Source organism: Lepidochelys olivacea (assembly GCF_965140295.1).
Source record: "Lepidochelys olivacea isolate rLepOli2 genome assembly, chromosome: 8".
Classification (NCBI taxonomy): Eukaryota; Metazoa; Chordata; order Testudines; family Cheloniidae; genus Lepidochelys; species Lepidochelys olivacea.
In genome coordinates, this window is record NC_140418.1 from 90,248,710 (window position 1) to 90,451,203 (window position 202,494).

The 202,494-nt window shown below is 40.7% G+C and overlaps 2 protein-coding genes across 2 annotated transcripts; one reads left to right on the forward strand and one right to left on the reverse strand.

The window, feature by feature from the left end:
* Positions 1 to 16,947: 16,947 nt before the first annotated feature.
* Positions 16,948 to 199,075, reverse strand: CACHD1 (cache domain containing 1). The gene is made up of 27 exons (XM_084636325.1): positions 198,486 to 199,075; positions 120,854 to 120,916; positions 105,887 to 106,035; positions 88,293 to 88,399; positions 73,312 to 73,438; positions 69,227 to 69,371; positions 67,622 to 67,838; positions 63,514 to 63,663; positions 62,074 to 62,307; positions 58,826 to 58,975; positions 58,156 to 58,279; positions 52,646 to 52,763; positions 50,286 to 50,454; positions 47,763 to 47,905; positions 46,822 to 47,003; positions 44,948 to 45,058; positions 36,816 to 36,938; positions 34,701 to 34,800; positions 34,457 to 34,573; positions 32,445 to 32,605; positions 31,255 to 31,341; positions 30,916 to 31,032; positions 28,874 to 29,025; positions 28,511 to 28,672; positions 27,396 to 27,473; positions 25,737 to 25,838; positions 16,948 to 18,520 (listed from the first exon to the last, which is right to left on the reverse strand). Exons 1-27 carry the CDS (start codon positions 198,735 to 198,737, stop codon positions 18,282 to 18,284), a joined length of 3,879 nt encoding a protein of 1,292 aa, XP_084492451.1. The 5' UTR covers positions 198,738 to 199,075; the 3' UTR covers positions 16,948 to 18,281.
* On the forward strand, positions 162,826 to 164,310 carry LOC311524599 (uncharacterized protein). Its single transcript, XM_084635837.1, has 2 exons — positions 162,826 to 163,243; positions 163,831 to 164,310. Exons 1-2 carry the CDS (start codon positions 162,838 to 162,840, stop codon positions 164,238 to 164,240), a joined length of 816 nt encoding a protein of 271 aa, XP_084491963.1. The 5' UTR covers positions 162,826 to 162,837; the 3' UTR covers positions 164,241 to 164,310.
* Positions 199,076 to 202,494: the final 3,419 nt, after the last annotated feature.

Genomic DNA, 202,494 nt, shown 5'->3' on the forward strand with positions numbered 1-202,494 from the left:
GAGCCTGGGATCCCACTGTGGCACCCCAGCCAACTGACCCCAGTAGACCCTGCTCCTCCCAAACGCCAAGCCTAGTATGCCCCTGCACCCTCTCTGCTCGCAGTAGACCCCCCCACACACCCACCCACCCACAGAGCCTAGGACCCCAATTTCCACCTTCCTCCCACTGAGCCTGGGACTCCACTGTACTCTACCCTGCCCCTCAGTGCACCCTCTCTCCCCACACAGTGATTGAGGTTGTGACTTCACTGTACCCTGCCCCCCGTACACTCCTTCATTCACCTACTGAGCCTGGGATTGTATTGTACCCCCCTGCACAGTGCACCTCCTCCCCCTACACCCACTGACCCTGGGGCTCCACTGTTGTCCACCAGCCCATGGTCCCAGGATCTCTACATTGCTACCCCGGTCTCACTGAATGCCACTGCTACCAGGACTCCCACTTGCACCCTTCTCCCTGAGAGCCTACTACATCCCAACCTCTTCTCCCTGTGAGTGTACTACATCCCAGTACCTACTGCACCCCTAAGACTCCCACTATGCACACAGCCTGCCACCCTAATTTTATCCCCAACTATTCAATGCAGCTGGCACATCACTGCACCTTTTCTGTATTCCAAACCTCCATATACAATACACTCCCTCACAGCAGGAATCCATTGACCTTTCCTCTCATAAATTGTTCTCTCTCCCTAGGTCTTCCACAGGAAAGGGTAAAAAGCCAGCTGCAGCTGAATTTTTTACATAAACATAGCCAGTGCTATTACATCCATAAAATCTACACCTTGTGCTTGGCTCCACCAAGATCCAGCAGCAGATAAACTTGTTCCGCCCCATGCACGCTCCCTTTGATCCCCACACTCCTCTGGGACACCACTTCATTCTGCTTCACCCTATATCCTTTCAAATTCTGCATCCTGTAGCTCAAGATCCCACCTTGCCATGTCTTCCACTTTCCCCCATAATACACATTTCCCTATGTACATGCCCTCAGGACCAGCTGAAATAGAATCACTTGTGGGGCGACAGCTGCTTCACAGCACATGAATAATACAACAATTTAGGACAGAAAGTTAGCAAGGATAGTGTATCTTATTAAAAATGCAGGGAAGATTTTAGGTAGGCAAAATATAATTACCCAAGATGGGCATTTGGCTAAGACACTGTTCTTAACATTCCCATTCTTGTGTGAAGTCTTATGGAAATATGGTAAATACAGATGGTCAGAACTTTTGGTGCTATGTCTCATTTAATAGATTCCAACCCCAACAGGAAGTGTCACCTCATTCTAGTTTTTATGGTACATCAGTCTGTATATTTTCTAAGTTACTTATCACCTCACTCTTAGTGAAGCTTGAGCTAGTTGAAAAATAGGACACATTTTTTATAAAAATTTTGTTAAGAATTTTTGTAATTTTTTTAAAAAAAGAAAAGGAGTACTTGTGGCACCTTAGAGACTAACCAATTTATTTGAGCATAAGCTTTTGTGAGCTACAGCTCACTTCATCGGATGCATTCAGTGGAAAGTGTAGATCTTTTTATACTCATAAAGCATGAAAAAATACCTCCTCCCACCCCACTCTCCTGCTGGTAATTATCACTTTAGATAAGCTATTACCAGCAGGAGAGTGGGGTGGGAGGAGGTATTTTTTCATGCTTTATGGGTATAAAAAGATCTTCTACACTTTCCACAGTATGCATCCGATGAAGTGAGCTGTAACTCACGAAAGCTTATGCTCAAATAAATTGGTTAGTCTCTAAGGTGCCACAAGTCCTCCTTTTCTTTTTGCGAATACAGACTAACACGGCTGTTACTCTGAAACCTGTAATTTTTTAACCAACTCTAATAGAAACATTTTAATTGCTTTCTCTGCTATCCTTGCCCATTTTGCTGAACTGACAAATCCTCCGCAACACTACACTCTAAACTTCTAATGACTTCTAGTCTCTAACAATGACTTTTATTATGGAATTTATATTATGAAGCAAAGAAAAGTCTCTTTGAAAGACAGAAGGAGCCAAATTCCAGTACAACTCTGGTAAGAATAAGGATCAGATATGAACAAGTTATCAGTGTGTCAACTGACTGATTAGCCCCAATAATTTATGCCCCCAAAATGCTTTGTTTATCAGGCCTAAGAAGTCTCATAATTGCATGGTTTGGTCCATCTGCCTGGCGAAGTTGAAATCCCATATCCCATTTACTGGTCTCTCTTTCAAGGAGCAACCTCCTTGCTCTGCTTGTGTGAAGAAAGGAATAGAAACTAGAGGGATCTTGGGGCTTTTATTTCCCTATTAAATCCCCTATGATGTCAGTTAAAACACTTAACCTCTCTCTCTCTCAAGCCATGTCCACATGTACAGCGCTGCAGCAGCGCAGTTGTACCAATGTTGCTGTGCTGCTGCAGCGTGTCTGGTGAAGGCGCTCTATGCCGACGGGAGAGCTCTCCCGTTGGCGTAAAAAACCCACCTCTGCAAATGGCAGAACACGAGCACTTAAATGGTGTAACTTATGGCACTCGGGGGGGGGGGGGGGATGGTTTATTCACACTCCTCAGCGACACAAGTTATACCAACATAGGCTGTAGTGTAGACATAGCCTTACTTATCTCAGATGAAAAACTACATAAAAAAAGCAGGACTTTACTGAAAGCCACATGCTGAACTGTGTAAATAAAGTAAAGTAGGCCAAAACGTTTATCAAAGGATCAGTGGTGTCCCTATACCAGGCATTTATTAGACTCTCCCTCCATATGGAACATTGTTTGTTGCATTGGTCATGGCACAACAGGAAGGATACTAGTGGAGAGAGGCTATAGCATAAAGGCAACAAAACGGTAACAGGTCTCATGGATATAAAATAAGAGAGGTCGGAGGTGATTTCCATTGGGCTGTATTTTAAGGTGAGAACAGATTTTCAAGAAGAGGTAGAATAAACTTGGGAGAAAAACGTATCACGCTAGTGATGGTTTCAAGCATTTGACAGTTTGCTAAAGTACGAATAAAGGGGAAGCAGTTTCATACAAAAGGTAATAAATAATCAGTTATTGGAGAAGGACAGAGATTTAAGCACAGAATATAAATAAATTCAAGAAATACTTAAGCCTCAGTTACATTAGAGAATTCCCACTCCTGCCACCCATTCAGATGAACAGAAATCTAGTGGGGCCTCTACTGTAGCCATGTTACAGCAGCTCTGGCATATTTACCATTTTGTTAGTTAAACCCTGCTAACTAACTAGGTTTCTTAGGTCTAACACCCCTTCATCAGTTTTTCTAGAATTTCCTTGTGAAAACATATTCTTAGGTTTCTAGAGGAGAGTGAAGTGAATGGGGGTGAAAAATGGTAAACTAGACCTTAGATAAAACAAAATAAAAGATGTGAAATAGCAGGCCTAGGCCAAGATGGTCTTCTTTTTCTGATCTTATTTCTCATCAGCAACAGACAAAACCAATTATAGAAAAATCAAATCAGATGAATAAACCAGATCCACAGTGCTGTAATAATAGAAGTCATCCTTTTGTGACGAAATACAAATGAGCCACTGGAAAAGTCGTCTAGTAACACATGCATGAAGTTTTGCAGAAATTTTGCTTTGGTACAGTGCAACTTCACAAACTTTGGACACCAATTTGGCTAAATTTGAAAGAATGGATTTAGCAAACCTTAGCAAGTTCATGCATCCGATGAAGTGAGCTGTAGCTCCCGAAAGCTTATGCTCAAATAAATTTGTTAGTCTCTAAGGTGCCACAAGTCCTCCTTTTCTTTTTGTGGATACAGACCAACACGGCTGCTACTCTGAAACTTAGCAAGTTAAGATTCCTAAGAATCCTGGGGCCTTTGTTACTTCTAAAATTAGTTTCAAATGGATTAAAATTATTTTTAAAAATCCAGTAAAGAAAAAAAAAGCCTGTTGTCTTTTGGCATATTGATCTGAAAGTTTTCAGTGAGGCAAACAAGTTTCAGTTCATTGGGTTACCACCCCTTAATCTCATAGTCCAGAATTTTCATCAGCTAATAAAATTGCTCCTGCAGTCCTTTACATATATTTAAAAAGTTTAGAAATCACAAGTCCAAAGGAGGAGTATACATCTTTTTTCTTAAGAGTCTAGGAGCTGATACTTCCCAAATCTCAAATGGAGACTTTTTTATATCTCAGACATTTTTGAAGCGATGAAATTTGTCTTTCAGCACACGCTACGTGGTACAGGCTTATATTGTTACTATTAGAGGATTTACAAATTATTATTTTTATTACAGTAGAACCTAGAGGCCTCAACCACTGATAGTAAAGCTAATAAAGAAAGGAAACTAGAAAAATACTTTTAGCATGACTATTCTGCCAGCAGTTCAGTCCTTAGTGGTGATAGATGCTCCAAGAAAGTTATAGTTACAACACGGATAATATCCAATGTTATACAAAATCCTTGGGAAAGATAAAATCTGCCAATGAAAAGTCTTAATTTCTTCAAATGAGGCAATTTTGCCAGAGAAGGATTTTCATATCAACCAATTATTGAAATATTGATGCTAAGTACTATATCCTCAAATCAAGTACACAAACAAATCATGTTGTCGACTATTTAGAAAATGTATTTCTTGGACCATGAAAAAGTTGATAGGTCTATTAAAAGTACTGAAACACTTTTATAATCTGTTAGAAAGATTCATTTCTAGATTAAGTTATCATCATTCAGTTGTAGCTTTGCTTTTTTATTTTTCAAGATACAAGCACCATATAACAATGAAATAATCAGATTTTGAGAGCAGTTAAATTATTGAGCCCACTAAAAATATTCCTACTTTTAGAAAATGGATTGTTTTAGTTAATTATGTTATTGACAATTAATCCTCCCTATAATGATTACCTTCTCAAAAATTGCTTACTTTATTGGCTTTTAAATGGGCTGCAGGGTATCTGGTAATGGAAGGTTAATGTGACATGCTAAAAGAAATGGTTCAGAAACTATATAGTTTTGTTTCATTAGTGGAATAAAACTCATGTCAGAGCCTATTGCACTGTGAGTGCTTAATAGGTCAGATAAGTCTATCCATTTTTTTTCTTGTTTAGAGACATTTAAAGAGCTAAATCTTACAGATAAAGATTAAGCAAGTATTTATTACTTCGATCATGTGAAGCCAGTTGCATTGACAGAAAGGACTATTAAATTATTATATGAACATTGCATTTTTCAAGTCTCATTCTATAAAGTGTTAAATTCTCAGTAGAGATCCAGATTAAGTACTTGGATTCACATGCAGGGTCCAGTCCAGCAAAGGCTTCTGCATGTAACTTTAACCATTGTACTACTCATCTGAGTAAAATGACTCACGTGCATAAATCTTTGCTGGTTTGGGTATTGCTGTGGGATGCCTGAAATTTAGTATTTTTATGAATATTTTTATTTTGCTATGTGCCTGAAGCAAAACCCCCCAAAACCGAATCAAAACATGTTTCTGATTCTCTCACCTACATCAGTGTAACCCCACTGGCAATGGAATTACTTCCCTTTTACACTAGTGCAAATAAGAGGAAATTATGTTCCCTATAACTCTGTGGCAGGGGTCTCAAACTCCATTTACCTTAGGGCTAGTGCCCATCCTCAAATCCTCCCAGCAGGCCAATGATGTCACTGAAGATGGTGTTTATATTGTATTTTTTATTTCAAATTTCTTAGAAATAATAAAACCGTCATACAACTTTATACAATTCTTCGCCTGCCAGATGGTTTTTAGTGTTTGCCAGACACCTAGCAATGCTTCAGTTCTGTCAGTTTGTTGATGTTTGGCCTCAGTGACTGAGCAGTTGAAACCTTTGGGATTGCAGCAAGGTGTGCATCAGATAGCTGTGTTCAGTATTTTGACTTGTATGTATTATCGTGGAAAAAAGTGAGGCTGCCTCCATGGCTGACTCTGCCCGGCAACTAGTGATGATATCGCTGTCCCTCTCCCCCAGCCAATGGGAGTTGCAAGGGGCAGAGCCTGCAGCAGACATTGCTGGCAGCATGTCTGCCTGCGTCTCTCCTCTGTGGGCTGCAGTGGGGGGGTTCTCGGGCTGCAGATGGCCCATGGGCCTGGACTTTGAGACCCCTGCTCTACGGGCTTGTCTACATAGTGAAATTTTCCAGCATAGTGATACCAGTATAATTATACTGCTGTAGTTATACCGGTATAAATCCCCAGGTGGATTCACTTATTCCAGAATAAGAGTGCTTTTTTCCAATTTAGTTTATGTCACTTTGAAAGCAGAATAAAAGAGTTACAGCCCTAAAGCAGTTACATTCTTACTTGCCCTTGTGTAAACTGGGAATAATTCCACTGAAGTCAACTGAATTACACTGATGTAGGCAAGAAGGGAATCAGACCCATCTTGTCTGGATTTGGTTCAGGCCCATACCTGTAATCAAAGCCCTATAAGTGAATACTCCTAAATTTGAGGATTCAAATCTGCATCTGAACTGTCTTAAATTTTGGGGTGTTCAGATTCAGCCCAATACAGAAATAGGCTTGAGCAGTGAATTTGCATAAGCCCATAATGTAGGAAGTAATTTGGTTCTTTAACGTGTTTTTACACTATAAAAAAAAATAGTGTATTGATCACTGACACCCTCATTCATGAATACAACTATACATTGACATGACATGGTCCTTGGATTGACCCTACACTGCGTTTTGCTAAATTTTAATCTTGAACTTAACTTTTCCTCTTATTTTTTTGTTATTAGTATTTTAAATCAAATATAAATTTTAAAATCTTTGCTATCTTAAAATCTCCATTTTGTACAAATAATGAGATTTGTTGCCTACATACCAATTAGAGATGGATCTGAGCCACAAAATTAGTATCTGGGTTCAAATTTGTCCAAAATTCAGTGACATCTGGACACATTTCTAATGATATTAAGATTCAGACAAACTAGTGTTTGTGTAGATGTAGTAACAGCCAAGGTTTAGAGCCATGCACTAAAATTGGGAAAATCTAGACCACCCTCCCTCCACTAGGAGATGAAGGAAATATATAACTGCAACCCTCCAGAAAATGGCTACTTTGCTTATGTCTCCCTTTTGCATATTTTCTGAACTCTGGAACATATTTATTCATTATTGAAATCCACCATTCCTATGACCAGGGTCCAGAATTCATCCACCGCAGCAAAATGCAAACTTTCATTTTAAAAAAGTTTCTAGCCCTACTTAATGCAAATAAGAGTGTAAACCAATTAAAAAGTATTTTCCAGAGTTCATATACAGCTTGAAAGAATAAACCCTGAGGTAAGAGCTGCCCCTTCCATTGCAATGTGGTATAATTTTGAAATATAAAGATTTACATGTTATTGTCAAACGTTAATGAATTCAATGCTGATCATTTAAGCATCCACCAAACATATTTATCCCATAAATGTAAATTGGCTCCAACAGCTACCACAGGTGCTAACTATAGTTTGCATTTTCCATACCAAATTCTGAAGCACAATGAAAATAAGTTTTTGGGGCAATGATTTAATATCAAATGAAACACGACAGGGGTAATCGTTACTGAGTTATTCATTTTTATGGTAAAATAAAAACCTGAAATAAAAAATCTGAATCTGTTGCATAATCTCCAGTCTTCTGCAGAATGCAGGGTCAGCTGACTGTGATGTACATGATTATAAACTAGGTGATTAGCAATCAGAATAATTCTAGACACTCAGACTGAAGTTTTGAGAGTCAGGAGTTGTGAGTTGAGGAGTGTATTTGCTTAACTGTTAGGCTTATTTTAATACAGGAGATATTTCAATTAATGGTTAGTTCTCCAAGTACTTAGGAACATAGGAATTGCAATATTGGGTCAGATCTCAGGTCCATCTAGTTAGGTGTCCTGTCTGACAGTGGCCAGCTGGCTAGCACCGGATTGTTTCAGAGACTACCAGGTCGCATGATTCAAGCAGAGATGCAGAGTCAACAAAAGGCTGCTTTCTCTTTGCTTGCACATAACATATGTCTACATAACATATGTAATGACATTAAATATCTCTGTGTATTTCAATATATGACCAAAATCAGACATTTCTGAACTGTTGCAACTTGACCTCCATAAAGATGCTAAAGCATGTTGAAAACTGACACACAAAATGCTCATGGGAGTCATCTTGGCCTGGTCGACACTTAAAATGTAGCTATGGCACTCAGCAGTGTTTGCTGTAGCTATGCCAACTTAACCCCCGGCGTAGATGTGGCTATGTTGATGGAAGAATGCTTTCCTCAATCCAGCTACTATTGCGTTGGGGAGGTGGTGTTCCTACAGCAATGGGAAAACCCCTTCCATTGCTGTAGGCTGTGTCTACGCTAGGGGTCTCAAACACGCGGCCAGCGGGGTTCTTCCTTGCGGCCCGCCACGCTCCCCACGGCCCCTCCCCAGCGCACCGCGTCCCCAGCCTACCTCCAGGCCAGGGGTGGGCAACCTATGGCCCTGGGCCAGATCCGGCCCCTCAGAGCTTTGGATCCAGCCCGTGGATTTGCCAACCTCATGGTGCTGAGGGCCCTGAGCCGCTCCGGGAAGCGGCGGGCACCGTTTCCCTGCAGCCCAGGGGAGAGGGGGAGCAGAGAACCCCATCACCGTGAGCTGTTCTTGCCTGTGGGTACCTCCCCTGAAGCTCCCATTGGCCAGGAACAGGGAAGCGCGGCCAATGGGAACTTCAGGGGAGGTACCCACAGGCAAGAACAGCTCACGGAGTTCTCTGCTCCTCTCCCACTGGGGCCACAGGGACAGGGTGCCCACCGCTTCCCGGAGCGGAGTGGCGCGGCACGGGGCCGGGGCCAGGGCTGGCAGGAAGCCTACCCTAGTCCCGGTGCACGCCCCTGCCACACCGGAGCCGCTCAAGGTAAGTGGTGCCGGGCCAGAACCCAAACCCCTCCTGCACACCAACTCCCTGCCCTGAGCCCCCTGCCTGCACCCCAATCCCGCCACACCCCGCACGCCTTCCTGCACCCCAACCCCAACCCCTTGCCCTGAGCCCCCTGCTGCACCCCACACTCCCTCCTGCACCCCACGGGCAGGGGTGGAGTGGGGGGTGATGTGGCCCTTGGGCCAACGTACGAGTCCTCATGTGGCCCTCCTGGTGATTCGAGTTTGAGACCCCTCGTCTACACTATGGGGTCATGCTAGTGTAGATATGGCCTTTGCCTACAACTGAAAATCCACTTCTTGACTGGAACTTGGTAGCTGTTAAAGATGGTACAGTGCAGTTATTCAGTGCTTAGAAATAATGCATCAACAAGCAGGTCTACACTATAGACTTTTGCCCGCATTGCTATGTCAGCAAGTGGTTTGAAATGTGATCCTTCGCAGACACAGCTGTTCCAACCAACGTCCCTAATGTAGACACAGCTATACTGGCAAAGCTGCTCTTTTATCAGTTTAGCTTGTTTTGCTTGTGGGGGGTGGGGGGGTTTACTGTACCTGTACAAAGCATGCCTTTATCAGTATACCTGTGCCCACACTAGGAGTGCTTTGACAGTATAGTATACCAGTATTCCTATAAAAATATATCACTCCTACTGTAGACATTGCCTCAATAAAAAGACGTGGTTGGTTGACTGCAAGTACTCAGTTACCAATTTTGTAGCATAGAGACAAGAAAAATATCTGTAAATAAATAGCAATTTTGGCTTCAGCAACAATATCCATTTATATTAAGTACAGAGCACTAAAAGTTAAATATTGATATGTCTCACCTATCTATTGTTAGATCGTTGTAGGGTTTCTATGTATATTGTACTTGGTTTAGAGCATGCATTCATATAACTTGTAAAGTAAGTAAATAGCAGTTCAAAGAAAATCAATGCAATGAAACGTAACTTTCATCTATTTTCAGAACTGCAGTATTTACAATAGGATTTATAACCTTTGTTGATCAGGGCATATCTTCACCAGATCACTTTGAAGGATGTATTTAAACTCAGCAGGAATCTCCAAACAAACCACCACAAAACAAGCTCATCTCTATGAGTCATAACTCAGGACCAGAGAGAATGAGACTGAGCAGAAATATTACCCCTTAGGGCCCTAAGGATAAGTATACCTCTCTTCAGTAAATTGCACAGTAGGTTACTATACTCAAGATGAGACTCCAGGCCCCAGCATCACACAATCACACCCCATTCTAGCACAGTTCCCTCCCTGCTTCAGAATAAATCCTTCCTCCACCTGCATGGGCCTCATTCTCCCTCATCAATTTTAATGGGACTTTACTGGCCTGACAAGCTATGCTTCGGCAACGTTTGTATAAGAAAAAGACTCCTTGGGTATCTGTCAGAAGCAGATGGGGTAACACAGTGTGTTTGGAGTTCAGTCCTGTGTACCTTTGTCATTTGTGTCCATGGCTGATCTAGTGGCAGGTTGCTAGATGGTTGCCATCTTGCTCTTCAGCATGCTGCAAATCTGAGTTCCAGACCCAGAAGTCCTTTCTTCCCCAGCCTCTCCTGTATGTACATGCTACCTTTGCGCTGTGCCAAGGGAGGGGCTGGAGCCAGTAGTATTAGGGTGACCAGACAGCAAATGTGAAAAATCGGGACAGGCAGTGGGAGGTAATAGGAGCCTATATAAGAAAAAGACCCAAAAATCGGGACTGTCCCTATAAAATTAATTTTTATCAATGACACGGGAGAAAACATGAAATAATTTTTGATAACATTTTCAGGCAACACAAAGATTAGAGGAGTGGTAGATAATGAAGAGGACAAGTCACTGATGCAGAGCAATCTGCATCACTTGTTAAGCTAGGCATAAGCAAACAACATGCATTTCAATATGGTCAAGTGCAAGGGCATACAAAACAAAGAAAGAATGTAGGCCATACTTGCAGGATGGGGGACTCTATCATGCAAAGCAGTGACTGAAAAAACTTGGGAGTTATGGTGGATAATCAGCTGAACATTCGCTCCCAATGCAATGCTGTGAGCAAAAGAGCTAATGCAATCACTGGATACATAAACAAGGAAATATTAAGTAGGAGTAGGGAGGTCATAATACTTCTGTATTGGGCTCGGCTGAGACTGCTACTGGAATACTGTGTCCAGTTCTGGTGTCCACACTTCAAGAGGCATGTTGATGAATAGAAAAGAGGTCAGAGAAGAGCCACAAGAATGATTGTAGATTGGAAAAAATCTATTCTAAATAAGTTTTTATACCATGCTCATCAACATAGTATCTGAGCTCCTTCCAAGAGTGCATTAAGCAACATGACTACACATCTGTCGTGTGTTGTTTGTTCTCTCATCTTCTTTGCATAAGGAGAAGTATGTGCAGTGGAGTGTCTTGTTTTGATAGGGTTGTTTTTGTTTTGGTTAAGTAAATATACCTGTGGCTGTGTGTTTATATAAGGCAAGGTCAAAGAAATGCACCCTGCACTTAGAGCAGAAAGTGGTGCGGTTTGCGATGTTCCTTCGTTCATGGGGAGTTCATTCCGCACAGTCATTATACATGTTCTACAGAGAGACTCAAGTAACAATCTATTTATCTTATCAAAAAGGTTAAGTTACTGGATCACAGTCTCTAACGATCTACATGGACAACAGACATTTGATAACGGAGGTCTCTCCAATAGACAAAGGTATAATAAGATCCAATACCTGGAAGTTGAAGCTAGACAAATTCACACTAAAAATAAAACACTTTTTTTTTTTAAATAGTGAGGGTTAATCAACCATTATACAACCTCCTAAGAGTTATAATGGATTCTCTATCACTAGCAATTATTAAATCAAGATTTGATGTTTTTCTAAAATATATGCTCTTGTTCAACCACAGCTACCGGATATGAAACAGGGGAGTGCTGTTATTATTAGTTAATTATATTAATTCAGGGGAAATCTGTGGCCTGTGTTACGTGAGGTCAGACGAAATGATCACAAAAGTCAAATGTACCTACTCAGGTATTTCACCACTCACACAGCTACGCCACTGTTGAGAATGCAATGTACACAGGGATCAGACTCTCTTTATCACAGGGTCATCTAACCCAGAACTTGTCAACACTACAGCTTTCACCATTGCTCCACCAGAGCTAAGGTACACACTCTAATTTTCCTAGTATGGACAACCAAGCTATAGGGGCAACATGCTGAAAAGAATATTGTGGTATCCGACAGGGGACTTCTGGGAAACTGTTTCTGTATTCATTGGGAAAAGGATGTCAAAATTATTTTCTAGGGACAGAAAACAAAATAAGTGAGACTGAAGGGTCACCAAAGAGAAAGGAAAACTAAACCAAAAAACCCAAACGAAACCGAACCATGAAAAGTACCATGAAAATTGTGAAATCAAACCACTGGGCCAGACGCTCTGTTGTGTAAATCAGCATAGCCCCATTACTACTCTCATGTACACCAACTGAGAACATGGCTCTTTGTGGAAAGAAGAACTTGACAAAAATCCAGAGAAGTATTGAGAATTGTATGTGTTTTGTTCTGACTATCTCTGTAATGCCTTGTCACTCAAGTCACATAGTAAGTGACTGAATAACTGGCACATATTGAGAGAGGGTCACATACATCTCACTGTCATTGGTGTTCAGTCTGACAGCTAGCTTGTAATTTACCATTGCAAGACATTAGAGTTTAGAGTGGACATTACACAATAATTCATAACTCTGTCCCTAAAAAATGCAATAACTTATTAAAATGTGGAAAATTGGCAACACGGAAACCTTCCCACGGACATTTTAAATTTATGTGAGTTTAAACTATTTTGCTCTTCAATAATAAAAAGGAATGGTTTCCACAGAAACTGTAATGTGATTTTTTCGCTGTTTGTGAGATACAAAAACACTTACTGATGTCTCAGACTGACTTCTATATTTTTTTCTATTTTTATGAGGAGGAAAAAAAAAATCCACTCTCCTGTTATCCAGGTTTTCTGGATGAGGTTACAAAAATAACTTACTTTGGTTTATGTTTTCAGAAACATTTTTTTCAGTCTGGCTGCAATTAAAATAAACAGATTTTGAACTGTTAATATTATTGTGCAAGAATTACATCTTGTAGATTCATTACTAGAACTTGCAACTCTCGAAACTGTGTGACACTCAAACAGAAATTCAACATTATGCCATTGGAATTCACAGTAGAATTCAACTAAATAAAATTTCTCTGAGAGAGAAAACTGGAGACAGAATATACATTTGGACCATAACTATTTCACAGACTTTCTTTTTTGCCAAATTATTTCAGCACACGTCTGATTTTATTACCTATAGTTATGGTTTTAAGTTATCAGTTTAATCCATCTATTAAAATAAAGCTGGAAATGTTTAACATTCTAATGCAAGACCAGTCCATTACTCAACTGCCATCACACCATGAGATGCAAAATAAAGAACGAAGACAGGCATGTTTTTAAGGACTTCTGTATGGCATGGTGCAACAGGCTCCCTTCTCCAGCCTTTAGACCACCACCAACAGGCCAGATGCTTTTGAATTATTGGGTCTCCTTCCCCAGATCACCAGTATAGCCTTGTGCAGCAAGTATCTTTCTTCCTTTTATCAGATTTTTCTTACGTGTCACCAGCTTTGCAACAATTTGAACAAATTTCTTTTGTGACCATAATTTTTGTTTCACCTCTTTGAACAGAACCTTACAACCCTAGTACTCACTATCATCAGCACCCATATACTGCTGCTTTTGTGAGTCCTTCATGAATTATCTTCTGTTCCCTCTCTCACTTTGAATGGGCAAGGTTCAGATAACTTTTCATGATTTAAGTGCCTGATAAAATGCCTCTAGACAACTCATAACCACCTTTCCTTTCAAAATCACATTGCCAAAGCAATAATTCCAACAAGTAAAAATAACCTCCTTTGATCCATTGTGAAGCTATAAATCCTGAACATGTAAACAGCTTCACTGACCTGAGTGAACTAGCTGGGTTACTTGTCAAAGCCATACTTACACAATAGCCATAAAATCATCAACACACCATAATCTGTTAAAATTACTGAAGGCATTAAGATCATTTAGGATCAATGAACACATATATAATGAAGCGCATCATATCTTTAATACTGAACAGGCTTTAAAAAATTCATTTTTCTGGAAGAATGAAAAGAAAACGTGTGTAATGAGGCTGACTTAATTGACAGAGTTTCAGAAATCAAAGCAAGTAAAAATTAATGAAAGGCCACATGGTCTATTGGTTAGAGCGAAGATCCAGCAGGCTCCTGGGAACTCATCTGAGCACACAGTTCACTGTAGGTCCTTGAACCTCAGTCAACACAGCTGACTAACTGGGGAGGGAATGGCAGCAAGACCCTCATTAAAAAGAAAAATGCTGCAGCTCATCTTTTCTGGGTACATTTATTTCATTCTCTCACTCCACTAAGCATCCTCCTGTAGACAAACACTCGCACCTCTGTATATACTGGACTTTTTGTTTTGTCAGTCCAATAAATGTCTCACAGTGAAGCAGATTTGCCAAGAGCATATGTCCCTGAATGGGCATGGCCAGCTTTCAGCTACCAAAGTGCTTGGATTTGGGATTTGATTCACCTGTACATTCTGCAGACTATGAAACTGTGTCCTTGTTTGGCACTCTACAATAAAACAAGGGTATCGCAGAAATTACAGTCGTCCTGTGTTCAACTGCATCTAAAAATAGCTAAAATTGAGAGGTCAAAACAGAGAACGGTTACTCCCTTTTCAGGGTGGCTGATTTAAGGGTTGGGGCAAAGAACTGGGCACTGTGTTGACAGTATGTTTGTCCTTATGTAAATCTAGGAAGGAATACATGTGAGAAAGGGCTAAGAACTTTGCCATTCACCTGGGAGAGATGACAATCACAGTACAACTACTTTGATTGCCAGGGTAGGGGCTTATATGGAGCTATTCACAGGCTCACTAATGATACCTTGTTGTTTCAGACTTGTACCACCTATCAGCTCAGGGCTTTAAGATGGCTACAGATCTAGAAACTCTCATAATGAAGTTAATAGTCTGCCAACACACCTCTTCTTATTTCTCAAGTTATGTAATAGCAGAAGCTTCAGCTGGTCTCATTATTGCAAGCACATATCAGGTGTCCCTCTCCATAGGAACTGGGCATACTGTAAACAGTTAAGAATAAAAACAACAAAACAGGTACTAAATACACACACCATGACCCCTTGCAGCTCAGCAACCTTCAAGGCCAATTGCTGGGGTTTTAGATTAAGCAACTAGCAGAAAGCCTGGACAAAGGAGATATGTCATACGATGCTTCCTGAATGCAGCTTAGATGTATTTCTGACAGAAGCAACTTCCAGAAACTAAGCCTTGCTACTGAGAACACACTGCTGTCTGTTCCTATCCACATTAGTGAGCAATGTTTTAACTTAAAAACAAGTAGGTAAAATATATCAGTTAAAAAAATTAGTAATTTACTTTCTGCTAAGTGGTTGAAGTATTATTAATCTGTTTTCCTTTATGTTGTCTGCATTCATACACATCAATAAAATAATTAGATATTATACATAGGATTTCCAGTTGAAGCTATTAAAAAGTTACAGTGAATACACTGGAGTAATGGGACATTGATTTCTAGCTCATAAATATGAGATTAACAAATTTACATTCTGTAAATAGTAGTGTTAGTTTAATTAGGGCTTTACTTACACGGCCTCTTTCTGATAGCGAAAAGGGGCCACATCCTCAGCTGGTGTAAATCAGACTGTACTTCAGTGGAGCTATACTAATTACATCAGGTGTGGATCTGGCCAATTGTATTTTTTTCCTTCATTTCCATTTATACTACTGTACACATAAAGAAAATTATTCTGGTATAGCTCAAACTAAAGGACTGGGGGAAAAAGGTAGTATACTCCATTAGTTCAAGAGCCTCTACTAAGGGCTTGTCTATATGGGAAAGTTAGTGTGACATAAGCTAGCATTTGAAGTGCCATAGCTATTCTGTACTAACCCCCTGCATGGACACTTTCGTTTCGCACTGAGTGCCTTTTTGTGACTTAGATCAATCCACTTTAAAGTGGACTTAAATGAGAGACCTTTTGGGGTACTACAGGACTGGATAATTATCTAAGAGTAACTACAGGATTGTGCTTAATATATAGTACAAACTATTAACAAAATCTTTTGCAATTTTTATTTATTTCAGCAATTTCCATCTTTGAAGGCTGACGCATACGTTCACTTTTATGCTTAACGTTTCTTGCCTCTTAACTACATATGCTTTTTGTTTTGCCTCATGCTAATGCTAAGATGGCATATTTTCCATTTCCCTTGGCAAACATGAAAAGAGTAGTTACCTATAGCTTATTGCCCAAGAGCCAGGTATTACCTTTGATTCTCACTCAGAACTCCCAGTAAGTTGGGCACAAAGATCAAAGATATTCTGTGCTCCAAAAAGAGAAACAAGATTCTAGCATGAATATTTCAAAACATGAACAGGATTTAAGATCTTTCAGGAACTGCCTGCTCAGCAAAAGACCCATAAAACCAGCAACAAACAACAAAGCAGACACAACCACGTTTTCAATACCTTATTTTTTCTATATGCTGTTATTATTGGCTATGGTAAGCTTGCACTGTGCTTGAACTTTCCCAGAAGATTTAATGTTCAAAGTAGTTACAAACAGGGCTTCTTAAAATAGATTTTTTAAAACAAATACTGTAAACTGCATGTAAAAATCAAGCCCATCAGAACTAGAGATAGAACCACTGAAATAAGAGATGAGTCCTGACTATCAAGGGGTTCATAGAACTTTCCTTGGAGATGCCAATTCAGCCACACAATGAGAGGGAAATGAAAGAGAATAATCGGAGTTCAACGAGAGGTAATTCACAGAACTATACTTTATACAGTTTATTTCACTAGAGATTGAAATTTTATACATAGTATAAAGGGGTATCCTGATATCACACGTATACTTACTTTACTGTACTGTTTATGAACCAATTTTTTTTACATAATACAGTATTAAGTACCCTATTTGTTAAAACAGTATTCAGAAATCTTTAAAAAAAAACCTACATAAATGGATGTTTATCATATGCACAGTGCAAGAATGTTTTTATAACATTTTAATCACACAATGTGAATCTAAAATACAACACTGTGATTTAAAACTAATTTAAAATTACGATGCCCCATGTTGTATTAGAGAGACTTGATTAATCCCTGCATGAATCACAAAGCAGTATTAAATTCCAGATAAACAGCAGCAGCTTATAATTACGATTTCAACAGAAACCTTCTGTAACAACCTGAATTTTACAATGTGTTTTACCACCTTCTGGTTTTGCCAATGGTCTAAGGAAACAGAGAAATGGGATGTATTTCATTTTGGAATTCTCTGATTGTTAATGCAGTTCAAATACTGTATTATTACAGTGAAAGGAATCCTGTGCCAGATCCTGAGGGTCTTTAAGGGTGGTCAGAGGTGTAAAGACAGGGAGAATACTTAGTGCTTTGGTAGGGAAGCAGAGGATTCTCCCCTTTTGCAAATTTAAAAACACCCAGCCTATTACAAATCAGGTGGTAAAGTTTACACAAAACGACTGTGGCTAGAAAACATGTAAACAAATCAGAGAGTGATTCTTCATTTTCTCTTTTTGCAAAGTGGGGCTGTGGATGAATATCAGCTAATAAGAAACAGACACCTTCCTTGGAAGAATGACTTCACCATCGCACAGAATGTATGCTGTCCTTGTCAATAGTCACTAATGTGTTTTCCCCTCCCCCCAAAGTTCATGAATGTTTCAAGTTCAATAAATAGTAGAAAAATAATCCTTTACTTAAAAATCTTGAGATGCACTGTCCCAGGTCCCACACAGCAATTGTAAGAGCAATGTACTTTCTAAAAAACAAACGGAAACCTCAAAAAACCCATTTCTGTATCCAGCACCTTTTTTGTCTCTGGCTGCACAGATTTATACTCTTCCAGTTAAGAAAAGTAAAACATCTTCATCTTCTTTGAGCTCTCCCTTCTCTTGGCTCAGCTTAACAGGGTTCCTAAAGTTTCAGTTACTGTATAAACTTTTATCCCTGTGTTTGGAGGATTAACAGGCCTCCTGCTGCATTTTATTAAAATGTTATGGCAGGTCCATTCATCATGCTCATTTTCCCTCCATTCCAGAGCCAACGTTACATTTTGTAAATGTAAAGGTTGTGTGCGTGTAACAGCTTCTTTAGGAAGGTAGTTAAACCACTCCTGGTAAAAGCACAACCACAAAGCTCCCCATTGCTGTATGGATCGTTGCTAACGAACTGCATTTCTTTTGTCATCTTTTCCCAAAGAATAAAGTCTATTAGCATTCCGCATCCACAGTGTGCACTGTGACTGCCGCCTGTAAGTGGTGGCTGTGATGAAGAGTTGGATGGTGCAACCTGTAGTGGTGAAACTTGTGACTCAAGAGTGCAGCTGTTTGAGGTGGGGTATCAAGATCTAAATCTTCATCGTGGTTTCCAACATCAACACCAGCTGATAGTGGATCATTATTGCATGGAGGATTTTCACTGTCTTCCTGAGGACTCATAGTGCTATAGCCTAGAACACAAAACAACACAAAAGAACAGATAGTCTAGGGCAAAAGGCCCAACATTTCAAGGTGCTGAATACCCCAAAACCCATTGAAATCAATGGAGGAACTCAGTAATTTACAGAATAGGGCCCAACAAACAGTTTTCAAATAAAGACACACAGTAGACAATCTTGTACAGTTTTAAAATAGTTCCTTCCTCCCTCTTCTCCCCTGCTTTTAAATAGCCTCTTGGCAGCTTCACTTTGAAATATCTGGTTCCCTACCAAACAAACAAACCTACCTACCTACTGGCATTTATTTAAAGATACACAATAAAGAAGAAGTATGGTTTTGGAGGCAAAAGCCTTGAAAATTATTTGGACTTTGCAAATAGATAAGGAACAAAAACTAGGTCAAATTTTGAGCTATACTCTTTAAATTGTACATTATTCCCATTCCTAATAAACTAAAACTTCCTTAGAAAAGCCATCAACTATTCTAACTGTAAATACTTCACATTATTGCTGTATGATTTTTTAAAATGATATATATATACATTTAAAATGAAAAAGGTCCTTGCAGATGAAAGTGTTCTATTTTCAAAGTTCTGAAATTTTTGTAAAAAATATTACAGAACTTTTCTTAAAGTTTCAGAAGTGACAGAATATTAATATTCTGCTGAATATACTGCAAGCATCCATCAGTACCTACCTATGAGCTGCTCTGCTCAGATTTGTGACAGCCAAACCAATCTGCTTGTAGACAGCTGAGTAGACATGTTTTGTAACAAAATATATATATATATATATAACACACTGTGTTGAGGAGTTAGATCTAGTGAATCTATAAGAAAGTACTTCAAATGGATTAATCGAGCCAAATCCTGCAAACCCTTTTCTGGCTAAAATCTCATGAAATTAAATGACTACAGCAGGGAGACAGGGAAATACTCTGAGTATCACAATGTACCCAGCCTACCAGCTACTTGAAATCTTGCCTGATCTCAGACAAGTGCCACAGCAGATCTACTGCAAAACCCTCAAAGCAGCCTGGTACGCCTGTGTTCAAGAAACCGCATCCTTTGCAACTGATCAGGCTGGATATCTGACAAGAATATTAATTTGGTCTACCAAGAAAGGAAGATAATCAAAATACATCTTATATCACCTAACTCCTAAAAAGGCTTTCATATCACGTAGCTAGTTTAATCTAGAATACCAAAAGTGAATTTCAGTTTGGTCATGGCATTTCCTGAACTTACTTTATGTGCTGTAACTATGAGAACAGTATTACAGCTCTGAAAACAAAACCCACAAAAAATAGAACATTTTGTTCTCTGCTAAATAAGGGCTTATGTTTTGTTACCTTTCAACTGTTTTAGGGTCTTGAGACTAACGTAAATTAGTTGCAAGACTGGTTACAGGACTGTTAAAATATACAGTTTAATTCTATTGATTTCACCAGGTATTTGCTGTGTGGTCTAGCAACCTCTGTCCAGCTGTTTTCTGGTCTTGCATTTCTTCTACATAAAAAAACTCTCTCATTTCTTTGAGAGAAGGGATACTGAATTGTATGAGGCACCTGAGGTGACTCAAGTGTTAAATTGCAAATCTTTCACATATATGAAGGTGCACAACATATATGAAGGTGCATAACCCTGCTGGAGAGTGCCTCGTTCCCTGGCCCAATAAGCAACTGTATTCTACTCCCAGGCAACCCCTCCCATTCCAAAGAGCACACTATTTTTGTTATCTGTACGATCGGTAGTTTTTATGATTGTTGAATTCCCTCTCTGAGAAGATACTGGCCAAGAGTAGTGAAAAGTGGCTAGTGATTTTGGCTGCCTCAATTTTTGCCTTCTCAAATTCACCTTTGAAAATCAGGGTTCTCTAAAGATGTCTCACCTTGGGCACCTGAAATCACTAGTTACTTTTCACAATCTGAGTCATAGTGTCCCTATGACTGAGAGAAACCAGGAAAGGATATGATGATGGGGAAGTCTCATCTCTCCTATCTGTGATGAAGCTATGGATATCTAAAAGAGGAGGTTACTTACCTGTAACTGGAGATTCTTGAGATGTGTGGTCCCTACCTGTATTCCACTGTGAGGTTACATATCCGCACCACACGCCCAGGGTCGGAGAGTTTTGACAGCAGTGCTGTTGGTCCGTGCAAATGTCCTGGCTCGCTTTGTGCTTCCAACTGAGGCGATTTCGCTCCCCCTTGCTTGTTGATATGGAATACAGTTGCAGTGTTGTCCGACATTATCAGGATGTAGTAAGAGTGGATAAATGGGAGAAAGAACTCACATGTTTTCCTTACTGCCCAAAGTTTCAGGACATCAGTGTGCACACCCTGGACTCTTGAGGTGTTCATGTCCCTTGTGTGGTGGTGTGGTTGTTCACATAAGCTTTCCGGCCTAGTCGGGATGCAATGGTAATGGCAGCTTTGGTCTGGAGAAGAGGGGGGACACCCACACATACATGATAAGGGTTTGTCCACCACTGGAGGGAAGGACAGTACCTTGGTGGGAACTGTGAAGGGAAGGTTCATAGATGACTTGGTGAGCACACTGACTGTAGCCTTGCTTGAAGATAACTTGCTTGAAGGTTGAGTCTCATGAATGGAGTGATCTATGGGCATGAGGCCATGTGGCCAAGTATGGACAGGCATGCCTTGGTCGTCACTTGAGGATTGCTCATAACGTGAGCTAATGATCTCGTTCATAATCTGGAACCTGTCTGTGGGCAGGTAAGCCTCAGAGTGATAGAGTTCAAAGTTGCCTCAATGAAGTCCACAGACTGTGTGGGGGTGAACACAGACTTTTCGATGTTTACACTGACTTCCAGAGAGGTGAGGAGGATCACAGAAATAGATGCGTAGGCCTCTTGGCGGGATATGGCGGTGAGCAGCCAGTTGTCGAGGTACAGGAAAAAACGTAGGCCATTATGTCTGATATGAGCAGCCACCACTGAAAATACCTGTGAATACTGAATGGTAGCACTCTGTATTGCAAATGGTCGGATCCCACCATAAATCTGAGAAAGTGTCTGTGGGAGGGACGAATGTCTATGTCAAAGTACGAGTCTTTCACATCGAGAGTCATGAACCATGTGCCTTTATCTAATGATGAAATTATCGCTGCCAACATGACCATGCGAAATCTGAGTTTGTGGATGAAGCAACTGAGATGACAGAGATTGAGGATTGGTCTCCATCCGCCCTTGTGGTTGGGTATGAAGAAGCAGGTAGAGTAAAATCCCATTCCATGATATTGTGGTGGAGGAACACATTCTGTTGCCCCTCACTACAGTAAAGAGCTCATCTCTTGGGTGAGAATACTGTCATGAGAGTGGTCCCCAAAGGGATGGGTATGGGGGTTTTGGAGGAGGTTGCATCACAAACTTGATTGTATTGCCATAGTGGATGATGTTCAGCACCCACTTGTCTATCATACTCCAGGTGTCAAAAAAGAGTGCTAGACGACCCCCAAATGGAGTAGGGCAGTTATGAGGTGTTAAGCTTATTGGTTCACGGATGTCGAGCTCGCATCAAAAATATCTCCTGGCTGGGGGCTGAGATTGAAATGTCGAGGCAGTAGCAGGAGGCATGGGAAAGAGGGACCTTTGAACCTTTTGTTTTTTACCTGATTGTTTGGATGGCCTTCAGTGGTGAAAGTGTTGGTACCTATACTGCGGTGTGGTTGACTGGTGATGAAACTTCCTTTTGGGGGCCGGTGTATAAATGCCCAGTGATTGAAGGGTGGCCCTAGAATCCTTGAGGGTGTGTAGGGAATTGTCCATCTTCAAGAGGTGGGATTCAACATAGGGGAGGTTCTCAGTGGTGTTCTGGACCTCCCTGGGGAATCCTGAAGAATGGAGTCAGGGCTCTCTTTGCATAATGATGACCGTAGCCAAGACCCTAGAGGAAGTATCAGCCACAGCAAATGCAGTTCTGGCTATTAATTTATCTTCCTCAGTGAGAGCTTGGAAAGGGGTAGAGTCCTACTGTGGGAGACTGCTGGTGAATTCCTCAAACAGCATAAATGAGGAAATCATATTTAGCCAATAGCGCTTGATAATTGGCTATCTTGAATTGTAAACTGGACGATGAGAAAACCCCTCCCCAGTAAGTCTAAGCACAGGCACTGACTTGTATTTTTCCTGGTGGGAGCTCCACCCCTCCCCTGAGGCCTCACCATCTCTCCAGCTCTTCCCCCAAGGCCCTGCCCTCATTCCACCTCTTCTTGTTCCCACTCTGTCCCCTTCCCTGAGGCCCCGCTCTCGCTCCACCTCTTCCCAACCTCGCTCTGCCCCCTCCCCCGAGGCCCTGCTCTCCTTGCTTGTTACTCCCTCCTCTCTGTCCCCCCTTCCCCAGCGCATCCCACCTGCTGAACAGCTGATTGGCAGTCAGCCCTGGGGGCCAGAACCAGTATGGCTGGTGGGTGCTGAGCACCCCCTATTTTTTTCCATGGGTACTTGAGCCCCTGAGCCCCCATGTAGTTGGCGCCTATGGGTCTAAGTATTTTCCTTTTTAACTAGTGGCATAGATCTAGGATTTTGCTGCTTGGATCTTTTGGAAGCAGCCTGAACCACCACAGAATTGGGAGGTGGGTGGGAAAATAGAAATTCTGAGCCTTTAGCTGGTACACAATAGTGTCTCTCCACACCCTTGAGTGTAGGAGCACAAGTGGTGGGTGTGTGCCACATCATTCTAGCCAGTCTTGTGGGTGCTGAAGTATGAAGGATGTTCAAAAGCTTGTGTTGAGAGTCTTGGATCTCCATGATATTGTGGTGGAGTAACTTGTGCTATTGCCCCTCATTGCAGTAAAGAGCTCACATCTTGGGTGAGAATACTCTCATGAGAGTGGTCCCTGAAGGGATGGGTACAGGGTGTTCTGGATCTCTTTGGGGAATCCTGAAGAATGGACTAGTATCCTCCTCCTGAGCCTCCTGCTTCCCCTCCAAGAATGCAGTTGTGGCTATTAATTTACCTTCCTCAATGAGAGCTTGGAAATGGGTACTGACTGCTGGTGAACTCCTCAAACAGCTTAACTGAGGAAATCGTATTTAGCCAATAAAAAGAACAGGAGTACTTGTGGCACCTTAGAGACTAACAAATTTATTAGAGCATAAACTTTCGTGGGCTACAGACCACTTCACTGGATGCATAGAATGGAACATATAGTAAGAAGATATATACACACATACAGAGAAGGCGGAAGTTGCCATACAAACTGTAAGAGGCTAATTAATTAAGATGAGCTATTATCAGCTGGAGAAAAAAACTTTTGTAGTGATAATCAAGATGGCCCATTTAGACAGTTGACAAGAATACTTGTCAGGATACTTGTGAGGATACTTAACATGGGGAAATAGATTCAATATGTGTAATGACCCAGCCACTTCCTGTCTCTATTAAACCCAAGTTAATGGTATCTAGTTTGCATATTAATTCAAGCTCAGCAGTTTCTCGCTGGAGTCTGTTTTTGAAGCTTTTCTGTTGCAAAATTGCCACCTTAAGTCTTTTACTGAGTGGCCAAAGAGGTTGAAGTGTTCTCCGACTGGCTTTTGAATGTTATGATACCTGATGTCAGATTTGTGTCCATTTATTCTTTTCCGTAGAGACTGTCTGGTTTGGCCAATGTACATGGCAGAGGGGCATTGCTGGCACATGATGGCATATACCACTTTGGTAGATGTGCAGGTGAATGAATCCCTGATGGCGTGGCTAATGTGATTAGGTCCTATGATGGTGTCACCTGAATAAATATGTGGACAGAGTTGGCATTGGGCTTTGTTGCAAGGATAGGTTCCTGGGTTAGTGTTTTTGTTGCGTGGCGTGTGGTTGCTGGAGAGTATTTGCTTCAGGTTGGGGGGCTGTCTGTAACCGAGGACTGGTCTGTCTCCCAGGATCTGTGAGAGTGAGGGATCATTTTTCAGGATAGGCTGTAGATCTTTGATGATGCGCTGGAGAGGTTTTAGTTGGGGGCTGAAGGTGACAGCTATTGGCGTTCTGTTATTTTCTTTGTTGGGCCTGTCCTGTAGTAGGTTACTTCTGGGTACTCTTCTGGCTCTGTCAATCTGTTTTTTCACTTCAGCAGGTGGGTATTGTAGTTTTCAGAATGCTTGATAGAGATCCTGTTGGTGCTTGTCTCTGTCTGAGGGATTGGAGCAAATGTGGTTGTATCTTAGAGCTTGGGCTGTAGACAATGGATCATGTGGTGTGTCTCGATGGAAGCTGGAGGCATGTAGGTAAGTATAGCGGTCAGTAGGTTTCCGGTATAGGGTGGTGTTTATGTGACCATCGATTATTAGCACTGTAGTGTCCAGGAAGTGGATCTCTTGTGTGGACTGGACCAGGCTGAGGTTGATGGTAGGATGGAAATTGTTGAAATCATGGTGGAATTCCTCAAGGGCTCTTTTCCATGGGTCCAGATGATTATTATTATATTATAATAAATTATAATAAATTTAGCCAATAGTGCTTGATAATATGGCCAGTTGGAGGGATCGATGTGTGCTCGTGGAGGTCCCATGCCAATGACTCAGAGGCAGATGTGGCGGTGGCTGTTCCCAGGGTCGTGCAAGTCTTTTGGGAAATGAGTAAGAGCAGTATGGGAGAGGCAGTTCTTCCGGTGGGTCTGAATCCCCCAAGGAAGAAAAGGTTGCCTGGGTTCCAATGATGGCAACATTGGTGCTGCCAGAGACACGTATGTAATACGTGGTGGGGATGATAGGCTCAGCACTGCAGGCAGATCTTTCAGGGGAGATGAGTTCTCTGGGGACGGAAGGTCCCGATGGAGTGGGGGATTCTGGATCCGGGAAAAGTAAAAATGTCTTGTAGCGCAGCCATGGATCCGGATCTCCCATGAGTAAGACAGATTCTATCTGTTTGGGCTGCCGGAGCCGAAGATGGTATCCGGCAGTGGTTGGACTTCACCGGTGTTGGGAGGGTCCTGGGTCTTGTGAGGAGCTCGGGACGGCGGTACCAGTGGGGGCCATTCTAGAGGTGGTGCAATCCAGGCAGAGGATGGGGCATTAAGCTAAAGAGCTCGTGTTATAACACTGCTCTCACAAAAATAGCTTCATTGCTGGACGGTGTCATGCATTCAGAGGTGTCAAAATTGTTTAACTATGAAGCAATAAGGAGCAAAGATTTTTTTTTTTTGGGTCTGGCATTATCTCCTATGTTGCCAAACAAGCTGAGAATGCAGAGTCATTAGGAGTTTAAAGGTCTTACCGTGATCGCTCTCTGTTCCTGATCGCCCCCAGTACCGACGTCTACGTTCTGGACTATGTGCGTGCCGCTCAATTACAGCTGCTATAAACCGTGTGTTGCTGACTAGAAAAGAAAAGAGAGCAGGGTTTGTTTTAAAACAGAGTGTTTTTACTAAGTTATATTAATGGAGCAATTCAATAACAAGGAATCAGACATGTTTTATAAACTACTTCTTTCAGAGGCTGCTATGAAATTCTTATAGGGATTACGAGCTTCCACATCACAGAAATGATGGGACAAAGGTTTGCTGAGAAGTGCATGTCCTCGTCCAGTGCTGAGAGCAGGATGAATATAACTCTGATTTACCCCACTGTCTGCTTTGATTAATGAAAGTTATGAAGGTTCCCTGTAGCAATGCCAGAACACAGAGACCTCGGAGGCATCTAAAGCCTGCTCAACATTTAAACTGAAAAGCAAGACTTACTGACATGAGCTATATTAGTATCAATGGATACAAGCTGCAGAACTCAGATCCAGCTCTGGTTTTTGAACCTTTGACGTTGTTCAGATCTGGGATTTTGATTCAGCCCATTTTAAAGAGAGGGCCACATGGGAAATTCTGACCTCTCCCAAAATCCAGAGGCCTTGGGCCCATCACTATACAATAGAATTATTATACACAATATTACAGTCATAACTGAATGGCAAAGAATTAAGTGCAAGCAGGATTTACTGATTTTTCATTTAACTCTCTTGTTGAACTGACGCTAGGAATTAAAAGGCCAGATTGTGCCTGCCCCTTCCAAGGCTGCTCACGGGCAGGAGCTTACACCCCCATGCAGTCAGAACTGCAGTCCCTCCGCTCTCTAAGAGCCATTCCCAGAGCTGGTTGGGCCACACAGGGGGCGCCCCACTACAGAAAGGATGTGGACAAAATGAAGAGAGTCCAGCGGAGGGCAACGAAAATGATTCGGGGGCTGGAGCACATGACCTGTGAGGAGTGGCTGAGGGAACTGGGATTGTTTAGTCTGCAGAAGAGAACAGTGAGGGGGGATTTGACAGCAGCCTTCAACTGCCTGAAGGGGGGTTCCAAGGAGGACGGAGCTCGGCTGTTCTCAGTGGTGGCAGAGGACAGAACAAGGAGTAATGGTCTCAAGTTGCAGTGGGGGAGGTTTAGATTGGATATTAGGAAACACTATTTCACTAGGAGGGTGGTGAAGCACTGGAATGGGTTACCTAGGGAGGTGGTGGAATCTCCATTCTTAGGGGTTTTTAAGGCCCAGCTTGACAAAGCCCTGTCTGGGATGATCTCATTGGGGTTAGTCCTGCTTTGAGCAATCTTCCAGCCCTAATCTTCTCTGATTCTCTGAGAGCTTGCCACGCTGTAATATGTGGCAGAATAGGCAAGCTCCCACTGCACGTTAGTGGGCACTATATGGCCCAAAACTAAGAATAATTTTTTGGGGTGAGACTGAAGGACACGAAGGGTTACAAACTAAGACAGTTAATCCTTTGGCCCTGTTATTTTGTAGAGCAAAGGTCACACTGTTATATCAAGGTGTTAAGAGAAAAGAAAAACCCTCCACATATTTTTAATATTAAAGCAAGCCAAAGCAAGAAGCTCACCAAATCTTAAGCCTAATACTGGCATATTTTACAGTGACACAGCTCAGCACTTACTGATTCCTCTGTCTTCATGGCTGTCATCATCTCTCTCATCCCTATCATTCTCCAGGTTGGACATACGCACTGACATTTCTACACACCATTACAAACAGAAAAATGTAACTGTTAAGAGAAAAATTTTGGATCAACTCATTAACGACTCTCAGCCTGGTGGAGTGGTGGAAGCACTCTGCGTTATTGTGCTGGAGTACTATGCTTTGGGGCCAGTTGGGGACTAGACGTACCAGGAAGAGGATATGCCGGTATCCTTGAAAGGAACTGTATGTGTAAGACTTGAGCGATGCAGAAAGTTTAGAGAACAGGCTCAGACTGAGTCAGTATGGTCCAGTGGATAAGGTACTGGACAGGGAGTCAGGAGACCTGGGTTTTATTCTCAGCTCTGAGACTTGGGCAAATCACTTCCCCTCCTCATGCCTCTATCTCCCCTACCACACTTTGTGTGGTTGACTACTTAGATTGCAAACCTGAATGCCTTGATACAGTGTCTAGTACAACAGAGCCCCAGTTTCAGCTGGAGCTTTTTTTAGTATTCGTGTATTACAAATAATAATAATATTCATAATTTTGCTCTTCTTCCCTTCCTTTTGTAAGTAAAAGATGCCACAATGATGAATTTCTCTCAGAGTGCAAGTGAGGAGCCAGGGAGAAAAAGATACAACCAAAAAGCAGCCCCGACGGAGGCATTTTGAACATTATAATTGTAATAAACCGCTGGCAACAGCGCCTATTACTTGCTAGAAAACAACCTACTATTCAGAAGTGACAGGACCGGTATTAAGCTGGGTTTACTGCTTTAGCTCGAGGAAAGTCATATTCACAGCATCCTGAGACTTGCCCTAGCATTTTCTGTCCAGGTCTTCCCAAGGAGGCAGCAAGTCTAGCTGTGTACCCAACAGCGGACAGTAGCACACAAGTAGGTTGGACAGTAAATACATCATTTACATAAGGAGGGGAGTGGGAGATAAAATGGGGATCAGAAGAGAAGCAAGAATAAAGGATTCCCAAGGGATAAACCAAAAAATGATCTTTGAAACTAGGCAGAAGAATGTACAAAACAGCTAAATTTTTATCCTCACTGCTAATATCTCCCTCATGAGTTATCAGCTCACCCTGTGCAGCAAGAGGTGACATGTGCTGGTGACTCCTCCGGTGGATCTGGTGACGATACGCGTATACTGCCAGAACGAGCACCATGATGCATCCCATAATACCTCCAGCTACAGGACCAACGGGAGCACTTTTTATCATGTTCAAAGTGACCACCTCATCTCCTTAAAAAACCCGAAAACCAATAAAAAAACCAGAGCATAAATATCTTGCAAAAAGGTTTAAATCAGCATTTCTATAACATTAAAATAAACTCAAGGCTTCAGTACATGACTTTTGTGCACCTACATTGATGGTGTATATAACAAAATACTGGCAGTTTAACAGTTAAATATGTATCCTCAATAAAAGGATTTCAGAATTACCTATCGCACCCATGTCATCCACGTAAGGGCTTTTAGCTCCCACAATGCCACCAAAGCATTCCTTCTGAGGCGCGCAGTAGGATTTATCCAGATGGGTCTTTCCATCGCTGTCCACCATACACCACTCACAGTCCAACACGCCAAAGCAATCCCTGGAAATGAAGAAAAAAGGCTGGCTTTACCTTAGAGAAAATCATTTTTGGTTGGGTGTATCTCAGTATATTTATAGTCACTAGACAACTTGGAACCAAAATTGTCCATAAAGCCTCACAGCTCTGATGCTTGGCTACAGAAATGTCATAAGGGTTTAATGACAGGTTTCAGAGTAGCAGCCATGTTAGTCTGTATCCGCAAAAAGAAAAGGAGGACTTGTGACACCTTAGAGACTAACAAATTTATTTGAGCATAAGCTTTCGTGAGCTTCAGCTCACTTCATCAGATGCATTCAGTGGAAAATACAGTGCAGAGATTTTATATACCCAGAGAACATGAAACAATGGGTGTTACCATACACACTGTAAGGAGAAAGAAAAGGAGGACTTGTGGCACCTTAGAGACTAACCAATTTATCTGAGCATAAGCTTTCGTGAGCCAAAGCTCACTTCATCGGATGCATCCTGTAAGGAGAGTGATCAGGTAAGGTGAGCTATTACCAGCAGGAGAGCGGGGGGTGGGGTGGGTGGTGGTGGTGAAACCTTTTGTAGTGATAATCAAGGTGGGCCATTTCCAGCAGTTGACAAGAACATCTGAGGAACAGCGGGAGTGGGGTCTTGTTGGAGTCTGTTTTCGAAGTTTTTTTGTTGAAGAACTGCCACTTTTAGGTCTGTAATCGAGCGACCAAAGAGATTGAAGTGTTCTCTGACTGGTTTTTGAATGTTATAATTCTTGACGTCTGATTTGTGTCCATTTATTCTTTTACGTAGAGACTATTCGGTTTGACCAATGTACATGGCAGAGGGGCATTGCTGGCACATGATGGCATATATCATATTGGTAGATGTGCAGGTGAACGAGCCTCTGATAGTGTGGCTGATGTGAACACTTCAATGGTAACACCCATTGTTTCATGTTCTCTGTGTATATAAATCTCCCCACTGTATTTTCCACTGAATGCATCCGATGAAGTGAGCTGTAGCTCACGAAAGCTCATGCTCAAATAAATTTGCTAGTCTCTAAGGTGCCACAAGTCCTCCTTTTCTTTTTATAAGGGTTTAAGTTACACAAGGTGAATCAGATGAGGAAAGAGCAGCTTTGTCATAAAGGGCCAAATGCACTGGCCTGCTCTCCTCTTTCTGCACCACTCAGGCAATACTAAGGGAGAGCAGACCGCCCATAACTCCTTGGCTGGAGACTCTCTCAGCATGAAGGAATCCCCGTCTGGATCATGTCTCTCCCTCTTCAAATGCTCTAACCAGTGTCGGGGCAAAGAATCAGTGAGCTATAACTGGCTCCCTACCATTCCACCAGCTCTGCCACACTCCACAAAACTGACTGCCTCAGAGAATCTGGCCCTGATCTTTGCTAGTCATGACCTGAGCCACAAAGCCTACTATACTCATATCACAGTTTAGGTGACATACAGTTCATTTTTTGCTGACAGAAATCCTTGGTTACGCAGTGCCTACTCCCAATCTTTCTATGACCACTCTTTACCTTAAAGGTCATCTGCTTTTCAAAAAGTGTAGGCAAATATTGTGGCACTTTCCTCTCTAGATGAGAGGTGGAATTCACTGTCCTTTCTACGGCTCATTTCTCCTCTCACTTACACTGGTGCATTCCATTGACTTCAATGTAGTCAAGAAAGGGTGTGACTGAGGGAAAATATGGTTCTCTGTCTGCTATTAATGGCATTAGGTGACTCAAATGGGAATCCTGAGGTCTCAAGTTTACTGCATGGCAGCATCATGGTATGAGGCTACAATTTTATAGCACTTCATTTATTTAATGTCAAGGGAAGATATGTCTGTATTAGAATAAATAACAGCTCCTAATAATTTCAAGCCCTGCACGTATTTTCAGAGAGGGAAAACACTGTACTTTACCCACTCTCCAGCCTCTGATTACACCGCGTGTTAATACATTGCGGAAGAGCATCCTGTAGGCTAGGATCAATTGCTGTGAATGTCATCGGTTCCTGGTGGACTTCACAACTAGGATTCCTACATTGGGGAAAACAATTGAGATCATGTCACAAAAAAGAATTCCAGGATAGCCAATCAAGAAAATTAAACTTTGCTAAGTATAATCCAACTGTTTAATCACTCCATTCTACCGGGCATTGTATATATGGTAGCATGAGAAAGTAGACCATATTCAAGGGTTATAACATGTAATACTCACAATAACAATGTTACTCGAGTTTTAGAGATACTTGTTCTCACCTGCTTTCTGCATTGGTGAGGTTGCCAGTACATTCATTGACCTCTAGAGGGCATTCACAAGGGCATTCACATTCATTTTGTTCCATTCTTTAGAAAAAAGAAAAAATGGCCAGTTGCATCAATATAAACTGAAGTCCAAATCCTAATCCCAGCATAGAGCCAGTGTTTCACATACCATGTACTGAAAAGACACCCGATTTGTAAGACTAAACTGGCTCTTTATTAAGAGAACTGTTTATTTACCAAGACATTGAAACTTCAGCTAACATACTGGCCTTGTGTGCACTAGTGCCTTCTCCACAACCTACCCTCCAGCAACCTGGGCTCTTCCCTCCAAGTTCCATGCAGGTTGCTACAGCTGAGTCATTAGGAACTCAGTCAGGCTGAGCATTAGGAACTCAGCTGGGAGAAAGGAACCCTCCCACCCCCAGGTGGAACAATTCCTCTGGCTCCTATTCTGAGTTGCAGATAAGAGGCATACCTCCAATGGGCCTGTGGAGCTACTAGCCCTCTCCTTGCCACATTTCCCAAGCCCCTGAATGTGAAGCAGCAGAGAAATCTCTTCTTCCTCCTTCACCCCATACCTCTTCAGGGTGGTCCCACCCAAAGCTCCTTCCCTCCTGTGCAGCTGTATCACGTTTTTATTGTATTTGCAGGGACAGGGTGTGAAGGCAATAAGCTTGGCACCTATGTGACAACCCATCATATTCCACATATTCCATCATATTCCAAAGGCAAGTGTTAATGGGCTGTAAAGAAGGTCTGGTCTCTGCAGACACTCAGACCTGGGAATAACTTTGCCCCAGATGAGCACTCCCATTCGCAAGCTAAGTGATTCACATGCCTGAACGTTAAACAAAAGGGAGCACTGGCAAAAGCCAAGGAACAGAGGGGAAAATGCCTTAAACTCCCACAAAGCTTATATGACCATTTTTTTTTTTAAAACTACTGTGCACCATGAAAGAGAACCTGATAAATCTGCAAACCCTTATAAAAAAGGATAATAACCCTACTCATTACAAATAAAGTGCATTTTATTTATGCAGGTACAATATTTGTTTTGTTCTGACACAGGAGTTGCACCGCACACGTTAGCTTAGCCTATAAAACGACCAGTGCTCTCAGTCTTCATTTGAAGTAACAAAAACCAATACCTGCACTTGCCAATTCACTTCAAACCACTCTCTTACCTGTGACAGTTCAGACAGAGCCTGTCTACCATACTGCAGGCACAGAAAGCAAGAGAGTCACAGGTTTCATTGACTATTCCAACAAAGGCATTGGTTCCAGGTATTCTTGTCAGTCTGTATTTAGAACAGTGGCTGCCATGCACAAGGTTTGTCAGATCACCCTAGGGAAAAGCAAGGCACGTCGGAGATGTAGCAGGAAACATACTACCTAGTGAGTTAAAACCTTTCTCCCGCCCCCAAGCCTTATTTATAAGAACCATAAGCTGAAGCAAAATCTATGAGGAAACATGAACGTAGCATGCCTTTTCTTCAGATAACAGGCATACAAATTAACTCATCAGCCTGTTCGGGAGATGAGCAAAACTGAGCCAGTACTGGATGACTTAAGCACTTTCTGAAAGATTAACAACATTTGTTTATCTTATAACATTATGATGTGCCATAATGGTTTCTAGTTTAGTATCCTGCCTGACAGCAGACAATACCTCATTCAAATAAATCTCTCCTCCCTTTCCTTCCCCATCATACCAATCAAGGATGTGCACGGGGTGGGGTGGGAGGGGGGCCCCAAGCAGGGACATGGCTCCCCCTCCCCAATAGTGGTGGGAGCAGCCAGCTCCTCTGGCCCCCCGGGCCGCGGTGGAGGCACAGAATGTGCCCCCCACAAAAGCAGTGAAATTTAAATTCCTGCAATGCCCCTGATGCCAATTACCTGTTACCCTCACACAGAGATTCAGTTCTAGCTGGCAGGCACCATCACAAGTTGCTGATAACTTGCTGGCACACGTACTATAAAAATATACTTCAGCTGTGAACTATCTGAAAAGCCAAAGCATTCCTGTTTCTGACTCACACAATGCAATCTAAATCTGTCCTTGGCATTTTCCTTTACAACAAAACTCCTGCCTGCCCTCCCTCCCTCCATCTCCAACCCATTTTGCATTTTGACTGTAGGAAACATGTTAAAATCTATCCTGTTCTAACATAGATCCATTTAACTTGCCGGAGCTTTCAGAAATTTTCTTGACACTTTTACTAATAATCCTAGAAAACTGCATTTAAACAACAGCTTTCTCTCACAGAGCCTTGAGTTTTTGACATTATTCCACAGTGATCTTGTAAGGATGGATTTGTGACACAGTACTCAGTACACTCTGCACAACAACATATGGCTGTCGTGAATGTTATATAGACAAGGTGGGTGAGGTAATCTCTTTTATTGCACCAACTTCTGTGGGTGAAAGAGAAACACTTTCGAGCCCCACAGAACCCAGTGTGTCTCTTTCACCCACAGAAGTCTGTCCAATAAAAGAGATTACCTCACCCACCACCTTGTCTCTCTAATATCCTGGAACCAACACAGCAACAACAATACTGCAAACAAGAATATTAGATTACAGTCTGTTTGCAAGATAAAGAACAGGGAGAAGCTCTATATGAGACAGCGTCACCAGTCTTTACTTGAGATTTTTAGAAGACTTCAATTTGACAAATTATACTAAGTGCATGTTGATATATTTTCTACTTTGTTACCTAATAGCTTCTATCTAGCTAATAGTGTAAAAGGCTCCAAATGAGAAGGGTAGGAGTAAAGAGGAAGACCCCATCTGTGCACACTAGGGTGTGACAACAGAGAGGTTGGTGACTGGACATAAGGAGCTTGGATCCACTGCAGAAGAATCCAAACCAACATTTTAAAAAAACCCTTAATAAAAAAGATAGGGAAGAGAACGTCTCAGCTCTCACTTCTGGGCTAGATTATGTAACGTTTGGCAAATACTCACATTCATAATCCCTGGCACCACTCATGTGACCACAGTTTGTATAATCTAGCCCACTGATTTTATGTTTCTACAGTGCCACCATGTGCTGCCCTTCACAAAGAGTTAGTTTTGGGTCTCTTTTTGCTGTTCCTGGTGATCAACATTGATTGACCTGTGCATCAGTCAAAGTAAATCCAACCCAACCAAAATACATTCAGAAAGTAAAACAAGAAAACAAACAACACTTACCACTAGGCTAGTGTTAAATTTATAAAACCTCTGAACTGTTCTGTCACTGAAACTGTTGCAGAGGTTTTTCTTCACAAAGTTTGGGTGGTTTAGAATGTCATTCGCTACCAAGGGTTCCTGAGAAGACAAGAAGAGAATTTTACCTTAAAAAAAAAAAAAGGCATAAAAAGTGACTTCAGTACATTCCGTAATCTTTCAAAAAAAGGGGAAAAAAAGAAGGAAGAAAAAGAGGATTTAGCCATACCTTGTGTGTAATATGCTGCTGTTCTACCGGAGCATGACCTTTAGGATCAATGAGAGTTGGGTGTGCCACAAGATATCCTCTATCTTCCATAATAAAGCACCTGCCCAAGATAAAGGAAATGCATTATTCATGAAGTGTCTTTATGTTTTAAAGAAATGGGTAGGTTAAATATGGCTGTAAAAAGAAACGTTAACAAAAAACCCTGGGCAATAAAAAAAAAAGTCAGTTAAAAATTCAATGGAAATAGTTTTTAAAAGAACATATCAATATTTCCCTGAAGTTTACAAACCAACCAGTATTGCAACAATATACTAATACTTGAGAATCTCAAGGTGGAATTGACTGGACACAGAAATAAGACCACTTGTTTTATTTCCATTGTCTAATTTGAGAGGAATGCACAAAGTAAACCAATAGCATAAATAGTGAAAAAACAGATTTTAGAAGTTTTAACAGCTTAACCTGAAATGCTACCAGTAACAAATGTAAGGACTCTCCTACAATTTTCCACCAGACATTGCCCTTTAAAGTACTGTCAAGCTTTTAGTTTCATTTTAATGGGGAGAGTCACCTCCACTTAATATTCTTATGAAAACGTGAATGTCCATTAAACTCCAAATTCACACACCACTTCCCTTCCTATTCCCATCTCTTCCAGAGTGACTTTGGGGAAAGCATGCAATCTGTGCCTTTGCCCCTCCATCTGTAAAATGGGGTGTTGGGAAGCGTCATTCTAAAACATTCATAAAGTGCTTTGAGATCCTCTTATAAAAGCGCTTACAGAAAGACAAATATCTTATTTTCCTTCTCTCCTATGTCCCTTTCCTGTCACCCTCTTTTTCCCCAGTCACTGTTGCGTTGTCTAACCCTTTTCTCACAGTTTCCTTCCCTCTTTGGCTCTGCAGCAGCTAAGCCTCCTTCTCCTTGCAAGGCCTTTCCATCTCTGGCAGTCCCTCTGCACAGCACGCCTGCCTCCCTTCCTCCTTCTGTTACCATAGACACAGAAAGCAGTGCTACAGGGGAAGGCAAAGGAGCAGGCATCCTAGGGAGAGGGCTTAGTCTGTGCAAAGATCATGAGAACGTGTGGTCACAGAAAGGAAACTGGAAGAGGTTAATGTAGGCCGCTTAATGCTCCTGAAGAACTCAGCAGGAGTAAAGCTAAAGTCCCCCAGCTTAACGGTAGCTTTGGTTGGGTCCTGCAGCTGTGCATGCATTCCCGCCTCCTGCCTGGGACTATGAGAAACTGCAGGAGCTGCTTTACAAGTGTACAATTCCCACAACTGCGTGTACAGTGTAAAGTCCTGACTGTATCACCTAAACGTAAAAAAACCCCACACACATAATTTTAAAGGTAACCTGCACAAAAAAAAATAGATAGGCTTGTACTCTTCACAATATAAGAAGGAGGCGTGAAAAGTTAACATGAATTTTTTTCCGATCCAACTTTTGTTTTTATGTGAGAAATTCAGCTCTTGTCTGCTGTTTTTCCTGGAAGATGTTATAGACAACTGGCGAACTAGTAGACTTATGATCAAATATACCATGGGATGAATCCTGATTGATTGGAGATGGGAAATTATTTTTATTCAGACTGTTCAGTCTGACTGTTTTGGGTTGGGGTTTTTTTTTTTGGTCTGGCTTTGAGGACACCAATTTAAAATCAAATGCCTGACAAACACTTGGAAGATATGCTCTTAAAAAAACCAAAACAGTTTCAACACCACAGCACTTTCCAGGGCTGAGAGCACCCAATTCTGTGTCCTGTGATGGAGAGTTACAGCAAAGTACTTAAGTGTCACCAGTTAAGTATCTAAAAATACTCCAGGATAAGAACGAGTAACGGAATGAATGGAAGCTGTGTTCATCTTATGATGGATTTATGAGCATTTGTATTAAGCCTGAATAATACAAAGAAGAATGAATTATTTCCCCTTTTTATACTTTATTGATTGTTCATATATGTTCAATCTCTGATATCAAGAGTCCAGATTGTCCTGATGAAGATAATGACTGCAGATTGCAATACAGAAGGTGAGCCAGAGCAAGGAACAGAATGTTTGAAGATATACCACATGAAAGGGAAGACTAATTTAACTCAGTAACCCAAAGGTGTACCTTATTTTGTTGCCTCCATCTTGGTTGCAAACTGGTAGCAAGTCCATTAGAACCTTATAGAAGTACCTTAGAGTAAAGTCAATGCCCATCACAGCCACAGAATGTCCTGAAGACATTTGTGCACTAAAAAGAAAAAGAGAAGCAGGTTTGAGAACTATATGAATAACTGAGCATTCAAAATACTTTAGATTGCTGAGTTTAATATGAAGTAAATACAGACAGGCATACAACCCCCGCACCATGTAAATGACATCCACCCAGGCTCAGACCTGCACTCAGTTAAGAAGTGTAGCTCATGCCCCATCAGGCTTATCTAGCTTAGGATAAAAGGTATTTTAAAAACACATTTGCTGAAATGTTTTAACGAACATATTTTGAAACCCACTGTGAACAGGACAGTTGTATCTTAACATGCAATTGGTGGTCGAGGTGAACAAAATGCCCCCACCTAGGTTGTACTTTTACCAGCTAACGCGTTAAACCTGGAGTATTTCCCACAATGGAACACGATCATGGCTGAGTGCTGAAGAAACCCAAAGTTATGTCCCTGCATTTTAGCTCATTCATATGCAGCCCACCCAGTATTTGCATAGTGATTCAGCTTGTATCCCTTGCATAGCAGAAAGCACAGTAAGGACCGGAGTACTACTTCCAGATGTTTCGCTTGAACACATCACTTGCACTCTTGCTATAGCAAGTCTGTAGAGAAGAAGAAAGTCTCAGATATCAGAAAGACTCATTTTCCACTGCATTCCTTTATGCCATATGATCTGGTCTTCATTACGCCAGAGTGATTCTTTACTGGAAAGCGAGATGAAAGGCTCAAACGTGGTGAAGTGATCTAAGCAGGTAATTTAAGGGGCCAACAGATATTCACTTTCATTACACATATAATAATGTAATTTAGGGTTAAAAATACCCTAAACAAAAAAGAAAACGTCTCCTTCCCCCACTCCCCAGCATCACCACAGTTCACGGCCCCCTTACTCTCAGCACCAATTACAGAGCAATACACCTGCTTCCTGGGGGAGGATGCTGCTGCTTAAAGAATCTTTTCAGCTTCTCGGGAACTGAGTGGCCTTCTGCTTATTATAATTTTTATGGCTTTTTACTCACTCTCCTACTATGCCAAAGGGAGCATGAAGCCCCTCTTCAGACAATGTGAAACCTCCCCGGGGGGAGGGGAGGAAGGGGACTTGTTTTTATTCTTAATCCAAAGCTTTGTCTTTATTATTTATCTAGTTTAAACTCTTTAAAGTGTAACCTTCTCTAGCATAAAGAGAGGTTGCCCCCTTCTGGTCACAATGTTTATTACTTCAAATAGATTGGAAGTTACAAAGCAGAGAGCAAAACACAAGACGACACCATATTCCACATTTTTTTTTAAAACCGTTTTCTGCAGTTCTTCAGAACCTCCTTTCTGCCTAGGACAGTTCAAACCACTGGCTTTTATGCCACTGAGGTGTGTGACTACAAACCTCAAAGTCAGCTGGCAAAAAAAGGGTTCATGTAAAAGCACATTAGGTGCTAAAAATATAGTTAATACTATACTAAACGCTCCTTGCAGACAAAGAATGCCATGTTTAACATCCTATCAAGCTCATCATGGTTAACCCTGGAGTGAGTCCTAGCTGACATGTAGATAGACATATACTGAGGGCTAGATTTCATTGAAAATCATGTTAGTTAACGTGTTCTGCCACAATGTAATTTTCCAGCATAGAGAAACTGCACTTGGACACAGATTCATGAAAATTCACATTCAGGAATAAAGCAGGATCTTCAGTTTTTGTGGATGATTAAGACCTGCAGCAGCAGCTGCTGCGAATTATAGTATCCTGTCCATATGTGGAGGTCTGCTGGTGTCCCCATTTTGCTCAGCAGCTCAAGAATACATATGGTTACCTTAGCAACTGACACATCAAAGACCTACAAAACACAATCTTAGAGCGCATATGCCAAAGTATGCTTCACAACAGTGCTGGAAAGCTCTCCTATTCCTCAATCATTTGCTTTTATTTCCCCACCCGTGCTGTTTTCTCCATTAACTATGCAGTACTCCAAAGAGTGCTCGTGGCCAGAGACTGGTGGCCGGTTAGAAAGTTCACAGCAAAACAACATGCTTTCTTAGGGTTCTGGTTTGTTTAGAGAGTTCTTGTTCCACTAAAAGAGCCAAAACCAACAAAGTCTCCAGTGACATTCCCTTTAATGGTTAAGAACCTGTGAAACTCCAAAACAAAACAACAAACAGGACATCACTTGTGTTTCCAAAGCTCCCTACCTTGGCAAATCCTGTCTTTCTTCTCAGGAGAGTAGCCTAGATGTTCCCTGTAAACTCCCTGAGCCCAGCCTCTTCTAGATAGGACACCAACTTCTTCTTCCCACCTCCACCCTCTGCCAGGATTTAACCCCCAAACCCCCATGCTGCTGTCTGTCTTGGCAGAGCCTCCTCCTAGGAGCACCACAAGGGCGTGACAGGAAGGAGGGACCCCCTTCTTTGGGGTATTGTATACCCCAGAGGTTCCCAAACTGTGGGGTATGCCCCCCTATGGGGGGTGCAGAGGAAAATGTTGGGGGGGGGAGCACAGCAGGGCACAGGCCAGCCCCCATGGGTGGCAGGAAGGGAGTGCCACCCTGCCCTGTTCCGCTCTTAACTCTGCTCCAGCCCCACCCTGAGCCATGGCCCTGGCTCCTGGCCTCACACCCAGACCTGGCGCCACACCCAGCCCTTGTGCTGCTCCTGGCCACAGATCCACCCTCGGCCCGCTTACCCCTGTCCTCATCTCCCCGGCCCTGGGAGCCCCGCTTCCGGCCCTGGCTCACGGACAGGGTGTTAAGGGGTGTGTGACCCTGAAAAGTTTGGCAACTACTGCTGTATACCCACTCACCAGAGATTATATTAATGCCTGTTTCCCTTCTAAGCACCCTATATATTGATGGGAGAATAGACCTATTTAATGTAATGCTAGTTTGAAACTTTTTAAAAGAATTTCAACTGTGAAGATAGAATAAAAAACGTCAATGCCTAGATACAGCAGCCAGTGGAACGGGACAGCTGGCCTCATGATGCAGCGGGGGCTTCTTTGCCAATATTCCAGATGCTGACCATCTGATGATTTTTCACACAAATAAAAAGCAGATCAATCAGTTCTAGTGGATTAAAGAAACCTGTCTGTGCTATGACTCCACCCATCTAAAAGAAAGCTGGCCTGATGAAGTGATCGTGCTCATGTTGTTCCACAATATATGCACTGAGGTCCCTAATTTCAGTCAGTCCTAAAACTGTTCCCTGCACAAAACTGAGCCCGTACAAAAATTGTGCCTTTAGTTTTGTGAGGGCAAAAATCCTCAGAAACATGAGAACATATCTATTTACACGTGCAAGTCAGGTAGACATCACAGAACACAGTTAGAGGATGTAAAGACCGGTTTGCATTCTCAAAAATGTTACTAGTGGCACTTTAGAGGATGGTTTTGCTAATTTAGCTCTTGAAGCTTTTTGTCCATAGCTATATTTTACCTAAAAATCCCTTTGGACATATCAAGCATATAGTCTTTTAATAGATACATTAAATTAAATCTGTTCTTATCTTAAAAAATTTCAGGGAGACAGGATTCCAGTGTAATACAATCATATTTGGTTCTATATAACAAGAAGGAGAACCATAATGTCCTGAAGATGGTCCCCCTCTCCCCCCCGTAAAAGACATACAAAAGGCTATTCTAATATATTCTGTATTAGAAAAAAACATTATTTTGTGCATGGATTGTCTTTTTCACAATCTTTGGAAGCAAATACTACGCCATATATAACAGGAACAAGAAAGAAGCAGTCAGTTCATGGATGTATTCTGATGATATCAAACATCAACAGAAGAAATTCAAGTATTGTGCACTGGCAAGGGATGAACAAGATGATCACACTGGCTGAGAGCATGGAAGAAGTTAAGAGGCACAATCAAGTGAAAAATTATATTTGAAAGAGGAAATTAACTTCTATTATTAATGACAATTTAGATTATTACAATGAAAACATCTTACCTCTCACTGCTGCTGCTTAGGGGTATTTCATTCAGCTTGGACAATAAAAATTTACTGATCAGTTTCACTTTTGTTTATAGGTCTCTTTGCAATTTCGGTTCCTGGTAACAGAATGCTGTAATATTTGGTCCCAAACACAGCAGGAACCGTTTTAATCTGAATAGCTGTTTCTAAAGAAAACATTAAGCCTTTGAAATGTTTTTTTAAACACAAAACCTAATTTGGGGGCTTAACCCACGGGACAGTATCCTTTTGATCAAGCAATACTTGGAGCCTCAATGACAGCTATATAAGTCTCCCTAAAATGATCTGAACTGTCTCTTATTAAACAAAACAGAAGAAAAAAATAAAAAATTTACATATCACCACAAAGAGCCAGTACATTTTCGTCCTCAGAGAAGAAGCTCTTATTCTCTTAAATGATTCCCTATGTGAAAAGCTCCACATAGTTACGTAGCCCTGACTGATGCTCCTGCCAAGGAAGATGGACAGATGTTTTTTGGCTGTGGGAAAGATCAAACAAAGTCTACATATTTCTGAAGAAAAACTAAAAGCAGCCCTCAATATTTTAGTGTTTAGAAACAGCACTGCCACTAATGTCCCCAACTCAGAGCTGGCCATGCGAACTATTTAGCAGAGCAATGCTAGAAACCAAGTTCTTCCTGCTGGGATGTTAGTTGGAGTGTGCATAGCAGACAGCTCGCCAATAAAAACGCTGGAAAATATTCTTCATACAAACCAAACTGAGTGGCTAATATTTATCTCTGAAATATTACAGTGTCTCTAGCAGGAATATTAAGAATGTACTCAATATGAAGAGAGCTATAGAAGTGAAAACTGAACTCTTCAAAGATTGTATGCCCTAATTTGATGGAATCTTATCGTTTGGTTGAATGTCTGGCCTGAAGACAAATTATTTTAAATCATCTGATCTTTGAATCACAAAGGATCCTTTCAAATATTGAAGTGGTTTTATATATAAAGACCTCACCCCTCTCCTCCGAGTAATGACAGAAGACATGCAGCAATGAATATCAACTCCAGAAACAAAGTGAAACACACTGAATGTTTTCTTAAAATGAGAGGGCCTACATTAACTTTTTTTTTTTTTTTAAGTCATAGAAGAATCAGCAATACACAAAATGTTTCTTCCTACATCAGGACCGTGTTTATAGCTATGGGTGGTGTGTTGTTCCAGAAGTGGGGATGGATCTTTTGTTTTGATTTGGTTCCTGTCTGTGCATGTAGAGGCTGGCATGTACAGTTTCTTCCCATATAAACAAGTACATTTTTGGACATTCTTACACTAAATGGCTAAGCTCTAGGTTTTGAATGGCACAGGCCAGGGGCTTTCAAAATTTCATATAGAGAAATTCAGGGTATGTCTACACTGCAATGTAAGCCCAGATTTAGTAGAGCTTGAGTTAGCAGACTCTGCTTTTGTTAACCTAGAGCTTGAGTGTCTACACTCATTTGAAACCCCAGGTTAGGAATTGCTGAACCTTGGGTCCCAACCTTGGGCTCCAGCATCCACACTGCATGAGGTAGGCCGGAGTCCAGCCACTCATATCCCAGACTTCCTAGCACCCTCCCAAAATGTGGCAGGTCTAGCCCTTTGTTTGTGGTGCAGTGTAGGAAAACTTGACGGTCTAGAAGACAAAGAAAGTCAGCCTATGGGACTGGGGGTATTTTTGGCAGACTCCCAGAGTATGAGCCTAGTGGGGCCGAGTCTGTACTGCAAAGCAACAGGGCTTGACTGCTGAGTCCCAGCTTGACTCAGACCTTCCATCCCCATGGGGTCCTGGGTCAGCAGAATTTGTGTGTAGATGGAAGGGGAATTAAGTGTTAGCCTGAAGGGGGATTAGCCTGAGTTTGATATACCCTCAGAGCGTCTTATGGCCCTACCTTCCCCATTTGCAAGTGTGCAAATTACCTCCCCTCCCATTCAACACCATGCAATGTCCCTATGGCCAATACAGCAATTACTTACATGGAACAGTAATTTCAGGAAACTAAAGAAAAAGTTGATCAGTCTATTTGGCTATCTGTTCTGTCCCCATCTCCCCCGTGGTTCCGCTGCCTCCTGCTGCCCTTCTCTTCTCCCATTGCACAGGCTTTCCTGCTCCTCCTCCAGACCCCCCGTAACCACTTCACAGGCCAAAGTTTGGGTACCGCCAGCACAGACACAAAGCAGCCAACTGATGTGCACAACATTGCTCACACTGGTACCCATAAGATAGACCTGAGTAAGGCCATATTGTAAGCAAATAACTCAAGCTACAAGGATCTGAAAATATACCAGCATTGAAGGAGCGAACGGAATAGGAGAACATTCTCGTTTTAGAAAAACAACTGGCCGTGTTAGATGAAAAGCAAATTAGAAGAGCAGGAGCTTCCAAAGGGGCTGCACAAATTATGCTCCCAGATAGTGTATATGAAGGGGCTGACAGCTGATAGTGCAATATGTTAAAAAGTTCAGAGGGACACAGATATAACCTCCCAACAGACATATCGCAGTTTAAAATTTGTATGAAATCTGGCTGCTCTATTTCCTTTGACCCACGATATAGTCCATGACCGATATGCCATGACATTCACTATGAAAACGAACAAAGCTGCTCTCATGCATAGAGCATAATATTGTGGCTAGCCACGCACTGGCTCACAGGCAGCCGAGGAGGTTAGTGCAAGCTACCTTCCCCTAACTTCCTTGCTTTCCTGATTAAGGGTGAAAACCTGCACCCAGCCCAGTGAGTGCAAGGGCTATAGAGGTCTCTCACCACCAGTGGCACTAGACTCCTCAAAATGGGAACAATGGTGTAGGGAACTGGCTGTGTGCAGAGTGGAGTGTATACTGCACCATTTCCTACGGGCGTTGCACGCTTCCCCTGTGTTCTAGGAGGCGTTGTGCCAGGGCTGCACCACACACAGTGAAACTGCTGGCTGATAACCACAGTCTGGCTCAATGTTAATTTTTCTTTATTAGACCTTAGTAAGAGAAGAATGTTGTCTCAAGGAAATTAAAAATTGTATGCTGGGACATACATGGCATATACTTGGTTCTGTTGTGCAGAGGAGGGGATGGGAAAAGAAGAGGGCAATAAGGGGAGGTTATTAATATAGAAAAGAGAGAGCGTGTGTGTAAGTGACCAACTGAGAAAGTATGCATTTCTTAAGACTACACTGGAAAAAAACAGATCTAACAAGAGTACCACTTAGAGCAGGGGTCGGCAACCTTTGGCACACAGCCCATCAGGGTAATCCGCTGGCGGGCCGCGAGACGTTTTGTTTATGTTGACCATCCGCAGGCACGGCCCCCCCGGAAGGTCCCAGTGGCTGCGGTTCACCATTCCCGGCCAATGGGAGCTGCGGGGAGCGGCACAGGATGCATTGCCTGCTGCTTCCCGTAGCTCCCATTGGCTGGGAACAGCGAACCATGGCCACTGGGAGCAGTGGGGGGCTGTGCCTGCGGATGGTCAACATAAACAAAACGTCTCGTGGCCCGCCAGCGGATTACCCTGAAGGCTGCTGACCCCGACTGAGAGAAAGAACACACATGAAACAAGATAAAGCTTCTCCTTTAAGTAGAGGGGGAAGGGCGTAATCAAACACACACAGAAGACGTTTAACTAGAAGATGGGCTTATTTTCTAAAAATCCTCATCAAAAAGCTAGTGGCATAACACAAGGGGTGGGGGGAATAGGGTACACACCAAAGTCCTTGACTCAAGGGGCATTTTTTTCATGTCTACATTTTATGTATATCAAAACTTTACTCCTATTCACCCATAATCACATTCAGGCACAACAAACCTTATAACTCAAGTTTTGATAAACCTCCAAAATCTGTGCAATTCTACCCCAGAATGGATTTTCCAAAAACAGAGCTTCAATTGGATGTTTCCCCTGCATCTGTATATGTTCTTTCCATTTTACTGAAGGCTCTTTTGGGACAAGCATTGTGCCTGCTCCCATTGGGAAGCACCTGGTCTATTGCAGCTCTAGCAAAAATAATTAATCACAGATAACAACGTCTTTACAAGTCAATTTCCAGATTTTTGGATTGATCAAATATTCAAAATGAAATTTTACCTTGAAGAATGAACAGTATGGCTGATTGTAACAACATAGCCAGCTCCTCCAACATCTAAATAGGGACCGGTGAAAGTTATTAGCCCCGGATTAGCCACTGCATGCAAGTACCTAGTAAAGACCAAAACAAGCGTTATTTATGAACGAAAACCAGTCATTTTGAATGTAAAAAATGAGGCTTACATAAGTATTTAACTGAATACCCCCTGTAAGCAGCACTACTGAAGTCAAAGAGACTGCTCACCGTGTTGGAAGTTAAGTAGCAGTTTTTATGTAAGCAGGATCAGGGCCTGAAACAGGCTAACTCCGTAGGATAATGTTACTCAAAATGAAAAATCATCCTACATTTTTCTATACAAACCCATTTCACTGTATCATATTAAAGTAAAATATTTAGATTATTTAAATCAAATCTTATTCTGAACAATGTTTGATTTAAAAACCAACTGGGTCATACATCCTTGAACAAAGTGTGGTTAAATTCACTTTGTAGAAAATGCAGGCGGAAAGGAGAAAGTATTCTTTTATACAAACAAAACTCACATGCGCAAACTTAAAAAGCTGTTAGAAAATGAATATTACATATTATTAATTTGAAGGGTTACTGCCACCTAAAATAACTCACACTTGCATCAGAATTTTTTATCATCATTGTGACAAGTAACGCCTCAAGGTTCTCTAACTGTAAGAGGTGAAAGTAAAACTCTCTCTTTCTTTTTCCAATTTATTTACTTTGCACAGTTGACATCACTTTGAGCAGAGACAATTTCACTGTTGTCTGCTTTATACATTTTTCACATGTCCCTGCGGCCCACTGCTTCCCCCAGCTCTCATTGGCTGGGAACGGCGAACCGTGGCCACTGGGAACTGCGGGAGGCCATGCCTGTGGACAGTCACGGTCAGCAAGATGTCTCGTGGTCCACCATCAAATTACCCTGATGGGCCGTAGGTTACCAACCACTGCTGTATACAGTTCATTTATAGTGTGAGCTCCACAAAGCCATCTAATTGCGTGAAGAGAAAAATTACAGCAAAAATTTTAAATTTATGTTCAGTATTTTGACTACAAAAATGTAAATGATTGAACACTGGAGCAGAAAAAGACCAAAAGAAAGGTGAGTACTCCCAGTCCAGAACTATGGTCATTATTTTTCAGGGGAAATGTGGGGCAGTGGAACTGTGGAACAAGCAATGCCACCAGTGATTTAGAGCCGTGCTGACAGAGCCACAGGGTAGGAACCCTAAGTTTACTTATGTACTCCAGTCTCTAACTTGATTGTTCAGAGCCATACTGCAGCACCAGCAGGCGGGCTTCTTTTAACAAAGCATATGTTAAAACACACTCAAGAGTTCTCTCGTGTCAAATCTCATTTGTTATATATATTATATATAAATATTTTCCTACATCATACGTTAACTGCAGCTATTAATTATGCTCTTAGCCAGAAAATTCCTATTTGGAAATACAGTAAGAAAATCCATCGCAAACAAAAAGTGCTGCATGAAGTATCAATAACCAAAATTGGCATGAGGAGCTGAAATTAACACTGATAGATTCTGAAGGATGAATATAGTAACAGCATGGACTTCAGTTTCATGTGTAAATATTTTTACTCTTATCCTGTACGAAGGGATAAGAAATAGAAACTATCACAATAAAGAGTTATGATTTACAGCAAATAAAAATTGGAGTAAAATTACTATTAAACACAATGTGTTTTACTGAGCATATAAATTATTTAATTATAAATGTATTTAACTATTCTTTACAAACATAGCCTTTCTACTAATCCTACATGAAATATTTTGCCCAGTTCAATATTATCACCCTGTAAGATTTCTGAAACCTTTGATAATGGGACCCTAAAACTCACCATTGTCTCCTAGTGGGATCAAATGCTTTGTCCATGAGAGAACCAGGATAAATTCTGAGCACCCCATTGGGTGTTGCTATGTAACGGCGGACAATGTAACTGTTCAAGCTACTCATTTCCATTTGTGTCATCCATTCATCTGTGACGTGACTGGTAGCCATTACTTCATTTCTGACAGAGAACTGCAAAACAAAGACAGACCTAGCAGGGTTCCTTTAAGACTTGCATGAAAAGATAATAAGCTGCTTGCAGGGTTTCCTAAAGACCTATCAGAAATAATCTAAACCCAATTACTTCTTTAAAATCTTCTCACACCAGATGGAGTCAGCAAATTCCAAGTAAAGAAAAAAACTTGTTATAATGAAATATTGTTATTATCTGCACAGCTTTTAACATTTGCTTTTCACTTCAGGTAAATATAAATACTACCCCATTTGTACATAAAACAAAGTTTTCTCATTTAAATGTATAAACACACAAAGGCATCCCCTGACCCAATGTTTATTACAGCACCGTTCTGCATATTGTTAATTCTAATTGCAGCTTGTAAACTTTCTTCCTGGGGAAAAGGGCCCCTCCTCCCACCCTTGTGGTCTCTGAGCCCCTTCCCCCGTCCAATTTCTCCACCACCCTTGAAGCCCTCATGTCAGAGGATCCATCCACCCAGCTGAGGAGTGGACAGGATTCCCTTTCAACCTAGTTCACACTGCTTCTTCAGGTGAGAGGGGTTGCTGTTGTTCAACAGGGGTCACAATCATCCATCCCAAGGGCTGAGCACAGTGTCTCTGCAGCAAGAGAAGAAAATCCTAGTATCCTACATGCTCAACACTCCCATAGGCCAAGAGCCAACCCAAAGGACACATGTGAAATGGGGACCAGCATGGTGACCAATAAGGGCAGGACGGGGGAAGGGAGGGAGAAGAGGGATTTAAATAGCATACTTTAAGCCCAGGGTTAGCAATAAGACGAGTGTTGTCGCTGAGGTATGCCGTGTAGTGTTCCACCATCCGTTTGGTCTCAGGTTGGCTCAGATGTTCATACGGAGAAGAAAAACTACCTGCAGCCAGCATTACTGTGGGGCTTTCTGAAATAATAAAGTATTAGAGAATTTAAAACAAAGCATTATAATCAGTATATAATACAGGCCATCACAGAACACCATCTGATGTAGTATCCTGTCTGAGACTATAGCCATATAATGAAGGTACAGTACTATAGTATGGATGGCAGGGAATCTCTTCCTGACACAAGCTGATCACCAGTTTTTGCCTTGAAACGTGAGGATTATCATCCCAAATAACAACAGTAAGACTTATAAGCGCAGATCATGTCCTCTTTTGTTTTGAAACCTACTTTTTGTTTGAAACTTTGGAATGTTACAATAAAATGTCTATTTCACAGTCATATGAGCATGGCTTTGAACAGGCTGGCTATGTGCACCTTTTTGTAAGGTAGAGAAGGTTTGCGTGTCTTGCTGTAGGTGGTGGTGGTTTCAGTTTCTTAAGGGAAACAAGCAGCTCAGTAGCAGCAGCCTCACTTCACTGCCTGTCTAGCCATTATCAGCTGACAGCGTTCTGCAGACACTGCAGAAGAAGCAAGTCTTAAGGTGGGTTCTTGAGGAAGACAGGGTAGTGGCTTAATGGGGATTTTAGCCCTGGGACAAAAAGTTCAAACCTGCTGGTAAGAGAAACTGACGAAGGTGTGATGAAGGCTGACATGTGGAGTGAAGGGGTGGCTAATGACATGATAAAATAATACAAATAAGTTGTGAAGGTAAGCACAATATATGGAGAATGGGGAAGCTAATGATGAGACACAAAGAACTTTGTGGAAGAAAACTGGGTTTAGGTGGGACTATGCAGAGGCCACCTTGAAGAACAACTGTGACTTTCAGGTCATTAACACAGGGAGAGGCACAAAAAACACAAGTCTGCCAAAATGGTGGAGGGAGTTTGCTAATATGAACAAGGGGGCAAAAAGAGTGACTACAAGAGATGTACAGAATAGTCTGGGTGTATTGCTTCCACTGAGCAAGAAATGTGATATTTAAAAGGCAAAGCCAAAACAGAACATAAACAAAAAAATCACACAATGATAATGCAGGGGCTGGGATGCTGAGAAATTGGTTTTTTCCCTTGAATATTTAAAAAAGGGGAACCAGATAATATTCATCTTATTGTTTTTCTCAGTGTGCAACTGTTTCCAGGGGAAGAAATTCCCAGCACCTAAGAGAGACAATACTTACACAATGGAAAGGGTCTCCATTTTCCCACACCGCTCCCAAAGCATGCCACTGCACATCCAGCAGCCTTATCTATCCGAGTCATCACTTAATAAACCTCTATTATATTTCCTCATCAGCTTTCCAGACTTAACTGCCTGAATCAATTATATTTTCTCTCACACTGAGTCTCTCAACATTATTGGCGTGCATTGCTTGACTTTTTCCATTAATGTCAGGTCTTTTCTAAGGTGAGACCATTATGTGGTTCCCTTTTATCAAAACCGGGCATTATATTCAAGACAAGAATGTAGTGTTTTATATAATGACACAAGTTTCCATATCATCATCTAGTTCCTCTGTAATACAGTCCAACATCTTATTAGCTATTTTGAGCACCACCATACAATGAGCAGATGTCATTGCTGAGTTGTCTAACGATGATGCCTATCTGCTTTTTCATGAATGGTTACTCTGTTCATGAATAGTTTAGTTTAAACTCCACGGAGAAATCAGAATTTTAATCTTCAAATGTGTAAGATTGCAAGCCTTTCAAACTTGTATACAAGCTCTAGATTCATCTTTCTTAAAAGGATTATAAAAAGTTCTCTCCTTTCTATATATTAAAACGTGTATTATCATATAATTCTGAGGCCAAATCCCTCTGTCCATGACATCAATGCAAATACGGAAATGAATGGAGTTGATTACAAAGTTTGATATATAGAAAGACGTACTATTGAACTTGAAATTTTTATGTAGGTTTAAGAGGTCTGGAAAATCTCACATTAAAAGATTTCAAATAATATTAAAATTCTGACTTCCTCATGAGCTATATCTTCTGATTTCTTCACACAGATGGATATTAAATATTTATGTCTGTGAATAACTTGCATAAATCCAAAGTCAACAGCCCCTATATACCCCATTTTCTAAGAATTAGACTGTGCAACTCTCATTTCTTTTAGTGAGCACTTACTCACATAAGCAGTCCACGAATTGCAGTAAGAATACTCAGGTGACTAAGTGCCACAAATGTAAGGGCTGCACAGTTTAGCTATAATAAAAAAAAATGAAGCAGTGAAAAAAGTGAAGCAGGATAGAAAATTTCCCTTGAAAGGTTTTTTTTTTTTTTTAAATAAGAAACATTTTTACAAGGATTGTAACTAAAGATGTTTTCTATTTTCCAACCAGCTCTACAAAAACGTGCATGAGATAAAGATGAGTTGAGGGATTGTTATACCTAAGGTCGCCAGCTGCTTGAAGTGCAGACAGGCACTGGGCTGACCCAATAGATCCAGTCGATGATACAGTAGCTTGCTGCTAGGGACAGTGTTCAGATTCTTGAGCTGTTTAACAGGTATTTCTGGCTGTATTACCACAACACAAAGAATGAAGGATGTGTCTTGGGCCTGAAAAACAAGGACTAAAAATTAAACTGAAAAAAAAGTTGGAGGTTTTATATAATTGATTTTCTATTTATCCCCCTCTCCCTCCTTTTTTAATTCCTCAGTTTCTTTTACACTAGAAGGTGGCATCACCTTCCCCCATACTCCAGAGCAGCATATTCCCTACTCTCTCTGTGAAATTAATCACCTCTAGAAACTGCTGAATTTCCCCATACGCCAGGAGAAAGGCCCTGATCCTGCACAGATAACTTTGTGGGGAGGGGCTGTATGGGTGGTGGGGCATAGCCAAACCATTCTAAATGCAGGATTGAGGCCTTAGACTTTAGGGTTTCCAATGGCAGCAATACAGTACACATAACTAAGGTATGTGCTTTGATCAACTATCTCAAGCAATTAAAGCCATTGAGTTATATACTTTAAAAAAAAAGAAGAAAGATTTCTTCAAAGTTGATGCTTCGCGCACACATTTTTGTTTTCACATTTTTTTTTTAAACATAATATCCAAATTCTGATGCTTTTGTGTGGATACTTCATGAAACTTCATTATGGGCAAGAGAGTTTCAGTTCACAAATGGAAACAGAATACAATGTACCTCTTTGTAACCTGTTTCCCATTTTGAAAAATGCAAATTAACAATAATACAAGGACATCATCATTATTCCTCCAATCCTGTGTTGGATGGATTACTCGCTTTGCTGGTTTGAACACATTCTAAGTGCATCAGGTTAGAAAAACTTGGCAGTAGTATTGCCAGACTCTAAGGCTGTCTGATATTTAATACAACCTTTCAACAAGGCAACACTAGCTCCAGGAACACACCTACATGAACTTCTGGTATGTGACGACAGATTTAATCTCTTAAAGCCGCTCAGCATAATCTCTTAGATTATATTTAAATTAATTTAGGGAAACGATACACCAGTACCTGCTAGGTTTGTTGACACAAAGCAATTAGCCAATTATTCTTGGTATTAGCAAAATTTGCCTGGATCATATCTAGTTGTAGATTTCATTTTATTCCCTTGGTCAAGATAAGTATCCAGATTTGTTCACAAAATAAACTGAAAAGTGAATGGGCTGCTAGAATCTTTTTTCCCCCTTGGAATTGGGTAAGATAAGAACAGCTCTTTTCTCTTCAAGTTAATGATGCTGGGCTGCCAAATCCTCCCATTAAATATGATCTGTCTAATGATTATAGCAGAATTAAAAGCTTCCCTATAGCTTCCATTCCATTTTAATTGATTTTATTCTGTAAGAATCTAGCAATTATGAATTCATCTAGATTATGCATAGGAGTTTTTTGCTCCACTGAGGGTAGTATTTGGGAATATTTTGTTGTTTTAACTGGTGTTGAGAGATTTCTGCAAGGTATTGCATCTGACTTGAATGCAAAATATGTACTGGGGAAAACTAGACACAGCACTGAAAATAAAATACCTATGAATATGAGAGTACTTGACTCAGCCTTGCATATTACAGGATAGGCTCGTGCCCTATACAGATCTAAGGGTTTGCAGTATTGCATAACTACAACTAATGTTTAAAAGGAAATTTTAATGTCTTGATTGTGAACAATGTTGTTAAAGTTTATTCATATTGGCTTTTCTCTCCAAACTGCATTAAGCACTATACAGCAGGAAGGGATAATGCATCATTTAAAATGACACCCATCTACATCCACCCCAAAAAAATTCAGCCACTGATTAGTTTAAAAATGTTCAATAAAATTAAAAGTTTTTTTTTCTCATTTTTGTTAGTATCAGCATTTTAACAATAATAAACTACATGCAAACACTATACTGTAAGTCTGTACGTTCATCTTGAGTCTCTGTGTGAAATACGTTCAACTACTTGAGCTTTGCTCTAAGACTTTATAGTGTGACATAGTTCAGTATAGACTTTTTTCCTTTAGGAAAATGTACTATAATTGTGTGTGTACATCTATATTATATAACATATAATGGATGCGTACATTAATAGCACACACACTTTACACTTGCCTGTATGCGTGTCTCTGAGAATTAAATTATAATAAATTTGAAGCTACAATTTCAATGGAATGTGAGGTTATTTACCATAATAAGAGATGCATGCATACTGTTTCTGTATAATTTAAAATTCAAACTACTCAAGCTTCAGTATATTAACATACATTGAAACTATATGCTACCATTCAAAAGTAAGATCTCTTACCATTTTCCAGGCATAGCTAACGTTGTAGGCTTCTTTTCCAATTTCTCTCAGTTTGTTTACATGCCAAGACAGTGAGGAGTTCACTGGGACTGTAATAATCTGACTGCCCAGAGGGAGGCTACGGTGACAACAAATAATATCCAACATTTTATTCAACACTGAAAAAGTTGTGAATCAAGCAAAACCATCTATTGCATTTTTATACGAAAAACATGATTAGTCATGAAAGGAGCTGGATAAAATCTGCTTTTAATTAAGAAAGAAGAGAATGTTTTGGTTTGCTGTTCATGCATTTATCTATTTTAAGGCTAATTTACACTCTTATGTGTAACGTAGTACGGTTGAGTAAGCATTGCCTTTTTCAGTACAAATGATGAAGCAGCGGTAACTTGGTTTCTAAATTTCTACTCAAGAATTCATATAGACAGTGTTTAATTTGTGTGGGGCTTGCCAGGGCTGAGCCCTGGAACCTCTAGGCTTGGCAGTTCATAGCCCCAGCACTCTGAGGTTGCCACGTCAATTAGGAGAGTAAAAAAAATTGCCTGAGCCCCAGCACCTAATTGCTTGAGCTCCAGCACCTCTTTCATTACAATTTAAGCACTGTTCATAGAGAACACAATTACAGTTCGTCCTGGCTTGAGATAACGTTGCTAGTGGAATGGCATTAATTAGCTCTCTAGTTCAAAGGAACAAAGGGACGACAGATAAAACTAGATCTAAATTAAAACTAGATCTAAATTACAATTTCCAGAACTGTTCATGCACATTATGCTGTACCTCTGCCTATTTCGTTTTTGTGAGCAGGATAGGATATTGTCAGTTACTCTTGATGACCAAGAGTTTTCTGTATTCTAATGCCATGCTTGTGTTTAAGAATGGAGCTAAGAAGTAGAGCTGGAGTGCAGGGAATATAAATACAATATGTACAAGCACTTTCCTGAGACTGTTGTGGGAGCGTCACCCAGCTAATAAGCAGATTTTTGTTCTTCTTTTCCTCCACCATGTCACATTAGTTGGGGTTGGCAGCTCTTGTTAATCTCCAAACGTTCCTGTTAAGTGCGTCTTCCAAGCCGACACCAATCTTCTTCATGTCCTGCTTCTGTGCCTTGAACCGCCTTTTTCTGGGTCTTATAGTTTTTGTCCTGTAACTACTAGATTGTATACTCTCTGACCAACATATCTCATGTCTCATCATCTCATAAGTCCCAGCCATCTCAGTCGATGCACCCTTAGCTTTTCCATGATGGGGGATTACCAGCATCTTGGCTCACACCATTTCATTGTGTAATCTGTCAGTTCTTGTCTTACCCAGTGTCCATGGGAGCACTCTCATTTCAGCAGCATGAAGTAGTTGTACTTCTCTTTTCCACACTGGCCAGCATTCCAACCCATACGTCATGGCTGAGCTAATCATGATCTTATACATTTTGCTCTTTAGTTTAATTGGCACATTCTTATCACACAGAATTGCCATCAATTCCCTCCATTTGCACCTAGTGCTGTTCATGCAACTGCTAGCATTCACATTCTTACTGTAACTCAGTACTATTTTTATTGGTTTCTTGTTGTCCCTTTTAATGCAGCCTCACATGTATTCAGTCTTCTCTTGGTGATTTATAAACAATTTTCTTCTAATGCAGCCCTCTGTCTTTCTAGATATCTTCCCAACACAGAAATGTCATCTACAAAAAGCATGTTCCATGGAGCTTCTCCCCTAATCTCCTGCATCAAGGTGTTCATTACAATCACACTTAGGAATGGGTTTAAGATTGATCCTTGATGTAGACCTATTCTCATAGTGAATGGCTCACTGCAGCTGCTTCTTGTTGTTGTACTACTCTCATACATGTCCATAATATCTGAACGTACGCCTCTGGAAGATTGTGCGACAACAGGCACCACCATATCAGTTCTCTAGGAACTATACTATAAGCCTTCTATAAGTCCACAAACACTAAATGCAGTTTCTTGCATTTCTCCCTGTACTTCTCCTGCATTATTCCCAAACCCAAATTGGTTGTTGCTTACTTGGTAATCTAGCTCTTCATGAAGTCTTTTCTTGATAATTCTTTCCGACCATTTCATCATTTGACTCATTTTGATGGGTTTTTGTTATATGTATTATATTGATTTATTTATTTAGATTTAAAATAAAAGAGTCACTTATTCAAGGCTCTACGCACGCTAAGGCATCATTAACAATACAATAAATATAATAAAATACTAGCAACATTAATCATTTCACCAAGAACTCAGCCAGCCAAGCACTTACAGAAACTCCTTTCCTCCCCTTCATCATTTGCATACCCCCCTCAGTCCTGTCCAACAAACGTATCAAACTCACCTATGCCTAGTTTCCAAATGATTTATTTAAACAATAAAACAAACTATCAATTCCGAGATGACACATCCCATGCAACATCAAGCAACCTCACCACCTTATCTTGTGTATTCCTTCTTCTGCAGCTAGCTCCCTTCCTCAAAGCCTTTAAGGCCAAAAGGGCCCATCATGATAATTTAGTCTGACCTCATTCACATTGCAGGCCACGGAACCTCACCCATCGACTCCTGTAATAGGCCCATAACCACTGACTGAGTTGTTGAAGTCTCAAAAACTAACAGCAACATTTTTCTTAAGTACATCAGAAGCAGGAAGCCTTCCAAACAATAAGTGGGGCCACTGGATGATCAAGGTGCTATCGGAGAATTCAAGGAAGACCAGGCCATTGTGGAGAAGCTAAATTAATTCTTTGCATCAGTCTTCACTGCAGAGGATTTGAGGGAGATTCCCATACCTGAGATTCTTTTTAGGTGACAAATCTGAGGAAGTGTTCCAGGTTGAGGTGCCAATAGAGGAGGTTTTGGAACAAACTGATCAATTGAAACAGCAATAAGTCCCAGGACCAGATGGTATTCATCCAAGAGTTCTGAAGGAACTCAAATGTGAAATTGCAGAACTACTAACTTTGGTATGTAACCCATCACTTAAATCTGCTTCTGTACCAGATGACTGGAGGATAGCTAATGTGACACCAACGTTTAAAAAAGGCTCCAAAGGCTATCCTGCCAATTACAGGTTGCTAAGCCTCATTTCAGTACCAGGCAAATTGCTTGAAACTATAGTTAAGAACAGAATTATCAGACACACAGATGAACATGATTTGTTGGGGAAGACGCAACACAGCTTTTATAAAGGGAAATCATGCCTCACCAATCTATTAGAATTCTCAGAGGAGGTTAACAAAAATGTAGACAAGGGTGATCCAGTGGATACAGTGTACTTGGACTTTCAGAAAGCCTTTGACAAGGTCCCTCACCAAAAGCTCTCAAGCAAACTAAGCTGTCAAGGGATAAGAGGGAAGGTCCTCTCATGGATCAGTAACTGGTTAAAAAACAAGAAATAAAGGGTAGGAATAAATGATCACTTTTCAGAATGGAGAGAGGTAAATAGCGGTGTCTTCCAGCGAGATCAGTGCTGTTCACCATATTCATAAATAATTTGGAAGAAGGGGTAAACTGTAAGGGGCAAAGCTTGCAAATGATACAAATTACTCAGGATAGTTGTGTCTAAAACAGACTGCGAAGAGTTACAAAGAGCTCTCACAAAACTGGGCAACACAATGGCAGATGAAATTCAATGTTGATAAATGCAAAGTAAGAAACATTGGAAAGCATAATCTCAACTATATAGACTAAACGAGGAGGGTCTAAATTAGCTGTTATCACTCAAGAAGGCATCGTGGATAGGCCTCTGAAATCACCGGCTCAATGTGCGGCAGTCAAAAAACCATTAGGAAATGGATCGATAATAAGATGGTAAATATCATAATGCCATTATATAAATCAATTGTACGCCCACACCTTGAATACTGCGTGTAGTTCTGGTTGCCCCATCTCAAAAAAGATATATTAGAAACGGAAAAAGTACAGAGAAAGGCAACAAAAATGATTAAGGATATCGAACAGCTTCCTTATGAGAAGAGATTAAAAAGTCTGAGTCTTCTCAGTTTGGAAAAGAGATGACTGAGGGGGGATATGATAGAGGTCCATAAAATCATGAATAGTGTAGAGAAAGTGAAAAAGGAAGTATTATTTACCCCTTCACACAGCACAAGAACCAGGGGTTACCCAACAAAATTAATAGGCAGCAGGTTTAAAACAAACAAAAGGAAGTAGTTTTTCACACAATGCACAGTCAACCTGTGAAACTTGTTGCCGGGGAAGTTGTGAAGGCCAAAACTATAACTGGATTAAAAAAAGAATTAGATAAATTCATGAAGGATAGATCCATCAATGGCTATTAGCCAGAACCTCATTCTTCTGATGGTTAGAAACCTTCACCTAATTTCAAGCCTAAACTTGTTGATGGCCAGTTCATATCTATTTGTTCTTGTCCCAACAATTGTCCCTTAGTTTAAATAACACCTCTCCCTCCCTGATGTATCAGGTCAGGGTCTTTCTGGATATGGTGCAACCATTCCTAGGGCGCCACTGTCGCATACCCAGAATACCAGACATTCCAGCACTTCCAGTAATGGTATGGGCCCACCCCTGCCAGTGTGACCTTGCACTGTGAGTGTGAAGTCATGCTGCATGGAGGACACCATTTTGAAGAATGCACCACCATGCCCCCCACTGGTGAGACTGCATGGAACACCATTTTGAAGAGCGCGCTGCTCCAAGCACCACCAGTGTGACATCAGGTTGGTGGGGGCGGAGTAGAGCACTCTTCAAAATAGTGTCCCCCATCTGTGACCCAAGACAAAAATCATGTCTGATTTTGTCTCAATACCAGACAGGGAACCACAGAAAAAAAGAGAACTGTCCGGCTTAAAACCGGACAAATGGCCTGCCTAACCACACCTGAAACAGTGAAAAAGATCTAAAAGCTGGAGAATGCTCAGAAAAGTACTGCAAAAATGACAGAGGAGGACAGGGAAGGATTGACGGAAAATTTCAAGCAGCAGATATGCATACAGTAGTTTGATTACTTATTTGAACCCCATGGAGTGAGAGAAGTTATTTAAGGTGTTAACTAGGAATTACTGTCTGAAATATACGAAGGAAAAATCCAGACTGAATATTAAGGAAAATTTCCCAACAATCAGCTCTACTATTAGATTAGAAGAGTCTCCCAAAGGAAGCTGTGGAAACTATTGCTTGGCACATTTAAGGATAGAATGGATAATGCGGTAGAAAACACAGTCCCGCATTGGCAAGAGATTGGGACTTCAATCCCAGCAGGGATCTCTGGGTACTATTACAACAGAAATATTAAACACAGTAATAATAATTCTATAAAGTAGCTCCCATTAAAGGGTTTTGTACAAACACTTCTGAGTCCGGTGAATAATTGATCTTAGCAAGCTATGAATCATAGAATATCAGGGTTGGAAGGGACCTCAGGAGGTCATCTAGTCCAACCCCCTGCTCAAAGCAGGACTAATCCCCAACTAAATCATCCCAGCCAGGGCTTTGTCACTTTGACTTGAGTCTCAGTTCTTCCTTACCTAAGGATGTTCTGCCGAACTAATTCAAATTTTGGAATGTTCTCGTAATGTATGATGTCAGTGTGAAGTGGTGGTTCAGACAGCAAATAAGGCCTTGTAAGGGATGGATGCATAAGAGTATATCCTAAAAAGAACAAAATACGTGTTTAGTACAAGTTTTGGTTCAGTATGTAATAAGCAGAGAACATAAAAACAAGTATACTGATGACATGTATGAAAGTCCTCCAATTTACTTAAGAAACTACCCTAACAGTAACCATACCATTACATCATAAAGCAGTTTACTGCCAACAGAATTTTAAGAACTTGTAAATTAACTCAAACAAAAAATGACTAAAATGACCATGCCATAAAAAGTGAAAAAGCTTATAATATAAACAAAAGCTACAGTTTTGGCTTTCTGGCCTACAAATGTGAAAACAATCGATTTCATAGCAACATTTTTATATCAAGACCCTGTACAATAAATGCAAACCATAAATCTGCTTATATACAATTACTGTTAGACAGAACTACTCAAACAACTGACACACAATCTGTTGAGAAATGGCACTGTTCACTTTATCGTTCTACTTACAATTAAGGAGCAGAATAAGGAGTTAGTTTTCTACAGTCTAATTTCACCAAACAGGAAGATAGTGTATTTATGTATCTGAACCACAAAAATCACCTTTATTGTCTATGAGAAATGTGTAGGAAGCCAAAGAATCTTGATAATAGGTGACATCCTCCAAGATATATGCCAGGTTAACATCCACTCCCACAATCCCAAGCAGCATGTTTCCAAAGTAACAAGGTTTACTTACAGTCATTATCAGACCTTGAGATAAAAGGAAGAGCACAGAAGGCATTAGCAATAATGAACTTGCCAGTTAATTAATATGAAGTGTGTTCTTCACCAGTTGTGCTAAATAGAAAAGAGGGGACGTTAACTTGTGTAACCAGGTGACAAAAACATCCTCTGTCCAGCAAGTTCAATTTTCAAGAAGTTGCTACCGTACCACGTAGGAGTATTTTCAAAAGCTAAAATTAAAGACTTAGCAAGCAGGCCCCGATTAAACTCCCAATCAAGTCAAAAGACTCCCACAGGTTTCAATGGGTGTTAGATCAGATCCATATGTAGGGTTCCCTTCCTAAGTCACAGTGCTGTGGATTTCACTGAATATGCATAATTCAACCCTCTGTACAAGTTAAGGCAGTTTTAACCCATTTGTTGCAATTGTTTCCCTAGGACCATGTGACATGGTGACCCAGTGAAGCACAAGTAGTGGTACTATGATCATCTGACTCAAGAAATGCTTTCAGTGATAGATGTCAAACAATGGTAATGCTTGAAGCTCATGGTTAAACAACAGCATTAAAGATAACAGAAGCTCTACCAGTTCTGACATCTCTTACTGACAGCACTTCTGGAGTCAGAATATAGAACTGCTGCTAGCATTTAACAGTAAAAATATGGGAGTCGGGGCTTGGCGACAGGACGGAAGGCTGAGAAGGGGAGGTTGAGGAAGCATGTGAATTATGCTACAACATATTAACATAATATCCTCATATTAGCCACTTTTTACTTATCTGGTGGTGAGTTAAGAAGGTATATTGAATATACCATAAGTTATTAAAATTTACATTTTCTGTCTTCATCAGCACACAGTTAGATGCCTTAGGGACAAGAATGTGAATAAATATAAAAGGACATAGATTCACATTGTTTTTTCTTTTTGTATTTTTCTTAAAGTCTGCATTTTTACTTTTTTCCCCCCATGCAGCTATAAAAATTTTAACAAAAATAAAAAAATCTTACTTGTAAAATATCAATTGGGATGAATTTTGCTCATCTGATTATATATGCAGTATGTTAGCCTCTTCTTACTTAAATCCCAACAGGCCACTGTACTGGGTATTATAACCAAAAGCATTACAATGGTTTTTAGAAACCTCTCAATGCCTGAGGTAAAAATATAGCAGTCCATTTCTGTCTTACTTTCTGTGTCATGACCACATGGAAACTCACTCACCCTTTTAATATAAAACAAATATCAAATTCATCTCCATAAATGAGGTTTTTTAAAAATAAAAAAACCATGCACATTCCTAATTATGTAAGCCAAATCTATTCAATTGTACCATTTATAATCCTTATGTTGTACAACTTCTCCACTATGCTTGGATGTGGATGTGTGAGAGATGAGTGGCAATGCATCATGCAGAGTGATGAGAAAAGGACAAACTAGGCTATCATTCTGCATGAGAGAAGCACGTCCAGGAGCAATCTCAGCACACACAGAGGACTTCAGACTCTCAAGAGTCACTCTGATCAGGTGGCAAATAAGGACAACCTGCCTGAGAGGTCTGAAAACCCTGCTGAGCCATACTCCTCAACCCCTCCTCCATAACATCACACAAAAGAAAATGGAAAACAATGTCCGGAGAAATGCAGGAGCTGTTAAGCTTATTAACTCTAATAGTAATTACATAGCACCTGAAATCTTCAAAGCACTGGGAAAACACTAATGTCATTCCCAACTCCCCTATAAAGCAGGGCTTTTTTCTTCTCACTTTACAGAAGCATAAGCAGAGGCAGAGAAGCACTGCTTTATAGGCTAGGTCGTACTCTGTCTCACAATGACAATCATGCCAGTGCAAGAGCCTATATTAAAGGCCCTCCAAGTCCCAACTCCTCCCATAAACATATGAAAGGGGCCACATGTGGAACGCCATGGCCTTTGCATCCCTTTGCACTTTTTATGAGGGCTCTGTGCAGGACTGGCTGCATGTATTTTGCGGTCCTAGGCAAACATCTACACATGCCCTCATCCCCTGCATTATTCCATCTGATCTCACTATTGCATCCAAGTAAAAAAAAACATGTGAACATTAGGGTTTATAGAGGATTTAAGTAACAGGTCAGATTTACGTCCACAACCTCGATATGTCAGCATAAAGCGATCTATAACTGGTGGATCTGGGCAATGTATTGGGAGAAATACTCCACTGACGTAGAGCCATCATAGAGACTCCGATTCCATCCTAAACCTGGCCCCCCCCGGCAAACAGGGTGTAGTAACCAGGATGTTGCTGCTGATCCCTGGCTTCCAGAATGGCCATTCATGCCAGGGTTCAGGCTGCTCTGTCTTGTGCTGAGGATAACCACATTCCTCAGTCTTTTCTGAGCACAGCTTAATCAGAACAGAGAATCTGGTCAAATAGTTAGCAGTTCCACCAGATATGCTGGGTCCTTCCCCAACCCTGTATGACTGCTAGAACCTTCTGGAGTCCTACTCTTCCAAACCCGGGAAGGTGTGGGGTAGAGAGTCCAGAGCAGTTGCTAAACTGTTCGGTGAGATGCTGCTCCATACCTCAGCTACTGTGGGGAAGGAAGGAAAAGGAAGAGGAAATGGCCAGCAGGAACAACCCCTCATGAAGCTGTGTTCATAGCTCCAATATCCGAGGAAGGAAGGGAGTTTTTGGCATCTGACAGGAATGCCACTTCCTCCATTATGCTGCCGTATGCACCCCTGTGGTCTGCTTAGAGGGCAACACCAGCTCTGAATGGGCCCGCTGGAGTGCGAGGGGCCCCATGGCTGCCATTACAGCCTGGAACCATGCTCCCACAAACCCAGAGGAGTTTCCTACACAAATCCAAATTACTGAGGCTGTATCAGTATGCCCATGAGAGACAATTTCACCCTTCAACTTAAATCCATTAGCTGTCACATTACCCACACTTTCCATAAACAGGCCCCTGTGAGTGTAAAACTTTACATGTAATCCCTGCACGAAGGACTTAATTTTACTTCCTTAGGGGCAGACCTAAAAGCACCTCCTTATCTGTTGGTTAGAAACCTGGGGGATGACAGACAGAAGCCTAACCTCTGTTTTTTTTTTACCTGCTCAACTTCAGATTTTCTAAGCACTTACCATCTCCCATTTCATCGGAGAAGGGCAGACTGAAGACCGCCTCATCAATCATTCGATTGGGGAGGTTTGTATAAAATCGACCCACTGTGGTTTCCAAGTTACTGAGCTGGTTCAAGACCATCATACTCCCCTTGATCACAGGTAAGGCAGTTCGATCAGGCACTCCATACTTCACTGAGTTCTGTTCTGCCAGATCTCGGAGAAATGCCAGTTCTTTTAATCCTGTCACTCCCTCTGAAAAAAGAGATATTGCCAGGATAAGGGAGGAGAAAGTAGGAAATGTATTTTTAGTTGAGTCTCTTACATCTTACTCCAAATTAAAACTACAGTACAGTACGTACTTTGTGTTGCCAACTCAGGCAGGTAGACTGAACATAGAGAATGCCTATTTAAGTGGAAGTGTGGAGTACTGTTTAGTGACTAATACTGGTGGGGTGAATTATAATGTAGGTATAATCAGTCACTAAAGGATTTAAAGGTGTCCACTCAGATAACTGTTCCACTGTACAGAAACTCAAGATGCTTGCTCCCATGTCACTATTTAGATATTTTTACCATTATTATTTTTTTTTAAAACAGAGAGCTTTGTGTAACCCATTGTCTCCCACCAGTGACTAGTCCAGGTAGAAGTTTATGAATCTGCTATGCAGCCTTGGAGTTAATAGACCTTGTCCTTTAGCTCAAGCAACAGTCTCATGCTTTTAGAAACAGATGTGCCAGGATTCAGTCCCTGCAGATAACCTAACAAAGGGAATTCTTGAAAGTGGGGACCCAAATGGGGATTTGAACTGCTATACAGCCATACAGTGTGTTAGTGTGGCTTGCATGCAAATTCTCCATGGCCAGGCATAAGCTTCCCTGGATGGGGTGTCTGTGCAACCCATGCTAATAAGACAGTCTACTGCTTTCTGTGCTACAGATATTTTTGAAAAAAGGACTATGATTCCACTGGGTCAGTGTGCGTACATTTATATTTAACTTTACTCTTGGCTTAAGTCCCAGTTCAGCAAAGCACTGAAGCACATGCTTGACTTCCAGCTCAGACTTAAATCCCATTGATAGCAATAGGAGCTAAACACATGCTTACATGTTTGCTGAATTGGGGCCTTAATGGGGAAACTCTTCCAAATTCAGGCTTGGTGTCAGAGGGTGAGGCTCCAGCAAACGCTATAGTTACACCATGTATTGAATTTGCCCCATGGTGCTAGGCATTCAGCAATTCAGGCAACATATTTTAATCAGCTCATTTGAATTCTGGTTTGCAAACATATGACTAAGTAGTTTTATGTCCCAGATAGGAAACTGTTATAATCTGGGGAATGGCCTCTGGAGTCTAAGGGCCAAAACTCACTTTTGACCCTTTCAAACAGACACAGAACAACACTGCATTGTGTTACTAGAGAATTTTAATCTACCAGAAATTTGGCACACATTTCTTACCGTTCATGAGTGCATAAGTGAGAATCATAACTGAGTTATTGAGGAAACTATTTTCTTCATTGATGACACGGAGAGTAGCCTTTTTATCATCATCTGAAGCATCTTTTGATGTAATCCCAGCTGACAGGTAAATTACGACCATATCTGTAACTAAGCAGAAATATATATGGCAGACAGTATATTAGATTCCAATTTACTCGAGACATTCAGTAATGCAGTAAAAATCCTTATGTCAGTAAAAGAAGATAAATGTGAAGTTATCAACAACCTTATTTATAAGAGTTTCAGGTATCTGCAATGGATGAAAATACTCAGTGTGTGGTTGTGAAGGCCTTTATAATTCCCAATGCACTTTCAGTTCCCCCAGTTTCAGCTACCAAAGATTCACGGGTTTCAGCTCACACATTCTAACACACTATATAGTTTTCTAGTCCTAGGCTGTGACCTCACCAGATTTCTTGGGCTAGACAAGTTCTGTCCTGGTCAGAACATGGAAGGGAAACATTCAAGGAACAGTGTCCTGCAGAAAGTTCTTTTAGTGATTCAATGTGGTGACACCCCTCTCTTGAGAGGGACAAATTCATCCCACATGGACAGTCCTGAGCCTTCTCTTAGCTGAGACCTAAGGTGCATGTAGTTACTCAAGGTCCTGTGGCAGGAGTTGGGGTGTTAGCCTCCAAAAACAAAATTTCCCTATAGGTAATTACATTTTGCCTACCTTAGCTCTCCATGCCATTTTTGCTGGTTGGAGTATTCTTCATTTTTTGTCCTACACTGATAAATAGGGAAATGTCCCATCCCAGGGATGGATGCACTTGAGTGATTCCTGTTTTTAAAGAGCTCTTGGTGGCTTTCCAGATAATGTGGGAGTTGTGTGGAGGCAGTTGTCAGCAGCTGCCTGTAAAAGTAACTCTTACACCTCCATTTGTACTTTGGCCACCACCTGTCTGTGATCACCCACTATGTCTCCCACCTATTCCCAACATGACTTGACATGAGATGACTTCTATGTCGGCATTCTGGCTGCCTAAGTGAATGGGTATACAATAGTAAAGTGGGGGAAAGAGATTCTTACATCCTCACCCCCTCCTGTGCTGGGGCAGTCAGAATTTAATCCATAGCTTATGTGTTTGTACAGCTCCTAGCACAATGGGGTCCATGACTAGGGCTCCTATGTAGTATGGTAATACAAATAATAAACACCACCACCACCACTTGATCTTTGGGATCCTAAAGGGTGGAAGACTATGGATACACAACATTGTATGTTAGAGGTAGTATAACATTTGAAGAATAAGACACGACATGTACTTACCATTCATCACTAAGTCATTTTGCCCTACTTAGACTGAACACATATCAACATATTTTTCAAGCTGTAAAGAATGTCTTATGTTAACGGCCTATCTCAAAGACTCAAGGAAATTCAAATCAATACTTACGCTCCATCCTATACTTCAGCATTTAAAGCATCTTGTGCATCAGTTAGGGATCATACATTGGTCCTACAATACCAAAGCACACTGGAGCATATTACTGAAAGACTGCCAGCTTACCTCTGAATTTCCTTGCTTTGGTGGAAATGTCAGGTCTTGCCCGACTGATTTAAAAAAAAAAAATTTTGAACATCAGTTCGCTGTTGCGTGTGTTCTGAACTAATAGCCTGAAAATGCTTTAAATCAAAAGTGTTTTTTGATGCAAAGAAGCACCTGAAACTTCTATTTTCCTTTCCTTTTTTATTTATTTTCCCCCTCCCCTCACGCCTACTCTTTAACTAGAGACAGCTTTTAAATTTAATCTGGTTAAAAAAAATACTCCTCCAAGAGTATCCTCTTATTTCTGGGAAAGATTTTATGAAAATTATTAACCTTTATTTTCAATCTACACCACAGGAGCTGTGTGCTGCTGTTAGGGGCACTGAGATACAACTTTACTTTTTTTATTGCTAGCAAGGGTGATAAAATATAGTTCTCTGTGCTAGGAACCCATGCTTTAGCCTAGGCTATAGCCAGTTCTCCTATACAGTTAATGAATCATGTTTTCCTTCCTACAATAGCACTGGAAAAAAAACAAACAAAAATTTTACAATACAAAGCCCTTAACTCTCCCAAGAGCTCGGTCTTTAAATTTTCTCCACTTGTGCAGCAGGCTGTGCATTACTCGTCCACCTGGAGCGTCCTGTAAATCCAGGAGCTACAGGAGTTCTGTGGCTGTGGTGTATATATACCATTTGCAAAGCACTTTACAATACTTTGGGATTAAAGGCACCACAGGAATGTAAAATAATTACTGAGCTGCTGGTGACACCAATATAATAGATATTGACAGCAGGCTGGGGAACGCAGAAACATCCATCTTTTCAATATAATTCTTATCTTACACACCAGAAATGCCTCAGTTTTTTCCATTATTAATTTACTTTTCTGCATGTGAATGGTTTCTCTGACACGCCTGCAGATCCTGTTAGGGAACAGGGCGTTAAAAATTCACAGTAAAAAGGAATAATATTATCTTATTTCTTTTTGTACCAGAAACAAAGAATAGACAAGAAGATTGTTTACAACAAAATGGAAGTGCATCACACATCCTCTTCTCAGCCTGTCGCCCAGGCTCTCAGGTTTGTTGTACACATTATAAATCTTTAAAATTCTTTTGTTCTTACACATAGCCAGAGAAGGAGAGCATGTGCACTGAACTTTGAGCTTCAAATAATGTGTCCTTATGTACCAGTGCCTAAAATAGAACGAGTATTATGCGTGAAACTGAAATAAATCCATGTGTTTTCACACTGCAGAATATGCCAATGTCTTCTATTCCCAATACACACAAGCAAGAATCTATTGCCAACGTTCTTTGAAATAACTAATGATAACTAAGCAAGACTTACTCCAGCCAACTTCAGCTGCATTAGATTTGTTATCACCAGGCCGCTACCCTTCCCTCACTTTGTCAGAAGTTAAAAGCCTTGCCTGTTTGAGCTGATCTAGACATAAATACAAGATAGCATCAGATAGGTTGGACTTCTAGCTCAACAGATCCCAATGCTTATCAATCTAGAGGAGTACAAAGTGAAATGGGAGCACAGTTCACTTCATTCCTCTGGATCGAGCACTAAGCTCCTTAGATGTGTGTTATTACTTTCTTTTCTTAATAGTAAGTTTCAGTTAAGGGTCTCTTCAATGCCCATTTGAAATAATGGAAAGACTCCCATTCACTTGAAGAGGCATTGGACAGAGTCCTTAATGTACATCCAAAATCAAGCTGACCAAACCCCCAAATTAGCCCAGTTTCTCCACCCCACACTGGCACTGGGAATGTGGAAATGGCTGAGGAAATGTGACAGTGCTTGGTTGCATTCAAATTTAGAATTTGTTCGATCAGTTACTAAAGAACACAAGTCTTAACTCCCGCCCTACCTAAAAAAAAAAAAAAAAGCCTTCTGGGCAGTAGAATCTGCCACCCACTTTCCCCTCTCCGAGACATCTTTGTTAGTTTGGCTATTGTGTATTTATTTTTGAAGTCAAATAGAAAGCATAGGACTAGATATGAGTAACTCTACATGTCTTTACACACAAAAATTCAAGCAGATTTTCTTTGATGAGTGAGAATACAGTTAAGCCACTCCGAGACATACATATAAATATCATATCATATTTCAGACACAGTAGTTGTTCTCTGTGAATGGTTTTTTTATAAGAAATATTGATATGTTCCCAAGGATTTTACATAGCCAGAGCACATCTGTGCAAATGGGAATTTTACCTGACAGTCAAAGAAGTTTGCTGTGCTAATGATTACCATTAAAAAGGATCCACATCTGGGAAATAATTCAAAGATCTAGCAACTCATCCCTATAATTACATATTACAGATAATAAGGGAGGTAAAGGACAGTGGGTGGAAGAAGCAAATGAAATGTAATGGACAATTTTAACAGCCACTAAGTACGTGGATTTAAAATCCAGTATATCCTATTTGATCAACATGGTAAATACTTTTAATAAGACACTGCCCTGCCCAGGCTTCTGCCTATGTGAGCAATTCAGACAAAAAAGAAATACGCAAACTTAAAAAAAATAATAGAAAGGTTTGTATAAAAACAGACTTACTTCCTTGGAGTTTTGTGCCATTGTTTGTATTTCGTATTAATTGAAAAGCCTTTTGAAATCCCACTGCATGCTGGGTAGGGTTGTCAGATGACTTTATGCTGCTAACGAAGGCGGACATCTTCCTTTTTGTCTCACTAGTGGCAGGAGACAAAAATGTCTTATAGCACTGATCCAGTGAGCAGGTTCTTACTGAGTCTGCCACAGTTAGCACTGAGATCTTAAAAAAGAGAAGAAAATATATTGGATTATTTTACCATTTATAATTCCTTATGTACTGATATAGCATACACAATGATAAGCCAACAGAAAAGTTTCTGTGGATTTAAAACCAATTGTTAAAAAATAAAATGCTTGAGGCATAAATCCATCACATTTGAAAAGGATTAGACTTATGCTGATTAAGGTAAAAAGAGACTTTGGCTTTTTTTCTCAGATGAAATCTGCTTCATTCTGCTCACACATAATAGTTACCATACTCTCATAGGCAAAAAAAAAAAAAAAAAAAAAAAAATCTAAGCAAGCTATAGATATCTCAACCCAAAATCTGCAGAGAGCATTTTCAATAAATCTCCAGTGGCCACAGAAAAATGAAGTGCTTGTAGAAAAAACTAGGAAATTTCCACAGGCAAACATGATGAGCTCTATACTAACTTACTGTACTTTTAATATTTTATTGAAAGTGAGCCAAATTCACAACCACTTTTTATCCTGTAGATAAGTTAAAGAAAGCAATGATAATCCTTGCACTATTAAATGTATCAGTAAGATACAGTTTATGAAGTGGCATACTTTATTATGAGCTATGACTGATGCAAAATTAGTGACCAAATAAAAACACTGCTGCATACCACAAGAGCCATAAATGTGTGCCTGTAAAACAGATTTCAAAATTACCAAGTTATTGCATAATTAAAGTGTTGTTTTAACTTATAATAAAAATTTCCCCTTCATATAGTCCCTGATTCAGCAAAACACTTAAGCACATGCTTAACTTTAAGCACACGCTTAAGTGTTCTATTACATTGAATCCATAGTACCTTCTACCATAGGATTTGAAAACTCTTTCCATGCACTAAGTCTTATTCCTATATTATGGATGAAAAAAATTAGGGCTGAGAAAGGGAAAGTGACCCCAATGCTATGCAGAATGTCTGCAACATAGCTGCAAAATGAAACCCAGCCCCTGTGCTTTAGCCTTCCTCTTCTCTTATCTAAACTCTCTGGGAGCTTTGCAGACATTAATTATGTTTCACACCATCCCCGTAAGGTAGTGAAGTAAATTATCTTCATTTCGCAGCCTGGAAAATGGTCTCAGAGGTTAAATGATTTGCCCTAGGCCACTTAGTGTGCCAAATGGTAGAGTAGGGATTAGTACACAGCTCTCCTAACATCTGGTCCTGTACCTAATGCACTGTATCACAATGCTTTCCATTACAAAAATGGTTACAAAATGTTTCCTAAAAAGCTGAAAGCATTACAGATAAATAACTCAGAAATAGGATTTTGTTTTAGATAAATGAAAAAATGAAAATGTAAACAACCCCCCGCCCCCCGACGATGGTTAAAACTAAGGAAAGATACACTAGTGGCTTAGTGCAAACTCACCTTATCATGTTCATCTATAGAGCTCAGAATGACCTGAGCTGCATCTTTGGCAATTTGAAGTTGTGTCTCTGTGACTGAAGCCCCATGGTCCACAATGATAACTATGTGTTTAGATTGGGGTCTAACCGTAGAGACGTAGACAGGTCTGAAATGACACAAACATATTGACATCATGATGACCTCTCAGCGTACAGTTTCCATAGTAGTTTACAACTGAAAAGAAAAAGAAAAAAAAAAGGAACAATTGCTTGGCATCATGAAATTTTACATTAGCGAAGAATACCTTGAAAACTTAACCTGATGTGTTTACGAGTAGGGTTGCAGGGCTAGGAAGCATTAGTCAGGTAGCAGGGTTCAGAGAGAGTGAGATAAGGTCCTTGCCCCAATGAGTTTACAATCTAAGGTCCAAATCCTGCAACCACTTAGTTTTTACTTCCTGCTTTTGAGTAGTTCCATTGAAGTCAAAGGGACGATTCACGCGAGTCAAGTTAAGCTTGCACATAAGTGTTTGCACGATTGGAGCCTAATTTCAATGACAACTGACAAATGACAGGGAAGAAAGGGGCTGAGGAAGGACAATAACAAGGCCACACAATGACTGTTTTGGCAGATGGACGTCCAGAGGTTCTGCAACCTGTAATTTTTTTAAAAGTGTATTAACTCAGTGACAGTCTGAACAAGTCCCCTGCACAATAATCAACTAAAAGAAGATTCCAGCTGCTACAGAATGATCCACACAACTGACACCGTGGCTCGAATATTTAGACCAAATGGTCAATTGTGAGTACCTGCAGATTAGGCACCTAAATCCTGATTTAGGCACTTAAATAAAAAGGGCTTGATCTTTAGAGATGCTGAACCCTCAACTCCCACTGATTCTAATGAGAGTTGTGGGCGCTCAGCACCTCTAATAATCAGGTCTCTTATTTTGGTGTCTACTTATGTAGGTGTCCAATTTTACGTCCTAATTTTGGAACATTCGGCCTTCGTTGTCAACGAGCAACTCTCTTCAGGCAGCGAATGACCTGTTTTGTTAAAGCATCAGTAGTGACAGTGTTCAGGGATACTGTCTGTAACTATCTCAGCAAACACAGCACAAAGATTTTGGAAACAGAATCGGTAAGAGTGACAAGAAGTAACTGCTCATGATGACAGGTTTCAGAGTAGCAGCCGTGTTAGTCTGTATTCGCAAAAAGAAAAGGAGTACTTGTGGCACCTTAGAGACTAACCAATTTATTTGAGCATAAGCTTTCGTGAGCTACAGCTCACTTCGTCGGATGCATTCAGTGGAATGGTATTTTCCACTGAATGCATCCGACGAAGTGAGCTGTAGCTCACGAAAGCTTATGCTCAAATAAATTGGTTAGTCTCTAAGGTGCCACAAGTACTCCTTTTCTTTTTGCTCATGATGAATGCTTGATGCAGTCTATCTTGGCCATATGGAGAGATAAATACAATACTGGATGTTTGCTGGTTACATGACAAGTAAAAATCTGTGCAAGCTGTGTATAATTGAGTTAGCACAGTAGGTTTGGTTTATCACAATGAGAATAAGGCTCCTGCCAGGAAGGGCTTTTCTATGAATGCATTGGAATGTAATGCACATAGGTCATGCTCCACAAGCCCTTCTTATCTGTGCATTTTTAAAGTGGATTATCAAAATTTGTCAAAGTCTGCTAAAAGGACTCAGCGTTTTCATGTATATGTTTGCCAACATCAAAATATACTACTTGGTGAAACGTTCAGATATAGTTTGATACCGTGAGGTATGTGAGAAAGATTTACCGAAGATCTCTTTTCAGGGTCTCAAAGCTGGAAGAAATTAGAAGGATCTTGAATAAGGAAGTCAAAAACAACAGAACCCTTTTTCCCTGTTAGCATAGACCTAAAACTACTTGACTTTAACATTGAGTTTGGGATCTAATTTTTAGTACATCAAAATCACCCACAGAAGTCCTTTAGAGGAAATGCAGAAGATTTTAGAAAAGGCACAAACTAAGTTTAGCTGGCACAAACCATTTCTTAATTATAGAACAGGCTACAGCTCTACCATTTACACACTACTTTTGATCTTCAAAGCACTTAAAGGTTAACTAGTTCATCCAACAAACCCTCTCAGGTAAGTACTGGTAAAAAATATTCCTAATTTACTTATGGAGAAATTGAAGCAGAGATTGAATAATTTGCACAAGGTCACAGAGGACATCTGTGTCAGATCTGAGATTAGAACTCAAGTATTCTTGGCTCTAAATCTTTAGACCACACCCTTCTCAAACCACAGTATGTTCAAACAAGCCCAGCTACTCAGATCATATGATGATGACTATGGGGTAAACACCTACATATTAGATTAGATTGCTCAATATTGACAGATAAGTAAAACACATTTTTCAGTCTCTATGATCGTCTCTTTCTTATATGGAAATATTCCTGTATGAACTAATATCTCCTCAGTAAGATTCATTATCCAGCATGATTAGCTAATATACAAGGAGAGAGTCAGGCGACTGGATTTTCTCAAAATACCACCACAAGGTGCCTTTTTATGCTGGCAAGCAAATTACAAAGCTGTAAGGTCTTCGTAAGTAGTCCATTACCTCCAATGTTAACCTAGTTAAAAAAAATTTTTTTTTTTTAACTAGGAAAATTCAGAGGCCTTTCTACAAAAGGGAAGTAGGCCTCAATCCTGCAGTCTCCAGACAGGCAGAACTTCTCATTACAATCAGTGGGGAGGTCCTTCGGAGAAAGGACTGCAAGATCAGGACCAATAACTGCATTACAGCACTTGGAAAGGAGTATACATTTCAAAATGGCTGATGTGAAATTCAACTGTAGGAATGACTTAACATTACAACCTTTCACCAGGTTGATCTATGCATTGGTGCTAAAATTCATATAGTGAAGGGCACTAGAGCCCAGGGAGGAAAAAAATTGTACTCAAGCTACTTTTCAACAGGATTACATCATAAACAGATTATTAGCATGGCTATCTGAATCATCCAACCACTTATTCCCTAGTTTATTGTTCAATTTCAAGTAAGTTTCCTAGCAGAAAATGAAGAACTGATTTTCTACCATCTTCTGCGCTTCTCTACCATCTACAAAATGTTAGCAGGCTGAGGCATTACTTACAAATGTTTACTGGCTGTTAAGGTTATTAAGCTGAAGCTAGGGAAAGGTGAGTGTGTTGGAGGGTAATCTTATTTTATCCTTCCAAGCAAAATCGCTACTGAAAGTTTGATTTGCTGATTTTTAGAACAACCTAAAGATTCAATTTTCAGAGTGATAGCCGTGTTAGTATGTATCAGCAAAAATAACGAGGAGTCTTTGTAAAAAGAAAAGGAGGACTTGTGGCACCTTAGAGACTAACCAATTTATTAGAGCATAAGCTTTCGTGAGCTACAGCTCACTTCCTCAGATGCATATCGTGGAAACTGCAGCAGGCTTTATATATACACAGAGAATATGAAACAATACCTATTCCCACCCCACTTTCCTGCTGGTAATAGCTTATCTAAAGTGATTTAAATCACTTTAGATAAGCTATTACCAGCAGGAAAGTGGGGTGGGAATAGGTATTGTTTCATATTCTCTGTGTATATATAAAGCCTGCTGCAGTTTCCACGATATGCATCTGAGGAAGTGAGCTGTAGCTCACGAAAGCTTATGCTCTAATAAATTGGTTAGTCTCTAAGGTGCCACAAGTCCTCCTTTTCTTTTTGCGAATACAGACTAACACGGCTGCTACTCTGAGAGGAGTCTTTGTGGCACCTTAGAGACTAACAAATTTATTTGGGCATAAGCTTTCGTGGGTTAGAACCCACTTCATCAGATACATGGAGTGAAAATGCAGGAGCAAGTATAAATACATGAAAGGATGGGGCTTGCTTTACAAACTGTGAGGTCAGTCTAATGAGATAAATCAATTAACAGCAGGATACCAAGGGAGGAAAAAAATAACTTTTGAAGTGGATTCAATGTTCATGAGAATCCTCTAGAAAAGCAGGATGCTGGATTGAAAACAATATTTTGAGAATATAATTTAGCACTTGTTTCCATCTGAGCACAAAAGAATAAAATCATACCTGCTACGATGCTCGTAACTTCCCTTACACCGGAACTTGTGCGCTGGAAACACAGTAAAAATGCCTTCTTCTGAGCTGAAGTATTGCCATTTAATTCCTGGGTTAGACTTCAGATTGTCAGCAAGAACTATGGAGTGAAAAGGAAAAAAATGAATGGGACTGCAAAGGAAAGTCAAAGGAGACGTGTGCATTTATACATGGCATCTTCAAAATATCTCATGTTTACATGAATAGTTAGAATATCCAGAGTTATAATACCTAATGCCAACAACAACAGGTAGTAGTACTGGAAGGGAGATAAAACTTCATGTCTCAATCATGTGTGTTCCTGATTTAATTTCTAACATCCAGATTGTTCAGTTTGGTCATGTCCTTAGTGATACTTTAATATTTTTTGTGGAGAACACCACATTTTCCCTAGCCATTGTTTCACTGACAGAAACTCCACTTCTTAGTATACAATGAATTGATGTAATAGATTGTAACAGCTTCTTTAGCACACCTGGACATTTCCTTAGTACCTGCATTCTCCATACAATTCATAAAGCTGCTCTTTGAGCCATTGTGTCCATGCAGCTTCTCCTGGAAGACGTCACGTGCATACAAAATATCCACTTTTCCCAAAGATGAATCCCCAACCACTCAAATCCTGGTTGAACATTGTCCCCTCCAAATACTCAGAGCACTAGTGCATTATTTTCCTACCTGAGGGATGATGGGAAGAGGGGCCCATAAGGCAGTAGAGGAGGAAGGAGGGTAAAGAAAGCTGCACAACCACCAATCCTCCCCACTGCAAACATACTACTTTCAAGCAACTACTTGAAAAACCTCCTGCTTTCCTCTCCAGCTCAGAAGAATGTGAGAGCAGCTCATCTGTACATGGCTACAAGAAAGCAGCCTGCAAAAAAAGCTTCACTTTGTTGCTTCGATACACAGCTTGGCCCACTCCCAGGAGCACAGGCAGCCTAACACCAGGAAGCCAGCAGGGGAGGAAGGGAGAGAGAACAAAAACACAAACAAAGCAACATTAGTGGGAAGAGGCACCCAGCAATGGGGGAGTTTCCACAAAAATAAAGTGGGAACCACTGCACTGATCTGTAGTTATGGAGTGGTGGGGCTCTGAATTAGGAGGCTGTTTTTTAAAGTGATTGCCCAAAAATACACCTGAAACCATTAGCTCTTTTGTAGTCCTTTCACTTGAAAATGGCTGAATACACACACACACACACACACACACTTTACAAATAAATCAGCACCACAAAAGTAAAATCCATCCCCTTGCCTAGCAGTACTGACTGCAAAATATTTATGACTGAGGTTACATACTTCTTGAAATTCAAGTTTGTGATGGAAACAACGATAAGCAAGTTACATGCAAATGTTATTATTACAAATAATATTTGGGCGGAAAATGTTCAGAGAACCTTAACTCAGGATGATACTGAATCCTACTTGTAATGGATACTATGTGTCTACAAAAAACGGAAGTTAAAAATTAAAGGGAAGATTATTTTTGTAGTTTATACATAAATCCCCCCATGCATTCTGGTCCATTAGAAAAAGTTCCTTTACTTTTCTCAGTGACAGATCATGAGTGTGCTGCACATTCTTTGTATCAAAATAGCCTCAAAAAGTAACTAATAGATGGCCAGTAATGAGGCTATGGCCTGATTTGCTAAAATCATCTGGCTTATATATTTTCATGATCTGGTACAAATATATTGTGGAACTTTCAGTAAATATGGTTCCCATCAGTCAGGGTTCAATAATATCTGGACCTGATAATGCGCCAAAGGGATTAAAAGGATACAAGAAGCTTTCTCCCAATTATACCACACCCTCATTTGTGCAAGGGATGGACACCAGTGGTGATCCCTGAACCCAAGGACTGCTCCAAGCTTCCAGAAAATGCTTCACTATAGATAGGGCCCTACCAAATCCACGGCCATGAAAAACATATCATGAACCATGAAATCTGGTCTTCCCCCGTGAAATCTGGTCTTGTGTGTGCTTTTACCCTATACTATACAGATTTCACAGGGGAGACTAGCGTTTCTCAAATTGGGGGTCCTGACCCAAAAGGGAGTTGCAGGGGGGTTACCAGGGGTTATTTTAGAGGGTGTCACAACATTGCCACCCTTACTTCTGTGCTGCTGCCTTCAGACCTGGGCGGCCGGAGATTTGCGGCTGCTGATTAAGGGCCCAGCTCCACAGACAGCAGCACAGAAGTAAGGGTGGCAATCATCATACCAGGCCAGCCTTACTTTTGCGCTGCTGCTGGCGGCGGCTCTGCCTTCTGAGCTGGGCTCCTGGCCAGCAGCCGCCGCTCTCTAGCTGCCCAGCTCTGAAGGCAATGCCACTCCCAGCAGCAATGCAGAAGTAAGGGTAGCAGTACCGCCATCCCCCACCCACCCCCACCACACAATTCTTTTGGGGTCAGGACCCCTACAATTACAATACTGTGAAATTTCAGATTTAAATAGCTGAAATCATGAAAACTGACAGTTTTTAAAATCCTATGACTGTGAATTTGACCAAAATGGACTGTGAATTTGGTAGGGCTCTAATTCTAGAGAACAGAACCATGGCCCTGTCACCCTGTATCAGTTAGCAAAGCTGGCTGCCTGCCAGTGGAACACAAGCTCTCTGTCAAATGGGGATGCAATGACCACACTGCTGAGCCGCAGTGGCATCAGAACCTCCTACCTTGGGCTATGGCTTTACGTTGTAATTGTGCCCTTTGGCCTTAATGGGCACACAATTTTATTTTAGAAAGTATGTGTCCTTTTTGCACAAAATGATACTGCTTGATTTGGTCATTGTACCAGGCACTTTTATAGCACTTTTCATCCAAAGCTCTTGCAAACCCCTCTTATGGTAGGTTAACATTATTACACTCATTTTACAGATGGAAAATGAGGACCAAATAAGCAAAGTAACTTGTCCAGGGTCATACAGTGAGTCAGCAATAGAGCATGAAATATAGCTCTTGGGGACAGGATCCCGAAGCCCTACTCCAGTACCTAGAGCATGTTCATTCATTCCCTTAGACTGCACTTGCTTCATTATTAAAATAGGAAGTGCTTCAACAAAGTTTTAATTAATGAAGAGAGACTCAAAAACTTTATGTAGACATTTAATTCTAGAGAAGAAACAGCTGCCGGACACTACAAAAAAGTCAGCACAACAGCTGTATGCCAGTAATTTATACCCAATGACATTAACAAAACAGACATGGCTCAGTGAGAAACACAGATAATCTAGTCTGTCCATGATAAGGTTGATATATATAGATATAGATATAATCAGGAATGGTTAATATTTGATGCTAAACTAACATTATTTTACAGACATTACAGAAATCCGTATTAAGTACACTAAATTCAAGTCACCAGATTTAGACACTCATATTTGTATCACCTCTGACAGAACACATTAAAACCACGAGTCCTGGTCTCCCAAAGAACCCCACCCCCCTGAGACACAGAAACAGCACTTGGATTTTTTTCCCTCTTACAGTCATATGGAGATTTCCTAGCTGTCAGTTAAGGTGCGTACCTCTCCTGTTACCAAAAAAAGACTGACACAAGATGAAGGAAGCAACAGACATACAACACAACTGCTAGGTTTCTCCTACAGATGACATTAGACAGCTGCATTCCCACTGATCCTGTTAAAGCAAGAGGAAAAAAACACTAACAACTCACAGAAGGGGGAGAACACCAATCCATTAGCATAAGACTCCAATCTGCATTCCATCAGGACAATGACAGGATTCAATTGCATACAAGCCAAACTGTCTTTTCCACTTGTGACAAACTAAAACCAAACTTTTAATAGCTGAATTACTTTGGCATTTTGCTGAACAGGGTTAACGGGACTGCATTAGCTTTAGATGGATGCATTTTGTAAAAAAAAAAAAAAAAAGTAGATTTCCTTACTTGTGCTACAAACACCTCCTTTGATTAGAAACTTGAAAGAACTTTGGGAAAAGATCTGATTAACATTTCACCTTTAATAAAGAATTTACTTCTTGCATTTCCCTCAGGATGGATGCTGAAAATAGGCAAGTCAGTTTCATGTTCTGGTTCTCATACATTATCAGGATACTGCAGTATTCGGAATGGAATCAATGAGGGGAATATTTCAAGCCACAACCAGATGATGTACTTCCAATACCTCAGAGGAAGATTGTTATTTGAAGTACATCCTCAACAGCTTAGCACCTTCTTGGGTTTCCCAGACTGGTTTGTGACTATATGACTTCTCTCTGTCCAGCTCAGTGCATTTATCTTGTACAATTATTGCTATTTTTGTCCTTTATCATTATGTGTATTTCAGTAGTGCCTAGAAATCCCGAACAATCTCAGGACTCCATTGTGCTTGACACTGTACAAACACACAGTAAAGAGACAATCCTTGATCGGAAGATCTTACAACCTAAATAGAAAAGACAGAAAAAGGACTAAAGGGGAAGCAGAGCAGAAGTGACTTGCTCAGAGTATCACAGTAGGATCAGTGGCAGAACTGGAAAGACAACACAGATCTCCTGACTTCTAGTCCAGCGTCCTCTTCACTGCCTCTGACTTCCTCTTTCCTCTTCAAATAATGATTTAACTTTCACACAAGAGAATGAAGCTGAGAATTTTGGCCTCTCTCTCACTCTCTGTGCCTAGCCAGCAACTGAGGTCAGTTGCGATGATCAAAGTGTCTGCCCCAGATGTACAAGTAATCAGCAGCTATGGACTTAGCATTCTCAAGTGGAGGGCTCACCATTCTAGAATTCATTTGCCCTAAAAGGTAAAAAAAAATGTGCGAATATTGTTAAATTTCCTAAATGTTTTCTGAGGCTGTGGGGCTGGGAATAATTTTTTAGTGTTACTCTTGACATGTCAGCGCAACAACACCATGAAAGCTGCACTATACATATTAAAAAAAAAAAAAACCCCAAACACTAGTAGTTAGCTCACAGGATGCAAACTGTAGGCAGAAACTTTGTTTAGCCATTGTTAAGATACTTTCTTTGGGATGAGAGCGGTTTATGTGGAGTAGAAATCCTGAGTGATCTGAAAAGTTTTCGTGTTGCCAACTTTTGCAATACTATTGAGCATATCATGATATTTCATGTTTTTCTTTATGCCCCAACTCCTGGAGTCATGTTATTAGGTGTCATTTAAAAAAAAATCCAGAATTTGTAGTCCTCATAGTTGTGGAGAAAAGCTTGAAAAAAATGAACCATAAAGGCTCAAAAAACACAAGGCAAATGGAAAAAAACCCCAACATTTAATATTTTAAAATTTTCATGATTTTTAAACAAATTGTGATTTGTGGAGACTGACTCACAATTTTTGAACACTTAGAGTTGGTAATGCTGAGTCTGTCTCTTAAACGCCTCGTCATAACAAGATTTCGGATACAGCATTCACACAAACCAGTTTTGTACCCTCTTTCCCCTCCCCAATATTAGAATGTAGAAAAATTTACTTTTTTTTTTTACATTTTGAAACAAGAGACTCAACGTCTCTGAAAATCAGGCCATCAAAGTATGTGCAGGAATATTTTGTAGCAGAGTACTGAACTCCCGTTTGCTATTTTATACTTGCATTTTGTTATTAGTTTCCCTGCCTGGCAGCAGGTTTTGCAAGTCACAAGTACAGGCTGTTGGAGAGAATTGCTCAGCTGTGTTGTTTAGTGGGTGGTAGATGAGAATACTAAAAGACTGCCAGCAAACATTTTAGCTGTTTGCTCTTGGTCCAGGTGTGGAATAACTGACGGAAGATGTCAGAGTGTGTTCAGTACTTTTTGGGCTCTGCACTTAAGCAAAAAGATCACAGTTTATTTGAAGATACTATTGGTTCATGTATGTGCTGTGCCATACATTTGAGCTCTCAAGAAGTTGTGAACACTGGATATTTAAATTCAAATAGCAGCAGTGTAGATTTTGGGATTTAAGCACTTTTCGGTATTGAGCAACCCCCAACTGCAGTATTGTGTCCAGTTCTGGGCACCACACTTTGATAAAGATATGGACAAATTGGAGAAAGTCCAGAGGACAGCAACAAAAATGACTGAAGATATAGAAATTATGACCTATGAGGAAAGTTGAAAAAACTGGGTTTGTTTAGTCTGGAGAAGAGAAGACTGAAGTGGGACATGATAACAGTCTTCAAGTATGTAAAAAGTTGTTATAAAGAAGAGGGTTCTCCTTAATCACCAAGGACAGGATAAGAAGTAATGGGCTTAAACTGCAGCATTGGAGATTTAGGTTAGACATTAGGAAAAACTTCCTAATTGGAACAGAGAACCTAGGGAGGCTGTGGAATGTCCCTCATTGAAGATTTTTAAGAGCAGGTTAGACAAACACCTGTCAGGGATGGTTGAGATCAGTGGTCTCCAACCTTTTTACACCCAAGATCACTTTTTGAATCTAAGGGCAACTCAGGATCTACCCTGCCCCTTCCCTGAGGCCCCGCTCCTCTCACTCCATTCTCCCCCCTCTGTCGCTCGCTCTCCCCCACTTTCACCAGGCTGGGGAAGGGGGTTGGGGTTCGGGAGCGGGTGCGGGCTCTGGGCTGGGGCCAAGTGGTTCACAGTGTGAAAAGGGGCTCTGGGCTGAGCCAGGGGCAGGGGGTTGGGGTGCAGGAGGGGGTCAGGGGTGCAAGCTCTAGGAGGGAGTTTGGGTGCAGGAGGGGGCTCCGGGCTGGGGCAGAGTGTTGGGGTGCAGAAGGGGGTATAGGGTGCTGGGGTGCAGGAGGGGGTACAGGGTGCTGGCTCAGGGAGAGGGGTTAGGGCTGGGGTAAGGGGTCGGGGCACAGGAGGGGGTATGGGGTGCTGGCTCTGGGGGGGGGGGGTCAGGGCACAGAAGGAGGTATGGGGTGCTGGCTCCAACCAGGGTCTCAGGATAGGGGTTGGGGTGTGGCCTCCCGCCAGGCAGCACTTACCTCAGGTGGTTCCCAGTCGGCGGTGGGCACAGAGGCCAACGCGTCCCTGGGGTGTGGAGGGCAGGAGGCACGTGGCTCCACATGCAGCCCCTCTCAGCAAGCACCGCCCCCGCAGCTCTCCCGGCCAATGGGAGCTGCGGAGGAGGTGCTTGCAGGCAGGAACAGCACACAGAAGGAGACCCCTGCCCCTAGGGCTGCAGTGGCCGCTTCCGGGAGCGGTGTGGGGCCGGGGTAGCTAGGGAATCTGCCTTGGTGGCAGCCACACTGCACTGCCACCAGAGATCACAATCGACCAGTTGGTGACCACTGGTCTAGATGATACTTAGTCCTGCCTCAGTGTAGGGGACTGGACTACATGACATATCGAGGTCCCTTCCAGTCCTACACTTTTATTATTTAACTAAGTGGTCACATCAACAACCCTGACAACTAGATTACTAATCTCTCACTCATATAAAAAGGCTGAATTTCTGAAATTTCACCAAAATAATTTTTTTAAAATGGGTTTTAAAAGTATATCTTTGAATGTTACCAGTGAAGAATCTGGGATTTAACCACTCAGTTAAAAGTAACTCAAAGAGTATTATTCCATCTATAATATATAAAAAGTTTGCAAAGTTTAAAAAAAATCTTAATTGCTGCATTAAAGCTAGACTCTATTATTTTGCTAATGAGACATGCTTTAAATTCAGCTCCTCTCTTGATGAAATAAAAATGTTCACTTTCCTAATTAACCGATTGTTCTCAAACCTCCAACTAATTACCAGAATCACTACCATCCTTAATGGCCTCTCTTCTTGCTCTTCCTTTTCAAAAAAGTTCTGCTGGTTCATTTCCTTCAGCTAGTGAGTTAGTTTAAGGCAGCCTTCGCCAGAGACTGCCAATTTTATCATAACCCCCTGTTTATTTTTCTATGACCACAGCATACTATCTGCTGTCAGATAAGCAAGGACTACTACAGCTGAAAAAATAAGCTTTATTTCCTTCGGGTGCACTCTTATTTTCAATCTACTAAAGCAGCAAGAAATCCCTGCAGAGTCTTCCTACTTTCTTGTTCCCTGCTACAAAACCAAGCAGATATTCTTTTTAGGTTCTATTCTTCCTCACCCAAACCTTTTAATCTCTAAAATGATTGACTGTACTTTAATATCTCATATTTCCAGCAAAGCCAATCTTGGGACAGGTTCTATAAGCCCAAGAGCCCGACAAAATGTATCACAAGGTAGACTGTCTGACTTCTAACTTAAGGCTGCATTTGTCAAACTTCTTTCAGTTCCAGAATTACAAGCTAGCTGGTGCACTCATGAAATAGTGCAGGGCTTTTCGCTATTAATTTTATTTCGTGTGTCTCCAAAGACCTGGCCAAGACAGTGGTCTTTATAGATCTCCCTGCTTTCAGCTCAAGATGCACTTTCTCCTCCCTTTTCCATTTGCAGAGTCTCCAGGACAGTTCTGAAAAGTACATTATCATAATCTCTCTAACATGTAGGATGATATACATACATCCTATTTAAAATGTACATGCTAGGATAAAGAGACTGAAACCAACCATGCCACCCAATAAAGGCCCATTGTTGGACAGAGGTTGTGGAAGCTGAATGTTCAAGATTTCAACACTAAGAGTGCAAAAGCTTTTAATTTCCTTAATTCTGCTGTAAATATGAGGGAAAACAAGTTTAAGAGTACTAAAAAAACAGAGCACTTAAGGATATTCTCTCTCTCTCCCCCTCCAATTACAAATTGCTACCAAGGCATGAAGGACTTTGAGAAGGAGACCTCCATGGGATGGAATTTTGTAAAACTTCAAAGATAATGCGATAATGATAATACTTAGCACTTACAGACTGCATTTTACATCTTCAAAGCATGATAGAATCATTAACTAATTAATCTTCAAAGTGCAGCACAAACATTTAGTAAAAAAATAATTCCAAAAAAAGATTTAACATGATTATTCATTATAGAACAGTTACTTATAATTCTCTTGTTGAGTATTAAATTTGAAAGAGTGCCATAGGCTACATGGGGCACACCCTTCAAAAAAGGATGGTATACTGCATACATACACAGGTAGCAGTTCTTTAAAGAGTGCCTCTAAATAACAGCATCAAGGAGAACCTTGTTTATTGTTTTTCAATGATTCCAGAGTGAACTTGTTAAGTTTACAATTAAAGAAATGTTCTTTCCACCTGCTAGCCCTGCAAATTTAACCTTGGATTTGAAAGTCAAGTTGTGTCCTGACTCATACATTATCATCATCAGGGATAAAGTATTCTGTGACTGCAACCTAACTAACATTCTACTTATGTTGTGAGCCAGAATTAAATCCAGCTCACTCTTGGGTGGCTCTGTTGGCTTTCCAAGGCTAACTAGTAACAAAACCTTATTCAGTAAGGTTGGCAGACACAATTCCCTAAACATAAATGAACAGGCTTGATGACTAAAAAGATGCCAATTTATAGCGTCACTTCTAAAACTATGTCAGGTCTTTGCGTGAAACTCACCCTGTTGCAGTGGGCACACAAAATCTCCCCCTCCCGCAACACACTTAAGCAGAGGCACAAAGTGGCTTTGCAGGGCCCTGAACCTTCTCTACAATCTGCAAAAGGAGGTTACAGTAGCTCTAAATAGGCTGAAAAAAATCTTTGGGGGTAGGGGAGCTGTGCTGGGAAACGTTCACAGGAATCATGCTTACTGAGGGGTATAAGGGTATGAAGGGATCAAGTAACATGCTGCTTTGGGAGTGACATTCACCTCTAGCGGTAAAGGACCTGTTACTGTCAGTTAAAGAGTTCTACTTTTGTTCAAGTGATAGAGATCTATGATTTGCAGATGAAGGCCCCAGGATCCAGATTTGATTCTTTACATGTGTCCTATCCATCTACTAGAGCTGGTCAAAAACTGCAGCAACCGCCCTCCCCGTCAATGGAAAACTTCTTTATAACCAATATAAAAAATGTGAAAAAATTTCATTTAGAACACAATTTTTCATTTTTCAACTAAATATTTTTAATTTCATTGGGGGGGGGGGCACCACATCACACTCACTCTCTCACACTTTTTTCTACCAACCTTCCATTTTCCATGTGCAAAAGTATTTTAATTTCTAACCAAAATGAAGGTGTTTTTTTAAAAAAATGTTTCATAGAAATAATGAAATATGTCATGGAAAACGTCAAATGAAATAAATACATTCAATTCTTTTGAAAATTTTCATGAAATATACTTACCTTTTCTCAACTACTTCTACTGCCTACTAATTGAGTCTATTGTCAGGTTATGGATTTTCTAGAGCAGCAGTTGTGTTACAGTCCTGTGGTTTGCCAGGAACCTGTGGTGTGAATTCCAGTTCCCTCCAACCCCTACAAATACCCACCTCTAATCCTAGTTACTGAGGCTGTGTGGCATGGGCCAAAATTAACATTTAATATTTGAGGTCAAGGGAGAACACAGTAATGTTTAAATTTATATTTTCCACATGGTTTCTACAAACCAGATTATTTAAATTGTGAGATAGCTGTTTAAAAACAAAACACTAAAGGGGCAGTATAACCCGGCTCACAAATAAATTGGTCTGGCTTGGATTTAAAAAACAGTAGACCCAAACCAGAAAGCATTTTGAACTCCTGCCTGTTGAAGATGTGATAGGCTCATGAACCCGTTGTGTAACCAAGTGGCAAGTTTGGGGCCCAATCACAAATATGCTGCTGCATCCAGATACAAACTCTGCTTGCAGGGAGTTCCCCAGAATTCAGAAGGAGCAGGGAAAGAAGGCAGAAAAAAAATATCAGAGATCCAGAAGCAACAACACTTGTTTACACTTAAAAGTTAATACACAGGATGTGAATTTAAAGAGAAAAAGCTATTCCTGAATTACTCTTTACTCTATGTGTGCATTCTCTTGCTGCCAAATAAGAGTGTCTTGGTTTGGCTTACCCCAGTGGCGTCCAACCTTCCTACACAGGAGGGACACACAAACCTAAGCACAATCTTGTGTGGGCCAAACAGATTCTACACATTTTAATAAGATTTAAAGTCACCTGTATTGATTTATATTTTAAGTTAATCTTGTTTAGCATGTAGGTAGGTAGGTTTTTTTCTACGTACAGTATTGTCTATTTATACACTTGTGTAAACTAAAATGATGTAAACGTGACAAAATGCTAATGAATTGGTCCTTAGTATATTGTGTTGAAACAGGCCAAAGGCCTTATGAAATGCTCTGATAGGCCATGTATGGCCTACGGGCTGTAGGCTGGGCACTCCTGGTTTAGTTTAATCCACTTTGAAAGGTATTCTTATTCCAGAATAAGTGTCCCCATACATGGGCTATTTCTGAGTAATTCTATTTGTAGATAAGCCCTTAGTCCTAAATTTATCATTTAAGTAACAGATGCCACAGAACTAGGTCACAGCAGTGGGTGTGGGAAGATCCAAGAGGAGGCAATTCCACAAACTATCAGGAGATAGCAGCTCCTAAACAAGCACCCTAAAATTTCATCCAGGGTTTGAGCTCTCCATCCATACCCTAAACTCCTACCTAAACTTTCCTACTTTCCTTCAGCAGTACTGTGTGGAAGAGGGATTTGGGGGAAGAGCTGTATCAGCTGTCCAGCTAGGGCACCAGCATCACTCTTGGTGAAATGTGTTGGATAAATTCCCATGTGGAGTGAAGTTCTTTATTCATCCTCAGAATGGCAGGCTGAAGTCCTCTATCCATAAAACAGATGAAGCAAACCTAGTGGCAGGGCAAGTTTTCTCACACTGTCCTACCAGATAGTCAACAAGCCTCATTCCAGAAGGAATCTACTCCAGGGATTAAAGTCCATTCAAATCCTTGGCCTCTCTACTGATTCTACCAATGTGGTAGCCAGTGAGCAAGGGACAACTACAGAGGTGGTGATGGTTTTTATGATGCGGATTTTTGTTCCCTGGGAATTACACACAGGTTGATTCATTTCACATAGTCCACCACACAAGCATTTGATAAGGATAAAGTAGAACCAGCAACCTACTGATGACTCCAGGTCTCATTTTCAATTGCTTGAATTTTGTTGTTGTTGCAGTTTCTTTTGTTTTTAAAAATTTCTTTGAGGCAGCAGAAAGTTGGCTGCTGCCATTAGTGACAGTACAAAAGGCCTTATACAGTATATGTCAAACATTTTAACACCACCCAGGGAAGATCTGTGTTCCCATCCAGAAGCAATCCCAATTGTTCTGTTTTCAGAAATAGAAATAGCTGGGGCAGCAAATAAAAATTTCTATGCTAAATCTTCTAATTTCAAAACATGGGAAACAAAAAGCTGACTACTTTGAAATGCTCCAAGCAAATTTGAAAATCTTGAGACAAGCTCTGGAAGACATGTTCTACCAAACTGACAAGAGGCTGGCAGTTCTGCCCAACATGTACATGTTCTCTCTGGTCAAGTCTTTTTCCCACTAATCCTTAAAAATCTAACTTTCAGGTTCCATTAGGCCTGAACCTAGCAACAACCTTTATTTCTATACTGGTTCCAAACACAACCCATCACAGCCCTTTCCCATGCACCTGCCCAAAGTTTCCCCATGGTGTTCTAGTCTCTCCTACTGGCACCCTGTTCCCTGATCAGAACATATGGGCAGAATGAAGAGCTCCCGTTAAAGGAAATGCTTTGGGAGCAGCCTAAGTGGGAATCCAGAATATCATATACACTCCAGGTAAAAATGCTGAAGCACCTCTCCAGTGATACAGTACTCTTGATCCTCTCTCCTCTTGCTTTTAACTGTCCATTACTCCTGCACTGCTTGATTTTAGGATGTACACTCATTAAAGAGTCAGCATTTGTTGGCAAGTAGGGATAAGGTGCTATTTAATTGTTTGATCTTGTAACCTGTGTCAGGGGGGCTATAAGCCTTGGATAGGTGTCAGTTTTTTGTTTGGTCAGAAATCCAAATTAATTAATTAAGACATTTTAAGGCAATTATGGCTCCAAGTTATTTTTTTCATAAGAGCTTCTACAAAATGTAATACCAATAGGCATTCTTCCAGAAGTAAAATAAATGCTTTCACAGGAATTTGACTTAAACAAACATTCCCTCCATTTCAGAGTTTGCAAGTCAAATATCACAGCACTCTGCTATTGTAGGGGAAAGTGAAATGGACTGGAAACTGACTGAAAAAATATATTAAAAAAATGTAATTCTCCATAGTAAAAGCAACCAGAAGAATAGGTGAACAGATGTCAATGAAAAGTGCATTAGATTTTTAAAATTCTTTCAGTTTTAATAATTTACAGTAAGGACATTTGTTGTAAATATGATTTTAAGCTGATACTGCCCCAGATATTTTAACGAACATCAAATTAAAACTTTAATTTAAAATACTAACTAAAACTTTAAAAAAAAATAAAAACATGCCTAGCCGTCAGGGTGGTTAAGCACTGGAATAAATTGCGTAGGCAGGTTGTGGAATCTCCGTCACTGGTGATTTTTAAAAGCAGGTTAGACAAACACCTGTCAGGAATGGTCTAATTAGGGATTCTCAAACTGGGGGTCGGGACCCCTCAGGGGATCATGAGGTTATTACATGGGGGGGGGGGGGTCAAGAGCTGTCAGCCTCCACCCCAAACCCCGCTTGCCTCCAGCATTTATAATGGTGTTAAATATATAAACAAGTGTTTTTAATTTATGAGGGGGGGTCACACGCAGCATCTTGCTATGTGAAAGGGGTCACCAGTACAAAAGTTTGAGAACCACGGGTCTAAATAATACTTAGTCCTGCCATGAGTGCAAGGGACTGGACTAGATGGCCTCTCAAAGTCTCTTCCAGTCCTATGATTCTGTGCTGGCACATCTAGCCTCTCCAGGCCAACATCTGTGTTGAAGGTGAGGATGCTTGAAATAGTGCTGTTTAAACAATTAAGTATGGCCTTCAGACTCCTAGCAAGTTGAAAATCTTGAGTGGGAAAGTTTTAGCTTCCCTACCCCAGTCAATCAAAAGGGGAAGTGGTGAGTGCCCAGAGAAGAGGGAAGGAAAAACAAGCTGAATGTTGCCGCCAATCCTAAATTTCACAGCATTTATGACCACAGAAATGAATCACCTAGAGACCACTTGGAGCTTTAAAGAGGTACACAGCCAGAAGTTCTAGAGTCAAATTTGTACTTCCCTTATCAAATTTGTTACAAGATCTCCAAATTCTAAGTCACTACAGAGGACTGGGATAGGGAGAAAACCCCACTGGTGAGAGGTTGAAAACACCTTCTTCTTCTTATAGAACCCACAAGAATCAAGGTTGTGTGCATTTCCTGCTGGTCTTGCATCAGAAGTTAAATAAAAACCACGCTAAATGGAAGTCTATAGTTAAAATACAGTAGTTTTAAAAGTTACAACCCGAAGCCATCAATGGAGGAAAAAAATAGCGACTTTTAAAAAAAATTAAAACCCATTTATTTCAAATTCTACAGGATATTAAAAAGAAAACCTGTGGCATAGGACCAAAGGCTGAATTCTCTCAGGGTAAGTCAGACACCTTAGATTGTAAGCACATTTCCAGTTTTAAAGTGTATCAAGCAAATGGGTCACCTCTCAAGATAGAAACTCTATGACAAGTCAAGGAAAGGAAATATTTTAAGATGTCCTTGTACTTTTGCATATCATTGCAAAAGCAGCTGCACATTATCTGAACTCAGCTAAGAAGATCAGAGAGGCACCATCAACACCTGACACTACTGATGCCATAGCAGACAGGGTTAGGAAGGAAAGCAACTTTGGGAACAGGCGAGACGAATAGGCACAAAAATCACAACGCATTATACGTGGTGTGCTGGAATAAGTCTTCATGACATTTTTATATTTAAAAAGTACCTAGACTAAGGGCATTACTTTAGGTATCATCTTTCAATCAGGAAATCTCAAATTAGGAGCTGCATGCCAGTTTTAGAGAGAAATAAAAGCATGTTGCTATAGCGCACTATGTTAATCCTCTGTGCCAACAGAATGTTAAACTCTAATGGGAAAAAAAAAAAAGAACAAAGCCAAATAAATATATTTGTATTACTTACCAGAGTTTAAATCACGTCCAGGATTGAAGGCTTTGCTATTAACTGTGGTAGACAATCTATCACAGCTAATAGTTCTAGAAACATTGGTGTTAAAATTCCCATCAAACCTGAAATGACAAACAACAAGATTAGCAAAGCAAAAGCTGACTTTGTAAAAATGTCTAGCCAAGGATTTATAGAAAAATTATCAGTTTGTAAACAGCAACTGGAGTTCAACTTGCATTTTTCATGGCACAGGCAAAGGAATTTTCCTCAGCACAAAGTGGGTGAGTTAAAACTCGCCACTTACAGGGCATATCCGACTCACTAATGCAATGTGCTGCATATTTTCATTTTATCCCCTGTGACACGCAAGCAAACATGACATTAGAGTTGTAAAAGGCTATGTTAATCTGCAGGCCAGTGCTGGTTTGGTCCCTGGCAGAATATTTGAGTTTTGTCCAGTCCAGTTGTAAGAGATCCTAAGTCGGGGTGGCCAACGTGTGGCTCCGGAGCCACCTGCGGCTCTTCAGAAGTGACTATGCGGCTCCTTGTCTAGGCACCGACTCCGGGGCTGGAGCTAGAGGGGCCAACTTTCCAATGTGCTGCGGGGTGCTCACTGCTCAACCCCTGGCTCTGCCATGGGCCCTGCCCCCACTGCACCCCTTCCTGCCCCCTCCCCTGAGCCTGCCGTGCCCTCGCTTCTTCCTCTCCCCCCCCCCCCGAGCCTCCTGCACGCCACGAAACAGCTGATTGGGAGGTGCGGGGAGGGCGGGGGAGGCACTGACTGACGGGGCTGCTGGTGGGTGGGAGATGCTGGGAGCAGGTGGTGGGAGCTGCTGACGTATGACTGTGGCTCTTTGGCAATGTACATTGGTAAATTCTGGCTCCTTCTCGGGCTCAGGCTGGCCACCCGTGCCCTAAGTGGTGAAGATCCAGCTTGGGAGATCACATCATTAGGAATCAGAGTAACAGCCGTGTTAGTCTGTATTCGCAAGTGAGCTGTAGCTCACGAAAGCTTATGCTCAAATAAATTGGTTAGTCTCTAAGGTGCCACAAGTCCTCCTCATCATTAGGAATGTTTTCCAGATATTCAGCCTATGTTTTTCTTCTCTTGGTTTCATTCCATTGCTCTTAATTATACACCCTTTTACTAGCCTGAACATTTCCTCTTCCCTGACTTGCATTCACGGTTTTCAAACACTGTACTTGTACATAGCTACATCTCTCACCATTACATTTTGGTCTTTGGAAGTCTCTATATAAGGCAGTTACAAGCCTACTTTCTGTAGTAAAGAATGGGGACTCCCAGTGTAATTAGAAAGGCTGCCTGCAGTATATTTTATTACATTTTTATTTTATGTTTTCCATATTTACCAGGTGAAATAATTTAGAAATGGTCATTGAACTTCATTTTAGATACAAAAATATAAATCAAACCCATATAAAACTCCGCAATGACTTTAATGAAGTCAAGACATTCTCCATTTTGGTCTCTTTTTTAAAATGTCACATGTCAAGGCTGAATCCCCACTCTGCCACTCTGAGTGCAGAAGTGGGGGCCCGCAAGGATTTTAAAAATGAATGCTTGCAACTCCAGGCTTGTATTACACTCCCAAGGTTACAGCTTTTCTCTGACCTTGGCTTGGTAAACGCTGCCACCACCCAAATGCATTTTTTTGAATTGCTCTTTTAAAATCTGATTTTAAAAGAGCAATTCAAAAATCAAGCACCCAAAATAGCTTTTTGTGGGGTTCAGCTTAAAGGTTACAAGCAAACAAAACCATCTGGGGTTAGCACAGAGGAGTCCACAAGCGAATAAGAAATAAAAGAAATAACCCTAAACGCGTCTTTTTAGACATTCCCTAATTTTACTTACATATCTGAGGCTCCAGAGTAGGTTAAGCAGGTTAGAGGTAAGAATTGATAATCTATAATCATACCTGGTTTAAAGCTGGTTACAGCATTACTGCTCCGTGTCCCTGCAGCCCAGAGAACAACAGACAAAAGGGAAAGTTTCTTTCCCAATTTTAAAAAGTTCTACCTTCCCATTGACTCTTTTGGCCAGGTGCCCACTCCTTTTCTTTTACCTGTGGGCTTGTTAACCCTTTACTGATTAAAAAAAAAAAAAAAGCAGAGAACAGACCAAGAGGGATTTTACAGCTAATTGGCTGGCTGGGTGTCCATCAAAGGGAGCTACTCCCCCCGCCCCCCCAACCCCTTCATGTATCACACCACATAACAATAAATGTGCTTCCTATTTAAAGTACTTAGATAGTAGCAGCATTTATAAGCCTTTATTTTATTAGAATTACAAATCAAAATCTGATCAAAGGGAACCTTGTCATCAGCTTTGATAAAAATAACAGATGTGATGCATCAGTGTACCTTATTTGCTACAGCTTAGGCCCAGATTTTTAAAGATATTTAGGCTTTGCTGCACTCATAACACCTAACTAATTTAGGAGCCTAAATCTCATTTTCAAAAGGCCCTTAGACACTTAGGAGTCTAAACTCCATCAAACGTCGATGGGATTTAGGGCACGTCTACACTACAGGTGTAGTGTAGACACTTCTGACATCAACAGAAGGGATTCTTATGTCAATGTAGGTTATCCATCGCCCCAAGAGGCAGGAGTTAGGTCAGCTGAAGAAATCTTCCATAGATGTAGCCACATCTACACCAGGGATTAGGTCGGTATAACTGTGACACTCAGGAGTGTGAATTTTTCACATCTCCCGAGTGATATAGCTAGGTCAATCTAAATTGTAAGCACAGATCAGGGCTCAGACTCCCAAGTGCCTAAATCCCTTTTGACAAGGAGATTTAGTCCCCTCAGTTAGGTGTTGTGATGCTAAATACCTTAAAAACAACGCTGAACACTTTGGTAGGATTTGACACCCAGTCGTATTACTAAGGAACCTCATCAATTACCCAGTTCCTGTCAAAAATACTCTGCCACTAATCTATCCCTAGGAAATCATAATGCATTCCCCTCCACACCGAGTCTGCATGAGGTGAGGTTCTGAAAGAACCTTGACTTTTTTTTTTTTTTTTTTTTTTAAAAAGAAGTTGGTGGAAAGCAAGTTTAGGAAAGAAATTGGTGAAGGAAAGTTCTTCAAGACTATCAAATTTCCAGTCTTATAGTTTTAGTTAAAAATGCTAATTGTAGAAAATACTTTGGTAACATTAAATCAGTAAAAATACTGGCCAGGCATGTATTTATACAATATCCACCTCACCACACTCTCATTCATTTATTTGGACCCACATTCAGTAAAGGATTTAAACCTCATTGTCTTCAGTAGTGACGGGATTACTCAGATGCTTAAAGTCAAGCACACACACAAGTGCTTTGCTCTATCAGGGACTAAAATAGTTAGAGGTAAAGCTGCTGGTCATCCTTCCACCACCACCACCAAAAAAAAAAAAAAAAAATCATCAACACAGATTTTCTTTTAAAAATAATATTTTTTAACTGACAAGCAAGTGGTCAAAAATTCAAAATTCAGAAAAAATTCTGATCAGCTCTACAAAGAAGCACACACACGAACCTGGGGCTTGATAAGATGAGCAGTTCCGCTTTAGCCACGTTAGAAACTAAAACAGTAAATAAGCTCTTAGGGATAAAGACTGTCTGCACTGTGCTTGTACAACTCTTACCACGGCTGTGGCTCCTAGGCACTATCACAATGCAAATAATAAACAAACTTCCCAGTGAGCTCAGTTAGAGAAACAAGTAAAGAGAAAATAAGAATGAGATATAGAGGAAGCATAATTAGAGGTTGCACACTTTGTTGCTCATGTAGGCGGAGCTGTGTGTTATCCAACATTTGAAGTACATAATGCAAGCCTGGGTGTGGGAGCTGGTCAGAACGGGACAGTGCTGGATGTAGTGGGGGCAGAAAAGGGCCAGCTGTGGGAAGGGGCATGACTGATATATAATTTACAAAGTGTGTTACCTACTGGTAAACTTCTGCCCGTGATATGTGTAGGCAGCAACAGAGGGTGCCAGAGAGCTTTCTCTGCCTGACGTGCCAAATGGACAGGCGGTAGGCCTAATTCTAGTAGAAATCAGAATTTTCCAGTTTTCACCAAAAAACAGTAGGATCTGCCCACTGATACCTAGACCGTTCCCTGGAATTTTGAAATTGATTGGATGTGGTTTTCAAAAATTACTGTGTTACAGACAGACAAGTTGAGAGCAGGGCCTCGTGTGGCTCCAACACCACAGCATTATCTCACATTTTGGGAGTGCTATTCATGGCTCCATCCTCCATATTTGAGGATGAGTTGAGGTTTGCACTTAAAATAGGGATTCAACCACTTTTTAATGTAGCGTGTTTCTGAGTTACAACTCATTTTTTAAAAATCTTGTAAGAAAATGTAGCACTTGCATTAAACATTTATTGATCTTAATGATTAATAATATGGATCTTAATAAAGGAATAGCACAAAGTCTAATTTTACATGTACTTAGAATTCATTGGAATCTCAGGCAATGGGTGCAGTGGAAGAAATAAGATGGCATTTAAACTTAAGTATTCATGATTGTTATTTCTACCATGCCCTGTGGTGACACCATGATGTAAAATGGTTTTAAAAAATATCAAACGAGTCTCTAAAAATCAGTTTAATCTAAACCTTCACCACAAACGCTACAATGCCTTAATCATAATATATGGTTATTGAAGGTATCACTAAAGGGCAGAGGTATGGCTCTTTGGGTGCCTTAACTATGTAATTTCATACCATAACATGTTTGGACTTCTTATAAATTTAACATTAATTTTTATTATAATGCTTGTTTTTGGACAATTAACACCCCCTGGTTTTTCTCCTAAAATAATTTATATGAAATATTAACCTAGTTCCATCTTAATGCAGTATTTTTGTCTGGGAAGATATATAGGGCCTAATTTTTTGCACCCTAAAGATCCCAAAGCACTTTATATACTTATATATAAATTTTATAATGCATACTACACGTTCTCACATGCATCTATACACGGTTATTACATATATGCCAATCAACATTACTTACTCTTTCCCACCCCACATACCCTCACCCATCACGGAAGTACAACCATGTGGTGGGAGATGGAAGCTGTTTAATTTCATACAGCAACACTGCACAACAGTTTAAACAAGAAGCAGAAAATATGGGGGAAGGAGGAGGTATGGACAGAGAGAATGTAATTATCCACACTGAAATGTCACCAGGGTCCTTGCTCTTACGAAAAATACGGTGCGTTCTTCACTTAGCACATATGCTCAATGCTGCTTGTTGCATCTCATCCAAAAAAGCATCATCAGTGGCACTGGGTCAGTGTTGGTGCTTTGATTCAGTACTGGCTTAGTTGGCATTGGCATTACCTATTGCATCACCAATACCACCCTCCTGCAGTGCCTGGGATTTCTTTAGAGATCTGCCTCCGAGTACCTCTGAGACCCAACCTTGCTGAGCTTGTGAGATCACAGCCAAAAGCAGATCTGCTGCAGCAAAAAGGGTGATGATACGATAACTGAACTAAACCAAGAAGTACCACCATCACGTAATGGGGAAAATAAAGAAAAGTGGGCAGAGCTTCAACTAATTAGCACAAGTATTCATAGTCCTAAAAACCCCCAAAAGTCTGCACAGAAATTAAAACTGATCTTAAATTACCATTAAGTTACAGAGACTGAAGACAGGATTTTTAAATATTTTTTTTTAAAACATGGATAGATGGAGCAGATCTATAATTCTAAAATGGAAAGAATACGTTCTGGCACACTGAGCCAGAACACCCCCTCCCCCCGCCCCCAAAAAAAGCATATAGGCAGGGCTGGTAGCATAACATATTAATAAGGTTGTCTGACACCTCCCATTATAAGAGGTTGCAAATAATTTTGCCCAACTTGAACCATTTGGGCTGATACTTTCCAGGCTGGGTGCTTGCTTCAGGCTTAATTTTATTGAAAAAAAATTCTACTAAAACAGTTCAGAGGTTTCCAAGAACAAGGCTAGGGGAAGTTAAAAGATCCCTGGCAACCTTTTCTTTGAAGAGCTCTAGTGCTCCATGCTTTGGAGCTGGGACTGAAATTCAGCAGGGAGGGGGGTCTGTGTGTCAAGAATGTCCCTTTTGCTGTCCCCATGAAAATCTGCCCCAAATTGGTGAAGTCACAAGCCTTTGAAAAACTGTACTTCACACATGCTCAGTAGAGACTATTTAAGATTTTAGCAGCTGTAATCTCCTAACATTCCATTGAGCACACTTGAGCCTCTGACAGTGCCTAGTGCTAACCAGACTATGCATGGTGTCATCTGCAAATTTTATAAGCATATTCTCCGCTCCAATATTCAAGTAATTAATTAAAATATTGAACATTCTATACATATATTGTAAACATTCAAAACATATTCTAATATCAAATAAATATTACTGAGAAGGACTAAGGAAATGTGAACTCTTATGGGAAGGATCCTGGCATTTTAAGATGATAGGAAATAGCCAAGCTGGCCTATTGGTGCTGACAGCAGGATAATTATTTAATAACTAATGTAACATACCTCATGATATTTATTTATTTATTTATTTAAGAGCATCTGGAACCTTCTCAAGCCCCGGTTTTCCTTCCTCCATTGTGATTACCTCTCTCACACATGTGCACACACACTTTCCTAGACTCACTGTACTACTGAAATTGCCAGCTTTAAATTACCTGGTAGAGAAGTAATAAATACCTTGATTTAAAATGTCAAGGCACAGCAGTACTCTTCTTCTTAGTGCACTTAAAAGCTGCCAGACTGAATCCTGGATCTGTCAGTCAGGACAGGACAGGTAGGATATGAAAAAGATTTAAAGAACAGGAACAACTTGTCCAATTTTGACACACCGTCTGGGGAAGGGACTAGTAACAGAAGGTATTACTCTCACTGATCCCTCTCCTCTACCTTCCTTATTCAAATGATTTTCATCTCATCCACAGACCAACACTTGCTCCCTTTCTTACTGCCCTTTGATAGAGAAGCTTCATCCAAAAAGTGTCCTATGCCATGAGAGGTGGGTGTTTCAACAGTAACACTTTATATTTACGTAGCACCTTCACCCTAGCGTGTCAAAATGCTTTCATGCAAAAACTGGCCAACCAAACCAAACAGCATACCAAAGAAGTAGGAGTATTATTAGATTCATTTTCCCAGTGAGTAACAATTAGGCCCAGAAAGATTGTAATATCCCCAAAGATCTCAGCAGCAGAGCTAGAAAGGAACCCAGGAGTCAACCCTGTCCTGTTCCCTCCTCACATTCTGACAACTACACCTCTATTCCTTCTGCACATGCTATTCCTTGTTAGTACATTCAAGCAGTTAAAACAGCAGAGAACATACACAAAACAGATAAATTTATAATATGGAAACTAGCTAATAAAATATGCAGAATAAAAGATTAACAGCAGCCCTGAGACAGAATTATTATCACATTTACTAGTAGTGAATGCTCCAGTAAGGCTTAGACTGGGAACAGTATTTACATTTTTTTTTTTTCAGTTTCTGTTCACTCAAACTGTTTCTGCACATTTTCCAAAAGGGATTTGTTTTGAAAAGTTTAAGCTAAATCAGGTTCAGCCACCTTTGTGGCAGGAGGCAATCCATGTTCCAAATGAAATATCGGCAGTCACACAGCCATAAACTTGTTGGGGTTTTGGGGGTTTTTTTTTTAGTCCTGTGTCAGAAAACAAATGTGAAAAAAAAACAAACAAGCAAACATTTCTGCATTTGTAAGATCGCGTTTATAATCTGTATTTATGCATGGACACAAGAATTTACCATTTGTTTCTTTCTGACTTAACTTAAAGCCACATCAGTTAGGATGTATTGCTAAATTATTTAGCAATGTATCGCTGCATTAAATCAATTTTTAAAGAATTTCCTGGCTTTTGATGGCTTGAAACTTGACGTTAATTCTAGCTTCTGTACTTATTTACTTACAGATCTTGTAACTTCCCTGTATGAAAATGTACATACAACCTGCAAAATCACTTATTTTGGAAGGATATATAAACTCTACAAAAGTGAAACTTGCAGGCAACTGTTGATTGCTGCCACTGCTGGATATAAATAAGGCCTAATTTTTAGCAATATCCTACATTTTTGCTAAAATACTAGCTTGTAGACTAATTGGGCAACACAGATGACGGACAAGACCCCTTCTGAAATCAGGCCCAAAATGGTACAGGTGACAATATTAAAATCATTGTTTATAAAAATCTCCCCCAGAAAAACTATATAGTTGGTGGTAATTAGTGTCTGTATGTACTTAAATAAGATCAAACTGTTGGCTGAAATTCAGTTTTAAGAGAAGTAACATTCACTGCAATTCCCCACTCCCCTTTTCATATATATAAAACCCCTTCCTTCTGGATTCACTTTAATGAACAACTGATCGAAACTGCATCCCGAGGGAGAAAACAGAACTGTGACTCCCACTTTGATCTCTTCCCCATGGAGAAATTCACTCCTGCCTAGCTTGCAAGATGTTCATTTGATTGGCATTTGCTCTGATGTGCAAACTGCTTTGAACTTCAGACATTTAATTCCCATCAGGCTGCAGTCATTTTTATTCTCCTTCAACAGGATTTACAAGCAGGAGATCAGCAAATGCAGAAGATAAAATAAAATTTGCAGGAGCTTTGAATCTTACATCAAAACAGTGTTGAAGTGAGCTCCAATTGGATTTCATTCGGCCTCAGTTCAATGTAAATCAACTTCTGTGCAATTTCAGTTTAGAAAAAATAAGGGAACATTTATAAAAGTGACACATCTGTTGGGGTTTGCCTATTATATTAAGGTCGATTTCTTTTCTCTCACCCTTTGTTTAGATTCCTGTAAAGGTGGTTTTGGTGGGTAAATGCAGCTATATAATACATTCGCTCAAAATTCAGCATTTTCTTTAAAATTCTCAAACTAGCATGTTTTATTGATAGCAAGACATACCTTTCTACTCATATATTTTATTTATATATATATTTACATACTGTAGAAGTCAAATATTTAAATAGTTTCAGAAAGAAACAGTTTTTTGTTTGATTTTTGTTTTTTTAAAGTTAAGTGAAAATGGCCTCACAGGTAAATCTACTGATGGAGGCCCCAATTCAGCAAGGTACGTAAGCCTCTGCCTAACTTTAAGCATATAAGTAGTATCATTGACTTCCAGCAGTGCCTGAAGAGGAGGAGCATGCTTCATATCAAGAAGGTAAATTATCTGAGTCATGTGTTTGGGAGAAATACTGCAAAACAAAGTGCATCTAGTGACACAAGCTGCTGTAGCAAAACCCCCTCTAGCCTGAAGCACAGACACACTTTCTCTCACAAAGGAAAAGTTACATTCCAAGACAGCCAGTTCCTCAATGCCCGTTACTTTGAAAGTCTGTTTTTATACATATAACGCCAAATCTCACACAACAGAAGCCTTCCAGATTCCCTGAACACCCACAGCCATTGTAATAATTGGCATAATTGTGGTCTGGGCAGCTCTAGCAAACAGAGTTTAAATTTCCTTTAGTAAGGTCCAACCCAGTTCTCTTTTGGAAGTGCAGCACTTTAAATACTAACCAGAGCAATACATTTTAAAGGAACTGATGGGATTCCCCTTATCTTCCACTTAACTGCTCATGAGAGGAAGGATAAACAAAGCAAGAGCTGTGATAAAATTGAACAGCATTAGCAAATATTTAACCACCTGTTTAAAAAGGAGAAAAGCCCAGACCACTTCTGAAGGATACTATCACATTCATAAAGTAAATGATCTTCAAAAATAGGTTTGTAGGTTTACTTATTTAAACAGCTACACTAATGGATGTACTGCAAAGTTGTCAAGTAATATGTAATGGAGTAATACTTATCAGTGTATCTTTTCACAAATTGAGACAGATAAAAGCATTCCATAAACTCTTATCAGCAGTGGGGACTAAAGCACAGAAAACAGACTTCAAGCAGCCCCAAAGATGAGTAAACAATACCAGCTAAACGTAGGGAAAAGTTGCGTACTCTTAACATGAAAAAAATACCATTACAGAGTACTTTAAATAAATATTTTTGGAGACTCCTAAAATAATTTCATATAAAAAATAGTATTGAAATGTATTTCTCCCGGGCAGAGGGAGGGGTCTGCACATGTGTTCGCATGCATGCATATGCCACACACACACACACGTAAATAAGTTCCTCGTTGCTCTCAGACATGACCTGCTGTGGCCACTTGCAGAATGCCATCGATACAGCATTGCATGGAGAGGGGTTTTTAAAGCATAGGGGAGGGAGAAGGGAAACCCAGACTGGGTTAGAGAACATTTTGTCTCTATCTCGAAGGAAGTCAGTTCTCTGCCTCTTCTTTTCTTGAGTGAAGGGTAGTTCTTATGAAGATTAAGAAACCGACAGGCCCCTGAAAATGGAGTCCTGTCTTCAGGACAAGCCTGGAACAGGCAGCAGCAGAACTAGCTCCGTCATGTTACCCCCACACATACACTTGGGTAAGAGGTTGTGATCTCTTCTTTCTGAGATAACTCTTGCTGCAGTTATCCATGGCTTTGTGATCCCCAGACTGCACTACCGCAATGTGCTCTATGGCCCCAAGGTACTTAGTTCTACACTGCAAAAAAAGACCTGCAGCTGCGAGTCTCCGAGCCCAGGTCAACTGGCTCGGGCTCGCACAACAGGGCTGAAAATAGCAGTACAGACATTTGGGCTCAGGTTCCGAGACCCATAGCCCAACTCTGGGTTTCAGAGGCTGGGCTCGTACGTCTACAGTGATCTTTATAGCACCACAGCGCAGTGGTTCTCAAACTTTTGTATTGGTGACCCCTTTCACACAAGCCTCCGAGTGTGACCCCCTCCCCCCATATAAATTAAAAATACTTTATTATAAATGCTGGAGGCAAAGCACAGTTTGGGGTGCAGGCTGACAGCTTGTGATCTCTATGTAATAACCTCGCAACCCCCCGAGGGGTCACGACCCCCAGTTTGAGAACCTCTGCCATAGCGTGGGCCTGAATCAGCTGATCAAAGCTCTGAGACTGATTGCCACGTTTCTGGTTTTTTTGCAGTGTAGACATATCCTAAGTGTCAGTGGGACTACTCACAGGCGTAAATACTTTGTTGAAATGGGGCCTATAAAGAAGCTACCTTTGAAGACCACTCAGAAGAAGCTAGTGCAAAACATGGCTATTGTCTTTGGACCCAATCATGCAAGAAGCCGTACATCTCCCAGGGGACCTGAAATATAGCTAGGTAATACATCTTTAGTCCTTTAAATCAATGGAAGCTAAAGCCCAGGGAGGAGGCATCAGGTCCTGAACTCCAGCCTGATTCGCAACTTCAAAGTGCTGTCTACACAGCTATTTTAGACCTGAGCTGGGTGGCTTGTTCCCAATCACTCCAAAATGCTGTATAGACCATCACCCTAAATGGTTTGTGCTAATCAAAACTCTCCTCCCTAAGCAAAGACAGAGTACAGGGCACCTGTGCAAGCTCAGGCTGAAGTAGCATCCATGGCCTTCTGGGCAGCCCCTGCAGTGCTGGGCTACTGGATCCATGTAACTGTCGGTTAACTAGCCACAAACCCTCATTCTCAGGCTATTGTGAAACTGCGCTTCATGGCGTAAAGCGGATGCAGAGACAACCCTGTATTACCTCTCCCATGTGCCATAACGTGGGCTGCTTCTGCTGCATCTTGGCCCTTTGCTTAAGCCAGAAGATTTGGTCCAAAGGAATTGACCTTGCATGAGCTGACCATGCAGACCCTGCTACTGCACACCATAAGTTCTATAGCATGCTTTGATCTATCCCACTTTGAAACAGGAGTAGATACAACGGCACTCTGGTACTTTAAGTGCATGGGAACAGGATTCGCATGGACAAGAAGCCCACAGACAAATGTAATGGAAGTGCATGGCAGGTTAGTATGAGGTCAACTTACCCGCCAGCTTGGAGTACTAACTGTGCGTATAGACAAGTCCATCCTGAGACTTCATGTACAATATGCACTCAGTTCTAATTGCCTCTTTCAATACAGAAATACAGCGGAAGGCAACCAAAATTATTTCAGGGTTCAGGAATTCAAATTTAACGTATGCTGAAATGACTATGAAACACACAGCTCTAAAACCTAGGACAGCAGGTCACACCTGGATCAAAGTTAATCAAATTTTAACCAATATTTAAAGGGTGTCAATTGAAAAAAATTCTGCTTGAGAATTTTGTACTCTGTGTAATAAACAGCACCCGGGCCCCAATGCCCAAGGTCATTGCATGTGAGTGCATCTCTGTGCCGGTATGGAGCCCTACCGACTTCGGCGGGGCTCTGTGTGGCTGTCGTGGTGAATCTGTATGCAAAGAACTGCAGTCAGAGCTTAAGTCAGGGTAAAAAAAAAAAATCCTCTCTATTTTTACAGCACATTTACTTTGTGCATTTGACAGCACTTTATGTTTAACTTATTTCCACTGTTTTGTTGATGGTCTGTTAGAGCCCCTTTTGTATACAGTACTAACAGGGTGACCTCACTCTGATGCACTGCTCTGGGAGAAACTCACATGTAAGTTTTTTTCCTAGGTCCTACAAGAAGGGATTTACTAGTAGCTGCAGTGATATTAAAGCATGATTGCCAAATCAGCACACAGATAAATGGGCAACTTGCATCCGTAACAGTTTCCAAACTAGTTAATTTGTGTTTCCTTGGGAGAGGAGTGTTTATAAAATGGGCTGCACAGTCTTATGCAATGGGGTTTTATTAAGTCAAGGAGCAATGTAATTCAATTAAACTGTGTTTTTGTTAAAAAAAAACAACAACAAAAAACCCACCCCCAATTCAATCATAAAGTATGTCTGGAGCCTGCATGACATCTGTTTTTCATGGCTTCTTCAGGCTCCTTTAATGTGGAAACCCAAGCTTAATTTTTCCCAGGAGGTGTTATGAGATTAAAAGAGCCGTACTATTTTCCCCTCTCCGCCTTCTCTTCTCCTTCTCAACCGCACAGCAGGCTCGCTTTCCTTCTAGCTGAGAAGGGCTGGGCACAGCTTTATCTGCCTCTCATCAACATTCTTCTGGTTGGTTGGAGTAGTGATATGTACTCTCTCTTCCAAGGGCTCAGTGTGCTGGCACGGCAGTGTTCCCAGTCTTTTACAAGCTCAAATCTGTAATTCTGATTTCCTGACCGCTGATATCCTTCGTTACCATTGGACTGCCTTGGCCAATACCATGTTTTTGCACCATCTGCTTCTGTACTAAGCTGAGACAGCTTGCAAACCACCTGTCTGACATTAGCCCCTTTCTGCTCTGCAAGAAGCCCAGCCATATGTAATGGAAGGTGGGGAAGGCTGGCCAAGCACATGCTTTCTCAGTGGAATGCTCCTTCAAAAAGGACCTCAATCTTGACTCCTAATCAGCAGTAGAAAACAGACCTTGTGAGTTCATTTGTGCAGGGAGTGATAATTTGACTACCAGTTCCCCCCCCCGCCCCCAAATACAGAGTTATAACTACTGATCCATACAGAAGGAATATTTTAGGATGTTGGAAAATCCCTAAGACAGAAGTGGACCCCCTCACCCCAACCCAAGGGATTTTTGGTTCTTTAGAGGTTATCCAAAGGGGCTTGCTAACTTGCTTAATGAGGTAAATCATGTCCTCATTATTATACAGACTAACACGGCTGCTACTCTGAAACCTGTCATTATTATAGTGTACTACATGGAATTCTTCTTGGGGTTGACTTTTAAGTTCCTTTGAGAGAGCAGTCCTCTCATAGGCATAGCTGGCTCTTTCTTCCACACTGCCCTTCTTTGGGAGAAGATAAAGTAGATTTGTACCTGTCTGTAGTCTAGGCAGGATATTACTTTGTCTTTAAGAAACAGACAATCTCTCCAAGAGTTCAGGTGCAAGAGGTACACTAGGCTTTGGAGTTAACAAAGGGCCCAGACTCAGGACATGCAAAACCTCGTGTCCGGAGCTACCAGACTGTGGAGGCAGAGACCTCACTCAGAGAATGCAGTCCTTATCTATCTGAGCCTTGGGAAGACACCCATGGAAGTCCCACTGCAAACATCTGTGGGGCTTGAAGTACTTTATGAATCACTCCACTGTAGAAAAATTGGTCTGCATGTGATGCACTTGCATAATGCTTTCATCCCCTCTCCCCCAGTTACATATTGCTATTTTCTTCTGTATTTAAACCTTGCTCAGCTGCACCTGAAGCAGAGAAACACAAAGACTGGCAAAGAAAGGTACAATGTTCTGTGATTCTGATTCAGGAGTCCATCTCTATTTAGGAAAGCACTTAACTGTGTATTTAACTTTATGTGATTAAATCCCACTAATATCAGCACCTGCTTAAATAGTTTGCTAAATAGGGATGGAATTAAGCATATGCTAAAATGCTTTGCTGAATTAGAGAATATGGAGAAGTTGGTGCCAAAACTGCTCAACAGCCACTTATTGCTCTGCCTTGGTGAGAGGACTTGAAGTGGAATATAACACATGTAAGTGTGTGTGTGTGAGTGAGAGAGAAAGAGAATTCCGAAACAAAAAACATTCCTCTGCACACACTCCCCTCTGGGGAGCAGATGAGTGAACACACACACGACAGGATGTCAGTCACATTGCTTAGTGCACTACTGGAAAGCACTCAGATACTACAGTGATGAGTGCGATATAATAACCTATACAGAATAGAATAGTACAGATTGGGGGCTCCAAGTCCAAGAAATAGTGTTATGTGTTCCCATTCTGACAGCAGCAGTTACCCAACAAAGTATCATTTGAATTCTGTCATCCACTCATTCCACAATTCCGGTACATTAACACAAGCTGTGTATTAGCATGGTTGCTGCTGCTGCTAAATGTAAATAGCCCTCAGCTGCACTCGGAACACAGTGGGTGGCAGGGTCAGATGACAAATATATTTTCAAACTTCCATTGCAAGTACAATAAAATACAAATTAAAAATACAAAAATACTACTAGTCAGGGTCTTGGTAAGCAATTTGTAGTAGTTTTCCAATAAATCCTGCATCAGTGCAATTCTAGAAATCTTAAACATTATAGAGGTATGGTTTAACAAGCCTGTATAAAACCAACTCTTCATATCAAACTTCCTCATACACTGTTATAAATATTGTTCATTTGGACTCTGCACGATACGAGCTTTATTTCCAGTGCTACATAATGGCAATAAACTACACATTCTTTTCACTGTCATCTCTCACTACTTTAATTAAAGTAGAGACTAAAATGTCAAGCTTATTTTATGTTGAATTTCCAATTTTATTGGTTCTATTTCTTTTTTATTGGTTTATTTTTACTATCTGATTGCTATACTCGTGTTTTCATTCATCTTAAGCAATATAGCAATGTATACATTTTACTTCTAAACCAATGCTCAGATTGCCAAGCTATATACCAACAATAAACTGTCACACTTTCAGAGTAACAGCCATGTTAGTCTGTATTCGCAAAAAGAAAAGGAGTACTTGTGGCACCTTAGAGACTAACCAATTTATTTGAGCATAAGCTTTCGTGAACTACAGCTCACCTCATCGGATGCTGTTCATGCATCCGATGAAGTGCGCTGTAGCTCACGAAAGCTTATGCTCAAATAAATTGGTTAGTCTCTAAGGTGCCACAAGTACTCCTTTTCTTGTCACACTTTAATCATCTTTGTCAAAATAAAACCCTCCTCTTTCATGCACAAACACAAAAAAACCATTCCATTAATTAGTTTTTTCATACTAGCCTGCTACCAATACTTCATTCCAATTTTCCATAAGACGCTGGCAAAATTCCACAGTACTGAAATTGGAGGAGAAATATATGGAAAATCGACTATGAAAATAAATGTTAACAATTTGGCTTCTGATTACATACAGAACTGAAATGGCTATGCTTTCTGTGGGTGTCTGGTATAATTTGATCCAATAATTTGATTTATTTTAGAGTTCTCTTACACTAATCAAGATGCTTGGATTATGCTCCCACCTTTACCACCAGGAAGAGACAAAGAGTGAAATATTAAATGGTGTCATATCCTTTGTGTCATATCCTTATGGCTTCATGTCCTAAAAATAAATTATAACTAAATTATAACTTCAGTGCTTGAGCATTCATAGTGTGGGATGATGTGCTTAGACCAGTGGTGGACAACCTGCGGTAATCTGATTGCGGGCCGCGAGACATTTTGCTGACGTTGACCGTCCGCAGGCATGGTCCCCCACAGCTCCCAGCGGCCATGGTTTGCTGTTCCAGTGGCCAGTGGAAGATGCAGGAAGTGATGGCCAGCACGTCCCTGCGGCCTGCGAGACTCCTCTCCTCTTATGGGCTTATAGGTCGATAGCACAGTACATAATGGAGGTAGGGTCTTCCTGACTCTTCAAATTAACAGTCTGAAACAAATGTCTCTGACAGCTGTGAACTTTCTCACCTCCCTGTTCATCACACTGGGGTGTTAACTCTAAGACCCAATAATGCCACCTTAAATGTCACCTTTAACTATTCCTTTGCTGATCACTTTAGCAGATTAGGTGAGAAAGCGGACTAATGCCCACAAAATGGAACTGGGAGTTGCTGCAGGGAGAGAAATGAAGAAAGAAAGGAAGAGGACAGGCAGAAAAAGGAAGAGAAATAAAGGGCAGAAATCAATGTTCACAAAAGTAAAGATATTACTTTTGAATGATGTTGAATGTGACAATAAGGCAGTTAATAAATAGCAACACTAGTGAAAACAAAGTTTTGTTCCATAAAAGGCCATGTTTTACTCCTTTTCTTTGTATAATCTTTCATGGACACCTGTGGGATATCTGCTGTGGATTTAGGGTAGTTACATAGTTGTGCATAATAATCCTGGCCCCCAGATCATAATTACATATTCAGTTTGGCCTTCTCCATAGAATTAGTTGGATGGCCCTGTCAAACAAGAGCAGACAACCAACTGGGAACCACGTAACTTATTCAGTATTATTCTGCTCACTAATCAGAATCAGAGAGAATATCTTTAATAGAACACTCTCTCTCACCTTCTTCTTCTATGTTTTATTAGCAGTGTCTCCCATTTATTTTATTTAAAATCACCCATCTTTCTCTTCTGGAAAGGCTGTTTAATCCAGTCTGGGTTTCAAAATCAAAGATCTCTGGGTTGAGCTTTCTCTAGTGCACTTTATAACAAGCCAAAAATGACTTTCTTCATCATTTACACCACTAAAATAAGAGAAGCTGGGACTCCAAAATAAATCAGCCAATGATTTCATCACAGAGAAAATGATTTCACAGAAAACCAGAGCTGCAATATTATCACCACTTACTTCAGTGTAGCTACACTGAAGAGTATTGTACTCCACAATGAAACCCTTTGAAATAGATGGGTCTACTCACAGAGTAAGAGACTACTCAATGTAATTAAGAGTGACACAATCTGGCCTAACGAAACTGGTAAGAGCAGGATCAGGACTACAGTTTTGTCATTTTCCAGTGGCCACAAGAGTGGCAGACAACACAGTCTTTATTGCAAGCACTTTAATCCTGTACTATCAGTCTTTCCTCTTCACAATTTAATTGAAAGTATAAAGTAATCTTAGCACTAAATACTTACTCCATCATCGACGGTGGAATAGTACAGCAGTCTTGGATTGCAGTCAGGGGTGATGTCAGGTGAGCAGTATATGAAGCTTCCACTACTTGCTTATTGCGATTCACTACATCCAAGTAACGGTTAAACTTCTCCCGAATTTTTTTTGCAAGCTGAAAACAAAAATATTTAAAATTAAACGAAAGACTCTTTGTACTATCTTCTGCCATGCTAACGAATCTGTGTTAAAAGAAAAACAAACTGCATACATTAAAGCTAAAAATTCCATGCTTTATGAAACATATCACTTAATTTTCACTGCGCAGGTTGAAATAGTCATCATGTGAGTCATAAAATGGCCAAACTAAGCAATCCATACAAAATGCTAAAATATATTTACTGTCTTGCAACATATACCCATTTTCAGCCATGCTAATTTTGCTTTAGTTGAACCAGACATTATGAAAAATCACTAATTTTTCACTGTGAAAATATAATTTAAAATGCATTGAAAATAATGATCTGTTGTAGCTGTGGTGGTCGCAGGATATTAGAGAGACAAGGTGGATCGGGTAATATCTTTTATTGGACCAACTTCTTTATTGGACCCAGACCAGAAGGAGAGCTCTGTGTAAGCTCAAAAGCGTGTCTTTCTCACCAATAGAAGTTGGTCCAGTAAAAGATATTCCCTCATCCATCTTGTCTCTCTTAAAAGTAATGAGTCAGAGAGTACCTTCATTTAATCGTTTTAAGTGAAAACTGGTACATAGCTCTCAGCCTTTGAAAGTTACCCAAACTTCATTCTCATATTTTACTCCTCACATCTTCTAGCACAGGACCTGATCTAACTCTCTTTCAAGTCAGTGAAAGCTTTTCCACTGCTGTCAGTCGGAGTTGGATCAGATCCTTTGTGCAGTGCTTAAGGATACTGCTGTTGCATTTACCATCTAACACAAGTATTTCAAACAATTTTTTCTGAGAAGGCCAACAGAAAATATGGAGATTCAACAAAACAGACCAATATTCTTCAAAGTAAGTACTTAAGGCTGGGCCTCTAAATCCATATTTAGGGTCCTAAATAAACAGCCTGAGCAGCCCAAGCTGTACTGATTTCAATGGCAGATGTGGGTGCTTAGTGCCTTAAAAAAATAGAGACTCTTGCTGAATTTAGGAGCTTGACTTTAGGCACTCTCTATTTGGTAATTTTGGCTATTCTCTTTACATCTCTCTAATTTAAGAATTTTTATATCCCTAAATGCAGTAAACATCACACAGGAACTTCCCTGGGCTATTTGCTTTTAGCCTGTCAGCCCAGGGGGGCCTGGATCAGCATTCATGTTGCACTCCCTGTCAGTACCTGGCCCGGGCCAAGGACACTCATGATCTAACCAGCAGACCAAATTTGGTGATGAATCCTGGTCACATGCCACCTGAGGTACATTGCACATATGCTAAGAAGAAGATCCCAAACCCACTGAAGTCAGTGGAAATGGATCGGGCCCCAAGAGCATGATTTTGTTTGGCACACTTGGTAATATCCATGACAGTATATCCTCTTCAGCTTGCATTCTGAATGCAAGGGAACAATCTTTTAACAGTTTACTGCCAGTAGTGAATATTCAAAAATATTTCACTTCACATTTTAATTAACTGTATCTTCAGAGCTGGAGAAAGTTCTTTAATTACTATAGATATATCATTTTGCTCCCTTCCAACTCCAACACCTCAGGTAAAGACATGACCAGACAACCACTAGTAAATTGTACACTGAGAAATGCAATTGGTCAGTTCAGGTCTCCAGGACTGACAAATGTCTTTCCTAACTATTACTAACAGAACATTTCATCATGATTTACTTTCTTATATGACTGATAAGGGCCACACTGATAACAGCAATGGATTTGCTTCCATTGTTCCATCAAATACTACAGCTCAATTACCGTATAGATCTCCAAGGAACATAGTTTTTAACAGACTACTGTTCAAATGAAATGACTTGTAGAATTATATCTATTTGGTTTTGTAGAATGATTTATTACTACCACACCAGAGGACTACTAATTGCCTCCCTCTTACATCTCTTTCAATGGTCAGATAATAAGTAGCTGAGTAGGTTCTCTCTTTTTCCATTTTCAGGCCAACTTTCTTTTTGATTATCTGTATTTATCAGTATATTAAATATAACACTGGAATACCCAGCCCTCCCAAAAAATATACAAGCCAAAATTTCTAAAATGTTTCAATACCATCTTCAGACATTTTTCTCTCAGTATGGGCAACTGAATGGCCGTGGTCAAGCTTTCATTCAATATTAAAAATTATGGGATGCAGAGAGAGGTTTGAGTCTGCTGATAAAATGGACGATGCAACTAACTGTAACAAAAAAATTTACACAAACCACGTGTAGAAAAAAAGTACATGAAACACTTAATTAAAATTTATTAGTTTTTTTTGTTAACTGAATACTGTACGTAGTGAGTTTTTGTCATATAATTTGCATTTTTACGTTAGCAGTTCAGCTGGTAATAAAACCCATGTCCCTATGAGCAACTATCCCTCTGTACATTCACCAAAGTCTACAGGTCTGACAAATCTTTTTGCAGAATTGTCTGTACCACCAAACATAGGGATTCCACTGAGAAGCTGATGTAACTTTATAACACCTTCCCATCAGATGATCTCAAAATGATTCACACTCATTTTTCTAAGCTACCCAACACCTCCTGTAGTTGACAAGTATTGTCACCCACACTTTGTGGATGAGGCACAGAAAGCTGCAATTTGCAAACGATCTTCTGACACAGTGAGGCGTGGTTGTGTGGTGTGAAACAGAAAATTCACAGGGGCCTAGAGCCCAAGTGGTTGAAGGAAGAAGATCACAGTACATCAGCCCAGACCCGTCACTACTGTTCAGGCTTACAATCTTCCATCTTCAAAAAACAGAACAAATTGAAAGAACTGTGTCAAGACCAAACCTGCTGTAAAGAACTAAAGAATGAACAGCATTTGTCATCACCTGTGCCCATTTGATTTCCACACAAAAAAAGTGTATCAATTGCAAACCAATTGTCAAAAAAGGTAGGGATTATGAGGTTATTGGCCTAGTGGATGGAGGGGAACAAGTAGATACGATATATCTGGATTTTAGTAAGGCTTTTGACACAGTCCCACATGACACTCATAAGCAAACTAAGGAAATGAATTCTAGATGAAATTACCATAAGGTGAGTGCATAAGTAGTTGAAAAACTGTACTCAGAGTAGTTATTAGTGGTTCTCTGTCAAACTGGGAGAACGTATCTAGCAGGATTCTGCAGGGGTCAGTCCTGGTTCTGGTACTATTCACTACTTTCATTAATGACTTGGATAATGGAGTAGAGAGTATGCTTATAAAATTTGTGGACGACACTAAAATGGGATGGGTTGCAAGCACTTTGGAGGTTAGGATCAGATTACTGTTTTGTGTTATGATGCTACCTATGTGTAATGCATTTCAAATGTCATCATTTGACAAATCAAGAGAATTGGTCAAAATTCAATAAAGAAAAGTAAAAAGTACTTCATTTAGGAAGAAAAAAATCAAATGCACAACTGCATAATGGGGAACAACAGGCTAGATGGTAGTACTGCTGAAATGATCTGAGGGTTATAGTGGATCACAACTGAACGAGTCAACAATTTGATGCAGCTGCGTAAAAGGCTAACTCTTCTTCGGGGGTGTATTAACAGGAGTGTAAGACACAGGATATAATTGTCCTGCTCTACACGCCACTGGTGAGGCTTCAGCTGGAGTACTTTGTCCAGTTCTGGGCATCACACTTTAGGAAAGATGTGGATAAATTTGAGAGAATCCAGAGAATGGCAACAAACACAATAAAAGGTTTAGAAAACCTGACGTATGAAGAAAGGTTACAAAAAACTGGGAATGTTTAGTCTTCCGAAAAGATGACTGAGCGGGGACCTGAGAACAGTCTTCAAGGTAAGGGCTGTGATAGAGGATGGTGTTCTCCATTTCCACTGAAGGCTGGACAAGTAGTAATGGGGCTTAATCTGTTGCAAGGGAGATTTAGGTTACATATTAAGAAAAAGTTCTAATTACAAGGGTAGTTAAGCTCTGGAATAGGCTTCCAAAGGAGCTTGTGGAATTGCCATCACTGGAGGTTTTTACAAACGGTTTTGACAAACACCTGTCAGGGCTGGTCTAGGTTTACTGGGTCCTGCCTCAGTGCTGGAGACTAGACTTGATGACCTCTCAAGGTCCCTTCGAGCTTTATATTTTGAAGATACTATGAAAACAAATTTTGAAACCTTGAACTTTGCTGTGAAATGGAAGAGTCTTCCTCCTGTCAGCTTGTCACAGTCCTCTTCAACTCAACTTAAAAAAAAATTGTTTTTCTTCTTGCTGTTCAACTTTTATCTAGTACTTATGTTTCTACATTTTCCCTTTTTCTTTAAGGAAGTGATACTGAATAACGATGACCCAGTGCTTACTCCAATCAGTGTAGTCATTTTACATCCATTTCTTTGGGCAGCCAACATGCAGACCATATTTTTTTTTAGTTACCAGTCATGTTAAACAATAACACCATTTTGTGTTACGATGCTACTTATGTGTATGTGGAAAATATAGATGATATTCTTATACATACAAACCATGAAAAAATGGGTGTTTACCACTACAAAAGGTTTTCTCTCCCTGCACCCCACTCTCCTGCTGGTAACAGCTTATCTAAAGTGATCACTCTCCTTACAATGTGCATGATAATCAAGTTGGGCCATTTCCAGCACAAATCCAGGTTTTCTCACCCCCTCTCCCCCCGCCCCACACACACACACACACACAAACCCACTCTCCTGCTGGTAATAGCTTATCTAAAGTGACCACTCTCCTTATAATGTGTATGATAATCAAGGTGGGCCATTTCCAGCACAAATCCAGGGTTTAACAAGAACGTCTGGGGAGGGGGAGACAAGGGGAAATAGGTTATCTTGCATAATGACTTAGAGTATAGTTGGATAGGTTAAAAATATTGCTGAGTGGGTCGAGGGAACCATTGCTGTGGCCCCTTGTGGCATGTAGTAGTTTAGAAAGTTTAGTGTCCTTTTTCTTTTGTAGAGAAGCAAAGGGAGACAGGCCAGTCCTTGCCTACAGACAGCCCCCCAACCTGAAGCAAATACTCACCAGCAACCACATACCACACAACAGAACCACTAACCCAGGAACCTATCCTTGCAACAAAGCCCGTTGCCAACTGTGCCCACATATCTATTCAGGGGACACCTTCATAGCGCCTAATAACATCAGCCACACCATCAGAGGCTCGTTCACCTGCACATCCACCAGTGTGATATATGCCATCATGTGCCAGCAACGCCCCTCTGCCATGTACATTGGTCAAACTGGACAGTCTCTACGTAAAAGAATAAATGGACACAAATCAGATGTCAAGAATTATAACATTCATAAACCAGTCGGAGAACACTTCAATCTCTCTGGTCACGCGATTACAGACATGAAAGTTGCGATATTACAACAAAAAAACTTCAAATCCAGACTCCAGCGAGAAACTGTTGAATTGGAATTCATTTGCAAACTGGATACAATTAACTTAGGCTTGAATAGAGACTGGGAGTGGCTAAGTCATTATGCAAGATAACCTATTTCCCCTTGTCTCCCCCCCCCAGACGTTCTTGTTAAACCCTGGATTTGTGCTGGAAATGGCCCACCTTGATTATCATACACATTATAAGGAGAGTGGTCACTTTAGATAAGCTATTACCAGCAGGAGAGTGGGGTGGGGGAAGGTATTTTTTCATGCTTTGTGTGTATAAAAAGATCTTCTACACTTTCCACAGTGTGCATCCGATGAAGTGAGCTGTAGCTCACGAAAGCTCATGCTCAAATAAATTGGTTAGTCTCTAAGGTGCCACAAGTACTCCTTTTCTTTTTGTGAATACAGACTAACACAGCTGTTACTCTGAAACCTATCTTTTAGACAGATATCCAGTCTTGACTGAAATACTTCAAGTGATGAAGAACACTTTATTTGTTGGATCATTAGTGTGAGGGCAAAGCAGCTCTTTGATATTTATTAAAGGCTATTAACATATTTTGTAACATGTTTGCATCAGGTATTTCCCCGGAAGAAGGGGACTGCTGTATAGGATTGCTGTCTATAAAAAGGTTCTTGTCCTAGCACTGGGTGGAGGAAGGGAAAAACATGGGTATAGACACCATGGTGTCCTTTCCCATAGCTTAGATAGCTACAATATAAAATGTACCTGTCAAAGGAAAAGGTAATGAAGTTACGGAGCATCCAAGAATTTTGAAAGGGGAGCCCTATGTGAATTAACTGGCAGCTGACCAAAGGAAGGAGCCCAGAGAGGCTTTAGAGAAGGAGTTACAGTATATATTTCAGAAGGCTAGCAGCAAACCTCCTGGGTATCTAAAGGGTTATAAAACCCAAATAGCTGCAGGGAAAATGAGTAAATGGAAGACTAGTAGGGATGAAGAACTCCCAGATGTAGGGGCCAGAACTGCCAGACTTCAGTCTGAATGTGGAACAAGAACCCCAGCTACAAAGGAATCCATAAGCTGAAACTCCAAGAAGGCTTCAGCGACTGATTCTCTGGGATTTTTATGCTGTGTGCATGTGTTATTTTGTTCCCTTCGTTCCCCAACAAGCCAACTTGGCCTGTAAACTGGACATCTCATCCCTAAAACTAATTCTCCCAAGGTCCCTGAGCTTCACCCAGTGTATAATTTACTTTGGCTGGGTCATGCATGATTTATGTCCTTTACTGAGATTTTTAGAACAAAGTTTTATGTTCTGCATTCTTACACAGTGAATGAGTTATGAATGCAATATGGAAAACCAAGCATGAACATAACTGGTTTTTAAAAGAGGTACAAAGTCAAAATGGCTCAAAGAGCCAATCTCATTAAAGACATTATTATTTAGTGTCATTTCTTCATTGGGGGCAGAAAGAAGGAACAAATTTTGCATGTTAGCAGGAAAATACATCAACTTCAATTATCAGCTGTTGTGAAAAAAAAAGTTCCCATGTGGATTCAAACTAGAGAAATGAGGGTATTTGCTTCAACCACAACAATTTTATTACATCCTCCTCAGAAGCTGTTTTGTATGTTCCCTTGCCAAATTGCATCTGATATCTTTCCTTAACTCTCTGTTGGATTTAGGAAAGCTACTCATGCCCTTTCTGATGACAGGTTGGATTGCAAACAGAAGATCTAGGGAATGTCTGCTATCTCTCAATTGTTATGTATCCTATGGAACCATGCTAACACCTTCTGTAGAGCTTAGTGCTAAAATAAGTCTGACATGGTGGCTTGTTTATACAACAGTGACACTTCCTGACCCTTTTCACAAGCCGATTGATACAAGTTGTTGCATGTAAAATTGTTAAATGCTACTTCTGTAATATGCATCAAGGAACGCCCTTGTCAGTTATCTCTGAAGCCCTGTCCTAGAAAATCCTGCACAAACAGAACTTGTGTATCTTTTCATATGTTCCTGCTTATTTAACAGCATCTCATACAGAATAACTTTATACAATGGAGGAAAAAGCACAAAGAACTCCTTCAATTTTTGCAGGCTCAGAATTTCATTAAAAATCTTAAGTGAACTGCAAGCTCCATAAAACTCCTTGATCTTACCAAGTTGTGACAGCAGAATCAACAGCAGAGCGTAAGCTAGCCCATATCACTCTCCTACTCCTGCTGGGCAATCACTATCCACAGGAGCAGCAGAGACAAGGTATTTGGGGCACAGGAGTATAAAAGAGTGACAAACAAGAGTTTGTTTACAAATCACTGCTTGACCCCTCCTCTAGCTAATTTTCCCCTGGCTGTGCAAGAGTAATAGGAAATGAAGGGAGTGGAGAGGGCTTGAGAGGGAAAGCAAGGAGTTCTTTGTTAGCTAGATTAAGTTTAATTTGATGGCAAGGGATCTGAAGGAGAGTCCAAAGAAACAGAGACTGAATGGATGGAGACAGATCAGGAGTGAAGAGGCACATTTGCGAATGGTCAGGGAGGGTAGAAATGGCAGCTGAAGTTTTGTGATCAAAAGAAATCACTCAAAGTTAAGATGTAAAGGGAGCAGAAGAGAGGGCCTAGGAATTTGTGGGAAACTCACAGACACTGCGAGAAAGGAGGCTATAGAACTCACTAACAGAAAAGTAACACCACGCATTGCATTCAATACAAAATACCCAAACCCCCTCCTCTTTGACTGAGCTTTTCCTCAATAAAAAATTCACAAACAAAGCCCCAACCATCACCACCGTCGAACTCCACACAAGAAGCTGCAAAGGAAGGAAGGAAGATGGAGAGAGATTATTTCTAGGTGAAAATAGGAGGGGATCAGATACTACTATAAGGAGGGTTCGTACAAATACATAGACTAGATGGATCCAGTAAAGGAGGTACTATGGGAACTAAAGTGAGGGAGGAGGTGAACTAGGAGAGGACAGTGTCACAAAAGACAAAGGAGACTAAGTTGTCATGGGAAACGGTGTGGTCAACAGTGTCAAAAGCAGTAGGGGAGTCATAGAGAAGAATGAGTACACCTAGCCAGATTTGAGGACCTTGAAACCATTAAACCCTTGGTGAGTAGTATCGATGAAGTGGAGAGAGAAGCCAGACTGGAAGGGATCCAGGACAAAGCTGGGGTATATGAATTTGAGGCAGCTATTGTAAACTTTTCACTCAAGGAATTTTGAGGAGAAGACGACGACGACGACGACGGACAAAGGGAGACTGAGCAATAGTTACAGAGGAAGGTAGGTTTGAAGGTTGGTTTGTTGAGGATGGGGAAAGGTGGGGAATGGAGGGTGAGTCCAAAGTTCAAATACTAGATCTCCTTTACTCTTTCTTCAATTCACTTGTGTTAAACTATTAAAAAAACTCTTGGGCCAGTCATAACTTCCTCCAATTCAACACATCTTAAATTGATAAAAAATTTGTTCAATCAAAACTGTATCATTATGTAACTTTGACTTTGGATTCTAAACTTACATTCTCTGAACTATCAGGAACCTTGATGTCTGACAATCTTGAACAGATGCTCTCCACTCTCATCTGCAAATTCTCCTACTCTCCCCAGAATATTGCCTGTGTCATGTGCGACTTAAACCACGTATCTGAAGAAATGCTTAATCTTACCTTCCTGTCCTCTCAATCTGATGGCTATCATATTAAAACTATTCTTAATTCATGTAACTCAGTTAAGATTCAAACTCTCTTTATAGGGAAGCCACTGACACCATACCCCAGATCTATGGTGCAAATACTTACTTCAGCGTAGAAAAGGTTACATGGCACTAGTAGTAAAAATGGGTCAGAACTTAATAACTAGATAGTAACAGACCGTAAATCCCAGTGATGATTGAACCGTATGATATTCTGAACAAAAAGTGCTCTCAACTATGCTTGTAGCTTTATCCATTGCTTCACATGGACTCAGACATTCTGTTTCAGAGTGACACACAAAATGACATGGAATCCTACTGTACAGGTTACTCTTAAGAAATAGACAGCTCTAGATTTTGAGAGCAATCAAGTGTCTTAGAGTTTTAAACTTAAAACCTCTCCTTGTGTGGCATAAAGACAGTTGATTGTATTAAATCGCTGGTGCCTAAGGCCAACAGCTGTAGTTTTTCCCTCTCTGTTTCCTAGACATCATTGTTTATATGGCGTTTTTTGTTTTGTTTTTCAAATAAAAATTGAGTGGCCTTCCAGAAAAGTTCTCAGTTGACAGAAAACTATAAATAATTGCCTTTGGCCATCAGTTGGTAAGAAAGTGTTAATGACTGACCAAAAAAAAGGAGCCAGTGATAGGGGACTTAATTTGCTTACCTTTTATTTGCATTTGTTCAAAATGCTCAGTTGGATGTATCGCTCCTACTCATAAAATTCCAGTTATACTACTCGTGATTCATTAGGACTGAAAGACTAAGTTATTAATAAAACAGAAGTGCTCAATTATTCTTCTATCCACTTCAATACTGAGCTTTTAAACACAGTAATTACACTCTATTGGGGTCCCATTTTTCTTCTGTGACAGTTAAGTACTCATCACACTACTTACAATGTTTAGACATTTATTTATATCTACTTAGAGTTAATGCGTGCATCTGTGACTGGGGTTTAAGCTAGAGTCGTTTTTTTTCTCAAGTTAAAAAATAAAAAAAAAAAAAAAGCGTAGTGAAGGCTTCAATAAAGACGACCTAATTCAGTTTCTGAATTTCCCAAGCACACTTTTTACTTTCAAAAGCCATCTGACATGTATAATTTAGCCCATGTGACTTTTATGTGGTGTGCAGACCACCCAGAAATGGTAGTGAAAGATATTATTCTTCAACTTTAAATTAAAGCCAGTGAGCCCTTCTTTACCAAAGTCAGGATGATTTAAGGCCTAAAACTTCAACTTACCATGACAATTACCCCATTTTGGACACGTTGCACACAAGCACACACATTTGTGCATGCTCAAACAGAAACAAATTTCTTTACAATGGACTGCACAATAAGCCACATTTTTTCTAATACCATATACAGTATGGCATAGATTTTCAAGGTAACTAATGATTTTTGGTTGCTTCCATTTTTGGATGCTCAACCTGAGACATCTTATGGCCCATCCGTAGAGTTTGCCTCAGCACTTTCTGAAAAAGCAGTCCCTTTTAAGCTGTCTCAATTTGGGCATCCAAAAACTAAGGCCACCAAATCACTACTCACTTTTCAAAATCCCATACTATCGGGTAAAAGCACACAAAAGACCAGATTTCACGGGGGAAGACCTGATTTCACGGTCTGTGACACGTTTTTCATGGCCATGAATTTGGTAGGGCCCTACTTATAATCCATCTTTTGCAGTTAATAAACTTGTTTTATGTTTTAATCTAAACCAGTGTGCCTTTAAGTGAAGTGTCTGGAGAAAAATCTCAGCTTGGTTTAACACAGGCTTTTTTCATAGTCCTCTCCACACTGAGGGAGGGGCAAACTGGGTAATAAATTCATACTGGTTGGGGTTTTGGCCAGGGCAGGACAGTAAAACTCTGGGGTCCTAGGCGGAGAAGCTGGTGATATCTTAGCTGTAGTCTCTCTATTGTTGGTTCATGCAGTGTTCGGCCAGCCTGTATGTAACTGCAGCTGAGTGTGTCCCTGCCAGTGTGAATGTATAGGACCAGGAGCAGTCTACAGCTTGTCACAGCAGCTCAGTGTGAGTGGGAACCCAGGCTGGTGAGTCAGAGGGCTCTGTGGTACCTCAGTTCCAGGTGGGAAACCATCACAATAAGTTCCACTGTATCTAAACCGGAAGAATATACAAGGTTCTTTCTCTCTTCCCCCACTCCCTCCCGCTCTCCTGAGTCAAGCACAAGCTCCTTTCTGCCTGTCCCCATCTTATTTACTTCACAGCCTTCATAGCGGGACTAGTTTGTTGTCTGCAGTGAAAACCAATGAGCCTTGAGTTTAAAATGAAGGCAATAATTGTTTTTAAACCTAGTGGTAACAGAGTAGCTTTTTAAATCCAAGTGGCCCCAGATTTTAACATTAATCTTCACCACCAGTGATTCTGGGCATGTTTATACAAATAGAATATGGCGTGGCTCCAGGTTCAATCCAAATATTATATTGTGATAATTAACCTGGCCCTTTAAATTGGTTTAAATATGAGTGTACAGTATGTTAATTTAAGACTAGTAGTAATAGGAAAACTTTAGAATCCATCATTAATCCAGTATTTTTAAAATACTATACTACCAATATGCATTCAACTTCCTTCAAGAAAAAATTAGGAATTTACCAAAAAACATGACTGGCAACATTTCTGAAAATTCCAGACAATGAACATTACTATAAACTCAATTACTACTCCTCGCTAGTATATAGGTTTGATACTATGACACGAGAGATCTCTTTTGGGTACAGTATAATCACTGAACCCTTTTAATGTCCCTAATGACAAAAAGTCATTTTTTGTACAATTATGAGAAAGTAGTGCCAATTTTTTTATGTTCTGGATAGTTGAATGATATTTAAATATGTAATACAGATGGATGCAGCTATACTAAGTACACTAAATTCCTAACAAAACAAAAGTAAACCTTAGTGCATAAAACACCAGTGAATTAACTAAATTACAAATGTCCGCAGATCTTTTTTGGTATTATTATATTGTTTCCTCAACACTGTTGCCGTGGTTTCTTTGGGAACAATGCTGCATATCGCAATGAGTAATTAAATTTTAGAAAGGGAAACTGTCAGGTAGTTTAGAATAAAAAAATATATTTACTTAGAACAAACACGTTTGTTAAGACCTAATGTTAATTGAATTTTTATTTTATTTTATTATTTATACACAAATACTTTGCTGAAATATTAACTGAAAAGTGAATCCAACCTAGGCAATTAGGCAACACAATGAAACAGTTTAGAAATATAGTGGTAATGCACTTGGGAAGAAATAATTTGAACTTCTCAAATGCGTAGCTAGATTCACAATTACCTGTAAGCACTCAAGAAAAAAATATTTTTGTACACACACACCACTGATATAATGATACAGTGGTGTCATTGGGGACAGCGTCAGCTCCCTAAAAACCTCTGATCGAGTTGAGTCACAAGAATAGTCTAAAAAAATAGCAATGTGAGAATGCTCTGTTAGGAATGAGATAGAGAATAATACTGAAACTAATACAAGGCCTTTATACCAAATTGATAGCACACCCTGAACCTCATTACGGTGTCCAGTTCTGATCACCTCAGCTTAAAAAAACAAACAAACCAGCAATAGAAAAAGTCCAGAGAAAGATAAGGAAAATTCTTAGAAACATGGAAAGTCTTTCACATAATTTAGTTAAAAGAGGCTACAAATACAAGGTGACTTAGATGATGGAACAGGGGAAATAGAAAATGGAACAGAGAAGGCCCTCCTATCATACTTCCCCATCCTCTCCCATATTACAAGCACAAAGGAACTGACTCCCCAACTGAATTGAAAGGCAGCCAGTTTACAAACACATTTAATGCATGGAACTGACTGCAACAAAATACTGAGGCAAACTGCTTAGCAGGATACATTAAAAAGATTAGATATTCATATAAACAACATATCTACAATTCAGGACACAACCCAACTGGTACTAGGAAAAAAAACTTTTCCCACAGAGCACATGCTACTGCATAATATCCACTGCCGGAGTTTATCCGCCATCCTCTGTAGTGTCTATCTAGTATTGGTAACTGTCAGAGACAGGATAATTGACTAGAATCTCCCCAGCAGTTCCTATGAACAATGTTATCACACCAATCAATCTAGTTTCACCAACCTGCATGAATTCAAATAGTACACAAGAAGCACCAAAGATGAAGAGTAAAATTTCCTTTTTACCAATCTTTCAGTTTCCATAAACTAAGGTGGGCTTACTTACAGTGGGGGTGATTTTTAAAATGTATGATTTCTTTTATCCGATAGTCTGCTTTTCATCCTGGGTCACTAATCATACGATCATACACAAGCATGAAAGCTGAGCTCTGATATATTATGCATCTTAATTTCAACTCCAGAAAAGAAGAACATTCTTAAAACTGAAGATTTTTTTTAAAATAGTACCAAAAATTGCTAGAATTTTTCTTATATTATTCCATTTTCCACATATTAACTCCAAGAATGACCGTAACCATATTCAAATTACTGTATTTCCTTTGAACTAGAGAAGGGCTGAGCTCCAATTTCAAATCCCAATTTGCCCAAAGTTTGAGTGTACTATATTTGAATCCAGAGTTTAATTCAAGCCCATCTCTATTTTGACTTTTTGCCCTGGAAAGCAATTCATGTCTGATAGTTACTTGGAGAGTTTGTTTACTTATCTGCACATCCAATTTAAATGCATATGCTGATGCAAAGCTGTAAAATGCTCTTGAAAGAGTACAACTGTCCAGCCACCAAATTAAAAATTACTTGCATGTTTTGAGGGCAATTCATTTTTCCCCTGAGAAAACTCTGCTCTGAGGCAGTATTGTTTTTACTGAATGTTAAAATAGGTTTGATGGAGTCTAAGGAGGTCAAGTTACTTGCATAAGGTCACAAGTGAGTTAGTGGCTTAAGTGGGAATCAAAAGCCAGTTCTTTGTTCTAGCCCCTAGATCAGTTACATAAAACAGTGTTTGCCATTTCTATCAAAATTGATCACATTTAGCATGAGATGGAGTTCTGAGAATAAGCAAGCTGAAAGTAAAATTAGAATTTTAGGTTTGTCTTTTTCATTCTATCTGATCCTTTAGCCTTTATATTTACCCAAACATAACCTTTGTTTCATGCACTGCAGTGTATTAAAATAGAAATAATCAATGTGGGGGCCTACACTTACCTAATATTAAACTCCAGATTTTATTTTTTTTAACTCGAACATATGTTGAATTTTCAAATCTATTATTTTAAATAAACAGACAAATTTGAGTGATGCAAACAGATGTTATAAGCTAATCAAATACCTGCACATAAATCAGATGAGATTACATTTGCAAGCTAGCAAGTACACAACACTGCACATACAAATGTCAATGTCTTAGTGATCACTAAACATGCACCTAAAGTGAAGACTATTTAAAGGGCACAGTCAACTTGAAATCTAGTCAATTTTCTTTTCTTAGGAAAGCAGTGTCAATACTATATCTGTCTCCAAGTCCTGCCTATACTAGACATGTTTTTCTCTCCCTTGTTGCTGAGTGAAAAACCCTTACAGAGAAGTAAATTGCCTTACTATTCAGGGGAGAGCAAAGCTACCAGATGGGTACAAAGTAAACAACCTTCAGTTATTGTTCACTCTGATTTCATGTGTAAGAATAGTCGATAAAATACATTCAGACAAAAGTGTGATATTTAAGTTGACTGTGTCCCTTTAAAAACCCAACACTTTCCCTCAACGGGTGGCCAGGGATTTTTTATACATTCCATTTTTTCCCTTACCTGTTGAACTTCACTTTCTCCATTTGAGATTTTTTCGGTGTACACAAAGGAGTTGAATATCCGCTGTAATAAAATCAGAAATGGTGCTTAAGGGACATTGGCATAATACTGATTTCAAGCAATATTGAAGGGAAAAAAACAATAAGAATGCAGTATGTTAAGAAAAGACAGATTTCATATCATGAGTCATTTAAAACAGTTTTTAAAACTGTCAACTTTACCTAAAGATAACCACGTTTATGCAAGCAAAATACATGCTTCTATAATTAAATAAGTAAAGCAGATGTTTACATTTCTAAAAAGAAAAATACAGGATGTTATTTGCAGAGCCTCTGCTATTTTATCCAACTGCTATAATTTAAAATATCTATGCTTCCTATTTAAAATCTGTTACCTCTGACTACTATAATTGTTTACAGATACTAAACATTTAACATAATAAAGCTCTTTCAAAACATTATTCTTTCCATATTCTCCAAATTTTTAATTAATTTCTGATCCTCCAGTTGTTGGCTTTTGCCTGCATCCAAAAGCCTGTGGGCTAGAGGTTAGAAGGTGGGTCTCTGTGTTTGTTTGGACGACAGGAGAATGAGACCTGATTTTGTATGCCTACTAGGAAGTGAGATTGGCATTGCTGAAGCAGCAATTACTATCCCAGTCTTTAAGTTTCTAGAGTAGGGGGGGAAAAAAAGGACTTTCAGAATTCTTTGAGGGGGTCAACATGCATGTGGGGATCCAGTAGATATAGTATATTTAGATTTTCAGAACGCCTTTGACAAGGTCCTTTGCCAAAAGCTCTTAAGCAAAGCAAACTGTCATGAGATAAGAGGGAAAGTCCTCTCATGGATCGGTAACTGGTTAAAAGATAAAAAACAAAGGGTAGGAATAAATGGTCGGTTTTCAGAATGGAGAGAGGTAAATAGTGGTATCCCCCAGGGGTCTTACTGGGCCCAGTCCTATTCAACATATTCATAAATGGTCTGGAAAAAGGGGTAAACACTGAGGTGGCAAAATTTGCAGATGATACAAAACTACTTAAGATAGTTAAGTCCCAAGCAGACTGCGAAGAGCTACAAAAGGATCTCACAAAACTGGGTGACTGGACAATAAAATGGCAGATGAAATTCAATGTTGATAAATGCAAAGTAATAATTCACATTGGAAAACATAATCCCAACTATACATATAAAATGAGGGGATCTAAATTAGCTGTTACCACTGAAGAAAGAGATGTTGGAGTCATTGTGGAGCGGGAGTCAAACATCCACTCAATGTGCAGCGGGAGTCAAAAAGTGAACAGAATGCTGGGAATCATTGAGAAAGGGATAGATAATAAGACAGAAAATATCATATTGCCACTACATAAATCCATGGTACTCTCACATCTTGAATACTGCGAATAAAAGTTATATTGGAATTGGAAAAGGTTCAGAAAAGAGCAACAAAAATGATTAGCAGTATGGAATGGCAGCCATATGAGGAGAGACTAATAAGACTGGGACTTTTCAGCTTGGAAAAGAGACGACTAAGGGGGGATTTGATCAAGGCCGTCCCTACCCATACCAAATTTCCTGGTGCCCCATGCAGCTGCATGCTGCTCCAGCCCCAGCCCCACCCCACCCCTTCTCACACCTGCTCAACCCCGCCCCCACTCCACCCCTTCCCCAAAGCCCCCGCCCCTACTGGCATATAGTAGCTTTCACCCAGATACCTGGCCTCAGGGTGCTTTGCAAGAAAAAAAGAAGCCAACCATCAGAGGTGTAACTTTTTGGTTTGTACTGCAAAAACAACAAGGGGGAAAAAACTGTTTGAAATGGAAAGGGAGTGAATTGTTGATTAAATAAATATTACTTCAAAATTTTAAGAAGACTAAATACTACAAAAATAATTAAAAAAAAAAACCCAGTTGGCCCTTTGAATGTTAATGTTAAGTTAGGTTTAATATTTAGGGGCATATCTTTAAAAAAAATAACAAAAGCCAAAATAAATTATTACTGTGGGATTTTTATACATATTAAAGTGACTCATTTTTCAGTGATGTTTTAAGAATCCTGTAGTAATGTGGCAGTACAATCTGTAGCCGTCTTGTTCCTTATTGAAAAGGAGCTTTAACCAATACCGCTCAAGATTGAAACTTTTGCTTCTGCACCTGTCTTATCATTTTACTTCTGAGAAGAAAAAAAGTAAACAACTGCCACCACAATCTAAACTGAAGTTACTCCACAAAAACTTACGGCCCAAGCAGCACTTTACCAATGCAGCCTCTCTACCATTTACCGGAGCCTCAGAGCATCACATAGGGAAGAGAGCGAAACATTGGGGATTACATTATAGACGTCAAAGACACTAAAATGTCAATGACACAAAAGAAAAAACAAGAGGGCAAAATCCTGGCTCTACTGAAGGCAATGGAATTTTGCCATTGATTTAAACAGGGTCAGGATTTCATCCAGAGAGTGGACATCGCATACATCAACATGGAGCCCAGTGCATGGAAATGCAGCAGCAAGAAGACCAGTTGTTCCTATTTGGCTATGTATGTGCCATGACAGCTATTCAGAGACACTATGGTGGAGGACATGAAGTTGATGGAATGCTTCACGTTTACAGCAATGCGGTAAGTCTGAAACAGACTTCCCAGACGCTCAGTTCAACTCTCCTAAGTTTTAACGATATAAAATCAGAATTATTTAGAGCTACATAAGGCGTTTAACATTGAATCAAATGAAGTTTAATAGAAGTTGTTCAACAACTGCATGAGTTTTCCAGGTGAGAGTTTGGTCTATTTGCTTTTAGTCAGAACGTACACAGGTACACAGCCAGCAGAGGCACTCTGGAAAATCTTGGCTTATGATTGTCACTTTCCCTTATCCCTTTTCCTCTTGAGGACTTTAGGAATTTCAAAAATTTGAACTCTTAATATGAGAGCAGCATTTGGAAGGGCAGCTCACAAGTCCCAGGGAGCCTAGAAGGATAAAAAGACAGAAATGTGACTACTCTTAAGACATACATGCAGATTTCTTTTTCTTTCCAGACTTTTGTTAAAAGCTATGCTCAGGTACTTAAAACTACAAAACATGTTTTTTTCCTTCAGATGAGAAGAAAAATTTAACAGAGAAAAGTACATTAAAGGGGGTCATTTTGATGCAAAATGTTTTAAATGAATTGAAAATTTCTCCCCACATTGCATTTAATTTCTAGATATCAAAAGAAACAACAAGGAAACAGTTTGTCAGCTAGCAAGAATGAAGCTTCCTGTCCTTAATACAAAGCTGACCCTTCCCCTGTACCTTTAAATATAGCCATGTTTATGAACTATCAAAATAATGAGAGAGTATGTTATGAACAGTTACGAAAAAAATCACTACTTGTAGTAATTCATTTGGCCACTGGAATAAAGTTTTTTATTTTAAACCTATTTTGGGTTAAGATCAATTTTAGTCAAATTCTTTAAAATATTCTTTTCAGGCAGAGAATTTTCTGAGTTTTATTAAAACTATATAAGAAAAGTAAAAACCTGTTAGCCAAACTGCAATTTTCAACAATGAATTAAACCAGAAATCCACACTAAATTAGGATCCCACCAGTTGGAGAAAGGGCTAAATAAGGTCCCCTGATTTTTCCCTCAGGTTACAGATGAATTGCTCTTCTACCTCTCACAGCAATTCTATTACTTAGATATCTGTTCCCTACTCAATAAAACTACCTGGAATTTTCACCTAGAGAAAAATTATTTCCCTCTGCATAATCAGGAGAATTTTAATCTTACAAAAAAAAATCATCTCTGTACAAACATTCAGTTTTCTCATTTTTATTAAAACTATGCAAGAAAAGTAAGAAACCTATTAGCAAAAATGCACTAAGGATTGCACCAACTGGAGAAAAGAGTAAATCATAGAGCAATTCACAGATAAGATCCCCTGATCCTTTTGCCTTTTATTGTTATTTAACCAGTGTGCAAAGGACATGTGAACATTTACACAGTATGTTATTTAATTTTCTAAACAGAAAAAGTCTCTTTTGTCAACTTCCAAAAGAAGTTAAAGAGATTCCACAGATTGAAAGTAAATTTAAATTCCAGAAACTTACAAAAAAAGAGAAATATTTAAGAGAGCATTCTCAGTGCGGGTTGCACAATGTATTAGCATCTTTACTTTATTCTCCCCACCCCTTGCTGTTTAATTGAGTCTGCTTAACAGATGGCAGCAAAATCCTACCTCACTTGAACAGGAACAATTACACAAGCGTTTAATGAGATGGTCATTCAAGATTATTTGTCCTGACCCATCATCACTCAGCCCAACAACAGCTCTAGGAACATAGGAATTGCCATGCTAGGTCAGACTCAAGGTCCATACAACAGGAGCAGGGACCAGATGCCTCCGACAAAGGTGAAAATAACCCTACAGTAGGCAGATGTGGGGTTATCTGTGTCCCTCCCCCAAACGAAGGTCTCATTCTAATTCTAATCATTAGAGATGGTCTTACACCCTGAAACATGAAGTTTCATTTCTCTTCCAGTACTTTTTTTCTTGGCATCAATTATCATCACTTTGGTTATTCTTGTGGTTATCCAGTTTTTTAAATTTTGATAAATTATGTAACAAAGTATTTCCTTTTCTCACTTTTAAATTTGCAGTCTTTCAGTTTCATGTGCCCTTTCTTGTGTTCTGTAACAGGGAGAGTAGAAGCTCCCTATCTACCTGTTCCACACCATTCATTATCTTAGATACTTTTATTATGTTCCCACTTAATCATTTTCTTTCTAAGGTGCACAGTCCCATTCTTTTCACTCTCTTCATATGAAAGCTTTTCCATCCCCTAATCAGTCTGGTCATTCTTCTCTGATCACCCTCTAATTCCATTAGGTCTTAAGCAGGGTTCGAGTCATGCCCGAGCACTCCGGAACACCATTCAGGCATTATTAGTTTTAGCATTCTTATGAATGATAGTGCTGGAACACTCTTCTGGTACTTCCTTTTTAAAGTGAAAGTCATAAAGACTCATCAATAAGTCTTGAACAACGGTCATCAATAACTATTATTAAAAGTCACAGTAGACCATTCTAGGTTTTTTGTGCAGACATACATACATACATACATACATACATACATTTGAAAGTCTGGAAAGTTAGAGGTAAGTTTCCACAAACAACCCTAATTCTCCTCCTTATGTATCCCTCAATACCTTACTTTTATATTGGACAGACCTTGCACCCACTCAGTGTATCTTTTCACATTTCCAGTAGTCATAGATTCCAAGGCCAAAAGACACCATCGTGATCTAGTCCAATCTCCTATCTAACACAGGACATAGAACTTCCCCAAAATAATTCCTAGAGCAAATATATTACAAAAACACCAATCTTGATTTAAAAATAGTCAATGATGGAGAATCCACCACAACCCTTGGTAAATTGTTCCAGTGGTTAATTACGCTCCATGTCAAAATTGTACGCCTTATTTCCAGTCTGAATTTGACTAGCTTCAACTTCTAGCCACTGGTTCATGTTATTCCTTTCTCTTCTAGACTGAAGAGCCCATTATTAAATGTTGGTTCCCCATGTAAATAGCTATCAACCATAATCAAGTCATCCCTTAATGTTTTCTTTAAGATTTAGCTAACCAAATTGAGCTCTTTACATTTATCACTATAAGGCATGTTTCTAATCCTTTAATCATCCTTGTGGCTCTTCTCTGAACCCACTCCAATTAATCAACATTCTTCCTTAATCGTGGGCACAAGAACTGGATACAGTATTCCAGCAACAGTCATACCAGCGCTAAATACAGAAGCAAAACAAGCACTCTACTCCCACTCAAGATTTCCCTATTTATACATCCCAAGATCACATTAGCTCTTTTGGCCACAGTGTCACACTGGGAGCTCATGTTCAGCTAATCATCCACCACATCCCCCAAATCTCTTTCAGAGTCAGTGCTTCCCAGCACAAAGACCCCTATTCTTCAAGCACAGCCTACATTCTACAAGGTGGTATGGTGCATCCCTATGGGTGCTCCACTCCAGGTGATTATCGAGTAGTACCCTCTGCAAAGGGGTGGGCTTCAGAGTCAAGTCTAGGATTGATGACAGAACAACAGAACCAAATATGGCATCAGAAGCTGAGGCATGAGTGACTGCATAGTGTTCAGAAAATGCATGAGTGGACGTCCAAGTCACAGCTCTATGTCTCTCTGTGATGGGAACATTCTTAAGAATGGCTATTGAAATAAAGGGTGGAGAGAGAATGATCCTTATCCTGAAAGTATACGTTAAATCTTTTTGTTTTAAGTTTTTGTTTTGTTTTTAAAAACTATAAAATTACTACAGCTGAGTAACACAAAAGAAACTCATACTAACTAAATATTAATAATGAAAGAAAAATTCAGCAGAGGTACGCTCAACTCGGACACTGCTGAGGCAGTTGAGAAGGAACTGAGGGCGGTTCACCCATGCAACTCAATATATTCTCGGAGCAGGGCACAAGGCTGCAGAGGGCACATGCGTGGGCCAAACAAACACTGCCACTTAAAATCTCCAATCTGAGGCACATGGGATGCAAGCACACCTACAGTGGCACTCCCATAGGGACACTACTCAAAGAAGATCATCATCAATTTTTACCCCAAATACAGAACAGAAACATTTATTGAACACTTTTGCCCTTTCTGCGACACTATTGATAATGCTACCACTTCCATCCAGTAATGGACTAATACCATTGTCAGGATGCTTTTTGTTCCTAATATATTTTTAAAAACTCCCTCTTACTGTCCCCTCCCGCAACAATAGCCTTCTCCCTGTGTCCCTTTGCTTCCCCCATCAATTCTCTGTAGTTTCCAACTTCGGACCTATATTCACTACCATCAACTTCCACTTTCTTCCTTTTGCTATATATTTTATAGCTGCCTTCACTTCCCCTCTAAATCAGGTTATTTTTTTAATGAGCACAGCCTTCTTCTTCACTTGTGGGACTGTGGCTTTTGGGGCATCTAGTGAGGTGTTCTTATATGAGTCACCATCATCATTCACATTTTTCTGATTAAATTCCTCCTCTCTGCTGATTTGGCTCACAATTCTTTTTCAGCTTTGTGAAATTGGCCCTATTAAAGCACGATGTATACATATGACTAGTCTGGACTTTGTTCTGCTTGCACATTATAAATGTGATCAGATTCATGATCACTTGTAGCTAAAAGCTACCATGAATTTTTAGTTCTGTGATGAACCACATATCCCCTAATATAGTAGCCCATATGCTACCCTAGAATTTTGTCATTACACAGTGAATACCAATCTAGCCAGAAAACTCTCATATTCACCCTCCCTGAATGAGCCAGCTAAAACATCCAGTCTCTATCTCAACAAATACAGATGTGTCCCTCCCTCAGTGACATTCCTACTATAGTCAACAAGCAACATTTTGATGTATCTTAGCACCTACACATAGCCTTCAAGCATAATACACCATAAAGTGGGCCATGGCAAGATACAGAGGCAGAGTTAATGTTATTTACGGAACCTGAGCTTGGAATTTCCAGACATTGATTTGCCCCCCACCCATATAGTTCTCCTGTCTTCGGCTGATACAGCTATACACCGGCGAAATGTACAAACTTTGGCAGATGTCATAAGCTCCACAAAGACTGATGAATTCTTCAGAGGGTTATAGTTTCATTGTTCTCTTGTATTCCCCCATATACCCATCTCTATCTGTTATCTCTTTTCTTAGACTGTAAGCTCTTTGGGGCAGGGACTGTCTTTTTCTTCTGTGTTTGTACGGCACCTAACACAATGGGGTCTGGGTCCATGACTAGATCTCCATGGTGCTATGGTAATACACAATTCTCAAGTCTGCAGCATGGACTCCTATATACCCACATAAGAGCCCAACTGTACATGTCTTCTGGACCATACCCAGCTCCATCATCTGCTATTCAGAACCCTCTCCACACTACTCCTATACTTGACCATCAATTTCCGTTTCCCTTCAACATCAGAGCACACAGATTATGATACTTACATTGGAGTTTAGAGAGGAGATTACAATATCTGCAGGGGCTAATGTAGAATTTCCAATATTCAGCAAGGGGCTGGCGGATAGCAAACTAAAATCACAAAATATTTTTGGTTTCCAGAAGACAACTGTGCTAGCTTTGTGTGGATAAGTATGTGAAACAACTGGAAGTCTTTATAATACAAAACCCAATTTCCCCAAACAGAAGTTTTCAGAAAGTTAAGACTCTACTTTTTGAAAGATACAGAAGTCAAAAACAGCTAGTCTGATTAACCTGAAACTTCCCAAAGCTCCTCTTTAGCATGTAGTCATGGTTTTGGGGTTTATATGTACTTATGCACTTTCCAGCACAGCTGTCCTGACTCACCAATGGCTTTGAAGCTTTCAAAGCCTTGAACAGATAAAGTAAACAAACCAGCAACCAATTTGTAAGGAGAAGGCAGCTTCTGATGCTGCCCAATTCACATAATCTTAGTGATGAGTGGAATAGGACATGGAGGCTTACCATGCAACATTTGAAGCTGAAAGAAGTGAGGGGGTGTTTGTTTTTAAACTTGGGGAATGGTTCTAAACTGGGCTCAGATCAGAAACTAAAATGTACACTGCCGAGTTGTTTCCTCCACTCCTGAAGATTAAAGTGAACCCAGCAGCAACATTCTGCAGTTAAAAAACAATTTCACAAACATCCATCATGTGATTGTTAACACTGTATCTCTTCGTCAAGAATAATACAGGCTCACACCGTTAGTCAAAACAGTCAACCATTTGCACATCAGTTTTGTTAAACAGAATTAGAAATGGCAGACTAGAACTGAATCCAGCTTTCAAACTGGATGGCATTTTTTCTGCTGAGGATAAAACATACTGACAGTCAAAGACTGTCTGGAAAAAAAATTAAATGTAAAACATTTGTGCAACATTCAGTGAATGGTAAATGAAGTGCAGCTAATTTAGCAGTTACATTACAAGTCATATTTTTAAAGAACTGTTTATTGTCTCTGTAAGTGCTTTGTTTCCAGTTTCCTGTGAGATTTTAAATAACTGCTGCCTCAGCCATGGCAGTAAAACTCTCCACTAGCAGACCACAGTAGCCTGTCTCTACACTGGGCATCTCTGTGAAAAATTTCCAACTGTTGCTATCACTGGTTCAGCTACAAGGGAAGGAATACTAGGGCAGGCAGGGCTTCAAGTGGCTGATGCTATTTTAACACTATCCGCACAAAGGCTTCCCATTGTTACCATTGGCAGAGCTATTTGTGGTAACTGTGGTGAGAAATATTTTTGGGGAAACCACACAACACAAAAGCAAACCCTTGTGGGAAACAAAGCCCTAGGAGACAAATGTTTCAAAGTTACGCACTATGTTTTCCAAACCAAATGGGGGTAACAGATCACTGTAAGGTCATTAGACCAATTTGTTCAAAACAAGGTGTCATGGTCTACAATGTTTTTTTCCTTCCCTAGAATAAGGGTTATAGCAGTACAATTATACAGTTACTTAATGTAGGCATGGGCACTTTTTGTGGTTCAGTTACAATTATTGATTGTGGATGACAGAAAAGAGGTGTTTTCAGGAAAGTTTTTTAAATTATCGCTCTTTATTACATTATTTGTTAAGCACAGTGTGCTTGGCATTGCACAAGACAAAGGAAGACATAGTCCCTGCCCAAGGAACTTACAATCTAAACCGATAGAGAGAACTCAGACACAGAGATAAGCTAAACAGGATCAGGCTAGGCCAGTACCTGTATGAGAGGGAGGGCTTGGGTGGTCTTCACCTCTGAGTTAATACCAAACCAATGCCCCAGTATGCTCTTAAAGACCACTGTACTGCTGAAAGTGCAGCCTTTTGGATGAGGAATAAGAAGTAATTCAAGATTCCATGATGGTTCTCACAGGAGCAGAAGTGCTAATCTTCCAGTCCTGGCCTGGTTTATTTAGAATTATATATCCCCTAGGGGCCTCAACCTTCAGTTTCTTATTTTATTCACACTTTATGCGTTTTTTAGAAAGCATCAATAAGATCACAGCACATATTGCAAACATAAAAAAAATCAGTGGCTCCAACAACGTACATGCTTGTGCAAAGATGGCCTGGTCTAACTCTCATTGGAGTCAATGGCCAAAAGTCCACAATCCTGTTTTACAGAGCAACCCCAGGTTCAGATGGGCACTGGGACAGCACAGCTCTTCGGCATGTGTATAATTTTAAGCATGTTATAATACCCATTGAAGTCAATGGGACTATTTGTACACGTAAAGCTACGCACCTGCTTCAGTGCTTTGCTGGATTGAGACTACGAGAAATGAGAGAAAGAGTCCCCATCGGAAGTCCGTTTCTGAAACAGTAAAGGCCTATCATGAAAGGCAAGGCCCTACAGTTTTGAAGTGCAAGAGACACTCAAAGAGATATACAATCTTGGTCTGAACCTTTATTGGTTAAGATATAGTTACACTGTAGCCAAGTAAGCAAGTCTACAAAATAGCTACACGTTCAGGAATAGAGAAAACATAGGTGCATTAGGACAACAATCCTGGCCTCGGCTGGGAACCACAAATAGTAGTCACCATCACCTGAATTACACAGATGACACTTTACTCCATCAAAAGCCCTCTGGGTGGAATCTTGACCACTCCCCCTCCCACAGTTAAAGTCAATGGAATTTTTGTCATTGACATCAATGGAGCCAGGATTTCACCCTGCTTTTTAACCAATGATCGTGTATATTTAAGCCTCTTCATTTTCAGTTTAAACAGATTTTTACGGAAAAAAATCCCAGGTTTACAAAAAGTATCATTTGTTTTTTTCCCGATTTTCACCCTACCCTTGTATCATTCAAATGTATAAAAAAACCTTGAATTTACCTAATAAAACACAATACATTGCATGAGATATATGCATTATGATAATACATTAGTCTGTGTGTGTATATGCATACCTGCCTGTTGAAGTAAGGCTATGAATTAGTCTAGAAGATACACACAATAAACAAAAAAGCACGCACAGCTCTGAAGTGCGTGTGCATCTGAATGCACTGATGAATCTCATGCCCACCATGTACGCATTTGAAGCTGTTAGCGGAGAACGGGCCTTGGAAAAGATTCCCTGAAAAGACTGCTGCAAATCTACGCTATACAGGACTTTTGGACATTACACTGAAGGACTTCACATAAGACAATGAGTGTTTATAAATATTTTAAAATATTGGGCCCAACTATTACATGTAAATATTATAGGCTAATAGTTCTAAGTCTACAACAGTAAACTGTTTATTCAAATGAAAAGTTCTATTTGGGGATTAGAGATGTATTGTTTTCTAAAACTCAGAGGTGGCATTGTGGTTTGAGTTCTGTTTTAGTTCTGCAGCAAGCCACACTGAATTCGATTCATCAAAGCATTAATCTACTGAATATTTTTCCCCTGTCTTTCCATCCACCAAAATAAACCCCGATAGTTACCCAGAAAAATTATTAATAGTTTTTTGCACCAATTTTCAGTTGTTTTTGTTGTTGTAGTAGTAATAAACACCGAGAAATTCCTGGGAAAATTGGGGGGCGCACAGAGGAGGAGTGCACCAAATGGTTAAGGAGCAAACCACAACCTCCCGCAAAACATTTCAATAGGAAGTCCTCATAATGGTACCCAGTAAGAAAAAATTTGTGGTGACCTGCTATACTTTGGCATGAGGCCTGAAAGAAGGAAAGTTCTGAAAAATAAATATTAAATTGTGTTTGGTCAAGTTGAAGACAGGATTTATTTCCAATGCAGGCTGTAGCTATGGTAGTGCTTGGAAATAGCACTTGAATTTCATTTTGAACTGGCATTCTTCTTCACTTCCTGTCTTAATCTATTGTGTAGTAGTGTTGTTGGCTTTTACATAACTGCTCCATTTTACACTGGAGATGGCTACATTTCGCTAGTCAGTAAAATGATCACACACTCTGATCTACTTTGCAGGAATATTGTAAGGCTCTAACATCATTTGCTAAGCTTTTTGGCAGCTCTGGATAAACAAAACACTAAAAACCTTGACAATTAAGCAATTTTGATTATTTCATGAGTTAACGTCATACAAGAGGTCTGGATTTTTTTGTGGTAAAATTATGCAAAAGTATTTTTACATAGTCAACTATTACTCAAAACAGAGACTGACAAACTTAGTTTTTCATAAAAAAACTAATTAAAAATTCCCTAGCTTTCAAGATTTTTAAAAAAAATATACCTACAATACATACAATATAGTTTCATCATATGGTGATGACAACACTCCTTCCATTAACATCCGCCTGAGACCGTCTAAACAGAAGCTACTAAAGATAGACATTTTAAAACAGCAGGTCCACATAACTTGCATTCAAGAGTTTTTAAAGAGCTGGGTCAGGAATATACTGGACTTTTAATGTTGATTTTTAGTAAGTCTCGGCGCACTGGGAAAGTTTCACCAGACTGGGAGAAAGCTACGGTTGTGCCAATTTTTAAAAAACGTAAATGGGACGACATGTAAACAGGTCTGTCAACCTGACATCAATCACGGGCAAGGTAATGGAGTGGCTGATACAGGACTGGATAATAAAGAATTAAAGAAGGTTAATGTAATTAATTCAAATCAACATAGGTTTATGGAAATTAGATCCTGTCAAAGTAACTTGATATTTTTTTTTCCATGAGATTACAAGTTGGGCTGATAAACATAGTAGTCTTGATGTAACATGCTTAGACTTTTGTAAAATGTTTGCTTTGGTATCCCACAACATTTTGACTAAAAACCTAGAATGATAGAAAATTAACAGGGTACACATTAAATGGATTAAAAACTGGCTAACTGATAGGTCTCAAAATGTAACTGTAAATGGGGAATCATCAGCAAGTGGGTCTGTTTCCAGTAGGGTCCTGCAGGGATTGGTTCTTGGCCCTACCCTATTTAACACTTTTGTCAATAACCCTGGAATAAAACAAAATCACCACTGATAAAGTTTGCAGATGACACAAAAATTGGGGGAGTACGAAGACCACAGCTCATTGATTCAGAGAGATCTGCTTCGCTTGGTAAACTAGACCCAAGTAAACAATAGGCATTTTAATATAGCTAAATGTAAAAGTATACATCTAGGAACAAAGAATCTAGACTATATTTACAGGTTAGGGGATTCTATCCTGGGAAAGCAGTGACTCTAAAAAGATTTGGGAGTCATGGTGGATGATCAGCTGAACGTGAGCTCCCACTGTGATTCAGGGTATGTCTACACTGCAATTAAAAACCTGCAGCTGGCTCATGCCAGCCTGAGCCCTGGGAGATGGGCCAGCTGCAGTGTAGACATACCCACTGTGGTCAAAAGAGCTAACGTGATCCTAGGATGCATAAACAGGGGAATCTCAAGTAGGAGTAAAGAGGTTATTTTACCTTTGTACTTGCCACTGGTGAGACTCCTGCTGGAATAGAGTGTCCAGTTTTGGTGCCGATAATTGAAGAAGGATCTTGATAAATGGAGGAAGGCTCAGAGAAGAGCCACAATAATGATTAAAAGGATAAGAAATCATGCCTTACAGAGATAGACTCAAAGAGCTCAATTCCATTTAGCTTAGCCTTAAAAAGAAGATTAAAGGGTGACTTGATTTCAGTCTGTAAGTATTTACATGGTAAAAAAGTATTTAATAATTGGCTCTTCAGTCCAGTAGAGAAAGGTATAATGCGTCCAATGCTTGGAAGTTGAAGTTAGATAAATTCAGACTGGAATAAGGAATACATTGTAACAGTGAGAGTAATTAACCATTGGAACAATTTGCCAAGTGTCATACTGGATTCTCTAAAAAAGAAAAGGAGTACTTGTGGCACCTTAGAGACTAACTAATTTATTTGAGCACAAACTTTCGTGAGCTACAGCTCACTTCATCAGATGCATATCGTGGAAACTGCAGCAGACTTTATATATACACAGAGAATATGAAACAATACCTCCTCCCACCCCACTGTCCTGCTGGTAATAGCTTATCTAAAGTGATCATCAGGTGGGCCATTTCCAGCACAAATCCAGGTTTTCTCACCCTCCACCCCCCCACACAAATTCACTCTCCTGCTGGTGATAGCCCATCCAAAGTGACAACTCTTTACACAATGTGCATGACAATCAAGTTGGGCTATTTCCTGCACAAATCCAGGTTTTCTCACATCCCCCCCACCCCCATACACACACAAACTCACTCTCCTGCTGGTAATAGCTCATCCAAACTGACCACTCTTCAAGTTTAAATCCAAGTTAAACCAGAACATCGGGGGGGGGGGGGGAGGAAAAAACAAGAGGAAACAGGCTACCTTGCATAATGACTTAGCCACTCCCAGTCTCTATTTAAGCCTAAATTAATAGTATCCAATTTGCAAATGAATTCCAATTCAGCAGTTTCTCGCTGGAGTCTGGATTTGAAGTTTTTTTTGTTTTAAGATAGCGACCTTCATGTCTGTGATTGCGTGACCAGAGAGATTGAAGTGTTCTCCGACTGGTTTATGAATGTTATAATTCTTGACATCTGATTTGTGTCCATTTATTCTTTTACGTAGAGACTGTCCAGTTTGACCAATGTACATGGCAGAGGGGCATTGCTAGCACATGATGGCATATATCACATTGGTGGATGTGCAGGTGAACGAGCCTCTGATAGTGTGGCTGACGTTATTAGGCCCTGTGATGGTGTCCCCTGAATAGATATGTGGGCACAATTGGCAACGGGCTTTGTTGCAAGGATAAGTTCCTGGGTTAGTGGTTCTGTTGTGTGGTATGTGGTTGTTGGTGAGTATTTGCTTCAGGTTGCGGGGCTGTCTGTAGGCAAGGACTGGCCTGTCTCCCAAGATTTGTGAGAGTGTTGGGTCATCCTTTAGGATAGGTTGTAGATCCTATCACTGATTCTCTATCACTGAACATTTTTAAAATCAAGATTGGATGTTTTTCTAAAAGATCTGCTCTAGGAATTATTTTGAGTAAGTTCTATGGCCTCGGTATTACAGAAAGTCAGACTAGATTCTACGATCACAATGGTCCTTTCTAGCCTCGGCATCTACTACTTTTAGCAGGAGTAACTGATGTGTCTTTAAAGCCCCAATTATATCTTAATGAAGGTTGTGTCTCTAATTGAAGTAAAATGTATCTTCAGTATTTTTAAGTACACCTATCACTGTGATAAGTGAGCACAATGTATGGTGATTAGAAGCAAACACCATCTGACAGGATCAGGGTATCCGCGTATGCAATATTTCTTCCATATTGCGAGTGATGTTAGAAGAGATGCTGCCAGTTATCCTGCAGTCATCATCAATGTGGGATGTCTTGTGCAAACAGGCAGGCCTTGAACTGGGCCCTAGCGGTGTCAAGATCCAGGTTCATCCTGTACTCCGGTGGTACAAAGCCACATAGATAGTATTTATAATTTGGTAAATACAATAGGATATGGGATATACTGGCCTTTATAAAGAGCAGCTCATTGTTTCAACAGTTACATGCACAATCAGAGAGTAGTAATTAGGTATGACATTCCCTGGAAGCAAACATTCAAGCTGGAGTACAGTACTTCTAGACATGTCCCCTTAGTAAACTGCAGGCTTTTACAATGAGAGAAAAGTAAAGGAAAACTGAAAAACTGCCAAAAATGCAACAAGGTACTGGATTTTTTTTCTTTTTAAAGGGGGGCAAAAAAGGGGTGGGGGAAAAATTAGTTCCATATGTTAAAAAGATTCAGCATCTAGCCAATATAATTTGACTAAAGTTATATTCATGTCAATGTGCATGGCAATATTTCAGAAAAGGAAAGTTATGTTACCCAACCTTAAAATGTAAAGCAGATGGTGGAAGTAACCCACAACAACTCACTAGGACTTGCCCGCCCTCCCAAGCTTTACAGAAAAATAAAAATTATTCATTCAATCTTACAAGACTTCATACCCAAAAGTATTCATATTAATTGCTTCATGTTTATGGTACACATAAAATGGATGATTTTTCTGTAGGTTGCTCTGGCAAGTTACACTGCATCTGGTTACAGAGAGGAAAATGTTGCATCTGAATTCTGAGGTTTGGGCCGGGAGTGTTTGTATTCTGAATGCTATAAAAAAAACAAAAACCACCACCCCAATTGCATCTTTGCAGTTTATTCTATTTCCAACAGATATAATGGTGGCTTACAACCACCCTAGAAGGGAACTTGATGGTCAGAATCCATAATGAGATCATTAGTTCATATCTAAACCGATCTACCAGTGGCCAAAGTCATTCTAATGATCCCCGTTCCTGGTAGTTTCAGCAAAGACCAAAGATTGAATGAAGTGCTGATAATGAGCTATCCTCTCATCCCTTGATGCTGTCCCTTCCTACCAGGGCTGAGACACCTTGTCAGGCAACGTCAAGCTTGCACTGTTGTCTGCCTGAGAGGAGCCTGTTCTGTAGACAGAGGATGTCAGTTTCCAGAATTCAAGAACATTTCTCTAAACTAATTTTAAAGTAAATTGTTTTTAAAAATTAAAGTGATGTTAGTACATCAGTGTTTGTTTGGATTCCCCCCACCTCCCCTTGCAAGGGTAAAAAACAAACCCAAAATCCAGAGAGTGAAATCCTGACCCCATTAAAGTCAATGGGAAAGCTCCCACTGACTTTCATGGGGTCAGGATTTCTCCCAAGGTATTCAGAGTACGCTTAAATCATCATGGATACTTAACTTTACTTTGGGCTAAGATCTGCAGACAATGGACCACATAAACTCCACAGCCCACCCTCCTTCCCAAAGGAAAACATTAGGTGTTGCAGAAGCACCCGTTGGAAGCTGATGTATTTTTTTTGGCTCTCGCAGAGCAAATCTTTCATCATCTCTTTCACTCTGACACACTCTTATTCCTCCCGGAGTAGGATTTACTCCACAGTGAGGCACAGACTGGGCAGCCCTTCCTACCTCCCGCACCAACGTTTCTGACACAGTCTTACCAGCGTTCGGCCTATCTGCCAGGTAACAAGGTTGAATGCATCAGAATTAAAAACATATATTTTCAATGTGAATAATATGTAGTATTTTGCAGATATGACACACAAAAATGACCCTTCCTGAATGACCAAATCTCCATGCAAGCTGCCCCAGAGGGGTGCAGCTTCCTTTCCTTTCATCCGTCTCCAAAGAGAGCTTAGTTTGGAGCACTTATAGGACCTTGGAGCATTCCAATTGGTTAGTTTCCACATAATGAAATATTCCAGTGCAACAGAGGATTTCTGTTGTTTATGTTAATTTCAAAGATGATTAACTGACAAACAAAACCAAACCTGGAATCCTAAACAGCAAATTGACACAAGCTGGCCTTTATGCCAGAAGAGTCTGATTTCATTTGTGATATGAGTGCTGGCCTGCTCTATTTTGCTGCTCTCCCAGTCATGAGCCAACACTCAACTTTACATGTGCCGCTGTAGTTTATATAACATTCCAGCTAGACCTGTGTAACTTTATACTGATGCCAAAAGAAAAACAATGTGCATGACATTGTGTGCTAATCTCATTAGTACAACCAAGGGCAGAAGCTGTTGGATTTCTCACAACCTTGATGTGCTGCATAAATACTAAGGCTAAATGACATTTTAAGTAAAAATCTAATTGAAACAGAGAGAGCCCACCAATCACAAGCTTAAACACAGGAATTTATAAATCATAAATCACCATATTAAACTTTTGTCTGTAAAGTGAATTGGGTGATGCTAATGTAATTACATAAATGTTTTCCTTAAATCTCCAAAGATATCATTTTTCAGGCTCTTTCACAGCAAGAATCACCATCACACATATCAGATACCCTGGTAACAGTCTTCTCTTGTAACCATTACAACATCATCTGCAATACTTTTCAACAATAACTGTCAAATAGCAACTTGACCTACTGCTGGCAGTTCAGAACTTTAAAACTACAATACAATCTGGGTTTGGTTTGGTTTTTACAAGCAATTGCTTGTAACATTCTTTCAAGGGGGAAAAGAAAACCAACAACTTCGAAGAGGCTGCCTGTGTGGAATATTTTATAAGTTATATATGCAAAGCTATAAATTTCTAACAATTACAAGCATATCTTAAAATTCTCCAAAATTCAGTGACATACCTCATTTTTGTTACTTTGCTTGGATATAATCTTCTGTTAACCAGTTGGTTTCAATAATTTAGGAGTTTAAAAAAAGAAAAGGAGTACTTGTGGCACCTTAGAGACTAACCAATTTATTTGAGCATAAGCTTTCGTGAGCTACAGCTCCCTTCATCGGATGCATAAACATCAGATGCATCTGATGAAGTGAGCTGTAGCTCACGAAAGCTTATGCTCAAATAAATTGGTTAGTCTCTAAGGTGCCACCAGTACTCCTTTTCTTTTTGCGAATACAGACTAACATGGCTGCTACTCTGAAACCTTAGGAGTTTAAAGTATTCTAAAAGGTTCAATTCTGCAGTAATTTTTTAAAACTTGAAAATTTGGACTACAGAAGATCAAAGCTTTGAATTATCTTAATCATTGCCTCCAAATTGGATTTGAAATTGTTTTTATATAACTGTTTATGTGGATAGATACTGTACAGCAGTGGTTCACAACTGGGGGTACACGTACCCTTGGGGGTATGCAGAGCTCTTCTGGGGGTGCATCAACTTATCTAGATATTTGACTAGTTTTACAATAGGATACATAAAAAAACACTAGGGAAGTCCGTACAAACTAAAATTTCATACAGGCAATGACTTGTTTATACTGCTCTGTATATTAGACTCTGAAACTTAAGTACAATATTTATATACCAATTGACTTATTTTACAATTATATGGTAAAAATGAGAAAGTAAGCAATTTTTCAGTAATAATATGCTATGACACTTATGTATTTTTATGTCTGATTTTGTAAGCAAATAGTTTTTAAATGAGGTAAAACTTGGGGGCACGCAAGTAAATCAGACTCCTGAAAGGGGTACTGTAGTTTGGAAAGGTTGAGAGCCATAGCTGTACGGTTCTGAGACTTAGGAAAGTTGGATTCTATTCCAGACTCTGCCATGGACTTGCTCTGTGATATTGGGTATATCATTTCTCATGAATAAAATGAAGATAATGACACTCACCCAACTTTGTAAAGTGTTTTGAGATCTTTGCTTGAAAAATCTGGCATGTTATAAAATAGCAATGAGTCTTACAAAAGTTCATACCCTCAATTTGCTGAAACTATACTCACTAACTCACATATCCCGTCTTTGACATGGCTGGTTTTGCAAGCCAAATTAGATAGATGCTGTGGCTGGACTATCCAATTGTTGGTACAAATGATTAAAGGAAGAGGTATTGAAAACTATAGAAGAAATTAATGGATACTTCATATACTGAAACATTTTCCTCCCTGAAAATACAGTTTTGCCCAAATCATGTTCACACCAATCAGCTTTATTTTGGGCTAAATTATTACTAGACAAGGCAGATGTGTGATGGGATGGTAAGGACGGGTAATCAGCTTGAACAATGGTGGTTAAAGCATTCTATTCTCCATAGGTCAGAGGCAGCAAAAATGTGAAAAAAAGGATAAGCAAACACAGACGCATTCACTGAAAGTTGGACAATTATCAGATTTTTGTTTGTGAATACCTTACCAGCTCATAATGCAGCAAGAAAGAGCACAACCCACAAAAGGTGCATACCACCACAAAAGGTGCAGATCATCACCTTGAAAGAAAAGGGTCATTAGATTTTAACTGTTCATAAAACAAATAAAGAAAGATAGGCTGTAATTAAATTTCTTAGATGTTGTTAGATGTTGAAAAAATATCTACCTACTACTTTTATAGTTTTCAGTTAAGAGCATTCCTTAAGAAATTTTTTTAAAAATTATATTGTTCTTCATAAATTATATTAATGTTCCTGATATCATCATTAGCTACTCTAATATGAAATGGGATACCATCTCATATCAAAATACTCAACTGGTTTGACCTATAAACTAATTTTTTTGTTCTGGTCTTTTCCTTCCATATTACATGGTAAATATTTTTTAAAAATCAGTTTCCAAATAGACCCGGTTAATAGCACAAGTTTCACCAAATGTATTTTAGTCTGTATTCTGTTTAACATATTGTGAATTTTCGTCTGCAATTTCCCATAGCTTCTTTTGCTCTGCACTCTTTATCCGTTTTCATCACAAGTACTGGTTTCCTACTGTTAGGATGTTGACCATGATAGATAGGACTCTTTCTCTTACAGGAAAAAAAATTATTAAAAAGTAATCCCACCTTCCTCCTTCTCAAAACCCATTTCTGTTGGTTAGCTTTCTAAAGCTGATGCCCTCTCCCTCCTGGTATCAGCATACTGCTTATAATACAATTAAATAAAATTAGTTAAAAGCAACATGAGACATGTTTCTCAAAGAGACTTTATATTGTCTTCTTATTATTTGTATTACAGTTCAGCGTACAAACCTTCAGCAACGAGCAGGGCCCCATACTGCCAGGCTAGTGAGAGACAATCCTTGCCTGGAAAAGTTTACAGTTTAAACAGACAAGGAGGGCAAAGGTTGGGGAAAAGCAAGATTATTATCCCCATTAAAACAGATAGGAAGTGAGACCAAGAAATTAAGGGACTTGTCCAAAGTCAGATAAGGTGTGTGTGGCAGTTGGGAATTAAACTCAGATTTCCTGAGTCCCAGTCCAGTGCCTGAATCGTAGGTCCACCTTCCTCTCTCCTTAATCTTTCTTTTCCTTTACTCCACATCTTTGTGTCTCATGTCCTCGGTTCCAAAGGAATATTTACTCAGATTGTAACTTTCTACGATGTAAATCCCTATGAAAACATAAGGTACAGAATAAGAGTTGGTTGACACATGACTACTGTATTTTAAAACGTAAACAACAGGCAAATTATCTTCCTATTTGCTGGCTAACTTGCTTTCCATGGCTAAGTCACGACAGCCAGATCCCAGGTTCCTTCTCACAAACTCTGATAGGTGGGATGAACTGAAGACTATGGTAAATCCTACCTTGATCAGGTTGTACACCCTTCTCTTCGATCCTCTCTGCTTGGCGATTTGTGGTCCCTCAACCTCAGAGGTAAATTCCTGATACCGATCACCTTGGCTGGGTAAATAAGTGGCTCTCCTGAAGTCCTTCATAATAACCAGGTGGCCCTTTACTCCTGACCTGGCTGTTCCTAGAACTCCTCTTCCCCTTCACCCCACCAGGACACTTCCCTGCTGAATTTCTGTCCCATCCCTAGAGGTAGGAAGGAAAAAGCCTGGCAGATCTTGAAACTCAGAAGGGCCCTCAATGTGTACTTACAGAAGCAGAAGCCTTCAGAGCAGTGGTGTGCAACCGCAGCCCATCAGGGTAATCTGATTGCAGGCTGCAGGAATGTGCTGGCCGCTGCTTCCCACAGCTCCTATTGGTCAGCAACAGCGAACCGCGGCCACTGGGAGCTGTGGGGGAGTCGTGCCTGTGGATGATCAATGTCAGCAAAATGTCTCCCAGCCCGCAATCAGATTACCCTGATGGGCCGTATGCAGCCCGTGGGCCGCAGGTTACCCACCACTGCTTCAGAGGAATGGATTCCTTCTTACAAAGTTCAAGGAAAGACCTCAAATTGTCCAATAGGCCATGCCTAATGCATCAAATCCTGTATTGAGTAGGCTTACAAAGCTAAAGAAATTCCCTCTCCAAGGAGGCTTATAATTAAGTATATTACCATAGTGCCCAGGAGCCCTAGTGATGGACCAGAACTCCACAGTGTTAGGTGATGAGCCGGCTCCATAGGAACTGTGACCATTACTTGGGCTGGAGAAGGAAGCATCCATGGACAAGCTTTACAAAGCTGCCACTCAGAGTTCCCTCAACATGCAGGCACCCGCAGTCAAGAGATCTATCTGCAGAGTGATTAAAACTGGGTTTCCATAAAAAAGTTATCCCAGACACAGGAGTGGGTAAATTGGGAAGAGGTTCCCACTTCCCTTCTTACACCACTCTTGCCCACAGGTTCCTTCTCTTAGGTCAGAGGTTCTCTCAAACTGGAGGGTACACCCCCTGGGGGTGGGGCGCAGAATGTATTCGGGGGGTGGGGGGAAGCTTTAAAGAAAAAACACTTTCTGGGCAAATTCAGAATATGGATGTAAAAGTTTAACCAGTTAACTGATAAGCTTGATGCTTATTGGTTTCTGTTAATAATTAAACTCCGCCCGGGGTCCGGCTCCATGCCCCTGGGGGCTCTGCTGCTGGCCATACCCAGCATCCTGGTATGCCTGGGGTCCTGGCTGCTGCCACGCACCCAGGGCTCTGCTGTCACCCATCGCAGAGCTCCGGGCAAGGGGCCGGCAGCCGGGATCCCTGGGCATGGGGCCAACAGGGGAGCCCTGCCTAAAACGTAGGGGTGCTACAGCATTCCCCCCCCCCACATAGTTCCCTGGTTAAACATTTAACTGCGTAACCGATAGAATTATAATTGGTTACACGATTGTTTTTACATGTTATTTACATCCTTAATTCCAAGCTGGGCGCTCGACCAGCAGCCACAGCTCTCCAGTCTGCCTTCAGAGTTGGGTTACCAGAGAGCAGTGGCTGCTGGCAAGGTGCCCAGGAGGGGTGGGTGTAAACTACTACAGACACAAAGAAGGGGTGCGTGATCCAATACATTTGAGAACCACTGTTCTACATCACCCTCCTTCTACAGGGTTGTTTCCATAACACACTGCTGTGCACAGCTGAATGTGCTGCTGCAGACTGAGCCACAGAAAGGCAAATATGTTCCCCCTCACCAGCTAATTTGCTTTCTTTGTGAAATTACAGTCCCCCTCACTAGCACAGACTGACCACCCTACCGGGCTCCATTAGTAACACGAGACAGGTAAATCACATCTCTGGGTTATTTTTAACCCACTTTTCAGTGACAGAGCAAAGGCACATTAATAACAAAATCCAAACACTGCACCAGTCCATATAACGGGTTAAGGGATTTAATGCGGGCAGAAAGCAATTGCCTCACTAAGCATGTCTATTTATCTCCCAGACATTTTTAAAAACAGGTCTTTTAATTTGTTCTCCTTTTTTCTGGTCACAACAGTGCCTTTTACACAGATTAAATTTAAAACAAAAATATACAAAAAACCCTAAAATGGCTTGTAAACTATTAGAAAAAAAATCGGCATTTCTAATAAACTGCTTTAATTATTCAAAGTAATTTTAATAATGCCTTAAAAATCCTCACCATTAATATTAAGAGGTAGACAACATTCGTCTAACTTAAATAATTATATGTGTATGCCTGCCAGTGCACACTGTCCTTCCCCCCATGAAAAGATCCCAGCAGGTGTTAATCCATAAAATAGCCACTCTTTGGCTCCATTATGTCACATCAGAAACCGATACCATTGATCCTTCTGTGAATTAGCCTTATTGAGATTGTCACAACACATTTTTCTTCCAGACACTAAGTCGTGACAAGTTACACTGAACCTCAATTTAAAAATCAGTCGGTACGGCACCCTTTTGATGAATTTCTGATTAACGATGTCAACTCGAACTATTTTTGAATTATTACTGCTTTTGAAAATGGACTCTGTAGATGAAACAGAAGTTGAAATCCTACTAACTGAGTTTTTAAAAGAGGAATTCAGCTTCAAGGAAAATATGCTGTAAGCATGCCAATAAAAAACAAAACAAACCTCAAGCAAATATTTCAAATAGCAAAAAGACACCTCAGATTACAAGCCGCAGGATAACCATCTATAATATAGGATTTGCTCGTTTCCACATGTGCATCATCCTCTCGTAGCCAATGGAAGAGCTTATCTTCAGCCATTTCAAAAGATCAATATGAAATCCTCTCCATGGAGGTCAAAATTCCTGTGGTTTAATATTTAAAGCTATCCATCTCAGATACACTTCAAGAGGAGTTTACTGGTGGTACCATCCCAGTTGTACTACTGTTCATCCCCAGAAGCTCCAGGAAAGAGAGATTAAGAGGGGTTACCGCAATCTATTTTCATCAGTACAGCTTGCGTACACACAAAATCCCCTCAACAAGAGTAAGGGTACGTCTACACTGACAAGTTTCTGCACCACAAGTTATACCACTTTTATTACAATGCTGGAATTAAACCACTGTTGGTGTCCACACTGTGCTCCTTGTGACGCTGGAGTGCATCCACACCAGCAGCTCTTGCAACGACAAAGACGGCAGTGCATTTTGGTAGCTCTCTCACTGTGCACCTGGCCGCAGGGTGCTTTGGGAAGGGTTTGCAATGCCTCATGGGGCAGGCAAAGAGTCACATAATGCAGGATTCCCAATGCCATTGTTCTATGGGCATCCTACTAGATTGCCAGCTGCTTTTCAACTGCCGTGGGGGGAAGGGGAAAGTGTGTGACAGGGAGTGTGTGGGTGTATGGAGAGGGGGAGAGAGACAGTGTGTTTGGGGGGACAGAGAGGGTCAGTATGCTCTCTTGTAAGTTCAGACAAAGGCAGGACGCAACCAGTCCTGAGGCAGGGGGAAACCCCGCCTCCCTCCCTGGGCTTTCTGCACAGCGCGCACACACACACACACACCCCCCCGCTGTGTGTTCAACAGCACGAGCATTCCACATTAATTGTCTGCTTTGTATCCCACAGCAGATCAGCACAGCACACAACAGCTGTCAGAAACGGTGCTTTGAAAGGGGAGGGGGGCATGTCTCCAGGGCAGCCGAGTTCAAAACAATGAGCGGAGCGGTCATTTGAGGCATGATGGGACACTTCCAGAGGCCAATTACAGCGCAGAAAGCAATCAAGTGTCTACACTGGCACTAGACTGCTGGAGACTCTGCACAAACAGCCTTACGACTCTCGTCAAGGTAGGTTTCAACTGAGCAGTTTCTGCACACAAAGTGGCTTGGCAGCGTGTACACGGCTGCAGTTTAAGCGCAAAAAGCTACTTTACTGCGTAGAAACTTGTCCATGTAGACAAGCCCTGAGTTACTACAGGCTTTTGTAAACTATCATTTACATTTTAAAAAAATCATTAGAACTACACTGCCTATAGATTTAAGCATGGCGCTTCAAACGATCAACATAGATTAAGAGACAAAATACTTGGAGCTTTAGTAAAACTGATAAGAAAAATTATGTATCTAAAGTCTACCATTCATTTCTCATCCATCTTTACGGACTGAGTTCTAACAATTTAAAAGAGATGCTTTAAAGACTGAGTCCTAAAATTAAATCATCCATGTGTCTTAGTTTACCAATGTGCCATCTTGTAAATTGCACCATCCCTTCCAGCAGCCACCCACCTTGCTTTTCTGCTTTGTGCTCAAAAGGATGGAAATATCCAAGAGGTCTGTTTCTCTGCAGCCCTTTGAATGCAGTTTTCTTGTGTATGTCAAAGTCCTGCTTCCTCATAACAATGGAGTGGAAAGGCAAAGAGTACCATAGATTAGGTTTTAGCTCATTGTCAGCCATATATAAGGGGTGTTTCCCCATCAGTGTTGAAGCCTGTGTTTTGTGGTGTCAATAGGTTCTTCTGGATAAGGATAATTTAAAAATAAAATATAGAATTTTTACAGGCAGTTAAACTTTGGCTGCATCTGGTTTGAGCCTGTGTAAATTAGAGCAGAATAATGCAACTTAATTTTCATAGTTTATTTAGGAAAGAATACAGAAAGCCTCTAGAGAATGCTGTGCACCCTCTTCTCACATCATCTCTACTTTGGCACCATTTTTATCACCCCCCCCCCTTTAAAGATTGTCACAAAATAGAGATATATTTAGTGTTGCACTTAATGCCTTTATAAACGTGTGAAGTAAGTATCTATTTTGCAAGGATGTGCTCTGCTGAATAGGATAAAATGTTGGTATGGGTTATATTTTTAATAATTTCAACCTGGCAGCCCACACAAAAAAGAAAACAAAACAAAAAACATTAGGTTAAACAAAGCTGCAAAGCAGTCTACCAGGGCAGGCCTTTATGTCTGCATACTCAGCCATGCCTGCATGTCTCCCTCTGCAGAATGAAGTCCTTATTACTTCCAAAATATTCATTTACTCATCAGAGGACACATGACTACACAGTATAAGCCTGAAGAAGGAAAAAGTAGAAATCTAATCAACAAGCTTTGAAACTGTTTATCCTTCACCTGTTAAGATTTTTAAGTATTCATAAACAGCAATCAATTAATATTTATTACTTACACACTACTTACAGATATGCATGGTGCTGTAAAAGTTTAATTCTCTATGCTTAGGAAATGTTTGGAACTTCTCATTTATTACATTAGGACGCAACTCTGCAAAAAGTGTTTAACACTCTCACCTCCCATTTGAGTTCAGCATCCGCCAAGAAGCTCTTGGCAAGTTCAGGAAATTGGACACTTACATAATAAACTGAAAAGTATGGTTAACCTACCAAAAGTCAGCGTGCTAAACAACTGCAAAGCTTCACCCCCAAAAAGTGTGTATGTCCTTTGTGATATATATAGACAGCCTCTGATTTTTCTTTTAGTGGGGGGTTTTTCCAAGTGTATCATGTCATACATCAGCTGACCTAGAGTAAAACCAATTGCCTAATGAAACCCAACACCCATACTCCTCGGATTCTGCACTCCGAAGCCCAAATCTTGCAACTGACTGTGTAGAGGGTAGACTGCCACAATGCTGCAAGGCCCCATTGACTTCCTTCCCACGTACTGTCAGTTGGAGGATTAGGGACCAAATTTCCACCATAAACCAAGTTAGATGGCGGAGAAAAAGCTTTTCAAAACCAGAAAATTTATTCTGGAAATATTAATAATTCCTCTTACTATGATGTTACTGCCAGTTGTCATTGTAATACCTATCAGAAAGCTCAGCAAGGGTCCACATGTGTATAGGCAAAGATATTTTCTTTTTTTAAACTAACAAAAAAATTGACAAGGGGTTATTTTCCACTAATTTCCTAATGTTTATTTCAAACTGCTTTTTCCCAAAACATTTATCCTCTCTGAAGTGAGTTATGCTACTGCTGGTAAATGAGTACAATTAAAACAATTTCTGTTTCAGCCTGAAGAGAACTATTTGACCATTTGATATTTTAAATCTTCAATTCGGTTTTAACTTTGCTTGTCTAGATACATTAAAAGAAAGAGTTTTTTGAACCTCTGGAGGAAAGACTGCTAATTTACTGAAAATAAACCTCGACTGTGATTTACTTCAGAAGAGCCTTATATTAACTTCATTATTTAAGAAGTACCTGAGCTGATCTTGCAAACAGTGTCATCTTCATTAAAAATAATTAAGATTCCCTGGACAGACATTAATACTTGACACTATAAAATCTCAATGTTTCATAGTACCGAAAGGTTTTGTAATACTCATTCATATTTAATTTTTGAGGATGCTTCACTGCATATAAAATATTTATCAGTCAGAGGGGTTTGAAACTAGAATACTAAATGTCAGCTTCTTCCTCAAAATAGTTTTCATTTTATTTTCAGTAAATTGTCTGGACTTCAACTCGGAAATGTCTAATTTTTACCCAATGTAAGAAATAAAGGGTGATGATATGAAACTGACAGATGACAATGCGTAACCTACACCTGTTACGCAACAGGAAAAAACAGATTTTAAAATAACATCTTTCATTAAATTCCAAAAACTATTAAGTATTATACAATACCAAAGCTCATCTACATGGAATGGGTTGAGTTGAACACACAACGCAACAAGTAACCTTGCTAGCAGCCCAGCTTTTGCTGCATTCATTCAGAATTACGCACTAAAAATTAATGCATGAGAAACAGAGTAAAATAAGAGAAAGGGGATAGAAAAACCTAATCTGTGAGAGTCAGATTAAAATTTTGTGACAGCATCTTGCCATAGAGCAAAATGGCTGCATTTGCAAACCATTGCATTTACATATTTGTGTCAATCAGGAAAAGCAAGTGTTAACATTCATTTTGGTCTGGAAAGGGTCTGGTTCGGAGTATTTTTCATCAAAAATATTAGAAATCAAATCATTTGTTGGATTTTTTTTCTTCCTTTAGTACGAGTTTTGACAATTTACATAACTGGCATTGCTTACTGTAGCGTGAGGGCAAGTTCTGGTTTTGACTCCTGATGCTGACCAACATCTTAAAAGATATAGCAACGAAGGGATTTGCAGAGCACAAATTCTACTCCTTAATTTGGGCTCCTCCAAAATCTTTGACAATGACACTTTGCTAATCTGCTGTATCACTGTATATACTACAAAACTGTATCATTGCGATTTGAACCACTGGGATTGCACTGGCTGTAAACTACAATTGTATGCTCCCATTAACCATCCTGTTTTGGGTTCACACAGTGCACGATGTCCATACACAGAGTTTCCAGGCCTGTGGATTATTGCATCTATGCCCAGCTCCCTGGACCTGGTACATTACATCTCTGGCACGCAGGACCTGATTTTCAGAAATTTAGCATCTGCAGCTCCCATTGACTTCAGAGGTGGCCATAGGAAGGTACTCAACATCTTTGAAATCCATCCAATTATGCCTGCTTGAAACATTGTATGTTTCATTCTCTTTTAAATTCTGCTTTGCTGAAGTGTCGGGGAAGGGGGTAAAAGAACCCCGGAGGAGGGCTTGAGCAGAACCGAGACCAGCTGAATACCAACTTGGTGGCTCTCAGGTCTGTAGCCAGCAGCAGGGAAATGCCTGACAGATGACAGAGCCAGATGCTATCAAAGACTTCAGTGAAAAAAGTATGCAGGAGCGTTGAGGGAACGACTGGGAGGACTAACAGCACTGGCTGTGCATATTAGCACTGTAACAGTGCAGTGAGATACAGTAGAGGAGAATGTAGCATTTAGCCTCCTTCAGGCCAAGTGAAATTCACAACAGTAGTGTGTACACTTACGAACTCATGAGTAGGGCCCTTCCAAATTCACAGTCCATTTTGGTCAATTTCACAGTCATGAGATTTTAAAAAAAGAAATCATAAATTTCATGATTTCAGATATTTAGATCTGAACCTTTATGGTGTGGTAAGTGTAGGGGTCCTGACAGTAGGGGGACTGCCAGGTTACTGTATGGGGGGGTCATGGTATTGTCACCCTTACTTCTGTGCTGCTGCTGGCAGGGACACTGCCTTCAGATCTGGGTGGCCGGAGAGCGGCAGCTGCTGGCCGGGAGCCCAGCTCTGAAGGCAGCGTCACTGCCAGCAGCAGCGCAGGAGGGAGCACGGCACGGTCTGGTATTGCTACCCCTACTTTTGTGCTGCTACCCCTACTTTTGTGCTGCTGGGCCCTCGGACAGCAGCCGCCGCTCTCCGGCTGCCCACGGCCACCCTGACTCCTGCGCTTCAGCCAGCTCTGAAGGCAGCACAGAAGTAAGGGTGGCCATACCATGTCCATCCTGCAATAACTTTACAAACCCTCTCTTCCATGCCACGACCCTCTTTTGGGTTGGGACCCCAGTTTCAGATACGCTGGTCTCCCCAGTGAAATCTGTATAACATAAGGTAAAAGCACAGAAAAGACCAGATTTCACGGTCCGTGACGCATTTTTCACAGTCCGTGAATTTGGTAGGGCCCTACTCATGAGCCCTGGTGTGCACACAGGGCTTGCAATGACAATATGCTCTAGCTTAGACCAGCCTTATAGTCTGAGATGAGCAGGTGTGGGGCCTCATGGCGAGGGGCGTATTCCATGGTGTTTTAGTGTACACCTGCCCCCGGTCTGCCTGAGGCTTCATGCAGGTGGGAAAGATACTAAAAGAGATACTACTGAGTAGAATCAAATCAGTGCTACTTTTGCAGCATTCATTCATCATCTTCTTATAATAGGAGACACTGGTAGTGTGCCAGACATCTAGGTTGCCTAATACTTCCCATTATCAAAGATTAATGTGACCTTTTTGACAATCTAACACCTCTGGTGTTTGCAGCAAAACCAGAAATCTGGCAGGGAGCAAATTCTCAGGCTAAGGGAGTGTCGTACCCGTCATTTTTTCCCCATAATCATAAATCTGGTATTTCCTAATTTTCAATGGGTAACTTTGCAACCTAAATAATTCTCTTTTAAACCTATTTTTATGCAATTATTTACATTCTGGCAGTTCTTAAAGACCCCACACCTTGTATATATGTATACACACAAAATAGCACATCATGATGCACTGTCACATGAAGATTAGTGCAGAGTTCAAATGCTAAAAAAGTAAAATGAACAAGCATCACTTTAGACATTGCTGAATGGAAGTAGTTTAACATTACAGCACAGAGTAATGAGATGCTAAACACAGCTACTACATTTATATCAGTATATGGAAGACAGAATGTTCAAATACTAAAACCCTGACAGTGTCCTCCTTTTAAAAAGAGGATTTTGATTATTCTGATAATCTATTTGGCTCTTCCTCCCTAACTGGATATGTGAATTCAGAACCATGCCTGCTTAATAGTCCCTTGCTGCAGTACACGTGCTGTAGTTATTGACTGGAGATTCGCTGCACTGTTCCATTTGTCACTGAAGAGAAGAGAAATGGAGTGATGAAAGAGCGGCAGCAATAAACAGCTGCAGGAAAAGGCTCTTTGTTTCCCCATTAAAATGAAGGAAAATGTTTATGTTTAATTCAGGTTTTTTAAAAAATAAAAAGGCACGTTGGAGAACAGAGAAGATTCACATTAAAGCACTCTTTCTAGATGAAAAATGCCTGGGAGAAAGCAAAGGACTAGTAGGAGAGGTAGCCCAGGAGACCTCTTTCCAACAAAATGGTCTGCAGAAGAACACTGTCCTTCAGAGAGTCTTTTATTCCTTCTCAAAATTCCCTGGTTGGGAAACTCGAGGGCTTGTGAATCACCAACACTTGCTCAGACAGTGTATCAATACCTCTTTCATGCAACTGTCTTATTCTCCAGAATCTGTTTTCATTTAAAAAAAAAAAAAAAAAAGTCTGGAACATTTATGTATGCAAAGATACCCATGTTGGGTCATTGCATGAGGCACTACAGAGTTATGCCCCAAAATTCAAACCTACAGAACTGTACAAAAAAATGGCTTAATGCTGCAGCCTGGACTTCTTTCTTGCCTCCACAACTCCCGCCTCCTTTTTCCATCTTTCTTTTCAGTTTTTAATAAAAAGATCTAAACACAACATTAAAACGACTGCAAATTAAAAAAACAGAAAATGCAAAAAAGACTCCCATCACTTTAACTTGCTCAGTTTGCATCTGATTTATGTAGCATAGTCCTGTGGAGCAGCACTAGTTACTCCACAGTGAAGGCTGAAGTGAGCTCCCCATTATAAACAATTTTCAACCCACCTTAAAATTCCCCCAAAAGAAATTAGCCTTCCTTAAATTTTGCAGGTCACATCAATCTAAGAAAGATTTTTTTTTTCTGTAACTTGTAGTAAAAACCAGACAGAGCTTTAAACTAATGGTCTTCTGCTTTTTTGGCTCATGTACCCTGTAAGTGAAGAAGGACTATCTGGTGTTATGCAGTGGCTGCATCTCTTAAACGTTCCTTTCCAGACGTAAACAGTTTTGATTTTGCTTTAATTTGGAGGTAAAAGAATTATTCTCTGGAAATGAGAACAACTCTGCCAATACACATTTTCAACCATTTCCTACATTTCTGGTTTGCTAGTTTATATTTTCAATGCCTAGTTAGACTTACATCGCAAGTTAATGTTGTATTTTCCACTGGTAGATGGTACTACCAATCTGTGCATTTGAGTCCTCCCTGCACAAAGTGAAATGTCCAATAATGTCATTATCTAATAAAAGCATAAAACATCCAAGTAGAAAAAGCACCAGAGTTAGGTGTCTCTGTGCATATGTTAGGAATTATGAGGTGGTGACCTTCACATTAAATTATGAAAAAGAGCGGAATGCTAGCCAAATCCTTCAAAGTTATTCCATAGATGTCCAAATAATATCCAAGAATAGCATCTAAGGAACAGTGATAATTCCAAAAGCTTAAGCAATTTTACAAGCCACTGTATTTGATCAATACGGCAATCACTAGTTGCCTGTGCTAATTCAATATTTCTTCATACATTTGCATCCAATTTCTGCCCATTTCACAACCAAAAGCCATTATTCACATTATAAAAGTGATCTGGAAGGCTGATGTCTTGCAGCAAGCTGCTCCTCTATTCAGCCAAAGCAATAAGGACACAGAGGTTTTCTTCAAAGCATGAAAAATCAGAGCAAAACCTTTACAGTCCTTTTCAAAGTCTGGGCTCCATTTGCATGACAAAGTTGAACAATTACGAGGTCTTGGAATTTTTGTATTTCATTATAGTGGTAATACCAAGAATGAAGCATAGAATAATTTCCAGATGGTATCCTGTTTTGCATTGATTTTTCAGTTCTGCGTTATTCTGAAAGCTTTTGTTTCCAAAGTTCCAACAAATCTGAGTCCATTTTATCAACCCAAAATAAAAATCCACCTCCTTCCTTTACCCTCTTACTCTTCCCCCATTTTACTCCAATATGCGCCACCCCCCAAAAACTTAATGAAAGTTCTGTACAGCAGTGACTAAAAAACTGACAGCAAAAGTCTTAACTATAGTAGAACCTCAGAGTTATGAACCCCAGAGTTATGAACAATTCCATTAGTGTTGCCAACTTTTTAATCACCCCAAACCAAATACCCTTGCCCCCACTTGTCTGTGGCCCTGCCCCCACTCACTCCATCCCCCCCTCCTCCCTCAGTCACTCGCTCTCCCCCACCCTCACTCACTTTCAGTGGGCTGGGACAGGGGGTTGGGGTGTGGGAGGGGGTGAGGGCTCCAGCTGGAGGTAAGGGCTGCAGGGTGGGGCTGGGGATGAGGGGTTTGGGGTGCAGGAAGGGGCTCCTGGCTGGAGCCAAGGGGTTCAGACTGCAGGAGCAGGCTCAGGGCTGGGAGTTGGGGTGTGGGCTGTGAGAGGGTGTTCATAACTCTGTGGTTCTACTATATCACATCTTGGCTTTTTATTTGTAAAGGGAAGCAGTCATCTTGAAATCTAGTCAATTAAAAAAAAAATACCCAATCAAGTAACTTCAGATACTGTACCTGCCCCCGATCCCCTTCTGCCAATATTTGTGGTTTTGCAATTGTTTGTTTATGTTTATTTTTTTCCTATTTTTAAAATGCTTCTCTCTTCTTTAAAAAGAAAAGGAGTATTTGTGGCACCTTAGAGACTAACCAATTTATTTGAGCATGAGCTTTCGTGAGCTACAGCTCACTTCATCGGATGCATACCGTTTCCACGAAAGCTCATGCTCAAATAAATTGGTTAGTCTCTAAGGTGCCACAAGTACTCCTTTTCTTTTTGCGAATATAGACTAACACGGCTGTTACTCTGAAACTTCTCTCTTCTTTGTTGCTGGGTGAAACTGTCTATGTAAATGGCACTATCAAATATACAAAGTAAACAAACAAAAAAGAGGTTTTCCTCTCTAATTTCTAAATTACACTACTCTTGGGTTTTATTGGTAACAACAGTAGGTAAAATACAATTCAGACAGAAGTGTGATTTTTAAGGGGTCAATGTCCTTTAAAGTTTACAATTTACAAAGCAAATTTCACTTAGAAAGGTCAGCATTTCTTAGTCTGAACACTTAAATGGGACAGGAAGATCTGTGGAAACCAAAAATTGCAAGATTAAACTGATAAGGAAAAAATCATAATAAAAGAGGGATTACAGATTAACAGAAAATACATATTGAGTATCTATTAGCTCTCTAATAAGACAGGAATGTACCTACTAAGCCCATATAAACTAGGCTTCTGCATCTGACAATCATTCAAATAGAAGCTTCCAACTGCTATACCATGGTCTTTTCCTGCAGGGTCCTCTGCAGCATGAAAGTCCCCACCTATGTAAAAGCAGTGACATACCAAAGATGAGACAAATATTAACCTGAACTGAGCTCCAAGTCCTACTTCAGTTCTTTCAACATTCTCATTTACATCAATACAGACTATGTGGATTTACCCAAAATGGTACCAAATCTGAGGACTTAGTTATTAGAAACAGTAAATTCTACAACAATCATTCCTTATTTATCTGAACATAGCAGTCAAGAAAATTCCAGATTTTTTCTTTCATGCATTATTGTGTCTCCCTCTGTCTATATGTAGACAGAGAGAATAATATATAAATATATATGGACATAGAAACTTTTGTGCATTTATGGTGTTTATACCTATCTAATGGAGGAGTCAATAACAAATCTGCAGTTAAGGTTGCCTTGAAGTTTCCACTTAGAGCAGCACTGAAATCCCCTCGTTCAACACTTTAATGACTGAATTTAGTCTCCAAGTTTGGCACAATAACTTTCCATAAGACAAGTTTTCTTTGTGATTTTAAAAGAATATGTACTAGCTTTTGAAGAGAAAACATTTTAAAATGCTCCCTGCTTAAAAAATAAATCCCTGTTCCTTTGGGTTCCTCAAGCTGAATAGCACCCCCACACACACACATGCAAGCGTGCGCACACACAAGACAACATCTCAGACACAAGCCACTTTAAAAAATTGCAGTTATTCCTTTTTCAAACTAACAGTGCTGAACTACACAAAGGTTAGTCAACAAAAATGTTTAGATCCCTCAGCCACTCCTGTTCTCCTGTGCTGTCAGCCTGCCTCCACAGCTGTGTCTGCACATATCCCGAGTGAGCCAGGCTAGGCACCAAAGAAGCTGATGTTGGTAGGATGACCAGACAGCAAATGTGAAAAATCAGGACAGGGGTGGGGGGTAATAGGTGCCTATATAAACCCCAAATATCGGGACTGTCCTTATAAAATCAGGACATCTGGTCACCCTAGATGTTGGAGATGGAGCAGGCTCTGACGGTGATCAGCAAAGTTAATGGGGATGTGCAGGAGACTGAGATGGCAGATGAGACCTGAGGGAAGAGCGTTTGAAAGGCTTCCCCAGGGCTGCATCAGCTCCTTGGTTCACCAAGTGGGGAACCCTTCATACAACTCAACTCCCTCAAAATTCTTCCTTTTCCCCCCACCTCATCAACCCATCCCCATTCCTTGCCTCTGTTTTCCTGGCACACCACATAGCCGGAGGGGGTCATGATCATCTGAGAGGAGAGTGGCTAGATGTGCAAGCAGGGTTGTTGATGGTGTCATGCAGATCAATTGGAGCTTGGAGGGAGAGAGGCAAGGAGAACTCTGCTCTGGTAAACCCATCATGGTACATTGCAGCACAGCTCCTCTTTCCCCATAGCTCAATCCCCATCTCTCCCTCATCCCCATCCGGCAGAACATGAATTTGTCTGTATCCCCTCCCCCATTCACACCACTCATAGCTAGGGTGACCAGATGTCCCGTTTTGAGGGACTTTTTCTTATATAGGCATCTATTACACCCCACCCCCCGTCCCGTTTTTTTCACAGTTGCTATCTAGTAACCCTACTCATAGTTCCCTTTAACCACACGACCCTTAATCCCCCAACACCAAACACCGCTCTTCTCTCAGATCCCCCAACCCAAGCTTCCTTAGATATCAAGATCAGGACACTTCCCCTTTTTCCTAGAAAAAAATTACACTAAAATAAACGCTCTATGACCAAATCTGCAGGCAAGTTGCAACTGAAAGTTTAGAAGAGGCTCTCCGTTATCTTTCTCTTCCCTTGAGGTGCGGGACTTAACCAAAATATTTTAGATGTACTCTGGCACTTATTTAAAAATAACATTTTCCTAGAAAGAAATGTTCTATATTAATATAATGTCAAGTAACTGCATCCCTGATACGCATTGAAAAGCTATACAATGAATGTCCTGTGGAATTTCCAACCTAACATCTATGTCAAGAATTACCTTGTGCCCACTGACAAGCTATCTAAAAATAAATGCCCCATGTCAATATTGAGGTTTTTTACATATTTCTTCATATTTAAATGCTTAACAACCAACCCTTCTAATACAAACTTACACTTCATGAACACAAATGTATTTGTAAATCTACATTTTGTCGTTGCTCGTCAGATTTAAAGACAAGATCTGTTTGGAATGGAGTACTGGAAAGAAGTGTCCATCTTGTTGCCATACATACGTCAGCTTCAGGTTACAGTATATAGTATCCCTGTCCTGCTCAAAGTTTTCCCTTGCAGTTTAATCACAATGACCCCCGAGGTATTCCATCAATTACAGAACAGATGGACACCTTTACAACAGATTTGCTCACTTCAGAAGAAATCAGTATAAACCCTGCAGTGAAGAATTAATCATGGTCTTCATACAGCGGTCATGCTTTAAAACTTGCCAGTTTCCTTAGATAATTACATACCTTTACATCAGCACTTGAAGTATTCTAGCTACTCCCTAGAGAAACAGAAGAGAGTAATACTACACATATTGAGGTAATTGTATCCATTCGCCTAAACCAAAACTGGAAAGTTGTTTTTAATGAGGTTGATCAACGGTTGTGCCAACTACCAAAGCTAGTCATCCAAGTATTTTCTAGGCCAGATTCTCATATCCCCTTGACTGCTTTATATAGCAATAGCAGTGTTAAACGGCCTTAAAGTGAGAGTAATTTATGTTTGCATCCACCTTAAGGCTCCTTTACATAGTGGTGCAAAATGGCCTTCATGTAAATTAGAATTAGGCCCCTAGTCTCTCAAGGTGTGTCTACACTGGAGCTTGAGGTGTAATTTCCAGCTCAGGCAAACATACATGCGCTAGCTCTGATAGAGCTAGCATGCTAAACATAGCATGTGCTGTGGCAGCTAACTGCCTGAGTACGTACGCAGGGTTTCAGATGTGATCGTACTTGAGTAGCTATGTCTGTGCCATGGCAGCTACTCTGCTATTTTTAGTTGGCTAGCTCGATCAGAGCTAGCACCGGTACATCTAGCCAAGCTGTACATTACATCTCCCGCTTCAGTGTAGACACACCCTGAAGCTTATCCCTCAAACCAGCCTAAATGCCATCTTGTTCTTGGTCTCTTACTCCTTTTACAACTTCCTGAACTGCTACATTTAAAGGGAAAGGGGGACTCGTTTATTTTATTTATGTGATATTGTTCTGCCTGCACTGACAATGAGCAAAAAAAGGAGCGAAAACCTTCCATAATTCTCCCATGCTAAGCGTAATGCAGAAAAACTCCTTGTATGCACAAGGATGCCTGAATCAGTTTGCCCTGAGAGCTCAGCCATCAGTTCCATTATGAAATAGATTTTAAAAATTCTTACAAAATCTCCTCCTATTGTATTTTTCAGCCTTCCCAGGCATTCTTTAGCTTTCTGCTTTTTCATATTCAAATTCCTCACAAGGAGTCCCAGATTCATTATTATATTTTAGTCTCTGAGGATAGAACAGTTTTCTGGGCAAGATTTTGACGATATACTCTCAGATAATGCATAAGCCTCAGCCTGTCATTCTGAAACTGTCAAAATTTAAATTAAAAAAATACAGGATTTCCCATGTAACCTTTTGCTGACCCCTGGGGAAAAACACTATGAGTTTTTTCTAATATATGAATGAATTTCTTCACTTGTAAAATTCTGACCACAAAATGAAAGCAACTTTTCTTTTCTTTTTTTACACACAAGGTTTTCTACTCACTGAAACTCAAATGTCACACAATCAAACCAGTTTGTCTACGATGGACAAGCTGACCCAAGAATCCACTTATGCGTTGGAACACAACCCTGGGATTTACTATTTCCAGCCACTGGGTTACTAACTAGCAGACATGACATACTGGATTCCTCATTACTTACCAGTGAGTGACCTTTACTGGATGATTAAGGGCACACGCTCTAGAATCCATGACTTAATCATCACTTAAGCTATATCATGTCTTTAGTCAAAGGTTGTAGATCATATTAGCATCACCAGTGGAAAGACCAGTTTTCTGACTTAGGCACTGAAGGTAGGACACTGACTTCTGTTTGTGCACTAAAATAAGTCTTTTAGGTGCCCAAGTGCTGATCTGAGAGCCCAAATACAAAATTGGCTTTCCTAATCTAGAAGTCCATATTTGAAAATTGGTGTCACAGAAGGTATTACAAAGTTGCAGAACAGAAGAGAACTAAAATTCAAGACCATTGAATGACAAACATGAAAACTGGTTCACCTCATCACCACGTGCAATGCACATGCATACCCGAGGGCAGAGTCCGCATGAGAGTCTGTTTGTGATCTTATGATTAATACGTGAATCTGAGACTTAGGTCTTTTCCTTGAGAACACTGGGGAAACATTTGTTTGTGCATACAGCACGTGAGTGAGCACATTAGAAATTTTTCCAAGATAAAGTTAACTCCTGTCCTGCTGGTCTTTTTCTTTACCTCAATATCCCATTAGTAGGGCCCTACCAAAGTCACAGTCCATTTTGGTCAATTTCATGGTCATAGGATTTTCAAATTTGTAAATTTCATTATTTCAGATATTTAAATCTGAAATTTCCCGGTGTTGTAACTGTAGGTGTCCTGACCCAAAATGGGGTTGCGGGGGGGTCACAAGGTTACTGTATGGGGGGGGGTCATGCTATTGCCAACCTTACTTCTGCGCTGCTGCTGGCGGCGGTGCTGCCTTCAGAGCTGGGCTGGTAGAGAGCAGCGGCTGCTGGCCGGGAGCCCAGCTCTGAAGGCAGCACCGCCGCCAGCAGCAGCGCAGAAGTAAGGGTGGCACGGTATGGTATGGACTTACTTCTGCGCTGCTGCCAGTGGGGCTAACGCTCTCTGGCCACCCAGCACCGAAGACACTGCAGAAGCAAGCATGGCAATACCGTGACCCCCCCTGCAATAACCTTCCGACCCTCACCCCAACAACTCCCTTTTGGATCAGGACCTCCAGTTTGAGAGATGCTGGTCTCCCCTGTGAAATCTGTATAGTACAGGGTAAAAGTATACAAAAGGCCAGATTTCACGGTCGAGACCAGATTTCATGGTCCATGTCACGTTTTTCACGGCCATGAATTTGGTAGGGCCCTACCCATTACCAAGGAGCAAAGCCAGTGCGTGTGTGTTCAAACTAGACCTATCTACCGTCAAATGTTCAGCAGCTGCTAGGGGTTGAATTCCTTGTTCACTTATGTAAGAGAATGCTAAAGGTTTCACGAACAAAGTGTTTCTGGCTCTCTGAATTTTCAATCAAATTAGAGCTCTCTGAACTCTTCATTTCATTCCTCACTTCACTCTCTTGCCTCCATGCAACATGCATAACTAATGATCCCCCTTTAGCACCACACCTTTCTACTGTCTATATTTTTCTATGTGGCCCCTATATTTGAAGTCTCCTTCCTCACCCTCTCTCTCATGCTTCCACCCCATCTTCCAAAAATCAACTAGCCAAAAACACACAAACCCACTTCTTCTACAATGGGTATAATTACAACCTTTCATCTCAGAGTAACCATTTAGACAAGTGCATAACTGATAAGTAACTAACCCAGTCCTAGTAATGCCCCCCATACTTGCGGATAGACCTTGTTTTCACTTTGTGCTGGACTGTGCAAACTGCACACAACTTATCCTAAAGGGCAGCATGGAGCTGAACTGCCCAAAAACAGCATGCATCAGGAAGCATTCTGCTTTACTGAAACAGGTGGTGTCCCATCCCTGTACCCCAAGAGCTTAAAATGCCCTCATAGCCAACCCTGATCCACCTCCTCCTAGTCCACCCAGCAGCATTTGAGCCACCAGATGCACCGGGGGGAATATGGAGAGTGCAGGGGCACTATTCTGCTCCTCCCTTATGCAGGCTGCATGGGTGGGGGGGGGGGGAAGGTTCCTGATGCCCTCCCTCCCACTCCCTACCCACAAGAGGGCCAGGCAGAATCTGACCTATATAGCGTCAGCGCTGAGGTAAGATAATAGAGTAACATTTTCAAAAGTGCCTAAATTCTATTTTTACGTGATTTGGGCTTCTGGAAGCATTACTCCCATCGACTTTCACTGAAATTTAGACACCTAAGTGCCCAAGTCAGTTTTTCAAAGTCTCCTTTGAAAAATGGGACTTAGGAGCCTAATTCACCTTTAGGCACTTTTCTAAATTTAACCTATGTTATTGGTCACTAAAGCATCTCATACTCTTATGGCAGTATAGAAATCCTATCAGAGGTGAATATATTTTCTACAATAGTGTGCATCTAGACTAAAAGTAACCCACACACTAAGCCAGAGTCTATGCCCCACTGCACACACTAGATAGAAGGCAAGTATACAGTCTGCTACTGTTTGATTCCACATACTGACTGGAATACAAATCATCCATACTAGAGGAACTTCTAAGACCCTAAAAGTATGAAATGGGAGGTCAGTTATTATTCATAAGACTGACTGAGATTAGTTCTTGCTAACTAAAGGTAATATGGGGAGCAAAGGAAAAGGAAGGTTCACCAAGCAAATAGAAACTACAAAGTAATTCTCATGTATCTTCACTTTGAAATAAGTATCCTTAGATAATGTCATCTTTGTGTAATATACCACATGCTGCATTCATAGGTGGAATATACAAGTATTTTCTTATTATGAAAGTTATGGAAACAGCTACCTGCTCCTCAAAATTATTGCAGATATTCAACAAAACAAAAACTGAGAAAATATATATACATCTAGCAGCTCCATCACTGGATGACTTTGGAAGGGGTTGCGGGGAAAACCCAGGACTACTGTATCAGAAAATATTTTAGAACATACAGACCAGCCACTCTTCCGTGAACACAGAGATATCAGCATGTTAGTTTAATTTCTGTACATCACCTCAGACCACCTGCATTCCCACAGTGTCAGATTTCAGGCCTTTCTTCATACATTAATTTTACATTATCCTCTCTTGCAGGCAGCCAGGGAGCTAACAAGCAGTCCCTGAGGCTCAATCTGAAAGTGAAAACTGGCACATACTCAGCCAATGCAATTACAGCTGTTGCCTAATAAAAGTCTTCATATGAGGAAGCTGTGTAGCCACCCAAAATATTAACAGCCAACCTGGTTTTAGATTTATTTTTTAAGCCAGCCACTTTAGAAAGTTAACTGCTTCCTTACAACTTCAAAGGATGCAAGCTCATTTGAACTTTTTAGTTCTATGGCTTAATCAAAAAAGTCAAAGTCCAATTAGCCGGAATGAAGTTGCATCTGATTCTGTAAGGTACATCTACTAGCCAGCGTGCCACTGGTGTCCTGTATGTGGGGAGTGGGGAGCAGCTGGGGATTCAGGAAACTTGAAATGTCTTCTTCAAAGATTGGCAAACATTTGGATTAGATGGCTTCCACTTACAAGATACCAACCTCTTGGGTTCAAAACTGACCAGGCTTGTTAAGTGTTAACTAAGGTGAAATTGGAAAAAGGAAACCTTTTGCTTTACTCACTCTGGCACATGCTAACAGAGATGGATACAATCTGTATAGAAAGAGAAGATGATACGCAGGGATAGTATTTCCAAGGCCAGTAGGCTACAACACAACAGTGAAGAGTGTGGTGGAGACATTATTTAGGAGGTAATGATACAAGGAATGCTACAGACCTCATGACTGTGCCCTGGTCTACACTAGGACTTTAGGTCGAATTTAGCAACGTTAAATCGATTTAAACCTGCACCCGTCCACACAGTGAAGCCCTTTATTTCGACTTAAAGGGCTCTTAAAATCGATTTCCTTACTCCACCCCTGACAAGTGGATTAGCGCTTAAATCGACGTTCCCAGCTCGAATTTGGGGTACTGTGGACACAATTCGATGGTATTGGCCTCCGGGAGCTATCCCAGAGTGCTCCATTCTGACCGCTCTGGACAGCACTCTCAACTCAGATGCACTGGCCAGGTAGACAGGAAAAGAACCGCGAACTTTTGAATCTCATTTCCTGTTTGGCCAGCGTGGCAAGCTGCAGGTGACCATGCAGAGCTCATCAGCACAGGTGACCATGATGGAGTCCCAGAATCGCAAAAGAGCTCCAGCATGGACCGAACGGGAGGTACGGGATCTGATCGCTGTTTGGGGAGAGGAATCCGTGCTATCAGAACTCCGTTCCAGTTTTCAAAATGCCAAAACCTTTGTGAAAATCTCCCAGGGCATGAAGGACAGAGGCCATAACAGGGACCCGAAGCAGTGCCGCGTGAAACTGAAGGAGCTGAGGCAAGCCTACCAGAAAACCAGAGAGGCGAACAGCCGCTCTGGGTCAGAGCCCCAAACATGCCGCTTCTATGATAAGCTGCATGCCATTTTAGGGGGTTCAGCCACCACTACCCCAGCCGTGTTGTTTGACTCCTTCAATGGAGATGGAGGCAATACGGAAGCAGGTTTTGGGGACGAAGAAGATGAGGAGGAGGAGGAGGTTGTAGATAGCTCACAGCAAGCAAGTGGAGAAACCGGTTTTCCCGACAGCCAGGAACTGTTTCTCACCCTAGACCTGGAGCCAGTACCCTCTGAACCCACCCAAGGCTGCCTCCTGGACCCAGCAGGCGGAGAAGGGACCTCTGGTGAGTGTACCTTTTAAAATGCTATACATGGTTTAAAAGCAAGCATGTGAAAGGATTACTTTGCCCTGGCATTTGCGGTTCTCCTAGATGTAGTCCTAAAGCCTTTGCAAAAGGTTTCTGGGGAGGGCAGCCTTATTTCGTCCTTCATGGTAGGACACTTTATCACTCCAGGCCAGTAACACATACTCGGGAATCACTGTAGAACAAAGCATTGCAGTGTATGTTTGCTGGCATTCAACCAAAATCCGTTCTTTCTCTCTCTGTGTTATCCTCAGGAGAGTGAGATATAATTCATGGTCACCTGGTTGAAATAGGGTGCTTTTCTTCAGGGACACTCAGTATAGCCCATTCCTGCTGGGCTGTTTGCCTGTGGCTGAACAGAAATGTTCCCCGCTGTTAGCCACAGGGAGGGGGGAAGGTTGAGGGGGTAGTCACGCGGTGGGAGGAGGCAAAATGCGACCTTGTAACGAAAGCACATGTGCTATGTATGTAATGTTAACAGCAAGGTTTACCCTGAAAGAGTGTAGCCACTGTTTTATAAAATGTGTCTTTTTAAATACCGCTGTCCCTTTTTTTTTCTCCACCAGCTGCATGTGTTTCAATGATCACAGGATCTTCTCCTTCCCAGAGGCTAGTGAAGCTTAGAAAGAAAAAAATACGCACTCGCGATGAAATGTTCTCCGAGCTCATGCTGTCCTCCCACACTGACAGAGCACAGACGAATGCGTGGAGGCAAATAATGTCAGAGTGCAGGAAAGCACAAAATGACCGGGAGGAGAGGTGGAGGGCTGAAGAGAGTAAGTGGCGGGCTGAAGACAGGGCTGAAGCTCAAATGTGGCAGCAGCGTGATGAGAGGAGGCAGGATTCAATGCTGAGGCTGCTGCAGGACCAAACCAGAATGCTCCAGTGTATGGTTGAGCTGCAGCAAGGCAGCTGGAGCACAGACTGCCACTGCTGCCCCTCTGTAACCAACCGCCCTCCTCCCCAAGTTCCATAGCCTCCACACCCAGACGCCCAAGAACGCGGTGGGGGGGCCTCCGGCCAACCAGCCACTCCACAACAGAGGATTGCCCAAAAAAAAGAAGGCTGTCATTCAATAAATTTTAAAGTTGTAAACTTTTAAAGTGCTGTGCTTAAAGTGCTGTGTGGCATTTTCCTTCCCTCCTCCACCACCCCTCCTGGGATACCTTGGTAGTCATCTCCCTATTTGTGTGATGAATGAATAACGAATGCATGACTGTGAAGCAGCAATGACTTTATTGCCTCTGCAAGCGGTGATTAAAGGGAGGAGGGGAGGGTGGTTAGCTTACAGGGAACTAGAGTGAACCAAGGGGCGGGGGGTTTCATCAAGGAGAAACAAACAGAACTTTCACACTGTAGCCTGGCCAGTCATGAAACTGGTTTTCAAAGCTTCTCTGATGCGTACCGCGCCCTCCTGAGCTCTTCTAACCGCCCTGGTGTCTGGCTGCGTGTAACCAGCAGCCAGGCGATTTGCCTCAACCTCCCACCCCGCCATAAATGTCTCCCCCTTACTCTCACAGATATTGTGGAGCACACAGCAAGCAGTAATAACAGTGGGAATATTGGTTTCGCTGAGGTCTAAGCGAGTCAGTAAACTGCGCCAGCGCGCCTTTAAACGTCCAAATGCACATTCTACCACCATTCTGCACTTGCTCAGCCTGTAGTTGAACAGCTCCTGACCACTGTTCAGGCTGCCTGTGTACGGCTTCATGAGCCATGGCATTAAGGGGTAGGCTGGGTCCCCAAGGATACATATAGGCATTTCAACATCCCCAACAGTTATTTTCTGGTCTGGGAAGAAAGTCCCTTCCTGCAGCTTTTGAAACAGACCAGAGTTCCTGAAGATGCGAGCATCATGCACCTTTCCCGGCCATCCCACGTTGATGTTGGTGAAACGTCCCTTGTGATCCACCAGAGCTTGCAGCACTATCGAAAAGTACCCCTTGCGGTTTATGTACTCGGCGGCTTGGTGCTCCGGTGCCAAGATAGGGATATGGGTTCCGTCTATAGCCCCACCACAGTTAGGGAATCCCATTGTAGCAAAGCCATCCACTATGACCTGCACATTTCCCAGGGTCACTACCCTTGATATCAGCAGATCTTTGATTGCGTGAGCTACTTGCATCACAGCAGCCCCCACAGTAGATTTGCCCACTCCAAATTGATTCCCAACTGACCGGTAGCTGTCTGGCGTTGCAAGCTTCCACAGGGCTATCGCCACTCGCTTCTCAACTGTGAGGGCTGCTCTCATCCTGGTATTCATGCGCTTCAGGGCAGGGGAAAGCAAGTCACAAAGTTCCATGAAAGTGCCCTTACGCATGCGAAAGTTTCGCAGCCACTGGGAATCGTCCCAGACCTGCAACACTATGCGGTCCCACCAGTCTGTGCTTGTTTCCCGAGCCCAGAATCGGCGTTCCACAGCATGAACCTGCCCCATTAGCACCATGATGCATGCATTGGCAGGGCCCATGCTTTCAGAGAAATCTGTGTCCATGTCCTGATCACTCACGGGACCGCGCTGACGTCGCCTCCTCGCCCGGTATCGCGTTGCCATGTTCTGGTGCTGCATATACTGCTGGATAATGCGTGTGGTGGTTGATGTGCTCCTAATTGCCAAAATGAGCTCAGCGGCCTCCATGCTTGCCTTGGTATGGCATCCGCACAGAAAAAAGGCGCGGAACGATTGTCTGCCGTTGCTCTGACGGAGGGAGGGGCGACTGACGAAACGGCTTACAGGGTTGGCTTCAGGGAGCTAAAATCAACAAAGGGTGTGCCTGTACATCAAGGAGTATTTCAGGCAGGACTGCACGGAGGGTTCCAATAAGAAATGGTGCACCAAAGTTATCGTTGTTATTGGAACAAGGAGGTTAGCCTGGCCTCTGATTGATACATGGCTAGATTAACCTCGCTGCGCCTTCTCTGTGACTGACTGCAGTGTGATCTAGACAGGGGAGGAGGAAAATGAGTACAAAACAAATCTGGTCTATTTCTTGTTCTGACCCACTCCATCTATCCTTTACATCTTTGGCTGGCAGCAGACAAAAAAGGCGCGAAATGATTGTCTGCCCTTGCTTTCACGGGGGGAGGGAGGGTGGGAACGGGGTCCTGACGATATGTACCCAGAACCACCCGCGACAATGTTTTAGCCCCATCAGGCATTGGGATATCAACCCAGAATTCCAATGGGCAGCGGAGACTGCGGGAACTGTGGGATAGCTACCCACAGTGCAACGCTCCGGAAGTCGACGCTTGCCTCGGTACTGTGGAAGCGCTCCGCCGAGTTAATGCACTTAATGCACTTAGAGCATTTTCTGTGGGGACACACACACTCGAATATATAAAACCGATTTCAAAAAAACCGACTTCTATAAATTCGACCTAATTTCGTAGTGTAGACATACCCTGTGAAAGGTTCCTGCAACAACTCTCAAGCTACTCAAAAACCACAGGATGCTCATGGGAGAAGGAGGGAACTTTATCCAGAGAAGTTAGATAAAAATATAAAATTCTCTTGCTGGAAAGTTGCAGCTTAGAACTAGTTTCAGAGTAACAGCCGTGTTAGTCTGTATTCGCAAAAAGAAAAGGAGTACTTGTGGCACCTTAGAGACCAACCAATTTATTTGAGCATAAGCTTTCGTGAGCTACAGCTCACTTCCTCAGATGCATATCATGGAAACTGCAGCAGGCTTTATATATACACAGAGAATATGAAACAATACCTACTCCCACCCCACTGTCCTGCTGGTAATAGCTTATCTAAAGTGATCATCAGGTGGGCCATTTCCAGCACAAATCCAGGTTTTCTCACCCTCTCACCCTCCACCCTCACCCTCCTGCAGGAGAGTGAATTTGTGTGGGGGGCGTGGAGGGTGAGAAAACCTGGATTTGTGCTGGAAATGGCCCACCTGATGATCACTTTAGATAAGCTATTACCAGCAGGACAGTGGGGTGGGAGTAGGTATTGTTTCATATTCTCTGTGTATATATAAAGCCTGCTGCAGTTTCCATGATATGCATCTGAGGAAGTGAGCTGTAGCTCACGAAAGCTTATGCTCAAATAAATTGGTTGGTCTCTAAGGTGCCACAAGTCCTCCTTTTCTTTTAGCTTAGAACTAGAATTTCTTAGAATTTAGAACGCTAACACACAAGAACCCCAAAACAGACAAACACAAATCAGGCTGCTCCCTAAAACTCTGAGAGGCACAACTCACTCCTCCTTATTCTAGGCTGGCTCTCTGCAGACTGACTGCCTGAGACCCAGATTGTACACTTCCCTGAAGTGCTCCTTAGGCAACAAGCAGGACCAGGAGACTCTTTACACTTAAAATGATAGCTGGAGCACAAGTTACATACACCATGTGGCAGCACATGTCTCAGCCCAGTAATCATCAGGCCAGCCCACATGCTTCATTTTTGACTAGGAAAATGTTCTTCGTTGTGGGCTTTTAGCTTAACAGCTGCATGCTGCCGTATGCAGTTATGAAATTACTCTCAATTATGGTGACTAGAGCGGAGAGAACAACTGATATTTTGGTTTCTGCAGGATTGCCAACTTCAAGAGATCAAAAATCATGAGTCAACCCCCAAAAGTCCTGAGATTTGTAAAAAAAAGATTATATTGTATTTTCTAGGTCAGTCTCTTGATGTTTAAACTCCCCCTGCCCACCCGCAGGGTGTGTGCATGTGACCACTTAGTGTTGCCCCCTCTCCCACACGTACTGGATAAGGGGATTTTGGCCCCTGCTGCAGGAGCTCTCACCCCCACATCTGCCCACCTCCGGCCCAGCAATTAATTCTGTCCTCCAGGCCCCCAGCAGTTGTGTCCTCACCCAACCCCGCCCCCCAACTCAGTCCCCCAGCTCCATCATCACAACCCCATCAGTTCAGCCCCCCTACCTCTACCGCCCTCAATTCACCCTCCCAGTACTCACCCCATCTGCTCAGAACCCACCATGAATACAGCTCCCCTGTCCCCCCCATCAGCCTCCACCTTCCTCATTTCAGCCCCCCTGGAGTCCCAGGCCATAGTTCAGCCTTCTCAGCCTCACCTCTGCTCCTCTTATTGTTCATCACCTTCCCCTGGCTGCAGTGGGGTCCCCCTCCCACTTCCCAGGCTGACAGCAGGAGCCCCACCACCTACGGCTGAAAAAAACAATCCTGAGATTTGAGAGTTCTATCACCAGATCACGAATGAGGCTTAATTTTACTTAGAAATTGCATCTCTCATGATAAATGTGTGAGAGCTGGCATGTCTGTTGCTGGTAATTCCAGAAAAAAACCAAAACCAAACCGAATTAGGTTCTATCCAAACTGAAACCAAAAGTCCTGAAAAATTTTGACAAACTGTAAAACTCAACAAATTTCACTTTAGGGGTGAATGACTATTTATACACAGTGGAACAGCTTCAACAGGAGAGACTGCAAGAGCTCCATATAAGAATATCTTATAGCCCAGTGGAGACGCAAGTTCAAATCCCTGCTCTACAGTAGGCAGAGAAGGAATAGAACCTGCGTGGTCTCCCACATGTGAGTGCCGTAACAACTGGGCTAAAGGTTATAAATCAGACACCACTACAGGGACAACTTTCTCCTGCTGAATGGCTCTTAAGTCCTGAAAAACATTTTTTCAGCTGACACTATTCAGCAAATTCACGTCCAATTCACGTCCAATTCACAAATAGGTGTGGGTCGACCAAAATTGCATTTTTGGCGAATAAACTCTTCATGCAAAACATTTCACAAGGTTCTAAAGATGACAGACTACTGAAAGGCTACTTGGGCCACATACGAATATATAACCACATGGCTATTCATGTTAGTTTGAGCCATTTTAGCTTTTATTTGCCTTTAGTGTATATACAGGTCAACAGCTGATCAACCTCCTGAATTCTCTAAAGTTGTGTGTGTGGCTTTATGAAATCACAGTAAAGAAAACAGCAAAAATTTACATGATTAAAATCAAACAGTTGAATCAGTGACATCAGTTAATTGTATACCAAACAGGGTGATTATAAATAGAGCAAGTATATGCAATAAACAAACCATAAATTAGTGAGACAGACAAACTCAATATATCTTTGTCTACATTCTTTCTTCCCACCCCTCCCCACATAAAGTTTCTCCACTACTACCACCTCCAATGCATCTCCACCAGCCGATGATGTTGTCTAACCTTGCTAAAATAAAGGTCAGAACATGTTGGTTAAAATGCCAACAGTCAGTCTGCACTAACGATCTCACCATTACTACAAACTGGAGCACTTGCAGTTGTAACAGTGGAAAATTTTGAGAAAATCTATAGTTGATTTTACAGCCAGTGGCATGAAGGACGAACTGAAGGCTGTGTTACAATTAAATGTGCTAAAGGGTGTCCAAGGTAACAAAACTTCAATAGCTATTATTTTCATTTTTCTTCCCCCCAAGTTTCCTGAATGGAGTGGGGAGATTTAAAAATATCTTTATCTTTAAAAATCAGGGAACAAAAATCAGAGATCAAGTCTTGACTCAAATTAGTTATGAGAGTGAATTGGAGAAAGGGAAAGGAGATGGTCAGGGAATGGTACCACCATTTGAATTAGCAAAACATGCTGCAAATAATCTCCACATGGAGATTCACTCAGTGGATCGGTTTTATCCAGAATACTAATTCTGATTCCTGACTAGACACTAGCTGGCAACAGGCTGCCTCATATAAAATCAATTCAACAAGAATATGTTTTAACCATAGAATAGAGATTGCTCACAAGTCTGTAGCTACAGGTCAACCCTCGTCCACAGCTGGAACCACCAATCTCTCTCGACTGGAAGAACAAAATTCAAAACTGAAGAAAATTAAGAGATCACTGTGACTATGTTAGGCAGAACATTAGAAAAACTTACATCTCATATTAACCTAGAGCTATTCAGGCATACAATTTTTCGAAAAGTAAATTTCACACCAGACCATTGGGAGCAAGATTCCATATGGTCTCGTTATTACATTCATTTCCTAAAACCATTGGGAGGCATTATTTAGCTCTGGTGCAAACAGCTACCCGTCATAAAACAGGTGCTTCTCAAAGTGTGAACTCCTTCAGTGTTAGAAGATTCTTTCAGAAATATTCAGCTTCCAAACTCATGCTTAAAATATTTTAAACTGCAGCCACTCTTGATATTAGGAGAACAAAAAAAACTGGATTCGGAACATCTCCCCTTTGGGTACATTTTGTTTAAAAATGAATGTAATAAGTTTCTCTCCAATTTATGCAGGTTCTTAGTTGAAGATTATTTTCTACGACAGAAAGAAGTTTTAAAATAAAAGGAAATCGATTTCTGAAGAGTGAAGTGATGAACTGTGTGGGATAATGGTTCTAATTTTAATCTAAGATAAATTATATATATTTTGATGCATGGGAGACCTAATTTAGTCCTACTTATTTTACCCTAAGCATCTTATACTGTCAAAGATATCATTCAAAAAAGTTTATTTGTACATACATGAGGTTTTCATAGCCTTTTAGGGTTTTTGAGAGGGTTTCAGTTAATGGGAGGATTTACCGGGCTAGATCCTTAGCTCATGTAAATCAGCACAGGTCCACTGACCTCATGAGAGCTATGCTAATTTACACTAGCTAAGGATTTGGCCCCCACCACTTGTTTTGTTTCTTTGTTTTATTAGCTCTGCCAAGAGGATCAAGAGTGTTGAAATATGACACCACCACTAACTGTGGCCTGTGTTATACCTGAGGTCAGACCAGATGATCAAATGGTCCCTTCCGGTCTTGGCATCCCTGACAGGGTATGTCTCCAAAGTGAAAGTGGAGCCTTATATAGCTGTGGTATATAATTTCCCTGTATGGTTTTCAGTCTGCACAGATGACAAGCAAGACTTACATGGGGAAGAAAAAGGAACCCTGCTAATTTTTTCTGCAACTGATTTACACCACTTCAAACACCTTCCTTTCAGTTAAATAAAAACTAAGTTATCAGGTACTAGGAGTTCCCAAGCTGGTAAAAATAAGGATGACAGAAGGAGTAACGCCTCCTAGAGGGCATCAATATTTTTGGTGCCTATTGTTACTACCTGATGCAATGACGGGCTCACCTTCAAATACTCAATCAGTCCCTGTGACTCGTATCACTGTAAAGTCTGCTCCCCTGTATACAATAAACAATTTAAATTGTCGAAGATCCAGAATTACACTAAATATGGTTTGTTGCCTTACACTGAAGTGATTTACCACAAAAATCCTTTATTATGAATTTTACCTTATTGTAAACAATTATGTTCTGATACTGTCTTTCTGAAGGTTAGTGTCCACTGGTACTGCAGAAGGGTTAAATTTGTATCCAGACCGATCAGAATCCTCATCAGTGAACAGGGTTAATTGATTTTAAATCTACATTTTCATTCAAGGATAACTTTCAATGCCTTTTTGCATTGTTGCCATTTCAATAAATAGAATTACAAGAGAAACTGAGCAATGATCAAGTCTGAAGAAACTCTCACATTTTCAATCTAAGTGAACTAAATTTAAATGAGTTACAGTAACTGAAGAGAAGGCAACTGCTTTCAGCAGTATACTATCTTAACTAGGCACATCAGCCACACATCTTTCTAGACAGAAACATATTCACTGGTTAGAGAAGAGGGAGACTGCAGAAAACAGATCAGCATCTGCTCATTTTCTGAGAACAGAATGACAAAACCAAAAAAACATTTTGTATCAAACAAAAATAATTCTGCAAGGCCAATTTCAAATGTGCACTAGTTATTGAATATCTGGTGCTGTTTAGATTTGGGTTTCAAATATAAATATATAAATTCCATTAAAAAGCAATCTTTGTGCTGCTTTCACTGATTTTAGTTTTTCCCTTGACTATAGGCACTACCAGGTTTCCTTGTCCTTGGAGTGTTTTATCTGGGGATTACACATCTATTCCAAAACACAGCTGTTCCACTTTTTCCTCCTTTATTTTTTCACATTAAAAAAACCTCCCACTATCAGCCATCCAATTAGTTGCTCACTATCAAAAGGCTGCTTTGGCCTTTCATCTTCTTGAGAACTGGATACGAATGACAGGGTGTCATGGAAACTGTAACTCCGGTCATTTCCTGGTTCAGTTTTTAGCCACCAACATATTAATAATACAGTTTTATCAGATGGAAATTAATGAGTACTTGTTATTCATTCTGAAGAGCATGCAAAAACAACAAAATCATATTTTCCTTTTTTCCATACAGTCCATACTAACACCTGGCAAAGTGGAGGGGTTGGGGAAGATAAAATATAGAGGGGGAGGCAAGGGAGCTAAATGCACCATACATGTTTGACAGCCCTTTCCAGAGAAAGCCCACAACTACAAGATGAAAAGACGCAGAGATTCTAAGGCAAGAGTGGAGTTATAAAATGCCAAACAGAGGAAGGAAATTCCTTTTGTCACTTTTCTTTAGGGCTCTATCACTCTTGTCCAGTAACCAAGTGTAGGTTCTCCTTTGATAAACTTGATCCTAACACTGGCTGATCTAGGTAGAATTTCACCCTCCTTTATACTGGCGCCTCCAGCTGGCAGTGCTGGTAGAGCAACTTCCCCACCACACACAGTATTTTCCTTCCTCCTTGAAAAACAGGGTAGGGTAGAAAGCAGATGAAGTTTCAAGTATTCAAACACAACAGGACTGAGACTTCCACTTTGAAAACTCAAGAATTTGCAGAGCTCCACTTATGAGGTTGCAGGAACACTAACTTACCACCAGTGTGCAATTTGCAGTATTTTTTCCTTTCTATATTTTGTTTAGACCAGCAGATTTCCCAGACATCTTTGATTTGTCTTGTGCTTGTCACAAACACACTCATTTAAACCATAATATGGTTGCATTTCAAAAATATGAACTGAGCTTGATTTTTCTTCAAACTTGTATTGCACTGAAGAAGTTTCCAGTTCATGTTGTTCCAGCCAATATTGTCTGACACCATATTTGAAGTCATTGTCTAAAAAAATGAAATTTTTATACAAGTCTAGCCATTTTTGTAGTTTACTAAATATACTTACCAAAACATCCATATTATTCTTATCAATTTGCAAATAGGAAACAATGTGTATTTATGGTTCTATTCCTAGCATTTAACTTTTAATATAATATAATCACTTTAGAAAACAATTGCAATTTTACAATACATTTCCTTTACTATGGTAATAAAAGTAAGTAATTTTGATATTATTACAGTTCCCTCTGCAAATTTTGTTTCTGTTATTGTGACAAGTAAAACGCCCACGCAAAGATAAAATGCTTTAAAAATAAAACAGTTTGTTTACTTTGTATATTTGGTAGCACTTTGTGAATAGCTTGTTTAGCTGTGTTGTAAAGGGTCAGTTGTTTCCAATACAGTTCTGAGGGGAGCTGACACACATGCTCTTATCCAAGCTCTGAAAGAGGCTGATTGCTGCTACTGTGATTGGTAAAGGCACAACTGAAACTTTAGAATCAGCAGGCAGGTGTCTGTACCAGCAGAAAGGGCAGGGAGGAGGCAGGATGGGGCAAGGATCCCCAAACTCTGGAATGGGTACCACACTAGTGGTACTTGAACTTCATGTTCCATCTATACACTTCAGCATATTTGGTGGTGTTGCTCTTCGGCTCATCCAAAAGATCCTTATAAATAAAGGAAAGGGATTTTCAGCTTCCTATAAAATATTTTCAAGTAATTAAAAAACACAGTTTGGGGCATACTATTTCAAGGCTACTGTAATCAAAATACTGAGTATTTTTAAATTAGTTCAATAAAATTTATGTTGACCATGTCCCTTTAACAAGCAGGAAGAATCTATATGCAATTGAAGCAATTTCTTTGCACAAACCATGATTAAAATAATTGAACACGCTGCTGAAGACATCATCATCATCAACAAAAAGCAGAAATTATTTCAAAAGGAGCAGTGGACTAAAGTTTTGGGAAAGAAGTAGAGGACAGAACCACAGACTGGATGTTGGGGATTAAGACAGCCAGCTGATTTAATTTAACTGAAAGAAAAAGCAAAATAATTAAAGGAAAACCATGGTTAATAGGCACCTTATTATAAAAGAGTTATTTTTCCCCCCATAGAAAATGTAATTAGAAATGCTTGTTAGTTTGTCCTTAAATCAACTGTATTTATGAGGTTTTGGTTTCCTATTAGTATTTATGATATCCCAAGAACCAGCTGCATTTTATAAAAGCTGAGTAAAAAAACAAAAAAAATCAACATCACACTCTCCCTGACTTTGGTAACAGGGGTAGGATTTTACAATGAAGCATCGTGGTTTAAAAAATTTAAAAACATACACTGGTAAAATACTAATAGTCTGAATCTTTATATAAAAAAGCAAGTAACAAAATTTAAATATGCCAATCAGGTGACTGTGTGGAAGCTTTGCTGATAGCAAGTTTAACATGAATGTTACAGCCTTCAGGCAGAGGAACGAACCCAAGCTCTTAATCTGAAACCACTGCCTGTACTAACGAGAAATTGATTTTGTACCTTCACCACATTCTCTCAATGTAAACAGTTTTGAAACATCTTGTTTTCTTAAGCAGGGTGTATTGGAAATTGATATTTTTCAACTTCCTACCTATGCTAACTTGATTGCTTTATGTATAGTATACTCTGAAAACTATAATTGGGGGAAATACTTGGGGGTAGGGGGAAAGGGAACAGATATTTTGTGGAGGACCACAAGTGCTCGCTTGTCAATATCTACATCTCTAGAGCAGCTGGTTTCTGGCTCAAACAGGAGAAACTGCTCTTCCCTAGTCTTTCAGCCCTGTGGGTTGCAACTCTTCTTTCATTTTCAAAATCATATATCACCATCTCATGCTTTTAGAAACTCAAAATTCACTGCATGAGATACAGAAAAGATGGGATCTACACTCACAACCCAGAAATGCTGAAGTCAATGAATTAGAGAGCTTTCATCCTAAAGAACATGAGGGGCATGGGGGGAGGACAGCAAACAAAATTAAAAACTTATTCTTTGTAATCAGAAATACCAACTTATTGGAACAACTTCTGTTGGTGATGCAATCAAACATATAATAATCAATAGGCCATTACTCCCTTGATGGATTTTTTCTCATTTTGATGATAAAAAGAAAAGTAAGACAAATTCAGTAAACATGGCAAATTTCCACTTTTTTTTTTTTTAAACCTAACTTCAAATAACATGCTTGGTTAAAACAACAGCCCTTTAATCTTGGTTTTAAAGTGCTAGGGAAAGGATGGACCATCTTCACCTTCTGGAGAGGCTTTGATCAAGGATTTTGGTGTTTGGCCATCACTTCTGTGAGGAGAGCTAGTTCTGGAGAAATCCTGTCTTCTGCAAGAAGATGCCCCAGGAACTGGATGGCATTTGGAACCTGACCCATTTCAAGAGAGATTGTAGAAGGACTGGGAGAGGGATCTTGCCTTCATCCAAAAATTCACACTTACCTAGAACCACGTAACAACTTCCTATGCTCTGCACAAAGATGCTAGGTGGAGTAGCTGGGCATGTGGCAAATGGGGGACTGGGTGATTTATATGACAAGAGTCTTTCATGCTCTCAATCGGCTCAGAACAGAAATTATTAATTAATAGAATCTACATCAAAGCAGCACAAGAGGGTTTCCTGCTATGTAGGCAGACGAGACAGTAAGGGCTTAAGTATTTGAGGAGGATGGAAGAAACTCAATCGTCTTCCATTTCATGCCAGCAGCTCTACATTCATTGTAGAAACATGGCAGTCCAAGTTCCTTACACGTTTTAACCCAATACATCTTTGCTTTCCTTTGAAGCTACCTCAGGTTACCCTTTCTTCAGCTTTCCCTCTCAGTTTATGCCACCTGGCTTTCATCAGAAACTTTGCTAGCCTCAGCAGCCACTTGTGGCTATGCTTCCTTGTCTGCTATGTTGCAACCTTTAGACTTTCAACTCACGCAGTGGGCCTAATTTTGCTCACAGCCTGATACTGTCTAGGCTTACCAGGTTCCCCCTCATTTCTACAGTCCCTGTATCTCCTGAGTAGAGCTGCTCAAAAAAAAGAGGTGTTGAGAGCAGGCATGCAGAAGATGATCACATTTTTTCCAATTTCTGTTCTTGTTTTTCTTCAAACATTTTCAAAGTGCTCTGAGGAAGTTGAGTCCACCAGCCCTTAAAATAATAATTATAATGTCTATTATGTAGCTAGCATCCAAAGATGCCCCGATTCACTGAGTTTACAATCCAAGGACAGTAAGGGTGTGAAAGATAAAAGATATATTATTAGATTAGGGGTCTCAAACACGTGGCCCGCGGAGTTATTTGCTGTGGCCCGCCAAGATCCCCGCCCCCCCGGATTTATTTCCTGCGGCTGCCAAGCTTTGCTCCCCCGCAGCGTGCTGTGTTCCTGCTCCTCTGCCTACCTCCAGGTGCTTCCCACCGCCAAACAGCTGTTTGGCGGCGCTTAGCACTTTCCCGGAGGGAGGGGGAGGAGCCACATGCTCAGGGGAGGAGGCGGAGAAGAGGCGGGGCAGTGGTGGGGATTTGGGGAAGGGGTTGGAATAGGGGCAGGGAGGGGGCGGAGTTGGGGTGGGGACTTTGGGGAAGGGGTTGGAATGGGGGTGGAAAAGGGGTGGGAAGAGGCGGGGCCTCATGGAAGGGATGGAGTGGGGGTGGGTCCAGAGGCAGAGTGGGGGCTTTTGTATCTTATATGAAAAGGTGTCAGTGATGTGGCCCTCGGGCCAATGTACTAGTCCTCATGTGGCCCTCGTGGTGATTTGAGTTTGAGATCCCTGTATTAGATATTTCTGCATAGCCTAAGACAAAACGAAAGACAAAAATAATGTGGGGGTTTCTTTAGATTAGTTTGTTATTTAGATTGTGGTTAGATTTGTTTACATGAGTTGTGATTGTTCGGGTATGCATGGATCTCTCGTTTTTAAATATATCTGTTAATAACTATCACCAACTTTGTTTATAAAGATAATGCTAAGAAGCTGAGGCTTTAGTATTCTGAGAAAAGGCTAACACCTAGTGCCATTTAAGGAAGGAAGTTATACATATATGGCTGCTGTAATAAGCATGCTGCAAGAAATGAATTAGTATAGGCAGGATTACTAGATTGCATTCACCAAAGCCTGTGTTATTTGTTCAAATGAATCAGCCAGTTGACCATGCTGCTTATTTATTACATCTCATTCAGAATGAAACTTGATCAAGATGTGGGGCAGTGATGTCCTCCCTTTGGAATTTTCTCCGTAAATTACTTAAAATTAGGTTTAAACCAAATTCATCAAAAATTGACCCACCTGTTGCCTCAGGAGTTACCAAGTCCTCCCAACCTCTAGAGGACAACATTGCACCAGAGGAGTGGTAGCCAGAGGGGAAGCTGGACCAAATCTGAGTGGTGCTGCAAGCAAACACACACACACACACACACACCAGGTTGCAACGTGTGGAGCAGGGAACTGAGCCAAGCCCGGCGGGAGATGGCCCGCTGCTTCAGAGTAAGTGCGGGGCAGGCTCAATCCCCAATATGAGCCCCCAGGGCCTCCCCATCCACAGTGGACAGGGATCAGGGTTGTGGTGCCAGTGTACAGGGTGTGCTGCAGGCGACTGGTGTCCTCTCAGAGGAGTGAGGAGATAATGACAGTAGCAGAAGAGGATGACAACTGTGGCCTATGATTTTGGGCACCCCGTCCAACTTTGGACTGCAGACGGATCCACAAAAAAGAGAGAAAAAATCAAGTTGGGAAGTCGCCTTAGTAAAAAATTTGGAACCAGGGGCTTAAGGCTTCAAACATTAGCAACAACACTGGAGGGTAGTTTGTTGCCGAGACGTCAACACCACATGAATTCGCAAGTCAATACCACATGAATACAGACTAACACGGCTGCTACTCTGAAACCACCACATGAACTGTTTTCTTCAGTACAGAGAAAGATAATGGTCATTAAGAGGGATTAGAAATAAAGCATTTACATCCTTGGCTATGAAAAAAGAAGGAAATTTCCATTATTGAACCAAAATGTTCCAGGTTTTTGCTCTTCTTTAGATATGAATATTCACTCGCGTCTTGTGCAACTTAAGCAGTTTGTCAGTTCATAACAAAAGAAACTTGTGAACTCACCACCTTGTTATTTAAGACAGAAAATCCTTTCCATGGCAACAAACCATGGTGTGTCAAATACTAAAGTTGTCAGTCCACACATTAGCCAATCAATAGCTGAGATATTAGACAAGAACTAAAAGTGCCCAAGAAAAAAGGAAATCGATAAAAATCGACAAATCTAATATTGTTACCTAACAAAGACTATCTGGGTTGAGAAAAGTTCTCTCAACTGACTGGGATAAGAAGCGTTATTGTTGACTTAGAGAGAGAACCACTTTTACTTCAAAAACAAGGAGGAGTCCTTGTGGTACCTTAGGGACTAACAAATTTATTTTGCTGATACTAACCCGGCTACCCCTCTGAAACTTTTAATTCAGGAATAGCATGGGCCTCATTGTAAATGCAAAGCCCCAGTTGGGGGTAGGAAGAACTAAAAGTGTTAAATGCTCAGATCATGAGTTCCAATACCAATCATCTCTGCATTCCAAAGCGACTGATTCCCCTCCCCCACTCCCATTCCCCCCCCACCCCTATTATTCTCCATTCAGGCTTAAAGTGAGAAGGTCTTTTCCTCTGCCATTCTATGTCAGTGAGACTTGGGAAGCTCCACAGGAATTGCTGAGAGATCCAGAAATGCACAAAAGCTTCCTTCCACAAAGCATTCTTTCATCGAGGCAGTGTGTCTATTAAATACCTCCTGTTAATGTGCATACGTTTTTATAAAGAGATTATGAACTGAGGACTCATTCACTAAATCAACCACACAATAAGATTTTTCTATCCACTACTAGAAAAACCAGAGCTTAAAATTAGTTGCTGGAGGTGTTTCAGAGCCAAGCCAGTATTTCATAACTTCTTCTTGGTAGCAGTCACATAGATGTCGTACCCAAAAAGCCACTGCAGCAGCAGCTCAGCTCACGCTTGACGTGTTTTAATATTATTATTATTTGTAATGTAGAAGTGCTTGGGAGTTTGTCCTGGAGCAGGATCCCAATGTGCTAGGCGTTGTAGAAACACAAAACAAAAGACAATCTCAGTACCAAGGAGCTTAGTATTTAAGTACAGCACCTGAGCTCTAACTTGGTGAGAAGCAGCAGCAGCTTTCATCATGTTTTCAAATGATCCAAAATTACCACCATTTCTCTCCTCTTTAAGTTAGTGCTATATCGTATGGTATGGGGACCAAGCTTTAGCATGAATTTTTCCAACCTGTAATATGATTGCTCTCTATAAATATATCAGAGGGATAAATAAATACCGGGGAGGGAGAGGAATTATTTAAGCTCAGTACCAATGTGGACACAAGAACAAATGGATATAAACTGGTCATTGGGAAGTTTAGACTTGAAATTAGACGAAGCTTTCTAACCATCAGAGGAGTGAACTTTTGGAATAGCCTTCCAAAGGAAGCAGTGGGGGCAAAAGACCTATCTGGCTTTAAGATTAAACTCGATAAATGTATGGAGGAGGTGGTACGATGGGATAACATGATTTTGGTAATTAATTGATCTTTAAGTATTCATGGTAAATAGGCCCAATGGCCTATGATGGGATGTTAGATGGGGTAGGATCTGAGTTACTACAGAAAATTCTTTCCTGGGTATCTGGCTGGTGAATCTTGCCCATATGCTCGGGGTTTAGCTGATCGCCATATTTGGGGTCGGGAAGGAATTTTCCTCCAGGGCAGATTGGAAGAGGCCCTGGAGGTTTTTCGCCTTCCTCTGTAGCATGGGGCACAGGTCACTTGCTGGAGGATTCTCTGCTTCTTGAAGTCTTTAAACCAGGATTTGAGGACTTCAATAGCTCAGACATAGGTGAGAGGTTTTTTGTAGGAGTGGGTGGGTGAGATTCTGTGGCCTGCATTGCGCAGGAGGTCAGACTAGATGATCATAATGATCCCTTCTGACCTTAATATCTATGAATCTATAAGTCATTTAGGTGCCATCCAATATGAAATGGAACAAACTCAATAGGCTTACTCTTCAAACAGGTTTAAAAATGGCATATCGGTTTCACATTTTCCCTTTTACCAAGGTATGCCTGTCAGTCCTAGTTACTTCTATCAAGGTTGTCCCTTCACCTCTACTGCCTTGAAAGAAATTCAAGTACCTACTTTGTATACCATGGTATAAATATAACGCTCTCTTCAATTTATATTTTTAGTTTATAGACCCTATATTCTACTGTTGGACATATATAAAAAAGCTAGTTTTGGATATTTGAGGTTGCAGTTAGTGGAATGTATTTTCTACACTTGTAGTTAAGTTACTGCATAAATAGACATGTGGGGGAACCCTGCCAAAATTAGATTTATGTACTAGAGAAATGGTACACCAGTACTTGTGACTATTTTAAAATGCATTAGACTTTGCAGACTTAATTTTCTTTCACATGGAGATATCTAACCCAGAAACCACTAATTCATATTGCAGATTACTAGCAAGAGCCCTACTTAAAAATAATAATATTTGGGGTATCTTAACTGTGAGCCTGAATCCAGTAGTTTTAATAACAATATACTATAGTAGGTTCACTGCGTGTAGATTGATAACTAAAACATTAGAAGACAAAGAGAATTTTTGGAATGAAGTACTTTTCCGCCAGTTACTGCTGCAGTCAATAGCTGCTAAGAAAAGATCAATACAGTAAGCATAATGTAGTTTCCATGGCAGTGAGCAGTTTGACTTTTAGCTGACAGACCATAAATACCCTACGTATTGTTGTTAAATGAAATATGAAGTTGAACATTCATTAATATCACACGGTTTGTAACAGCAATAACAACTTCAGGGCCAAGTATTTCATGGCAGCTAATGCCCAGCTATAGACCAGAAGCCAAGAAGCCACTGACCATCAGAAAATATGCTCGTAACTGCTCAGTTATTAAATTAGAAAGGCAATTTGTAGATCCCCAACTACTCTGGATTAAAGAAGCAGGTACATGTTATAGATATCTGGTGAATGCAGCTCTCAGGATATACAACACTCATACTTTAGCTCTGCTAGGCCTGCGTTGGAACATTTAAACAAAACAAATAAGGAAGCCATAAAAGTTCACACTTTTCAAATAAAAGGTGGATTTTATCTATGAGTTGATGTTTGTAGTGATGTGATGGATGTGCAAATCCAAGCAGTTTGAGATTTTACTCTCTTCTCCCCACATACGTTCTTCTTATGAAAATTAAATTAAGTTTTATTCCAATAGATAGAGGGAGGAAAAATAAAACCTCAAACCCCTTCTTGTTTTCACGCATCCGTAACAAAACTTAAGGCCAGTTTCAGAATGAACGCTTTTTACTCACTTGCTAACTCTCACCCATTTGCATGGATACTGTAAACAATATATACGTTATTCTGAGACCTCTGCAGTATGTAACATGATGGTGTGAATTAGGCACTGAGTGAGAGACCTTTTTCAAATTTCAATGCACAGTGAATGATCCTTAGAGCACTTACTGAGGGCTTGTCTACACTACAGCTTACATAGGTATAAGTTATGTCGTTCAGGGCTGTGCATATGACACCCCCTGAGCAACATAAGTTACGCTGACCTAAGCACCGGTGTGGACAGCACTATGTCGGTGGGAGAAGTTCTCCCACCAACATAGCTACTGCGCTCTCGCAGAGGTGGTTTTATTATGCCGGCAGGAGAGCTCTCTGCCATCAGCATAGAGCATTTTCACCAGCTGTGTTACTGTGGCACTCCTAGTGTAGATTAGCCCTGAGATGATCTAGATGATCTGCAATAACTCTGCTAACCACCTACAATACCAAGGGGAATGAGCTCTTGCTGTGTGAAAGATTTACACAAACATACATGGGAGGGGGAAAACATGTTAAAAAATAGGAACGTGTGCTCGTAAAGTAAAAGAAATCGGCAGTGAAACTCAGGGGCAGTATTTGAAAGCACTTAACTCATTCTTGAGGGGCAGATTTCAAGTTAATTTTAGCACCAATTTTGTTGTTATGGGCGGTTTTCAAATAAACACAATTAAACAGATACTCCATCTTACAAACAATTTCTGTTGGTAAACAGATGAGAGATCAGTAAGGGTTGAAAGCAGAGGTCAGGTTTTTAAGTGACCTTAGCTTTGTATTTTCATACTTCAGTTTACTCATCCCCACCTCCTACGTGTGATTTCAACCTTAAATTTCCAAGCTAGTATCAGTGTTTAAGAAAAACTACAACTGTCTCTTAAGGGTTTTAAATAGTTGGTATCATTCCTGCACTGCTTCATGAAGTGTTTTGCCTTGTAATCTATGTGTATATTTATGTGGCCAAGGACTGAAAATCTCTATTACACATATAAATGTGCAAAGTGGCAGATTTTACAAAATTAAAATCTCAACATTAACTGCCTTTTCCATATAAATGGTACATACTGTATCTTTCCAGTGCATTCTATTCTGTACCTGTGATTAAATATTTATTTGTTGTTTAATTTTTCCAGGCCTGATTCTGCTCTGACACTGATGAAAATCAAGAGCAACCCCTCAGAAGTCAATGGAATTACACTGGTGTAACCAAGATCATAAGTAAGCCTCTTATCATCTACCTAGCTAACTTGGAAATATTTAAGTTGGGAGAGGGAGCAGAGATGGTTAGACTAACTATACAGATGGTTCGAAGAAAAATTAAAATCAAAAGATTTCAGATTTTTTTAAAAACAAAAAATTAATCAGAAACATCAAGACAATTTGTTGGAGGGTTTTAAATTACGTATGGTTTACATTTTCAGCTACTTCTTGAAATGTATGGCCTGCTGATTATAGGTAGCTCTTTTGGTAAAGAAAATATTTTAATTGTTTTGAAATTAAGGTTTTAATAAATTATACATAATTTTAAAATCAAAACTATTCAATAATCTGTGCTGGGAAAAACAAAAAAATTAAAGAAGTTTCAAAACCAATTTTATATTAAGTTGTTTTGAAGTGAAGAGACAGCTATTCAAGCTTCATGTCCCAAAAAAGTAGTAAAATTGCTCTTTTTTCTGTATCTCAGACTCTTTGAGAGTTTTAAAATTCCCCTGATTACGAAAAATACACCTGCATTTTTGTTTCCTAAAACTCCATATAAGGATTTATCTGTCAAGCTGCAAGCCAGGAATGGTTAATGTATCATTTCTAAATTTTAACATCTGATTACATACTTATAGATGCTCTGTGATAATTACTCAGGCTTTTTCTTTACCTCTTAGCTAAAAGTTTGAACATTTATTTTCATTTTCCACCTTAATCCCCAAACAGTATTAAAATTTAAAAAGAAAAATCAAGACTTCTTAAAATAAACATTGAAATTCTGTGCATCTGGCTACAACAGACTTTCTAATTTTAAATATGCCAGACCAAAGACTTTGGCATTTATAGTAAAAATAGAAGCATAAACATTGCTGTATAATTTGTCAAACTGGAAGTCCCCAGTGTTTATTCCAATGTCCCTGCAGGGCCCAGAAAGTGTAATTTTCTCTGTAACTTGGTTTTTTTTGAGGCTCAACTCCACCAATCCAGGCTGGGGGAGTAATTCCCACAGCACACCGGACAGTCATTGGGTAGTCAATAGCAAAAGGAATAAAAAAGAGCAATTAACGACTAGTACTGGAAACATCACATAGGATTCTGTAGTCAAAAGATATGTCCAAGGAGGCTCAATGATCTTCTGTCTAGACCAGTGGTTCCCAAACTTGTTCTGCTATTTGTGCGGGAAAAGCCCCTGGCGGGCCAGGCCGGTTTGTTTACCTGCCGCATTTGCAGGGTCGGCTGATCGTGGCTCCCAGTGGACGTACTGACCACCGCTTCCAACAGCTCCCATTGGCCTGGAGCAGTGAACCGTGGCCACTGGGAGCCGCAATCGGCCAAACCTGCGAATGCGGCAGGTAAACAAACCGGCCCGGCCCGCCAGGGGCTCTCCCTGCACAAGCGGTGGAACAAGTTTGGGAACCACTGATCTAGACCATAGTTTCATTAACGTATACAGTGCATGAACACCCAATTTAAACTATTCCTTCACGAAAGGCCTCTTCCCTCTATTCCAGATAAGATGAAACTATCACATTGAACGGAACTCTAAATTTTAGAAGGACCTGTTATACTTTATCTAGAAGCAACAAGCCTGAGGGAAATGGCATACAAACCCCACATTTTATCTAAAAAATGCTGCTTTGGAATCTTTGGTGCATCATTCCAAAACTGACAGATTCAGCTCTGCTATAGGAGAGTAGAACCAGACCCAAGTCCTCAGAATACACAACCCTTTCAGCTCCCAGGCTTAAGGAATTAATAGTCACAGCACCTGATTCACTGAGCCATGGTGGTCTTTGATGCTTCCATCATCTCATCTTACAACTTTCACATATCAGAGGGGGAGCGGGAGATGATCAAAAGCCCTCTCTCACCTTTTCCTCCAAGTAATATTTAGTTCTCCAACAGACCACCACCAGAAATTGAGGCTCAGAGAGATTGACTTACCCATGGTCAGGTACAGTCAAAGCCACTTGCGGAGCCACAAATTGACCCCAGATTGGCCGAGTCCCAGTCCAGCACATGAACCCTTTCCTGTTTCCAGTAATCTACCTGCTTCTTGTTGCATCACTACAAAGACTTAGTATGCATCATACACTACAAGCCATGGTAGCTCACCTCCTGGTCTGGAGTGGAATTTTGGGGAGGAAGGAGCAACAACTCCTGTGTGAATCTCATCCTTTCAAAACTCAGGGGAGAGAGTGAGTGTCTGAAGATCATGGTAAATAACATGGGTTCTTGGTGTTACAGACCAAGAAAGTGAAGAAGCATCTAAAATTAAAATCCAGGAACACTAGATAAGATTCTGGAATTAAGCCTGATGACGCCACGTACAATGATATCACTCTCATCACCCTCGGTTAATCTCTATTTTCCAGAAAATTGTTTAACATCAAAAGGAGAGAAAACCTGTATCCTGGGCAAGAGAATTCAGAATGCATCTGTTACTGGAGCTCTCTGCTCATGGGACCTTTTACAATAGGACACAAGCTTAGGATATTGGTCATGACTGCCAACAATTTAGTGGAGTTCTCTGTCACCCACCCCACAAACAAACATGCTACTCAGCAGATGGAGCTCCTGAGGATGATGTGCCCACTCCCTGAGTGAACTGATCTGTGGCTGTGGTATGTTGGGTTAAATCGACTATTTTTGACATCACACTATCCCACATACATACCCGTTACGCTGAATTTTCTGGAAGAACCAGCCTCCTTAGCTCTCCAATGAAGTGAGATGCCATTTCCAACCCTGAGAAGGGGAAGTAGGTGAGTGAAGGTGTAGGAGGCCTTTTGCTGTTATCACTGGACTGGCAAAGTAACTTTATAAATTGTACATTACACAAAGTGATGGATTAATCCTCTTAGCACCTCTAAAAGGAAAGTGACCCGTGGCTGACAACAGCCATTTGCCACGCTCTCCATATTGGCCTAATCATCATCCAAATAGCGTTGAACACTATGATGTCTATATTTGCCCTATCACCAAATGACACCGCATGTGAGGGGGGAAAGCAGTAGTGACCAGACGATCAATGGCTGACATCCATCAAACCACCAGGTTATTTTCCTCATGTAAAAAAAGCCCTGGAATAGGAGAGGTCAAGATTCTCCTGCTTGTGCGGGTGACTTTGAATCAAAGCCAAGGTGCTCTTTGGCTTCCCGTTCATTTTCATCTCCTGCTCCAGGTCCCCATCCTGGCACTAAAGCCCTTTGAATCAAAGCCAAGGTGCTCCTTGGCTTCCTGTTCATTTTCATCTCCTGCTCCAGGTCCCCGTCCTGGCACTAAAGCCCTCAATAGACTCAAAGACGCCTCTCCTTTCATGACTCACAAATATAGCTGCACTCATTTTCAACAAATAAGCTACTGTAGCCCTACATGAACTTTTGGGGGTGGGACAGTGATGAGTCATTTCTGAATGGAGGAATCTCATAATTAGAGTCAAATGAGCCCAGATTGTTTCTGATCTTGATGAAAAGCTCATCGTTCTGTCACACAATAATGGGATCTGCAGAACAATTAAATGGGAGGGGAAAGGGCCCTAAGGAAATCCAAGTCTAAGCAGCAAAACCCAAAAATGGAAAGAGCAGGGCCCACTAGAGATTTACCTTTTTGCAACTGTTTACTTCTATACTTACAGGGAACCCAACTCCACAATATCTAGATCCTAAAAAAAAAAGGCAGACATAGATGACTATGTGGGCTGTGAAACAACAATTGTGATCACTGTCTGCCTAACACAACACTCAAAACCTGAGGGATATTACACCTGGACACAGAGAGAAAACTGGACAGCCTCATGTTATTGAATAAATATAAACCTGCTCCTACTCTTCTTTCTCCCACTGTTCAATATGTAAAATTCTCTCTGCTTCCTCCATCATCTTCCCCAGGGTTGGAAATGTTTCCAGCCTTGGCCCAAACAGGCTCCCACTCTAGTTAGTTTCGAGATTTTGTGCCTCTCCCCTCAGACTCTTTTTGTTCCATATTACTTCTGAGGTAATGGATCAGGAGCAAGTACTTCTAATGCTTCACTTATTGGACGTAGAGAGAGAACAGTGAAGCTGAACAGAAGATGAATGGATTATGAAAGCACCAGAATTATTTGGCATGCTTGTGGCACTATTTATTATCATATCATGAGGTTGGACTATATCCATATTGGATCTGAACGTGCAGAAACAGGAAATCCCCCCCCCCCAAAAGTCAGTGTGCGTCTATTTCAATAGCGGTCTTGTGGAAGTTGTGTCAAGACTCCTATCTATCCAAGCAAAGCTTGACAGTGGACAAAGGTTGGAACATATACTCTTCCAGATGGTTCTTGGAAGATAAACTGGCAAATAGAACCTAATGTAATTTTATAGAGAAAATTCACAAATAGCAGCTGCAGAGAAGAGTGGCCACTTCACCCACCTCAGCAAGGAAACATACATGAAGAAAATTAACCTGGACACAAAGCAAGTACAGCAATGTTGATCAAACAGATGACTGCAGCTAGGATTTGTTTAAAAACCTTATACGAACACCAGCTCCATTTATCCTCCAAATTTGCTGGGGACAAAATGCAGGTTTTATAGTGAAATCTGCCAAGTTCTCAGAGAAACCCTTTAGATTCTGGATATTGGGGACTAATATGAAAGGGCAGGGGTGCTGTCTTGAATAGTACTCAAATATGCTCCAGAAATGCAGTACACTACAAAGGAAGACATGCAGTAACCTTACCAGAGGAAAAGGAGGAAGAAGCACTGCTGAAGATTTCCAGACTCGGCAAACCTCTTCTAGAACTTCCCAATGTGTCTGTTTTAAAGTCTTTTCCTCTGGCCTAATTTCCATCTGTGGTGATCATATAGTTAGCCAGAAATTTCTGCTAGGTCTCAGGGGTATATGAAAAAGATGGGGGGGGGGGCAGGGGAGAAAGTATAAAAATACCTAATTATAGTGCCCTATAAAGTGCTGGCTGACATACAATTGTGGCTTCTCTCAGGAGGCATTATGGTTTCTGTTCTCTAACTAGTAGAGTGGTTGCAGCTTCAAATGTCATGTCCAAAGGCAAAGTGAAGACTGGGCATTTAAAGAAAGAAGAAAGTTCTAGTAGAAACAAGGACTTATGGGCTACTTCTGCTTAAGAGCTGTGAAGCAGGAAAACACATCAGTATGAATTGGGAAGAGCAGTCTTCTTGCCAGCTGTTTGTAGCTGTGCAAATATACTTGCAAATGCACTCTTAAACTCTTTTGCAGTCAGCCTATAACTGGTAGTAGTGAAAAGTGATTTGATTTAAGCCTTGCCTCATACTGTGCATTATCACTGCTGACTTGTAACATTCATAATCATGTTCCAAGAGTCAACTCGAATTTCTTCTACCAAACAATATGTAGTCTTAGTGGCAATGCTGGTTTCTGTGGGCCATAGAAGAGGCCATGAAAAATTGACACCCCAAGTCCCTAGACCAAGAGAGCTCAGAAGCAGTGCTGAGGAAAGAGAGGGATGCACTTGGATTCCAACACGAAAGTGAGTAGAGGGAGAAATAACCTTCTCACTATACAAACACCTCCTGCTAACAGGTTACCAAGTTCCTGATCCTAATTCATATAAAGACAGCTTGGGGTATGGCTGCTTGAAAGTTTTCCATCAGAACTGTTTTTAGACAGAAAATTGGAATTTTTACACAACTAAATTTTTCACAAATGGTATCTGCTTTCCATGGAAAATTCCAATCCCCTCCACCCCAACCCCCCAAAAAAGCCCAAGAAACTAAGTGTTTCTGTTTGGCTGTCATGCTGCAGTGACTCATGGGAGTTGTATTCAATTGCAGTATGTCCCCATTCTCCACACTGGGTGAGACTCCCCAGCCAGATTACTTCTCCCATGATGTACCAACCAGTTCTCGATAAGTATCACCCTGTTTTTACTAATGAACTTTATTAAGCTTTGTTTTCAATTTATGGCCTTGCATTACATTGTTCTATAAAACTTTTTATTAACAGTTTCACTGTTGAACAATACGGAATAGCGCTACAACAAATTACAGGGAAGTTAAGATTACTAAAGGCTAGATTCATAAAGAAACATAGGTGCAGCAAACTGAGTGTCACCACACCTAACTTTTAGTCATCTTAAAAAAAGAAAAAAAAATTAATGGGATTCATACCTAGGGTCCCTGTACAGTGAATGGGGAGAAGCATCTCAATATGAGATTCACAAAAATCAGCAATGCTAGCTGGCTCCTCGCCTAAGCTAGCCAACAGGAAATGCAGAGGAGAGGGGTATGTCCTAAGTCCCACCCCTCTCCCAGGCCATGGCTACACTACCCGCCAGATCGGCGGGCAGTGATCGATCTATTGGGGATCAATTTATGGCGTGTAGTGTAGACGCGATAAATCGATCCCTGATCGCTCTACTGTCGACTCCGGAACTCCACCACGGCGAGAAGCGGAAGCGGAGTCGACAGGGGAGCAGCGGCCGTTGATCCCGCGCTGCGAGGACGCGAAGTAAGTGATTCTAAGTCGATCTAAGATACATCGACTTCAGCTACACTATTCTTGTAGCTGAAGTTGCATATCTTAGATCGATTCCCTCCCACCAGTGTAGACCAGGCCCCACAGTTAGGCACCTAAGCCCAGGATGCAAAGAGGTGCCTCCCTCTGCTCAGCTGCAAACCCTCTCTTGGTGTTAGAAGCCTACATTGTTTTTTTCAAGAAGCAAGGGGGGAGGACATCAGACCTCCCTCATAACTTTAAACCCAGTGGTTAGGGTGCTCATCTGGAATGTGGAACACCAATGGCTCAAATCCCACTTCACATGAGGAGGAAGAGGGATATGAACAGGGACCTGCCCCCTCTCAGGTGAGTGCCTGAGCTGTGGGCCATTCTGATGTAGGACCTGCTCAGTCTCTCCTCTTGAAGCTGTTCCACAGTGTATAAATAATTGAAAATGTCATTGGAGCAGGGGGACTGGATCCTGGGTCTCAACCCCCAAGTGAGTGCTCTAAACACCATGCTACAGAGTCATTCTCATGCTTGCTCTCGCTCTCTCTGGCCCACCGATTCCTTCATTATTTATTCACAGTGGATAGCTTCAACAGGAGGGAGACTGAGGAAACCTGGCAAGAAAACATTTTAAAGCCTAGTGGCTACTGCACACACCTGAAAGGTGGCAGATCCCTGTTCACCTGATGAGAAGGGACTTAAACGCGGAGAGTCTCCTACATCTCAGGTGAGTACCCTAACCACTGGGCTAAAAGTTATAAGGGAGGCGGCCCTCCTCCTGCTCCACTGGCCGTTTTGTATAAACTCTTCTATGGGGCCAATCTGGTATGCAACCATGGCACACGCCTACCGGATTGGCACAGCAGGCCGGTTAGGCCAAGGAACATACCCCCATTTGTACATCGTTCTGAGGCTTTGGATCTGGATGGCTGGCACAGAGCTGCAGTACGCACATTCTGAGACAGAAATGTAGGCTCAGAGGGAACTTTTACAGGAAAAACCCAAATGAGTTTAGGCACCTATGGGGCTTGGCCGCAGCTGAGCAGGGGTTTTGTGAATCCCATCGAGGCCTGATTCTGGAATTTATGCCCTCAAGTGGCAGTCTAGCACCTAAGTCCTTTTGTGGCTCTGGCCTTAAGTGTTTTCCTTTGCAAGGTCCTCCATAACTGCATAGTATGATTTTTTTTTTATTACTCTTAAGCATTGGAACGGTGTAATACATCAGAAGATAGAACTGCCATTAGTTGATACCCACAGGATAGAATTTTTGATACATCAAAGGTATTTAAGGCTACGTTTTTATTGTATTATTTATGATGTTCAGAAAGACTTATAAAAAAAAGAGGCAAAAGATTGGCGTTTAAAGATATAGCTATTTATTATATAGCCCTGACCCTATGCTCATTGAAATCAATGGCAAAGTTCCCCTTAACTTGAAGGGGTGCAGAATCCAGAATCCAATGAAAGTGAACTGGTGTGTTATGTACAAGAAGCATACAAACATATAACATCCTACAGTTATTACATTATTCTCTGCATGGAACACTGATACTGTTTAAACTCAGATTATTTTTTAAATTATGTTGATGCCAAACATTTATTTTGTCCCAAATGCACTTTAACCGACAGTTTACATTTTTGTAGTTATTCCTTCCTATTCTGAAACTCTCATAAATTGCAAATTTATTTTTTAAATTGACATGTAAAATATAAATGTTAATTTCTTTGCTACCAGTGCCAAGGTCAGGCTGATGGAACCACTGCAAGTACTTTGCTATATTGTAGGGATCATTAGGCTTTTGCCATTGCTGCTTTGCTGAATTAAGCTAAGAAAAAGAATTGGCTAACATATACTGTACTTACTTTGTGCGTTTCCTTAACATATGTCTTATCAGCCTTGCCACAGCTGAGAGATTTCAAATTGCTTTATGACATACTTGGATTTCCTCCCGTTAATAATTCCGCCTTTCTCCCTCCCGTGACTGGCAGGGCTCTTCAACACAGCAGTAAAGTGGGACAGCTAATTATCTAGCAATCCACCTTGCTGCACCACATTTGAAAACTTTTATCTGCACAGGACAGCTGCGTTCTCTGTGTTTGAAGTGAAATGTCAGTCTCCACTAATGCAACAAGACTTACATCACTAATGATGTCTCGACACTTTGAAGAAACAACTCAAAGCCTAATTAAAAATTCAGATTCATTCTCCTAAGCTTTACTATTTTAAGTGCCCTTCCACCAGGACCGCACTATATCTTTTTGAAATGTTTCATGAAAAAAAGTCCAAGTGGAATAGGATGAAAAACTGCTGCAGTCTTGGGCTTTCACAGAGCCTTCAGAAAGATTGTTATGATTGGATGCAAACCAAGACATAATCATGTAAAACAGATGAGATTTTACTCCACTGGCTTCCACTCCATAATTACTATAATGTATACTATTGAATAAGAAAAAACAGTAGCTCATAAACTATTTATCAACCTGCACTTCTTAATTTTTATTTTGTTTCACTCTCCCAAATGGCTTTCAAGCACAGTAAACCACAACCAGAAGCCAACAGAAAAAAAATACATAAAAATAGATACCTGTTCTTCTATTCTGTATTCAAGGGGATGCTTTCAAAAAAATAAGTAGATATGAAATTAGAAAAGTTTAATTTGATAAATGTCCTTAATTTTGCAAACTAGAGATCTTGATTTAAGATCATGATAATGATTGATGGTTTACAGATTTTCCCATGGCACTAATCACCCTAGTATCTGAGCACCTTACAAAATAAAACCATTAATGTCTGTAACACCTGTGAGAGGTAGAGAAATATTGTTATCCCCATTTTAAAGATAGGAAACAGAGGCACAGATTTGCCCAAGGTCACCCAGGAAGTTTATGGTGGAGCCAGAAACAGAACCTAGATCTCAGTTCTAAATCTAATGTGTTATCTACAACTCCAACCTTGAATACCTACCTCTTTTGTGAAGTTTGCTTTTGAGATGTATGGATGAAAAGTGCTAATTCTGGTTACTAGAATTCTTGGTTTATTACAACTCTATCAACAGCATCAGACAACAAACAGTGGTTCTGTACTCTTCAAAATAAAGGTGACATTATTTCCTTCCACACACAATGAAAATCTGACAGCATTCTACTTGTGTCTGTCAACCTGGCCTGTGTCCCACCCTGCTTTTACTGAAAAGCATTATATGGCTAAACATGCTACCAGTATAATAGTCTCCCAGTCGAGCTGGAGGAGCCTGTATACCATAGGTTTTTCTATTGTGCCCATTACCACAGCATCTGAGCAAGTATTAACACTGTTAATCAGAAACCAGAGCGCTGTAATTTAACAGACAGAAAAATATAGTTGTTTTTGTCCTTGGGAGTAGCCGACTGCCATTTTAGCAGTCAGGGAGGCATTTTTTTCCAACTGTGCTCCCATGTTTGGAGATGGTGGGGGGAAAGAGAAAGGAAGAATTGTACTCTTCTAGCACAATAAGCATAAAGGATCAGGATGAGAAAGTTGTCAAAATATTCTAAATCCTAAGGGCATATTGCTTGCTTCTGGGCCTACATGGCTTTAAAGTTATGTACGTACTCAAAATTACAATAGATTTTCCTCTACCAAGCATTCATTAATCCTCTAAACACCCTGTGAGGTAGGTAGGTAGGTAGATCTCCATTTTATAGACAAGGAGTCTGAGTTAGAATGAATTACCCAATGCCACTGAAAAAGTCAGTATTGTAACTCAGGAGGTCATAGGTCCTGTGCTTATTAAAAAATGGTCAACATTTTCACAAGAATTGTGTTCTGTTTTTCCAGTCAGCGATCTACACTACAATTACAATGGAAGCACGAAAACCAATCTGGGATTAACCAAATAACAGAACATAGTTAAGGGCCAGTGTACTCTGTTCGAACTGGGTTAGGACACAATCTCCAACTTGGTTGTAATTTTAATGTAAAGGCCTGTAGTTTTTAAATGACTGCCAAGTGCCAACTGAACAGACAACTCAGAAGAATACACAGAATTTGCCCATTAACCTGTTCATTCAACAAAGTACCATCTTTTGTGGCTTGTGACATTAAGATAGTCCATTAAATGTATGGTCTACCAAATGATGCAAAGTAATATGGCCGCCTTTTAAAATCACTTGGAGCACACAAACATAACTTAAATTGCCAGTTTAAGCATCAGGTGTTTTCAGAACACACATCATTGCCAAAACATACTGTAGCTGCTGCTCTACACCCACCTCCCCAGAACCCAACAGCACCAGCCACACGACAGAAGAAGAAGAATTGCCAAAACAAAATTTCACAGTAAAATCAGACGGTTTTTGTCAACTTGAAGTCTAGCTACTGGTTTGGGCAGGGATGGGTGGGTAAGTAAATTGTAATTTCAGGTACTATGCTTGCCCCAGAATCCCACTGTGCGTTTACAGTCACGTTTCTTTGAAAAAGTTTTTCCTCTCCCTGGGCAAGCAACAGGGGAAACAGACTACACAGGTGAAACAATTTACAAAAGGTTAAATGTTGCCCCTCCTTTGCAAAGCACTTTGAGACCAACCAACGGACAGGGCTATAGAAGAGCTAGACATTATTACATCAACAAAGAATTGGCCCAAAGTGTTGTCAAAGGCATACGGTAAATATATTTCTACAGAATACCTGTGATACAATATTCCACAAAGTATATGTGTAATGGGGCCACATATTTGTTCAAAAATATATGTCCTACCTACCCACGGAATGCTGCTCCTCACACAAGAAATCACACAGCCATGTTATCCTTACTCACAAGTATCTTTATTTGCAATATTGTTTATGGTATATTATTCTATACATTCAAAGGCTAATTTGAAAGCAACACACTTCCAGCAATAGACCTATGTTTAAAAACATAAAACTTGGTTTAAAAAAAAAAACAAAACAGCTTCTGCACTGATGCCTGTCAGCTCACCGTCTACAAATAAGATACAGTTGTCCTAATACCAAGACAATTGTTAGAACGATGCTGTCACAATAACTATCATCCTTACTATCCACGCAGAATCAGTATTATTCTTACTATTCACAGATGCATGCATCCCATTCATTCCAGTAGGATTTTGCTACTCTTAGAAAATAAACTATAAAAAGTAAATGTTATATAACAGGATTTCAATACAAGTCCATAAAAACAATGAGCCTTCCTATCAATATTCCAGATACATTTTCTTCACATTAGTGCTGTAATAATTGTATTAGAGGAAGTAGATATAGCATCAGGGAGACAGATTTTGTTTATAACACTAGCCATGTCTCCATCTTTTGGCTTTTATATATATACACCCTCCCCTTTCACGGGCTTCTAAGGCTCAGTGCTCTCCTGGTTCCTCTCTTACCTCTCCAGATGCTCCTTTAATGTTTCCTCTGGAGGCTCCATCTCATCCTCCCTCCCTTTCTCTTTTGGTGGTCCCACCTTCAGTTTTCTCCTCTTCGGACTCTTTCCCAGATTCACATACGCCAAATCAACCTCTCGCCTTCAGTCTATTTACAGATTTCCACCTGCCTCTCTGATACTGCAGCCTAACATTCATTGGATATTTCATTGCCACCTCAGACTCGATGCAGCCACTAAACTTATTGTTCCTTCAAATTCTTCTCTACCTCCCATCTCCATCCTTCCCATCACCAAAGCTCATGACTTTGGAGTCACCATTGACTCCTCTCACACCCTCTCCTTTCTTCACATTCAAGTTCTTGTCAAATCATGCCATTTCCTTTTCTATGTATGCTCGCTTTCTCAAAAAATAAAAATCCATCTCTCTCCCTCTCCCTCTCAACTGACCACATACTACAGCATGCCCTATTTGTTTCATGCTTTAAGCACTGCCACCTTTTGCTCCTCTCATCTCCAGTCTATGCTGAACACTGCTGCCCAAAATCATATCTAGGTATCTATGCTAGTTTCCCCTCTTTACTTTCCTGGCTCTCCACAACTCGGCCCTCATCTCCTCCCTATCATGCTCTTAACTCTGCCCAAGCACTAATCCTAGCCACTTCCTTTGTCTCTTTCACTCACTCCCGCTTTTGGGGCTTCTTCCATGCTTAGAGCAACCTCCCAATTAAGGTACACAAAGCTCCCTCATTCTTTCTCCAAAACCCCATAAGAACGGCCATACTGAGTCAGACCAACAGTCCATCTAGTCCAGTATCCTGTCTTCTGACAGTGGCCAGCACCAGATGATTCATAGAGAGTAAACAGAAGAAGGCAATTATCGAGTGATCTATCCCCATCATGCAGTCCCAGCGTCTGGCAGTCAGAGGTGTCGGGGCACCCAGACCATGGGGTTGCTTCGCTGACCATCTTGGTTAAACCTCATTTGTTCCTAAATGCCTTCCAATAGGAAGGATACCTGATCACACAGTGCAATACAGAACAATGTAGTATAACAAACTTTTGCCCACAGACTGACAGCTCTTTGGAACATGGAACACGTTGACTGGCACAGCTTTCCTACCATATAGTCCACTAACAGCACTACATAAATACCAAAGATAATAATTCTGTTTTAATTGCATGCAGCCCTTTTTGAGGACTAACTGCTTAAATTTAAAGAGTTGAAATTTTATAAAGATTTTTGTTCAACTGTTGGAAGAGATCATCAGAGAAGCTTCTAAAGTCACAGGGAGTTTGTTTTCAACCAGTTTTTAATCTGAAACAGCTGTAGCAATGTACGGAGGAAGTGGGGAACGTTCAAATTGGCTTGATGGGACTTAAAACGGCCAAATATTTTAAAGAATCTAGGGCTCATCCTGTCAACTATTGGCTTCACTGTATTAACTGCTTTTGGCCTCACACGATTCAAGTAACAATAAATGCACACAGCATTTAGTGTTGTTATTTTGCATACCTATACCCTGGCATCAAGCTTGCTTCCTAAGCCAATAGCCACGACCGGCTACAATTCTTGTGGAGGAACCTGGTTCATTTTATGCCTGCCTACAACACAATGAGGTGTTGTTATGGAAGATAATTTTGAGCATATGTTTTATGTGAGCTGACTTTAAAAAAGAAACAACCTAAAAACAAACCAAAGAAGACACGTGTTGAAGCTGCTAGCACTTGTCAAGAAGGGTTTTTTTTTTTTTTTTTTTTACAGTGGAGAAATAAGTTGAGAAATATGATCATACTCATTTAATTTCCATTAACCAGAAGCTCCACCATTTATAGGACTATATATATAATTTTCAGGCGGTAAATATGCCTCTAGATCTCTAGACAGAAAAAGTGATTTCCCTAATGTTCTCTGCATTAATAATTTACTTCTATCTACCTTGTTAAGTGAAGTCATTTACATACATGTCTGATTATAAAAGACAAGACAACAGCTTGGTATTTTCCTGGACAAAGCCCCAGCCCTAGGAGGCCAGCCAACACAATGATGTTTCAAAGGTGGTAGAATGAAGCCAGTTTGGAGAAGATAAAGGGCCATTTGGGGAGGGACCCCTGCTGACCACATAAAAGTGTCACCTACTCAATTTGTGAGGCTTTTAAAACTGCGTTTGGTACTGCCTATACCTTGGATTGCAGTGCATCTGGGATCCGATTTCACTTTTTGTGTGTGTATGTTGTAGTTGATTGTTGTAACATAGCTATTAGCATCCTATGCAATTCCAGCCAGTGATTACAGAAATCACAGTAGTTTTACTAAAAAGAAAAGAAGTACTTGTGGCACCTTAGAGACTAACAAATTTATTTGAGCACGAGCTTTCGTGAGCTACAGCTCACTTCATCAGATGCATTCAGTATTTTTACTGAAAGTAGTTGTACTATCATTAATATGCAACCACGAAGGCAGGGATACAAATAATTCCTAATCACCTCTCTCCTCCTGGAGCTGATAGAAATTACAATGTCAGGAAATGAGATGCAGGAAGATAATAAATTTGTCAAATTGCATATTCCCTTCAGAAAGAATGGTCTCCCTATCTCATCATCATCTGTGTGTAAATTCCACATATAAAAAAACCTCTCCTTCCATGAAGGAACTACAGTTTGTGATTTACTGACATCAGAAAGAAAAATATTTGGAGATGAAAAAGCTAAAATTGTACATGGACCTAAAGGACTTTGTTCAAAACCAGTTAGTATTAAATTCAGCTTTAAATATTGCTATACTTAAAGAAGTCTCAAAATATCCACCTTCAATTACAGCTTGTTTTATAAATAAACCTAAAGTTTACAATTCAAAACCTCTTTTTGAATCTTGCGAAATAAAAGTTTCAGTATTCTTAATTTAAAAGCTCAGGAGATATATATATATATACACATACATACACACACACATATATGCTGTTGGTTAGTTTTCGGGAATTGTATATAGTCATGAATATAAACAAAAAACAGAACCAAAGTCCAAGAAGGAAATACTTTTTGAGTTTTAAAACAATAATCAAATCCACCTAAAGATTTATCAAGGATCAAGCTTGCCTCTGCCTCACAAAGGGCACAGGTCCCTGAAACTGAAGAGACAAAAGTATGCAAAATAGTCAGTTTCAAGACCCTCATAAAATACAAAGTATCCCTGCCCCACGAGGCAACAGCCTCCAACAGGGAGTCATGTTTCAAAACTTTATAGGGATGCACTAAACCACAACGATCCAGGAGCTTACTGATCAGCAAATGGCAACAAAAAACAACCCCTACTGACTGGAGGGAGGACGGGGGGTCGTCTGTGTGTCAGGCAAAGCTGCATGGTGGGGGGAACTGTGGCCACTGTGGGAAGAGACTCCACAGCCACAGGGCTCTCACCGGCTCCCTGCAAGTCGGGGCAGAAGCGAGGGGCTTGCGGGGGAGAAAGGCGACCGGGGGTGGGGGGACAAGCGGGAGGGAAGTTTGCAAAGAAAGAAATGGAAAGAAAAACAGGAATGAAGCAGAGGAGCGAGAGGAGGAGGGAGCGAGAATTAGGAGAAGAGGAGCCAGATAGAAGAAAGAAAACCAGGAAGAAAGGATGAAGGGAGAGAGGAGCAGAGGCAGGAGAGAGGGAGCGCACACAGGGAAAGGAGAGGAAGAGAACAAGGGGCAGGGAAGGAAGGAAGGAAGGAGAAGAGGGCAGGGGGGAAGAGAGGCGTGGAGGGGGAACGGTACCTGCATAGTGACGACCCCCAGCTCCTCTGTGGCAAGTTTCTTCATCTGAGCGGCTAAAACTTGCGCTTCATCCAAGATGGAAAACTCCGTCTCGGCCGCGCTGAGCCTCCAGAGAAGCGCCATGTAAACCAGCCAGAGGGGCCGCTGGAAAGCGCTGCCCCGACGCCAGGGGGAGAGGAAGCGGGGGTTCCGGCGGCCGGAGGAGCAGCGCGCCGGCCAGGCGGCCTCCTCCCGACCTGCCCCCCTCGCCATGCTGCCGCGGGCGCCTTGGAGAGACCGGCGGGGGGGACGGACCCTCCCTCCCCGGGCCGCAGCGCGCAGCCCCCCCCCCGCAGCAAACTTTCCCCAGCGCCTCCCAAACTTCTGGGCAGCCCCTCCCTGGCCTGGAGGGGTCCCACTAGGGCGCGGGGCTCGGGGGCGCGGCGGCCCACCCCTCCATGCTGGGGACGCAAAAGCCTGCCCCTGACGCTCCTCCCCGGAGGGCCAAGCGGCGCCCGCGGCGCGCACCTAGCTCGCCCGCCCGCCCGCCGGCGCTCCCGCTCCGGGCGCACTGAGCCAGCTTCGGGATGGGCTCCGCTTCGCTGCCGACTGAAAACAGCGGTGGCTGCGGAGGGAGGGAAACTGCGGAGCAGGGGGAGGAGCCGGGCCGGGATCGGAGTCACCAAGGGGGGAAAGGGAGGTGTCTGGTGCCACCAAGCTGCTCGCGGGCTCGGTGCACGCCTCAGTGGTGTGCTTGAAACGCGGGGAGGGTAGTGGGGAGCCGGGAGGGGGGGGGGTGCACACGCCCCTTCGCAGGCCTTCAAACCTTCTGCAACTTCCCAGCCAGGATTTTCCTCTTCTCTGCGGGTCTGGAGTGTGCATTGGTGTTCGCTCAACCTACAGCAGGCCCACCATATTTACCTGGCTGCGACCCCAAGGGATCTCACACTGACAGCCAGCCTGCCTTTTCCGGAGGCCTCACCCACCAGCGGATGGGGTGCTGGAATTTTGACTTTGATAAACCTGTGAGCGTGTAGACCGGTTAGAACCTCAAGTCCGTTCCCCGAGGATGGGTAGTTCCCCGCTGGAAGACTGAGCAGATATTAAACTGATGCCACACACTTGATCTTTGTGAAAAGGTCAGAACGGAGGGTGGCCAGGACACAACCTTGTGGCAAAAGCTCAGGTCTGGGAGGGAAGAGATCTGAGTCTTATTCCTAGCTGGGGCAAGACATTGCATAGCTCAGGTCCCCTGTCTGAAAACAGAAATAATAATAACTGTTATTTTAATGGGTCATTTTGAGTCATTAATGTTTGTAAAGTGCACTGAGATTCTCATGGAAGATGCTACAGAAGAACAAAATATTGTTCCTATCATTAATTATAAATGGTATAGGTTTAACCTGTGAAAATCTCTCTCTTTCTAGGTGTGGACCAGTTTCACTATACTTTCTGTATACAAAATGGGGTTTGGGACAGATATTCTTCTAGGAATATTAGGTTTCTATGTACAGACTGCAAGCAGCAGAACAGGGAAAAAACAAATTCAAAACAGTCATGTCACGTAATAGAGAATGAAGTATGGCTCTCGGCAGCAGCACTGGAAAGTATGCTGTTTGTTTAATATTCTATGAGCATATTCTTAAAATATCACCACACGTCTTAAAATTTTCAGTGCGCAAGTATGTGTGACTTCGTCTCTTCTTGAAGCCCTGAGCAATAGAACACCCATTCCAATGTGGCACAGCATAACATAGACTGGTGTCAAGCAATGGGTCTTAAGAAAATATTTATGATGCAACAGAGAAAAACAAGAATGCATGCTAAAGTCAGCAACACAAAATGACAAGTTTCCTTCTGGGTAATGCAGCATAAAGAGGAGAAAATATAACAGGCCAAAAACTCTGGCAAAATATCTCCTTTGACTTCTAAGCAGTGAAGCACTCTTATGGGAACACAATCACTTTGAAAGTAACGCAGAGAAACCTCTTTAACCACTTTCATAGAAACCACTGGAATCAGTGGATACTGATCCCTGCCACATGAGATAACATTTTAATCCAGTTCTTGTGACTAGCATCAGGAAGTAATGATCAGCCTCTCCAACATTCCCGCTAATCATACCTTTATTACACCGCTTTTCTATCACATGTCAAGAAGAGGAACTATTATAAATGAGAGGCATAATGTCCGCATTGGAGTTGTAAATTAGGAAGATAGAAACAGAGGTATTAACATAATGGATCAGACCGGTGGTCCATCTATTTAATATTCTTTCTCTGACGATGACCCCATACCACATAATCCTGAGGAAGGTGCTAGACACCCCAATTATGAAATAACCTTCCATAGGGAAGTATCTTTCTCATCTCCATCAAAACAGTTGGTTTATGTCCTGAAACTGTTTAAAAAAGCATCCTGTCTACTGTAACTGGATATTCACTATATCCATTTAAATGGTTAATTAAAAAAAAATCATACTAAGCTCTTGGTATCCATGATATCTTGCAGCAATGAGTTCCACAATAATACATTATGTATAAAAAGTATTTCCTTTTATCAATTTTAATTTTTTTGTCTTTCATTTCTATTGACTATATCCTTTTTCCAGTACTATGAGAAGGGGCAAGTGGGATCTACCTTCTTTATAGTACTCATGTTCTTTATGGTATCTTCTCTGATTCATTGTTTTAAATAAACAGACCCTGTGTTTTCAGTTTCTCTTTGTTTATAGCCTTAACATGCCACTGATAATTTTCGTCAGCAATGTCTTTTTTTGGTACAGATTGACCAGCAATAAACAGAGTATTACCTAGTGGCATTATTAGAGTTTCAGTATTATTTTCTAACCCATTTCTTGTCCATCCTAACCTTTAGTTTGCTTTTTAGACTAACTTTGCAAATTGAGCAGGAATTTCAACTGACCACCCCACAGTGATGCCCAGGTCTTTTTCCTGAATGGTTATAGTTAGTTTAGAGACCAGCAAGGTACCCAAATAATGCAAATGTTACCTTCCAATGTGCATCACACTGCATTTGTCAACACTGAAATTCACCTCCCTTCTGAAATTCCTCACAATCTTCTCTAGTATTGATTAACCTAAATAACTTTATGTCTTTTGCTAATTTTGCCACTTACCTGCTCACCTTGCTTTCCAGATCACTGATAAATAAATTAAACAACATCAATTCTAATACAGAACCTTGAGACACCACATTGGTAACCTGTTCCCATATTAATAATTGAGTAATTTCCCCTACTCTTTGTTTTCTGTCACATGGGCTCATCTTCAGACCCACTGATTGAAGATACTGTTGTGATGAGGGCCATATAACACAGATAGACATACTTAAGTCACTGGGGTTCAGCATGAGCACAGAAATCTGGTTGTATGTACTTGACTTTCATCCTATCACTTTTTAAACAACTTCTTGTAAGAGCTTTTGTCACAGGTTTTTTTAAAGTCCAAATAAATTACGTCAGCAGGTTCTCATTTATACACACAACCACTTCTAGTACATTAGAGAGAGATGATTTTAATTTTACAGAAGCCATGCTGATTTGTCCCTATCACATCATGTTCATTTGCATGATTTATAATTCTCATTTTAATTATTGTTTCAACCAATTTTTCTGTTGAGGCCTTCTAGTCCAGCACAGATTCTGTAAAATAAAATCATGCCTGTCTAATCTACTAGACTTACAGTGCCCCTTATCTCCTCTTTTAAATATAAGTATGGTCCTCTGGTCCTTCAGTGCAGTAGCTGATTTTAATGAGAAATTGCAGATTTTTGTAAGCAGCTGAGCTACTTCATTCCTTCAGAACCCTTCCAGTCCTGATGCATTGTGGTCCTTTAATTTATGTTTGTTCCAGCACCTTCTCTTTTGTCAGCCCAATTTCTGATAGTGCCTTAGCTTCATTGAATAGAGGTAGATATCTCCCCAGCATCTTTTGTGTGAGGACTGAAGGAAAAAAAATTTACTTTTTCTGCAATGTCCTTACCCTCTTTAATTGCTTATTACTTTTAA

What these genes read in the sequence shown, in the direction of transcription:
- LOC311524599 (XM_084635837.1), top strand. Translation starts at nt 162,838, where the DNA reads ATGAAGGACAGAGGCCATAACAGGGACCCGAAGCAGTGCCGCGTGAAA. An exon ending in AGGCGGAGAAGGGACCTCTG is followed by an intron (nt 163,244 to 163,830) that starts GTGAGTGTACCT and finishes TTTCTCCACCAG; the next exon opens with CTGCATGTGTTTCAATGATC.
- CACHD1 (XM_084636325.1), bottom strand. Translation starts at nt 198,737, where the DNA reads ATGGCGAGGGGGGCAGGTCGGGAGGAGGCCGCCTGGCCGGCGCGCTGC. An exon ending in GAGAAAGTGAAGTTCAACAG is followed by an intron (nt 106,036 to 120,853) that starts GTAAGGGAAAAA and finishes TTTTGTTTTCAG; the next exon opens with CTTGCAAAAAAAATTCGGGA. An exon ending in TTGCTAACCCTGGGCTTAAA is followed by an intron (nt 47,004 to 47,762) that starts GTATGCTATTTA and finishes TTTGTTTTGCAG; the next exon opens with TTCTCTGTCAGAAATGAAGT.